The sequence below is a fragment of the Rhinolophus ferrumequinum genome, chromosome X (genome assembly GCF_004115265.2).
Source record: "Rhinolophus ferrumequinum isolate MPI-CBG mRhiFer1 chromosome X, mRhiFer1_v1.p, whole genome shotgun sequence".
Classification (NCBI taxonomy): domain Eukaryota; kingdom Metazoa; phylum Chordata; class Mammalia; order Chiroptera; family Rhinolophidae; genus Rhinolophus; species Rhinolophus ferrumequinum.
In genome coordinates this window covers 48,495,983-48,784,340 of record NC_046284.1, presented here as the reverse complement: position 1 = coordinate 48,784,340, position 288,358 = coordinate 48,495,983, and the positions used below count along the sequence as shown (strand labels likewise).

At 37.0% G+C, this 288,358-nt stretch overlaps 1 protein-coding gene across 1 annotated transcript; it reads left to right on the top strand.

Moving 5' to 3' along the window:
* Positions 1-63,209: 63,209 nt before the first annotated feature.
* Positions 63,210-243,358, top strand: NRK (Nik related kinase). The gene is made up of 29 exons (XM_033113197.1): positions 63,210-63,556; positions 70,905-70,970; positions 140,096-140,152; positions 141,627-141,698; positions 161,665-161,790; positions 164,140-164,250; positions 165,712-165,802; positions 168,368-168,498; positions 170,141-170,195; positions 191,112-191,190; positions 192,268-192,443; positions 194,027-194,090; positions 194,510-195,668; positions 197,192-197,299; positions 204,687-204,754; positions 206,679-206,773; positions 209,928-210,022; positions 211,058-211,422; positions 213,230-213,560; positions 216,370-216,556; positions 217,008-217,163; positions 219,128-219,271; positions 221,509-221,667; positions 229,841-229,945; positions 232,257-232,399; positions 232,690-232,839; positions 235,622-235,781; positions 239,144-239,283; positions 240,227-243,358. The coding sequence occupies exons 1-29, from the start codon at positions 63,500-63,502 to the stop codon at positions 240,320-240,322; spliced, it is 4,746 nt and encodes a 1,581-aa protein (XP_032969088.1). The 5' UTR covers positions 63,210-63,499; the 3' UTR covers positions 240,323-243,358.
* Positions 243,359-288,358: the final 45,000 nt, after the last annotated feature.

Genomic DNA, 288,358 nt, shown 5'->3' with positions numbered 1-288,358 from the left:
TGGAAACTATCAGAGACTGGGAGAATGTCGAAAAGATTTCTACTTTAAGTGTGAGGTTAAAATAGTTGATATCTAAGAATATTTCCAACTCAGATCTATGTTTTGTAGCCCCATGACTATATTCTCAGATAGCTGACATACCCACCTAGCCGGTTTGCCTTCTTCTCCACCTTAAACACTATTACAGTGTTGTCAGACTAATTTTTCTACTCATATTTTCTTTGCCACTCCTCTCTCTCTCTCTCTCTCTCTATCTCTCTCTCTCCCCCCACCCCCCTCGGTTTCTCCCTCCTCCTCTCACACCTCCCCTCCCCTCCTCTCTCCCTTATCCCCCCATAAACACACACACACACACACACACACACACAATTGATGGATTTCACTGTGTGCTGGGCATTTTTTCTAAACACTGTATGTATACACACACAAACACGCATACTTTATATATGGCTGCTTCTTATCTCCTGCATTGGGTCCAAATCTTTTTTCTAAGGTTTTGTACCTCCTGCTATATGAATTCCTGCCTCTTGCCAACTTTGTTTTTCCCTCTTCTCAAAATATATTCTGCACTATTAAAGACATCATAGATATGTCAAACTCATATTTTTACTGCATGCCTTTGTTTCTATTGTACATCTTCCTGAAATTCTCCCAATCCTTTTCTCCATAAAGTGAAATGCTACTCATCTTTCAAGGCCAAGTTCCAGCCCATCTTTTACCTGGACTTTCTTTGGCTATTACAGCCAACTGTGTCTCATGTTTCTCTGAATTTGTAAATATAGCACTGTCATATTTTCAATCTCTAAGTGTATGCAATCCACAGTTTTCCAAACGAGGAAATGATAATGCCCCCAAATAAAGGACTTGTCCAAGCTAACACAGCAAATGAGTAGCAGAGTCAGAAAGAGAACTCCAACCTTTCTGTTCTTACTCTGAGTGTCTTAGCATGTAATTGTTTTATATCTGTTCATTTCATCTCAGGTGGATTCTAAACTCATGGAGGATAAGACTGCTCCATTTTTAAAATTTTATTTGCATCTTCAGAGAATTTACCACTTTGTTAGTTACTGCTCAGTAAGCTCTTGTTGGTTGATTGAGTCTACTTGGAAAGTTTTATTGAGCACCTTCTCTGCCAGAAACTGTTCTAGTCACTAGGATACTGAAGGGAACAAAACAAATACAAATGCATGCCCCCAAAGAGCTTACACTTTAATGGATGGCCAATAAACTCCTAGAAAAAGTAAGATTTGAAATAATAGTTTATTTGATTTGCCCATCTATAAAATTTATTACATACCACCAAAATAACCTGAACTAAACAACACTGACCTTACCAATTGGAACATTTTTGGAAACTAGATGTTTCCCCTCTCCTTTAACATACCTATTAGAAGGCTCATCTTCCATGCCTGTGTGAATGTAAGTATGTCCTGGAAGCTTCTAGTCTTATCCATTCTAATTAGATCCAAACCAAGGTGACTACCACTAAGGCAGAATGACTGAATTTGGCTGTCCAAAGCCCCATTTTCCCAGTGAGCTATGTTCTTTGCTTTACACCTTTAAATTAAAATCTAACCACCTAACTTTTAAGGCTAGAGATGTTATTTTATGTCATCAATGATCAGAAATTGCTAATCAACATGAAATTTGAAATCAATAAGTAGATATTAAGTACCTATTATACCCTGAGCATTGTGTGTATAAGGTATAAATCACGGCCCCTGCTTTCATGATGCTAGACAAGGAATAAAATGTACCAAGTGTGAAATATAAACACTTTATACATAACCCCGCACTAAATCAAGCATATGCATAGGGAATAGTAGTACCGTGTTTCCCCGAAAATAAGACCAGGTCTTATATTAATTTTTGCTCCAAAAGACACATTAGGGCTTATGTTCAGGGGATGTCATCCTGAAAAATCATGTTAGGGCTTATTTTCTGGTTAGGTCTTATTTTCGGGGAAACACGGTAGGGAAGAAGGTGACTTAAGGGCAGAAATGAGAGCTCCAGGTTGACAAAACCTGAAAATGTCCCAATTCTGATATTGTGCCTCAATGGATGAAACCCTGTTTCTGAGAAAGTAGCTGAAGAAGTTGAAGGAGTTCTTTTTCTCCCCACTTTTCACTCCCCCCACAGACCAATGCAGACTATGGAATGTAAGTCCACAAACCGCCACATCTCCACTCTTTACCTTGTGAGGAGGCCAAAAATGTTTAGCTATGTCAGTGAGTCCAATAGCCAAACCTCATATTTTTATGCATAAATAATTGGGAGTATGTGTAACACTCTGTCCTCAGGGTTTTCAGGGACTGGGAGGGTGTAAATCATCGTAGAGTGCTGAATAAATGCAGATTGATAAAGAAATGTACACAGGTTTACACATATAAATTCACTGATATTAATATGCTGGAACATTTTCTCCAGCAACCTACAAATAACAACTGGACCTCAAATATTTGAAAAAGATTTATAAGTCCAGCAACAGTTCCTTTGCTGTTTCTCCTTTAAGGAGCTACAACTGGTGATTTTTATGTGACTCCTAACAGCTCAGCTAGTAGTCTGTAAGTTCCAGCAGCTTGAATAAGGAGACTCAAACTTAAGGTGTGAGGATGCAATCCCCAAAACAGTATTTACAATGCAGAAACTTCTAGTCTCATTTCATGAGAACTCCCTAAAGAAAGAGAAAACTCCTCTTGAGAAGAAACTTCTTTTGGGGCCAGAGACACTTATTTTATTCTCTGAAGAGTTTTCTTAAAGCAGATATGTCTAGGTTTATTTACAATGATAGTTCTGAACGTATTTTTGGCTCATGGACCATGCTGAGAATCTGGTGGAATTTATAAATCCTATGCCGCAGGAAAAAAATGCACACGTATACAAATGTACCTAAGTTTGCTCAGCTCACAATCTTAGAGGGTTCATGTATTTCCAGAAGGCTGTCAGTGGGTGCTATTAACATCAGTGCTTCCCAAATTAGGAGTGCCTCCTCTAGAAGTTGAAAACTGAACATAGGATGAAGGATGCATTAGAAGAGAAAGGGTAGGAGATATAACTTAACACTTTCAAGTGAAACAAAAAAAATCAAATAATGTAAGCAACCTAGAATTATAACTGTGATAGCCCCATCCCAGAGACAAAACAAAACAAAAAAAGATAATGAGAGTAATTGTCACAAACTGAGCATTTTACTTTTCAAATATAAAAGCAGAATATGCTTAAAGATATCCTTGCAGAATGTAGAAACTGTGACCCTTGGCTGCTATCATTTTTTTTTCTACTTTTCCTGCCAAACAAGTGTTATGAAAGAATATCTCCAGGCATTCACTCTACCCTGAGGGTTAAAAACATGTACAGGATGGAAACTGGCAGAGCGCTGCTGTTGGCAGACCCATCTGCCTTGCTAAATCTTCTAGAGACCTTCAAGGCCTCTAGGGATGAGAGAGTTGTCTTTTTTAGAGAAAATCAGGCCACAAAAAGGGTCCAAGTCTTCATAACAATTGAGCCATGGGAGCAGATACAAGGAGAATAAAAGTCCTTCAGTGTGTAGATCCCATGGTCTCAGAATGCTGTATTTTACATTAAGAGAATCTACTGGAAATACTCTTGCCAGCACAAATAATCAGGAACCTTTCTCAACTGAAGAAGCTGGGAACAAAACAGAGACATTATATCTTGGGAGGAGACAGATGATTGAGGCTTTCAGATAGGATTCCTCGGGGCTAAAATTCTCAAAAGGAGTTATATGGCAACTGAAATCCCCTCAGATATCACCAGGTTTCCAAGGATCTTTTCACTATTCTCCTGTCTCCAGGAAAAGCAACATCATACTGTCTTTTGTAAAATTAAGTGTCTCAACATACTTTTATGAGTTGCTCTTATAGGCCCTGCACTTTTCTAAGTAGAAAGAATACAACAGACAGCATAATGAATAAGGTTTATATTTTTAAGGAACTCACAGCCCAGTCTAGTAGGGAAAATAAAAATGCAAGCATGTAATTATAATTGTGTCCTAAGTGAATTAATAGAAGTATATACAGGATATTTGGTAGAGCAGAGAAAGGAGAAACTAAATCTTCTTAAGGAAGCGACACTCTGAATTAGGTCTTGAAAGAAGAATGGAAGTTTGCTAAGTGACCAAGTGGAAGAAGGACATTCCAAGCAAAGATTATAGAAAATAAAGAGAACAAGAAATAAAATAGCATGCATGTTTAGAGAAATGCAAACAAGATACTGTTACTGGAGTATATAACATGTGACAAGTTAAACAGAAGAAAGTTAGTGTTTCAGTCAGATCCATTGATTTTTCTTTTTTTTTTAAATTTTTCACTTAGAGTTGACATTCAATATTATTTTATATTAGTTTCAGGCATACAGCATTGTGGTTAGAAATTTACATACTTTACAAAGTGATCCCCCCAATAAGTGTAGTACCCACCTGGCACTATATATAATTATTATGATATTATTGACTATATTACCTACACTATACTTTACATCCCTGTGACTATTTTGTAACTACCAATTTGTACTTCTTAATCCCTTCACCTTTTTCACCCAGTTCCCTAACCCCCTTCCATCTGGCAACTATCTGTGTCTATATAGACCCATTGATTTTCAGTGGCCATTATTGATGACACCCAACAGATCTATAATAAAAGACTAAGTTGACCTTAAGAAGCCTTTTAACTTGATATTGGGGTTGTCAAATGGCTAACACCACTTTTTTAAAATATATACATTATTATACTGAGCAAAATAAGTCAGATAGAAAAAGTCGAGAACCACATGATTTCACTGATATGTGGTATATAAAACTGAAAACAACTAAAGAACAAGACAAACAAATGAAGAAACAAAAACTCATAGACACATACAATAGTTTAGTGGTTACCAGAGGGTAAGGGGGGTGAGGGAGGTGGTAGATGAGGGTAAAGGGGATCAAATATATGGTGATGGAAAGAGAACTGACTCTGGGTGGTGAACACACAATGGGATTTATAGATGATGTAATACAAATTGTACACCTGAAATCTATGTAACTTTACTAACAAATATATAATATATATGTATTTACCTCAAAAAGATATTTTCTGTATCTTCTGCTATCTAATCCCAATTCATTTCAGAGTGCAAAATGTGAATATCACTGCTGAAACACAGATTTCCACAAAAGCAGCACGAATAGTGACTGCTTACTTCCTATGCAAGAAGTCAGTAGAGTTCCTTGCTAAACCAATAAGAGAAAATGTTTTTTTTTTAACATTTTTGAGGTGAAATTCATGTAACATAAAATTAACCATTTAAAGTGTACGATTCAGTGGCATTTAGTACATTTAGAATATTATGCCACCAGCACCTTTATCTGGTTCCAAAACATTTTCATCACCTCGAAGAAAAACTCCACACCTGCTAAGTAGTCACTCCTTATCCCCTACTCCCCCCAGTCCTTGGCAATCACAGTCTGCTTCCTGTCTCTATGTTTGTGCCTATTCTGGATATTTCATTAAAATGGAACCATTCAATATGCGACCTTCTGCATATGGCATATTTCACTTAGCATCAAATTTTTGAGGCTCATCAATGTTGTAGCATGTATCAGTACACGTCTCTTCTTTAATGGCTGAATAATACTCCATTATATGGGTATACCATATTCTGTTTATCCCCTTATTTGTTGATGGATGTTTGTGTTGTTTCACCTTTTTGTTACTGTGAATAGTGCTGTTATGCACATTCATGTACGGGATTTTTTTTTTTTAATACCCATTTCAATTCTTTTGGGTATATACCTAAGAGAGAAATTGCTGGGTCATATGATAATTCTATGGTTAATTTTTGAGGAACTGCTAAACTGTTTTCCATAATAGCTGCACCATTTTACATTCCTACCAGGAATGTATGAGGGTTCCAATTTTTCCATATCCTCAACAACATTTGTTATTTTCAGGTTTTTATTTTTTAACTATGGCCATCTGAGTGGGTATGAATAAGATAGAATTTGCCACAATATAAGACAGGGGGAGAAAATCTATTTCAAGTCCATTTTGGCGAGCTATCATATCAATTAAAGGAAACTTTGGTCTCTGCCTAAAGCATTAAAAATCTAAGGACAGTTAGCAACATTGCTGAAAACCATGATCATCAATCAGTCACAAATATCATGCTTTTAAAAAAAATAATGTGTTAACTTCATTCTGGATACACACACACACACACACACACACACACACACACACACACACACGTATATATCCTGAACCAAAATATTCAAAAGGAGGATACATAAATTATATAACCACATCTAGCCACCTAAGCAGAAAAAAAGAAAAAAAAAAAAAGAAGAAAACCACACTCAAATCTCATGATGACAAGTTAGAACATCTTTATCCCCTATGAAAAATATATTGATTTATTAATATTAAACCTATAGATGCTATTTACTCTGTCAAAAGCTCATTTTTATAAAATATCTGAGCCTGATTAATTCTGGGGCCAGTTCAAGATTTCTTTATCATCAATAAGAGCTACAATAATTTTCCAGTGATTTCAATTCTGATCACACCCCTGAGGGAACTAAGCTGTTTGGGTGGGGTAGAGAGCAAAGAGCTTTGTATGAAAATTCTAGTATTGAGCAGTCTCTGGAAAGCCAAAGCAGCTGGATGAGCAGCGTAAAGAAATTCATATGAACCTGGAACCAGATTATATGACTATCTCTTACTTCCAGAACACAAGGCCAACAAACATTGCCAAAATTAATTATCCCACAGATGAGTCCCAAGGCCAAAAGCAGCATAAAATCCACAGAAGAAACCAAAAGTTGAACACCATTTTGTCCTTAAATATATGCATTGCATAAGTCGTAAATGATACCAATGGGTAGCTAGTGAAGAAACTTCTAGGTATTTAGGTCTTTCTATGAGTCCAGATATATAACTCAAGCCCTAAGGAAGAGCTTCTTGAACATCTAAGAGACAAGAAACCATGCTGGAAGACTAAAGAAAGGTGAGGTAGGGTGGAGAAAGTTTTCACCTGTGAAGTTCTTCAAGAAAAAAAATTGTCATCACTGGGCCTGCTATTAGCATAAGAATAGATGATGCCTTCCTGCATGGAGAGAAATTTGATGGAAATTTGGGAAAGTCTCCCTCACCTCCCCCCAACACACAAAAATCTACTATTAGTCTACCTTAGTACCTGAGAATTTCAATATTAGACTCACTCTTTTAGAGCCAACATATTAACAAACAAGGTCAGAATCAATGCAAAAAATTTACCCCAGAGAAATGTACTAATAATTACATTCCTAATAACATGATAATTGAATTTATATAGTGTTTACTTGTGTGAAGCACTATACTAAATATTTCAGGTGTACAATCTCATTTAATCTACACTATGAAGAAGGTAATATTATTATTCCTCTCTTGCCAGTGGGGATTCTGAAGCTCTAATGTTGTAAGAGACTTAGACAAGTTCATACAAATTATATATGTAAAGATTCTTACTTCAAACAGAATAAAAATATAAAAAGCTCCCCTTTTTAACCAAGTATAGAATTAGAGGTGAATATTGTCATCACAGAATAAAATTTTCCCATTACAGAAAAAGAAAGGATTCAGAATTTTTTTAGAGAACCTGGTATATTTCAATGTTAAAAGGAAAAGGCTGCTAGGGATAGAGATTAGTGAGAAAAATTTAACAAAACGATTAAAACCATTTTGAAATTAGACAGTATATTCCTGAAAAACAGGAACTTTCTGACAAAGTATTTTGTATTCATTCTTCCATGACACTTGGCATAGAAAGAACACTATTACTTATTTCTTATTGAAGGATAATTGACATAACATTATATTAGGTTCAGGTATACAATATAGTGATTCGATATTTGCATATACCGCAAAATGATCACCACAATAAGTCTAGTTAACATAGGTCAACACACAGTTACAAAATTTTTTTCTTATGATGAGAACTTTTAGGATCTACTTGTTTAGCAACTTTCAAATATGCAATACAGTATTATTATATTGTACAGTATATCCCCATGTCTTATTTGTTGTATAATTGAAAATTTGTACCTTATGACTCCCTTTACCCATTCTACCCACACCTGACCCCTTGCCTTTGGTAACCACCAATCTGTTCTCTGTATCTATGAACTTTTTTTTTCATTAGATTCCACATGTAAGTGAAATCATACATTATTTTTCTTTCTCTTTCTGATTAATTTACTTAGCATAATGCCCTCAAGGACCTACCATGTTGTCACAAATGGCAAGATTTCATTCTTTTTATAGGTGAATAATATTCCTCAGTGTATGTGTGTGTGTTTGTGTGTGTGTGTGTGTGTATCTTATCTATTTATCTGTCGATTACACAGGTTATTTCCATATCTTAGCTATTGTAAATAATCACAACGAATATGGGAATGCATACATCATTTTGAGTTAGTGTTTTCATTTTCTTTGGATGAATACACAGAAGTGAAATTGCTAGATCATATAATAGTTCTATTTTTAATTTTTTGAGAAACCCCCATACTGTTTTCCATAGTGGCTGCACAAGTTTACATTCCCACCAATAGTGTACAAAGGTTCCCTTTTCTCCACATCTTGACCAACACTTGTTATTTCTTGTCTTTTTGATGATAGCCATTCTAACAGATGTGAAGTGATATCAATTATGGTTTTGATTTGCATTTCCCTGATGATTAGTGGAGTTGAGCATCTTCTGTTGGCCATTTGAAAGTCTTCTTTGGTAAAATGTTTATTCAAATCTTCTGTTCATTTTTCAAATAAAATTGTTTGATTTTTTTATTTGTTTTTTTTTGCTATTGAGTTGTATGAGCTCTTTATATACTTTGGATATTAACCCCTTATCAGATATATGATTTGCACATATTTTCTCCCATTTAGTAAGTTGCCTTTTCATTTTGTTGATGTTTTCCTTTGCTGTGCAGAGCTTTTTAGTTTGCTATAGTCCCACTTGTTTATTTTTGCTTTTGTTACCTTTGATCCAAAATATCATCTCCAAGACCAAGGTCAAGGAGCTTACATCCTATGTTTTCTTCTAGGAGTCTTCAGGTCTTACATTCAAGTCTTTAATCGATTTTGAGTTAATTTTTGTGTATGGTGTAAGATAGTGGTCCATGTTATTCTTTTGCATGTGACTGGCTGTCCAGTTTTCACAGCATCATTCATTAAAGAGACTGTCTTTTCTCCATTGTATATTCCTGCCTACTTTGTTGTAGATTAATTGATCACATAACAGTTTATTTCTGGCTGTTTTATTCTGTTCCATCGATCTGTGTGTCTGTCTCTGTTCCAGTACCATACTGTTTTAATTACTATAGCTTTACAGTATAGTTGGAAATCAGGGATACCTGATACCTCCAGCTTTGTTCTTCTTTCTCAAGATTTCTTTGTCTATTTGTGGTCGTTTATTGTTCCACATAAATTTTAAGATTATTTATTCTAGTTCTGTGAAAAATGCCATTGGTATTTTGATAAGGATTGTACTGAATTTCAGTTTTCTTTTGTTAGTATGAACATTTAAATGATAGTAACTTTTCCAGTTTATGTGTATGGAATATGTTTCTATTTACTTTTGTCTGTTTCAACTTCTTTCATTACTGTGTTTTAATTTAGTTCTATTTCCTTTTTGGTTAAATTTATTTCTGGGTATTTTATTATTTTCAATGTACAGAAAGAAACCTAGTATTTCTTAAATATTTTCAGTTATTAAGAGTATTGTCAGACACCATTATTTGTTAGTACCAGATTTTTCTTCAAGAGACCCAAAATTAACAACGAAAAATGATATTGCTCTTACTTTTGTATAGGTAGGTGTAAGTGATCCAGAGTAGTATTACATATAATAATCTCAGGAATCCCGGTTCCTTTTTACTTATTCCCCTATTCTATTGTCACCTCATGATTCAAAATAGCTACTAGAGCTCCATCCATTATATTCTTATTTCAGTTACCATGAGCTAGATGCAGAAGGGAGGCACACCTTCTCTCTTTAAGAACATTTTCTGTAATTCACACATTTCACTCCCACATTTAACCCTGTATAAATTACCTACTGATGCATAATAATTATCCTAACATTTAGCAGCTTAAAACAACTCACAGTTCTGTCGGTCAGGAATCTGAGCATAACTTAGCTGTGTCCTGTGTCTCACAGTCTGTCACAAGGCTACAGTCAAGGTGTTGATTGAAGCTGTTTCAGTTGAAGACTTGACTGAGGACAAATATACTTCCAATCTTATTCACATGGTAGTTGATATGATTCAGTTTTTTGCTGGCAGTTGGTTGGAGGTTATCCCTATTCCTTGCCAGTTCCTTTTTCTCCAATCTGATCCCTTTGATGAGAACTTAATCACATGGCCACACCAGATTGAAAGATCCTGGGAAATGAAGTACTTATTCTAGGTGGCCCTCTGACAAAAAATAAATAAATAAATAAATAAATAAATAAATAAATAAATAAATAAATAACCTTTCTAAGACTAGTAGTACAGAATACTGGGAAACAATTCACGGTTTCTACCACAGACGTTTTATAAGTTATATCTCATTAATTATCATAATTTCCCTGTAAGGTAAGCAATATTACCCCCATTATACAGACGAGGACTTAAAGACTCAGCCTCTGTTAAGCAACTTTTCCAGAGTTACAAAACCAATTCGGTTGGATAGAGAAAACAAAGAAGATAAGGTATGGAACAACTCTTCTTGAACACTACCAATCACCCTAATTTTCCATTGTATGAGGGCAAGTACCTCCTGTTTTTCATATATTCCACACCCTCTGTTTAATAGGAATCAAGCTTCCATGCAGATGTGTGTGTGTGTGTGTGTGTGTGTGTGTGTGTGTGTGTGAACTTGCTCAAATCTCGGCCATTTTTAAGCATTGTGAGTTTGACATATTATTATAGCATGACTTAGCCAATAACAAAAAAACAAAAACAAAAAAAAAGGGGGGGATTCTATACGTTGCTAAAGTACTATGAAAAATCAGCTGGATTGTAAATTCCTTGAGGGTAGCATACCTGATGTTTTTTATTTCCAAAGGCATAGTGATAGTAATTCTCCCCAAATTTTGGGGGTTGTGATGTTTATTTTATTTAAGCTGATCAAGATATTTTATTTGATATATTGAAAATTTATATAGATTCCTGCAAAACAGAAAGAAATAAATGACTAATAGTGAAATAACTATGGCCTTGATCACCCAAAGGACTGCTTCAATAGACTAAGCTGAGAAAATACCTGGGATGAAAAAGAAAATGATTTTAAAAGGTAAGTCCTGTCCTGTAAAAGTTAGACACAATTTCATAATCAAAGACTCCAAACGAGGCTCTAAAATTTGTTTGCACAAAAAAAGGTGAATTCTAATTGTCTAATGAGCTTAGATTCCCAGAACCGTCCCTAAACTAACTAAAACCCTTGTCACTTAGACCATTAAGACCACTTCTGTGTCTTTGAGTTCCTGGTTCCAACTTCCATTTACTTTTGTTCCCCAATTCCAATGTGATACACCACATGGTTTTATGTTGTTATTTTATCTATTCTCTGCCTTCTTCTTTCTTCCCCCCCCCCCACCTTTCCTGTGCTTTATATTTTTCCCTTTCCTTTTTTTTCTTTTGCAGGACCCTCTTCTAAGAGTGGGGATCTCATCTGTATGATAGAAGGAAAGGAAAATGGACAAAACTTACTCATTTTTTATCCCCTTATTAATTCCTGTCTCAACGTGAAATATGTCCATTGTTGGGCCCACTGAGCAAACTGGGGCCCAAATAATTCTTTGAGTATGGTTAAACTTGGCAGGATCTTTTTAAGGAAATAAGGGTCTCTGTGAAATCCTTGAGATAGTTTAAAGGGGAAACATTCAAAAGATCCCATAATCAATCTGATTATGTACTCCTGAATGTTAAGTTTACCACTTCCACTTAGTTGCTTTTCAAAAGCCCTCAAATTTATGCTTAACAGCTGGGTGGACATGTAAGTCACTAATATTTATAAGCGTCATAGAAAAATGTTTATAACTGGGACTACAATGTAGAAAGACTCAGATTTGGCTATAACTTCTACGATATGTTCTTTATATTTTGTCCTACATCAGTAATAAAACCATATTTGTAATAGAATTTTGACAGCCTCTTAATTCTGGCAATGCTTCCAAGAGTGTGCTAAAAGACAAATGGAATCTAGAGCATATGGGATACTTAGAAGGTAATGCCTTGTTCAAAGGGCAAGAATATCACTGAAACATGAAAACCTCATTTGTGAATTATAATGACAGATGAAGTTGGTATCAACAAAGTTATGAGTCTGTCAATCATTCTAAAAGCAAAGCTTGGAAGATAATTTATATATTAAGGTCCACATATGGAAACTAACAGGCTCTGTTGTAGTTAAGTCTTTCTTTCCTAGGAAATGACCTATCAACTGTGCTTAAACATATTAAAATATCAAGGGCTACTCAAAGCCAACATATATGTCAACACACTGAGAAAAGGTTATCAGAAGTACCAATGCGATTATTTGGAGTCTTTCCACAGGAGTGCACAGCTGTTCCAGTAACCTTAATCAAAGAACATAGGCCTCACTCTGTGAAGGTCAGCTTCTTCCAACAAGTGTGCAGTTCCACAAGAGAACCACAAGGAGGACTCAGCAATGCTGCAGCCTGATAATTCCAGATCTCAGTGGAAATTTACCTCCTTTGTAGTCATAATCTCAATCAAAATACAAAATCCAGAAGAAGACATTTAGGAGATTTGGCCATTTTGAAAAGAGGGGATTCGATCAAAATGGGGGCGTGAGGTGAGTCCCTGTAAAGCTCCCCTGGAATTTACAACTAATCGAACAACAATAACTCCACAAAGGACTCCCTGCACAGCAGACAGGAAAGACGAAATGGCCCACTACTAAATTCACGGAAAGGTGGGCGAATCACGTGAGCGGGGGAGGAGGGAAGGGAGAAGTGCGGAGACAGAGCCACAGGGGCGGGTTCAGGACGGAGACCTAGCTCAGTGCTCCCAGCTGGCTGAATCCAGGAACTACCGCAGATGCGGGAGAGGGAAGAACTCGGACTGCTAGGGCTCCGCTTATGGCCCACAGGGCTGAGGGGGCAGCATATAACATGGCTGAACAAAACGCTCACGGCAGAGACCTCGGAGCAAAGACTGAAGGAAGAAGGCTGAAAACGATGGTTTAAGCCTTCACTGCCGAGCAGAGAACAGAAGCCTTAGGCACTGAGACTAGCCGCCCCCTCCCAACCCTCCCAGACCTTGCCCCGCCCCCACCTGGCAGGTGCTAGAACCGGAACAGTAGCAGTGTCAGATCAAAAGAACAGAATATTTGCTGTTCTAAGAACTGTGGACCACAGACACAGATTCGCAGCCCAACTAGTTCCGGCAGAGGGGAGGGAGCTGTGGAAGCAGGACCGGGAGTGTTGGTGGTCACTGCCATTGCTCTGGGCCACCTCTCACAATTCACCCCGCTCCTGGCCCCACCTATCTGGGCGGATCCCTGCAAGGGTAAACAGAACTGCTGAAACATACCAGCTCTAAATCTGGTGCAAGAAGAGCTTAGGAAATACAAAAGCTCTCCACATACCCACACAGACACTGCACGCTGTGACCCAAGCGAACTATTAACAGAGGAGAAGCCCATCACCCAGGGAATCCCCCCATTGTGTGAGAAGCTGGAATAGTGCAGAGAAAACATAGCACTAACTTGTGAGAGAAATAAAAGGCTGCAGTCGGAGAGAAAATAAAACATTCTACCAACAAGTACTGGAAAACAAAAGAAAGAACTCTTCCTATCAACCTGTTGCAGAGGCCACTCCTGTAGATGTCTAGAAGGAAATAATAAATCAGTAATTGCATGAATAACCAAGGCAACAAGACAGCTCAGAAAGAAAGTGAAAACTCTCCAGAAAAGGATCTTGAAGATATGGAAATATGTGACTTAAACGACAGAGAATTCAAGACTGCAGTTTGGAAAAAACTCAACGAGATGCAAGAAAACACAGAAAGGCAGTTTAATGAACTCAGAAACGCAATCAAAGAAGAACATGAGCATTTTACGAAAGAGATTGAAAAACAAAAAATAAAAAAAAATAGAATTTCTGGAGAATAAGAATTCAATAGAAGAAATTAAGAATGAAATAACCAGCTTAGGTAGTAGAGTTGACCAGATGGAGGAAAGAACCAGTGCCATCGAAACTAGCAACCTGGAAATTACACAGATGGAAAAAGAAAGAGACTTGAGACTTAGGAGAAATGAAAGAACTCTAAAGAACATTCTGACTCCATTAGAAAGAGCAATATAAGTATAATGGGCATACCAGAAGAAGAAGAAAGAGACAAGGGAACAGAGAATATATTCAAACAAATTGTTGATGAGAACTTCCCAAACTTGTGGACAGAACTGGATCCTCGAATCCTAGAAGCATATAGAACACCTAATTACCTCAATCCCAACAGGCCTTCTCCAAGGCACATTGTACTGAAGCTGTCTAAAATCAACAACAAAGAAAGAATCCGCAAGGCAGCCAGGGAAAAGAAGACGGTAACCTACAAAGGAAAGCCCAATACATTATAATCAGATTTTTCAGCAGAAACCCTACAAGCCAGGAGGGAGTGGAACCAAATATTCAAACTATTGAAAGAGAGAAATTATGAGCCAAGAATAATGTATCCAACAAAGATATAGTTTCGGTATGAAGGAGGAATAAAGACCTTTCCAGACATACAGAAGCTGAGGTAATTTTCTAATACACGACCTGCACTACAAGAATTACTAAAGTAGGTTATTCGACCACCATTAACAGGGACAATTTGTGGCAACTAAACATAAAAAGGGGGAGAGTAAAGGCCTGAACTGGAATATGGGAATGGAGAACGTAAGCATGCTAAAGAAAATGGAATACTCTAACTGTCAAACTTAATTTTACTTAAACTTAATGGTATTCACTCAAGAAAAATCCAGAACTGAAATACATACTGTAATAAAAGAAGAAACAGAGGGAAACATAGAATACCACCATACAGAAATAATAGACAACAACAAAAAGGCAAAGAAACAATGGAGACACAGCCTTACCAGCAAACTAAAGATAGAATGACAGGAAATCCTCACATATTAATAATCATTTTAAATGTAAATGGACTGAACTCACCAATAAAAAGGCACAGAGTAGCAAATTGAATCAAAAAACTAACTCAACCATATTCTGTCTCCAGGAGACTAATCTCAGCTACAAGGAGAAGGATAGACTCAAAGTGAAAGGGTGGAAATTGACACTCCAAGCAAATGGTACCCAGAAAAAATCATGTGTAGCAATAATGATATCAGATGAAACAGACTTCAGGGTGAAAAAGATAACAAGAGACAAACATGGACATTTCATAATGGTAAAGAGGACTATACAACAAGAAGACATAACAGTCATCAATACTTATGCTCCCAATCAGGGAGCACCAAAATATACCAAGCAAGTACTAACAGAACGACAGGGCTAAATTGACCACAACACAATTATACTAGGGGACCTAAATACATCACTGACAGCTATGGATAGATCATCCCAACAGAAAATAAATAACGAAATAGCAGCCCTAAATAACACATTCGATGAAATGGACATAATTGACATATATAGAGCATTTCATCCTAAAACATCAGACTATGCATTCTTTTCTAGTGTACAGGGAACATTCTTAAGGATAGACCATATATTGGTTCATAAAATCAGCCTCAGCAAATTTAAGACGATTGATATCATACCAAGCATATTCTCTGATCACAAGGCTTTGAAATTGGATATCAACTGCAAAAAGAAAGCAGGGAAAAACACAAATACATGGAGATTAAACAACATACTTTTAAAGAATGACTGGGTCAAAGAAATTAGAAGAGAGATCAAAAGATACATAGAAACAAATGACAATGAAAATACATCCTACCAAAATTTCTCGGATGCAGCGAAAGCAGTTTTAAGAGGGAAATTTATATCATTACAGGCCTATCTCAAGAAACAAGAAAAATCCCAAATAAATAACCATGTTTCACCTTAAAGAACTAGAAAAAGAAGAACAAGTGACACCCAAGGTCAGCAGAAGAAAGGAAATAAGAAAAATCAGAGCAGAACTAAATAAAATAAAGAACAAAAAGACAATAGAAAAAATTAATGTGACAAAGAGTTGGTTCTTTGAAAAGATTAACAAAATTGACAAACCGTTGGCGAGACTCACTAAGATAAAAAGAGAGAAGAGACTAACAAAATCAAAAATGAAAAAGGGGAAGTTATCATGGACACCACAAAAATACAAAGGATCATCCAAGAATACTATGAAGGACTATATGCCACCAAATTCAATAACCTAGAAGAAATGGACAAGTTCTTAGAAACATATAGCCTTCCAAGGCTGAACCATGAAGAACTGGGAAATCTAAACAGACCGATCACCAGTAATGAAATTGAATCAGTCATCCAAAACCTTCCCCAAGGCAAAAGTCCGGGACCAGATGGCTTCACTAGTGAACTCTACTAAACCTTCAAAGAGGATCTAACACCAATCCTGCTCAAACTCTTCCAAAAAATAGAAGAAGAGACATTACTCCCTTACGCATTTTATGAGGCCAGCATTACCCTGATACAAAAACCTGGTAAGGACAACACAAAAAAAGAAAACTACAGACAAGTATCTCTGATGAATACAGATGCAAAAATCCTAAACAAAATGTTAGCAAATCGAATACAACAGTGCATTAAAAAGATCATTCATCAGGACCAATTGGTGTTCATCCCCGGGACACAAGCATGGTTCAACATCCGCAAATCCATCAATGTGATACATCACATAAACAAAATAAAGGACCAAAATCATATGATTATATCAATTGATGCAGAAAAAGCATTTGACAAGATACAACATCCATTTATGATTAAAACACTTAATAAAATAGGTATAGAAGGAAAATACCTTAACATAATAAAGGCCATATATGACAAGCCCTCAGCTAATGTCATAATTAATGGTGAAAAACTGCAGCCCTTTGCTCTACGTTCATGAACATGACAGGGCTCTCCCCTATCACCTCTGCTTTTCAACATAGTGTTGGAAGTCCTTGCCAGAGCAATCAGGAAAGAGAAAGAAATACAAGGCATCCACATTGGGAATGAAGAAGTTAAATTGTCACTCTTTGCAGATGACATGATGCTATATATAGAAAACCCTAAAGCCTCCATCAAAAAGCTATTAGAAACAATCAACGAATACAGTAAGGTTACTGGCTACAAAATCAACGTACCAAAGTACATTGCATTCCTATATACTAACAATGAAATCTCAGAAAAAGAAATACAAAAAACAATTCCTTTTGCAATTGCAGCAAAAAGAATAAAATACCTGGGAATAAACTTAACCAAGGATGTGAAGGACCTATATGTTGAAAACTATAAGACATTTTTGAAACAAATTGAAGAAGACACAAAGAAATGGAAAGATTTTCCGTGCTCATGGATTGGAAGAATCAACATAGTTAAAATGGATCTATTACCCAAAGCAATATACAGGTTTAATGCAATCCCCATCAAAATCCCAATGGCATTTTTTACAGAAATAGAACAAAAAATCATCAGATTTGTTTGGAACCACAAAAGACCTTGAATAGCCAAAGCAATTTTAAGAAAAAAGAATAATACTGGAGGTATCACACTCCCTGACGTTAGCTTGTACTACAGGGCTACAATAATCAAAACAGCATGATATTGGCAGAAAAACAGACACATAGACCAATGGAATAGAATTGAGAACCCAGAAATAAAACCACATATATATGGACAGATAATTTTTGAGAAGGAAGCTAAAAACATACAATGGAGGAAAGACAGCCTCTTCAATAAATGGTGCTGGGAGAATTGGAAAGCCACATGTAAAAGAATGAAACTGGACTGCTATCTGTCACCATGTACCAAAATTAATTCAAAATGGATCAAAGACTTAAGCATAAGACCTGGCACAATAAACTGCATAGAAGAAAACATAGGTACTAAACTTATGGACCTTGGGTTCAAAGAGCATTTTATGAATTTGACTCCAAAGGCAATGGAAGTAAAAGCTGAAATAAACGAATAGGACTATATGAAACTTAAAAGCTTCTACACAGCAAAAGAAATCATCAATAAAATAAAGAGACAACGAACTGAATGGGAGAAGATTTTTGCAAACAGTGCCTCCGATAAGGGGCTAATATCCAAAATATACAAGGAACTCATGAAACACAACAACTGAAAAACAAACAACCCAATTGAAAAATGGGCAGAGGACCTGAAGAGACATTTCTCCAAAGAGAACATACAAATGGCAAACAGACATATGAAAAAGTGCTCAACATCACTAATCATCAGAGAAATGCAAATAAAAACCACAATGAGATATCACCTCACCCCAGTCAGAATGGTTATCATCAACAAGACAAATAGTAACAAGTATTGGAGAGGCTGTTGAGCAAAAGGAACCCTCATACACTGTTGGTGGGAATGCAGACTGGTGCAGCCACTATGGAAGGCAGTGTGGAGGTTGTTGAAAAAATTACGAATAGAATTACCATATGACCCAGCAATCTGTCTCCTGTGTATCTATCCAAAAAATCTGAAATCATCTACACATAAAGACACGTGTGCTCCAATGTTCATTGCAGCTTTGTTTACGGTGGCCAAGACGTGGAAACAACCAAAATGTCCTTCGATAGATGAATGGATAAAGAAGTTGTGGTATATATACACAATGGAATATTATTTGGCGGTAAGAAATGTTGATATAGGAACATTTGTGACAACATGGATGGATCTTGAGAGTATAATGCTAAGCGAAACAAGTCAGACAGAATAAGCAGAGAACCATAGTATTTCACTGATATATGGCATAAAAACCAAAAACAACAAAATAACACGACAAACAAATGAGAAAGAAGAACTCATAGACATAGACAATAGTTTAGTGGTTACCAGAGGGTAAGGGGGGTTGGGGGTGGGAGATGAGGGTAAGGGGGATCAAATATATGGTGATGGAAGGAGAGGTGACTCAGGGTGGTGAACACACAATGGGATTTATAGATGATGTAATGCAGAATTGTACACCTGACATCTATGTAATTTTACTAACAATTGTCACCCCAATAAATTTAAGGAAAAAAAAAAGAAAGAAGAGATGAGATTCAATAAGTAAGAAAAAAATAGAGGTTCTACTCGGACAAAGTTTTCTCCATTCTTTTAATGGTCACCTACAATGAGAACAGTGTGGGGGGGTGCAATTTATTAAGTACCTAACATATTCTAAGTACTATGCATGTGCTTTCATATATCATCTTAGTTGATCCTCTTAATACTTGTGTTAGATAGATAAGTTCTTGTTTTATAAGACAAGAAGTCAAGGCCCATAAAGTGACTTGTCCAACGATAATACAATGAGAAAGTGACAGAATTCAGAATCAAATCCAAGATTACCTGACTCCAGAATCAGTGTTCACTCTGTGAGATTCTCTGCCAAAGAAGAAAGAACCACAAAAGTGTGTTTTTTTTTGTTTTGTTTCGTTTTGTTTTCTGGTTTCTTTTGAAGGGAAGACTGACAGATTGACATTTGAATTACATTTGTAGTTTCCAGTCAAGATGATGGAGTAGGTTCTGTGCTCACCTCATCCCACGGCCACCTCAAAATTACAACTAAGCTACAAAACAAGCATCAACTGAAGTCTAGCTGAACAGAAGTCCTATAACTAAGGATACACAGAAAAAGACACCTTGAGACTGGTAGGAGGGGCAAAGACACAGAACGAGGGGCGGTCACAAATCAGAAGAACTATCTGGGCCGCAGAGGTCCCCCATTGAGAGCTAGGAAGAGAAGTCTCCATAACTTCAGGCTGTGAAAATCAGTGGAGATTGTGGCTAAGGGAGAGGGAGGGCTGCTGGAGGACCAGGTGTTCCTTGTAAATGGTACACAAACAGTCTTACTTGATGACAGACTCACTCACTCTGAGCTCCAGCAGTGAAAGAACAGCTTGAAAGATTCCAGGAACATATGGGGAGAAACTGAATTGCCTGACTTCAGAGCAAGGCCTGTTCAGGTTTCTCCTCCAGAACTGCTGGCAGAAAGCATTGCTCCCATGTTGAAACCTCCCCCACCCAGTGTGCATGTACAAGTGAGTGCCATATGTGAGTCTCCCTCAACTTAGCTAATACCATTCACCCCTCCCTGGTGATTTCCTGAAAACCCGCCCCACCCAATTTGTGAGCCCATCCAAGCCACTTCCAGTGGCTTTTCCATACAACAGTCTTTCTTGGCTCATGCTACAGACTTTCGTAAAATCTCTCAAAGGTTCACAAACCTCAAACAAACAACATCTGGCCTCAGCATGCCCCATACCTCTTTCTAAGCAGCTCCAAGCCTGGCACTAGAAGCAGACAGCCTCAATTCGCAGCTTAGACTCTCCCAGGCACCTCCAAGCCGAGCACAACTGGCAACCATCTGCAGATCACTTTGTAGCTCATACTAAGTGGCCCTGGGCAGAGCTTCAACAAAGAGATAGGAAACACAAAAATGGACACAGAAAACATAAAAAAGAAACAGAAATGAAGAATACAATAATGGAAATGAAGAATACATTAGAGGAAATCAACAATACATTACGTGAATTAGAGGACTGAATCAGCAATTTGGAAGATAAAGTAGCAGAAAAAAAAAAACAATCAGAACAGCAAACAGAAAAAAGAATTGAAAAAAAAAAGTAAGGAGAGTTTAAGAGACCTCTGAGACATCAATCATATCAACATTTGCATCATAGGGCTTCCAGAAGGAGAAGAAAGAGAGCAAGGAATTGAAAACATATTTGAAGAAATAACATAGAAAACTTCCCTATGTTGGTGAAGGAAATAGACATATAAGCCCAGGAAGCACAGAGAGTCCCAAACAAGATAAATACAAAGAGACCCACACCAAGACGCACCATAAACAAAATGTCAAAGGTTAAAGGCAAAGGAAATCTTAAAAGCACCAAGATAAATGCAGTTAGTTACATACAAGGGAGCTACCATAAGACTGTCCACTGATTTCTCAACAGAAACTTTGTAGGCCAGAAAGGACTTGCAGGAAATATTCAAAGTGATGAAAAGCTAGGACCTACAACCAAGATTACTCTATCCTGCAAAGTTATCATTTAGAATTGAAGGACAAACAAAATCTTCCTAGACAAGAAAAAGCTAATGGAGTTCATCACAACCAAACCACTTTACAATATAGAGGGACTTTTATAAGAAGGAATAAAAAAAGACAAAAAATATGAAAAATAAAATGCCACAACTACATATCTGTCAACAATGACTTTAAATGTAAATGGATTAAATGTTCTAATCAAAAGACTTGGGGTGGTTGAATGGATAAGAAAACAAGACCTTTGCATCCTATGCTGCCCACAAGACACTCACTTCAAATCATAAGCCACATACTGACAGAAAATTAAGAGATGGAAAAAGATATTTCATGAAAATGAAAATTTTAAAAAAGTGTGGATAGCAATACTTATACCAAACAAAACAGACTTTAAAACAAAGCCTATAACAAGACACAAAGAAGGACCCTGCAATTCCACTTCTGGATATTTATCCATAGTGTTTTAGAATTAAAACACTAATTCTAAAAGATATCTGCATCTGTCGTTTTTATTTCAGCCTTGTGTACAATAGCCAAGCTCAGTCTCCATCAATAGATTAATGGATAAGGAAGAAATACTATACACACACACACACACACACACACACACACATATGGTATTTATATACACACACATGCACACACACACACACGAGGTTAGACAATTAATTTAAAAAACTCATTCTAGAAAAAGTGCTACATACCTCATGCTGAATATCACTACAGTCACCTCTGAAGTACTCCCCTTGAGAAGCTATATACTGACGCCAGTGCCTAATCCACCCTTCAAAGCAATTTTGGAACTCTTTTTGGAATGGCTATCAGAGCTGTCATCGTATTACTCTTGATGTCCTGAATGTCATCAAAATGTCTTCATTTCAATATTTCCTTTATCTTTGGGTGAAGAAAGAAGTCATTGGGGGCCAGATCAGGTTAGTAGGGAGGGTGTTCCAATACAGTTATTTGTTTACTGGCTAAAAATTCCCTCACAGACAGTGCCATGTGAGCTGGTGCGTTGTCATGGTGCAAGAGCCATGAATTGTTGGCAAAAAATTCAGGTCGTCTAACTTTTTCACGCAGCCTTTTCAGCACTTCCAAATAGTAAACTTGGTTAACTGCTTGTCCATTTGGTACAAATTCATAATGAATAATGCCTCTAATATCAAAAAAAGGTTGGCAACATCATTGCAACAAGTTTGTGAACTTAATTGTCAGACTATATATGTATATATACACATGTATACAAACACATACATATAGAGTGGCACATTATTCAGCCACAAAAAAAGAATGAACTCTTGCTATCTGCAACAACATGGATGGAGCTAGAAGGTATTATGCTGAGTGAAATAAGTCACATAAAGAAAGACACATAACATATGATTTCATTTCTATGTGGAATCTAAATAAACAACCAAAACACAAACAAATTCATAGGTACAGAGAACATTTCAGTGGTTGCCAGATGATAGGAGGTTTTGGGGATGACTGAAGATGGAAGGGGTTAAGAGGTACAAACTGGTAGCTATGAAATAGTCATGGGGATGCAAACTATAGCATAGGGAATATAGTTAATAATATTGTAATAATTCTGTATGGTTTCAGATGGGTATCAGGTTAACCTGGGTGATCACTTCGTAAGTTATATAAATGTCTAATCACTATGTCATACACCTGAAACTAATACAATATTGTATGTCAACTGTAATTGAAAAATTAAAAAATTACATTTTAAAAACCTCTAAAAATTAATTACATTTGTGTAATTCTTTAATATAAAGTGCTTATACAACATTATCTCTGTTAATTACCAAAATAACCCCATGAGGCAGATGTTAGTATTCCCAAAAATAAACTTAAACCTTAATACAAATTTCTTTTCAAGATATTTCTGGAATGCTCATCGCCTTGCCCCTTTCTGTTATGCTACTTTCTATTTCCTGTGAAAAGTATTCCTCCCAGCTTCCACTCCTTGTTTCAACTTGCTTCTTCCTTTCTCTTTGTGAACACTTACTCTTATTCCTTAACTACCATTAAAAGTGCCACTCAAGAAGCTTGGGAAGTAGACTACACCGCCATGACCTGAAAGGTGTGAAATTGGAAACTACAAGGTAAGCCTGATTGTTGTAAGTTCTATTGATTGTAGGAAAGATGTAAAGCTTTGAGCAGAGATAAAGCACCTTATAAGTTTTCACTTCAATGTTTAAAAGGATAACAAACAGAATTTCCCTTGTTTTACAGGAAAAGAGAAAATAAAGAAAATTCAATGCTAGTCCTTAGTGCTTTAAAAATGGCAAAGAAAAAAAGTAGCTTTTTAAAACAGAAATTTTCTCAGTTTTTATCTGAGTGCCTTAAACTGTCAGTAAACGACTTTTAATCTCATGTCTATTCAAAGTTAAAAAATTATTTGAGGAGAAAAGGAATTTAAGAGATTTAAATGGTCTTCAAAAGAGAATCTAAACAGGGAAAGAAAGAAAGAAGGAAGGAAGGAAGGAAGGAAGGAAGGAAGGAAGGAAGGAAGGAAGGAAGGAAGGAAAGAAGGAAGGAAGAAAGAAAGAAGAGAAGAAAGAAAGAAGGAAAGCCATTCATCCAAATGGTTTGCAAAGTAGGAAAAATAAAAAGAAATAAAAGGTGTAAGGAAGGAGTAAAACTGTCACTATCTGAAGATGACATAACACCATAAATATATATATATATATATATATATATATATATATATATATATATATATATATATATATATATATATATTTATTTATTTATAAACCCTAAAGACTTCACAAAAAAAACTGTTAGAAAAAATAAATGAATTCAGTGAAGTTGCAGAATACAAAATTAATATATATATAAATCAAAGACACTCTATGCATTAATAAGGAACTATCAGAAAGAGAATTTAGGAAAACCATCACATTTACAATGGCTTCAAAAAATAAAATATCTAAGACTAAATTTAACCAAGGAAGTAAAATACCTGTACTCTGAAAACTATAAGACATTGATGAAATAAATTGAAGACAACTCAAATAAATAGAAGGATATACCATACTCATGAATTGGGATAATTAATTTATACAATTGAAATGTCCATATTATCCAAAGCAAATTACAGATTAAATGCAATCCCTATGAAAACACCAATGGCATTTTCCACAAAACTAGAACAAATAATCCTAAAAAGTATATGGAACCATAAAAGACTCTGAATAGACAAAGCAATCTTGAGAAGAAAGTTGGAGGTATTGTGCTCCCTGATTTCAAACTATACTATAAAGCTATAGTAATCAAAACAGTATGGTACTGGAACAGAAACAGACACATGGATCAGTGGAACAGAATGGACATCCCAGAAATAAACCCACATATATATGATCAACTAATCTACAACAAAGGAATAAGGAATATACAATGGGGAAAAGACAGTTTCTTCAATAAATTCTGTGGCCAAAACTGTACAGATATATGCAAACAAAACTAATCTGAACCATTTTCTTACACCATATATAAAAATAAGCTCAAAATGGATTAAAGACATCAATGTGATACCTGAAACCATAAAAACCCTAGAAGAAAGCAGAGGCAATAAACTTTAACATCATTCTTATCGGTATTTTTGTTGTTGTTGGTTTTGGATAGGCCAGGGCAACAAAAGCAAAAATACATAAATGGGATTATATCAAACTAAAAAAGCTTTGGCGCAGCGAAGAAAACCATGAACAAAACAAAAAGACTGAATGGCAGAATATTTTTGCAAATGATATACCAGGAATTAATATCCATAACGTATAAAGAACACATATTGCTCAACATCAAAACCAAACAATTTGATTTAAAAATGGTCAGAGAACCTCAACAGATATTAGTCCAAAGAAGACATACATATGGCCAACGGATATGAAAAGATGTTCAACATCACTGATCATCAGGGAAATGCAAATCAAAACCACAATACGATAACACCTCACACCAGTTAGAATGACTATTATCAAAAAGTCTCAGGCAATCAGTGTTGGCAAGGATTTGCAGGAAAAGGAGCCATTGTGCACTGTTGGTGGTATTGTAAATTGTTGCAGCTACTATGAAACATAGTATGAAGTTTCCTTAAAAACTAAACTACCATATGATCGAGTATTGTCACTTCTGGGTATTTAACTAAAGAAAACAAACACTAATTTGAAAAGATATATGCACCCTTATGCTCACTGCAGCATTATTTACAACAGCCAAAATATGGAAGCAACCTATGTGTTCACCAATAGGCAAATAGATAAAGAAAATGTAACACACAGACACACACACACACACACACACACACACACACACACACACACACATCAATGTGACATCTGAACCAAAAAACCCTGGAAGAAAGCATAAAAGAAAATGACTTTTTGATAATAATCATTCTAACCGGTGTGAGGTCATATCTCAATGTGAGTATATCTCAATGTGAGTGCAATGTAATATATATATATATACATTACAGTGGAATATTACTCAGCCATACAAAATGAAATCTTGCCATTTGTGACAACATGAGTGCACCTGGAGGACATTATGCTAAGTAAAATAAGTCAGACAGAGAAAGACAAACACCATATGATTTCACTTATATGTGAAATCTAAAGAAACAAAACAAATGTATAAACAAAACAAATGATTAAAGAAAACAGAAATGGATCCATAAATGTAGAGAACAAGCTAATTGTTGTGAGGAGGTAGATGGGTGAAAAAGGTGAAGGGGAATAACAAGTACAGATTTACAGTTATGAAAAAATAAGTAATAAGTATGCAATGTACAGCATAGGAAAATAGTTATTATCACAATAATTTTGTATGGTGACAGATGGTTTGTAAACTTATTGTGGTAATCACATCATAAGGTATGTAATGTCAAATCATTCTGTTGTACACTTGAAACTAATATAACATTCTATGTCAAATATACTTTAATCAATAATAATTTTTAAAAGAAATGTAAAATAAGAACAAATACATAATAGCAACAACAACAATGTGGAAACCATTGAGACAGGCAATGTTTAATGGAACTTGCCGCCACGCAAGTAGGGTTAGGCCACTTGTGTTTGCTTTTAATCGAGATCAATAAGTAAAATTGTTGAGTTTCAACCTGGCTTCCCGGTTTTCTCCCCAGTCTCCAGTAATAGTTAAGATATTTCTTCCCCCATGTCTTTCTTAGCCTGTGTCTTATTCCTTTAAAAGTCTGTTTTCTTCTGGATATAATCAGATAAAATCATTTAAGGAAGGAATTAAAGGCTCAGGATGATTTATTAACCCCCAGGTATACACACATTTTAGCAGGAGATTTCAACAAAGACTTAATCCAAGGGATAAAAGGATAATCTATGGTGGGAATTTCAGGCACTGGTACAGTCTAACTAGAGAGTGACTGGGGAGCAGGGAGGGATTTCAGCACCTTTCAACTCACACCATGTGTCATGCAGGGTGTCACGCAGGGTCTCAGCTCGGCTCCCCACCTTAAGAATGCGGGATATGATGAGGCCAAAAAGGAACACCCACGGAGCCATAGAGAGGGGAGTCATACCACTATATTCTTGCTGGCGGCCGGGGGAGACACATGAAATAGGATCCACACGATCCGCAATCCACCGTCCGCTTTTTCTGTCTGCCAAGCAACCAGCGCAGTCACGGCAGTCACATCAGCAGCCAATTGGCCAACCAGTTATAGCCGACAGCCAACCAGTCAAAGTCAACGACCATCCAATCACAGTCGATGGCCATTTACTACCTGAGCCAGCACCTTTCCAGGTGAAGCCAAAAGCCTGGAAACTGCACTCCTGGCTCTGTCCCCATACTCCACTCCTACAGGGTTTCACCTCACAATGTGCATGACAGGCGTCTTCTGCAAGGGGCACTGTGCTGTATTAGCCTATACCCATCTACAGGAGGAAAGAAATAGCAGTCTTGGGAACCAACAATGACAAATCCCTTCCATCTGGAAGGATACATGCTAGCTTTTTGTCCTGGGACAGGTAGGTAGCTGCCACTGACACCTTTTCCAGTTTGTGGTACCAGACCTTTATGACAGTGCTTGGGGTCCCTTGCATAGTTTCAGCATGTAACAGAACAGGGGACCCCATAATAGGCCATAATGAGAGCACATAGGTTCCCCGCAAAATCGTCCCGGCATCAGGACCTCTGTATACCACAGTCACTTGTGGTGGCCACTCGGCAACCCCTGATGTCACTTGCAAATTATGGGTCAAACCAGCCCCCCATGGGGCTATCAGGCCCAACCACCAACAGTGGGGGCTTTTGACCTGCCAGGGCCAAGTCCATTGCTGCCGTTCCCCTGCTTTCAAGCATGTGGGTGCTGGCAGCAAAATGTTTCCATTTCTGCCTTAGCCTGGCTTTAACAGAGTCTCACTGTGGTAACTGGTAATTGAGTGGGAGCAGCCGTTCGATGTAGCAGAGCTTCTACTGGTCTCTTCCGTGGTCTCTCATTCAGGATTCTCAAGACATCCCAAAGATGTGAGGCCCACTCGCGCATCATGGGAGGGTGTTTTGACACCCAGAGACCTTGCTTCAAAAAGCCGTTGTAGCGTTCAATCATGCCAGCTGCTTGTGGATTGTAAGGAACATGAAACATCCATTGTAGGTCCATCCTGGCAGCCCAGTGCTGCACTTCTTGTCCTGTAAAATGGGTAACCCTGTCACTTTCAATGACTTGGGGGCGCTCATAGAGGGCGCATAGCCGTGTAAGAGTGACCACAGTATGCTGCTGATCCTCAGTCAGACACGGCCAAGCAAACATCAACCCCGTAGCAGTGTCCAGCGCTGTGAACGCATATATCGCATTGCGGTCCTTAGGCAGGGGTCCAATGTAATCCACTTGCCAACGAGTGAGGGGCACCCTCCCTCGTATAATCTGCTGTGTCTCCCAGGGGACCCTCCGCCTTTGGGGGCTATCCTGGGCACAGACGGCACAGTCATAGCAGGCATCTGCTATCTCCTGCCATTTCAAAGGCAGACCCCAGCGCGTGCTCACCTGCCACATGGTTCGGCTTCCAGCGAGCTGCAATTTCCTATGCAGCCAATGGGCCACATCAGTGGCAGGAGCTCGTTCTAACCATCGGACCCGTGCTAAGGCATCTGCTTCATCATTACCTAGGGACACTAAGGGGGAGTGACCTGTGACATGTATTAGGGTCACCTCCTCTCTCTACGTTAAGTCTCAGAGGTCCTGCTACATGGCTTGACCCCACAGTGGACAGTGTCCTACCAACGAGTTTTGGTGTTTCCATGTAGGGAGCCACAGCATTAGGCCCTGGAACACCGCCCAGCTATCAGTACAAATAACTAGGGGCCTGGGCTCGTGGCTGACTACCATCCACACAGCCCGAAGCTCAGCCAACTGGCTACCCTGGCCTGTCCCAGTATCAAACCAAATGGTGTCTGTTTTGGGCTGCACACCAATAGCCGTCCAAACGGCTGCAGCTCCCCAGCTAGAAACATCAGTATACCAGGCATCTTCAGGTACTGGGGGCTGTCCTTCTTTGTATGGCAAGGGTCCCAAGTCTAGGCAGAGTACTTGGCTTAGCCTGAGCTACAGGCCCCAGAACCTGTTGTAGCTCTGTGCTCAAAGGGCTTAAACTAAGGGTGCTAATGTTGCTCCAAGTGGGCATCCCACTTGGCGAGGGTGGTGGTCTGTGCCACCCCCGTTTTGGGTCCCTGGGTCCACATACAGACCCACTCCTGGACGGGATAGTTTGTTCTAACCAACACCTGTGCCTTTCCTGTGATGGCTTCTGTGGCCACTAGGGCTGTGTATACGGCAGCCAGCTGTTTCTCTATTAGAGAGTAGCGGACTTCCGCTCCTTTCCACAATTGGGACCAAAATCCCACTGGCAATCGGAGATGCTCCTGCAGTTGCCAGAGGCCACAACCGTACCCCTCTTGGGTTATGTAAACATCAAGTTCAAATGGGCGACCAGGGTCTACTACTTGCAGAGCCTGTGCCTGCTGCAGTGCCCGTTTTGTCGCAACAAAAAGTCTTGCTCTATAGCCTCTGTCCAATCCCATGAGGCCCCATTTTTTACCATGGTATACAAGGGCCTTGTCATTTGTGCTAAATGGGGTACAAATGTCCGCCAATACCCCAGCAGACCCAAATACGTCTGCATTTGGGAAACCTTGGTTGGCTGGAGAAAGTCTTGTATTTTGTCAATAATCACCTCAGGTATGACCTTTGTCTTACCTGACCACACAACACCCAATAACTTGGCGGATAAGCCAGGATCTTGGACCCTTTCCTCGTTCATCGCCCAGCCACGTGACTTCAGGTGGTGGAGAAGGGAGGGAGCTGCTTGCTCCAAATCTGAAAGAGAATCAGATGTTAGTAAAATATCAACATAGTGAAACAAGATCACAAAGGACCGGTGATCCCACTGTACCAAATCCTGGGACACGAGCCTGTGGCAGATAGTGAGGCTGTGCAAGTATCCTTGCGGAAGGACTTGAAAAGTCCACTGCCGCCCCTCCCAAGTAAAAGCAAACTGCTCTTGACACTCGGGTGCAATGTCAATGGAGAAAAAAGCATTGGCTAAGTCCACTATATAGTGGTATGTCCCCAGGCGGTCAGTCAGACGATCCATCAAATCGTGAATTGAAGATACTGCAGCGTGCAAAGGTGGCATCACCTTATTTAACTCCCTATAGTCCAGGGTCATTTGCTAGGTCCCATCTGGCTTCTTGACAGGCCATACTGGGGAGTTAAAGGGACTGTGCGTCGGCCTCACAATATGTGCCTTCTCCAATTCCAAAATTGCACGACCAATCTCCTGTCCTCCTGGCAGGCTGTACTGTCGCACTGTAACCACGTGCTGGGGCTGTGGCAACACTTCAAGAGGGTGGTGAGCATGCCCACGTGTCACCGCTTTCACCACCCGGATCCGGAGACGGAACTCTCCCAATAACGTCTGTAAACTGAGGCCATGTATCATGTCCACTCCTAGAATGTATTCTGGAACGGGGTAGACATACACCCTGTAGGTACAGGGGAGGGGGGAAGGCTTCCTATACCCAGTGGTAAGGAAACAGCTTTTACTGTCACAGTCTTTCCCCCGTAGTAGCCATCAATGCAGATTGCTGGTCCAGGGAACAGTTCTGGGTTCGCATAAACAAGACTGCAGTCTGTGCCAGTATCAACTAGGGCCAAAACCCTCTGTACATTTGAAGGGGCCCAATGTATGGACAGTTCCACGTGGGGCCTCTGGTCCCCGCTTGTCCCCTCTGACCAGGTACATTGGCCCCACCCCTAATCAAGCTGAAAGGAGTTGTCCTCAAGCGGCTGCATGAAGTCCTAGAGGGACACGGGTCGCGCTTGCCCAGACGTCTCCTTTATGCTTCTCCGGAATTGTTGTTCCGGACGCAACTGTTTCCAAAGTTCCAACAAGAGTGCATTGGGTTGTCGTCTATTTTTTCCCAATCAACCTCTGCTGCCCCGAGATCACACCACATCTGTGTGTATGTTACTCTCTGAGGCCCGCGACCTCGCCCCCTTACTTTTGACTTGGGCTTCTGGGCCTTAACTTCTCGGACCTCCTGTCTTAACTTCCTTTGCCACTAGCTTTCAACATCCCCTAGGCTGGCCATGGCAATGGTAACTTCATGGATCCACCGCCCCACATAGGGCGTAAAAATGACAACCAAGGATCCAAAAGCACTCGCAGGTGCAGTATCCAAAACCAGATGTCTCATGCTGGCTGTAAAACGCTCATCATCTGGCCTCCGCATATTAGGGTTGAACATAGCATGTCTCATACCCATTTCACGGATAATTTGAGTAAATTCAGTATATGATTGCTATTGACTCCCAGTGTCTGGCAGCTCACCAGCCTCTCCCCATACTGTGCGTACCTCAGCACTGAGCCACTCCATTAGAGTGTGGTTGCCATGGTCTTGGACCAACCTATGGCAATTCTGTAACCTTTGTCACAGGGACAGATGCCCCGTCACGGAGCCTACCGTTTCCATTTTGCCTGGGGAGCAGAGAATACTGTCTGCCCCCTCATCCCATAAGTGCAGTAGCCAAGCCAAGACTGACTCTCCAGGGCACTGTCGGCACCGCCGCCCCAGCACCTGCAACTCAGTGGGAGTGTAACGCATGTAGGTTGTGGACTCAGTCACGGCTGGGTTGCCTGTAGCAATGCCCCCGGGGCCCAAAGGTTGCTCATGCTTTACCTTTTGCTTCATAATGGGCCGGGCGTGGGAGTTGGAAGCTACATTGTCTCCATTCGCTATGTCTGCCTCTACCTCAGGGTCTCCACTGTGGGGCTCCTCCTCTAACAGGCAGACCCAAGCTTCCAACGCCTCCCACCAGGACACCTGGTACCACACCTGGCTATTCCAACAAGCTCTTCATGTGAGTTATGATGCACTGCAGTGAGGACCTCCTCCAACTGATGGTCCCGAGCTTCCAGCGCCTCCCCCCGGGGCTGCTGGTCCTGCACTTGAGCTATTTCAGTAAGCACGTCCTCCATGTTATGACGCAAGATGGTAAGGAACATGCAGCCCACACGGCCGGTTATAGCCTTCTCCTCCTCCGGCAACCGTTCAGCCAGAGCCTGCAGGGCCCTCTCCACACTGGCTAGAGAGCCATCCATGTCCTCCCACCCCTCCTCAGGGGTCCAACCCCTGAGAACAGTGGCCACCGGACACCACACACTGGGTAGGGGCCACATGTCCTGCTGCCCAGAGTCAGACACCATTCCTACCTGGCCGGAATCCTGCTCGCCATACCAGGCATCTGATTGGGTGGAGGCCTCAGTGCAAGATGCCCACAACCCTCGGAGCCTATGGCAGCAGCAGATTACCAAGAGGAAGGCGACTCCTTCTATGGACAAGAGGGTGGTGTGCCATCTGGAGGCTCGAGTCTCCCAGGCAGACCGTGCCTCCCGTTCTGGCGCAGCTCCTCACGCACCTTCTGAAACAGAGCTTTCATACGTATAAACCACTCCATTAACTTACGAAGAGTTTCGGCAGACACCAAACCCTGCTCGCTGCGCCATTTGTCATGCAGGGTGTCACACGGGGTCTCAGCTCCCGCTCCCCGCATTAAGAATGCAGGATATGGTGAGGTGAAAAAAGGAACACCCACAGAGCCATAGATAGGGGAGTCACACCACTATATTCTCGCTGGCATCCAGGCGAGACACACAAAGTAGGATCCACACGATCCACAATCTGCTGTCTGCTTTTTCTGCCTGCCAACCAGCCAAACAGCCAAGCAACCAACGCAGTCATGGCAGTTACATCAGCAGCCAACTGGCCAACTGGTTACAGCCAACTGCCAACCAGTCACATCCAACGACCATCCAATCACAGTTGATGGTCATTTACTACCTGAGCCAGCATCTTTTCACGTGAGGCCAAGAGCCTGGAAACTGCACTCCTGGCTCTGTCCCCACACCATCGTAGCCTACGTATTGATTGTACAAATGGTAGAGAGATAGCCCCATTTTGAAGGTGGTAAGCTGCATTATAAAATATATATAATAAAATAGGGTTAAAAGCATTGTATTAGTGAAGAAATTATAAGTTCAATACTAATCAAGGTGAGAGAGAGAGAGAGCTCTCCGAATAACACACATATTCCACGTCCTGTCCCCACCACCACATGTAAGCAATATATTTTTGGCACTTGCAGAGAGAAAAGAACAGACAAACAAAAGGAGTATTTGGGAAAAGGAAACTGAATGGGCAGAGAACAGACCTAATGTCATGAAACATTGGAGCAATGTTCTTGCTCTACTTCTGTGAACCTATACCCACTCTAACCCTTTCATGTAGTAATCTCCCTATCATTCAGCTTATCTAACTGAAAAAATATGGCATGATTTTAAAAAAATACAGAAATAACAATGATAATATTTCTTTATAGGAGGGCAATATATTGAGTCAAGACTTAATCAGGGAGCCATGAGATTTAAGGTAACTCCTTTGCTCAAGAAGAGTAGGGTGTTAAAACAAAGACATATAATTAATCAAAATTTAGCACATATGATATCCACTTACATGAATCTCATCCTTAAATGGGTGTCCCCAATGACATCTAATACAGAGCAAGGCCTCTCATTATATCTTCCAAGACCAGCTAGCTAAGAACATGTAGGTTCCCAGATAAGATGGTGATTAGCAGGACCCTTCATTTCCTCATAAAATTGCTGCCATCACACTGCTAACAGCCAATTGTCCAAATAGTTCATATACAAAATGACATTGGCAGCAAAACAAAAACAGCCAATTAAATGGGGTAAAAAAAAATAATTCTCTCAAGTTGAAAATAAAAACAAAATAAAATAACATAACATATTTTTCCATTAGAATTTCTATAGAAAACATTTAGACAACAGAGTGATATATTCCAAATATATGTGTAGAGAAAAACAAAGACATATATTTAATGATCATTTTTCTTTCACTGCAACTTAGTTTATCCAGATCCTATAACAGTACATATGTTACATAATAGGACACTTGGCTCTTTGATGACAATGAAAGTTCATAACATGAATGATAGAAAACAAACAGCTATATGTCAGAGTGGAACTGCATTAAATAAACCTGAGAGTACTTTTTTGTTCTTTAGAAATCAATAAAATACAGTATTTGTATTGATGAGCTTGAGGATTTCCTTTTATGGCAAAATAGTTTGTTTTAAAGACAACTTTTTGATGATAGCCATTCTGACTGGGGTGAGGTGATATCTCATTGGGGTTTTTATTTGCATTTCTCTGATGATTAGTGATGTTGAGCATTTTTTCATATGTCTATTTGCCATTCGTATGCCCTCTTTGGAGAAATGTCTCTTCAGGTTGTCTGTCCATTTTTCAATTGGGTTGTTTGTTTTTTTGTTGTTGAGTTTCATGAGTTCCTTGTATATTTTGGATATTAGCCCCTTATCGGAGGCACTGTTTGCAAAAATCTTCTCCCATTCAGTTGGTTGCCTCTTTATTTTGTTGATGGTTTCATTTGCTGTGCAGAACCTTTTAAAATATTTAAATAATATTACCTAAAATTTTAATTTATTAATTTTAAATACTTAATATTTGAAGAATATTCACCAACAACAAACAAACAAAAAAAGTTCGCATTAGTTGGGGTCTTCATATGCCTAGATGAAATAGTATTCCAAGCAAAGGACATAGACCAAAGGAATCCAAATCTTTATCTAGTAAGAAAAAAAAAAAAAGAATTCCGTAGCCATACAGGCCTGTTCAAACATTCCCCAAAGGAAAATTCACTGTGTGAGTGTGTTTTTGTAAATATAAACAGAAAACCTCCAATAACCAGTGTTACTTTGAGAAATAAAGTCATGATGTTATGAAACAGACTGAGCATGGAGGCTAATGTGGTAAGGATATGACCATCCTGTGAAACCCATAAACATTGCTGAGAAATGCTATTTTGCACAAATTAAATAGGTAATATGTTTGAATAAAGCATCAAGGAGTCCCTTAATGAGTGACTAAGGAATGGTGTGAATGAGAGTTGGAGCTCAAGTTTGACTAGCGGGATTAAGGCAACAAAGGGTACAATATGATTAAGGTATTAATGCCCTCCTCTTCCAACTTTCCTCATCCGATAGGAAATACTTCGGGAAGATGAAAAACAGAACTTGTGAAATTTCTTTTTGAAAGAACCCATTGAAATAAACTCAGAAATTTGACAGAAATAAAAGTTGTTAAAATTACCATCTCCTAAAGTAATATTAAATGGCAAACATATTAGCATTATTCTTTCTGTCTGTAGATCCAGGAGGAGAAAAAGCCAATGTTTTTTCTCCTTACTGATGCAAGCCCAGTATAATTTAAGATCCCCAAAGTCAGGGCTGTACCACACAATTCAGAATTTAATATATTATTCTGGGAATTGGGATTATTTCATTCACCCGCAAACTGATCATGGCGCAATGTTCAAAGTCAGTTAGACCTACAAATCAAGAAAAGTACACTTTAGTACACTTTTAGATTTCATTGCACAACTGAGCAATGTTTATTCACTTTCAAAAGTTGTTAACAAATGAAAGGTCAGTATCAAGTGGTATACAGATTTAAACACTTTGAGACATATGCTAGTAATTCTTTAGAGAAAAAAAATGTTTTCCTTTTTTCCAAAAAGTATGATTTAGCAACAGAGCTAGAATGGATTGTTCATGGATAGGATTAAAAAATCATATTTTTACTGATGTAGTATGGATATAAACTAAGGGACACTGGGCTTCAAGAGCTGTTCTTCATCATTACGAGTAGTGAGCAGAATGAAATCATAATCTTCTGTCACTACCCACTTAATTTCATTTCCCTTTGGAAATATCTTCAAGGATGACAGAAACTTCTGACCCACAACCCCTGGTAAGACATATGCTTTGAACTTATTTTAAGATAGTGGGGAGAGTTTTGTATTGAGCTATTCACACACACACTCTCTCTCTTCTCTTCTTGTGATGAAAGCTATAGTTATACCACAGAGTTGACAATGGTTAGTGTTGGTGCCTGCAATTCTAGAACACAGCAAAAGCTAAAAGGCCCACATGCAAAATACATCACAATTTTTATTTTATTAACCTTTTTCCTCCCACGTTATTCAGATAACAGAGCATAGAATGCATAACGCCAAGCACATAGGAACCAAGACATGACTTTGCAATTTCCCTTGTCAGACAGTAACTGTCGCCCAAATGCTGATATTCAAGTTGTAGAATAGCTTGGGGGATCTTCTACCCAATTAATCACTGGAAGTTTTGGAGATGAGGTATTCCATTCTTAAGTAATTTGTTTGGCCTACTAGGGATTCTTCTGACAAAGAAAAAGTCTTGAAAATATCTCCCGTTTTTCTCTCTCACAAAGCCTCAAAACCATCCCTGATATTTTAGTATTTTGGAGACCCATAAATCCTTTTGAAGAGATTAACTATCTTATACTGTGATTCACCAAAATCAACAAAGCCTATGATCTGATGGGTGTGTATTTTCCAGCTAACCTGGGAAGTTTAATGATTCAGTCATTTAACAAGTGAGTGCCTACTATCTGATAGGCACTATGCTAGGAACTGGTGAGCAAGACTTTTACTGGTATATGTCTCAATATCTCAGTATTGAGGAATACAGTGCAAAAAAGTAATATTCAAAAGGATCATGAAAGAAAAAAGGGCATTTCTTGGACTGTAGTGCAAAGTCTAAGAACTTTTTAGCAAAGCTGTCTACTGTTAAACTCATTGACAATAATATAATCCTTTAACTCTTAATACTTAAAAGGTTACATATTTGTTATTTTTATGAGAGTCATTAATTGTTGTGTAGAAAGTGCCCCTAAGCTGCTGGAGAATGAATATACTATACAACAAATATTGCCATGATGGGCAAACCATTGGCATGGTATGTGAAATAAAGAAGAGCAGGGTTTAAAAAAAATCCAACAAATACAAGCTTGTGCAGTGAATGATAGAATATTTGAATACATCCTTAGGAAAAGGTTACTTTTTGCCACCTAAAATCAGTACATACATGGTACTTAATAGGCAAATATCCCCCCCCCAAAAAAAAAAAGGCTTAGAAGTATATATGAATGACTGACCCACATTGAGCTGTTAAGGGAAAGTAGGGTGGTTGATGAAGTCGTTCAATTATGTGTTTCGTAGGCTCTGCAACCTTTCAGATGCCATAGAATAGGGGTCAGAAAGCTATGGCCCCATAGCCAAATCCGGACCACCACCTGTTTTTGTATGATCCACAAGCTAAGAATATTTTTTAAATTTTTAAATGGTTGAAGAATTAAACAGAAAACAATATTTCATGACACGTGAAAATTATGAGGCATTCAAATTTCAGTACCTGCACATAAAGTTTCAATGGAACACAGCCATTCCCATTTGCTTATGTATTATCTATGTCTACTTCCATGCTATAATGGCAGAGTTGCAACAGAGACTGCATGGTTTACAAAGCCAAAAATTATTTATCATATGACCATTTATAGAAAAAGTTTGCTGACCCTTGCCATAGAACACAGTAGCTTTAAAGTTTCACAGAGCTGGGTTCAAGCCCTCACTCTGCCTTGAAGAAATTACTTAATCTCTGTGAGCCTCAATTTTATTATGCAAAAGTAAGGATATTAAAAGCATTTTCATGCACTTCATATGAAATAATGAATCTAAAACATCAGCACACTGCCTGTCATGATTTAAGCATGCAGTAACTCAAATTATTTCAAATATTCCTATCTGGGTCTGAGACAAAATGCTGGGCTGTATGGGCCATGAAAGAACACTAGGTGCCAGTTCTGATGTTTATTGAGGTATCTGACCCAGAAGCTCTAAACTGAAATCTGGAAAAGCATTCAATCTTGGCTCTTCTTTCTCTTGCCCCAAATTAAACACTGGTACCTTCTTTTTAGAAGATTGCTAATTTCCACAGTGATCTCCATAAAAGCATATCACTACAATGATAACAATTCCTCAATGAAATGATAATTATCACTTTAGTTTAGCCGGTGTGCAGCAATATTGACTCTAAATTTTAATTGCCACATTGACAGTATTAGTTGAAAGTCTTCTCATCAGTTTACCAGATGGGTTAAGGTTATCAGACACCAAGGAAGAAGCTGAAATCAAGAATTCTGCAGAGTTAGATGAAATGAAATGAGTGATAAGCCTCAATGTAATTATACTTTGCTATATTTAAACAATATTTTTTTCCCACCACCATCACCCCATCTCATAAACCCACACACTTGACAGGAAAAATATCAAGAGATTGAAGACCTGGGTCTGTATGTAAGGCACCTGGAAGTCACCTATTCTAACAAGAAAAAAAGCTTAATGGACTGAAAAATCAACAACTCTTCTTGGGTCCATAAGAGAGAGGAAGACGTGGAGAGGTCATCACAATGGGGGCATGAGGTGAGCCTCTGTAAAGCTCCCCTGGAATTTACAACTAATCCAACAACAAAAACTCCACAAAGGACTCCCTGCACAGCAGACAGGCCCACTACTGAATTCACCTAAAGGTGGGCGAATCCCTAGAGGGGGAGAGGAGGGAAGGGAGAAGTGAGGAGATGGAGCCCCGCGGGCACAGGAAGCAGACCTAGTTCAGGGCTCCGAGTTCGCTACATCCCAGAAATACCGCAGCTGCGGGAGACAGAAGAACTCAGACGGCTAGGGCTCTGTTTATGACCCACAGGGATGAGGGGACAGCACAAAACACTTATGAACCAAACGCTCACGGCAGAGACCTTGGAGAAAAGACAGAGGGAAGAAGGCTGAAAACAGTGGTTTAAGCCCTCACTGCCAAGGAGAGAATGGAAGCCATAGGCACTGAGACTAGCCGCCCCCTCCCTACCCTCCCAGAGCTCGCCCCGCCACCACCTGCCTGGTGCTAGAAGCAGAACAGTAGCAGTGTCAGCTCAAAAGAACAAAATATTTGCTGTTCTGAGAACTGTGCACTTCAGACACAGATTCACAGCCCAACTAGTTACGGCAAAGGGGAGGGAGCTATGGAAGCAGGACCGGCTGTGGTGGTGGTCACTGCCATTTCTCTGGGCCATCTCTCACAACTCTCCCTGCCCCTGGCCCCACCTATCTGGGTGGATCCCTGCAGGAGTAAACAAAACTGCTGAAACAAACGGGCTCTGAATCTGGTGCAGGAAGAGCATTGGAACTTCAAAAGCTCTCTGAATACCCACACGGACACTGCACCCTGTGACCCACGCAAACTATTAATAGAGGACAAGCCCGTCTCCCAGGGGATTCCTCCATTGTGAGAGAAGCTGGAATAGTGCAGAGAAAACATAGCACAACCATGTGAGAGAGAAGAAAAAGGCTACAGTCGGAGAGAAAATAAAACATTATACCAACAAGTAGAGGAAAACAAAAGAAAGACCTCTTCCTATCAACCTGTTGCAGAAGCCACTCCTGTAGATGTCTAGGAAGAGAAATAATAAATCAGTAATTGCCATGAATAACCAAGGCAACAAAACAGCTCAGAAAGAAAGTGATAAGTCTCCAGAAAAGGAACTTAAAGATATGGAAATATGTGACTTAAATGACAGAGAATTCAAGATTAAAGTTCTGATAAAACTCAACGAGATGCAAGAAAATACAGAAAGGCAGTTTAATGAACTCAGAAACACAATCAAAGAACAACATGAGCATTCTACAAAAGAGATTGAAATGTTAAAAAAAGAACCAAATAGAATTTCTGGAGATTAAGAACTCAATAGAAGAAATTAACAATGAAATAACCAGCTTAGGTAGTAGAGTTGACCACATAGAGGAAAGAATCAGTGACATCGAAGACACAAACATGGAAATTACACAGATGGAAGAAGAAAGAGACTAGAGACTTAAAAGAAACGAAAGAATTCTACAAGAACTTTTTGACTCCATCAGAAAGAGCATTATAAGAATAATGGGCATACCAGAAGGAGAAGAAACAGAGAAGAGAACAGAGAATATATTCAAACAAATTGTTGATGAGAACTTCCCAAACTTGTGGACAGAACTGCATCCTCGAATCCAAGAAGCAAATAGAACACCTAATTACCTCAATCCCAACAGGCCTTCTCCAACGCACATTGTATTGAAGCTGTCTAAAACCAACGACAAAGAAAGAATCCTCAAGGCAGCCAGGGAAAAGAAGACAGTAACCTACAAAGGAAAGCCCATTAGATTATCATCAGATTTTTGCAGCAGAAACTCTACACGCCAGGAGGGAGTGGAAACAAATATTCAAACTATTGAAAGAGAGAAATTATGAGCAAAGAATAATATATTCAGCAAAGATAACCTTTAAATATTAAGGAGGATTAAACACCTTCCGAGACATACAGAAGCTGAGGGAATTTTTTAATACACGACGTGCACTACAAGAAATACTAAAGGAGGCTATTCGACCACCATCAACAGGGACAATTTGTGGCAACCGAAACATAAAAAGGGGGAGAGTAAAGGCCTGAACCGGAATATGGGAATGGAGAAAGGAAGCGTGCTGAAGAAAATCGAATACACGTAATATCAAACTTTCTTTTACATAAACTTAAGGGTAACAACTCAAAAAAAAAAAATCCAGAACTGAAATATATACTGTAATAAAATAAGAAACAGAGGGAAACATCATAGAATACCACCACACAGAAATAATAGACAACAACAAAAAGGCAAAGAAACAATGGAGACACAGCCTTACCAGAAAACTAAAGATAGAATGACAGGAAATCCTCATATATCAATAATCACCCCAATTGTAAATGGACTGAACTCACCAATAAAGAGGTACAGAGTAGGAGATTGGATCAAAAAATTAAACCCAACCATATGATGTCTCCAACAGACACATCTCAGCTACAAAGAAAAGCATAGACTCAAAGTGAAAGGGTGGAAATTGACACTCCAAGCAAATAGTACCCAGAGAAAATCAGGTGTAGCCATAATGATATCAGATGAAACAGACTTCAGAGTGAAAAAGATAACAAGAGACAAAGATGGACATTTCATAATGGTAAAGGGGACTATACAAGAAGAAGACATGACAGTCATCAATATTTATGCCCCCAATCAGGGAGCACCGATATATACCAAGCAACTACTAACAGAACTAAAGGGAGAAATTGACCAAAACACAACCATACTAGGGGACTTAAATACATCATTGACAGCTAAGGATAGATCATCCAAATAGAAAATAAATAACGAAATAGCAACCCTGAATGACACATTAGATGAAATGGACATAATTGACATATATAGAGTACTTCATCCTAAAACATCAGACTATACATTCTTTTCTAATGTACATGGAACATTCTCAAGTATAGACCATATATTGGGACATAAAATCAGCCTCAGCAAATTTAAAAAGATTGAAATCATACCAAGCATATTCTCTGATCACAAGGCTTTGAAATTGGATATCAACTGCAAAAAGAAAGCAGGAAAAAACACAAATACATGGAGATTAAACAACATACTTTCAAAGAACGACTGGGTCAAAGAAGAAATTAGAGGAGAGATCAAAAGATACGTAGAAACAAATGACAATGAAAATACATCCTACCAAAATTTTTGGGATGCAGCGAAAGCAGTTTTAAGAGGGAAATTTATATCATTACAGGCCTATCTCAAGAAACAAGAAAAATCCCAAATAAATAACCTCATGTTACATCTTAAAGAACTAGAAAAAGAAGAACAAGTGACACCCAAGGTCAGCAGAAGAAAGGAAATTACAAAAATCAGATCAGAACTAAATAAAATAAAGAACAAAAAGACAATGGAAAAAATTAATGTGACAAAGAGCTGATTCTTTGAAAAGATTAATAAAATTGACAAACCGTTGGCTAGACTCACTAAGATAAAAAGAGAGAAGACACTAATTAACAAAATCAGAAATGAAAAAGGGGAGGTTATCACCGACACCACAGAAATACAAAGGATCATCCAAGAATACTATGAAGGACTATATGCCACCAAATTCAATAACCTAGAAAAAAATGGACAAGTTTTAGAAACATATAGCCTTCCAAGGATGAACCATGAAGAACTGGAAAATCTAAACAGACCGATCACCAGTAATGAAATTGCATCAGTCATCCAAAACCTTCCCAAGAGCAAAAGTCCGGGACCAGATGGCTTCACTAGTGAATTGTACCAAACCTTCAGAGAGGATCTAATACCAACCATGCTCAAACTCTTCCAAAAAACTGAAGAAGAGACAGTACTCCCTAACTCATTTTATGAGGCCAACATTACACTGATACCAAAACCTGGTAAGGAAAACACAAAAAAAGAAAACTACAGACCAATATCTCTGATGAAAACAGATGCAAAAATCATAAACAAAATTCTAGCAAATCGAATACAACATGCATTAAGAAGATTCTTCATCACAACCAAGTGGGGTTCATCCCGGGCACACAGGATGGTTCACCATCTGCAAATCCAACAATGTGATACATCACATAAGCAAAATAAAGGACAAAAATCATATGATTATATCAATTGATGCAGAAAAAGCATTTGACAAGATACAGCATCCATTTATGATTAAAACACTTAATAAAATAGGTACAGAAGCAAAATACCTTAACATAATAAAGGCCATATATGACAAGCCCTCAGCTAATCTCATAATTAATGGTGAAAAACTGAAGCCCTTTATTCTACGTTCAGGAACACGACAGGGCTCTCCCCTATCACCTCTGCTTTTCAACATAGTGTTGGAAGTCCTTGCCCGGGCAATCAGAAACGAGAAAGAAATAAAAGGCATCCAAATAGGGAATGAAGAAGTTAAATTGTCACTCTTTGCAGATGACATGATTCTATATATAGAAAACCCTAGACTCCACCAAAAAGCTACTAGAAACAATCAACGAATACAGTAAAGTTGCTGGCTACAAAATCAACGTACAAAAGTCCATTGCATTCCTATATACTAAAAATGAAATCTCAGAAAAAAAATACAATAAACAATTCTTTTTGCAATTGCAGCAAAAAGAATAAAATACCTAGGAATAAACTTAACCAAGGATGTGAAAGACCTATATGCTGAAAACTATAAGACATTTTTAAAAGAAATTGAAGAAGACACAAAAAAATGGAAAGGTATCCCGTGATCCTGGATTGGAAGAATCAACATAGTTAAAATGGCCATATTACCCAAAGCAATATACACATTTAATGCAATCCTCATGAAAATCCCAATGGCGTTTTTTAAAGAAATAGAACAAAACATCATCAGATTTGTTTGGAACCAGAAAAGACCCCGAATAGCCAAAGCTATCTTAAGAAAAAAAACAATACTGGAGGTATCACACTCCCTGACTTTACCTTGTACTACAGGGCTACAGTAATAAAAACAGGATGGTATTGGCAGAAAAACAGACACATGGACCAATGGAATAGAATTGAGAACCCAGAAATAAAACCACATAAATATGGACAGATAATTTTTGACAAAGAAGCTAAAAACATAGAATGGAGGAAAGACAGCCTCTTCAATAAATGGTGCTGGGAGAATTGGATAGTCACGTGCAAAACAATGAAACTGGGCTGCTATCTGTCACCATGTACCAAAGTTAATTCAAAATGGATCAAAGACTTAAGCATAAGACCTGACAAAATAAACTGCATAGAAGAAAACATATGTACTAAACTTATGGACCGTGGGTTCAAAGAGCATTTTATGAATTTGACTCCAAAGGCAATGGAAGTAAAAGCTAAAATAAATGAATGGGACTATATGAAACTTAAAAGCTTCTGCACAGCAAAAGAAACTATCGACAAAATAAAGAGGCAACCAACTGAATGGGAGAAGATTTTTGCAAACAGTGCCTCTGATAAAGGGCTAATATCCAAAGTATTCAAGGAACTCATGCAACTCAACAACAAATAAACAAACAACCCACTTGAAAAATGGGCAGACGACCTGAAGAGACATTTCTCCAAAGAGCACATAGAAATGGCAAATAGACATATGAAAAAATGCTCAACATCACTAATCATCAGAGAAATGCAAATAAAAACCACAATGAGATATCACCTCACCCCAATCAGAGTGGCTATTATCAAGAAGACAAATAATAACAAGTGTTGGACAGGCTGTGGAGAAAAAATGAACCCTCATACACTGTTTGTGGGAATGCCGATTGGTGCAGCTCCTATGGAAGGCAGTGTGAAGGTTCCTCAAAAAATTTCGAATAGAATTACCATATGACCCATCAATCCCTCTCCTGCGTATCTACCCCAAAAATCTGAAAACATGTACACATAAAGACACGTGTGCTCCAATGATCATTGCAGCTTTGTTTACGGTGGCCAAGACATGGAAAGAACTAAAATATCCTTCGACAGATGAATGGATAAGGAAGTTTTGGTATATATACCCAATGGAACACTATTAGGCGGTAAGAAAAGATGAAATAGGACCATTTGTGACAACATGGATGGATCTTGAGAGTATAATGGTAAGCGAAATAAGTCAGACAGAAAAAGCAGAGAACCATATGATTTCACTGATATGTGGCATAAAAAACAAAAACAACAAAAGAACAAGACAAACAAATGAGGAAACAAAAACTCATAGACACAGTCATTAGTTTAATGGTTACTAGAGGGTAAGTGGGGAGGGAGGTGGGAGATGAGGGTAAGGGGGATCAAATATATGGTGATGGAAGGAGAACTGACTCTGGGTGGTGAGCACACAATGGGATTTATAGATGATGTAATACAGAATTGTACACCTGAAATCTATGTAATTTTACTAGCAATTGTTACCCCAATAAACTTAAAAAAAAAACCTGTGCACAGAAATTTATGCACAATTTCTAAAAGTTGGAAGCCCATTTTTCAATTGGTTTTTTGTGGTTGTTGTTGAGTTGCATGAGTTCCTTGTATGCTTTGGAAATTAGCCCCTGAACGGAGGCACTGTTTGCAAAAATCTTCTCCCATTCAGTTGGTTGCCTCTTTATTTTGTCAATGGTTTCTTTTGCTGTGCAGAAGCTTTTAAGTTTCATATAGTCCCATTCATTTATTTTAGGTTTTACTTACATTGCCTTTGGAGTCAAGTTCATAAAATGCTCTTTGAACCCAAGGTCCATAAGTTTAGTACCTATGTATTCTTCTATGCAGTTTATTGTATCAGGTCTTATGCTTAAGTCTTTGATCCATTTTGAATTAATTTTGGTACATGGTGACAGATATCAGTCTAGTTTCATTCTTTTGCACATGGCTATCCAATTCTGCCAGCACCATTTATTGAAGAGGCTGTCTTTCCTCCATTGTATGTTTTTGCTTTTTTGTCAAAAATTATCTGTCCGTATTTCGTGGTTTTATTTCTGGGTTCTCAGTTCTATTTCATTGGTCTACGTGTCTATTTTTCAGCCAAAACCATGCTGTTTTGATTATTGTTGACCTGTAGTAGAAGCTAAAGTCAGGGAGTGTGATATCTCCAGCATTGTTCTTTTTTCGTAAGATTGCTTTGGCAATTCAGGGTCTTTTGTGGTTCCAAACCAATGTGATGGTTTTCTGATCTATTTCTTTAAAAAATGCCTTTAGGATTTTGATGGGGATTGCATTAAATGTGTATATTGCTTTGGGTAATATGGCCATTTTAACTATGTTGATTCTTCCAATCCATGAGCACGGAATATCTTTCCATTTCTTTGTGTCTTCTTCAACTTCTTTTAAAAATGTCTTATAGTTTTTAGCATATAGGTCTTTCACATCCTTGCTTAAGTTTGTTCCTAGGTATTTTATCCTTTTTGCTGCAATTGCAAAAGGAATGGTTGTTTTTTTTTTTATTTCTTTTTCTGGGATTTCATTACTAGTATATAGGAATTCAATGGACTTTTGTGCATTGATTTTAGTAGCCGGCCACATTACTGTATTCGTTGATTGTTTCTAATAGCTTTTTGGTGGAGTCTATCGGGTTTTCTATATATAGCATCATGTCGTCTGCAAAGAGTTACAATTTAACTTCTTCATTCCCAATTTGGATGCCTTTTATTTCTTTCTCTTGCCCGATTGCTCTGGCGAGGAATTCCAACACTATGTTGAAAAGCAGAGGTGATAGGGGACAGCCCTGTCGTGTTCCTTAATGTAGAGCAAAGGGCTTCAGTTTTTCAACATTAATTATGAGATTAGCTGAGGGTTTCTCATATATGGTCTTTATTATGTTAGGGTGTTTTCCTTCTATATTCTATTAAGTGTTTTAATCATAAATGGATGTTGTATCTTGTCAAATGCTTTTTCTGCATCAATTAATATAATCATGTGATGTTTATGCTTTAGTTTGTTTATGCGATGTATCACATTGATGGATTTGCGGATGTTGAACCATCCTTGTGCCCCTGGGATGTACCCCACTTGGTCGTGTTGAATAATCTTTTTAATGTATTGTTGTGTTCGATTTTCTAGAATTTTTTTTTAGGATTTTTGCATCTGCATTCATCAGAAATATTGGTCAGCAGTATTCTTCTTATGTGTTGTCCTTACCAGATTTTGGTATTAGGTTAATGTTGGCCTCATAAATTGAGTTAGGGAGTATTGTCTCTTCCTCATTTTTTGGAAGAGTTTTAGCAGGATTGGTATTAGATGCTCTTTGTAGGTTTGACAGAATTCACTAGTGAATCCATCTGGTCCTGTACTTTTTCTTTTGGGAAGGTTTTGGATGACTGATTCAGTTTCATTACCTGTGATCGGTCTGTTTACATTTCCCCATTCATCATGATTCAGCCTAGGAAGGCTATATGTTTCTAAGAACTTGTCCATTTCTTCTAGGTTATTGAATTTGGTGGCTTATAGTCCTTCATAGTATTCTTGGATGATCCTTTGTATTTCTGTCGTGTCCGTGATAACGTACCCTTTTTCATTTCTGATTTTGATTATTAGTGTCTTCTCTCTTTTTATCTTAGTGAGCCTAGGCAAAGGTTTGTCAATTTTTTTAATCTTTTCAAAGAACCAGCTTTTTGTCACAGTGATTTTTTCTATTGTCTTTTTGTTCTCTATTTCATTTAGTTCTGCTCTGATTTTTGTTATTTCCTTTCTTCTGTTGACCTTGGGTGTCACTTGTTCTTCTTTTTCTAGTTCTTTAAGGTGTAACATGAGGTTATTTATTTGGGATTTTTCTTGTTTCTTGAGATAGTGTTGTAATGATATAAATTTCCCTCTTAAAACTGCTTTCACTGCTTCCCAAAAATTTTGGTAGGATGTATTTTCATTGTCATTTGTTTCTACGTATCTTTTGATCTCTCCTCTAATTTCTTCTTTGACCCGGTCGTTCTTTAAAAGTATGGAGTCTAATCTCCATGTATTTGTGGTTTTTCCTGCTTTCTTTTTGCAGTTGATATCCAATTTCAAAGCCTTGTGATCAGAGAATATGCTTGGTATGATTTCACTCTTCTTAAATTTGCAGAGGTTAGTTTTATGTCTTAATATATGGTCTATCCTTGAGAATGTTGCATGTATACTAGAAAACAATGTACACTCTGATGTTTTAGGATGAAGTGTTCCATAAATATCAATTATGTCCATTTCATCTAATGTGTCATTTAGGGATGCTATTTCATTATTTATTCTCTGTTTGGATGATCTATCCATAGCTGTCAATGATGTGTTTAATCCCCTTAATATAATTGTGTTTTGGTCAATTTCTCCCTTTAGTTCTATTAGTAGTTGCTTGGTATATTTTGGTCCTCCTTGGTTGGGGGCATAAATATTGATGTCTGTTGTGTCTTTTTATTGTATAGTCCCCTTTACCATTATGAAATGTCCATCTTTGTATCTTGTTACCTTTTTTACCCTGAAGTCTGTTTCATCTGATATCAATATGGCTACTCCTGATTTTCTCTGGATACCATTTGCTTGGAGTGTCAATTTTCACCCTTTCACTTTGAGTCTATGCTTGTCCTTGTAGCTGAGATGTGTCTCTCAGACAGTGTATATTTGGGTTTAGTTTTTTGAGCCAATCGGCTACTCTATGCCTTTTTATTGGTGAGTTCAGCCCAGTTACATTCAGGGTGATTATTGATATGTGAGGATTTCCAAACTTTCTATCTTTAGTTTTCTGGTAAGTTTTTGTCTCCATTGTTTCTTTGCCTTTTTGTTGTTGTCTATTATTTCTGTGTAGTGGTATTTTGTGATGTTTCCCTCTGTTTCTTCTTTTATTACAGTATGTATTTCAGTTCTGGATTTTTTTTTTTCTGAGTGGTTATCCTTAAGTTTTATGTAAAAGAAAGTTTGATATTTAGAGTATCCCATTTTCTTCAGCATGCTTACTTTCTCCATCCCCATATTCCGGTTCATGCCTTTACTCTCCCCCTTTTTATGTTTTGGTTGCCACAAATTGTCCCTGTTGATGGTGGTCGAATAGCCTCCTTTAGTATTTCTTGCGGTGCATGTCGTCTATTAGAAAATTTCCTCAGCTTCTGAAAGTCTGGGAAGCTCTTTATTCCTCCTTCACGTCTAACGGATATCTTTGCTATGTATATTATTTTTGGGTCATAATTTCTCTTTTTCAATAGTTTGTATATTTGGTTCCACTTCCTCCTGGCTTGTAGAGTTTCTGCGAAGAAATCTGATGATCATCTAATGGGCTTTCCTTTGTAGGTTACCATCTTCTTTTCCCTGGCTGCCTTGATGATTCTTTCTTTGTCATTGATTTTAGACAGCTTCAATACAATGTGCCTTGGAGAAGACCTGTTGGGGTTGAGGTAATTAGGTGTTCTATTTGCTTCTTGGATTTGAGGATCCAGTTCTTTCCACAAGTTTGGGAAGTTCTCATCGACTATTGGTTTGAATAGACTGTCTGTTCCCTTCTCTCTTTCTTCTTCTACTGGTATGCCCATTATTCTTCTATTACTCTTTCTGACGGAGTCAGAAAGGTCTTGTAGAGTTCTTTAATTTCTTTTATGTCTCAAGTCTCTTTCTTCTTCCAGCCGTGTCATTTCCAGGTTTCTGTCTTCAATGTCACTGATTCTTTTCTCCATCTGGTCAACTCTTCTACCTAAGCTGGCTATTTCATTCTTCTTTTCTTCTATTGAGTTCTTAATCTCCAGAAATTTTATTTGGTTCTTTTTTAAAATTTCTGTCTCTTTCATGAAATGTTCGCATCGTTCTTTGATTGTGTTTCTGAGTCCATTAAACTGCCTTTCTGTGCTTTCTTGCTTCTCGTTGAGTTTTTTCAGAACACTATCTTGAATTCTCTGTCATTTAAGTTACATATCTCCATATCTTTAACTTCATTTTCTGGAGACTTTTCACTTTCTTTCTGAGCTGTCTTGTTGCCTTGGTTATTCATGGCAATTAATGATTTATTATTTCTCTTCCTAGACATCTACAGGAATGGGTTCTGCAACAGGTTGATAGGAAGAGATGTTTCTTTTGTTTTCCAGTACGTGTTTGTAGAATGTTTTATTTTCTCTCCGACTGCAGCCTTTTTTTCTCTCTCACACTGTAGTGTTATGTTTTCTCTGCACTATTCCAGCTTATCACATAATGAGGGGATTCTCTGGAAGGCGGGGTTCTCCTCTGTTAACAGTTCACCTGGGTCATAAGGCGCCGCGTCCCTGTGGGGATGTAGAGAGCTTTTGAAGTTCCAAAGCTCTTCCTGCACCAGATTCTGAGCCCGTATGTTTCAGCAGTTCTGTTTACTCCTGAAGAGATCCGTCCAAATAGGTGGGGACAGGGGCGGGGTGAGTTGTGACAGGTGGCCCAGAGCAATGGAGGCAACCACCACAGCCAGACCTGCTTCCACAGGTCCCTCGCCTTTGCTGGAATCAGTTGGGCTGTGAATCTGTGTCTGCAGACCACATTTCTCAGAACTGCAAATATTCTGTTCTTTTGATCTGACACTGCTACTGATCCACCTCTAGCACCAGGCAGGTGGCGGCGAGGCGAGCTCTGGGAGGGTATGGAGGCTGCAGCCAGTCTAATTGCCTAAGCCTTCAGTTTTCTGCTCAGCAGTGAGTGCTTAAACCACCATTTTCAGCCTTCTTCCCTCAGTCTTTTCTCCGAGGTCTCTGCCGTGAGTGTTTGGTTCATCCGTGTTATGTGTTGTCCTCTCATCCCTGTGGGTCATAAACGGAGCCCTAGCAGTCCGAGTTCTTCCCTCTCCCGCAGCTGCAGAAGTTCCGGGATGCAGCGAGCTCAGAGCACTGAGCTAGGTCTGCGTACTGGGCCTGCGGGCCTCAGTCTCCGTTCTTCTCCCTTCCCTCCTCCCCTGCTCGCACAATTTGCTCACCTTTAGGTGAATTCAGTAGTGAGCCTCTTCGTCTTGCCTGTCTGCTGTACAGGGAGTCCTTTGTGGAGTTACAGCTCTTCAATTTGTTGTAAATTCTAGGGAAGATTTCCAGAGGCTCATTTCACACAGCCATTTTGATCCTCCTTCGCATGTATCTTTTTAAATTAGTGTTTTGGATTTCTTCTGATAAATACCCAGAAGGGGAATTGCTGGGTGATAAGGTAGTTCTAGTTGTAATTTTTTGAGGCACTTCCAAACTGTTTTCCATAGTGGCTGCACCAATGCACAATCCCACCAACAGTACATGAGGGTTCCATTTCTCCACCTCTTCTCTGACACTTGTTGTTTGTTGACTTATTGATAACAGCCATCCTGGCAGGTGTGAGGTGATATCTCATTATGGATTTAATTTGTACTTCTATGATGATTAGTGACTTTGAGCATCTTTTCATATGTCAATTGGTCATCTGTATGTCCTCTTCAGATAAATGTCTTTTCAGTTCCTCAGCCCATTTTTTAAATTATACTGTTTGTTTGTTAGGTTTAGTGTTAAGCTGTATGAGTTCTTTATAAATTGTGAATATTAACTTCTTATCGGATATATCACTGGTAAATATCATCTCCCATTCAATAGCTTGTCTCTTTGTTTTGCTGATGGTGTCTTTTGCTGTGCAAACATTTTAGCTCCATGTTCCATTTGTTTATTTTTTTCTTTTGGTTCCCTTGCCCAAAGAGATAGATCAGGAAAAAATATTACTGAGAGCAATGTCAGAGGTTAATACAGATTCAGATTTGGTTCCTGCCTGCCTCTGCAGGCTTTATGAGGAGAGGGGTCAAAACAGCAAACACTGTGGCCCTCACCCTTAAACCACACAATTCAGTTTTACCCCATATGCTTCTGGCACCTTTCAAGCTGCTGTTCCTTTGCTGGAGCTCAGGATGAATGCCTGTGAACAAGTGAGTCTGTGCATGGCCCTTTAAGAGGAACTCTGGGTTTCTAACTGCTCTCCCTCCTACCCAGAGGGAATCCCAATTGAGTTGGGTTGGGCGGGGTTTCATGGAGTCACCAGGATGTGGCTAGTGGTGTTTACCTAGTTAATGCAGAGTCAGATATGGAGCCTGCCTGCTCCCATAGGCTGGGTAGGAGGAGGGCTCGGCACAAGGACGATGGTGGCCCTTCTCCTGAAGCCACTCAATTCAGTTTCTCCCTGTTAGTCTCTGGTGCCTTTCGAGCAGCTGTCCCTTCACTGGAGCTCAAGGTGAGTGTCTGTGTGTGAGCGAGTCTGTATGTGGGCCCTTTAAAATGGTGTCTTGGTTTCCAGCAGCCCTTGATCTCACTGGGTTGGGCCCAAATCGCCACTGATCTTCACAGCCAGCTGTTGTGGAGACTACTCTTCTTGACACTGGATCCCTGGGCTAGGGAGCTCGGTGTGGGGCTTGGCTCCCTCAGTCCTCAGTGAGTATTTCTGTAGATATCCCTCCCGATTTTCAACTGGTACACATGGATGTGGGACGAGCCTGTTTTGTGTCTCTGCCCCTCCTACTGGTCTTGATTTGTCCTCTTGTTTGCATATTTAGTTATAGGAGTTCCACTCAACTGGTCTTCAGGTGGTTCTCCAGGTTGATTGTCTGTTATTTAGTTATAGTTTTAATGTGGTCATAGGAGGAGGCACACATAGTATTTACCTACTCCCCTATGCTGACCAGAACTTGCTGTATTGTATTTGTTTAAAAATCAGAAAACTTATTTATATGCATGAACATTGGTAGGATTATATTTCTTCATGAACCCAACAGCATGGAAATTCCATTGCTATTTTAAAAAGCAAAGAAAAAAAAAAGAGAGAATACTGGCATCATCTATTGGAGCAAGTGTGTGGAAATATGAGAACCCTTGTAAAGTGGTGGTGGGAATGTGTTTGCTTCTAAACATTGAGAAAGTAATGTGGCGATAGCTACTAAAATTTTTAAATACATTTGCCCTTTGAGACAGAAATTTTAGTTCTGGAAATCTGTACTTGAGAGTATAAAGATCAGCACATAGGATATATCTATAAGGATATTTATTGAAGGGTTATTTATTAAAAAAAATTAAATCTGGAAATTACTTGAAAGTCCACCAATAAGTTGAATACATCATAATAGATCTATCCTATGGAATGCTATATAGCTATTTAAAACAATGGGTTGGATCTTTGCATATTGACCAGGCAGATGTCCATGGAAATGACTAAAAACAAAAAAGTAGAGTGCAAGGTAATAAATTTAGGAGATCCCAATTTTATTTAAAATAACCTTTTTTATGTGTTTGTTTATATTTCTAAGAGCATAGAGTATTGTGTGGTAAATAGTAAATATGGTTAACTCATGGGAAGTGAGACCATGAGGATGAAGGTGGGACTATTATGCTTTTCTGTATGTACTTCTATATAGTTTTACTGTTACCCTATTTTTACAATGAGGTTTTATTGATTTCATAATTTTAATGAAATACACATTTTCTTTGGATTTACATTTCCTGACTACTATGAAGTGGAGCATGTTTTCATATATGTATTGGTTAGGTGTATATCTTCTGTGAATTGCTCATTCATAGCTTTTGCCCATTTTCCCACTGGATAGTTTCTTTTTCTCTATTAATTTGTAAGAGCTCCTTGTCTATTAGTGATATTAACCATTTGTTAGTCACATATGTTGCAAATATTTTTCCAGGTCCATTGAATTGTTTTTAGATTTTTTATGATCAAACCTATCAGTATTTTCCCACAGCTCTTAAAACAGTAAGTTAAATCTATGTTTTGAAGTCTGTAACATATTAAGTGAAATAAAGCATGTTACTAAGTAATATGTGTAGTATGATCCTATCTTCTTATTTTTAAAATATAGGAAAATAGATTGTGTATGTTTGCGTATATTTGTATGAATAAAGACAAATATATAGAAAGACAAAACCCAGACAGTTAACATTGATTATCTCAGTGGTATGAGATGAAGGGAGAGGCAATTGTTAACTTTTTATTTACACATCCCTAATGATTTGACTTGTTACAGTAATTATATATGATTACTGTAATTTTATACCATCCAATAAATGGTAAAAAAAAAAATCTTAAAGAATACCATCCCTATGTCTTCAGCATCTTCCTTGGAGGAGAATGTATGTCATGTAGGACAAGCACCACTTTATTTCACAGATTCCCCTTGAAAGCACTGCAAGAGGAATAAGTTACCGAATTTGTTCCATAACTTAGGCGAGTAACACAGTCACTCAGACACATTCCCAGAGGTAATACACTATCCCTCCCCAACACATACACACACTACCTCACCTTAAAGCATCCTCTTTAACATTTCAATACCACAAGGAGAAAAACAGAAGGGATGGAAGTAGATATCTGCAGATTGTGATGAGACTACACTTTGCAGTGTAAGGCTAGGATCCTGAGGAGGTTAAAGGGAGAGGAAAGGGGTGGTGGAAATGTTTGCATTGCTTGGCACTTGCTCCACATACAAAAATAGCTAGTTATGTCTTTGCATTCTGACCAAGTGTAGAATTTGTTCTGTGACTTTTTATAAAATATAATTTCATGGATGTGACTTAAGTATAGTACATGTCCCTAAGTTGGAAACAGAATAGCAATATCTTCTGGGTAAATAACCAATCACCACAATACATAGAGGAAAAGAATGGTAGTTTCAAAGTTTCTCAGACTTGAATGTAGAGTTGCATTAGTTCAATCTATCTTGCAACCCATGTGTTCTTTGTACAAATCCAGGATAGATGATCATCTAGTCTCCACCTGAAATACTTCTAGTTAAAGAGAGTTCTCTCCTTTATAAAGCAGCTAATTCTTTACTGTGATAATTATTAAAGTGTTCTTACTTAAATTGCTATGAGTTTTACCTTTTTAGAACCTCTATCCATTCATCCTTCTTCCTTGTGACTTCACATTAAAAATATGTGAAGATAGCTATTCCATCTCCCTAAATCTTCTCCTCAAAAGGCTACAGATCATCAATCCTTCAACCTTTCCAAATGTCATGATTTCTGATTTATTCATCACTCTACTTTCTCTGGTTCGGTGACTACTTAATTTGTTTAAAATGTAATGCTTTGAAATAATCACACTTCAGTTGTCTTTACCTGGTATAGGGTACAATTCAGAAAATTGTTCTTGATTTGGATATTTTACTGGTCTTTCTGGTATCACTGCAATACTAGATTAACATTACTTTTTAAAGTTTAGTTTCTCACTTCTTGTGCTTATAGACTTGGCTGTTTGCTTGTTTGTTTTAAAGTTAGGTGCAAAGTTTCACACTTATATCTATAAAATGTCATCTGGTTGGTTGAGGCCAATAATTGCAGGCTCTTGCATGGTCTGATTCTCTACAGAATGGCCCTGTGACTTTAATGCTGTAGCCCATGCCCAGAGGGAATGCAAAATGCCATAAGCAAAAACAACAGTTGGGACGAGGCAGCCAAAAGCCAGCAAGAGCTGGCCTTCATATATGCTTTCTTTGCCCCATTTCAATTTGCCCCCTGCCTCCCTTTCCTAACCTCCTGGTCATTCATCATTCTAGTTTCCTGTCAGCTCCAGTCTCATCTCTAGTTTTATCTTCTCAGCTTGTCTGCTTCACTGCCTTCCAAACCTGTGCCCAATTTATTGCTTTTCTCCTCTACCCTGTTCTGGCCTTGGGAACCTTTCCTTTGTACTAACTCTAAAGGCTACTTTATGTCTCAGCCCAGTCACTTCCCTAGTTCTACTCCTTTCTTGCTCTGACCTCAGAGTGTCAGACCCAGGAACAATGCTGTCAACCTATATATTAATAATTAATCCTTCCCAATTTGGGTTCATCAAAAAAGTTATATGCATGTCTTTCATGTTGTCAGTTAAACCATCGATAAATTAAATAAGTGGAACACTGAGACAAAAACTGAAAATCTGTATCACGTTCCTTTTAGAGTTTCTGTCCTTAGGATTTTATTTTATTTTTTTCTCTAAATTTTAACAAATCTGATTTCTTAAATCATAGAGAGTTTCACTGTCTTATACAGTAGCCCCTAGCCACATGTGTCAATTATAAACTTAAATTAACCTTAATTAAAGTAAATAAAATTGAAAATGCAGTCCCTAAGCTGTAGTAGCTACCTTTCAAGTACTGAGCCACATGGTTTTAGTGGCTATTATATTGGACAGTGCAGATTTAGAATAATTTCACCACCACAGAAAATTCTATTGGATGGTGCTACTCAGAGTGTATATTTGATTATGCTCAGCATAAACTTATTACAAATTCTCTCCTATTTCCTCTTGATTCATTAGTCAACTGTTCATGAGTATGCTTGTCTGTGCTTTATCCAGTCCACGTTTGTCTTTCTAAGACGTTTGTCTAAGAGGATACTATATGATCCTTTGCTGAAATAAAAATACATTAACTATAGTAGTATCCTGGCCTATTTGGTGAACAACTCATTTGATTGGTTATTTATTGCTTTATAACAATACATCCCCAAATTTAATGGCTTAAAATTGTAATATTTTCTTTTCTCTCATGTTTTCTATAGGATAGGAATTTGGGAGCTCAGAATCTGTTAAAAGGTGCAGTCAGATGTTGTCTGTGACTGCTATCATCTTAAGGCTTGGATAGGGCTGGAGAATCCACTTCCAAAGTGGTTCATCACAAGATTGGCAAGGTGATATTGGCTATTGTCCATGGGCTTCAGTTCTTCTCCATGTAGTTCTCAACACAGGCCTGCTTCAATGTCTTCAAAGTTTGACAAGTGGCTCGCCCCAGATCAAGCAATCTGAAAGACCTAGCTAGAAGCTTCGATGTGTATTATGACCTAGCATTATAAGTCATACAATATCACTTCCTCTATATTCTATTGTTCACAACAAGGCCAGCCGGGATTCACTGTGTGAGGAGAACACACAAGGTAGTGCCATGAATAAAAAAAATGTCTTATTCATTGGGGGGTACCTTGAAGGCTTGATATCTCACCATTCAAAACAGAAATTAGCTTGTTTGTCATCACCCATTATTAGTGTATCTCTGCTGGCTTCTGGGAAGCATCTCCTAAGAGCCATCTACATATCTGTATTGTATTCTGTGAGAATTGCCCAACATCAAGTTTAGTAGTCTCTCTATAGTTTCTGGAATCTATCTTTTTTTTTCTATATTGAAATTTTGAATTTTTCCTCTTTTCAAACTTGTGGCACTTCTACGTTCCAAGATCACTACAATCACATCTGCACTATTGCTGTTTTTGTAAGTCTGTCATTTTTCTGAGCCTAGATATTTGCTCCTGAGCACAACTGAGTACTCTATCAATTTTCTCTTCTCTCCTCTCCTCTCTTCCACTGTTGTGTAGTGTGTCACAATACTTTTTGTTGAACTAATGTTCTCTCAGAACATTCTTGATTCTCTGTGTGTGTGTGCATATATGTTGCTCTCTGCAAAACAGAACCATGAACAAGAACCACGCTTCTTGATATATATCTATATCTATATATATATGTATATATATATATATATATGAATAAAAATATATACATACAGATTTTCACCAACTAGCTTTTCTTCATTGCTCAGAATTAAATCAAAAGTAGCAGTTTTTCTCATTGTTTCTTTTATCTTCCAATACATGAAATCATCAGCATGGCAATTCAAGAAATTATCAAATTCTGATTTTTCTTTTAGAAAAAAATCTAAGGAAATAATTTTAAAATGTGTTATATCTATATATTTAACCTGGAAAGTTGTTATTGATATACAAGGTGTCATCAAACAATACAATGCATGTTTAAATTAAAAAAATATATATATATTACAGTAAAAAACACATTGCCATTAATCCCCCTGAAAATACTGCCTCCTGTTTCGAACACATATATCCCATCATTCTTGCCACTTTCTGAAGCAGTTCTGGAAGTCCTCTTTTGTGAGAGTCTTTAGTTGCGCTGTTGTGGTTGCCTCAATGTCCTGAATCGATACAAACGTTTACCTATCATGGTCATTTTGACTATGGGGAAGAGCCAGAAGTTGCAGAGTGCCAGATCGGGTGAATAAGGTGGATGGTGACACACAGTAATGTTTTTATTAGACAGAAATTGACGTTCCAGAAGCAATGTATGACACGGAACCTTTCCGTTGTGATCAAAACATATGGTGAATGCTGCTACCAAGTGCCATCCAATACAAAGGCAGGGATCTTCAACATGGGAAGTGGCATGTCAAACCTTAGTAACAGTGTGTGACAAGTTTCAACTTGTTCAGTGCAGTCAGTCAGGTGTGAGCTATGGTTGAGAGAATGTGTGTTTTAAAGTGTGCTGTAAGTCATCCTCCATCATAACAACACTCCATGTCACACATCGCTTCTGATATATGGCGATTTTTGTCAAAAAAAACCCAAACATTACTATGTGTCGTCATCCACCTTATTCACCAGATCTGGTACCATGCGACTTCTGGCTCTTCCTCAAAGTCAAAATGATTCAGGACATCGAGGCAGCCACGACAGTGCAACTAAAGACACTCATGAAAGAGGACTTCCGGAACTGCTTCAGAAAGTGGCAAGAGCGAGGGTATCAGTGTGTTCGAAGTGAGGGGGAGTATTTTTAGGGGGATTGATGGCAATGTGTCTTTCAGTGTAATGATTTTTTTTATTTAAACATTCGCATTATTGTTTGATTACACCTCGTATGTTGTTAAATTGCAAGCTAGTATATATGGTATGGTCTCATTTTTGTTAAAAAATAAAAGAGTAAGGAAAACTCTGTGTGTGTGTGTGTGTGTGCACGTGTGTGCACACGTGTGTGTGCACACATGTGTGCATTTTCATAAAGTTTATGGTCATGGAGAATTGTGTAGAAATATATACACCGAATTGTTAACATCTTGAGGGATGAAGTGATATTGGTGGTGTGTGATCAGATGTAGAAGTTACAGACTAGTTCCTTTTTCTGCATTCACCTTTGAAATTTTTGACTTATTACAATGAGTATATACCAAGTTTATGAAATTCTCTCATACAATAAGACATTAAAAGTATGCTCTCTATCATTCTTACTGCTTCACCCAGTGGCAGTGTTGTGACCTAGATTTAGGAAAGTATTACCCATTATAGTACCTGTCATCAGTCTATAGCATATTCCCATAACAACACGTGTTTCCTCTTTCCTTCTTATCCTCAATCAAAATGATACCTATCCTGCTTATGTGATGTGTTCCTTTATATATTGATGGATACATTCTTAAAATTCAGTGCTATTCCTTTTCTCCTTCTTTGAGTTTTCTATTTTCAAAATACACAGTCCCTAGTTGTAGATTGCTAATCACAACTCTCATTTTGTCAAGCCTCAGTGATGTTATGGAGATTATATACACACACATATTTCAACTTTACTATGTTATCTATACATTATGCATGCAGGGTCAAATCCAAGTTTTGTTGGATCTGGGGCTTTTATAATTTGTGGAGCCCACTTAGAAAAGGAATGTAAAAATTGTCAATACAGAATTACTAGGGCTACTGCCAGGCCCTTGGGAGTGCAAGTGAGTTGAGTTGTCTTGAAGCATAAAGCTTCATTAGCATCAAGGTAAATGTGTTCCTGTTTGCTGATTCTGCTGAGCAGTTGAGGGGGATAAACTGAAGTTGGTTGGTTGGGAATTCCAGGACTAGGATGGTAGGGCCTCCAAAGAGGGAAAAGACTGAGTTTAAGAAAGGAAGTCTATTACCAATTTCAGAAATGTATCTGACTTTTGGTTTTAATTCCCCTGTTTTAGTTATCTTTATTAAACAATTGTCTTTTTATAGAGTAGCATTCCAGTTTTCAATAGCAAGTAGACCTGTGTTCAGCTAGGATCAGATTTCCTCAGGCCCCATTTTAGAAACAAGCATAGCTCAAATCATGCCGAGCTTAAGAGCATTCCATGACAAGTGATAGAAGCTTTGCAAACTATGGTCAGAAAGCACATTTCATGACCTTTAGCCTGAGAAACATCAGGTGCCTTGTTGCTTTGTCTCCAGAAGAGTAGCACATAAAAAGAAATCAAAAGGAGTGATGGTAAGAGGGTTGGGGACTGTGGCAGAAATCCTACAGTTGCAAAGGTGTCTCCATAAAGAAGAAAGAAAACTTTAAGAATATCCTTTAGCCCAGTAGTTCCCTAAGGAGTTTCCTAACTCAACAAGGACTTCCTGAGTCTCTTTCAGATAAGCTGCCCTAGCCTTTCACAGACATACTGGAAGATACCAGACCTTGAGTGTTTGCAATTACAAATGTGTGAAAGTACCTGTTCAAGAAGATTGCTATGTAACCTTATTTTACTATTCCCATCCAGGACCAGTAATGTAGATAGCAAACTTGTCCCAACAGAAGTTTGCAAGATACTCATTTTCATACATGAGGTGTCCAAGTAGAGGAAAAACAATGAATGACAGACTCTTTTATGTGTTTAAGTGCCTAATAAATGCTTAATAAAGCATTTTTTATGAGATTCATTTTTAAAGTTTGAAGATACATATTGCCAATCATAAATGTGTAAATGGAAAAAAAGCAGCCTAGAATTTTTTGAATCTATATTTTCCACAACACACACATGCTCTTGCAGTATAATTTCTCCAGATTATGATGATGAGCAACTTATATGGAAAAAATAAATATGCAGTTCTTTGTATTCAAAGACAAAAGTACTGATTTTGGAGTTGTTTTGGCAAAAAAAGGCAGTGCTTGCTGGCCACAGGGGAGGTGCCATCAAGGGCCAAAGTGTAGAGAGATGCACACTGTCCCTCTGGGGGATCAAAACCCATATATACCCTCAGCACCACGTCTGCTCCCATTAACAGAGAATTTTCTTTATTTACCAACTGAGATGACTGGCTGTAATCTTGCCATTTAGCATCTCAGGTCTGCTAAGAACAACTGCTCAAAAACACAGCCTCCTTCAAGTCATCGCTGAATAAGGTTTGTTCTCAGGCAAGAAAACTTTCTGAAAGGAATAGAAATGGATCTTAATATTTTTTAAAGCATTGAAAATTTCTGGGTTTTTTTCTGTGGATGGTTCTTAAGCTTAAAATCCAATTTTCCCTGTGAGGTGATCCACTTGGTAATCTCTGCTCAGGCAGGTCACTGGCTACTCTTGTGCTATAACTGGGTTCCATTTCTTTTTATAAAGCCCTTGTTATTTCTGTTCGGAGGGCTTGAGGGCTGAAAGGGGGAAAGGGGAACTGGATAGCTCAGGGGCCTAGCTAATGTCATCTGATCTCATTTACCCTGAGGCTTTTTTGAATTTGGCTCCTCTTCACACAGTCTCAAAATATGCACCGGTCCTTCAACAGTTATTGACAAGTGGGCTCTGGAGTCAGACTGCCTGAGTTGGAAGCCAGGCTCCTCCAGTTACTAGCTGTGAGGCTTTTGAAAAGGTACTTCATCTCTCTGTTCCTCAATTTCCTTGCCTACAAAATGGAGATAATTGAAAACCTACAAAAATTTTTGACAAAATTAAATTAGATGATGTATAAAAAACACCTAGTCCAGAACATGTAGCAAGCGGTCAATAAGTTTTAGCTATTAAAAAATACCAACAATCAAACGTTACAAAGCACTCAGGACCTTAAGATAACTGAATGGAATGGAATAGAAAGGGTTAGAATAAATATGATACATAGAGTGCTGGCAGAGAAATTATTTCTGGGGAAGACACAGTCTGACAAGTTACTAGACCCTGGATGGACGAGGGTTATTTTTATGCAGTTTAAAATCAAGAAAGAAAGAGAAAAAAATAGAACACTTTGGAAGGAAGGAAGGAAAGTGATGTTTGTGAGGTGAAGGGAAAAGAAGTCCTGAAATTGGAAAACAAGTGCCCTATTTCAAGATTTCTCTCAGGGCTGAGCCTAATGCTTGGGGGCCATCTATTTGCCTTTTGGTCTGCTAACTGGACTGACCTTCCCCAAGCTGGCCACAAAAATCCCCATAATGCCAGTTTACAAGGCAAAGTTCACATGCTCTTCCATGCTTCCTTTTTCACTGAAAATAATAACTTAAAATGTGTAGGTTCTCTGTCAAGTTCTGGTCAAACACCTAAGCTTCCCCTTCCTCCCCCGACCATGGGGGGTCCAACAGGGGGTGGGGGCGGGATGTGGCTAATCCCTACGGAGTCATGAAGCTGCTAGCCTCCCACTGAGCCTTGCAACTAGAGAGTCCAATGATCTAGCCTGGAATCTTTTGCCTGGTCTGGACTTGTCCCCTTAGACAGGCTAAAACAGTCTCTGCCACTGGGGGCCACGGGGCATTTCCCCACACCCTACCTTCAGCAAACCATATTGTCAAACATAAAAAAGTCTTAACTTATGAATGTTTCTTCCCTTTAGCAAAGAATCTCTTCAGAGTTTTTAAAGGTTGTATTTCTTGACTCAGTGTCTTGATTTCTAAAAACAAAGTGTGTGTATAAAAGCATAACTTTCTATTAACTAGCTCACCTGCCCATCTCTAGTTATGAAATGTTATTTTCAGACTCATGTTTTGCAAGATTCAGAAGAGTTTCTGACCATCCAGAAATTCTTAAACTGTGTTTTAAAAGGGAAATATTTTGTTCAGTGGAGTTGGCAAGATTTGAATTCTTGAGAAATGTAATTTCTGTATGATTTACATCATATATAAGTTAACATGAAAATTCGATCCCGAACACCAGTTTCTCTTTGGAGGGAGATGGCAGTTTGTTTTTTCCGCTCCCATTAACAGAGAATTTTCTTTATTTAGCGAGACCGGTTCCTTAGAGAGACTGGTGATTACAGAGCTCACTGAGTCTCCCGGAGGTTAAGGAATGTAAAGAGGTCAAACTCAGAAGCCGAAACAGACACGAAACAAACAAAATCCACCAATATATAAAGACAATAATTACAAAAGTTAGAAGCGTGGGTCAGAAATGGTGAGCTCCAGGTCGCTGGGAAAAATTATTTGGGTAAATCTTCCTAGAGGAGGTGAAATTTCTTAATTAAAAAAGAAAGAGGAAATAAACCCCTCACATCGCGTTCCAACCCCAGAGTGCGGGTGCGGAACGCAGTCTGTGAGCTCTAGGATAAGTAAGCAGCTTCGGGACATTTTTCTGAAGTGCTCTCTGAAGTGCAAGAAGAGCTTAGAATGCGGTCAGTTTTACGCACCGACTCCCTTTCACATAAAGTCTTCAAAAGGCATCTTACTTCTCAAGGGTAAATCGCATTTGTCAGATTCTTTTAAACCGTTGTTTCAGACAGGCTGCGCTTTGTGGGTGAACCGAGGCGAATAGCCTGGGCGCCCGGAAACGTTTTTGCAACGGATGAGGGAATGAATGAAGCCCAGCCCTAAAGCCGGAGACTGGGAAGGACGCTGGGGCTTTCTCTGGGCATTGCGAAGACGGCGAACTACAAACTTTTGACCTGGGATAGCTGGGGCTTCAGAAACTCAGTCCGTCTTTTTTCCTAGCACCTGAGAACAGGTGCGGTTCCCACTGAGCAGTGAGGGCCTAGTACCAACTAGCCCGGGGCCAGAAGAGATGTGGCCCACCTCAAGGAGACTTCACAGCGGCCCTGTTCACGCTGCGCTTCCCTGGACTACTGGCTTCGAAAGACGAACTGTGGTAACCCCGTGGCGTACTTAGTGCTCTCTCCCCGCCCTCACAGTGGCTCGCCTCTGATCCCTAACCCAGTCCCAAGTCATTTCCTTATCTAACTTGATGGGTCTTTGCAATAAATGGAACAATAAAATCAAGGAACAGAAAGAGAAAATAGACAACTAGAAAAGTCACAAGTATTTCGGGAGGAGATGGGGGCGCGCGGGCTGTTTAGACTGTGGCAGAGTTGTAGGGACCAGACTGGGAGAGGTGCGGAGCGGGACCGGTTTTCCGGGGCTGGCAGCTGCCTCGAAAAAGTTTCCTGTGGAACATTCGCCAGCGGGGGCGGGGGCGGCGGGTGCAGCCATGGACTTGGGAGGGAGTGGCAGGGGGTAGGAGGGCGGGGGAGGCCGCGAGGGGGCGGCTCGCAAACCGTTATAGTCCTTCAGCACCTCCCTCCTCCAGTGACCCCCCCCCCAGCCCGCCTCCCTGCGGCGCAGCTGCCCACCTGGCGACGTTACGCTTCACCAATCGCCTTCGAGCTGCTCCTGGGGGCCCCCACCTCCTTGCACCGCCCCCCTCCCCACCCTGAAAGAGGCGCACCCGCCGGGGCAGACACTGCTCTCGCCAGTGGAGCACCCCTCTAGCTTCTTGGTCTCCAAGACGGAAGCTCAGGCTCTTCTCTTGCATTAGCCAAACTTGCTTTCCCGCCTCGAAAACTCAGGCTTCCCTTTACTCCTAGCTCTTTTCCCACTTTCCCCTCTTCTGTCTCCCACGCCACAAACCCCGGTCCCCCATTCCTTTTCCCCGCCCTCTTCCTTCTCCTCTCCCCCCCTTCAACTTCTTGTCCGCTTCCACCTCAGACACCTAGAGCGTGCCTAACTCATACGCCTGCTCCTGTTCCGCTCGAAGTCATGGCGGGACCTGGGGGTTGGAGGGACAAGGAGGTCACGGATCTGGGCCACTTGCCGGTGAGTAGAAAAGACCCGTCGCCCCCAAAGTGCTCTCTTCTTTGGGCTCCGAGCACCGGGAAAGGGGACGGACTTCCACAAGCTGGCTGGGCGAGGCTAGAACTTCAACCGGACCGCGGGTGCCATAGGGGACCCCGAGAGCGGGCTTGTGGAAGAGGCGTCCCCTGGGCAGCCAGGCCACGCCAAATTCACGGAAAAGCAAAGAGACAGGAGAGAATAGGTAGCGGTGGTGCGGGACCTAAACAGTGGGACATTTTCTAAAAGTGGTCCGTTTTTTTTCTAGTGGCGCTCCTGTACCTGCCCTAGAGAGGCCCCAGGAGAGGCCAAAGAGCGCAAGGACGCGTGGTTTCCTTACAGTACTACTCCCTGTCACCCCACCGCCCCGTCATTTGCTTCTTTTTCCAGCGGAGACGCCCACTCACGGAATGATGATTACTTGTAGGTGACAGTGGGCTAGAAAATTAAAGCATTGGAGTCTCACTTCTCTCACTTTCTAAAACCTTATTCTGCCAGGGCACTGTTACAAATTTAGTATTACAGGAGCGAAAGAATTCGACGCTACTTGGGGAAGAAGTGAATTCTGCACACCCCAATAAAAAAAGAAAAAAAGAAAAAAGAAAAAGTATTGCTCTCACTAGCTAACCAGATTTAGCCTTTACTCGTGGTGGTCGTTTGTGGTTTCTCCTTTTTCTGAATGTCCAGCTTTCTTCCAGAATTGTAATTGATTGGTGAGCTATTATCGCCGTTATTATTAGTAGACTTATTATTTTAGCAGCGCCATTTATTTCATTGGCATTTGCCTTCTGGCAGATACTGGATCCCACCCAAATACGTTTTTTAAGTTCTCTTTTTAGATTGGAATTTCACTCGCACTCTCTGTTAAATGCAAAGGGCCCCTGGACTTTCTGAAAGGGAATAAAGCATACATGTGCTAGAACGATCACCAGGCAACTGTGGTTCAGGGCAGTGGCCTGCTTGCTTTGGGAAAAGCTAAATATTAACCTTGAGGTTATAGGACTATTCAAAGTAGCAGTGTCTTAATTTTATACATATTTGGCATTTAAAGATTGTCTTCTTAATGATGGCAGATGCCTAACCCCTCAAAAATGGGACATTCCCTAAGCTCACCTGTATAATTTTACACTAGAATGGTGTGGAGAAAGAGGTGATGCACGTGGGTAACACTTTAGCAAATTGTTCTCAGTCTTTAAATAAACACGCTGAATTAAAAATATTAGCATTATGGTTATTAATGCAGCTTCATAAATAAAGTCACAGGATGTTTAAAGGTTAAATCTTTTTTCCACCCGGCATGCACCCAGTGCATACATGATATTTCTGATATATGGAGGACTCAATTGGTGGTTTCCTTTCTAAACAAAACTTTCATATTTCAGCTAGGTGTGGTCCCAAGCAAAAGCGTTAAACCAACGAATTAAATGTTACCCTCCTCCAGCATTCTCTGTGTATGGTGGGGGAAAGAAAAAAATAAACTAGGGCAAATGATGTGAAACTATACATGGGCAAACTGAAAAAAAAGTGTTTTCTAAAATTGACTAAAGAGAGGAATGGGAAGGACCTCATAGAAATGATAGAGCAGGGAATTCCAAACCCAAGCTAAAAAAAAAAAAAAAAAGGAAAAGAAAAGGTTTTATTACCACACAGAAAAAAAAAAATGGGGGGAAATGGCCCAGACTAGCTGACCCGGTCATGGCCCCGGGACATAAGAACTTGGTGAGAGCCAAGTAGATAAGGAGAAAGGCTCTGATCTTTACATTGCAGTTCAGTGGAATATTAGTTTTCTGGAGGTTGGTGGTGTGGAGGGGAGAAAGATGAAGCTAGTTGTTAATGTAAGAGTAGGGATAAGACAGAAAACCTCAGGGCACTGATGCTTGACCTCATTTTACAGACTTAATAAAAGTCTGATAAAGTCCTCAACTTCTAACAATTTCTAAATTTCTATTGTACAGGAGTAATTTTATCTCACTGTAAAGGTCTTCATCATCTGAATAAATTATACATAATTATCCTCTCTCCCCAAACATAAAAGTCTAAACCCTAAGAAATCTAGCAGAAATGTAGCATCCCCTTTGCAATGTGTTTTATATCATTTTTTTTTAGAGACACAAAAAATTCACTGTTGCTTTGGTCAATGAGGCATATTTTAGTGTTTTAGGATTTCTTTGTATTTGGCTTATTTCTGAATATCTGAAGAAGTAATATCTGAATATCTGAAGAAGTAAATGAAGAGGTCAAGAGATATCTAAGTTAGCGCTTTAGAATTTTGCATTTTGATGAAAAGTAGAGATGATCAAGCAAAGAAACCTGCATGTGATGGGAACCCTTGTGATAATTATCCTCAATAGGATATATATGAAGGTGAGAAAGTTGGCATCTGTCAACACCAAGTATACCAATTTGGCAACAGCCAGATAATGAGGGGTAATTCAGATCTTGGAGTTTCACAATGATAAAGAAAATCTTGTAGAGTATAGAATAATTAAATATGGGTCCATTTTAAAATGGATATATTATGTCCTTTGTCGGGCTGGCCAGCTAAATGTCCACAAGACAAGGACCCATGAGAGAGGTTAGGCTTGCTATGCAAATTAGGATTTAAAGAAAGTGGTGGAGGATTTGTTGGTCTTTTTTGTTATTACACAGATATTATTTTTAAACCTAAAATAGTAAGCAATAGTGAAAACTGGAGAAGCTGGAAGGGGTGAGGGAATTGTATAACTTTTTTTTGCATAATACCCTGAAGTTACAGACATAAAATAAGACAGCCAACATAATAACCAGAGAATGACAAGTCAACTACATTTTGTTTGTTAATTAATAGGCGGCTGTAATTTTTCCTGACTGACTATTGAATAAATATTTCCTATATGTGACAAAACAAAAAAGGAAAATACTGAGATCTGTGGTTTGCACTTTCTTTTGAAAGAGAATTGCAAAGCCTTATATCTCTATGTGTGTGTGTGTGTGTGTGTGTGTGTGTGTGTGTGTGTGTGTGTGTGTGTGTATTCTTTTCCCCTTGCCTGCCTGCAATACCTGGGGTGTGTCTATATGTATACATACATATATTTTCTTAGTATGCCTATGTCACTCAATCCTTGGGACTGAAATCTATTTCTTCATCTCCAAATCTGGCATCTCTTCACTATGATAGTCCCCTTTGCCTTCTGTGCCCAGTATGGTAATGACATTCCTCACGGCTGTGGCCTTGGTATTTGACACTGCCATGTGTAGTCCTAATCTATATTGGGGTCAGGATTAGACAGGCTTGGAGGACAGTAGTGGCAGAGGTGATCTGAAATAGCATATGATCCAAAAACTATATTTGAATTACATTAAGTTTATATTTAAATATAAATACCAGCTCTCCCAGTCTTCCACCACCCAGACCAAGCCTGCTTCCCACACTCAGTCCTTAGAACCTTCCCACTTTACAGAGTCCTTTAGACCCGTTTTGCAGCAGTTTTACTTTATAGTCCACAAAGATTGAAACATTCAGCATATCCTCCATTACACAGTGTAGAGCATCACCTCAGCAACACCTTGTATTTCAGTCTATGTTCTCAGTCTTTTTTTTTTTTTTGTCCAGTTTCTAGAACAATGGGTTTTATGTTAGTGTGCAAGAATACTACACATACATCATCTGGGGATCTTAGAACTCATCCCCAGAAATTACAATTTCATAAATCTATGGTAGGGACAAGGAATCTGTATTTTAATAAACAAGGGTTCCCCGACAGTTCTCACGTAGGGAGAGTCTGTATAGAACACAATTTGAGAAACAGTGTTCTTCTAGAGGAAGAGATTTTTTTTCGAAGTTTTCCATTTGAATTGTGAAGCCCTTTCTTCGAACTACCTCTGAAACTCACTCTGGCACTTACTTTGTTATAACCACCATTTTCAGGTTCCCTCTCCATGAAGTCTTTTGATAAAATTGCTATTTTTAATATTTAAAACAAAAGCAAAAAGTCTGTGCTATTCTTTGTAAGTACTGTGTGATCTCGTTCCTTCCTTTAGCTGTCTGACTACTGGAATGTGTTCCCTAATTCTCCTTGTTTACTGCCTTAAATCTAAAATTTATCACTACCCATATTGACCATTTAACGGTTCCCTTTTGTTCTTTATTTTTGCTGTATTTGGTTCAGCCTCTGCTTCTGAGTCTCTTCCATGACCAGTAAACACTGCCTTCTAGTGGTTCTTTTTCTTCCTGTTACCCCCATCCTCACCCCCTGCCCTTAATAAAATTGTCCATCAAGGTGCTTATTCTTTCCTCCTCTCCTTGAATTCAGAAGACATAAGTAACTCCCCAAAATACTAGGTTTCTGGGGGCAACCAGTCTAGGTATTTTAAATTGCAGGTAATAATTTAGATACATAGAAAAATTTAACGAAGTGTAAAGTATTTGCCCAACATTTTAAGGTTCAAAAATGTTTTAATAATCTATTTTGAGCAAAGCTTTTATGAATTAGGGTTTCCTGATTACGAACTTTATTTGTTTGTTTGTTTGTTTGTTTGTCTGTTTGTTTGTTTACTTTAACTAAATGGAACACCAAAGCATACTGAACCACCAAATAAGATTCAAATTGATATTGCTGTCACAGATATAAAGATCTTTCCTCTTCTGGTTTTCCTATCTTGGAGTGGCACTGCAGAGGAAAGGACAAAGTAATTATGGAGCTCCCTCTGATATAGACTTTTAAATTTCACAATGACACCCACCCCCCCCATCAAAAAAAGAGGTTCATTTTTTTTTAAAATTTATTGGGGTGACCTTGAGAGTATAATGCTAAGCGAAAGAAGTCAGCCAGAAAAAGCACAGAACCATATGATTTCACTGATATGTGGTATATAAACCAAAAACAACAAGAGAACAAGACAAACAAATGAGAAACAAGAACTCATAGACACAGACAATAGTTTAGTGGTTACCAGAGGGTAAGGGGGGTGGGGGGTGGGAGATGAGGGTAAGGGGGATCAAATATATGGTGATGGAAGAGGTTCATTTTTAATGCTTCCTTTCGTGGGAGCCCAGAATAAACTTTCTATGATTATAATTCAGTGGAAAAATCTGATATAAGAAATTGAGTAATATTACCCTAGTAATTAGTATAGGTCTCTTTTCCCCTAGTTTATCATTCAGTCTTGAAAGATACTAGTGTGAATATGGGAAATGAGAAATAACGCATAAAACTAATGAAAAATACTCTTAGAATTGGTGCATACTAAGCTGAGCTGCCTTTAAACACAGAAGAAAAAATGTAAAAGCTTTTTATTTAATGTGAGCATGAAGAGAATTAAGATGTTTTGGTCACATGTGAGCAGGAAAAAATTTCTGGACAATATGAATATAGATAAAATAAGGCCTTCACGAATTCCACAGGCATTTTATTGTCACTGTCCATTTCCTTGGTGTCTTTTTTGAGTAATTAGATACCTGAGATCAAATATGAGCAAGGTACTTACGTCATTGAGGGGTAGGAAAAGGATTAAAGAAATTTAAGACTATAAAGTTGTTCAGCTATTTTAGTAATTCTCTAATATATGGTATCTTTTTCAGCTAAAATTCAGCCTTAACCATAACAAAGAATATTTTACCAATAGGAACCAGCTAAGCTATCCGATTCTTTTGACAGATGGCTGGAGGCTGTTTCTCCAGAATTAATAATGTCTAATGTAAACCCCTCAATGATATTCTTCAAAGAAATATGCTAAAGTGATAAACTCTTCAAGCTGAATCTTAGCAACTCCTTTGTTGGCTAATATTTCCCCATAAATTTTTCAGTGAGTTACAACAACAATGACATGCTTAATATCAAGGCCACTATAACAATACATTTTTACTTCTCTTCAATCCTCAAAATTGTCATTTTAAATAACTTTCGTAATTTCACTGGGAGTATATTCACTGAATTATTTGCTTATAATAATATTGAGCATATTGCGACATTGATTTTGATGATGATTTTCAGAAAGTAGGCTGCTGTTTTTTCTAACAACAGTTATATCAATCCAGTAGAAACATCTGGATTTTAGAATGTTGGAATATGATTTTTTTTCTCATAGAATTTTAGAGCTAGGACTAGGAAATCACCTAACACAGCACCTTCTTTTTATATATGTGAAAAGTAAGTCACAGAGAGAGTAAATAACTTACCCAGTGTCATATAGTTAATTAATGGCAGAGCTGGGGCTGAAACTCCAGTCTCCAGACTCTGTCTGGTTGAATATTTGTTGACTGAAGTAATCCCAGAGCTGTGTCATTTTCCTATGACAGTTTTGCTAGATTACACAAATGTCACACCAGTTTTAAAGAGTCTATAATTTCGGTATATATATTGCATACGCTCAATAGTTTTTCTGTTTAGCTCACATTTGTCACAGTAATGAAAATGTTTTCAAATAAGGTTAAACAATGTTTGTGTATATAAAGTGTGCTTTCTATAAGGTACATGAATTTCCAAGAATTTGCCAATGGTGCTACCACTTTGTATATAAACTGGCATCTACCGATACCTTATATGTTTTGCTAAAATAGCAAAATAGGCTGCTACACTAAAAGTGTAAGTAGTGATAAAATTCAAAAATCATGTTTTGTGGTGAACAAGAAAGAAATACCCATATTTTAACATATAAGGAAACAATGTTTAAGGATGAATATGGAAGCCTTAGGAATATGCCCATAAATATGTTATATTTTGTCTGCTATGAAGCAACATATAGGTTAAGACAAAGAAAATATCAGTGAATTTGTGCCATGAAAAGATATGCAAAGATTAACTTAAAAAACAAACAAAAACAACTTTGTCTAGTTTTTAAAATGATGCTCTTTTAATGCCATGATTTTGCTTTGTTATTTACATTCAGAGATGCTATTCTTTCTTAAGAATTTCTTTTATATGCATAAGCTATCTAGATTTTATATCTAATATGTACTCATCATTGCTCTAAGCTAAACCTTCTGCCTGTCTGGTTAGCACTCAAAAAATGCATATTAAAAGAGTATTTCAATTGCATGCAATGAACTTATTTCTGTCTTAATATTCTTTCTAATTGTATTATGAATATTCCTTAACTAGACATAATCGTATGAATTTTACAGCTTTGTGATAATTATACAACTCCTTAGTGTCAATATCATTGTTTCTTTTTTATAAATGATTACACTTCATCCAAGGGGATTGTGACATGTCTGTTCTTTGGTAAATGACACTTAAGTTCTTCCCATGGAAATTCTAAAGGAGCAAAACAGATTGGAAATGCCATTCTAGACAGTTGAATGTTTGCCTGTTTTTCAAGAAGATTGACAATTTTTGCTCTGCATTTTTTTCAGGATCCAACTGGAATATTCTCACTGGACAAAACCATTGGCCTTGGTACTTATGGAAGAATCTATTTGGTAAGTAGAGATAGATTATGTATTCTTTCCTCAGTTTCTAATAACAACAGTGATTGCAAGTCAAAACCCTACATCAAAAATCAAATAATGTCAAAACACAACATCAAACTTTGAGAGATGAATCAAATTAAGATAGCTCAGTGACATCTGTAAGAATTATTACAAAAGGAGTGCATTGCGAATTTATAGTGAAACAACCAACCAAACGTAAGATCTAAAAATTATTAGAAGAAAATTAATAAAATCACCAATGGAAAAGGGAACTAATTCAAATAAGATGTCCCCAACTAAAATATCACTTGTCATACATTTATATATCCATACCATTCTAATTACTCACTTTCAGCTTTTAAACTGAGTGTTATAAAAAAGAAAATTTCCACAACATTCTCTGTCATACTGTACATGAGAGTGCTCATGTGTGTGACAGAATTTGCCAAAGAATTGAACAAGAAAAACTCTGCATTTATTTAGCGATTATTTATTAAGCACAAAGTTTGTGCCAGGCACTGTGATAGTCTCTGAACTGTCAAAGCAATGAACAAAAGAGATGGTCCATGATCTTCTGGGGCTGATGGTCTAGAAATGTGTAAGTGATTACATATGAGTATACGGGAAGGGTTGAGGGAGGCACACAAATAACTGTATAATTGCAATTGTAGTATATTCTCACTAAGAAAATTCCTAGTGATATAAAAAGCATAGAACAGGAGGGCGTAAGTTAGATTGAAGGGTCAGCTTTGGTCTTCTTGGGGAAGTGCTTGGTTAACTGATACCAGGAGAACAAATTATGAGATAACCAAGCAAAAGTGTGGTTGTGGAAGATTATGTTCATGCCATCTAGGCAGAAGCAGGATAGTGTTAAAGGCTGGCTGGGAGATGGTGTTGCTTTAGTGGCCCTATCATCTTGATCAGGTGCCCTTCCCACACTCTTTAATGTGAAGAATAGACATTTTCTCATCTTGTATAAGATTCTATACAAATGCAGTGTTCCTCTTCCCAAGGTCTGTCCCCTCAAAACCCAGATCACTGTCCCTAGGCTAGATCCTTACTGTCCACTGACCACAGATCCTCTATATGGGAGTGGTATAGAGGTGCCCTGGTTTAGGTCCAATGAAAGAGCTTCTTTCTAGTTCAGACAAGGATGCCCTGTGCTTGCCAAGCCTAGTGCCTTTAGGGCTGCATCTGCCCAGAAGGGGTTCCTTTATTCATTTATCTACCCAGGTTGGGGTGGGGGAGATCTTTAAAATTTGCCCAAAAGTGCTTATAGCATAGAAGTTGAGTAGTAGAAGCAGCATTGTGGAAGGGTCCTAAAAGCAGAAAGAACCTTGGTGACTTGAGGTAACAGCAAGAATGCAAATATTCATAACAAAAGATTTTTCAAACAATTTTGACCTTACCTATTAATAGAACCAGCAACCTATAGACAGTGATGTGATACAGATACAAGCATATTGTTCATGTTAACTCAGTTGCATTCCAGACTGAATGATTAGTTAACATGTGTGTGATCTAAGTGAATTTTGCCATGTTATACATAAGTACCCATACCTTATACATAGAAGTTCCTCTTCTTTATGGCACGTTCGTAATCTCCATGGCTCTATCACATTTTAATTCCTGAGGAGTGTGTATTTAAGTGTGTGTGTGCCCATGTGTGTGTGTATACTTGTTTTGATTTGAAGGAATAGAGCTCTGTATACCACCAGATTTTAGGATTAAAAACTTCAGTTATATGAGGTAAAAAGCAAAGGTAAGGTTAGATAGCACAAAAAAATGGGTTCTCGTCATCAGTCATCAGAACTGTGATACCATAAAAACAAGAAAAGTCAAGAGGTTAAAAAGGTGAGTTGTGCATGATAATTTTTTTTTTTTAACTAGAGTTTATTGAGATGTACAACAGATCCTCAAATAACGTTATTTCATTCAATGTCATTTTGTTATAATGTTGATGAGATGCCATTAAGAACTTAACTCTCATTTATACCAATTAGCTTATGGTAAAATTGGTTTTCATTATACGTCGTTTCATCAAAAGTCACTAAACCTATATTAAGTGACAACTTACTGCAGTTTGTATTTGGTAAAATTTACCCCTTCAAATGTACAATTTTCTGAGTTTGCACAAAAACATTAATTCATGTAACTAACACCAGAATCAAGATTTGTCAATATACATCTTAAATTACACAGTATATACCTTCAAGTAATATTCTACTACTTCACTGTGTGTGGTTTCCCAGTTTGTGTACTATGATTATGTTTGTTATACGTTTTGCTTTTACGTATGATATAATTCCACAGTACTACTTTGTTCCTTATACTCAACATTACTATGTTTTATTTAGTTGATATCTTTTAGAACAATTAAAAAGACAAAAATACATTTATATGCATTTGAACCACTTCTGGAATCTTCATTTCTTTGGATAAATCCAAGTTTCTATCAGGGTGTGAAACTCCTCAAGCCTGAAGAACTTCCTTTAACATTTGTATAGCTCAGGTCTTCTGGTAAAGAACTCTCTGCTTTTGTTTGCATGAGAAGTCTACATTTTTCCTGAATTTTTGAAAAATATTTACACTGGATGTAGAATTTTGGGTTAACAGTTATATTTTTCTTTTGGAACTTAAAGATACCACTCTATTGTTTTCCTGTGTTTGCTCCTTTGTATTTTTCTCCTGACAGCCTTTAAAAGTTGTCTCTTTACCTTTATTTTTCAGCAGTTTAAATGTGAAATGTCGTGTGTGTGAGTGAGTGAGTGTGTGTGTGTGTGTGTTTGTGTGTGTTTGGTGGGGTATTTATTATCATACTTGAGTTTCTCTGAGCTTCTTGGATATGTAATTTGACATGTCTTATTATTTGAGAGAAATTCTTGACCTTTATCTCTTCAAATATTTCTTCTTCCTTTTTCTCTTTTTTGTCCTTGTGTAAATCTAGTTTCATATGTGTTAGACCATTTGGTATTAACCCACAGATCTTGGATGCTCTGTTTTGTTTTTCATTTGTGTGTGTGTGTGTGTGTGTGCGCGCACACGCATGTGCACATACATGTTTATTTGTTTTCATTCTCTGTTCTGTTTGTGTGTCAGTTTGGGTCAATTTTTTTTCCTGTCTTCAGTTTCACTGATTCCTTTCTCAGCTTTTTTGATTTTACTGATGAGTTTGTCAAAGGCATTCTTTAGCTCTTTTACTGTTTTTCATTTCCAGCATTTCCACTCATTTTTTTAGTTAACATCTTGGCAGAAATCTCCATTTGTTCATGCATATTTTCCATATATTTCACTAAAGCCTTTTACATATCAATCATAGTTACGTTAAATTTTCTGTTTCATAATTTGGATCTCCAAGTCATCTATGAGGCTGGTTATATTGATTGTTTTGTCTGAGAGTGGGCTTTTCTTTTTCCCTTGCTTGTTGTTTCTCAAAAATTTGGTTTGAATGCCAGACACAGTATATACAACAGGAGAGGTTGAAGTATATGTTCCACTAGGTCAATAATATGGGGGGTTGAGTCAAACTAATAAGAAGATGAGCTATGCCCGTTAGTTGCTATGGTTACCCTCAGTTCACCACCACCTTCAAATTTCCTCTGTTACCTTTTGGTTACCATTAGGGTTTGTCTGCTGAATGTTTTTTCTCAATATTCCCTTTCTACCCTCAGTTTTAGACCTTCCCTGTGTATCTATGTCTCAGATTCTCTCTCCATGCTCTTGTGCCTCCCCTAGTGATATACTGCTATTGCTTCATTATAAGTGATTGAAAGCCTAGTGGTATGGGGGGCAGGGAGGATTTCCCTGTTTTCCTGTTTCAGCTTCAGTCTTAAGCAGATTCTGTGTCTCTGGGTCATGCGAGTTGGGAATTTATCAGTTATCTTGACCTTCTGCTAGTGGTAGGACACTTCTAAATGGTCTGGTCACAGGACTAATTTCTGCCCCTCCTGAAGAAGTAGAGGACTTCATTTTCTTTTACATTTCCCCCAGCTGCAGTAGGTCTTCATCTATACCATGGAAGGGAGGAAACAGGGTTTGCTGCCCTTCCCCTACAGCTTAAGGTGTTTATTTATTCCTTAGAGGGGAAGCAATTGGACATAGTTGCATGCTTTTCCTACGCAATGGCTTCTCCTCTCCACCAGGTTATTACTATAAATCTGTGGAGAAAAACCTACAAGTGTGTATAGATTTCTCTTGTATCTGTGGCTCACAAGGGTACTGTACTCTCATGCTAGCCCATACTTGGCCTTTATCAGTTCATTAAAAACTTAGCTGGATTCTTTATACTAGCTTCTATGGTGACTGTCTTCCTTCTGCAAGCACAGGTGAGACAGTGCTCATATCCCATCTCTCCTTGGAAGTGCTTGCTGTGAGACTTCTTTCTGGGTTCAGGAAAAATTATAATTTTGTAGATTATTCAGCTTTTTTGTTGTTAGGATAGAGTAGATGATTACAGATGCTTTATTTCATTAGACAGATTTTCCTTTGTCACTCATTGGTGTGACTGCCTTTTTTCTATTTCAAGTTAATTTCCCTCTGTAAAAAGTTTTGGGATGGTGCTATATATACATGAATATCTTCTTCATGGAAAACAATCATGAGTATGTAGTAAATGCTTTTAAAGTGTTCATACACTTAACATCAGTAATCTCACATTTGGAAATCTATTATAAACACCAAACATACAGAAAGAGCATAAAATATTCATTTTAGCAGAAAGGTAGTATATTATGGTGAAAAGGGGACCTTCTTTGGAGCCCGATTCAGTGCTTACTTGGCCATTAGCTATGACCTTGAGCAAGTCACAAAACTCTGAGTATATTTTCCTTATTTATAAAATGGAGCTAATAATACATACATTGCGATAGTTGATAAAATTTAAAAATAATGTGCATAAAATGCTTCTCACATGGTAGATCTATTTTAAAGATAGCTATCGATATCATTATTACTGTTGCTATTATTTATAAAAAGATAAATTTAGCAAAATCATAGTTAAGATGAAGTAAACTGTCTTATATTCAGTATATCATTGCTCTGAAAACTAATGTTTATGAAGATATCTAGCAACATAGAATTCTGTTTAAGATGTTAACTATTCCATATTATATGTACACTCTGATTACAGCGACGTGGAAAGATGCACATGGAAAATAGTGAATAGTGAGATACTGGGTATAATTTTTATTCCATATTTTTTCTATTCCATATTTCTATTTCTTTGTAATGTAATATTAGTTAGGAGATATATATATATATATATATATATATATATATATATATATATCCTAACTTATATGTATATGTACACACACACACACACACACACACACATATCTCCTAACTTTTGGAGCAAACATTAATATAAGACCTGGTCTTATTTTCGGGGAAACACGATATATATACACATATATGTGTGTGTGTGTGTGTGTATGTATATATAGATATAGATATAGATATATCGTGTTTCCCCGAAAATAAGACCAAGTCTTATATTAATTTTTGCTCCAAAAGATACATTAGGGCTTATGTTCAGGGGATGTCATCCTGAAAAATCATTCTAGGGCTTATTTTCTGGTTAGGTCTTATTTTTGGGGAAACACGGGGTGTGTGTGTGTGTGTGTGTGTGTGTGTGTGTGTGTGTATGAGGTCTGACAATGAGGTTCGCGAACTCTTCCTAGAAAAAGTGTTACATATCTCATTGCTGAATATCACTATGATCATCTTCGAAGTACTCCCCTTGGGAAGCTATGCACGGATGCCAGCGCCTAGTCCAGGCTTCAAAACAATTTTGGAACTCTTTTTCAGGAATGGCCATCAGAGCTGTTACCATGTTACCCTTGATGTCCTAAATGTCATCCAAATGTCTTCCTTTCAATATTTCCTTTATCTTCGGGTAAAGAAAGAAGTCATTGGGGGCCAGATCAGGTAGGTAGGGAGGGTATTCCCATACCGTTATTTGTTTACTGCTAAAAACTCCCTCACAGACAGTGCCATGTGAGCTGGTACATTGTCATGATGCAAGAGCCATGAAATGTTGGCGAAAAGTTCAGGTTGTCTAACTTTTTCACACAGCCTTTTCAATACTTCCAAATAGTAAACTTGGTTAACTGCTTGTCCAGTTGGTACAATTTCATAATGAATAATCCCTCTGATATCAAAAAAGGTTAGCAACATTGTTGCAACAAAGTTCATGAACTTAATTGTTAAACCTTGTGATATATACACACACACACACACACACACACACACACACACACACACACACACATATATGACAGTACCAAACACTGTACCACAAAATGGAAGTTTGATACCATTCAAAATTAATGTCAGAATGACTCATAGAGTCCTTTCCTTTTTCATTGCTGCCAACCACATCCCCTACTGGTGTTTGTTTTGGTTAAAGTCTCTCCAGTGTCTCCCAGCTAGTTTCCAAGGCTTCGTTCTCTGGCAGGTTTCCAGCTGTCTGCTGCGGTCTGTGCACATTGAAATAAAGGCCGAGTTGCACACTCCACATTATAAACCTTTTTCTTTTCCTTCTTTTTCTTCTAACTAGATGCCTATCTTTCTACTCTCTCCTACCTCCTGCCAGTAGAAACCTCACTTAAAATAGTGGCTTTTATTTTTCTCTCTTGTTTTAAAAGAAAGTACCATTCTTCTTTTTTTTCTCCTAATAGAGATAAAATATAGCTTCCTCTTCATCTTTAGCCGCTAATGTCTTTCGAGTTGTCATTTGAATTGAAGGAATATTTAGAATTTGCCCATGTGAGACCATCTGAGCAAAAACAAAACAGGTTGTAACTGTTTTGTAATGGTACTACTAAAAATTAATTTCCCAAAGAACAATGCACACCTAGAAACCACAGTTATTTAATGAAATATTAAGGAAGAGACCAACACACTTTAAGGTTGCATAGTGTGTGGTGGCAACCTGAATCTCCCACTAACTGACACTATACATATAACTTGACTTTTCTGGGCCCATTTCCTCAACTATAAAATAAATGTGTTAGATAACCTCCAGGGTTTCTTCTGGCTCTTTGGCAATACAGCTAACACAGTGCCCAGAATGCAGTAAAAAGTAAGCTGTTGTTGTTCTTACTGTCATCAGCATATTAATAACTATTTTATAGTCCCTTCAGCACCTGGCAAAATAGAAACTGATTTTAGCTACTAGTTGGAGTAGTCCTCATTACATTAAATAAAATTATTTTCATCATGTTTTTCTATTCTCTCTTCTACTTTGCCATCTGATAGTAAGACCTGATATTTAGCTCAGTAACTACTGTGATACCCAATGCAAAGGTATAACTGGGTAGCAGATAAATTGGGAAGGCAGGATCCTTCATCATACGTTGCTGTTATCTAACACCATTTTATTAAGCAGAATACTAGTGAAGTGAGACAATGAACTGAATCTCCAAAATGAATCAGTTTGCCTTGACCTTAATAAAGTATTGACTGTACCCTTAACCTCAGTCACCCATTCCCACATTGCCATTTGTAGGTGGTGAGGACAGAAATAGGAGTGGAAAAAGGTTCAAGGCAACCATTTCGAGCAAAGGATAACTTCACCTGAAATAGGGTAAATCTCTACAATTGGGTCTATAGCTTAATTGTCACATGTGCATGATGCCTAGTTGGAAATCAATTAGTGCTGGTGGAAGGAAAGGACTGCTCAAAATATCTTATTGTTCTAAAACTTCAATGCATATCCAGGGCATAAATAAGAAACCATTCCTGAAAGATATTAGAGCAGTCATCTGTCCTTTGGTAGTCAGCAGATTAAGTCAGATATATGAAGGTGTGGCATTACAATTATGATCAAAATTCCTGAATTGCTTGTACTTTGGAAGTGCACCATTAAATATGGATTTTTTCAAAACAGTCTCTAATGCTTCACTCTTAAATTTGATTTTTTTACGTAACTGCTTGATACATTGTTTTTACTTGGAAATCTCACCAGGCAGGTGAGAGTTAGGTTTACTAGTTACATTTTCTGCATTTGAAGTTGAGTAGGGTATGGGAACAGAAAGTCACAAAAGAAATGTCCTCAAAGTTGATGACACACAGTGTATGGTATTTTAAATTGAAGTTTCAGAAACATGGTGCAGACTTTTGGGTTGCCTAGCCACTAGGCCTATTGGATAGGGGTTTGAGTATTTTTCCTTTTAGGCTGAAATTATATTGTTTATTTGCCTATCAAATGCCTAGCAATGTGAATGCTTCTTTTTAGGTAAGAAAGTTTCCTCACATCCTTACCGTTTTGTAAATAAAGCTCAACTAATTCAGCCAACAAGTATTGCTTGAGCATCCATAAATTGCATAAGACCATGCATTTCATCATACATCACAAGCCTCAGAAGCAGGAATTCAAGCTGAAGCTGAGTTGAGGCCACCTGCTTATCAGGCTGCTATAACTTCCTAACACAGTACCATAAGTCCATAGCTCTCTCTTGGTTCCACTTTCTTCCCGTGACATCACCCCCTTGTGATAAGAGGCTTCAAAAGTAAGGATTTGTCTTTCTTAAGTAACCCTCTAGCTGCTCTACAATAGGAAACATTAAATTTATCCACTAAATAAAAATATTTCCTTGAATGTTTAAATTTTTATATAATAAAAAATTAGACATCAATCCAATGCCTACTATGTTCCAAGCACTGTGTTAGATACTAGGAGCTAGTTAAGATGATCAGAAAACACTTTTTTTGGGGGGAGGTGGGTTGGTCATTTTTTATTGATTTAGTTTTACTAGACATAAGGAAGGAGGTTTTCACTATGATTGTGGCCTCTACATTTGAGGAGGGAGTGATGGGTAACAGGAAGGAGAGGGAGAGCTAGGGTGAGACTGGGAAAATGGAAGGAGGAAAAGGGGTTGTCATTTTTTCCTGGATGTAGAAGGTCTAATGAAGTGTCTGAGACTCCAGGAACAAGGTTTTCCTCAGTAAGAGAACCGAGATTGAATATTTGCAAAGGGGGCAAACATAGGCTAAAGAAATTGAGACTCAGGGGACCAAATTAGTGGAAAGTGCTGAGTCTTAAAAGCCTTGGAGAAAATGGAATATTTCTATCTTGGCCATGACATCTCTCCAACTGTGTAATATATCCCAGGCTCTGAGTTACAAGCTTGTCTTTTCCTTTTTTTGTTACACCAAAATTTACTTCTGCCTCCTGATAAATCTTAAGGAAGGAAGAAGCAATAGCCTGATAGGAACAAAAGATGAAAGTAAAAGTCATATGTGAGATTTGTGCTCTCAAGAGGCCACATTTAAAAATTTTCACCACAACACTAATCTGTTTAATAAGGTTACAGATATACATGGAAATATATTCAAATTCAGTGCTTGGGTATATTGGGATAATGCAAATATCTCGTATCTTCATATACTTAGTCCAGTTTATTTTTATAAAGTTGTTCCAGGGGCAGAAAAGACAAATTTAAATGTATAAAGAAGACACATATTGCTAAACAGAAGTGAATACTGATAAACTATAGTATGGTGGCTTTGGTCAATCATATAAAAACATCCCAATTATTGTTTTTTAAAAAAACAAAAGTATAAATTTCTATGTGTGTGGGAATATTACAATTACTAAAAACAGATATACAAAATTCCATAATTGATGCTTGGCTTATAGACTTAAAGCTGATTTTTAATATATCAATTTTAGGAAAATTTATGAGAACAAGCTTTAAATTTTTTTTTAACTTATTTTTCAATTACAGTTTGAGGACAAGCTTTTATAAACCATTTCATAGAGTGGTGGGAATGGGTTGGAGCAGTGCTAGAAAAAACTAATGTACTTTTTGTCTAATATATTGAAAATTAACATTTGTTTTATTTTGCATAAATGCATATATATGTAAAATATGTATAGGTATGTACATATATACACACGTGTATGTATATAAATATATACACAAAATACATGTATATGTATATATACTATAAATTACATAAAAACATATATATATATATATATATATATATATATATATATATGAATGATTGTGGTCAGATTCTCAGTAAATTCAGTGAAGATGGTTGATTGTTGAAGTATCAAGAGTTCTTGCTTTCCTTGATCTAGTAGTTGACCACTAAAACCTAGTTAGCTGGGTCCTCACCACATTTTGGAAAACAGCATTTAGGCAGTTCTAACATTTGAAATAAGAATGAGTCCTAACTTGGTTTTAGAACTTTCTAATATTCTACTATATTTGTGTGTCTGTATCTAAGGTAGTTTTGTGGGTGATGCCAAAGTTACATTTAGAAATTAATGTGCCACTGTAGCTGTCTGAAGGTGTCAAATGAACAGTGGAAGCCATTACACTTTCATGTTTCTGGGTCTACACTGAAAGAAGGCTCTTACGAAGAAAGAGGCCTATAAGTAAAATTATGCTAAAATATCAAAGAATTATTGGAATATATAAGCAGTTCTTTAACCTACAGTGTTATTGTTTTCCTTGTTCAGCTACACCCAAGTTATAACAAATTTCTCCTCTACCAGAGCATGGAGAGAGAAACAATAAGGTGTAAATTTTGTGTCATTTCAATTGGAGAAATAATGACATGAAATGGTTTATGTGTAATTTGTGTTGGAAAAATAAGAAACCTCTTTTCAGGTATGTCATTTATAGGCAGAGTTCCTTTATGACTAGGAAAAGGAGGTTGGATTATTCAGGGTCCCCTGAGGGAAAAGAAGATTGATTATATTCTAAGCACTGCCAGTAACATTTTGTATAAATCATTAACTCTGAAGAGAAACAAAATAAAACAGAAACATGACCATGAACAAAAAGGACAAATCTAAAAGTCCTCAGGAAAAGGACAGCTTTTCTTGATGCTGAGAAGAAAATTAAAATTAAATAAAATTATCTGGTATACAAATTGGGTGAGAAAATGAAAGATAGAGAATAAAATGTTAGCCACTTTAGAGATAGTTCAAATTCCTAAAAATGGGTAATATTTACTGAGTATTAACATTGTGTCTAGTCCTTAATTTATATTATATCACTTATATCTCATAAGAGTATTAGGAGGTGGGTACCATTATATCATCATCCTCCCATCTCATAAATTAGACAATTTAGGATGTAAGAACTTGAGTTACTGAACAAGTTCACAAAGCTAGTAAGTTGCAAAGTGAGGAGTCAAACCAAAATTTGCCTGGCCCCTAGGTCTGTGCTCTGTACTGTGTTATATTCGGCCCAACATGTGCAAGCCGGAGTTAAAAAGCATTCAACTAGATCAGCCAGTTGAAAGAAATATCTGCCCAACTACAAAAGTTGACAGGAAACTGGTGAGCTGAGGTCAGTGATGAAGATCGTTCATGGTGTGCCCCTTCAGTACATTTCTTCATGATGGGCACTAAGGCACATTGTAGTCTGAATGACGTTTTCTGGGACTTGGTAGAATTTCAGAAGTGGACCGGGACAAGCAGATGGGCTTTACAGGACACTTGAAGCTTATGGCTAAATTCCTACTCAGACTCCTGAAAGCCCTAGGAAGGCAGGGGTGTGCTTGCTGTCACTCATTTACTCTCTTCTAGTAAGCAGGGGCCTTTCTCCAGGCCCAGATGCATTTTGCTTCAGTTAGCGCTCCTGTGGGCGCCCCAGGGAAGAGGGAGGCAACAAAGGATCACTGAAAGTTAGTGTCTCTAAAAGATGAGATAGGACTTCTGTGTCTCCTTTGTAGATGCTTGGTTTCTGAATGGTGGTGATTTTAAAAATTAACAAATTTAAAAAAAAGAATTTGTTTATTTTCTAATGGATGCATTTCTAGGAGCATTAATTATATATATATATATACATATATATGTGTGTGTGTGTGTGTGTGTGTGTATATATATATATATATATATATATATATATATATATATATATATATATATAATTAATTCTAACCCTTGTTGTTTGTTCACTACTTAAGAACAGAACTTCTCCCAGAGTCTAGGCTGGAATAAATTACATGGAGGGGCTATGTGGCTATAGCTTGGAAGGTTAAAGGTTGGCAGAGGAAATGAGTTAAGCAGGTGGATGGAGGCAGGTTTGCATTATTAAGATGAGGAGATGAGGTGTATATACCAGGTGTGCTGCTTAAGTAAATTTCTCCTTGTACTGTCTCATCACATGGGGTTGCAGGTTTCAACAGAACTTACTGCTTTAAGGCTTTCCTGGTGGTTAACCTCTACAAGAATTTTGCAAGCAGCCAAGTTCCTCCCACCTTGTCACAAAATAAAGTGTTGCAATGACCGTAGAAAACTAGTTACAAGGCTTTGAGTAGATGCCTAAGATTTCATTAGTCTTTAAAACTTGTTCACAAGTTTCTTCAGGAATGGAGGCCAGGATGTTTTCATTTTAGCTACTCCTCCCGAGCATCTAGTAAAGCACCCTGTACATAGTAGGCACAAGGTCAACAGGGCAAGCAAAAATGTCAATGTAGATATCTTAGTATGTTTTCTATTGCCCACACACATTTTCTCCTTTTATTATCAGCGTTGTCATTCTCAAGTAGGTATTATGAAAAAAATTAGGTGTGTCCAGAAAAATGTATCATTACTTTTGTAAAATTTTGGGACTAGCAGAATGCTTATACATATGGGTGCTTGGCACAATTTTTTGTGGGACTAAAAATATGTGTGCAAAAGTGACCTTCTCCCAAATAACATGTTTTAACGGGCTCTCTGCAGATGTACCTTGATGGAAAGGATTGACTAATGACACCCTGTTAAGCAAATGCTGGAGACAGGTTGGCCTTTCAAAATTATACCACCTAAGTAACTTTCTACTCTGACTATAAAAAAAAGGTGGCACAGTGTACAGATAAATATTTCCAAAGGATGGAAATATTATCTTTACTTTTTTTTTTTTAATTACTTTCTGCTGAATAAGTCATTTAGGAAGTTTGAAAGGGTATTTTTTTTCTTAGGATACTGTAGTTTTCTGTAGTGTTGCTGGCACGGCCTAATGTAAGGATGGTTTCAAGAGAGCCTCATACCTTCAGGAAGATGTCTAGAACATGTGCAAATATTTCCTGACTTGGAGGATTGGCAGCCATTAGAAAGAAAAACACATAAATAAGAGCCTACAAATGCCCCTGTTTCTCTTAGCCTTCTACCCATGTTTGCCAGGTGCTGTAATGTTTTTTTGTTGTGTTTTGTTTTTAACTACCTTAAGCTTTAGTGGCTTTCAAAAAAATAAAATGCCCCCAAATGGTAAAATATTAAAATATAAAAGGTTTAGAAATGTGGATTTCTCAGGTCCTGGACTGTCATATCTATATCTATATCTATATATCTATATTTATATCCATTTCTACATGTCTATATATACTGGGGGTGCCAAAAATGTACACACATTTTAAGAAAGGAAAAAAATCTGTATTAAAATTGTAATACTCAATATATACTGATAACAAAAGATGAGTACAAGTCATGTGTATACATTTTTTGGTAACCCCGGGCTTGTGTATGTATGTGTGTGTGTGTGTGTGTGTATATATATATGCATATAATTTGTCTTGGTTTGTTGGGTACTTTTTAGTCCCATTTCCTGAAAGACTTCCAACAGCTTGGCATACCATATCTACTCGTATACGCTGAATTTGTGCCTTTTCATACTTGAGCAACATATTATACTGAGTAAGAAATGGTTATATCTTCCCCTCAACTGCACTAAAGGCAGAACGGATGTGAATAGAAATGTGCAAACTAGTTTAAGAGAAGTGGAAAACAGAGTGGTGATGTTTGAAGGGTGCAGAGTTTGTGTTTACCCCAGCCAGTGCAATGTGAAAATTGGTTTAACTGATTTCTTCACCACCACCGTCTCCCACCTTCAAAAATATACAGACAGAATTTATTGACTGGTTATTTAAAGGACATTACAAAAATGTTTGTTGGCATCTACACATAGCCGTGCTAAAATGGAAACTGGGTATTTTACATCTCATCCAAGATGTTTTTTAGAAGGGACTTCTCAGGTGTATCTTACTGCTTGGACTTTGAGGGAGGGAGATGAGAGAAGCATAACTCACTGTCACGCTTCCTCCCTGATGCCCTTCAGATGGGGTGCTCTGGTGTGAGGCCAGAACTTTCCAGGTAACCTCCCCCATTCTCTCCACCTCTTTGTATCTGGTAGAGGCATGAGTGATAGGTAAGTTGGGTTGGAAGCTGGTTGACAGAAGTCAATTAGAATATGGCCAGTTAATTTCTCTCTCTCTCTGTCTCTGTCTCTGTCTCTCTCTCTGTCTCTCTGTCTCTCTCTCTTAAAATTTATTGGGGTGGCAAAGGTTAGTTATATTACATAGGTTTTAAGTGTACAGTTCTGTAATACATCATCTACTCGTATATATCGCATTGTGTGGCCAGTTAATTTATGTAAGATAATTTGTTTAAAGAAATAAATTGTAAAGTAACTATTTCTATGATTCTATTAAGGCTGAGTTGTAAAACCTTCCTTGCTCTTTACAAATCAGGAGAATTTGTATTTTTTTTTTAATAGGCAGAGGATCTGCCTCTCTACAGTGACTAGTAAACATAGTAATGTGCTCTGAACTCTTTTACAAATGCTCATTTCTTTTGCATTCTGTTGGTGCTGTGAATTGTCCTGCCATTTACTCACATTTTATATATCATTATGTACTTGGTAGAGAATTATAATGCAGTTTGAATAAGTTACAGTAACAGAGATTTAGTAGCTGAGGATGTCTCTCAGGTTTATATAGAAGCAAAAGTCACTTGAGTCTTTAAGGATGCAACTTGCCCTCTATTTATTTGCATTACAACCTGTGGAATGAGATGTGGACTGAAGCAACTTCATTTGACCCCAGTCAAACTTTGCATTCTAAAAAGGCTGTGAGGGCAGGGATTAGATAATATACACTGCTTCATTAATATTCCCTGGTCTAGCACTGTACTGATTCAAATTTTACTGGTTAAGTCTATATTCTGTGGTTTTCCTTATTAAAATCTTACATTGCAGTGCCCTAATGATCATGTAGGGGAGTGGGAGAAATGGAGAGAGAAAAAAACAAACATAAATAAAAGAGTAAAAGGGACCTTAGTACCTAGGGTTGCCAGATTTGACAAATAAAAATACAGGCTACCCAGTTAAACATGAATTTTGATAAAGAACGTTTTTTTTTGGTGTTTTTTTTTTTTTTGTGTGTGTGTGTGTTAGTATACCCCAATAGTATATACTTATATTAAGAAATTATTTGTTTATTTAAAATTCAAATTTAACTGGGCCTGTCCTGTACTTTATCTTCCAACCTTATTTAGAACTAACTTTACCTGGGTAACAGATTTGCCAACTGCCAATCCTGTGTTAAGAAATAAGAGGGAGAAACTGTGTCTCCCACTTGTTTTGGTATGGCACAGAATGCTGGTTCAGCCAATCTACGAAGCTGCCAAAGAGTGGGAAGGAGGTGGTTGTCTTGTCCTACAACAGCTGCTCGTTAGTTCTCCCTGCTTTTTTTCTGGCAAATGTTGTTTGGTGCTGCTTTCAGAGCTCCTGAACAAAACTGCTTTGCTAATAGCTGTAGAGGCTGCTGTGTCCATCTAAGTAATTCTCTCCTTACTGACTGGCTGGATAGGGGAAAGGAGAGTTTTCTCTTTCACATGAAAATAACATTTATAAAAACTACTTCATAGGATGTCTATGAGGATCAAATGAGTTAATGCCTGTGATGTATATGCATTAGTGTCTGGTATATAGTAAGTACTTGGTAGTAACTAGAATTGTTATCTTTTTTTTTTTTTTAACTCCCAAAGTGGAAGGACTCTGGGCTGGTGACTTAATTGGTCACTCTTCAGTTTTACTGTGCCTCATGTGGGTCCATGAATCTAGTGTGATTGCAGTAAATATCAATCAGTGTTGTTTTGTGTTTGTTTACTTGTTTGTTTGTTTGGTGAAAGACCTTATGTTCTTCTGTTTCACAGGCCAAGCTATTACTGGCTTCAATCTAGAGACTGCTCAAAGAAAGACTATTTGTGTTGTTTAGAGCCTGTTACATGTGGTCCATTTCCTTTTTGAGTTGTAAATTAAATCACTCATTTTATCTGTAATACTGGGACCTTAAGGAAGGATACGTATGGCATGAGTGATCTACAGTGCCAAGTAGAGACAAACTGTTATCAGAACTGTTTAAATCCAACCAGCATATCATGCTGCTCCCAATTCCCTCAGGATGGCCCAGAGAATGTACTGATTATTCTCTCCCTTTTGTAAATAATGTTTCCTCAAAGACGACTGATAATCTGCAAAGGAAGTATGCTTCTGTAGATTTTAAGAAGATTCCAAAAGGGGAAGCAATATGCTGGAGGTCTTCAGTTGATGTGGCCTTGTTAATTATGCCTTCTTTGGATTTGCTAAGAGTCCTAGTAGAGAGAAAAATAGAGCCTGAAACAATATCACTGTCTCCCAGCTCTCTCAGGGACTTCATTTGCTGGCCCTTCTATTATCATTAATTCTTTCTAGTACTTCAGGAAAAAGTAGTTTCTAAACAAGAAGTTGGGAAGGCTATGTACTGTAATGTATAGATACAAAACAAATCAGTCTTGAATTCTAGCCAATAATAATTCAAGTTACTACCAAGTACTTACTATATACCAGACACTAATATACATCATAGGCATTAACTCATTTGATCCTCATAGACATCCCATGAAGTAGATTTTATAAATGTTATTTTCATTCTGTATATGAAACTAAGGCATAGAGAAGTTAAATAAATTGTCTATACAGTAAGTGGCTAAGCCAATGTTTGAAACCAGATCTCTCTGGCCTGCAAAGCCTTCACTTTTTACTATGCTATATAAAAAACAAACAAACAAACAAACAAAACTACAAAGGATTATCAAGTACAAAATAGTATATGATATGGTTGGATCAGTGAGAACCTGGAAGGTGGTTCCTAAGCACCTAAGAAGTGCTAATGATGAGGCTCCAGCTTGTATACAACTATCCCAGTTTTAGTAGCATTATTATTTTCCTCCAGCCAGTCTCAGTCTTCTTTATGAAGACAGAAAGAATTAGAGAATTATCTTTTCAGTCAATTGACAAAGCCAAATTACATAGAACGTTTTATGGGGAATATTAGAAGCTGCATGAGAAAATAATTAGCCATTTAGGAAGTGCCTATTCTGAAGAGTAAATATTTAAGGAGCATTCAATTAAATTTTCTTACTGAGAGCTAGCTTTTTATTTTTAAGAATAAATTTTATGTAAAATCTTTCAGCAGCAAATTGTCTGGTATGCAATATAGTTTTAAGAACCAACCGGAACAGAAATAAATTAGGCATGCTATCAATACTGCGCAATACAATTTCGAGAGGGAAAGCTCTTCTCTCAAAAAACAAACAAACAAACAAAAAACTAGACAGTGGGTGGTGAACACACAATGGGATTTATAGATGATGTAATACAGAATTGTACACCTGAAATCTATGTAATTTTACTAACAATTGTCACCCCAATAAATTAAAAAAAAACAACTAGACAGTAGACACATACTATTTAAAAGACAAATCTCTTTGATGAGAGCCCTGGACAAGAAGGTATCAGTTTAGCTGCATGAAATAGATTCTAAGTAGTCACCTAAAAAATCATGTAGGGACTTATTTTGACATAAGTTTGAAGTATACAGCTTCCATCCTTTAATCAAGTCTGCCTAGTCTTCTGCCATGCCACAGTGGCAGTGTGAGTTTTGGTGTCACACAGATGTCAATTTAACTCCATGAGGTGAGTGACCAGGAGCTGGGGTCACTTAACATCTCTAAGCCTCAGTTTCACAAAAATAACTGGGACAATAAAACCCATTATGCCGAGTAGCTGTTATTATCCCCTTGAGAAAACATACATAAAAGTCTTTCATCTATACTGAAAACATAAAATGTTATTACCTCTGAGAGTGGGGGGATTAGTGGAAGAATGCCTTTCTTTAGTATAAAGATTATTTTAATATTCACTGCATGAGGAACATGAGGAAGAATCAAACTGTACTGCAGGACAGAGCTGGAAAGACTCCCTAGATGTCATAATATTTACAGATGGCAAAACACAAGCCCTAAGAGGGGAAGTGACTTGTTTAACATCAAGTGACTTAAGGTGTAAAGTCTCACTTTGTTATAGAAATACCATGTCCCTATCCTGTGCTAACACAGTCTTTCAAGGCTTCCCAGATACTATCTAATACTCTAATTTTCAGATAGTCGTCCCCTAAGTATCCCACTTCTTTCTAGGGAGCTGAGGATGAAATATCTCATTTTCTCTCTCATACTAGATTGTGAATAATTAAAACACTGATGATTCAAGTTTATAGTAATAACTATTGTCTTATTATACTAGTGAAACCATACTGTTTTTGAAATCTGAAATAACAATTCAAATGTACTTCCATACTCTTGAGTTATATCTATGGGTAACGGATATTCCATTTACATTAACCACTGATAATAGATATACAAAGGGGCTTGAGGTAGTGAAGGAGAGAAAATGAATGAAAGAATATATACTCACAGATCTCAATGTTGCATTCTTTCAAGAACAATCCATAACATGAACTGAGAAACTGTTTAAGCAATATTGTGAACAGGGACAGTATCAGGCCTGGACTTGCTGCCTTCTGATGGAGCAGAATGCCCTTCTTTCCATATTTTAGTGGTTCTCAAGCAGGAGTGTATATCAAAATCCTCTGGAGAAATCCTTTGAAAATGAAAATGCTCAGGACCCACTCTAAGAGATTATGGTTGGCGACCACTGCCTAGCTGAACTTGAGATTCTAAGTGGGAATTAGAAATCTCAGAGAGGGTTTATTACGTTTTCCAGAAGTGGAAAAAAATGAAGCATACACTCTGGGAGAGCAGAGATTTGACTCAATATGGTGTTATTTGCAGGAATGATGCCCCAGACCAAAAACACGTCCCACAGCCATGTGCCACATTCCTTGAAATCCTCATTAAGAGAGAGTCGTTCCTTTGGATTTCTTACCAGAAATCACCTGTTTACTTGCATATTGTAAATTAACTAATACATTAAACAACTAATTAACACTTTAGCACAGATGAGATTAGTTCTCACCTTAATCTCAAAGGAAATGAGGTACAAGGCAGGTAAATTATTTTTGATGGCTGTGAGAGAGGGGAAAGGGAGACTTTTGTAACATGGGGAATTGTTCCCAAGGAAAGCAAAGCCAGGTTTCGCACCTCTGTTAGAGAAGAGAGTCTTAGTGGTGAAATGGGAGGGGTTAGTGAACGAGGGGCAGGAGATGAATGCAAAATACACTTTGCCAGAGGTTATCCAATTGCCCTTGATGGAGGGAGCCTGCCTCCCTCACTCTTACAGGCTCAAGTCTCTCTTGCTTAGAATGACCCTCCACTAACCCTCGTTCATTTAAATGCAAAGCAACAAAAGGAGAAAGCCTAGAGGGATTTAAGTATTAAAATAGCTGATTGATTTTGCCTATTCAGTGAAAAGAAGACACACACACACACACACACACACACACACACACACACATTCAAAGAAACTTTAAGTTTATCAATTCATGAAAAACAGTTAAGCGATGTTAGACAAATAGACAAACAACATTCTCAGTCATTTTGCAAATGTCATTTTCCGTTTGCTTACCTGAACCTCAGCCAGAGCTGTGGGTCCTACTAAGTCCTCTGGTGGATAGGGAAACTGACTCTTGAGTGAAAGAAAAAATACTGCCAGAGCTTTTCAATATGCTGAAAAGACACGTGCAGGGATCTAGGTTGAAGGTAGGATAGAGGGGAAGGGGGAAATGGTCATCTAGATTTGGCTGTTTTAAAGTTAATCGGAAAATGGTGAAATGGTGAAAGTTCTGGTCTTGGTTGGAAAAGAAGTCTTGTGACATCGCTAGACATGAATTCTGCTATGAATTTTTAATCTCTCTAGATATCAATAAAGCCCATTAGTCCAGATGTTCTGAGCAGTATATAGTTAAGACACTATGTTCCTTTAAAAAATGTGGTTTTGATTCATCTACTCTTGGATCATTCAGTTGCTCTTTGGTTAGATGACTTGAGTCTTGGACTTTTCATTATTATTTTCTCTGTCTTATATTTGGCCATGTAAAAGAGGGATTAAAGAACATATCAAACCTAAGCAGTAGGATTTAAACCAAGCTAAGCTCATGTACTAGCTTTCTTACCACCACCCCCACTCAAGTTAGCATCCATTTCCTAAAGCAGCACCAATGTTTTTAATTAAGTAAGCCAGCAGAAGTGGCATGAGTGGGGACGAATTTCTTAAGGAAGCCCAGAAGCCATGAAGCCAGGACTGAGAACTTGGTGGGTAATATAGTGGAATTAAAATCTTGTCAATATGGATTTGCTGGAAATATGCTCAAACTCCCCCAAGACCTTAGCAGTCTTGGTGGCAAAGGAAGGTGGGATGTTGTGATTTAAAATAAATAAATAAATAAATAAATAAATAAATAAATAAATAAATAAAATATTTATACATATATATGTATATATGTATATGTATATATATATGTAGAGAGAGAGAGAGAGAGAGAGAGAGAGAGAGAGAGAGAGAGAGAGAGAGAGAGAAAGAACTCTATTATACCTTTGTGAACTTCAAATCCATCAACCAAGTAATAAAATTAGTTGTTTTTCTTCCTCTGGCTTACAGTTTCTTCCTGTAAAGTCCAGTGCTATGTTAAAATGACTATTTAGTCTCTGTTTTACGGCCTTTTGGAGTGGTAGTTTCACAGATTCCACTTTCACATGATAATATCCTTAGTACAATGGTTCTCAAAGTTTGGTCTCTGGACCCGCAGCATCAGTATCACTCAGGAACTTGTTAGAAGTGTAAATTCTTGGTTACCACCCTAGAACTAGTAAATCAGAAACCTAAACGCTGGGGAAGGAGTACCAGTTTGTGGGGCCAGGCAATCTGTATTTGAACAGGTTGGGCAGTTCGGAGACATGCACCAAATTGGAGAGCCACTGCTTTCGTATATTCCATAATTATATCCCATCCTTGATGGTACTCTTTTGTGCCTCTATTGCATATACTACAATGTCCTCACGTCAGGCGTAGCATTTATATAGATTATCCTCCAGATTAAGTTCTTAGAGTATATAGATTTGAGGAAGATAGTCAAGACTGTCTTTCACAATAAAAATAAACTATAAACTATGAAAAATGTCCTTGAGCATCGATAAAAGCAAATCTTTTGACTCCCCCACTCCCATACCACAAATCCCTAAAAGTTTAGGAATACATGTAGCCCTGGTTTTGATTATAGAATTAGTTACTTTTCCTTGCTTTGCATATGTATCCTGTTAGTGAAGTGGAAACTTAAGCAATTTGTTCCTTACATCTTAATACACAGTTGAGTAGCATTATGGGGCTGTCTTCACAAAGATCTTTGTTGGCAAGTTAGTAGTGGCAGATTAGTGCCATGGGTTGGAGTACTATAACAGCATTCTGCAATAAATTTGCCTGTGATGATGGCTTAGAATTCATTAAATGTTTCTGCAGAACTTTCAGATCTGGAAACCTGGGCAAGATTTCTCAGTAAGGGCAGAAGTTCAGAATAGTAATGGAGAGAGCTGTATGATTCCCCTCTCCTGGTAGGATTTACAGAGTGAGATACTTTGCAGATGATTTGAGAACTTTCATTGTTTTGCTGCCAAACAGATTGGTCTATTCCAGTCAACTTTGTCTATCAATTTATTAATAAAAAAGAAACTTTGTCAGACTAGTTGTTTGACTAAATTTGCTCTTGATTAACTATATGGCTGGTTATTTCATTACAGACATGTAGCCTCAAGACACAGTCCAAGTTTGATATATTCCTACTAGGAAGCAGGAGAAACACTAACACCTGCAAGCCACATGAATATGATTTTATATTTGGTGAATGGGCTTCGTATGAAATGTAATCATTTGAGTCACAGGAAGCACCAAACCTAGTCTAGCACCTGAAGTCTAGTACACCTCACCTACATTTCTTTTACCCTGATTCACTATAATCTGGTACATAACATTGTAAGTGCACATGAGTGGGGACAGAGCCAGGAGTGCAGTTTCCATGCTCTCGGCCTCACGTGGAAAGGTGCTCACTCGGGTAGTAAATGGTCATAAGCTGTGATTGGATGGCCATCAGCTGTGGCTAGTTGGCCATCAGCTGTAACCAATGAGCCATTGGCCACTACCATAACTGCTGTGGCTACGCTAGCATAAAAATGGGGGCTAGCAAGAAGATCGTGGCTGAGCTAGCAAGCACGGATTGCAGATAGCGAGTCAGTCCGTTGGCAGGCAGAAAAGCGGACATCAGGTCGCACGTCGTGTGAATCCAGCCTCCAGTGAGACTTTAGTGGTATGTCTCCCCTACCTATGGCTCCATGGGTGTTCCTTTTTGGCCTAGCCACATCCTGCGGTCTTATGTGGGGAGCAGGAGCAGAGATCCCGCCGGATGCCTTGCATGACAAATGGCGCAGTGAGCAGGGCCCCCTGCGTGACACTATAGCTTAAAGTTTAACGCAACTTCCACCAGGAGACACGAGATTATGACTCGCTGAAGGCTCAGATGATGGTTGGTCTTGGGAACATACCACCATGTAGTGGAACTGGTGGATGTTTGCTTCCTCTGTCTTGACCGGCCGCCATCGAATATATGTAAGCACCTTGACTGTGAGTCACTGTTGTTCCAGCATGGTACCCTGAGAGGCCCAGAGAGAGTGGCAGTGCCCTGAGCGCCCTGGCTGAGTCCAGGAAGTCTGGCTGTGCCCAGAGAGAGTGGCAGTGCCCTGAGAGGCCCTAGCTGTGCCTGGGGAGACTGGTGGTACCCTAAGAAGCCCAGGAAGTCTGGCTGTGCCCAGGACTGGTGGTGCCCTGTGAAACCCTGTGTGGGGACAGAGCCCCAGAGAGCAGTTTCCAGGCTCTCGGCCTCATGTGGAAAGGTGCTGGCTCGGGTAGTAGATAGCCATCAGCTGTTGCTGGTTGGCCGTCAGCTGTAACCATTGAGCCATTGGCCACTAATTTAACTGCCGTGGCTACAGAGGGAAGCCGAGGAGAGTGGAGGAGAGTGAAGGAGAGTGGAAGAGAGTGGAAGAGAGTGGAGGAGAGTCGGTGGGTTGGCAGCAAAGCGGACAGCAGGTCGCACGTCGTGTAAACCCAGCCTCCAGTGAGACCATAGTGGTATGACTTCCCTATCTATGGCTCCGTGGGTGTTCCTTTTTGGCCTAGCCATATCCTGCATTCTTATGTGGGGAGCGGTAGCAGAGACCCCGAAGGCCATTTCGCACGGCATCCTGGCTGTGCCCAGAGAGCCTGGCTGTGTCCAGGATATTGCATTCACCTCCAGGCTCCTCACACAGAGCCCCTCACGGAAGACGCTTGTCACGTAGATTGTGAGGCGAGACCCTGTAGGGGTGGAATGTGGGGAGAGAGCCCCAGAGAGCAGTTTCTAGGTTCTCGCCCTCACTTGGAAAGGTGCTCACTCCGGTAGTAAATGGCCGTCAACTGTGATTGGATGGCCATCAGCTGTGGCAAGTTGGCTGTCAGCTGTTACCAGTGAGTCATTTGCCACTAATATAACTGCCGTGGCTATGCTAGCAGCAAATGGGGGCTAGCAAGAAGATGCTGGCTGAGCTAGCAAGAGCTGATGGCAGTTAGCATGGGGGGTTGCAGATCGTGTGGATCCTGCTTCCTGTGTCTCCAACCCAGCTGCCAGTGAGAATATAGTGGTATGACTCCTGTATCTATGGCTCCGTGGGTGTTCCTTTTTGGCCTCATCATATCCTGCATTCTTATGTGGGGAGCGGGACCAGAGACCCCACATGCCGCCCCGCACGACAACGTGTCAGATGATAAATGGTCTTCTACTCTCTCAGAGGTTGGGTTTCAGTGGGTACGTATTTACAAAGGCATCCTCAGTTATATTAGCTCTTTATTATTTTTATTTAAAAATAAGGGTTTTGTTTATTTATAAAACCCAGATTACCTTGGGGAGCTACATAGTGTATTGTAGAAAACATGAGCTTTGGAGTCACTCAGAGCTGGGTTTCAACCCTAAGTCTGCTACTTTCTGTGTGACCTTAGTCAAGTTACTTAACCTATCTGAACTTCAGGTTTCTTTACTAGCAAAATTACAGATGATAATTCTTACCTCACAGGATACAGTGCCTGGTACTTAAGAAGTGCTCAGTAAATGCTAGATACCCCCTTTGAGGGCAAAATAATCTACATTTGAGAATATAATCTTAATTAAGATCATAAACACTGAGTTGTCCTAATGACCTGGAGAGAACATACTGTTTGTCTTCCTGACAGATTCAGTCATGAATTGTATGCATGGTAATACATAAGCTGCTGAACATAGTGGAAGAGAAAGGTGAAGGGCCTGAGGTTGGCATGCCTGTACTCTGATTTAATAACAAGGATTAAAAAGAGTCTTGATTCAATGGCAGAAACATTGCCAAATGGTAAAATGGAAGTACAGAACTCTGCGGAAAGAAATAAAAACTAGATCTGGTGCGATGTCAGAGAGATAATGGATGCGGGGAGGAGGGTCCACAGTGTGAGGGATATAAATGATAAACGTCTAAGTAAAAAAAAAAAAAAAAAAAAGAACCTCATAGACACAGACAATAGTTTAGTGGTTACCAGAGGGTAAGGGAGGTGGGGGGTGGGAGATGAGGGTAAGGGGGATCAAATATATGGTGATGGAAGGAGAACTGACTCTGGGGGGTGAACACACAATGTAATTTATAGATGATGTGATACAGAATTGTACACCTGAAATCTATGTAATTTTACTAACAATTGTCACCCCAATAAATTACAAGAAAAAAAATCATGGATAACAACAACAAAAAAAAACACTAGATCTGAAAAGAGGAGGGAAAACACATCATCATGTAATTTAACTAGGGAAGAATTCAGTGCATATTGTAGTAAGTACTATAAAGATCACTAGTGGGGGATTGTGGGAGAAAAAGAAGGAGAGACATATTGAAATTATTCTGATTGAGAAAATTGGGGATGGGGGATTTTCTGGAAGCTTTTTCCTCTTGCCCTCTCACCTCTTCTAGCCAAGACTCAAGTCTATATTTGCAGCATATACAATTAATCATCTCTTCAGGTGACTATTCCTGAATGATGATCTTTATCTAACTTATAAAACAAAAAAACAGAAAAAGAAAAGTTATTGGCAGCAGGGACCTATAGATATCCATGCCTCACTTTTTTTTAAAGAAACTGTGCTCTGACACTAAAAGGAAGAAGATAACATGAAAATGAAATCTAGTAAACCACTGCAAATACTATAGTTTTTGTGGAAGATAAAATATGTAATTAAGGTATCACCTCATGGCTCATTTTTTTAACATTGTTCTAATGTACCTAAAATTAAGGGAATAATAAGTTTAATAAATACACTAAGGATCATTAAACGAATAGTCACTATAGCTATTAGTCAATGAACAATATAGTGTTCCTGTGAGCTATTTGATCCATGAAAATAATTTTTGCCTAATATTTTAACCAGTTTTTTTTCAAGTTTTATGTTTATCAACCATACTCAAAAAGGAAAATTTAGGGTAATAACATTTTTGTTGCTTCTACTGATCTATTTCCTGTAATCAGTCCTTCTTTAATTAAAATTAAACACAAAAAAACTTTTTTGGGCAGTTTATCAAAGACTTAAATTTATACCTTATGAAAATATATCTAAATCTATTATTTAGATATATTAATAATTTGCTTATAACAAATTTAAAAAGCAAGAAATGTATGAGAAAACTGATGAGGAAGCACCTAGATACCTAACAACTTCCACTAGAATTCTTGTACTTAAAGGAATCCCCAATTCTTGGACTGTGTTTATTCGTCACTTTTGCCACTTGATCGTCAATGGTATGTGAACAGTCAGTAATACAGTAACACTAATGCTCCTGGAATGCCATGAAAAATCTCATTTTAGTTCATTATTATGTCATAGGGTTAATGCTCATGTACATAAGGTGCTAAACATTTAGATATTTGACTAAACATTTTAATGTTCTGGCATTACTTGGATATTGCCAATGTGCATATTGGCACATTATTATTTAAGAATCTTCATGGATGAACAGCAGTAACAAACAACATCATTATTTATTAATGCTTGCAGGCCATTCCAATTTCAATAAAGTAGGAAAAAAATAATGTATCTGGTTAAGGATACCAGTGCCACAGGACCACTGACTGTTTAGGGACAGAAATAGGGAGCTCAGGATCACTTACAGAAATAAAAAGGCCTGATTTCCCTAGATACAGCAGTATCTAAACTGAACTATCCACGTATATGAGGCTATTTCAAACAGATGCTAAATCAAGTAAGTTTGATCAGTAACTGGGTTGTTAATTATTTGACTCAACAAATAATGAAAGGCAGTGTTGTATAATTAAAATCGTGGGAGCTGGATTTTCTGAATTTGTATCCTGGCTCTGCCACCTAAATATCTATGTGACCTTTGACATATGACCTCTCAATTTTCTCATCTATACGGTGATTATAATAATACTACTCACCCCATAGGGCAGTAGTGAAGATTAACTGAGTTTATATATGTAACAACTCTTAGAACAGAACCTGGTACATAGAAACCCACCTGAAAATTATTTATTTTTAAAATTGTTATTAGTTATTTGAGTCTAATGGCTCCTTACCTTGGAGTAATGGTGAGACAATAACCAACATATTGAAGAAATTGAGATTGAGTCATTTCCTTTTCTTAAGCAATCATTATTGTTATTGCACTTATCTACTCTTGATAGTATTGCTCTGTAATCTTTGATTAGAATTAAGATTCTATCAGGTAAGTAATAAAAGATTGGTATAGGTCCATGTTCCACATTTCTCTTAGCTAGCTACCAAGCAAGCAAGATGTAAATAATTTACAAATTAAACCTCACCATTTGTCAGAGGCTTTGAGGTAATTAATAATGTGAAAATGTACTATTAAGACCAAGATGAGAGATCACAAACCAATTAGGAGAGGAATGAAGATAATTATCACAATAATCAAAGATAAGAAAATGAGTTCAGTTGAATAATAAAGATCTGGATTTCCTGGCATTCGAGGCCAAAAAGAAAAACAAAAACAACTCCCAAAACTATGATGGCATTTATATCAATTTGTAGAGAACTATATATTTTAAAAGAAAGAAAAACTAATTTTGTTGCAATCATATATCTTAATTGGTTAAGCCAAACCAAAGGGAGACTTTATTTACTGTGGATTTTGTTACATAAACAACTTTTAGGACAATGAGGAAAATAATAAAATACGCATAAAAAACTATTTCCAGACATTTTCTAGCAGGCGGGCACATGTTTAGCAGGGGATCACAAATCTGTCTAGATTTCAAGACTAACTCTGCAAAATATATGAATAAACAAAATTTCCTTTTTCATTTCCCCTACCTCTTTTGGTGCTTCTTCCTTCCTTTCATCTTCCCTCCCTCTATCCCTCCTTTCCTTCCTTCTTTCTTCCCTCCCTTCCTTACTTCTTTCCATCTTTCTTTGATAGAATTCCTCCCAGGCTTGTCACCTGAGTAACCCTACCTGATCAAGTAAATTGGCTCATATACCCTGTCATTCGCTTCTCTCCTTAAATAAGGCAGCAGACAGACTCTGGCATTTTAGAAAGCCTTTTAGAAAAAAAAAAGTGGGATAAAATGTATGTTTTGGTTAACTCACAGTTAAGCTAAACATTTAGTCAAATAGAGCTTTCTATTAACTTCTAAGTCCATTACAGTCAATATCAAGATAGTAAGAATAAAGTGCCACCCAAGGAGACTTTTGGGGATAATGAGACTAGTCTATATCTTGATTGTGATGGTGGTTACATGACTGCATGTGTTTGTCAAAACTCATAGAAATATACAGTAAAACAGGTAAGTTTTACTAATGTAAATTATACTTCAATAATCCCCCCAAAAAGTGCACTGTCTCCATTTTTTTTCTTCTTCTTGGTATCAGAAAGGGAAAAGATTGAAAGATATGTAGATGGATGAATGGATAGATGTCCAAAATGCTATATAGATAAAACTGTGTAGTTATAGAAAAGACTGAGAGGGCTCAGAGGCATAATTTCATGCTCAGCTACACCACTGGCTGCACCCCTTCTCCAAGTGACATCAGTAAGGTTACTTTCCCTTTCTGGAGGTTATTTCTGCCTCTTTTATAAACTTAAGGGGTTGGATTAGAATCTCATTAAGCTCAGGCTATTCTCTGTTGAGGTGACCTGATTTTGGGGTGGGAGGAGCAGTTAGGGAGATTTGTTTAAGTGTCAGAAAGTAAATCATCTGTCACAGAAACAGGTGGAATGGATAATGTCATGTGAAATTTGAGAAACATCTGTTTGCCTATAGCAATGTCTGGGTCAAGATGGAGCCATCTGGGTTGAAGTAATGTATCAGGTTACTGAAATTAGAATCTAGTTGACCCAAGACATTTTGGTCAGAGTGAAAAATGACTATTATCAGCTTTATGGTTTTTAGGATTGTTTTCACATTCTTTAATTTCTAAGAACTGGGGATTTTTTGGAGCTAGTGGGGGAAGAGATTGTCAATTAATGAAGCTATTCTCAGTGTCCAGAATTATACCCAGAAAAATAAAGATTGCCCCTAAGATGAGTAGGTATTATTTATAAATATTTCCCTGTCTTGCTTTCCTGTAATTGCTTGCTTGAATAGATCTCTTTCAATTGAAGAAATGAGAAGAACTTGTATTGATTGAATCAGTATAGAATATGAAAGAGTAATTCATTGAGCAGTATTGATACGTGCTATAATATAACCTGATTATGTTTGGGAGACCCGGATTTCCATTTTTAAGCACAATTAGACCTACATAAAATAGCAAACTTGATAAGATGATGATTTTGAAAAAGAAATAATAGGAGTAAAGCAAACCATGTTCAGCCTCTGAAAAGTATCTATAAAAGGAATCTACCAGGTAAGATTCTCCTGTGACAAATCAGAGTATTTTCATGTCAATGGCTTGTCAAATATTGTATATAGCCAGTATCAGCATGATTTTAGTGACTCATGAGCCAACAAGTATATATAGTTGAGATAAAATGTGGCTTGAACCTTGAGAGCAGCGCCGACTGAGCAGTCTCAGGAACACATTGGAATGTGTTCCTTGACAGAGTGCATGGAAGCTAGGTTTCTATTGTAAAATACTTTTGAACTATATATTATAGATATCTTCAATGAGAGAGAACTGCTTTATAGCGTTCATTCAACAGGGATATGCATAAGTAGAATTCTTTGTGCTACCTTATTTGATGTTTCCATAATCATGTGTGATAGTGGGGGGTGGGATGGTACAGAAACCTTCTGAAGTTTTGGGTAATTGGTGATTGGTGATTGGTGATCCCTCACCACACAGGAAGCTTGGAAAGAATAATAAAACTGGTTTATGGTAATTTTTAATAGCCTCGTTGACCCTGAACCTTTTAAAGGGGAAGTCCTTGACTTAATTTGTTTTTGAAGCTCAAGTCCAGCACCTTGCATTGAATGAATTAGTTCTGTTGTGTTTCATATATTTTTAGTGCTTAATGTGTGTCAGGCACAATGCTACTCTTTTCATGTACATTATTTCTTTCAATCTCCAAAGCATTTGTTTGAGAAAGTTATCACCATTTCTATTTTACAGATGAGGAAACAGAGATTCAGAGAGGTCAAGTAACTTGCCTAATAGTTGGTCACATAATGGTAAACAGCTGAAATTCTGAGACCAACACACTCTTTACACCATACCAAAGCTTGCTTTATTGTCCAAATATTAATGTGTCCCTCTAATATGTTAGTAATTATTATTAAGCTGTTTCTTTTACTAAATTGTTCAGCTAAGACTAGAGGAAATTCATACTTAACATTCCCATAGTCATTATCTGACTTAATAATATTTTCATTTTTAAATAACAGCTTTATTGAAATAAAATTCACATTTTAAAAGAGTATAATTCATGTGTTCTACACCTGAAACTAACATAATATTGTATGTCAACTGTAATTGAAAATTTTTTTAATTAATTAATTAAAAATAAATGTATAATTCAGTGGTTTTTAGTATATTCACAAATTGGTACCACCATGACCACTATCTGATTCCAGAATATTTTCATTACCCACAAAAGATACTTTGTACCCATTAGCAATTATTCCCTATCCCCCCTTTCACTGGCAACCACTAATGTACTGTCTCAGAATATTTGCATATTCTGGAAATATCACATAAATTGAATCATACAATATGTGACCTCTTGTGATTAGCTACTTTCACTTAACATACTATTTTCAAGGTTCATCATGTTGTAGTATGAATCAGTACATCATTCTTATGGCCAAACAATATTCCATGTACGGGTATAACACATTTTGTTTTATCTGTTCTTCAGTTTTGCTGGACATTTCAGTTGTTTCAAGTTTTTGAGGTATTACAAATAAGGTTGATATGATTATTCATGTACAAGTTTTTGCAAGAGTATGTCTTTAATCCTAGTGGATATACACCTTGGGATAGAATTGCTAGGTCATTTGGTAAGTATTTGTGACTTTTTGAGGAGCCACAAGTCTGTTTTCCAAAATGGGTGCACCATTTCTCCAACTCATTAACAGTGTTTGAAAGTCTGATTTCTTTTCATCCTTATCTTTTCCATTAAAAATATATATACATCATAAAATATATATGTGGATATGGAGTGGTATCTTATTTTGGTTTTGATTTGCGTTTCCCTAATGACTAATGATGTTGAGTATATTCTCATGTGCTTATTTTTTTTTTAGTCTAAAATTCCATGTTTTTATTATAAAGATAATGCCGATAACATTATCAATACATAAATGGCAACACCAGAGATTGTTGTGAGACTTTAGTCAGATGATATAGTAAAGAGCTTAGTTTAATGCTTGGCTCTTCCTATGTGAGTGCTCACAAAGTTATAAAATGTTAGCTATAACTCATGTGCTTATTGATCACTTGTGTATCTTCCTTGGGTAAATGTCTATTCAAATCATTTGTTGATACTAATCCCTGATATATTTTCTCCCATTCTGTGGGTTTTCATTTAATTTTGATGAAGCCCAATATTTTAAAAAATTAAAGTTTATTGAGGTGACAATGGTTAGTAAAGTTACATAGGTTTCAATTGTACAGTTCTGTAATACATCATCTGTATATCACACTGTGTGTTCACCACCCAGAGTCAGTTCTCCTTCCATCACCATATATTTTATGCCCTTTTCTCTCATCTATCACCCCCCTCTCTTCTTAACCTCTGGTAACCACTAAACTATTGTGTATGTCTATGAGTTTTTGTTTCTCTATTTGTTTGTCTTGTTTCTTTGTTTCTTTCAGTATTTATGTATATTTTCTTTAGTTGCTCGAAGAAACCATTACCTAATCAAATGCCACAAAGATTTACTTCTATTTCCATCTAAGAGTTTTATAGGTTTAGCTCTTACATTTGGGTAGCTGGTCTATTTGGGGTTAATTTTATACATGGTATGAGGGAGGGGTACAACTTCACTCTTTTGCAGGTTGTCCCAAAACCATTTGTGAAAAAGACTTATTCCTTCTCAATAATTGTCTTGACACTGTTGTCAACAGTCATGTTTATGGTAAATAAATATAAATGTAATAGTCTATTCAATTTATTTTCATATACCGTGTTTCCCCGAGAATAAGACCTAGCCGTACAATCAGCTCCAATGCGTGTTTTAGAAAAAAAATTAATATAAGACCCGGTATTACATTATATTATATTATATCATATTATATATTATGTTATATAAGACCTGGTTTTACATTACAGTAAAATAAGACTGGGTCTTATATTAATTTTTGCTCCAAAAGATGCATTAGAGCTGATTGTCTGGCTAGGTCTTATTTTCAGGGAAACACGGTAGTTATCAAAGTTTTTTTATGATGTCTGCCATGGATTTGATTTAGATCATTGAACTTCACACAAAATGAGGCAGTGATAAGATATTTGAACATAATTATACTTGGGTCTTTGTTAAAGTAAATTATTCTCTACTATAGTTTAACCTTAACTGTGAAATGGATTACCCAAGAGATAGTTTTGAATAAGGTAATATATAAATGTCCTCATTGACTACCTCCTATTAAATGCAAGGGAATTTCTTACTGGTTAGGCACTAAAATTACAAAGGGAAAAAGAATAGAAACAGCCAGATAATTACCCTGTATAAGTGAAATATGACATTAAAAATAAGAATGAAAGGAATGTTCTTACTCATCTCAAAAATGAAGAAGAAATACATTTTCAAGCCTCTGAATGGCTGTTCTCCTCATAATTTTCCTTTGGCTGAGATTATCCAGAGATTTGTTTTGAAGAATAGCAATGAGTGACAGAATATTTTAGTACTATGGCGTGGATTATTTGATGTACAAACTATACAGAGAAAAAGTTGGTTTTAAAATGGGTGTGTTTGTGGCTTTAAATTTCCTAGGCAACATTTACGATGGATACAATTAGTGACAGATGTTAAAACCAAGGTGGAGGGGCTTGTGCTTATTGTGTTCTTACTGCATCTCAGCAAGTTGATTAAATGTGTTTCCAGCAGGCAATATATTTGTGTCAGAGAGGTCCTATATAGTACTTAGCAATTTCGTACTTTAACTGTCCTTAAATCTTCCGAATGGTGAATGGCTGTTTTGAGATGAGGATTTTAGTCATTGCAATGTTAGAAAGTAGCAGGAAAGATTATATTCCATTTATCCTGTGGGATAGGCCTGGGAAAAACAAAACCAATATTGTATAAGTGGTGGACAAGGAATAGTTAAGCTACAGGAAGGTATGATATATGATCTTTATGAAATCATAGCCCAGGCTTCTGTATCTCGTTGATTTCATTTCCTGGAAGGCAAAAGCAAAAAAGAAAGTCACTATGAAACACTAGGGATGATTCTAAGGATGCTGAAGTCGCAAAAGTTAAGTTGGAATTTGTATTATTCAATACTATTACTACCAGGGAATAGAGCATTTTGTTCCAACACCCTCTATTTAGACTGACTGAACTTCAGATTTTCAGGTTACATAGTTACACACACACACACACACACACACACACACACACACACACACACACAGTTTTTACAAGTCTCTGTGAAAAGAAAGTAACTCATTCCCATGTGTTACCATTCTAATTATCAAAAATTCTTGCTGATGTTTAGTCAAAATCTTTCCTGCTTTAATTAAAGCTTATTTCCTTTTTATCAGTTTCCTGTAGTCACAGCAGCATTCATGACCTTCTGTATATTAGAAGACAATTTTCCAGGTTACCACTGAGCATTCTTTTCTCTCAGTTTAACAACCCTAGTACCTCTAAACTTTCCTAGAAAGATTAATTTACCATCACTTCAATCATTTCTGCTATTCTTTGTAAAAGTATTTTTCTCTTTAAAAGATAATAACGTTCAAAGTGGCTTAAGTACAGCCCCTTCAGGAGAGTCTGCACTTTTTGTACTTTTTTTCAGATGAAAGGTGGAACCCAGCTGTCTCAGAATTCTACCTAGAAGACTTCCATTTCTCACCTTGACATTTCTCAAACTGCTTTTTTCCCCCACAATGTATGGTCATATCTGAAAACTATATAAGCAAAGCTTATGCCCAAGCATTTCTCAAAGGCTATTGTCATTGGAGTCAATTTGGTCATTAACCCAGGAGAATAATCATTTAACTGAATTGAGTCACTTTTTCAAGAGGATCACCTTCCAAATTTTCCTTTATTTATGGTCATACAGTGTCATACATAACAATATAAAGTTTTCATTTGGATGGAATCTTAAATATTAGATTAAAAAAGTTTTTTGTTCTCTATTGCTATAACTTTATTTGGAATGTATACTGTAAGGATATGCTGAGTATAATTTATACATCTGAAAGGGCAGAGCATAGAGTTACAAATCCCTATAGAAAGGATCCCACAGTACTCGGTGCTACTTAATTTCAAAAATCTAAATGGGACCTAGGCAAAAAACAGATAATGCTGTGTAGTACATGTAGCTACCTTGTAAACATAGATATCTTAAAACATCTGTGTGTCACTACCCAGTTATAACTGGCCAATTCTGCAAATTTACTCACCCTATTTATCAGAAAAGTCTCCTATTGTTTGAGCAGAAGTTTCTAAATCCTTTAGAATTAAAAGGAATAAAATGATTATTAGGGGAATATTTCTGAAAACATCAAATATACCAAGTAGAGGCGGAAACCAGATCTTATAGAAATCACAATTTATTTTAGCTGGTGGCAAAGACTTACGAAGCTGTCCAAAGTTTAATGACTATGTAACTATTAAGCATGCACTTGCACATACACACATCTACGAGGTCAGACAATTAAGGTCGCAAACTCATCCTAGAAAAAGTGCTACATACCTCATTGCTGAATATCACTGCGGTCACCTTTGAAATACTCTCCTTAGGAATCTATGCACCAATGCCAGCGCCTAGTCCCCTTCAAAACAATTTTGGAACTCTTTTCTGGAATGGCCATCAGAGCTGTCATCATATTACCCTTGATGTCCTGAATGTCTTTAATATCTTCCTTTCAATATTTCCTTTATCTTCGGGTAAAGAAAGGAGTCACTGAGGGCCAGATCAAGTGAGTAGGGAGGGTGTTCCAATACAGTTATTTGTTTACTGGCTAAAAACTCCCTCACAGACAGTGTCCTGTGAGCTAGTGCATTGCCGTGATGAATGAGTCGTGAATTGTTGGCGAAAAGTTCAGGTTGTCTAACTTTTTCTCACATCATTTTCCACACTTCCAAATAGTAAATGTGGTTAACTGTCCAGTTGGTACAAATTATAATGAATAATCCCTCTGATATCAAAAAAGGTTAACAACATTGTTGCAGCAAGTTCTCGAACTTAATTGTCAGATCTCGTATGGTTCTCAATAGCTGAATAATCTTATTGATGTAATTTGGTAGTTAAACTTGAGTTTAAACAGAGTAGGAAAACCAGTTCCCATTTGGCTTTCTGTATGGCAAAACTTGGTCAGGCCAGAGTAAATTTGAGAGAATAAAACTAGGTCATTTAGAGTGTCTGAATTTTGCTGTGAGACTAGTAAACTTCACAGATGCTAGGCAAAAAGGACCAGTAAGATGAATTGCTTTGGCTGCACACTTTGTCCACAATCTAAGGAGAGTTAGCCTTTACCCTCCATCTCCCCCTTCTTCTCCTCCTCCTCCTCCCACCTTTCTCCCCCCCATACCTCCCTCCCTTCATCACTCTGTCCTCCTATCCCTCCCTTCCTCCCTCTTCTCTCCTCCAGTTTGGGCACCAAGGCATCCTACAGCTAATCATCCCATCAACAGTTCCACTGTCACCCACTCAAAGTGCTTGGGTCTACTCCTCTGTTCTCCTACACATCCAGACTTCAGGCTCTTCTTGGGATATTTTTTTCCCCTTCAAGATTGCCTTTGATTTTTACTTTAATCTGTGAATCTCCCTGCATTTAAATGCTTGTTGCACTCCTTAACAGATGCTGAAACATACTGCAGGGGTTCCATTTCAGCAAGACAATTATAAAACAATCTCACTACCTCTCTAAGCCCACACCTGGAGTGGTAGGTTGAGGAGAGTGGGAGGGGAGTTAGTGGAAGGAAGGCTTAATTTTGACAGGTACCATGTCCTCCTTAAGGAGGCCCCTGAGCTCATACTCTTTTGGTACTGTCCCATAAAGGTATTGGAATTTTTTGACTTCTCATAGTTGGCAATGAAATAAAAGTATAGTGTATGATAAATAAGTGCAACTTCTAAATTACCTCACTGGTACTGACTCATGACCATATCACCAATGAAGACCCTTGAAACCAGAGTGTTTTAATTTTGTAAAATATAGGCGTGGGCTTAGAGAGATAGTGGGATATATATACATCTTCCTGAAGTGGAAACCTGCAATGTTGGAGCAACTGTTAATGGGTGCACCTAATGCTTAAACCCACATAAGTGGTGAAGGCTGCTGACCGATTATTTATTTAAACATTACAATTTGGGCCTGAAAAGAATTGGATTTTGTGTATTAATAAATAAAATTGGAATACAGAAAAAAAACTACCATTACGACCTTTGTTTGCAGGCCTCTGGCTCTATTTCTTTATCTTTCAAAGACTTATTAAGAAAAAAGATACTGGTCTTATAGCTTTGTAGGCATTGTTATGGAAAGATAATCTTTTCCTTGTTTATATTTTGCCAACACAGCCATTTGACAGTTCAGTGAAACACTGCTTGGTCTGGGGAGTACTGTAGGTGGCGTAGCTCTCAAAAAATGTAAGTCAAGCACTTAAAGCCACAAAAAGTAAGCAATAAAAGTCAGTGGATTTTTGCATGATAGGTTTCAATTTCTGTTATGAGGTCCCAAATGAATATTTTTCCTTGGCTTAAATATATTTTTATTAGTGAAAAAAGTTTATTGCATTATGATACAATTACAAATCTATTGGTAAAGTACTAAAATAACAGAACTTCTATACATATGCATATAAAAATATACCTTAAAAGTAAGTGACAGAAATACAAGGAAATATTGATCCATCCACAGTCACAACAGAAGAATTTTTATAGATCAAGTTGACAAAAGAATTAATAAAAATACATTAACAAGCTCGGTTTCTTAGAAATATGTGGAACTCTGCAATCAACTACCAGGGAATAAACATTCTTTCCCAGCACATAAGAGAAATTTTGAAAAATTGATTATATGCTGGGCTATAAAGAAAGTCTTAAATACTGAAGGATCCGTACCCTACAGAACATACTGTGAACAAAATCCAATACAGTTTAGAAAGCAACAACAAAATGGTGAGAAAAATCCTCATGTATTTAGAAGTTGGATACATGCATCTGCAAATAATTCATAGACAAATGGATATTTAATATATACTCAAACATATTTATTCAATCAGATATTTGTCCAATCTAATAATACTTTCAATTAAGAAAAGAGCTTAAGAACCTCCCATGCATATCAAATAATAGTAGTAAACTCGTAGCATAATAATTCATAAATACCTGTTGGTTGACTGGAAAAAAAGTGTTATTAAGCAAATTCATATGATAGATAATCATAAGAAGATTATTTAATTTATTTAGGATAACAATTTTTCCAAGTCCTTTGGCAACACTGGATTTTCTATCATGCTAACTAGCACAATGCTTTGCAAACAGGCATTTGCTTAATTATTGTTTGTAGAAAATAGTGAAAAACTATTCCTTTGTATAGCCTTCATGAGTTAATTGAAAAATCATTCTTACTCAATCATTACAGTAGATTCCTTAAAGTTTCCTATTAGACAACCTGGGTCAATATATTGAAGTTACTCCAATTTAGATTTTGAAGTCATTCAGATTGGCTTTCCTGAAAATTCTGCTAAATTAACGAATATTAATACAGAGGGTGCCAAAAAATATATACACATTTTAAGGAAAAAAAACTGTATTGAAATGTAATACTCAATATATACCAATAACAAAAGATGAATACAAGTCACGTGTATACATTTTTTTTGACACCCCCGGTTTAGTTGTTTTAACTTTTTGAAAAGACAAAGTGACTCTGAAAGCCACATCTTAGAAATGCTTTTTTGCTCAAGGCAGGTGTGTATAAAGTATTTTCTCTGGACTCCATACTCTCGTCCTAAGCCAGGTGTAGATATATGGTTTTTGAAAGATCTGATGATTAGCAAAGCTGAGATTGCTAAGGTTATAGATAGGCCACCTAAACATAGTGGCCTAATACGATTAATAATTAGGCCCTAGTCCCTTATTTATACATGCCCACTTTGATACTAAAACTCATTAAACATACCTCTATCTTGTAATAATTTCCAGCATTGTTAGAGAAATTCTTAACTGGTTAAGAAAATGTTTAGTGCATTTGTACCTGAATTTCAATTCACTGAAATTTTTATAGATGAAACTCTCTTTTCCATTGTAAATAGAAATTAAAACATAAAATATATCGATTAGCCTGTTATACCTGTTTTCCTTGTATCCTCCAAATATTAGCACTTTCCTCCATTGGATTTAATCATAGGTCCATCCTGAAGCTTATGATTATAACAGTAACATGTATGAGGTCGGACATTTAAGTTTGTGAACTTGTTGTAACAATGTTGCTAACCTTTTTTTTTTCATATCAGAGGGATTATTCATTATGAGTTTGTACCAACCAGACAAACAATTAACCAAGTTTACTATTTGGAAGTATTGAAAAAGCTGCATGAAAAAGTTAGACGACCTGAACTTTTCGCCAACAATTCATGGCTCTTGCATCACGACAGTACACCAGCTCCCATGGCACTGACTGTGAGGAAGGTTTTAGCCAGTAAACAAATAACTGTATTGGAGCACCCTCCCTACTCACCTGATCTTATCCCCAATGACTTCCTTCTTTACCAGAAGATAAAGGAAATACTGGAAGGAAGACATTTTGATGACATTCAGGACATCAAGGCTAATATGACGACAGCTCTGATGGCCATTTCAGAAAAAGAGTTCCCAAATTGCTTTTGGACTAGACGCTGGTGTTGTCACATAGCTTCTCAAGGGGAGAAGCTATCACTTCTGTGAAAAAGCTTCTCAGTGAGAAGTGATATTCAGCAATGAGGTATGTAGCACTTTTTCTAGGATGAGTCGTGAACTTGTCAGACCTCGTCTGTAGCATTATAATCAATATGAGACTATATGGAGCCTATGACCTAAAAAATAATGTAGCTGTTACTTATGATTTCAAATATATACTGGGAATAATCAAATATATAGAATTTCATGGATTTGGGGGAATGTTGGTCTGGAGTTGTGATATATTTTCAACAGGAAAATCTTACATATCATTCTAATATTTTCAAGGACCTTGTAACTTTTCATTTGCACCATTCTTATAAAAATTCCCACATTGTCCTGCATTATGGTAGTTTGTGTATCGTTAGTATTAAAAATTCCTTAGAAGAGACTAACTAATTTTTATAATGCATTGCCTGGTGTCTATCATGTAAGTGGAACTTAATATTCTTAAATGTGAAAGGTTGTATGAAGGAGTAAAAAGATCACCAGAATGGGAAGGGAGCGTTGGGCTTAATTGTGGCTATGCTACTAACCTGGGGAACTAGTGGTGGAAAATACAGCAGGAAGAAAAGGCAAAACTATTTTAAAAACAGAAAAACTAAAAATTGTGAAGAAGGCAAAGTTGGTTTTTATATGCTCCCACGATCCTTTAGATGTCTTTTGTACCTTTCCTCCAAATCTGGCAATCATCATTGCTATACACACACTGCTCCCCACTAACACTCCACCCACATATACACAGATTTTATTGATATAACCAGATATTTGATATGAATGTATATTTACAGCCTTATTTTCAGCCTTATTATTCAGCTTTATTATTGTCTTAGTCTCTTAGTCTTCCATATTGCCTTGCTAGATTTTACTTGCCACAGCGACTTTCTGCTTTTGGATAGATAGCCTTAAATAAGATCTTCCTGTAATTGGATTTTATTTTCCTCTGCACCAGCATCATTCTCCTTTTGTCCTGCTATAGTTTTCAGCTCAGCATTCTGTGGGTGGTAATATCCTACTATCCTTTCCCACCACCCACTTTTGTCTGCCACATAACAGTGAGGGATACACTGAGGGCTTACTTTAACTTTGAGCCTTTTAGTTGATTTCACACTCTTCATATTCCATTTCTGTAGGTTTGATGTTAATGGCAAATCCAGCACTATGGTAGCCAAAACGTGCTGAAATTCCCACTGCCTGTTTAATTCCTAAGAGTTAAAAAGGCTCTCTAAAAAGCAGACAACTCCGGTTAAAATGCACATCTAGTACCTTGGTGAGAAGGGAGGTCACTACATAAGTAAGGGAAGGTTAGCTAATGCTTTGACTTTGTAAAGGCCAGAGCAAGATCGTGAAGGAATGGGGCAGCAGAGTATAGAGTTAAGGGAGTAAACATCTGGGACATGGAGAATTACCCACAAAGGTCAATTCAAGGTCAATTCAAGGAGAAGTAACTTGAAGTCAATTTAGGGCCTAGAATGAAGACTCCCAAACTTTTTCAGGCCGGCAGGCCTTGGGAGTTAACGTTAAATTACCAAGTTGATATTGATGAAAAATGACCTTTACTTTCTTCACACATCTATGCTTTAGAACATCAACTAGACTGTGAAAGCTGTTGGTATTTTTTGGCCTATCTTCAATGAAGCCATTTTTTTTCTCCTCATCTCCTTTCTCAATCTTTTCTACTCCTGGCCTCTTTTCTCATTTTCCTCACTATTTCTTTCTTTTCTATTTCCCCTCCTCCTTTTCTAATTCTCCAAGTCTTAGTGTCTATCCCAGTAAAAATTAATTATTTCCAAGATGCCTTTGAGAACTGCTAATCACTGATGTAGATGTGGAGACAATTCAATGGATAAGGATTTTTTTTCCTTTAAAGTGTCAACATCCTCTCCACCTTAGCTTCATGCTAAGAACTGGTGTGTTTGTACCTCTCTAGACAGAACTGGGAGAGTTGAGAATCTTGTTTTGATTGGGTAGATTTTGAGGCAAAGCTGCTTATTTTGGTTGGGTCCCTCTCCTTACCCATCACCCATCTGTCTCAGTGCTTTTCTTTCAACTAGTTGTGCTGTTTGATAGAACTGGAAACACTGCAGCTTACATCTGTCTGAGTAGATTGAATGGATTTTGTGTAAGTGTTAAGTGATTCATGTACTGCATAACAAAACAATCTGTGTTAAAACATTGTGACATTGCAATGAAGCATTTTCTGTTGTGTACTGAAACCTGTTTGCTTATAGAGGGTTTGATTCTTTGCCCTTCAACACCCTTATCCACTGCTCCATGGTCAAGCCTGGACAAATCTTAAAGAAAAAAATATATACTATCTGTAAGAATGGGAGAAAATGGGAAATGAAGGGAAAAGTCCAGATATAAAAGTGGCTTCTGGTAGCTGAGTTCTCCTTTTATGTTTGTAGTGTATAGGCCTTCATAGGGGGAAAAATATCATTGGGAAGTTTCACACATGGAGAACTAAATCATCATTTCTTAGTTGATCATGATTTCACTGTATTTTATAAATAAAGCTGCTTGTAAAGTGTTTTCAGATCCTTTGACACAGTGTGGGCCCTAGTCTCATAAAGTTCCTATATAGATTCCTCAGCATGAGCACAGTTATATACTATGATTTTTAACTTGAATTTGTGACCAGCATTGAAGGTTTTATGATATCACCCATTTGTAGCAACAACCCTCAGTAAATTTGTACTTTTTCCCCCTTAGAAGAGAATATGCTTGTCACATAGCAGTACGTTAATGTCTTCCTTTAGTTGCCTACTAATAGCTATTCATTTATTTCCAGCAAATGTTGTATGCATCTTGCATCCAAGAACATTGAACTTTATTGTCCGTTTTGTGAAATTTGCTGTTTGAATGCTGTAGAGCAATAGAAAGGAGCTCCATTTGCAAATGATGTTATTATGTATTTTGACTTATTTTTTCCTGCAGGAGTAAAAACAAGGTTAATGAAACTGAGTTGAAGCTGCTATATAAGCGCACATAACTGCCTCAGATTACAGGGCAGTTTCTAAGCTACAAAGCCACCAAAACCACGAAGGCCCACTTTGGACTCCTTTCATAGTTCTAATAAGAATGACCATGACTGTCCCAGATTTCTGGATGAGGAAAAATATTATTCTTTTGGATTATGGTGGTGGTTCAATAGCTTTTTAGCTATAAAATTTCTGTTTTGATATATATTATTTGGTTACATTTAGCCAGGGTTTGGGTAATCTGGGGGTTTGTTACAGAAAAAAAGGGGTGAAAGACTTGGAGTTCTCACCATCTCATGTACTCATAGTTGATATAGCCACAAAGGGCTATAAACAACAGAACGTTGGGGAAGAAGCTTTGGGAGTAGTAGCCATGGTTAGCAGAAGAATGGATAAGAATTAGGTAATGTCAACTGAGAAACCAAACTTGTACTAATTTGGCAAGAGCTTTGGCACTTACGTTACTTTTGTAGGCTCATGCTTTCTGACTAGCTCATATCTTCTCCCTTGAGGCTTTCTGACTAAAGAGAGTTGTGAGGAATTTTGAATCACTTCAAAATAGGACTGCAAGATGATTGTAGGGTCAAAATAATGAAATTCACCTATGAATAAATAATGGCCTTTCAATTATTGGAGTACTCTGCTGTAATGCAGCATTTCACAGTCTTTATCAGGAAACCCCAGTGTATCATGGGGCATATTGGACTTTGGTTTCCTTCTAATTCTTCATCCATATAACTTGGCATTAAAAGTATCCTTGTGCCCCCTCCATTATCTCACACACACATGCATACACAGCTTTGCCCATGCATCCCCTCCCCTAATTTAGAGCCTATGTGGAGATTGACTTGGTTTAGTTTAACACATATTTACTTAGTGCTGATGATGTGCCAGGCATTGTACACTAAAGATATAGAGAGAGGAAATTTGCCCTTAGAAAGCTGCTAGTCTAAAAGCTAAAATGCATAGGTAAGTAGACTAATTAGGTAAAAGGAACTTATGTGGCCTTAGGAACATAAAGTACCAATTTATAATGTTTCATTTATGTTGCTAAAATAACTTGAATGCAAATTTATTCTCATGATATATTTATAAAGATATGATACTTCTTTGTAGTGACCTAAAAGTGACAACTGTATCATAAAAAATATGTGTATTTATGAAGTCTAGCAAAAATCTCATTGTTACTATTGTTGACAGAAGCATAGCTCCTGTTTTTCCCCACCCACAAGGTGCAGTGTTTAATTTGAAAGTTGTGGCACCTTGGCTATAGAAACTTCCAATCCTAAGGTGTCAAGGTTAAAATATTATAGTATTTATTCAACTCTAGGCTCCATATGCTCAAAGCCAGAAATATCTGCTCCTGCTTATTCTGAGTTCTCTCCAGAAGGAGGAAGTCGAACTCAAAAATAATTTTCCAACTTTGATATACTTGGCTGAAAGAGGAGATGTTATAACAGATACCACAGATATAAAAAGGATCATAAGAACCTATGAAAAAATATACACTAACAAATTGGTCAATCTAGAATATGTGGATAAATTTCTAGGAACATATAACCTAACGACTGAATCATGATAAAATAGAAACTCTGAACAGACTGATCACTACTAAGGAAATTGAATCAGTAATCAAAAACCTTCCAACAAGCAAAAGTCCAGGACCAGACAGCTTCACTGGTGAATTATTCTACCAAACATTTAAAGAAGATTTAATACCAATGCTTCCAAAAAAAAAAAAAAAAAAAAAAAAAAAAAGACAGGAAGGAAGGAAGGAAAAGGAAGGAAAGAAAGAAAAGAAAGAAAAGAAAGACAAGAAAGACAAGAAAGACAAGAAAGAAAAGAAAGAAAAGGTGAGAACTTATCCAAACTCATATTACAAGGCTAGCATTATTCTGATACCAAAACCAGAGAAGGATACCACAGGGAAAGAAAATCACAGGCCAGTATCCCCCCTGAACATAGATACAAAAATTCTCAAGAAAATATTAGCAAACCAAGTTTAACAAAACATTAAAAGAACAATTGACTATGATCAAGTGGCATTTACTCCATGGTGGTTAGGATGCAAGGATGATTCGATATCCACAAATCAGCCAATGTGATATACATTAACAAAACAAAGGATAAAAACCATATCATCATCTCAATACATGCAGAAAAAGCAACATCAAAACTACAATTATATACAGAGGGTGCCAAAAAAATGTATACACATTTTAAGAAAGAAAAACAGTATTAAAATTGTAATACTCAATATATGCCGGTAACAAAAGATAAATACAAGTCATGTTTGACATCTGCAAGTACAAGAGGTGCTCAAAGTGGTTACCATCAGTTCCAGACACTTCTGATTATGGCAAACTACTGCTTGAGCAACATTGACCAAAGTGTCCACTTATATACATTTTTGGCACCCCTGGTATATGTGGAATCTAAATATATATATATATGTGCATTCATACACACACACACACACACACACTCATAGATACAACGATAGATTAGTGGTTGCCAGATACAAGGACTGGGTGGTGGGAGTAATGGTGAGCTTGCTTTTTTTTTTTTTAGTTGAAATAAATTGACAAAAAAATGTTTGTGGGGAAAGGTGCTTATACAAATATCGAATCAGAGAATTTTAGTGCCCTTCGACAGCCAAATGACTATTACCCCTCGATCAAATGTAATGAGCACCATTTTTTTTTGGCCTAGCACTATACTATGCTTTATGGGAGTTATAAAAAAATGTCCATCTTAATAATCTCACCAATTATCAAATAGCACTTAAGAAACACCTACACACCTGTGAGTTCCTGAAATCTTTTTAAAGCAAATCTGAAGTTAAAGTCGAATTCCTTTAACAAGCTCCCCAAACAGGCTGCATCTCGTCCTTTGTCAGTCTTTAGATATAAGTAAATTTTTCTGATGGATAAAGTGTGAGGTGGAGGGTGATTGACATGTTCCCTTATATGTCCCCAACTCTACCCACCCACCGCTACTACCAGTCTGTACTAGATTAGATTCTCCCCAATCTTGGTCACACCTCCAATCCCTTACTGCTCTGATCCATTTATCCCTTTGGTGTTGTTGAGCTGTTGGTGGTGATGAAGACTGAAAAGGGAAACAATGAAAATACTTCCAAATAAGAACCAAACCACCATTACTTCCCATCTCAAGCACTGCTTTAGGAAAGGCTCTGGTAGGAATCAGGGATATGGACTTGCTAACCTTTAAGGCCTCTCCAGCGCCATGTCATTTTTCGGCATAGACACAATGTTGACAAAAACTATCCTGCTATCCACATTGTCTCATCCCGCCACAGCACAGCACAGCACAAAGTACTTCTGCATGCTGTTTATGGCTGCACTCCTGATGGCCTTGAAGAATCACTTGGTTTGTTTGCTAGGGGAAAGCTGGAACCCAAACAAATAACTAGAAGAACAAAACTGTGTGAATGAAAAACAAGGTTACTGAATGGACATGTGTGTGGTGAGTGCCTTGTGGCCTCCTGCCACCTCAAAACCAATTGAAAAGACAGAAAGAATGCCTTGGGGATTATGTGGGTTAGCTTTGCCAACAGAAGGCAAAGCAAATAACTGGAAGGACTATGTAGAAACTGCTGCATAGTCAGCAATTTTTCCATAACAGTTTCATTAACTACATAATTAAAAATAAAGTTTTCAACCTAATCAAAAGTACAAGGCCATCAAGGACTGCCTTGTATTCTTTCTGGGGAAAAATATGGTAATTAACTGCTTCGGAATGATGGATTTTTCCAACACAGCTGTCACAACCGTTATTTTAAATCATTTGTTATGGTTTAAAATGTGTAATCCCCAAGAAATTGATCATTACTGCAATTCAGTACTGTATTCAGTGCCTTAACCACCCTGAGTTTTGCATCAGACCATTAATAAACAAAAGCCAGTCATAAAGTATTAAAGTAGTAATTTCTCAAGGATCACTTCTGTCTTTTTTTAAATACAATTTTATTTAAAGAATTTTTACACTGAAATTTCTGGCATGATACAAACAGGTGCACTCTTTCATTCTCTCCTTTTCATCTCTCTTTTCTTTATGTCCACCCCCAGTTTTTCTTCTCTTCTTCAGTGGCTATGCCTTCAAACTCAACATTATCTCATAGCCTTGGCTCATAGTTTGTAAGTCACTGGGTCCATCATACACTTCAGAATCTGTTCAAATTCTACATCATCTTCATGGTCCAATTGACAATCTACCTCTGTTGGAAAACCTTCCTAGTTACTCTATTCATCATTCACCCAACTAGTATTCATTAAAAGGGTCTTATGTACCAGCCATTGTGCTAGTCAGTAGAGATACCAAATGAAACAAATACATTTCCAAACTTAAAGAATTTTTATGTTTCACCTGATTTTATAGATGGAGTGGCTAAATCCTTGATATAACAATATGTTTGATAAGTAGACTTAATTGCCGTAATGTATTTTTCCATTATAATTTTCTGTATGTAATTACCCACTGTAACTCTCTTATCATTGTCAGTGCAGTTCTGTTTTTATAAAGGATTTGAGAAGACTGAGCCCACTTAGTGCCGTCACCTACTTTCTGCTCTACCACTATCCCTCTCCCTGCTTTCCCATCCACATCTACATCTATCTCCTAGATTTGCTAACAGGAATTATAATGAATGACTGGAATAGCCATTTATTGCCATTTGAGAAGGCCCCAAAGAAGAGGACAGACCTATAAGTCAAAAGTGGAAATTGGAAGATGCTGTGTGCTAAAAGGAAGTATGGTGGACTGGCTGGTCAGTTAGAAGTCATCAAGGATAAGTTGCAAGTGACCAGGATACTGATGATTTTTAGTTTTCTTCTGCAGTCATTAGGTAACCTATAGTTTGATTCTGGATCCCCAATGTACAAGTTGACCTGGCTTTCTTACTTTTGAGATAATCCCCCAAATTAGAAGTAATCTGAAATTTGGTAATTTGACTTTCCAAAATACATTTAAGGTGTTTGATGTTTAATGAAAACTGGTACAAGTTCATTGCTAAACTAGAGAGTTATTTTTTGACTGTCCCTTCATTTTTTTGTCATGTATATCAATATTTTCTTGCATTGGTTTTTGTTTAAAGCAGGCAGATATACCTTTTAACGATGTTTTTAATATGTGACCGGTATCCTAAATTCAGGAACATGCTTCAGAATGCTAATATTCAGCTAGAGCCATTGAACAGTACAGTAATAAACTCTCTTTTTCCTGGGGGAAGCAGACTAAGTAAGCTGTTTATTTGATTATCTAAATTAATTCATTGAGAACACAAATCTTTGCCAACTTGAAACCAACACATTGAGGAATTTATGTTCTCTCCTGGGTAATTTCAAATGGTTCTGGAAAAAGGATACATGTTTGTCCTAATTATTATATTTTAGAGTACAACCCTAGACAATAGTTAGTCATGAGAGCATAAATTAGGGAAGGTTTTTAAGAATTTGTTGGAGACCTTCACATGGTATCGTATATTCATTCTCTTGAACCCTTCAAACTGTATGTAGACTGAATTTGGTACCCAAAAATTCATATTGTTAACCAATTTATTCATTTGGTTCTGTCCTCTAATTGTTTCAGATGTTTATATCTTTAAAACTGTAAATTTTTCCAATAAAAGTTTGACTTGGCACATTTTGTCTTTTCACCTCTCCATTCCCTCCCCCTTCACTTTTTTACTACCCTCACACTTTGAGAATCCCTTCTCACTCACATTTGCCTTGCTTTCCATTCCAGGCACCTGCTACCTTCATTATGGCTGAGGAACGACCTCTCCTGGAACTCCTCAGACTCTAGCCCTTTCCTTCCTCCACCTCTGCTTCCATCAACACTTAATTATTTATTGCTATTCTTACAGATTTCTAATCTTATCATCTAACTCATGCTAAAGTGTTAATGACGAATAATAACTAAATGTATCTTTCTCTCAGCTAACATTTGAATAATCAGGGCATTTCATTACTTTAATAAAAATGAGGACATAATGAATGATTTTTATACTTTATAATGGGTGGTGGGGTGGAAGGAGATATTTTTGGTGTAGTTGACCTTCTGTTGCCCCTAAAATCACATCATATGAGCTGCATCTATTAATAATTAAAATTGAATCATTTGAATGAGCTTGATGACAAGACAAAGCTAGATGGGCGGGAGGGGTGGGGGGTGGGGGGGAGGGTGAGGGGATTGGAGGGCAGTCGGTGACCACAGGATGGCCACGGGGTTTGAAAATTAATCTGGGGAACGTAATTTGGTGGTTACCAGAGCGTAAGGGGGTTGGGGGGGGGATGAGGGTGAGGGGGATCGGGTGTATGGTGATGGAAGGGGAGCTGACTCTGGGTGGTGAACACATGGTGTGACTTATGGATGATGTGATACAGGGTTGCACACCTGAAATCTGTGTAATTGTACTGACAATTGTCACCCCAATAAATTAAAAAATAAATAAATAAATAAAAAAAAAAAAAAAAAAAAGAATTGCCTGAGGTGAAGATACAGATTTCTTTATTCTAAATGTCAGTAGGCTTCAGCCTAGAATCAGGAATAGCTACAAAGCATTGTTATAACATACCATCTTCTGTTACTTAAATATGAGAGGGCCTATGAATTTATACAAAATATTTCAGCAGCAGTTCCTTTTTCTAATTAAAGTTTGTTGGGGTGACAATATTAGTAAAATTACATAGATTTCAGGTGTACAATTCTGTAATACATTATCTATATCTCACATTTCTTATGATAGGAATGAAAGCTAGGAGAATTTTATGCTCCTTGCTCTGTGACGATTGAGAATTAAAAAGTCATTCTTTGCACCCAAACTCTATTTAAGAAACATTGTTAATCCAATGCAGTTAGTGGCTCCTGTATGATATTAGATCTAATATTCATGGTAGAAAAAAACCGAAAAAATTCCCCACATTTATAGTTTAACAATTTCCTTGTGATTTTCCTGTATAATATTCACCAAGGCCAGTGGGAACTGTGAGGTTATTTAACACTCACTTTAGAATTAAAAAAAAAAAAAAAACTTTTTTCTTAGCATTCTCTATGTGTTTCCAGTAAAATAGCAAATTAATCTTAAATTAATTCGCTATAAAACACACATTGTAATTGAAAAGAAAGGTACGTCCTAGAAATTGGATTTGCTGGTCCTCGTTCAAGGTCTCGTTAGGGAGGCAATCTGTTTTCTGACATGACCTTCAGCTAAGGGGATCACAACACAGCTTCTATAGAGTTAGTGAACCACAAGATGGCATCACTGACCAATTAGTTAATCTCAAGATGACTTCTAAGTTCGCTAGATAAATGCTTAAAAATTGTGTTATCCCTTTTCAAAGCCAACGTCAATGCCTTATAATGAATAAAGTATGGAAGAGAAAAATAGTAACTTTACAGTGAAGAAACCTGGCAGAAACCACTTAAACAAACTAAGGTTAACATCACCAGTGATCAGTCATAGTCATACCATGTATCCCTGACATGATGTGATAAGTTGAACACTTCACCTCTGTGGTGTTCTTTCCCCAAACCCTTAACCTCAGTCTTATTATGAGAAACTGTCAGACAAACCTAAAGTGAGGGACGTTTTACAAAATACTTGACCAGTACTCTTCAAAAGTGTCAAGGTCATGAAAAAACAGGGAAGAAGACTGAGGAACTGTCACAGATTGGAAGAGCCTCAGGAGACATGACAGCTAAATGGAATGTGGAATCCCAGTTTGGGTCCTACAAAAAGGACATTAGTGGAAAAACTGGAAAAATCCAAATGAAGACTACAATGTAGTTTAGAGTATTATGTGTGTATTACATGCTGTTGAGAGGTCTCTAACTCGTGGCGACCCTATGAATAAGTGATGTCCACAATGTCCTGTCCTCAATAGCCTTATTCAGCTGCTGTAGACTCATGCCTATGGTTTCTTTTATGGTGTTAATCCAACTCATATTTGGTCCTCCCCTTTTCCAGCTGCCTTCTATTTTTCCCAGCATTATTATCTTTGCCAAAGAACCCAGCCTTCTCGTGGTGTGTCTGAATTACGTCAACTTGAGTTTTGTCATTTTTACCTCCAGCAATGTTTCTGGCTTAATTTGCTCTAAGACCTACTTGTTTTTCTTTCTTGTGGTCTAAGGTATCCATAGAGCTCTCCTCCAGCACCATGTTTCAAATGAATATTTTTTTCCCCTCTCAGCCTTCTTCATTGTCCAACTTTCACATCAATTCATAGTAATAGGGAATAGAAGGGTGTGAAATATTAGTCGTGGTCTGTAGGACACATCTTTGTTCTTGGTGATCTTTTCTAATTCTTTCACTGCTGTCCTTGCAAGTCTTAGCCTTCTCTTGATTTCTTGTTTGTAAGAGTATTGGACCAATATAAATTTATTAGTTTGACAATTGTATCATGGTCATATAAGATGTTAACATTAAAAGAAGCTGGGTGAAGTATACACAGGGATGTTTTTTACTAGCTTTGAAACCATTCTGTAAGTCTAAAATTATTTCAAAATAAAAAATAAATAAATTAAAAAGTCAGGAAACAGAGGGAACTCTCTGAAATACTAGGTTAACAAACAGCAATTTTCCATTTATCTATTAAATGGATAATGAAAGCTTGAATGAAAGCTTGAATAAATGGTTAGGTATATTAACCCAGTACACGGTTCCAAGATCTGAGGTTTATTTCCTCTATGGACACAGTGAGCATGTTTTACAAAGCCCCACATTAGGATACCTTGTCTGACAAAATAATTTTGTCCCGTTTTTCAAGTGAGGGAATAAATCACAGATAATGAAGGCAGAACTTAGTTGATTTCCCCCCCGTTCTGTGGCAATTGATGGCATCTTTAAAGACATCCAGTTATCTCACTAATGTGTGTCATGAGTATGATGGCTGTGTACTTCATACTTTTTAAAAAATATGCTTAATAATCATTGGTCACAATGTGACATATAGATGATGTATTACAGAATTGCACACCTGGAATCTATGTAACTTTACTAACAATTGTCACCCCAATAAACTTTAATTTTAAAAAAAAGATAACATACAGCTAATATCTTTGCTAACATGCCAAATATGTGTGTTGTACACAATAGTATTTTGGCCCATAAATAACCTCTTAGGATCAAAGAAGAAAACATGTGACTCCTTTAAAGGGTGTGTGAGAACCAGTTTCCAATATGGTGTGTTTGTGAAAACAGATGTGAGAAAAATTTGACTAGAAAGAGTTATATGAATAAATAGGAAATCAGTACTTCCTAAGTCACAATTTAGGGCTAAATAAATAAAAATATTAATATGTATTTTTATCTAGAGATGTAAATAAATGTGGGAGTCTCTAACATATTCATGTATTCATATGCAAAAGAATGAAATTGGAACCCAATTTTACACCACTCACAAAAATTAACTCAAAAATACTTTAAAGACTTAAATAACTTGAAGCTGTAAAACTCCTAGAAGAAAACATAGGGGGAAAAACACCTTGACATTAGTCTTGGTGGTGATTTCCTGGCTATGACACGAAAAGCACACACAACAAAAGTGAAAATAAATTAAACGGGACTACAAACTAGAAAGATTCTATCCAGCAAAAGAAACTATCAACAAAATGAAAAAACAAAACAAAACAAAACAAAAAAAACAGTCTATGGGATGAGAGAAAATATTTGTAAACCATTTTTCTGATAAGGGGTTATATCCAAAATATTAACTGCTTTTCTCTGATCAGTCAATAACTTACAACTTTAAAATTCTAGTCTTTGGTAGTTCTCATGCTCTACTGAAATCGTCTTACCTGATTTTAGACATTTTCTTGTCTCTTTATCAGTAATTTCTAAACCATATCCAAAGTCCAGCCCATTTCCTTGCTTAGTTTCTATCCTTCTAGCCTTCTATACTACTTTCCTAAGGCTACCGTAACAAATTACCACAAATTGGCTTAAAAGAAAATTATTCCCTCACAATTCTGGAGGCTAGAATTACAGAATCAAGGTTTCTGCAGGGCCATTCTACCTTTGAAGGCTCCGGTGAGGAAGGCTTCTTTCTTTGCCCCTTCTAGCTTTGGGTGATTGCCGGTGATCCCTGTTGTTCCTTGACTTTACATCTGTCCAATCTCTGTCTCTGTCATCACATGGCATTTTCACTGGGTATTTGTGTCCAAATTTCCCACTTCTTATGAGGGCACTGGTCATTGGTTTTAGGGCCTGCCGTAATCCAACATGACTTCACCTTAATTTGATGACATCTACAAACACCCTTTTTCCAAAAACAGTCACATTTACAGGTACCAGTGGTTAGAACTTCAGCATATCTTTCTGGAGGATACAATTCAACAAAAAATACCTTGACCTGGCACTCTCAGACCTGATTCCATAAACTAAAACCAGAAAACTTTGCCACTTACCATCAGCACTATAATCATGTAACCATTATAAATGTTTAAGGCTTAATTATTTGGCAAGAACTAGAGTTAAGTAAAGGTGTTGTGTTGCTAGAGTTACTGTATTTCCTAGAAAGTCTTCTGACCAATTTCTGATACATGACCCCATTTACAAACAGTGGCTTGCTCAATAGAATTTAAGTAACCTTAAATGCATGGCATTAAATATTATCAGTTTCATCAGTGGGGAAAAGTGGAGAAATGATAGCATTCATATGTAGCATGTAACATTGGTGGTAACAGTAGAGGGTTTTTTTTTCTTTTTATTCCTTTTGACCTTCTATTATCAGTTGAGTTTATTTTGATGAGAAAAACCTGTACGTATTTAATGTAGTCATCTAAAATCAGTATTCATATACTTCAAAGTGTATTTTATATAAAAGACATTTGACAACCAACAAGCCATATAGTTAATTATTTTCTTGAAATCAAGGAACCTTGATCTTTTGCATATTTACTCACTTGACAGGTTACCCAAGGTATTAACAGTACTATCCAGACACGCCAACTCTTATTCATTTGATCATTCTATAAGTAAAAAAGTATTGTCTTTCACATGAAAGCTGTGACTAGTGGCAGTCCTTTGGTTTGAATTCCCCTATACTAGTTTCCTATAGCTGTGGTAAAAAAATGCACAAATTAGGTGGCTGAATACAACAGAAATTTAGTTTGTTACATGTTTTGAGGCTAAAAGTCTTCAGGACCATTCTCCCTTTGGATATTCTAGACAAGAGTCCTTTCTTCCCTCTCCCTAGCTTCTAGTGGTTGCCAACAATCTTTGGCATCCCTTGGTTTGTGGGTCCATCACTCCAGTTTTTTTCTGTCTTCACAATGCCATCTTCCCTTTGTGTAGTGTCTCTGTCTCTGTGTCCAAATTTCCAATCCCTTTCTCTTATAAAGACACCAGTCATTGACCACTGTAATCCAATTTGACCTAATTTAACTCGATTACCTCTGCCATGGCGCTGTTTTTTCAAGGCCACATTCTGAGGTTATGAATGAACCTAAATTTTGAAGAGACACTATCTAACTCAGCACAGCCCAAGAATGAAATCTTCTGCTAGAGAACTATCAGAGAAGGCATTCTGTTTTAGGGGGAAGCCTCACTCCTGTCAACACCAGACATAATTTTTTTTCTATCACTACAGCTTGAAATATTTTAAAAAGCACCAGCTAAAAAACAAAATGCTGATTCCAAACCTCTATATTCATTTTTTTTCATGATATGCATGTTAATTTTTCTTTTATATTTTTTATTTTTTTATTTTTAATTTATTTTTAATTTATTGGGGTGACAATTGTTAGTAAAATTACATAGATTTCATGTGTGCAATTCTGTATCACATCATCCATAAATTACATTGTGTGTTCACCACCCAGAGTCAGCTCCCCTTCCATCTATATTCATTTTTGAAAATTATAAATCTGTAAGTTATACTTGCATTTAGGATAATACTAAGTTCTTAGAACTCATAATGTTTTCAATAAGAAAGAATCTTTCAGAACTTTTTCCTTTCATGAATATCTTTGGTTTATATGACTGAGGTCATGCTAAATGGATTAGAGGCCATTTAATTAATTATATATCACTCTTACCTGTGATCCTTATGGAAAAACTTGTTTAGTATATGAAGGGAGATGCAGTGGAAAGATATGTTTGCACATATTCAGATGAAAAAATGTTCAGTAGAACATCTCCTGTTTCCCCATCCCCAGTCTGAAAATTGTACTTTTCATCTGGATGCTTTGGTGCCATATAAACCTAGACTAAATGTACGAAGAAAGCAGTGTCTTCAAATGACCAATTATGTCCACTATTTAATACAAATGTAAAAAGCAAAATGAAGAATGGGGTCAATCTAGTGGGGTAGGTAGATCATGAGCTCACCTCCTCCCACAGACACATCAAAATTACAACTACATATAGAACAGCTATTTCTGAAAATGGCCTGAAGACTAGCAGGACAGATTTTCTACAACAATAGGAAATGAAGAAAAAGCCATATTGAGAAAGATAAGAGGGACAGAGATGTGGTCAGTCAAGACCCACAACCCCAGGGAGGCAACCATCAAGATGGAAGGAATACCACAATCATGGAGGTCCCCCCTGAGGAGCGAGATGTCTGACTCCCACATTGGGATCCCCAGACTGGCGTACCTGAATTGGGAAGAGAAGCCCCCATAACATCTGATTTGAAATCCAACAGGACTTATGTCCAAGAGAGGCAAAGGGCTGTTTAGAAACCAAGACTCCACTCTTAAAGGAGCACACAGAATCACTCACTCTGAGTCCCAGCAAAGAGGCAGCAGTTCGAAGTGTCTGGGTCATATGTGAAGAAGATATATTGACTAATTTTAGGGCATGTGCCAGATAGGCAGGAATCTGTTGGAACTATCTCCAGGGACAAAAGTGCTTGTGGGTGCCATTTTTTCTTTTCTCTTTTTTACTGCCCTTTCCCTTAGCTGATTCAGCACAGGCGGGCACCATTTCTGACATGTTCCGTTATACTTACTAAGCTTGGTGGCCCCACCTCAGCATTCTCCTGAGAACCTTACCCCCAACTAACAAGACCTTTCTGGCTAATGCAGCTCTTACCCCTCCACACCCAGAAGGTGGGCTCAGGCAGTACTGGCAGTCCTCCATAGTGGCCTCCACCATACCCTATCCAGTAGGTGACTTCAGCCAGCACTGGCACCTCTCCAACGCAGCTACTACTCCAGGGGTCTGGGCCCCACACACTACCATGCCCACAGGAGTTGAGGCAGAGCCTCACAGATAGCAGGGGTGAGGCAAGCCCCACCCACCAGGATGCTCAGAAGAGTCATAACTGGGCCTCCTCCTAGACAGTTGAGCAGGGACCAGCCTTGCCCACCAATATCTGCAACATTCATGGACAGGCTTCACAGCCAGTAAGCCTGGGAGCCAACACCACCTAGCAGTACACACACAACGCAACTGTGGCCCAACCACAAGAGTTTGCACGCAACCCACACAGGGGCCACCTCAGAACACTTGGCTTTGGTGACAAGGGGAGATTGAACCACTGGTTCCCACAGGATACCTTCTTCATAAGCCACTCTTTTAAGACTGGGATATGTAGCTGATATTTCTAATACATGGAAACTAACAGAGTCATAAAATGAAGAGACAAAGGAATATGTTTCAAATAAATGGACAAAACAAAAACCCAGAAAAAGAACTAAATGAAATTGACATAAGCAGTGTACCAGATAAAGAGCATGATAAAAATACAAATTTCAGGAAAAGAATGGATCAACACAGTAAGAAATCCAACAAAGTGTTAGAAAATATTAAAATACAAAACAAAAACAACAATCAGGACTGAAGAATACAATAACTAAAATGAAAAATATTAAAGTCCCTAGCTGTACAATTTGGGGACCTAACATCTGTGGAATTTTTACTAGAAGGAATCAACACCAGATTAGATCATACCTGGAAACAGATCAGTAATGTGGAAGACTGAGTAGTGGAAATCACCTAATTGGAATAGCAAAAATAAAAATAAAACAGAATTTTCAAAATTGAGGATTAAAAAAACAGATTAAAATAACATCCCAGGATGATGTCATAAAAATGGTGGTATGAGATGAGCCTCTTGAAATCTCCCCTGAAATTTGAAACAAAATGAACAACAATAATTCCACAAAAGACTCCCTGTGCAGCAGACAGGCAAGACTAACAGATACGCAACTGAAATAATTTAAGGTGGGCAAATTGAGTGAGTGGTGGAGGACGGAAGCAGGAAGTACAGAGAGGAGGGCCACATGGGCTCAGGACAGGCACAGACTGGAACTTGGAGCTCCAGGCTCCCTGCATTCCAGAGCTATCCCAGTTGCTGGAGAAGGAAGAATTCCGACTGCTAGCACCCCCTTTATGGATCCGCATGTAACACAGATGAACCAATTGCTCACGACAGAGACCTCGGAGCAAAGACAGAGCGAAGAAGGATGAAAAGAGCAGTTTAAGCCATCACGGCCAAACAGAGGATGGAAGACATAGGCACGGAGCTTAGCTGACCCACCCTACCCTCCCAGAACTTGCCCCAACCCCACCCTCCCAGTGCTAGAAGCAGAACAGTAGTAGTGCAGATCAAAAGAACAGAGTATTTGCAGTTCTGAGAACTGCAGCCCCACAGCCATGGACTCACAGCCCAACTAGTTTTGGCGAAGGGTAGGGAATCCTGGGTGCAGGATGGGTTGTGCCTGTGGAACCGCTTCTGCTCACAGCCACCCCTCACAACACAGATAGCCCATGGCCCCACCTATCTGGGTGGATCCCTGCAAGGGTAAACACAGCCACTCAAACAAACAGGCCCTGAATCTGGTACAGGAAGAGCTTAGGAACTTCAGAAGCTTTTCACAACCCCCAAGGGGGCAGTGCCTTGAGACTCAGGCAACCTGCTCACAGAGGAGAAGCCCACCTTCCAGGGAGTCCCCCCATTGTTTGAAAAGCTGGACCAGTGAAGAGAAAATATAACAGTACAGCATGAGAGAGAATAAAGGCTGCATTTGGAAAGAAAATAAAGCATTCTATCCACACTTACTGGAAAGCAAGAAAAGAACTCTTCTTACCAACGTGTTGCAGAACTAACTCGTGTAGATACCTAGGAAGAGAAATAATAATTCATAAATTGCCATGAATAACCAAAGTAACAAGGCAGCTCAAAAAGAAATTGAAAAGTCTCCAGAAAATGAACTTAAAGACATGGAAATATGTGACCTAAATGACAGAGAATTCAAGATTGCATTCTGAAAAAAACTCAATGAGATGCAAGAAAACACAGACAGGCAGTTCAGTGAACTCAGAAACACAATGAGAAAACAAAAGGAATATATTACCAAAGAGATTGAAATTTTCAAAAGGCAACAGATAGAATTTTTGGAGATTAAGAACTGAACAAATGAAATGAAGAAGGAATAGATAGCCAACTTAGGTAATAGAGCTGACCAGATGGACGAAAGAATCAGTGATATTGAAGATAGAAATCTGGAAATGACATGGATGAAGGAAGAAAGAGACTTGAGACTTAAAAGAAATGAAAGAACTCTACAAGAAATTTCTGACTCCATCAGAAAGAGCAATGTAAGAATAATGGGCATACCAGAAGGAGAAGAAAGGGAGAAGGAAAAGAGAGTATATTCAAACATATAGTTGATGGGAACTTCCCAAACTTGTGGAAAGAACTGGATCCTCGAATCTGAGAAGCAAATAGAACACCCAATTACCTCAATTCCAACAGGCCTTCTCCAAAACACATTGTATTAAAGCTGTCAAAATTAACAAAAAATCCTCAAGGCAGCCAGGGAAAAGAAGACGGTAGCCTATAAAGGAAAGCCCATTAAATTATCATAGCATTTTTCCGCACAAACTCTACAAGCCAGGATGGAGTGGAATCAAATATTCAAACTATTGAAAGATAAAAAATATAGCCAAGCATAACATATCAGCAAAGATATCTTTTAGATAAGAAGGAGGAATAAAGACCTTTACAGACATACAAAAGCTGAGGTAATTTTCTAACACATGACCTGCACTACAAGAAATACTGAAGGAAGCTATTCGACCTGAAACAAAAAAGCAAAAGAATACAAAACCATGAGTAGTATTACGAACAGACAGACAGAAGCAGGAAATGGCAACCCCTACAACAAATAGGACACTATACACTTAAACATAACATACAGGGTAAAGAAGGAAAAAAACAAAGAAAAAAGGGAAAAGACAACTTGCAACTGCAATGCAGGAATCAACTCACAGTATAAATAGGGATAATTTGTGACATCAAAAACATAAAAGGAGGAAGAGTAAAGGTCTGAACCGGCATAAGGGAGTGGAGAAAGTAAGTATGCTGAAGAAAATGGAATTCTCTAAATATACTTTCTTTTACATAAACTTAATGGTGACTCAAAATCCAGAATTGAAATATATAACATAATAAAAGAAGAAACGGGGAGGGGAAATCACAGAATACCACCACACTGAAATAATAGACAGCAACAAAAAGACAAAGAAACAATGGAGACACAGTCCTACTAGAAAACCAGAGATAGACTGATAGGAAATTCTCATATATCAATAATCTACCTAAATGTAAATGGACTGAAATCACCAATAAAAAGGCACAGAATAGTAGATTGGATCAAAAAACTAAACCTAACCACATGTGCCTCCAAGAGACACATCTCAGCTACAAGGACAAATATAGACTCAAATAGAAACGGTGGAAACTTCTCTATTTTCTAGACACGATGGACATCCCAAACAAATGGTATTCAGAGAAAAGCTGGTGTACCTATACTGACATCAGATGAAAGAGACTTCAGGATAAAAAAGGTAACAAGCGACAAAGATGGACATTTCATAATGATAACAGGGCTATACAACAAGAAGACATAACAGTCATCAATATTGATGCCGCCAGTCAGGGAGCACCAATATACCAAGCAACTACTAACAGAAATAATAAGAGAAATTGAACAAAACACAGTTATAGTAGGGGACCTAAATACATCATTGACAGCTATGGATATATCATCCAAACAGAACATAATAGAGAAATAGCCCTAAATGACACATTAGATGAAATGGACATAATTGACATTTGTAGAGCACTTCATCCTAGAACATCAGACTATATACATTCTTTTCCAGTTACATGGAACATTCTCAAGGATAGACCATATATTGGGACACAGAACTAGCCTCAGCAAATTTAAGAAGATTTAAATCATACCAAGCATATTCTCTCATCACAAGGCTTTGAAATTGGACATCAACTGCATAAAGAAAGCATGAAAACCTACAAATATGTGGAGATTAAACAACATGCTTTTGAAGAACAACTGCATCAAAGAAGAAATAGGAGGAGAGATCAAAAGATACATAGAAAGAAATGAGAATGAAAATACATCCTAGCAAAATTTTTGGGATACAGCGAAAGCAGTTTTAAGAGGGAAATTTATATCCTTACAGGCTTATCTCAAAAAAAACAAAAAACAAACAAACAAACAAACAAAAAAAAAAAAACAAGGAAAATCCCAGATAAATGAGCTCACATTACACCTTAAAGAACTAGAAAAAGAACAAATGAAACCCAAAGTCAGCAGAAGGAAGGAAATAATAAAAATCTGAGCAGAACTAAATGACATAGGGAAGAAAAAGACAATAGAAATAATTAATGCAACAAAGAGCTGGTTCTTTGAAAAGATTAATAAAATTGATAAACCTTTGGCTAGACTCACTAAGATAAAAAGAGAAGATAAAAATAAACAAAATCAGATATGAAAGAGGGGGAGTTACCACGGATGCCACAGAAATACAAAGGATCATCCAAGAAAGGTACAAAGGACTATATGCCACCAAATTCAATAACCTAGAAGAAATGGACATGTTTTTAGAAACCTATCACCTTCCTAGGCTGGGTCACAAAGAACTGGAAAATCTAAATAGACCAATCACCAGTAAGACAGTTGAATCAGTCATGGGAAACCTTCCCAAAAGCTAAAGCCTGGGACCAGATTGCTTCACTAGTGAATTCTACCAAACATTTAGAGGACCGAATACCTGTCCTACTCAAATGCTTTAAAAAAACTGAAGAAGACACAATACTGCCTAACTCATTTTATGAGGCCAACATTACCCTGATACCAAAACTTGATAATGATAAAACAAAAAACAAAGAAAATTACAGATGAATATCTCTGATGAATACAGAGGCAAAAATCCTAAACAAAATTCTAGAAAGTCGAATGCAACAATGCGTTAAAAAGATTATATATTAAGACCAAATGGGTTTCATCCCAGGGGCACAAGGTTTTTCCATTGCAAATCGATCAATGTTGTACACCACATAAACAAAATAAAGGACAAAAATCATATGATTATATCAACTGATGCAGAAAAAGCGTTTGACAAAATGCAACATCCATGTGTGATTAAAACACTTAATAAAATAGGTATAGAAGGAAAATACCTTAACATAATACAGGCCATATATGACAAACCCTCAGCTAATATCATAATTAATGGTGAAAAAACTGAAGCCCTATGCTCTATGTTCAGGAACACGACAGGGCTGTCCCCTATCACCCCTGCTTTTCAACATAGAGTTGGAAATCCTAGCCAGAGCAATCCAGCAAGAAAAAGAAATAAAAGGCATCCAAATTGGGAATGAAGAAATTAAATAGTCACTTTTGCAGATGGCATGATTCTATATATAGAAAACCCTAAAGACTCCATCAGAAAGATATTAGAAATAATAATCGAATACAGTAAAGACCTATACAATGAAAACTGTAAGACATTTTTAAAAGAAATTGAAGACACAAAGAAATGGAAAGACATTTTGTGTTCATGGATTCGAAGAATCAACGGACTTAAAATGGCCATATTACCCAAAGCAATACATGCATTTAATGCAATCCCCATCAAAATCCCAATGGCATTTTTAAAAGATATAGAACAAAAAAATGATCAAATTTGTATGCAATCACAAAAGACCCCAAGTCACCAAAGCAATCCTAAGTAAAAAGAACAATGCTGGAGATATCACACTCCCTGACTTTAGCTTGTACTACATTGCAACAATATTCAAAACAGTAAAGTATTGGCAGAAAAACAGACACAGTGACCGATAGAATAGAATTGAGAACCCAGAAATAAACCCACATAAATATGGACAGATAATTTTTGACAAAGAAGCCCAAAACATACAATGGAAAAAAGACAGCCTGTTCAATAAATGGTGCTGGGAGAATTGGAAAGCCACATGCAAAAGAATGAAACTAGACTGCTGTATGTCACCATGTACCAAAATTAACTTAAAATGGATTAAAGACCTAAACTTACGACCTGAAACAGTCAACTGCACGGAAGAAAACATAGGTACTAATCTTAGGGATCTTGGGTTCAAATAAAACTTTATGAATTTGACTCCAAAGGAAGGAAAGTAAAAGCTAAAATAAATGAATGGCACTATATCGAATTAAAAAGCTTCTGCACAGCAAAAGAAACCATCAACAAAATAAAGAGGCAACCAACCAAATGGGAGATGATTTTTGCAAACAAAACCTCTTAGAAGGGGCTAATATCCAAAATATTGAATGAAGTCATACAATTCAACAACAAAGAAACAAGCAATCCAATTAGAAAATGGGCAGAGGACCTGAAGAGACATTTCTCTAAAGAGGACATACAAATGGCAAATAGACATATGAAAAAATGTTCAACATCACTGATCATCAGAGAAATGCAAATAAAAACCACAATGAGATATTACATCACACCAGTTAGAATGGCTGTCACCAACAAGACAAATAATAACAAGTGTTGGAGAGGCTGTGAAAGAAAAGGAACCCTTATACACTGTTAGTGGGAATGCAGATTGGTTGCAGCCACTGTGGAAGGCAGTGTGGAGGTTCCTCAGAAAATTAAGAATAGAATTACCGTATGACCTGGGAATCCCTCTCCTGGGTATCTACCCAAAAAATCTGAAAACATATATCCATAAAGACATATGTGCACCAATATTCATTACAGCTTTACATACAGTGGCCAAGACATGCAAACGACCAAAGTGTTCTTCGATAGATGAATGGTAAAGAAGTTGTGGTATATGTACACAATGGAATACTATTCTGCCATAAGAAAAGATGAAATAGTACCATTTGTGACAACATGGATGGTTCTTGAGGTTATAATACTAAGCGAAATAAGTCAGACAGAAAAAGCAGAGAACCATGAGATTTCACTGATATGTGGTATATGAAACTGAAAACAACAAAGGGACAAGACAAGCAAATGAATAAACACATAGCTCATAGACACAGATAATAGTTTAGTGGTTACTGGAGCGTAAGCGGGGAGGGGGTTGGTAGATGAGGGTAAAAGGGATCAAATATAAGGTGACGAAAAGGGAACTGGCTCTGGGTGGTTAGCACAGTGTGATATATAGATCATGTATTACAGAATTGTACACCTCAAACAAAGGTAAGTTTACTAATATTAGTCTCCCCAGTAAACTTTAATAAAAAAAAAATAATATCCCAAAAGTGTATTTGGGGCAACAAACTCTGGTTCCCTCCTCTCCAAAGGGAAGGCAGCATTTAATTTCTCGCAGTTAAAAAAAAATTGAGGATAGTTTAAAGGATGTCTGGGAAAACATCAAGTGTACTAACATATGCATTTTACAAGTCCCAGAAAGAAAGGAGAAAGAGAAAGTCACAGAAAACTTATCTGAAGAATAATGACTGAAAATTTTCTTAACTTAGTGAAGGAAACAGATATCGAAGCCCTGGAATCAAAGATGGCAAACAAGATGACACAAAAAAACCCACACCAGGACACATCTTAATTAAACTGTCAAAAGTTAAAGAGAGAATCTTAAAAGCAACAAAACCAAAACAACTAGTTATCTATAAGGGAACATCCGTAAGATTGTCAGATACCTGATTTTTCAGCAGAAACTTTGCAGGTCAGATGGTATGTCACAATATATTCAAAGTGATAAAAACAAAAACAAACACAAACTACAACCAAGAATACTCTACCCAACAAAGTTATTTTTCATGATTGAAACAGAGATAGAGTTTCCCAGACAAGCAAAGACTAAGAAAGTTCACCACCAGTAAATCAGAATTATGAAGGAAGAAAGGATGGGAGGAAGGGAGGGAGGAAGGAAAGAATGTTAAAGGGACTTTTTAAGCAGAAAAAGCCAAATCTAGAAATAAGAAAGTATATTCAAAAAAATATTTTACTGGTTAAAGTCAAACATATAGTAAAGGTAGTGGATCTAATAAAACTATATCTACAATAGTTAATTAAGGGATACACATATACACACACACACACAGATGTAAAATATGATGTCAAAAAACAAAACAGGAGGGGGAATAAGAATCTACAGCTTTTATAATGTGTTTGAACTTAAGCAAGCATGAATTTAAAATAGAGTTCTGTATACCTAGGTTGTTATGTAAGTCTCATGGTAACCAGAAACCAAAAACCTGTAATAGATACACACACACACAAAAAAATAAATAAATAGAAAGAAAGAAAACCAAACAACACTAAAGAAAGTCATCAAATCACAAGGGAAGAGAGCAGGAGAAAAACGACCAAAAAAAAAAAAAAAAAGCAATAAATGTATTCTCTCAGTAATCACTTTAAATGTAAATGGACTAAATGCTACAATTAAAAGATATAATGTGGATGAATTTTTTAAAAAAAGATCATACATATCCAATCTATAAAGACTTACTTCAGATCTAAAGACACATACAGACTGAAAGTGAAGGAATGCAAAAAATACATAACATGAAAACAGAAATGAAAAGAATCCTGATAAATCTTTACTTATATCAGACAAAATAGATGTTAAAACAAAGACTATAGCATGAGACAAAGAAGAGCATTACATAATGATAAAGGGATCAAACCAGCAAGAAGATATAACAATTGTAAAAATCTATGCACTCAACATAGGAGCACTCAAATACATAAAGCAAATATTAAAAATAAAGGGAGAGAGACTGACAGTAATACAGTAATAGTAGGGGCTATTCACACCTCCATTTGCATCAATGTATAGATCATCCACATGGAAAATCAGCAAGGAAACATTGGAATTAAATGACATATTGGATCAGATGAATGGAACATACGTAACATTCCATCCCAAAACAGCAGAATACACATTCTTTTCAAGTGACCATGGAACATTTCCCAAGATAGATCACATTTAGGCCACAAAATAAGTCATTTTAAGAAGACTGCAATCATGTCAAGTATTTTTTACGACCGCAATGGTATGAAACTAGAAATCAATTAAAAGAAGAAAACGGAAAAAAAACAAACAAGCAAAAAAACCACAAACACATGCAGTCTAAACAACATGACACTAAACAACCAACTAAGAAATCAAAGAGGAAATCAAAAAATACCTTGAGACAACTGAAAATGGAACACAGTATTCCAAAATCTATAGGACACAACAAAGGCAGTTCTAAGAAGGAAGTTTACACCAATACAAGCCTACCACAAGGAAGAAGAAAAATCATACTGACACACACACACACACACACACACCAAAACAAACAAACAAACAAACAAAAACCTAACCTTATACACAAAGAACTAGAAAAGAAGAACAAAGTCTAAACTAAGTAGAAGGAAGGAAATAATAAAGAGTAGAGTGGAAATAAATGAAATAGAGACTAATAATAGAAAAGATCAATGAAACTAAGAACTGGTCCATTGCAAAATAATAATAGTAAACCTTTAGCCAGGAGAGAAAGAGAGAGAGAGAGAGAGAGAGAGAGAGAGAGAGAGAGAGAGAGAGAGAGAGAGAGAGAGAGAGAGGGAGAGAGAGAGAGAGAGAGAGAGAGAGAGGGAGAGAGAGAGAGAGAGAGAGAGAGAGAGAGAGAGAGAGAGAGAGAGAAACACAGACACAGACACAGACACGGAGAGAGAGAGACCATAAATGAAAGAGAAGTGACAACCAATAACACAGAACTACAAAGGATCATAAGAGAATACTACAATTATATGCCAACGAATTGGACAACCTAGAAGAAATGGATAAAATCCTAGAAACATACAACTTTCCAAGATTGAAACAGGAAGAAACAGAAAATATGAACAAATTACAAGTAATCAAATTGAATCACTATTCAAAAACACTCCCAACAAACAGAAGTCCAAGACCAGACGTCTTCACAGATCAATTCTACCAAACATTTACAAAAGAATTAATACATATCCTCAAACTCTTCCAAAAATTTAAAAGAGGAAGGAATGTTTTCAAGCTTATTCTGAGGCATTACCCTGATAGCAAAATCAGACAAAGACACTATAAAAAAGAAAAGTCACAGTCCAATATCCCTGATGAATATAGATGCAAAAATTCACAACAAAATATTAACAAATCAAATTCAACAGTACATTAAAAGGATCATCAACTATGATCAAGTTGGATTTATTCCATGGAAGCAAGAATGGTTCAATATCCAGAAATCAGTCTTTATGATACATCACATTAGCAAATGAAGGATAAAAATATGATCTCAGTAGATTCAGAGAAAGCATTTGATATCATGTAAATGCCATGAATGATAAGAAACACTCAACAAAGTGGATATACAGGGAACATGACATAACATAACAAATACCATATATGACATAATCACAGCTAACATCATGCTCAATAGTGAAAAGTTAAAAGCTTTTGTCTAAGATCAGGAAAAAAACAAGGTTGTCCACTCTCACAACTTTTATTCAACGTCATATTGGAAGTCCTAGCCACAGTAGTCACACAAGAAAAAGAAATAAAAGGCACCAAATTGGAAAGGAAGAAGTAAAACCGTCACTATTTGCAGATGATATGATAATATATATAGAAAACCCTAAAGACGCCATCAATAAACTATTAGAACTAATAAACAAATTCAGTAAATTCACAGGATAACAGGATACAAAATATACAGAAGTCACTTGTGTCTATGTACTCTAATAATGAACTCTCAGAAAGACAAATTAAGAAAACAATTTTATCTACAATTGCATCAAAAATTATAAAATACCTAGAATTAAATTTAACTAAGGAGCTAAAAGATCTGTACTCTGAAAACTATATATTGATAAAAGAAATTGAAGAACGACACAAATAAATGGAAGGATATACTATGTTCATAGATTGGAAGAATTAATATACTTAAAACGTTACTAACAATTGTCACCCCAATATACTTTAATAAAAAATGTTAATACTACTCAAAGCAATCTACAGAATAAATACAATCCTTATCAAAATACCAATGGCATTTTTTTTCACAGAACTAAAACAAATAATCCTAAAATTTGTATATACCACAAGAGACTCCGAATAGCCTAAGCAATCTTGAGAAAGAACAAAGCTGGAGGTATCATGTTGTCTGATTTAAAATTATACTGCCAAGTATAGTAATAAAGCAGTATGGTAAAGCTACAGAAACAGACACATAGATCAATGGAACAGAATAGAGGACCCAGAAATATATCCATGCTCATATGGCCAATCTACAAGAAAAAGAGGTAAGAATATGCAATGGAGAAAAACAGTCTGTTCAAGAAATGATGTTAAAAAAAAAAAAAAAAAAAAAAAACTGGACATCTCTATGAAAAAGCAATTGAACTACACCACTTTCTTGCACCATGTATGCAAATAAACTCAAAATGGATTAAAGACTTAAATGTGAGACCTGAAACCAGAAAACTCATGGAAGAAAACACAGGCATTAAACTCTTTGGCATTGGCCTTAGAAGTTTTTTTTTTTTTTTTTTTTTTTTTTTTTTTTTTTTTTTTTTTGTTGGCTTTGTCTCCTCAGAGAATAACAACAAAAGCAAAAATTATCAAATGGGATCACATCAAACTGAAAAGCATTTGCATAGCAAAGGAAAGCATCAACAAAACAAAAAGGCAACGTACTCAATGGGAATATATTTGGAAATGGTGCATCCTATTGGGGTTAATACTCAAAATATATAAACCGTTTTAAAAACTCAACATAAAACAAAACCAGTCTGATAAAAAATTGGGCAAAGTATCTGAACAGACATTTTTCCAAAGAAGCATACAGATGGCCAGCAGACACATGAAAAGATGCTCAACCTCACTAACTATCAGGGAAATTAAAATCAACATGATAATGAGATACCACCTCACTCCTGTCAGAATGGTTATTATTAAAAAGACAACAAATAACAAGTGTTGGTGATGATGTGGAGAAAAGAGAACACTTGTGCACTGTTGATGGGATTATAAATTGGTGCAGCCACTATGGAAAACAATATGGAGGTGCCTCAAAAAATTAAAAATAAAGTCCAATATAAGTAGAAATAAGTAAATAATTAATTCACTGAAGTAAACTACCATAGAACCCAGCAATTCCATTTCTGGGTATTTATCTGAATAAAACAAAAACACTAATTTGAAAAGATACTCGCACCTCTATGTTCATGGCAGCATTATTTACAATAGTCAAGATATGGAAGCCAGTAACCACAAGATGGCCACGGGGTTTTGAAAATTAATCTGGGGAACATAATCAATAATGTTGTAAAGATTTTGTAGGGTATCCGATAGACATGTGTCCCATTTCGGAGACCATCTCAGGGAAGATGTAGATGCCTGATCACTGCACTGTACACCTGAAGCTGAACAATAATGAATGCCAACTATAATATATGTGTATATATAGGTATATATACATTTACAAGAGGCAGAGTACAGCATTGGGAGTGGAGATAATGGAAATGGGATAGCTCGGTGTGATGTCAGAGAGAGAGTGGATGGGGGGAGGGGGGTCCACAGTGTGAGGGATATAAATGATAAACGTCTAAGAAAAAAAACACCTCATAGACAAGACAGACAATAGTTCAGTGGTTACCAGAGGGTGTGGGGGGTGGGAGATGAGGGTAAGGGGGATCAAATATATGGTGATGGAAGGAGAACTGACTCTGGGTGGTGAGCACACAATGGGATTTATAGATGATGTGATACAGAATTGTACACCTGAAATCTATGTAATTTTACTAACAATTGTCACCCCAATAAATTTTAAAGAAAGAAAGAAAGAAAAAGCAAACAACAGGTATTCAAATACAGTCTACTTAGAAATAATCATTTAACTTCTACTAATGAATATTTATAAAGATCAAACTTTAATATCCTAAGGACAATTAGATACCTCTGTAATGGGACCAGAAATACAAAATGACTTATTTAAACAATGAATGAACTCTAAGTTTAAAATGAAAGAGAAATATATATATATATATATATATATATATATATATATATATATATATATATATATATAAAACATATATAAATACTATATATGTAATTTATATTGAAATACTATAAATAAATTCCTAATGTTGACCTAGGGGGAAAACAAAACAAAAAACAAAGCTATGGAAGCAACCTAAGTGTCCATTGATAAATGAATGGATAAGAAAGATGTGGTACATATACACAAGGGAATCTTACTCAGCAGTAAGAAATAATGAATTCTTGCCATTTCCAACAGCATGGATGGACCTAGAGGGTATTATGCTATTGCAATAACTCAGATAGACAGGGAAAGACAGATACCATATGATTTCACTTATACATGGAATCTGAAAAACAAAACAGAAATAGACTCACAGATACAGAAAAACTGATGGTTGGCCAGAATGAAAGGGGTTTGGAGGATGGGCGAAAAAGGTGAAGGAGATTAAGAAGTACAAACTTCCCCCAAGTCTACTACCCCTCTGACATAGTATATACGTAGCTGTTACAATACCATTGACTATATTCCCTATGTTGTACTTTACATCCCATGATAATATACCTGTATTCATCTTTTGTTATCAGTATATATTGAGAATTACAATTTTAATAGTTTTTCCTTTCTTAAAATGTGTATACATTTTTTGACTCTCTATATATTTTTTTTAAGTTATAGTAGGCTTAGGGGTTATCACTTTTTGAGCGGTGTAAATGTCTAATCATTATGTTGTTTTGTACACCTGAAACTAACATAATAAAAAATTAAAATTCCTAGTTATAAAAGAAATAAGTCACAGGGATGTATTATACAGTATAGAGAATATAGTCAATATTTTTATAACTTGTACCCTATGCCTGGTGACTAGACTTATCATAGTTATCACTTTATGAGGTATATAAATGTTACATCACTATGTTGTACACCTGAAATTAATGTGATGTTGATTTTCAAGAATACTGTAATAAAAAGGAAAAAAAAAACTTACTCCATAAATATGCTTGATATTTTTGAGTGGAATATTTGGTATTTCTTTATAATGTTCATAATGTAATGTTTCTATTCTCTATATCATACCTTATATTTACTCTTTATATACTACTTTATATTTCATGGTAGGCTAGAGTGTTTCACCTTATTGAACTTTAATGTTTTTCACTTTGCTTCCTGTTTGCTTGATTATATAACCAGCATTTGATGTTTTTTTACTATCCTGTGTTTCAGGGACTCCATGAAAAGACGGGTGCATTTACAGCTGTTAAAGTGATGAATGCTCGTAAGGTAATATTATATAATCTCTGTATTCTGTTCTCTTAATGGATTATGGTCTTGTGATAAATAGCTCAGAAAATATTTTTTTGTTTTTTAAATCATTAGTATGTAATTATAATGATATGAATCTAGATTTATTATATTTATCATTTAGTATTATTTCTATCATTAGTGTGTTTTATTATTTTTGATTTATATTTACCCATAAAATACTTTACTCACAGTGAAAGTTTGACATATTTTGGTATTCTCTAAGAATAAAGAAATTATCTGTATTTCTATTTCTAGTTGATTATCTGTTTCCAGGGATGGCAAAGAGGCAATTCCTTCTAATATTGTGCTAATCTTTCTGTGTTCTATCATATTCTTTTCCCTCTCCAACTATTCCTTTTGAGAAATGAGGCCATCACATACCCAGTGACAGGTAGAAAGAAAGAACTTGTCAGAGATGCAAACTTTTCTTGTATTTTCTGACAGATGAGCAACTGAGACAGTTTAATTGGCACTGTTCCTGATAGCATTCATAAAGTTGTGTCACGGTTCATAACATATTGTCATAGAATTTGCTAAGTACTGATTTCTGTCCTCTTTCTTTAGCATGAGTGCCTGCCTCACTTTCTCAGAGTAATATTAGCATGAATATAGCAAAGGTCATAAAATTTTCATTTTGCTATACCCTAAAGGAAAATTCTCAAAGGTTGTATTTGAAAGCTATACATATTCAGTGAATTGTTGTCAATGACATCCACTGTTCTTTTACAATTTGTGCAGGGAGTGAATTGCTGAAACTATTTAAAGAGTTGCATGCTTTTTGTCTTGTCAGTAAACGTCAAATGTTGCAAACCAATGTGAGTTTCAAGGGGTTTTGAGGTTTTATGGATTTATTTTGTCCTACAAACCATGACTCTCAAATAATCAGTCTAACATTATTTGAATAACACTCTCCAAAATACTTTGTTTTAGCTTAAGAGACTTTGCACCTCATTCAATTTACTTGTTAGATTCTCTAACTTTTTAAATACTTAAACAGCATATTCAGCCCATTGATCGTGTCAATTACCTTGTTTTGTAAGGGGAAATAGCACTTTACTTACATTAAACTGTAATTTTCTCATTAATATGACAGTTAACTCTGTTACTATGAATTTGGTGCCAAGTTTCTCTCTCTCTCTCTCTTCTCTCTCTCTCTCTCCATCTCCGTATGTGTGTGTATCTATCTATCTATCTATCTATCTATCTATCTATCTATCTATCTATCTATATATATATCTCAAATTGTGCTAATAGTTTTAATAAGAAATCATATATATATATATATATATATATATATATGTTTTTTATTAAAACTATTACCAAATTTTGAGAGAAGAATGATATTACTTTATTCTTCCATTTAGTACTCAAAGAGCACAAAGTACTGAAGAATAACTTATTTTCAGAATGTACCAGTGGATCTAATAACATTTTGTACTTGGTTTTGCAGACCGCTTTACCTGAAATAGGAAGGCGAGTGAGAGTGAATAAATATCAAAAGTCTGTGGGATGGAGATACAGCGTGAGTACTGAAAGTCCCCAAATAGTCTTACCTTTAATTTTCAACTTTAAACTAATTCCTTTTTATTGTATCATTATCTTTAGAAGGCCACTACTAAAATGTTCTTGTCTGGAAGGGATAACATATTCATCTTTTAACATAGTCGCATAGATTCAATCATCATATTTGAACACTGGCATCTGTCAGAAAGCAGAACTTAGAAGAGACTCTTCCCTGAATAAGTAAGTGTTGACTGCACGTGAAGGACAATCTACACAGCATAGAGCCCTCTAGCTGAGTAGAGACAAAGGGGGTGATGGGACAGAGAGCAACTTTTGCCAAAAATTGGCCTCAGCGAGGTCCTCTTTCACACCTTCTACATCATATTTCGGACTGGCTTTCCCCCCATTATGATTCTAAGAAACATCGCCATTGTATATGAGCCAAATGAGGGCTACCATCTTTTATTGCAAGAACAATAGTAGACAGAAACTTAACAGGATTCCCAGTTTAAAAGTCTTCAAATATCTGGCACAGTACTGAAATACATGAGGGACTGTGAAGATGTTTTCTACTTGAACCTTTTTAACTGCCTTACAATATAGTCTCTATGACCCCAATAATTTGCAGGCTCTAGAATAAGATCGGGCAAAGAAAATTCTTTTCCAGTAGATGTCGGTGATCTAGATGCTGGTGACCTATCAAAGTTTTCTGTGATCCAAAAGCAGAACCCTTTCTCTTATCAATAAAATACATTGATATTTGTTTTTCTTATTTTTCTCCCCTGCAGTCAACTATCTAGAATTCAAGTATTTTCAACTTTTTTTCTCTTAATAAATATTATCTCAGGCACATTAAAATTAACCTTTTTCATTAACACAGTCATACTCAGAGAAACGTTCTAGTTATATTAGAAAAAATATTGGTAAACAGCTTCATGATTCATCTATTAAGTACTAGGCTCCTGTTTGTTTACAGTGTATCTTGGGAGACAGAGCATATCCAAATGGAACAGGTAGTGCTCATTAATAATATGCTTTGGTAGATCAAGAAGCTGTGAAAGGTAATGTATGAAAAATCTAATTGACCAATTCTGTTTTTACCAAACATTTGTGTTAAATAACCCCCCTTTAACAATCTTCCCTAAACACTCTCTGGTATACTTTATAGAGGAAAAAAAAATTTGATTCTAGAATTGGGTGAAATTACAAAGGAAGTTTTGGCGTTCTTGAACTGCTTCTTCTTGACAAAAAGCAGGATATTCGGGCCACTCTGGGATCAGCTGGCCCTGAGCCAGGAAATGCTATGGCATCATATTACTGAGATATGTGTGAGAGTTATAAATTACCCACTTGGCCTGATAGATATAATGTACATACATGTTTCTCTAAAGTTCAACTTCCTGTTAATTGAGAATGGCAAGCACACTAAAGCTTTACAAACATATCTGATCTTGCTTTATTGGTTTTGGGGGAATTTACATGTATGTGGGAAACCGAATCTTAAACCTTTTTATAGTTGGGAACTTCGAATCATCTGATTATATATTTTAGTAAGAAAAATAATTGCTAGCAGATCAGCCAGTTAGCATCTCTAAAGCATCTTGAATCCCTTGGGATAAGAAGTTTGTGCCAATAAACTTTAATTGAAAAAAAAAAAAACACAGAAGTTTGTGACTTGCATACACATCTTTTTCAGTCAGAAGTTTATAGAAATAGCAATAATGTGGAAGTCCAGAAACATGAGTTTAAATCCCAAGTCTACCACTAAGTAGCCAAGAATTACTTGGAAAAGTGGTTTTACCTGTCTAAGCCTCAGGTTCCTCATAGATAAAATGGCATCAGAATATTTGGCCTACCTATAAACATGGTTAAACAGTATGGTCAAATGCAACTACATAGTATGTAGAGCCCAGCCATTATCCTATTCTTGGTTAGGGATATGAGCTTTCCAACCCATATAGAAAAGGAAGGTCCTTGATATCAAATTACCAAACAAGTCAAAGGATTCAGTCTGGCCCCTGCTTCTCTTTAACCTGTTATTTGTGTTATTATCCTCACACCATCATCTCATTTCTATTTATTGCACTCTTTATGAATGTATCTTCCGCTCAGCAGAACCTGGGCCTTACTAGAAACTGAGAGTGCCAAAGTACATACAAAATTACTACTGCCTGAGGTTTATCACTATGTGATGGCAGATATTGTTACCATTTCAAAGGAGGGCCACATCACAAGGGAAGTAGAGTTTAAGGGTCCTACATCGAAAGAATGAAAGCCACAAAAATTTACTTTTTTGTAGAAAACAGGTAAAGCGAATTAAACAGGAATTTGTTAGAGGCTGGGATGAGACTGGAACCTGAACCTCCATATAATCCTCATATTCCAACTTAGAGTTTCCAAATTCCCGACATTTTAGAACCTTCAGGAATCAAGAACGGGAAATTGTATTTCCTGAGAATTCTCGAGAATTCCCGAAATAATCTTTTAAATTTAATTTTCATTGATCATCTGTAATAATGGCTATAACAGTAAATGTTAATAAACAGAAAAGCTGTAGAGAAGGTGGGGCAGCCGGGGTTCGAGGCCCCAGCACAGTCTTTCAGAGGTTCCGAGACACTCCTGTATGTATAAGATTGACGCAAAACTTGAGTAAATAAAATTTCCTAAATGGAGGTCGACCAGAATTTAATAACTAGCGCATCTCTTGCCCTGAGTGCTAAATAGGGGTCACTACGGTATCATTTTGTCTAGGTTTTTGTTATATTTCAGGTTTTCTCAAAATACAAACAATATAATTAACACAAACTTTATTTAACCAAACCTTATAGTATACAGTGAGTTTTTACATATATCACAAAATGTATTAACATTCCCAATCTCATTTAAGTATTTTATTTATTAAATTAAACATTAATAGAAAACAAATGAAATGTTATTCGTTTGAAAATTAAAAAAAAAACTTCAAATTATTTTTGTCATTTTTAAAATGAAACTTTAAGAAACATAGAGGATTAATTGCCCGATCAGACAATTGTGATCTTCGCTTTGTAACAAATATACTTGATGTGGAAACATTTCTTTCATTTTCTGTAGATGTTCGTCGTCGAACTGTTATGAGTGCATCTAAAAGCATCTTCAAGTTGGGAGTGAGAGAATGTGTTGCTTCATATAAGCTCATTTCCTTCCTTAAAGAAGCAAATATTTTGTCTGCATGCATAGGGCTAGGCTTTGATGTCGAAATTGATATTGCTTTAGTCAATTCACATTTCAGATCAGATTCTGATTTAATGTCAGAACTCTCAGTAAGGAGATCCTTTATTTCTTCTCTTGGAACTTCTTCTGCTGTAAATGTTCCTTTAAAAAATCTTTCCATTAATGACTTCGCCAATCGTGCAATTTCATTCTTACTTGACAAGGCAAAAAATTCATCCTCTTCCATTTCACATAGACAACTAACGTTGCTCAAGTATTTTGTGAGAGACACAAGATCTCTATTTACAAGACACAAGTATTTTGTGAGAGACACAAAATCTCTTGTGTAAAGACACAAGATCTCTACATTTAACCAATTCAAATTTTATTTCCTTTAAAAGCATTAAGAAAAAATTAAGAAAGACCTATATTGTGCAGTGAGTATTTATAGCTAAAAAGTGCCACAAAACATTATGATATGAGATTGGAAATTATTGTAATATTGGAATGAAGTATTAGCAGTGCAAGTTGTTTTTAAATAGACTGACTTACCCACAACAGCTGAGAGAGCCAAGAACACTCACATACATCACAATCATCAGCCGCAAACAAACTGATCAAATGTGGTTGGTAGTATCGGCTGTCACTTTGTGGAAATGATTCATCATGGAGAACAGAAAACAGTTTGTATTTACACAAATAAATATTTATTTTCACAACCCAGGATTTGACTACAATGTCATATTAAGGTACACTACCTTAGATTTCCTTAGTTCACCTGAAGATGACTTTGTAGTCAAATCCTGGGTTGTGAAAATAAATATTTATCTGTGTAAATACAAACTGTTTTCTGTTCTCCATGATAAAATGTGCTCGATTTATAAGAGCTAAAATTAGCTGGTCATGTAATATCTGATTCTGGTGTTGCGTGTGCATGTCTGGTGGCATGTAACATTGTAACACAATGTAACTTTAGATAGCAATAAATAGGGAAAATGTCTAAGAGGTACATTGTGAGTAGTACAGGTTATTTCCCATTGTGGGTATTACTGGGTTCAAGGAGCCAAATTTCCCAATTTTCTGATCAACTTTTCTCAGGATTCAGGAATGGGAAAGCAAAACAATTTCCCGAGAATGGGCGGGAAGGAATTCCACCCCCCCCCAGAAACCCTACTCCAAGTTGATTGTTTTATTCGTGCATGCCTTTATTATACAATGAATACAAGCAGAGAACCTGCCGTGGGGTTTCCAATTGGAGAAATCGGGCACCATCTACTTTCCCTAAAGACAAATAGGTGTCTAATTTGTTTTCTGGTAGATGAATGTTTATGAGTAAATCCACTGGAAAATCCTAGGGAAATGATAATGTTCTGCAGCTGCCAACCATTTTCCTATATTTCGAACTTTTTTTACAAGATATATTATGAATACTTGGGGATACTACAAAACCTAGTACATTGCCGTATATTTATTTAGACCTATTTTTAAATCCCAGCCACAATATAGCTAAATATGAAAAGTAATTGCCCATTTTTTCTACTCAGTCGAAGCAAATAAGTTAACAAGGAAGGAAAATGATTACTGACTAGATACACATATATTCAGTTAACTATTCATTTCAGCTGAAAGATGTATTTCCCCCTAACCCCAGGCCATCAAGTCAAGGTAAATGAAGAAAATTCTAGGGAGAACTAATGACAGTTAGAAGTTAATCCCTTTATTACTTTTCATGCCAACTGGCCTTTTTCTAATTCATGCCCAAATGAAGTCAATGGTATCCATTTTCACTGGATTTCATAATGACGTAGGATTCTGATGTTACATTATGTGCAATGGGATTGTAATCTCATGAAACAGAAGAGTGGAAGCATGTACCAGAGAGGGTGTAGAAGAGGATAGTTTATTAAAGCAAAGAATTACAGCTCCCAAGCGGGAGGGGCTACCCAAACCTGCGATGCCCACTAGCTAAAGCAAAGACTTGTTTTTATACTTTTTCTTATGTATCTAAGGAGAAAAGCTGACGCCTACTGGTACATTTTTATCAACTTCTCAGACTTGAGGAGTCTTCTGAGAAAGCTTTTTGAAACAAACCAGGACTTTCTGAACAGGACTTTTTGAAACAAACCAGCTGTCCTGTGCTAATGATGTTTTTCAGGGCAACGGCCTTGAAGATATGACTGTACTTGTTCATTCTACCAGTGATTTCCTGACAGCCTGAAGTCATGCTAACTAACCTGCCTGTATCCTCCCTCTGAAGAGTAAACCCTAACTGCCATTAGGGAGTAGGGGTGATGACCATTCTGGCTACTTCAGGCTGAGGAGGGGGATAGAGAGACCAGCAGCTAGGACTTGTCTAGAGGTCTGTCTAAAGGTCCCTGGTAGATGAACGAGTCCAGGTGAGAATGTTGTTGTCTTGTAGACCATCATAGCCAGCCATTAGGTGGTCTGCAAGCTGAGACGCATTGTAGGCAACAGCATGAGGTAATCCCTCTAACAATGAATAAAAGAAAAATGAGAAAAGTTTTATTTTGTATAAAAGAGCTCCCTTCAGTGAAAAGAGTTCTATCTGGGTTGTCTAGGGGTATTTCTTGTAAATCTGCTCTAGCAGCATAGGTTTGCATTAAGACTTGTTGGCAGTTATGAGTTAATTCTTCCTCCATCTTAGAGAGAAATGTGGCCAGGTTGAGGGTGGAACAGGTCCATATTTGGATTACGGGACCTTCTAACAAGAGGGCCAGATACGGCAGGCTGGCTTTCAGGGTCCTCAAAGGCAAAGATATATTGTGAGTCAGGGTGTATGGGTATGTAGAAAAAGGCATCTTTTAGATCTAACACCAAGAACCATCTGGCAGTCTCAGATATTTAGGCTAAGAGCATGTAAGGATTTGGAACTATAGGGTGTCTAGGAATAACTGCCTCGTTAATGTCCCAGAGGTCTTGAACTAGTCTCCATTCCCCATTTGGTTTGGGAATTCCTGAGATGGGGGTATTGCAAGGACTGCTGTATTCTCTAAGAAGGGCTTGTCATTTGAGATTGTTAATGGTTGGTATTAGTCCTTTCCGTGCCTCAGGTTTTAGAGAGTATTGTTTCTGGCAAGGAAATAGAGTGGGGTCCTTAAGATGAATGTGCACCGGAGTAGCCATGAAGGCACGACCAATTGCCCCTTGTGAGGCATAAATATCAGAGTTGATGTTGGCTTCCATTACCGGGAGGCAGCTAGGAATACTTCCAGGGACTAGGAGAATAATATTTCCCATCTCAGTCATAATATCTCTTCCCAGTAGTGGGGTAGGGCTTTCTGCAATGATTAAGAAAGAATGGGAGAACATTAGGTCACCCCATATGCAGCCTAAGGGCTGGGAAAAATATTTAGTAATTGGCTTGCCCATTACTCTTTGGACAGTAACATCTCGATTAGAGAGGGTCCCTGGGTTGGAGAGGAGGATGGAGAAGGTGGCTCCTGTATCTAGAAGGAAATCAATAGATTTTCCTTCTACTTCTAGAGTTACCCAGGGCTCGGGAGTCCCGATGATTAGATGGGACGAAGAAGCCTCTGTTAGAAGTCCCGGGCCCCCTCAGTCCTGTGTGGGAGTCTGGCTGGGCGAGGCTGGCCTTGGGGGTGGAGGCCACCAGAGACAGTCTGACTTCCAGTGATCCCCTTCACAGCTGGGACAGGGCCATGGAGGTCTCTGGGTCGGCTCCAGTCACTGTGGGCATTCCCTTCGCCAGTGACCAGACTGTCCACAATGGTGGAAATCGGACTTTCCCTGGGTACCCTGTTGGGTTGTAGCCTGTAAGGCAGCCACCAATACTTACACCTTTTTTCTTATTTTCCTCTCCTTGTCCTGGCCTTCCGCCTGGTCCTGATTGTAAAAGATGGTGTTGGCTACCTTGAGTAACTGGTCCAAGGTACCTTCAGGGCCAATAGCCAATTTTTGTAATTTTCTGCAGACATCTGGGGCAGCCTGAGTTATAAATTTGTCTTTTAAAAGAATTTCCCCTTTGAGGGTGTTTGGCCCAATATGAGTGTATTTAATGAGGGCCTCCCTGACCCTTTCTAAAAAGTCTGGGGGATTTTTTTCCCAAATTCTGGCTAATAGTAGATAGCTTTGAATAATTGATGGGTTTGGTCCTAGTTCTCCTCAGTCCCTCTAACATGAATGCCAGAAAGTGTTTTCTCAGCCAATTTCCCATGGCTGTATCAGGATCCCATTGTGGATTGTTAGTGGGTACTACTTGCTTCCCTGTAGGGAAAGACTCCCAAATGGAGTCTCGTTCTGCCTGTTCATCATGATATACTAGGAACTGATCATCTCCAAACTTTTCGGCAGCTTGTAAGGCTGCTTGTTTCTCAGAATTAGTGAGAGTCTGATTTACAAATAATATCACATCTTTCCAAGAGAGGTCAAAGACCTGGGTTAAGTTCTGGGAAACTTCTATATATTTATCAGAGTCGTCTGAAAACTTCCCTAGATCTCCCTTTATTTGTCTGAGATCCTGTAGAGAGAAAGAGACTTGAGCCCTGACATGCCCAAATTCTCCTGTCATCTCCTGTAAGGGAAGAAGATTTGCTCCTAGCTGGGGGTGCTTTTATACAGGAGGTCCTGGATATGGAGGGCAACAAGAGGGAGCTGGGACAGGAGCTGGCTAAGGAGGAAGGGTAGGGTATAGAGTTTTGGGACAGTCCTCTGACTGGGTGTCTACTGAGGGGACTTCCTCTGAAGAGGAGGGTCCCGTTGGAGGTTCCTTTGAATGGGTCTTCTTTAGAGGAGGGAGACAAGAAATCACAGTCAAAAGAGCTGGGTCAACTTTGACTTTTGTCAGAAGTCTGGGGTGTCCCTTAGAGAGAAAAAGGCTTGCACATATGGAACTTCTGATCATTTGCCTTCCCATCTGCAAAACAGATCTAGCTGTATGATAGTATGATAGTTAATACTTCCATCCAAAGGCCAAGTTTCCCCATCTTCTAATTTGTATTGAGGCCAAACCTTGGAAAAAAAGAAGACCAGGCACCACTTCTTCAGAGTCTGAGGGTCAGATTTGTCTCAGTGTTTCAAGGTGCAATTCAGGGCAGTGAAGGCACATGAAGGCTGATTGCCCATCTGAAGGGGAGGGCGAAAAGAAAGGCATCCCTTTGCAATTCATCTCCCAATAACCTTGTCTAGGGCATCCCCTAGAAGCTTGGGCCAAGGAGACCACACGACCTGTTCTGAAGCATGTAGGGAGACACGCCATGCCAGGGTTAGTTGTCCTTACCTGGCCTCCTGGCCCGTGTCCCCAGTGGGCGGCTACCCAAATCCGTGTGTGTCCCCGCCTGAATATTTGTTGCTGGCCCACAGGCCGATAAAGGCAGTGGCCGATAATGAGTGCGTCTTAAAGTGGAGGGGTGTATGGCCCAACTCTGGGTGTCTCAAAAATTGATGGTGTGGCCAAAGTAATGGTGGCCTTTCAAATAAAGATAGTTAAGAAGGGAGTATATGCTCAACGTCTGTAAAGAAGGTACCTTGCTTGGACGAAAGGGTGTGGAGGGAGGCCATGTAGTCCAATGTGTTAGGGGGCACAGAAAGGTATTGGAAGCCCCAAAAGGCTTCAGACAAGGCAGTTGCCTTAAGGAATAGCAACTCTGGAATATGTTGGCTTTCCCCAAGGATGTTGTCTGATGGTTCGCAAAAACAAAGGTGTAAAACGAAAGCAGCGAGAAATTCGGGACCCCAGGGGTGCTGTCATAGATGGACTTGGGCTGCTAAACAGTTATTGGAAAAATGAGTAATGGGTGGGAAGGTTACAAAAACAAGTTATGTTCAGTGTGAATGTCAGGACACCTCCATTTGTACTTTAAAACGTGGAGGAGATTCCAATAGGATGATAGGAGAGGGTATGCCAGATGCCACTAAATCTTATCCTGAGTAACAAGAGATGTTCTATAGAGACAGAGGTCCATGTTCTTATCTTAAGATGTCTTGAGGCTGGTGGAGAGTGTTGAGGAGGTCTCACAGGGAAGAGACCCTGGACCACCATTTCAAGAGCTGAGGAGAGATGGTGACAGGATGAAAAATAGCACTATAGATGGCGGAGTCATCCAACTGGCACCCTTATGGGCTGTCAGGCTGGGAAGGGACCAGAGAGACCTTTGGGACCCACCACAGTGTAGCCACGGACAGAGTCCCTCAGTTGTCTGCAAAGGCCCACAATCCTGGCCACACACCAGTATTCAGCTTCCTCGCAGAAAGGAAAAAAGCAGCAGAGGAATAGGAGAAAGTAGCAGAGAGCGGGAGGGAGAGCCTCTGAACAGCACTCTTCTGGGCAGTCGGGCCAGGGGAAGACCCATGGAGCCTTCGGGACCCACTGCAGAATAGCTGTGCTATTCACTTTTAAGTGGCTGACAGAGGTCCAGTTTTGTTGAGAGTCATTAAAATGGAAGCCTGAAGCCAGGCAAGTAGTAGCAGAAGCAGTATGATTACCTCTGCTTCAATCCCAGACGAGCCCCCAATAAATGATGTAGGATTCTGATGCTGTGTTATGTGCATCGAGATCATAGTCGCATGAAACCGAAGAATGGAAGCAATCACTGGAGAGGTTGCAGAAGAGGATAGTTTATTAAAGCAAAGAATTACAGTTCCCGAGCGGGTCGGGGTACCGAAGCTGGGATGCCCACTAGCTAAGGCAAAGACTCGTTTTGAGGACAGAGTCCCAGAGAGCAGTTTCCAGGCTCTTGGCCTCAACGTGTAAAGGTGCTGGCTTGGGTAGTAGATGGCCATCAGCTGTTCCTAGTTGGTCATCAGCTGTAACCAGTTAGCCATTGGCCACTGATATAACTGCCATGGCTGGGCTACCAAGGGCAGATTGCAGTTAGCAAGGGGTTGTGGGTTGGTTGGTTGGTTGGTTGGTCCGCAGGCAGACAAGCGGACGGCAGATCATGGCTAGCAAGTGTGGTTAGCAAGCAGATGGCGGATTGCTAATCGCGTGGGTCCTACTTCCTATGTCTCACCAGGCAGCCAGTGAGACTGGGGTGCAGGAAGACACCTCATTGGGGTATAGGAGGATGTTTGCTTTTGTGTCTCGACCAGCTGCCATCAAGAATATAGTGGTATGACTCCCCTATCTATAACCCCGTTGGTGTTCCTTTTTGGCCTCATCGTATCCTGCGTTCTTGTGTGGGGAGCAGGACGAGAGACCCTGCATGACACTTGTTTTTATACTTTTTCTTATGAATCTAAGGAGAAAAGCTGACACCTACTGGTACATTTTTATCACCTTCTCAGCCTTGAAGAGAGGCTTCTGAGAAGGCTTTTTGAAACAAACCAGGACTGTTTGAACGGGACGTTTTGAAACAAACCATCTGTCTTGTGCTAATGATGTTTCTCAGGGCAATGACCGTGTAGATGTGATTGTGCTTGTTCATTCTACCAGGGAATTCCTGACAGCCTGAAGTCATGCTAACTAACCTGCCTCAATAAGTTAGGAGCTCAACTGTATCTCAACTGTATCTTTAAGTGTCGCTTACTTAAATACTATTAATATTAATATGTTTCACACTGTACAATAAAAGCATCCTGAATAGGTTAAATAAATTGAACTTTTATACATACAGTAGGAGAACTTTTTAAAATTATAATCGAATGAAATTTAGAGTTCATAGGGATTCAAAAGACCCTGGTGACGATCTGTTTGTCAAGTGCAGGATCACTTCCTGAGTCATTTTCACATCACCCTCAATTTCATCATGCACTGTCTTGTGTTTGTTAACAGTTATTTCATTCATGTATGTGAATCTTACTTCCCTTTATGCAAGTTCCCTCGTGTTAGGACTATGACACTTAAATGCACAAACCAATGATATGTTCGTTGGAAATTTCTAACTATTTAAGCTATCTTTTTAAGTTAATATTTTACGATATTTTTCTCTAGTGCATTACACTTGTATACACAAAAAGTGTGATGATTTTCAAATTATTAAGAACTGAAGAGTTTTTTTTAGATTAGCTAAGAAGAGTTACAGAAGGATTATAGAAACAACTTGGTAGTCATGGCACGAGCAGACTTCTTTGAATATTAGAGAAAGACAGTTGCTTCCCGTTTCACTCCACTGTAACAAATGTGCAGGAAATGAAATTTGCTGATGTTTGTAGATTGTGGTAAGAAGTGGAGAGCGATACAGAGATCTGATAGCACTCTGACTAATTCAAATGAGGTCAAGTAATGTTATTGTATAATACCTTACATTTATAATATTCTTCCAAAGATTTCAAAAAATTTTAAGTATATTATCCCATTTGATTCCACAAATATTCCATGAAGATAGGTAATGGTTGTCATCTTCCATCAGATTTCTGAGGATAAATTGAATCTTGTGAAGACTAAGTGAATTTCTAACTCTTGGGTATCAGTGCTGAAGTACAGATGTCCGAATGCCTAGTGTAGATGATCTTTTCTGATGACATTACATTGTCTTATTGAAATTGTGAAATACCTGGAAATATCTCTTAAAATTATGTATTCTAACTTGGTGGTGTCAACCAAAAAGATGGCTTCAATTATCACTATATAGATAATCCTCAAAAACAATACTTCTGGCCTTGACCTGACCCCTGAGTGGCAGACCCATATCTCTATTCTACGCAATTCTATGCGTCCATAAAAGGGAAGTGCATGTATGTTCATTAATATAGAAAGGTGCTCTATAGTTATTGGATAAAACATGTAAGTTGTAGAATAATGAAAACAATATGAGCTTGTTTAGCTGATAAAACCTGTTGATTATATCTCTACCCATTTATCTCTATCTGTCATACCTACCTACTGCATTAGCATATAAAAATGTGTGGAAATGGAATATTACTCAACCACAAGAAGAGATGAAATACTGCCATTTTCAACAACATAGATGGATCTTGAGATTATTATGCTAATCAAAGTAAATCAGAAAAACTTGAGAACCATGTGACTACACTTATATGTGGGATATGAAACTGAAAGCAACAAACGAACAAGACAAATAAGAAATAAAACTCTTAGACACAGACAACAGTTTAGTGGTTACCAGAGGGTAAGGGGGGAGGAGGATAGCAGAAGAGGGAAAAGGGCGTAAAATATATGGTGATGGAAGGAAAACTGTTTCTGGATGGTAAACACACAATGCAATACATAGATGACATATTATAGAAATGTACACTTGAAACCTATATAATTGTACTAATGTCTCACTAAATTTAATAAATAAATAATAAGAAATGTGTGGAGAAATATACACTCAGCTGTTACCATTGGTAGGAGGAAATGTTCAGTGAGAATAGACCATATATATATATCTATATATCTATATCTATATATCTATATCTAGATATAGATATAGATATAGATATAGATATAGATATAGATATAGGTATAGATATAGATATATAGATATATATATACACACACACACAGAGGGCACCAAAAAATGTGCAGTGGTACCTTGGTTTTCGAATGTCTCCATTGATGAACATTTTGGTTTACGAACGCCATAAATTTTATGGATCTGTGGTATCATTAGATAGTAAAATTCATGCTAATTTTTAGGAGTTGGTTTTAAAGGTCTGGAACAGATTAATCTATTTTGCTTCCATTGATGAACATCCAAGTTGCCTCCATATCTTGGCTATTGTAAATAATGCTGCAGTGAATATAAGAATGCACATGTCCTTCACAGTAATGTTTTGGGTTTCTTCAGATAAATACTCACAAATGGGATTACTGGGTCCTTCTTAGTTTCTTGTTACAGCTTTTGTTTAAAGGTCTGTTTTCTGTGGTATAAGTATTGCTACCCTAGCTTTTTTTTTTTTTTTTCATTTCTATGTTCATGAAATATCTTCTTCACACCTTTCACTTTCAGTCTTTGTGTGTCTTTTGATCTGAAGTGAGTCTCTTGTAGGCAGCATATGTACGAGTCTTGTTTTCTTACCCATTCAGCTACCCTATGATGTTCAATTGGAGCACTTAATCCATTTACATTTAAAGTAATTGTTGATAGATATGTAGTTATTGCCATTTTATTATTCATATTTTTTTTTACTTTTTTTTTTTTTTCATCTTAAAGTAGTCCCTCTAAGATTCCTTGTAATACTGGTTTGGTGGCAATGAACTCCTTTAGCTTTTTCTTGTCTGGGAAGCTCTTTATCTGTCCTTCGATTCTAAAGTATATCTTTTCTGGGTAATCTTGGTTGGAGGTCTTTGTTTTCCATCACCTTGAATATTTTGTGTTAATCCCTTAAGGACTGCAAAGTTTCTGTTGAGAATTCAGCTGACAGTCTTATGGGAGCTCCATTGTATGTAACTAACTGCTTTTCTCTTGCTGCTTTTAAGATTCTTTCTTTATTTTTAACCTTTGGCATTTGAATTATGATGTGTTTTGATGTGGGCCTCTTTGGATTCATCTTGATTGGGACTCTGTACTTCATGGGCTTGTATGTCTGTTTCCTTAGCCAGTTTAGGGAAGTTTTAGGTCATTATTTCTTCAAATAGGTTTGCAGTTCATTGCTCTCTCTGTTCTCCTTCTGGTACCCCTATAATGCAAATGTTGGTACACTAGAGGTTGTCCCAGAGGCCCCTTAAACTATCTTCGTTTTTTGTGTTTTGTTTGTTTGTTTGATGTTCTGATTGGGTGTTTTCTGCTACCTTATCTTTGAAATTGCTGATTTGACCTTCTGCTTCATCTAATATGTTGATTCCTTCTAATGTGTTCTTTATTTCAGTTGTGTTCTTCATTTCTGACTGGTTCTTTTTATGTTTTCTATCTGAGTTTTTGTGTTTTTCATCTTTCTTGAAATTTTAATTGAGATTACTGAGCATTCTTATAACCAGTGTTTTGAACTCTGCATCTGGTGAATTCCTTGTGTCAATTTTGTTTAGTTCTTTTTCTGGAGCTGTGTTCTATTCTTTATTTAGGACATGTTTCTTTGTATCCCTATTTTTGCTGCCTCCCTGTGTTTGTTTCTATGTGTTAGGTAGGGCTGCTATGCCTCCGGTCTTAGTAGAGTAGCCTTAAGAAGTAGGTGTCCTGTGGGGCCCAGTGGCACAATCTCCCTAGTCACCTGAGCTAGGTGCTTCAGATGTGTCCCTTGTGTGGGTTGTGTCTGTGTCTTCCTACTGTAGTTAAGGTTTGGTTGCTATTTGTACATCAGTGGAAGGGATTGTCCTTGGGCTTATTGGTTGGGAAGACTGGCCATGACTACAGTGGAGGAGTTGTTGTGAAGGTGCTGACTCTACAGAACAGGATTTGTTTTAGCAGAGCTCTGGTGCCTGCCCAGTCTTCCCTTTGGGTATGTCATCTGTGAAGATGGCCATGTTATGTTCCAGGTTTGTCTGAATCTGGTCACCAGGTATACCAGCCCCAGGGCCTCCAGGGAGGGTCCCCAATGAAGGACAATTTCAGCCACAGACTGTTCCCAGACCAGGGCCACCTGGCATGAGCAACAAAGCAATCCACAGATTGCCGCCACCTGTGCTGGGCTTGAAGGTGGCTCAAGAGGCCAAGCTGTGAATCGAGGCCAGGCCAGCTATAGCTAGCGCTGGGCTTCAAGCTTCTCTATCAGACTTATAGGACAGGTCAAGGCTAGATGCTGCTTGTTTGGGTTTTGTGAATCACTGAGAGATTTTTAGGAAGGTCTGCAGCATGAGCCCAGACAGGCTGTTTATATGGAAAAGTTACAAGAAGCAGCTTGGGTGTGCCCAAAATTTGAGTAGGGTGGAGTCTCAGGGAATCATTAGGGCGGGGTAAAGGAACGGTAATAACCAGTTTGGTGGAGACTCAAATATGGAGTCCACCTTCTTCTGCACCAGGAAAAGGAGAGAGCTCAACAAAGAAACAATGGCTTCCACCAGCTCCTCCATCAGGGAGAAAGCTGCACCTCCAGTGCTCACCCTGAAGCCAGAAATCTCAGTTCCTTCTCGTATGTCCCTGTCAACTTTTGAGCTGCTACTGCAACACTGGAGCTCAGTGCAAGTGAGTCCGTTAGCAAGTAAGTCCATGCACAGGTCCATTAAGGAGTCGTCTGTTACTCCAGTTGCACTTGTCTCACTCAGCCACAATCTCTGCTGGTTTTCACAGCCAGAAGTTGTGGGAACTTATCTCCCCAGCTCTGGAACCCTGGGCTGTGGAGCCTGATGTAAGGCTGGGAACTCTTGCTCCTCTGTAGGGAGAGGGAATTCTGCAGCTGAGATACGCCTCCTAATTTTTAATGGTCACATGTGGGTGTGGGACCAGCCTGTTCTGCATCTCTGCCCCTCCTACCTGTCTTAAGTTTGCTTCTTCTGTATGTCCTTAGTGGTAGGGCTTCTTTTCAGCTAGACTTCAGACAATTCTCAATGATGATTGTTCTGTAGTTTTTCTAATTTTGATGTGATTGTGAGGGGAGGCAAGTGCAGTGTTTACCTACACGGTCACCTTGACTAGAAAATCCTATGCCCTTTGTTTTAAAGTCTGTATTGTCTGATATAAGTATTGCTACTCCAGATTTTTGGTTCCATTTTTATGAAATATCTTTTTCCATCCTCTACTTTCAGTCTGTGTGTGTCTTTCAATCTGAAGTGAGTCTCTTGTAGGCAGCATATGTAAGGATCTTGTGTTCGTAACCATTCAGCCAACCTATGTGTTTTGTTTGGAGCATTTAGTCCATTTACATTTAAAGTAATTGTTAATAAATATGTAATTATTGCTATTGTATTCATAATTTTTATCTTTCTCCTCCTCCTCCTCCTCCTCCTTTTCCTCCTTTTCCTCCTTATGTAGTGGCCTTATGTAGCAGGTGTCCTGTGGGGCCCAGTGGTACAGTCTTCCTTGTCACTCCTCCTCTTCCTCCTCCTTCTTCTTAAAGAATTTCCCTTAACATTTCTTGTAATACTGGTTTGGTGTTTATGAACTCCTTTAGCTTTTCCTTGTCTGGAAAACTATCTCTCCTTCAATTTTAGATGATAGCTTTGCTGGGTAGAGTAATCTTAGCTGTCGTTCCTTGCTTTCATCACTTTGAAATTTCATGCCAATCACTTCTGTCCTGAAAGTTTTGGTGAGAAATCAGCTGATAGTTTCATGGGAGCTCCCTTGAAGGTAACCAACTGCCTTTCTCATGCTGTTTTTAAGACTGTCTCTCTGTTTAGGCTTTGGATTTTAATTATGATGTGTTTTGGTATTGGCCTCCTTGGGTTCATCTCTTTTGGGACTCTGCACTTCATGGACATGTATATCCATTTCCTTCGCCAGGTTTGGAAACTTTTCTCTCATTATTATTACTATTTTTTTTCAAAAAGGCTTGCAATTCTTTGCTCCATCTCTTCTCCTTCTGGTACCCCTATGATGCGAATGTTGGTATGCTGGCTGTTTTCCTAGAGGCCCCTTAAACTATTCTCACTTTTTCTGGATTCTTTTTTGTTTGTTGTTCTGATTGGGTGTTTTCTGCTACTTTATCTTCTAAATTGCTGTTTCAAAGTGTTGATTCCCTCTAATGTGGTCTTTATTTTAGTTATTGTATTCTTCATTTCGACTGGTTATTTTTTGTTTTCTATCTGCATTTTTATGTTTCCTATTTCTTTCTTGAAATTCTCATTGAGATCATTGAGCATTCTTATAACCAGTGTTCTGAACTCTGCATCTGGTGGATTGCTGGTCTCTGTTTCATTTTGTTCTTTTTCTGGAACTTTGTTCTTTCACCTGGAACATGTCCCCTTTTCTCCCTATTTTGGCTACTTGCCTTTGTTTTTTGTTTTTGTTTTTGTTTTTTTCCTATGTATTAGGTAGAGCTGCTATGGCTCTCATTCTTAGTAGAGTGGCCTTATGTAGCAGGTGTCCTGTGGGGCCCAGTGGTACAGTCTTACTCGTCACCTGAGCCCATTACTCCATGTATGTCCTTCGTGTGGGTTGTGTGTGCCCACCTGCTGTAGTTGAGGTTTGCTTCTTGTTTGCACATCAGTGGGAGGGTTTTACGCTCAGGCTGATTGGTTGTGAGGACTGGCTATGACTATAGTAGAAGAGCTATCATGCAAGGGCTGACCCTACAGAGCAGGATTCACTCTAGCAGGGTGCCTTCCCTTTCTGCCCTTTGAGTGTGTCGTCTGTGGAGGTTGCCTGATGGTGCTATGGTGTGGTCCTGGGGCCTGCCCAGGGCCCCTTTGTATGAGGTACAGAACAATCCACAAATGTCTTTCACTTGTGGTGGATGTGGAGGTGCTTGTGAGAGGCTAAGTAGCGAACAGAGTCTGACTGCTGGCTTGGGGCTGCTTAGCTAAAGGTAGGGGCATGCTGAGGTCAGATCCTGATTGTTTAGGGTTTGTGAACCTTTGAGAGATTTTAGGAAAGTCCTCAAATGAGTCAATATAAGCCTTTTGTATGGAAAAGTCACTGGAAGCATCTTGGGGCAGGGTCTCAGGGAACCAGTATGCAGTGAACAGTATTAGCTAGGTTGATGGAGACTTAGATATGGTGGCTACCTGTGTCTGCACACTGGGAGAAGTTAGGGCTCAACAAAGAAATAATGGCTTCTGCGAACACTTCTGTCAGGGAGAAAGCTGCCCCTCCAGCCCTTGCCTTGAATCCAGACAATTCAGTTCCTCCCTATATGTCCCTGGTGCGTTTTGAGTGGTTTCCCCAGTGATGGAGCTGAGAGCTGAATCCGTCAGCAAGTAAGTCCTTGTGTGGGTCCCTTAAGAGGAATGCCAGAGACTCCAGCAGCACGTTGTCTCACTTATCCACAGTCTTTGCTGGTTTTCACAGCCAGAAGTTGTGGGACTTCTCTTTTCAGCAGTGAAACCTGGGCTGAGGAGCTTATTGAGTGGCTGGGACCCCTTGCTCTTCAGGCGGACCTCTGCAGCCAAGATATCCCTCCTGATTTTTAATCCCCACATGTGGGTATGGGGATCAGCCAGTTCTGTGTGTCCACCCCTCCTACCAGTTTCAAATGGTTTCTTCTCTATATCCTTAGTTATGCAACTTCTTTTCAGCTAGACTTCAGGTGATTCTCAATGATGGTTGTTCTATAGTTTAGTTGTAATTTTCATGTAGTTGTGAAAGGATGCAAGTACAGTATTTACCTACTCAATCACCTTGACCAGAATTGAAGCATATGTTTTAAAATAGATCAGCACAAATCAAACCAGTGCCATTAAAATACACTGAATCACAAACTAATCAAGGTTGTGTGATACAGGTATAAGGACAGGCATATATATAGATAAATCGAATAGAACTCTTCATATATATATATATATATATATATATATATATATATATATATATTAAACTGATTTTTGAAAAGGGTGCACAGACAATTCATGGGTATAGAATAGTCTTTTCAACAAAGATTCCTAAGAAAACTGGATATCCACATGTAAAAGAATGAAGTTGGACACTTATTTAATACGAAAATTAGCTAAATTTGGAATAAAGACCTGAATGTAAGAGCCCGAACTATAAAATGCTTACAAGAACATGTTGGGGTAAATCTTCATGATCTTATATTTGGCAATACATCAAAAATACAAACAACAAAACATGAAATCGATAAATTGGACTTCGTTAATTTTTTTTTTTAAATTGTACCTCAAAGGGCACTATCAAAAAAGTGAAAAGAAAACCCACAGAATGGGAGAAAGTTTTTCCAAATCATATTCCACATAAAGTACTTGTATCTAGAACATATAAGTAAAACTTATGTTTCAGTAATGAAAATACAAATAACCTGACTAAAAAACAGGTGCAAAGAGGTTAGGTTAGACATTCCTCTGAATATCATATATACATGGACAAGAAACATGTGAAAAGATCCTTGGCATCATTAGTTATCAGAGATTTGCAAATCAAAACCACAATGAGGTACGACTTTCTACCCACTAGGATGGTCATATTAATATAATAAAACATAAAATAGTAAATGTTTGTGAGGATATGGAGGAATTGGAATTATCATTGCTTTTGGAAATGTAAAATGGAGCAGCCACTGTAGAAAAAAGTTTGGCATTTTACCAAAATGTTAGAATTTGGCCTAATGTTTTCACTCCTGGGCATATACTAAAGAGTAATGAAAACAGAACCACACAAAAACTATATAAATGCTCATAATAGCATTATTTATAATAGCCAAAGGGTCGAAATAATCTAAATTTCCATCATTTAATGAATGATAAATGATAAAGAATGAACTACTGGTATGTGCGATAACACTGATGAATCTTGGCAAAAAAGCTAGTCACAAAAGTCCATGTATTATGTGATTATCATTTATATAAAATGTCCAGAAAAGATAAATCTATAGATATAAAGAATATTAATGGTTACTTAAACTCAGATGTGTGTGGCAGAATTTAAGGGTGATAGCTAAAAGGTATGGGTTTCTTTTTGGGATGATAAAAATGTTCTAAAATTGATTGTGATGATGGTTGCATAAATCTGTAAGTATACTAAAAAGCAGTGAATTCTATACTTTAATTGGTGAATTGCATGGTATATAAATTATATCTCAATAAAACTGTTAAAAAACAAACAAACAAAACTGTAATGATGCCATTCAGTGAAAACTTCATACAATGGCCATTGTTGCTGGTCCAGGGATCACATTTTGAGAACCATTGAATTAAAAGAACTTCAAATTAACCTTTATTTTCTCCAAATTCCCAGTTAACTGGAGATCTCCATTCTCTGACAATTCTAGTTGAGATTTTATTATAAATAGCTGTGGGACATAATAGGTTGCCATAGGATTCCCCCTTTATAATTTAGACTCCCACTGTCATTGAATGGCAGTTTAAGAGCTTTATTCTTATTCTGCAGGATGAGGAAGAAGATCTCAGGACTGAACTCAACCTTTTGAAGAAGTACTCTTTCCACAAAAACATTGTGTCTTTCTATGGTGCATTTTTCAAGCTGAGTCCCCCTGGCCAGAGGCACCAACTTTGGGTATGTATTTAATTACCTTGATGCTATTCCATAAGAGTGTCGCTTGAGGACATATACTTTCATAAACTGAGATGCCCCTTTTGTGCACTTACAGGGAAAGTTAAGCATTCAACTTCTCAAAATAGTATGACAAAATGTTCTCTAATTCCTGGAGATGGGAGGGATAAAATATGGAAAAAAAATAACTTAAGTACCTGGCAAGGGGCTTGGGGGTAGGATGGTCGGGGGGGTGGGGGGGAACTCAAATGAACACTGAAAATATTTAACATATTTCTTTTCAAATATGGTTTTGCTGCTTTTAATTTTATGTAATTATTAATTTGCTGGTAAATTAGAGATATGATTAAGGAGACTGCTTGATAGAAATAATGATAAGTATCAATTCTAATTAGCATTTGATATGAGCATATGGGTGCATTTTAAGTGTTTGCTAAGTATATGCACTTATGTTTAAATATGACTCCTAGAAACTCTTTTCTAAATTTTTAGTTGACTTATCCTTTTCTTAGTCATCTTGCCTACAGTATCACAAATTACGGATCAATGAAGTATTTTAAAAGCTAACTGAAACCCACACTACAGTTACCAGAATTGTTTCTGCCTTCCACTATACAATAAAAAGTCAAATAAAAAAAAATTGAGCTTTGTTCAAGGATACCTTTATTTGAAAAAGAACATTTAAAACATAAGCAGGGGCTAGTGTACACTTGCTCCATTTCCATTTTCAGTCCAAGTCAAGAAATAGTATTTTTTCTAAAATTATGACTGAGACTTTTTAAGATGTTCAAATGTCAAGGAAAGATTCTGTTACATTTTATATAATGGGCTTTAGGAAGTAGGACAGTGGACATTATAGAAAGGTCTTCAACAAGACACTAAATTTGAAACAGTGGTTCTCAAACTTTATCATGCATCAGAATCTCCTGGAGGTCCTGATAAAGTAAGTTGCTGAGCCACACACAGAGTTACTGATTCAGTTGGTCTGGGCTGTGGGTCCGCAAAATTGTACTTTTTAACAAGTTCACAGTTGATGTTGATGCTGCTGGTCTGGATACCACACTTTGATAACCAGCAAATTTAGAGGTCTTTAATTTAACCCTATTTTCTCCCAAATGTCCAGTTAACTAAATGCTCTATTCTATGTAGGCAAATAACAAATAAATCTAAATTAAGTTGGGGAATGAGAAAGCCTTCCTTGGGAAACTTTTGCTTGAACTGAGTCAATTTGATTGCAGGTGGAGAAGCAGGGTATGGAAGATCTCAAAAGAATTTACATTTCAACATTAAGACTAGATTTATTATTCTTATTGTTTATTTATTTTTTTATAATTGTTTGTTTTTATTTTCAAATTCTAGATTATTTTTCTCCAAACTACAACTCAAAAGGAAAAACTATCAGTTGCATTCTTGTAGGCCATTTATTTTTCCCAAATTATTTATTTGTAAGAAATGTTTATTTTAAGGCTAATATTTTTGACAGTGTCTCATTCAGATTTTGCTTTATAACTCAGTTTCTCAGAAAATTTATTTCTGCCACCAGTGAATCAGGTGCCCAACTAGTAAATTTGCTTCCATACATTTACTAAGTAGAGGACTGACGGACATGAAGGAGAATAATCTATTATAATTAAACTAGCAAACTTTAAGTATGGGTTAAGTATGCATTAGTGCCCACGTCAAAACTGCTTTATCAATTGAACAAAAGATGTATTTTTTTAAACTATAGGCAAGTTTATTATTTCCATAGATGAAGGGAAGCAAAAGGATAAACCCCAAATCATGAATATTTGAAAAATCTACCTTATTTCCTTTTGGAATGCTAAGATTTTCTTTTCAGAAAATTACCCCCTTAATTTATATATGTTGACAACTGATATTATTGCTTGTCTTACACCTGAGTACAAACAATCTAATGAAATAGAAAAGAAAAAACAGCCTAACACAACCAAAACAGTTTCTGTTCCACAACAACCATCACTCAGGCTTGTCCCCTGCACGAGCTTCTTTCTAAAGGCATGTTCTCATTCTGTTTTCAATAAACTGAATGTTCTTCCTTCTCAGCATATCCAAAACTATGTATCCTTTAAGTCTTAGATCAAATCCCACCTCCTCTTTAAGTATCCCTGGTGTAGTTCCTGCCTTCCCTTCCTCCACAGATATTTGGATTTTTCCCAACTCTTTCTAATTCCACTACCCTTTGGAGTCTTCCACCAGACAATTAAGCTAGTCTTTGCAGTGTCTTAATCTCTAAACATTGTGTATAAATACAAGCCATATGGACTAAAACTCTCCAGCTATTTTCAGAGAATTACTTTTTTAATTCTTGATACTTTGCTGGCTTCCCTGCAGATGGTCATGGAGTTGTGTGCAGCAGGCTCAGTCACCGATGTAGTGAGAATGACCAGAAATCAGAGTTTGAAAGAAGATTGGATTGCTTATATCTGCCGAGAAATCCTTCAGGTGAGTCTTCATACAGTTTCTTCTGGCCTTGAAAAAACTTGGGAATAATATATACAGTATACCTTAGGACTGTTCATATAGGATAGTGGAATAATTTTAAATATAATCTCTGAATCAGGATACCAAAAAAGACCAAAAGGCTTTAGAGAAAGCAGATTTTCAGGTGATGTCCTTTAAGGTGGACCACGGATCTGTAACCAGATCCTTCCAGATTGTGGCCTTTAATGTCTCCGTCAAATTCAGATTATTGTATTCAGAAGGCCATGGACAAAACCACTGGGAGTGTTTATTATGATATTATGCTTGTTAGAGTTCTTTTTTTTTTTTTTTTTTTTTTTTTTTTAAGCATAGCACTGTTATTAGAGACTAAATGAAGGTGAGGCGGAAAGGAATGTTTTATAGAATGGCCCCAAACCATCTGAAATCATTTTGCAGACAGATACCCTCTTAGAAAAATTACCTACTTTTAAAACTTTCTTTATTTTGAAAACCAAATTGTATGAGAATGACAATCTTCTTGATCTACCAAACTCAAATTTTTCCTGTGACTTAAGTGCTTAGGATCACCCAGGAAGGATATGAGCAGAACTAAACAGCACTACTGATACAAAGTTAAAATGTCCTTCCTCCCATCTTAATTGGATTTCCTTGTGGTAAGAGCAGAAACTCTGGACTGAGTTTATATTCAGGTTCAACACATATCAGATGTGTGCCCTTGAGTCAGTTACTTAATTTCTTCAAATCCTATCTTTCTCATCTGTAATATGGAGTGATTTAGCACCTTCCTCAAGTGGTTGCTCTGAGGATTTAATAATCTCTTCCAGGTAGAGCACTCAACATAGTGCTTGGCAAAGAATAAGAACTCAGTAAATATTAGCTGTTTTTACCGTTACTGCTATTATTAATTCCCAGTTAGTATCTGGAGTGATCTCACTGAAGCCAGGTCACGGGTTAGTTTTAGTGGAGCCAGTGTGATAGGCCAATATAAACTGTAAATGCTTTAAAATGAATTTCCAAATTTCCCCACATTCTCAGCCTACAAGGTTGACCAGAAAATATTTTGGACTAAATAAATGGTTGGGTGAGGAATAGAGCAAAACAATGGCTGAGCTATGATATTTAAGATGTCCATATCTTTACTCTTAGGGTTAGTTGAAATTATGGAGGCTAGAAAGAAAGGTAAATGGCTCAAGGTATACACAAATACTACTTTTTGGTGTTCTTTTTCTTTCATGGGTGCCTGATTTATTTTCCTTTCCTTATAGCCAAAAAGTAGTGTTTCTGGGAACTGGTTGTAGTAATTCCAGCCTAAAGAAAGAATTTTGTCTGAAAAATGCAAACCTGAGCCATTTTTATTACCAAAAGTTTTTCCAAAAATACTAAGAACAGGACTAGAAAAAGAGAAAAATATATATACTGTTGTGGCTTTGTTTAAAAAAAATACAAATACCTTTTATGCAGGGCTTAGCTCATCTTCATGCACACCGCGTAATTCACCGGGATATCAAAGGTCAGAATGTGCTGTTGACTCATAATGCTGAGGTAAAACTAGGTAAGTTTATTCTTGCAATACTTTAAGTGAAGTCCAAATAACTTAATGGAGAAAAGTTCTTTGAGATAATTGTGTTTCCTATCATGTTACTAACAATATATTTTACTTATTTAAGCTGTGTCTTCCCTGCCTGCAAAACCAGTCAAAATTTGAAAATTTATTTGGGAAGGCAGGGTGGGATAAGAGAAAGATGCACCTAACTGCTTCTCTGAAATCATGTAGATAAAAACAACTTTTAAATTATAATGGGAGACTTACATTTGGTCATTGCTTTACCCTCTATCAGACCTGCTTATTATATTTATTTCAACAGTTCAATTGAGAATTTACCATGTGCAAGTTTCCACGCCATGGACAGGGATCAAACAAAAAAGGCAATTCTTCCATATCACAGAGCCATACTTTCCAAAGAATATCAAAGAACTTTTAAATTACTTAAGCACAAATTGCTTCTTTGGAATTTCCCTCAAATATTTAAAGAACTAATAGCAATTAGAAATGATGCTTCAGTAATATCCAAATCAAATTCAGAATTAGAAATCAAAAGACCAGAAAGTCTCTGGCCTTCTATTCCAGGGCTCAGAATGACATAATTTATTGGAAAATAACAACACACGTTGTCTCACAGTCATATAGGAAAAATATTTTACATCTTTTAAAGTAAATATTGTTGGTTGCTTTTTAAATACCATGTGTAAGATAACTTCATCGATACAAACATAAATCACTGGTATCAAATTGTATATTATTTTTTAATCATATCAGTTCTTGCCTACCATGTCTCTAGCATGACCTTAGGATAGTTCTCATTTTCGTGCTAAACAAGTACAACCAGAATAGATTTTGTTCATTCATTGAGAATGTTTTTCGTTGAATATTTGTAGAAGAAACATGAGGTAATTGTTCTTGAAATAAGTGAAAAGTATTTTCAAGAAAACACATTATGTCTTTTATGTCTAAAAGCTAAAAAGCTAGAAACTATTTTAAGACACTGTGTTAAAATACATGAAGGAAATTTGAATTTCACATTCAAATGTACAGGATAGATATTCTGTCACAAGGCTACACACTATGTTTACATGTGGTAGAACTCCCGTATATTTGGATCAAGTTGCTGGCCAGCCCTACTATTTGCAACACGGAGGAGAAATAGTAAGTGAAAAGCCACTGAAAAATCCGTCACAAAGTCCATGCACTAAAGCTCATTTACTTTACTCTGTAGGAGAGACCTTTCCGCATTGGATCAGAATTTAATCAGGCTTGTATTACACATAACTCTTGTACATGTGATTTTTGATTTCTCAGATTCCAGCATATTTTTAAGCAACGTTTTATAAGGAGAAGGTTGCAGAGGGCAACTCCAATGACAGTCAAAGGGAGTGACAGAAAGGAAGGAGACTGGAAAATGATTGTATAGAAATGGCAGTTGACCAATTATCCTCATATTCTGGTCCCTACGTCATTAAAGAAAAAGGTTAAATTATGCAACTGTGGAGGTCTCATCTCTACTTTTAATTTCAACTTTTCTTCCCCCCCCAACCTTTCTTCCAGTGATCACTGTTTCTTCTAGTCTTTTCTCCTTTCATTTTCTTCCATGAATGTCACATATCAACTTATGGCCTTCGTAGGTACTTATTGGTCCTTAAAGTTGGCCTTCATGAGTACTGACAATGCTGAGTTCTGATTTAACCTATTCTCCAAAAATAATCTAGATAATGAGATTGAACAACACCCAATGATGATGTTCACATATTATGGACTTTTTGTTGTTTTAAACTCTTAACTTTTAATTTTTTCTTTTCTTCTCCTAAATCCTTCAAGCTACTTTTTAGTCATTGTTGTTCTCCATCTTCTTGGTTCCTGGAAACCATTCTAAATTAGAAAATATACTCCATTTTTTATCCCTATCTTATTTTTTCTGGACTAAATAACTCCAGTCTACTTTAGCCATTTTCTGTCTGTTTCTGAGGATACCATACTAAATATTTTCATATAATGTATCCCACAGATGAATAGAAGGCTGAACTTTTATAGTCTAAGCTATGATATGAATACCACAGTAAATATTTGTATCTGATTCAGAAGATCTGTAGAAGAACTTAAACTAAATTCTAGCAAAAAACTCATTTATAGTATCAGTGTGATAGGAATTTCTAATGTCATGAGTGAGGCTTCCTAATAAACTATTACTAGGTTTTAGATTTCTTAGATATTGCTTATAGTATTGGTCTTCCTCCAGCTTGGTGGCAGGTCCAAATACTACATATGTTATCACTTCAGAAGTTCAGAGTGTACTGATGGAACTTTATTTTTAATATTCATGGTAAACATTCAGCCAAACCTACTGTAGATTTATAATAGCACTGCTGAGTCTCTTTCCAAAATAAATATCAGAAAAGGCCTATTTCCCAGTATTCCCGGAGTAGACTTCATGGTAAAGTTTGCTGGGCTGGAATAAAAATCTGTTATCCATTGTGGCTTTTGTATTGGCTTTCCAAGTTAAAGCAATAACTTACTGAGTTTTTGTTACTGATTAATTATTTTGACATATGCTGAATTTTGCAGTGGATTTTGGAGTGAGTGCCCAGGTGAGCAGAACTAATGGGAGGAGAAATAGCTTCATCGGGACACCATACTGGATGGCACCTGAGGTGATTGACTGTGACGAGGACCCAAGACGCTCTTATGATTACAGAGTAAGCGTGAAGATTCAGATAGTAGGAATCAATATTTGGAAAGGACTTTTGAGTAATGTTTACTTTAAAATGATAAAATAAAAGAATTAAAATTCAGACAGCTCCTCTTTTCACATTAAATGCTAATAACAAAAACTAACCACTATTCCAATATGTGGTTTGATTACATGGATAAAAATAATATTTTCTAAGAATGTAGACAAAATAGACAATTGGGAGTTATCCATATTTGAGGAAGAATGTCTAGTTCATGTTGCTTGCAATTTCTTGGTAAAATATTATATTATGTGGCTTTATATGGAATTTAACTTTCAGGGAAAGAGGACTTTGCAAACTTAAAAATGAATAAATGTAAAGTCAATTATTAATCTCCACAGTGACCTAGCTCCAAAAAGAAAAAAAAATAATAATTTGATTGCTACGGGTAATGGAGAAAATCCTTGGCATGGTTCACCTTCTAACCACAGAAGATCAGTGGAATAGACAAATTAAGTAACAATTCATGCTATTTATTAAAATTTCCACTGAAGCTGAAATTTGGACAATATACATCTATGTACACATTTCAAAAAGCTGATGTGGAAGGAAAACTCTCCATTTGCTATAGACTGGGAAAACCACACTCACTCTCCACATCATAAGTCATCCAAACAATTCACTGTGGTTTCGTTGTGTGGAACCTAGGACTGGATACTTGATTAATTCAAGTTTCATCTCTTTCCCTTTTCCCTTAAATGCCCTCTGCTTGATCTGCAAGCAGATCTATTGAAAGCTTAGTGTATAGTCCAGTGCTATTAGTAGCTATGGAGACTATGGAAGCATAATGTTGTTTAAGTGGCCTTCTGTAAAAATAATACTTTGTAGATGTAACTTTCTTGTAGTCTTACAAGGATTTTCACCCATATTAATGATTTATTTTTAATTCTTAGCCCCATGTAACTGAAAGAAAGCTTAAACTTAGATCATAACAACCTTTTGAAGCTAAGAGATCTATAAAATGAGGTTCTAATAATTCAATTAACCTGGTTAGGAGTCATCCAGCCAGACAGTGTACCTCTAGCCTTGTGCTGTTTCCACATTCTATAAAACAAAGTATAGTTAATAGTCATAAGGATAATTTCCTAGAGCCTCCTGGAATATAATTCCCTAAAATTATAATAATTCTATCCTCAATTTACTATATTCAAAGAACTGCTGAATGTATATGCATAATTTAATTAAAATTTATTCTATGAACTGGATACCATTATTATCTCCATTTTACATAGGGTGAAATTGAAGTATAGAGAGTTAAATCATTTATCTAAGATGGCACAGGTAGTAGGTCTATGTGATAGGAAGGACTTCTGTACAGCAGGTTCCATTTGGTATTTCAGTTAAATCAACAATAGCAATACATCAAAGATAAATTTTCCTCTCACTTAACCCCATCACATCTCAAATTGTGTAGTACAATACAAGTTGGTCACAAGCTCAGATAATGTCTTCCTGTAACATCAGTCTGTAATAAAGCTTCATTATTGAACACCCATAAAATGGCTCTGGCATTGACTCCCCCCAAGCAAAAGATTGTTTTGAGATTCTAAATACTATAAATTTCCCATTTTAAGTCACATTTTGGGGGCCATCTTTTCCTTTGCAGAGTGATGTGTGGTCCGTGGGAATCACTGCTATTGAAATGGCTGAAGGGGCTCCTCGTGAGTAAAAATGTTTGATATTTATTAAAAGTTAGGGAATCTCACAGTCTATTTCTGTTTTGTTTGCTCATTTATACTGTTCTTTAGATTCCACAGATTAGTGAGGTCATATAGTATTTGTCTTTCTTAGTCTGACTTATTTCTCTTAACATACTACTCTCTGAGTCCATCCATGTTGTTGCAAATGGTAAGAGAAATAGGTTAAGAGACACAGATTAAAAACAGATGGGGTTGCTAGACAGGAAGGGGAGGTTGGGGATACGGGAGAAGGTGAAGGGATTAGAAAGTACAAATTGGTAGTCACAAAATACTCATGGAGATGTGAAATACAGTATAGGGAATATAATCAATAATGTTGTAAAGAGTATGTAGGGTGCCATATGGGTACTGGACTTAGCAAGGGATCACTTCATAGATTGTATAGATGCCTGACCACTGTGTTGTACACCTGAAGCTAAAGTAGAATAGTATTGAATGTCAATTATAATTAAATGTGTGTGTGCGCGTGCGCGCACACGTGCATAATCACGGGATGTAAAGTACAGCCAAGGAAGCATAGTCAATGTTATTGTAACAGCTTTATATAATGTCAGAGGGTTAATAGACTTGGTGGGGGAGGACTTATCACTTTTTGAGGGGTATAAATGTCTAATCATTATGTTGTTTTGTAAACCGGAAACTAATATTTTTTAAAAAGTTAAAATTTTAATCAATTAAATAATGAATTAAAATTGAAAAAAACATGTTGTGCAAATCTGCCACTTGTACCAGTCAGCTTGTACTGGCCACACAGGTGCCACACTCTGCCAAACTGTAAATGATGGCCTTTTCAGTGATTACCAAATGCTGTAGTCAGAATGGCCAGATATGTCTATAAAAAGTCTGTGATTTTCTCTCTTATGTATCTTATTTTAGGCTGATTGAGTATTGTTTAAATTTAGCCACAATAGTATTTGGTTCTGACCAAGAAGAATCTAAAAGCGTTCTGATACATATTGACTGGTGGAATATTTAGAACATTTACAGTCATACACTATTGCTACTTCAGACTGTGACAGTTGAGAAAATCTTCTAGTGGTTCATTGAAATAGAGCCAATCCTCAACAGTGTTGGAAAGTAAGCTTTCTTTTTCCCTTTGGAGTAAGTCCAGCTTACCTTTGGTGCCTTCCTTGCTCTTTTCAGTCAGTCCAGTACCCTTAATAACTCAGAAGGCTCCATTTCCTCTTGTTTACCCCTCCTCTCAATCATTTAAGTGACCTGTCAGCCTCCTGTTTCAAGCTACTGCCTTCTGGTAGGAAAGCGAAAATGGAATGTGAACTTGGGTATAAATGATTGACAGCCATTTAATGTATGGCCCCATAAGCAGAGCACATTTGCTATCTTAATTACCTAAATGCAAAGCTGTAAATGATAAACACATTCCTGGTATTGTTGGATGAGAAGTGAGAGAAAAGCCTGGAGTGTGTTTTGGGGGTGGGGTAGGGGAGTAAAATTGCTTTGCTTCTCCCTCTCCAAGCAAATCCAGTAGGTCCCCATGTTCTTGCATGATCTGTGTGCACAGTGTCCACACACCAAGCTTTATAAGTTTGGACTATCTTAGTACTGTGTTTCAATGCCAGTGGGGGCAATTTCAAGGAGGTGAAATATTAGTAATATAATTTTTAAGAATTACTGGTGTCCCTTGGAATTTCACAGTAGGGGTTAGGATTAAAGCGGGGATAGGTGTGGAGATCAGATTACCACTGCTTTTCTTCTAGCGTCCAAAAAATCTACAAAGTGCCTATGTTGGATGAGTAAAAAAATATATGATGTAGAAAATTATACATGCTACATATGTAAAATTGAAATGATACTGTGAAGATGCATATTATTTTTCATCATTGCTAGATTATTTCTCTGTGAAAAAAATATGCTTAGATGATGTTAGATTGAGCAGCAGCTTCCCCTCCTCCTCTTCCTCCTCTTCCCATTCTCCTCCTTTTCCTTCTCCTTCTCATCCTTCTTCTCTCTCTCTCCCTCTCTCTGTCTCCCTCTCTCCCTCCCTCCCTCTCTTTTCCCCTCTCTCTCTCTCTCTAAATACACAATGTGGTACTTCATATTAGTATGATACAAGTATTTGATTAGGATTCATGGCTGCATCAAGTAGTACATTTTTTTCTATTGTTTCTGAGTGTTCCTCACCACATCTTCTCAAAAAGTAGCTTTCTACATTTTGCAGATTTGTACTTCTTGGTTCACTTTTTTGGTTTCATATTTTATTCTAAAATATTAAATCATGGGAGAAAAAAGGGTAATGAGCAAGCTCAGGAATGTAGACAAGGAGTTTTGCACAGAGCACACAAATGGCAAACTTCTTGCAAGAAAAGAGTAAGGACCAGGAGATTATTAATTCACAATGAGAGAAAATAGGACCAGCATGCCTGAGTAAGTGATTGGAATGGTGCAACTTTGGTCATGAGCAACTTGAAATAGCCGCACTGCTAAAAATATTAGTCTTTCACAAGCCTCGTTTATTGCCTGGAGTATTAACATTTTATGGAAATTATTGACATCAGTGTCACTGCAGAAATACTGCAGGTTATGATAATTATCATCTCAGAGGGGTTGGCCTTCCAATGTGATAGTTCTGTGATAATTGCCTCTGAGCTCCAGGTCACAAAATTCCCTTCTTTCTTTGGTGAGTCTATCTCAAGAGAAGTAAAAAGAGGGAGAATTACTTTTCACTGAAAGGGTGTTGTAGGGGCTCTCAGAGGACAGAAGAGCTGGACCGTTGCTCACCAAGATCTTCTTAAATCCTTAGGTTCTGTGTAGGAATTCAAACTTAATATGTCTACCTTCAAACGAAGACCAGAACATTGCTAGTAGTTACCTAAACATCAGACTATCGTAGGCCGATTAATACTGAAGAGATGGCAGTTCCTAGTTTCTCTACATGTTATAGAAAAGTGAATTGTTGTTTGGTGGAGAAGCAGAAGAGTGCTGACAGTTTATTCCAACTCCCCTTCCTTGTTAAGGACCTACATCAGCCAATTCAACCTTAATCTAAATCATATATTTCCCTATTTTAGTATTCTACTGGGTGAGGTAGAGATTATTTTTAATACTGTCAGCCATGCATGTTTATATTCCTACTTCTATTTCTTATAGTGTCCCTCCCGTACACAAGCATAAATCTTTACATTAGTGTCTCGTGACTCAAAATTACCACTGTCCCATCAGGAGAACCATTTGTTCAGTATGCAGATTTCTTCAAATGTCAACATATTTTAGGAATGAACCACATTATTTAAACTAATTTAATTTACCCCAGTTTAATATTTCCAAACCATCAGGAAATATATTTTTAAATTATTTAAAGTGTTTAACTTTTTTTAATTTTCCAATTACAGTTGACATACAATATTATATTAGTTTCAGGTATATAACATACTGATGACATGTTTATACTCATATGTACCAACTGTTCTTTATCCACTCAACCATTAATGGACACCCAGGTTGCCTTCACAACATGGCTATTGTAAATAATGCTGCAATGAAAATATGGAAGCACACATCCCTTTGAAGGAACATTTTGGGTTTTTTGCATAAATACAAGTGAGATGACTGGATCCTTCTTTGTCTCTTGTTACACAATTTGTTTTAAAGTATATTTTGATTTCAGGTGTACAATTCTGTATTACATCATCTATAAACCCCACTGTGTGTTCACCACCCAGAGTCAGTTCTCCTTCAATCACCATACATTTGAGCCCTTTTACCCTCATCTCCCACCCCCCTCTCCGCTTACCCTCTGGTAACCACTAAACTATCGTCTATGTCTATGAGTTTTTGTTTCTCATTTGTTTGTCTTGTCCTTTTGTTGTTTTTGGTTTATATACCACATATCAGTGAAATCCTATGGTTCTCTGCTTTTTCTGTCTGACTTATTTCACTTAGCATTATATTCTCAAGATCCATCCATGTTGTCACAAATGGTCCTATTTCATCTTTTCTTACCGCCGAATAGTATTCCATTGTGTATATATACCACAACTTCTTTATCCATTCATCTATCGAAGGACATTTTGGTTGTTTCTATGTCTTGGCCACCATAAATAAAGCTGCAGTGAACATTGGAGCACACGTGTCTTTATGTATAAGTGTTTTCAGATTTTTTTGGTAGATACCCAGGGGAGAGATTGCTGGGTCATATGGTAATTCTATTCGAAAATTTTTGAGGAACCTCCACACTGCCTTCCATAGCGACTACGCCAGTCTGCATTCCCACCAACAGTGTATGAGGGTTCCTTTTTCCCCACAGCCTCTCCAACACTTGCTATTATTTGTCTTGTTGATGATAGCCATTCTGACTGGGGTGAGGTGATATCTCATTGTGGTTTTTATTTGCATTTCTCTGCTGATTAGTGATGTTGAGCATTTTTTCATATGTCTATTTGCCATTTGTATGTCCTCTTTGGAGAAATGTCTCTTCAGGTCCTCTGCCCGTTGTTCAACTGGGTTGTTTCATTTTTTGTTGCATGAGTTCCTTGTATATTTTGGATATTAGCCCCTTATCGGAGGCACTGTTTGCAAAAATCTCCCATTCAGTTGACTGCGTCTTTATTTTGTCGATGGTTTCTTTTCCTGTGCAGAAGCTTTTAAGTTAGATATAGTCCCATTCATTTATTTCAGCTTGTACTTCCCTTGCCTTTGGAGTGAAATTCATAAAACGCTCTTTGAACCCAAGGTGCATAAGTTTAGTACCTATGTTTTCTTCTATGCAGTTTATTGTGTCAGGTCTTATGCTTAATTCTTTGATCCATTTTGAATTAGTTCTGGTACATGGTGACAGACAGCAGTCCAGTTTCATTCTTTTGCACGTGGCTTTCCAATTCTGCCAGCACCATTTATTGAAGAGGCTGTCTTTTCTCCATTGTATGTTTTTTGCTTCTTTGTCAAAAATTGTCTGCCTATATTTATGTGGGTTTATTTCTGAGTTCTCAATTCTCATTGGTCTACATGTCTGGTTTTCTGCCAGTACCATGCTGTTTTGATTATTGTTGCCCTGTATTTTAGCTTGCCCTGTACAAGCTGAAGTCAGGGAGTGTGATACCTCCAGCATTGTTCTTTTTTCTTAAGATTGCTTTGGTTACTCGGGGTCTTTTGTGGTTCAAAAAAAATCTGATGATTTTTTGTTCTATTTCTTTAAAAAATGCCATTGGGATTTTGATGGGGATTGCATTAAATCTGTATATTGCTTTGGGTAATATGGCCGTTTTGACTATGTTGATTCTTCCAATCCATGAGCATGGAATGTCTTTCCATTTCTTTGTGTCTTCTTCAATTTCTTTTAAAAATGTCTTGTACTTTTCATCATATAGGTCTTTCACATTCTTGGTTAAGTTTATTGCTAGGTTATTTTATCCTTTTGCTGCAATTTCAAAAGGAATTGTTTTTGTTTGTTTGTTTGTCTTTTCTGAGATTTCATTGTTAGTATATAGGAATGTAATGGACTTTTGTACGTTGATTTTGTAGCCGGCAACTTGACTGTATTCCTTGATTGGTTGTAATAGCTTTTTAGTGGAGTCTTTAAGGTTTTCTCTATATAGCATCATGTCATCTGCAAAGAGTGACAATTTAACTTCTTCATCCCCAATTTGGATCCCTTTTGTTTTCTTTTTCTTGCCTGATGGCTCTGGCGAGGACTTCCAAAACTATGTTGAAAAGCAGAGGTGATAGGGGACAGCCCTGTCGTGTTCCTGAACTCAGAGCAAAGGGCTTCAGTTTTTCACTGTTAATTATGAGAATAGCTGAGGGTTTGTCTTATATGGTCTTTATTATGTTAAGGTATTTTCCTTCTACACATATTTTATTAAGTGTTTTAATCATAAATGGATGTTGTATCTTGTCAAATGCTTTTTCTGCATCAATTGATATAATCATATGATTTTTGTCCTTTATTTTGTTTATGTGATGTATCACATTGGTGGATTTGCGGATGGTGAACCATCCTTGTGCCCTGGGGATAAACCCCATTTGGTCGTGATGAATGATCTTTTTAATGCAATGTTGTATTCGATTTGCTAGAATTTTGTTTAGGATTTTTGCATCTGTATTCATCAGAGATATTTGTCTGTAGTTTTCTTTTTATGTGTTGTCCTTACCAGGTTTTGGTATCAGGGTAATGTTGGCGTCATAAAATGAGTTAGGGAGTACTGTCTCTTCTTCAATTTTTTGGAAGAGTTTGAGCAGGATTGATATTAGATCCTCTTTGAAGGTTTGGTAGAATTCACTAGTGAAGCCATCTGGTCCCGGACTTTTGCTTTTGGGAAGGTTTTGGATGACTGATTCAATTTCTTTACTGGTGATCAGTCTATTTAGATTTTCCAGTTCTTCATGGTTTAGCATAGGAAAGCTATATGTTTCTAAGAACTTCTCCATTTCTTCTAGGTTATTGATTTTGGTGGCATATAGTCCTTCATAGTATTCTTGGATGATCCTTTGTATTTCTGTGGTGTCTGTGATAACTTCCCCTTTTTCATTTCTGATTTTGTTTATTAGTGTCTTCTCTCTTTTTATCTTAGTAAGCCTAGCTAAGGGTTTGTCAATTTTGTTAATCTTTTCAAAGAGCCAGCTCTTTTCCACATTAATTTTGTCTATTGTCTTTTTGTTCTCTATTTCATTTAGTTCTGCTCTGATGTTCATTATTTCCTTTCTTCTGTTGACCTTGGGTTTCATTTGTTCTTTTTCTTGTTCTTTAAAGTATAACGTGAGGTTATTTATTCGGGATTTTTCTTGTCTCTTGAGATAGGCCTGTAATGGTATAAATTTCCCTTTTAAAACTGCTTTCGCTGCATCCCAAAAATTTTGGTAGGATGTATTTTCATTGTCATTTTTTTCTATGTGTCTTTTGAACTCTCTTCTAATTTCTTCTTTGACACGGTCGTTCTTTAAAAGTATGTTGTTTAATCTCCATGTATTTGTGGTTTTTCCTGCTTTCTTTTCTCATTTGATACCCTGTTTCAAAGCCTTGTGATCAGAGAATATGCTTGGTATGATTTCAATCTTCTTAAGTTTGCTGAGGCTGATTTTATGTTCCAGTATATGGTCTATCCTTGGGAATGTTCCAAGTACACTAGAAAAAAATGTATAGTCTGATGTTTTAGGATGAAATGCTCTATAAAGGTCAATTATGTCCATTTCATCTAATGTGTCATTTAGGGCTGCTATTTCGTTATTTATTTTCTGTTTGGATGATCTATCCATAGCTGTTAATGATGCATTTAGGTCCCCTACTATAATTGTGTTTTGGTCAATTTCTCTCTTTAATTCTATTAGTAGTCAGTTCGTATATTTTGGGGCTCCCTGATTGGGGCATAAATATTGATGACTTTTATGTCTTCTTATTGTATAGTCCCCTTTACCATTATGAAATGTGCATGTTTGTGTCTTGTTATCTTCTTAACCCTGAAGTCTTTTCATCTGATATCATTATGGGTACACCTGATTTTCTCTGGGTACCATTCGCTTGGAGTGTCAATTTCGACCCTTTCACTTTGAGTCTATCCTTGTCCTTGTAGCTGAGATGTGTCTCTTGGAGACAGCATATGTTTGGGTTTAGTTTTTTGTTCCAATCTGCAACTCTGTGCCTTTTTATTGGTGAGTTCAGTGCACTTACATTTAGGGTGATTATTTATATGTGATGATTTACTATCATTCTATCTTTAGTTTTCTGGTAAGACTATGTCTCCATTGTTTATTTGCCTTTTTGTTGTCTACTATTTCTGTGTGGTGGTATTCTATGATGTTTCCCTCTGTTTCTTCTTTTATTACAGTATATATTTCAGTTCTGGAATTTTTTTTTGAGTGGTTACCATTAAGTTTATGTAAAAGAAAATTTGATATTTAGAGTAGTCTATTTTCTTCAGCATGCCTACTTTCTCCATTCCCATATTCCGGTTCAGGCCTTTGCTATCCACCTCTTTATATTTTGGTTGCCACAAATTGTCCCTTTTGATGGTGGTCGAACAGTCTCCTTTAGTATTTCTTGTGGTGCAGGTCGTCTATTAGAAAATTCCCTCAGCTTCTGTATGTCTGGAAAGGTCTTTATTCCTCCTTCATATCTAAAGGATATCTTTGCTGGATATATTATTCTTGGCTCATAATTTCTCTCTTTCAATAGTTTGAATATTTGGTTCCACTCCCTCCTGGCTTGTAGAGTTTCTGCTGAAAAATCTGATGATAATCTAATGGGCTTTCCTTTGTAGGTTACCATCTTCTTTTCCCTGGCTGCCTTGAGGATTCTTTGTTTGTCATTGATTTTAGACAGCTTCAATACAATGTGCCTTGGAGAAGGCCTGTTGGGATTGAGGTCATTAGGTGTTCTATTTTCTTCTTCGATTTGAGGATCCAGTTCTGTCCACAAGTTTGGGAAGTTCTCATTGACAATTTTTTGAATATATTCTCTGTTCCCTTCTCTCTTTCTTCTCCTTCTGGTATGCCAATATTCTTATATTGCTCTTGCTGATGGAGTCAGAAAGTTCTTGTAGAGTTCTTTCATTTTTTTTAAGTCTCAAGTCTCTTTCTTCTTCCATGCGTGTCATTTCCAGGTTTCTGTCTTCAAAGTTGCTGATTCTTTCCTCCATCTGGTCAACTCTACTACCTAAGCTGGCTATTTCATTCTTCATTTCTTCTATTGAGTTCTTAATCTCCAGAAATTCTACTTGGTTCTTTTATAAAATTTCAATCTGTTTGGTAAAATGTTCATGTTGTTCTTTGATTGTGTTTCTGAGTTCATTAACCTGCCTTTGTGTGTTTTGTTGCATCTTTTTGAGTTTCTTCAGAACTGCAATCTTGAATTCTCTGTCATTTAAGTCACATATTTCCATATCTTTAAGTGCCTTTTCTGGAGACTTTTCACTTTCTTTCTGAGCTGTCTGGTTGCCTTGGTTATTCATGGTAATTAATGAGTTACTGTTTCTCTTCCTAGACATGTACTGGTGTGGGTTCTACAATAGGTTGATAGGAAGAGGTCTTTTTTTGTTTTCCAGTATTTGTTGGTAAAATGCTTTGTTTTCTCTCTGACAGCAGCATTTTTTTCTCTCTCACAGTGTAGTGTTATGTTTTCTCTGCACTATTCCAGTTTTTCACACAATGAGGTGATTCCCTGGTAGGCGGACTTCTCCTCTGTTACTAGTCTGCCTGGGTTAGGGCACTGCGTCCCTGTGGGGATGCAGAGAGCTTTTGAAATTCCAAAGCTCTTTTTGCACCAGTTTCAGAGCCCGTGTTTCAGCAGTTCTGTTTACTCTTGCAGGGATCCGCCCAGATAGGTGGGGCCAGGGGCGGGGTGAGTTGTGAGAGGTGGCCCAGAGCAATGGCGTTGACCACCACCATAGCCAGTCCTGCTTCCACAGCTCCTTCCCCTTTGCTGGAATTTTTTGGGCTGTGAATCTGTGTCTGCGGACCACAGTCCTCAGAACTTGATATTCTGTTCTTTAGATCTGACACTGCTACTTTTCCGCTTCTAGCACTGGGCAGGTGGGGGCAGACCGAGCTCTGGAATGGTGGGGAGGGGGCAGCTAGTCTCAGTGCCTAAGGCTTCCGTTCTCTATTGCAGTGAGGGCTTAAACCATCGTTTTTAGCCTTCTTCCCTCAGTCTTTGCTCCAAGTTCTCTGCCGTGAGCCTTGGATTCAGCCGTGGTATATGCTGTCCTTTCAGCCCTGTTGACCATAAATGGAGCCCTAGCAGTCCGAGTTCTTCCCTGTCCTGCAGCTGTGGTAGTTCTGGGGTGCAGCGAGCTCGCAGCACTGAGCTAGGTCTGCATCCTATTCCCGAGCAGCTCTGTCTTCGCACTTCTCCCTTCCCTTTTCCCCTGCTTGCTCAATTTGCTCAGCTTTAGGTCAATTTAGTAGTGAGTCTTCGTCTTGCCTCTCTGCTGTGCAGGGAGTCCTTTGTGGAGTTATAGTTTTTCAATTTGTTGTAAATTCCAGGGGAGATTTCCAGAGGCTTGCCTCACGCTGCCGTTTTGATGACTTGTTCTTATTTTTTAAAAAGTCCCTCTAAGATTCCTTGTAATACTGGTTTGGTGGTGATGAACTCCTTTAATTTTTTGTTGTTACTTTTTTTTTTTTCCCCTGGGAAGCTCTTTATCTGTACTTCAATTCTAAATGATAGCCTGGCTGGGTAGAGTAATCTTGGTTGTAGGTCCTAGTTTTTCATCACTTTGAATGTTTCTTGCCAATCCATTCTGACCTACAAAGTTTCTGTAGAGAAATCAGCTGACAGTCTATTGGGGCTCCCATGTAGGTCGCTTTTCTCTTGCTGCTTTTAAGATTGTCTCTTTGTCTTTAACCTTTGGAATTTTAATTAATGTTTCTTGGTGTGCGCTCTTTGGGTTTATCTTGATTGGGACTCTCTCTGCTTCCTGAGCTTGTCTGTCTATTTCTTTCACCAGGTTGGGGACATTTTCCCTCATTGTTTCTTCAAATAGTTTTTGAATTCCTTGCACTCTCTCTTCTTCTGGTATCCCAATGATGAGAATGTTGGTACACTTGATGTTGTCCCAGAAGCCCCTTAAACTCTCTTCATGATTTTAGATATTTTTTTTTTCTTTATGCTACTCTGATTTGTGTTTTCTGCTACCTTATCTTAAATTGCTGATGGGATCCTCTGCTTCATCTAATCTATTGATTTCCTCTAATGTATTCTTTAGTTCAGTTATTGTGTTTTTCATTACTGAGTGGTTCTTTTTTATGTTTTCTGTCTCCATTGTTTGTTTGTTTCTTTGTTTCCTATCTTTTTGTTGAAGTTCTCCCTGAGATCATTGATCATCCTTATTACTAGTGTTTTGAACTCTGCATCTTGTAGATTGCTTGTCTCCATTTGGTTTAGTTGTGTGTTTTTTTCTGGAGCTTTGTTCTTTTCATTCATTTGGGACATGTTTCTTTGTCTCTCTGTTTTGGCTACCTCCCTGTGTTTGTTTCTATATATTAGGTAGAGATGCTTTGTCTCCTAGTCATAGTATAGTGTCCTTATGTAGGAGGTGTCCTGTGAGACCCAGTGGAGCAGTCTTATTGGTCACTTGAGCTGGGTGCTCCAGGTGTGTCTCTTGTGTGGGTTGTGTGCCCTTCTATTGTAATTGAGCCATGGTTGTTTTTTGAAAATCAATTGGAAGGATTGACCCTCAAGCTGATTGGTTGTGAAGACTGGCCATGATTACAGTGGAGGAGTGTTGTGGAGGGGTTCACCCTACAGAGCCAGATTTGTTTTAGCAGGGCTCTGGTACCTGTCTAATCTTCCCTTTGTGTTTGTCATCTGTGGAGGCAGCCTTGTGGTACTCTGGCTCTGTTTGAATCTGGCCACTGGGTGTGCAGGCCCCTGGGCCTCGTGGGAAGTGTCCTGCCACAGGGCAAGTTCAGCCACAGCCTGTGCCCTGTCCAGGGTCACCTGCAATGAGGTACAAAGCAATCCACAGATGGCTGCCACTCTCGGTGGGCTTGGAAGTGCTTGGAAGAATCCAATCTGCAAACCAAGGGTGGATGCCCCTGGTGCAGGTTTTGGAGCTGCACAGCAGAGGTGCAGGGTGTACTGCGGCCAGATGCTCCTTGTCAACTATTGAGAAATTTTAGGAAAGTCTGAAGCATGAGCCAAGACAGGCCTTTTGTATGGAAAAGCCACTGGAAATGGTTTGAGATGGGTCTCAGGGAATCACCAGTGTAGGGTGAACAGTGTTAGCCAAGTTGATGGAGACTCATATGGCAGCCACCTGTGTCTACATGCCAGGAGTGGGGAGGACTCAACAAAGAAATAATGGTTTCTGCTGACCCTTCTGTCTGGGAGAAAGCTGCTCCACTAGCCCTCCTCCTGAAACCAGTCGATTCATTTCCTCCCTGTATGTCCCTGGCCCTTTCCAGCTGCTGCAGCACTGGAGCTCATAGGAAGTCAGTATGTCAGTGAGTAAATCCACGTATGGGTCCTTTAACAGGAACGCCTGGGACTGCAACCGCCCTTGCCTCAATCAGCCACAGTCTTTGCTGGTTTTCACAGCCGGAAGTTGTGGGGACTTTTCTCGTTGGCACTGGAACCCTGGGCTAGGGAGCCTGGTCTGGGGCTGGGACCACTCCCTCCTAAAAGGGACCCTCTGGAGCCGAGATATCCCTCGCAACTTTTTAAATGCCACATGTAGGTGTCGGACCAGTCTGTTCCACATCTCCAATGTTCCTGCTGGTTTCTTGGTGACATCTGTATATCTTTTGTTGTAGAACTTCAGCTAGATTTCAGGCAATTCTCAATGATGGTTGTTCTGTAGTTTAGTTGTAATTTTGAAGTGGTCATGAGAGGATGCAAGTACAGCATTTACCTACTCCACCATCTTGACCAGAAATCCAGATATGCATTTTTAAAGGAGGTTTAAATGAATTATCTTCTAGTGGTGAAAATGTAGGCAGTGTTAGGAGATATGGTGTGAAAGGGGCATTTATTGGCATTCCTGAAATTAAACCCTAAAGGAAACCTCCACAATTGCTGTTTGACATAGCTTTTTTTTTTTTTTTTAATTTATTGGGGTGACAATTGTTAGTAAAATTACATAGATTTCAGGTGTACAATTCTGTATCACATCATCTATAAATTACATTATGTGTTCACCACCCAGAGTCAGTTCTCATTCCATCACCATATATTTGATCCCCCTTACCCTCATCTCCCACCCCCCAACCCCCTTACCCTCTGGTAACCACTAAATTACGTTCCCCAGATTAATTTTCAAACCCCGTGGCCATCTTGTGGTTACTGATTGTTTTCTAATCTCCTCACCTTCCCCCTTACCCCACGCCCCCCGCCCATCTAGCAGTCCTCAGTTTTTCCTCTTTGTCTCCAAAACTGTTTCTGATTAGTTCATTCACTTATTCTTTTCTTTAGATTCCGCATATAAGTGAGATCATATGGTACTTATCTTTCTCTGTCTGACTTATTTCACTTAACATAATGTTCTCTAGGTCCATCCATGTTGTTGCAAATGGTAAGATTTCTTTCTTCTTTATGGCTGTGTAATACTCCATTGTATAAATGTACCACAGTTTCTTAATCCAGTCATCTACCGATGGGCATTTCGGTTGTTTCCATGTCTTAGCTATTCTGTATAGTGCTGCAATAAACATAGGAGTCCATAAAATTTTAGAATTGGAGTTTTGGATTTCTCCGGTTAGATACCTAGCAGTGGAATTACTGGATCATAGGGTAGTTCCATTTTCAGATTTTTGAGATACCTCCATACTGTTTTCCATAGTGGCTGCACCAATCTGCAATCCCCCCAACAGTGCACAAGCGTTCCCTTTTCTCCACATCCGCGCCAGCACTTGTTGTTTGTTGATTTATTGATGATAGCCATTTTGACTGGGGTGACGTGATAATCTCATTGTGGTTTTTATTTGCATTTCTCTGATGTTTAGTGAGGTTGAGCATTTCTTCATATGTCTGTTTGCCATCTGTATGTCCTTTTTAGAAAAATGTCTCTTCAAGTCCTCTGCCCATTTTTTAATTGGGTCTTTTTTTTTTTTTGGAGTTCAGTTGAGTGAGTTTTTTATAGATTTGTGATATTAATTCCTTATCAGATATATCATTGGCAAATATCTTTTCCCATTCAGTAGGATCCCTTTTTGTTTTATTGTTGGTTTCCTTTGCTGTGAAAAAACTTTTTAGTTTGATATAATCCCACATGTTTATTTTTTCTCTTACTTCCCTCGCGCGAGGGGATATATGAGTAAAAATCTTACTCCGGGTAATGTCTGTGAAGTTTCTTCCTATATTTTCTTCTAGGTATTTTATGGTTTCAGATCTTACATTTAAGTCTTTAAGCCATTTTGAATTTATTTTTGTATATGGTGTAAGGAGGTGGTCCAGCTTCATTTTTTTGCATGTGTCTGTCCAGGTTTCCCAGCACCATTTATTGAATAGACTGTCTTTACCCCATAGTACATTCTTGCTTCCATTGTCGTAGATTAAATGGCCATATAGGCATGGATTTATTTCTGGACTGTCTGTTCTGTTCCATTGATCTATGTGTTTGTTTTTATGCCAGTACCATGCTGTTTTGATTACTGTAGCCTTGTAGTATAATTTGAAGTCAGGTATTGTTATACCTTCCACTTTGTTCTTATTTCTCAAGATTGCTGAGGCTATTCAGGGTCTTTTATGGTCCCATATAAATTTTAGGATTATATGTTCTATTTCTGTGAAAAACGTCGTTGGTAGTTTGATAGGAATTGTGTTGAATCTGTATATTGCCTTAGGCAGTATGGACATTTTAACTATATTAATTCTTCCTATCCATGAACATGATATGTGTTTCCATCTATTTATATCTTCTTTCATTCCTTTCTTCAGTGTCTTATAATTTTCTGAGTACAGATCTTTTACTTCTTTGGTTAAATTTATTCCCAGGTATTTTATAGTCTTTGGAGCGATTGTAAATGGGATTGTTTATTTAATTTCTCCTTCTGATGTTTTTTTATTGGTATATACAAATGCAACTGATTTCTGAATATTAATTTTGTATCCTGCTACTTTACTAAATTTATCTATCAGCTCTAAGAACTTCTTGGTGGAGTCTTTAGGGTTCTCTATATATAGTATCATATCATCTGCATATAATGATAATTTTACTTCCTCCTTACCAATTTGGATACCTTTTATTTCTTTTTCTTGTGTGATTGCTGTGGCTAGAACGCCCAGCACTATGTTGAATAGAAGCGGAGATAGTGGGCAAACTTGCCTTGTTCCTGATCTTAGGGGGAATGGTTTTAGCTTTTCCCCATTGAGTATGATGTTAGCTGTGGGTTTGTCGTATATGGCCTTTATTATGTTGAGATAAGATCCCTCTATTCCCACTTTCTTAAGGGTTTTTATCATAAATGGCTGTTGGATATTATCAAATGCTTTTTCTGCATCTATTGATATGGACATGTGGTTTTTATTTTTCATTTTGTTAATGTGGTGTATCACATTGATTGATTTGTGGAAGTTGAACCACCCTTGCATACCAGGGATGAATCCCACTTGATCATGGTGAATGATCTTTTTAATGTATTGCTGAATTCTGTTCGCTAATATTTTGTTGAGGATTTTTGCATCTATGTTCATTAGAGATATCGGCCGGTAGTTTTCTTTTTTTGTGGTGTCATTGTCTGATTTTGGGATCAGGGTGATAGTGGCTTCGTAAAAAGTGTTTGGGAGTCTTCCCTCCTTGTGGATTTTTTGGAAGAGCTTGAGGAGAATAGGTGATAATTCTATTTTGAACGTTTTGTAAAATTCACCTGTAAAGCCATCTGGTCCAGGGCTTTTGTTTGTTGGGAGATTGTTGATTACTGATTCAATTTCCCTGGTGGCAATCAGTCTATTCAGGTTTTCTGTTTCTTCTTGAGTTAGCCTTGGAAGGTTGTACGCCTCTAGAAAATTGTCCATTTCTTCCAGATTGTCAAATTTGTTGGCATATAGTTGCTCATAGTAATTTCTTTAAACTTTTTGTATTTCTGCGGTGTCCGTTGTCACTTCTCCTCTTTCATTTCTGATTTTATTAATTTGGGTCCTCTCTCTCTTTTTTTTAATGAGTCTGGCTAAAGGTTTGTCAATTTTGTTCATCTTCTCTAAGAACCACCTCTTGGATTCATAGATCTTTTGTATTGTTTTTCTGGTTTCTATTTCATTTATTTTTGCTCTGATCTTTGTTATCTCCTTCCTTGTGCTCCCTTTGGGCTTATTTTGCTGTTCATTTTCCAGATCCCTTAAGTGTGAAGATAAACTGTTGATTAGTGATGTTTCTTTAGGTAGGCCTGCAAAGCTATGAATTTCCCTCTTAGGACTGCTTTCGCGGCATCCCATAGATTTTGGGTCGTCGTGTTTTCATTTTCGTTTGTCTCGAGATATCTTTTGATTTCTTTCTTGATCTCCTGCTTGACCCATTCATTATTTAGTAATAAGTTATTCAGCCTCCATGAATTGGTGTGTCTTCCAGTTTTTTTTTTTTCCTGTAGTTCATTTCTAATTTCATAGCATTGTGATCAGAGAAGACAATTGGTATGATTTCAATTTTCTTAAATTTATCAAGACTTGTTTTGTGGCCTAACATATGGTCTATCTTGAAAAATGTTCCATGTGTGCTGGAGAAAAACGTGTATTTTGCAGCATTGGGGTGAAATGTTCTGAAAATATCGATTAGATCCAAAGTGGTCCAATGTATCATTTAAGGCTGTTGTTTCCATATTGATTTTCTGTCTGGAAGACCTGTCCCTTGTTGTCAGAGGTGTGTTGAAGTCCCCTACTATAATAGTGTTACTGTTGATCTCTGTCTTTATGTCAGTCAGTACCTGTTATATATATTTAGGTGCTCCTATGTTGGGTGCATAGATGTTTACTAGGGTTATGTCCTCTTGTCGGATCGATCCCTTTATTATTATATAATGCCCATCTTTATCTTTTAATATGTTCTTCATTTTAAAGTCTATTTTGTCAGATAGAAGTATCGCAACTCCAGCTTTTCTCTCATTTCCATTTGCATGAAATATCTTACTCCAACACTTCACTTTCAGCCTGTGTGTGTCTTTTGTTCTGAGGTAAGTCTCTTGTATACAGCATATACAAGGGTCTTGCTTTCTTATCCAGTTAGCCACCCTATGTCTCTTGATTGGAGCATTTAATCCATTTACATTTAAAGTGATTATTGATAGGTACATAGTTATTGCCATTTTTAAATTTGTAGTTAGGTTGTTTTGATCTTTCTTCTATTTACAGAATTCCTTTTAGTATTTCTTGCAATGCTGGCTTGGTGGTAATAAATTCCTTTAGCTTATTTTTTTCTGGAAAGTTCTTTATCTCTCCATCAACTTTAAATGATAGTCTTGCTGGATAAAGCAATCTAGGTTGTAGGCCTTTGTTTTCCATCACTTTGAGTATCTCCTGCCACTCCCTCCTGGCCTTCAATGTTTCTGTAGAAAAGTCATTTGATAGTCTTATTGGGAGTTCCCTTGTATGCAATCCTCTGTCTTTCTCTTGCTGCTTTTAGGATTCTCAATTTGTCTTTAACCTTTGACATTTTAACTATAATGTGTCTTGGTGTGGACCTGTTTGGGTTTATCCTGGTTGGAACTCTCTGCACTTCCTGGGCTTGTATGTTGGTTTTCTTCATCAGGTTGGGGAAGTTTTCGGACATTATTACTTCAAATATGTTCTCAATCCCTTGCTTCCTCTCTTCACCTTCTGGTATTCCTATGATGCGCATGTTGTTGTGCTTGATGTTATCCCAGAGGTCTCGTAAACCATCCTCATTGTTTTTTATTCTTTTTTCTTTCTGTTGTTCTGTTTGGGTGATCTCTGCTACCTTGTCTTCTAAGTCGCTGATTCGATCCTCTGCTTCATCTAACCTGCTGGTAATTTCTTCAAGTAAGTTCTTAATTTCCGTAATTGTGTTCTTTAGTTCTAACTGGTAGTTCGTTATGATTTCTACATCCTTCTTTATGTCTTCTTTAAACTCCTTAAACATTCTTATCATCAGTTTTCTGAACTTTGTCTCTGAAAGGTTGGTTACGTCTGCTTCATTTGGTTCCAGTTGTGGAGGTTTCTTCTGTTCTTTTATTTGGGACGTGTATCTTTGTTTCCCCATTCTGGCTGACTCTCTGTGTTTGCTTTGATGTATTAGGTAGATCCCCTAGAGTTCTTAGTTATTGCTAGGTTATCTTATGTAGTATGTGTCCTTAATATTTGACTTGCACTACGTCGTTCTTCTCTGGTTATGCTCCAAAGGTGACTCTTGTGTTGTGTATATTGTCCTGTTCAAGAAGACCTTTAATTGCTTTTTGCTTGTGAGTAAGTGGGGTTAACTCCTAGGCTGACTCGTTGTGAGACTTGGCTCTGCCCACCGCAGGGCGTTCTGCTGTGTGATGGTTGACCACTTAAATGTGGTTTGGCCTCTATGGGCTCTAGTGCCTGCAGAGAATTCCCTCTGGGTGTATGACTTGTAGGTCAAATCCAGTAGTACTCTGGTTTGGTCTGGAGTTGGGCTCTGGATATGTTGAATGTTGTGCCTCTTAAGCTGGGCCCTGGTAGGGCAGTTTCAGAACTAAGCAAATCACCAAGCACAACAACAACAACAACAAAGAAAAACATCAAATACATTCACATGTAAAAACACCCGATAACCCCCACTTGACACAGGCAAAGATATCAAAGATATAAAGACAAAGCAAAACAAAACAAAGCAAAGCAAAACAAAAAGCAGTGCCAGTCTTGGCTTAAGCCCACCAAGTAATGTCCAGGTTGTCCTCTGCTGTACCAAAGATCCCCCTGCTTATTGCGCAGGCAGAGCCGGTCTCCTGGTGCCCAGAGTGACTTTGGGACTGCAGATTTAAATGTGTGGGCCTGAGGGGTCTGGATGATCGTTTTTACAATGTCAGTGCAGTTTCTGCCCTTGCCTGCACATATGCACACTGAGAGTAGCACCACCAGCCCCGTGTCCAGTACTCCTGAGTCTTAAGGCACTTCTTCAGTGTGTGTGTGTATGGGTGCGGGCGGGAGATTTCTGAGCTGCTGAAAGCCCAGAGCTGCATCTGCCTTACTGCTGATCCCTGGGAGTGTCTCTGCAGTTGCACTTGCCCCGCCCTAGGCAGGCCAGAAAGGGTGGGGGCTGTGGATGGAGGGGTCTTCTCTCTCCCAGCCCAGCCGCGCGTCACCCTCTTCCTGCAGGCCAGAAAAGGTGGTGGCTGGTGGTGGAAGAGTCTCTTCTCTCCTAGCCCAGCCAAAATCACACTCTTCCCAGCCTCTTCCCCGGGTCAGGGCTGCCCGTCAGTCTTTCCAGAGCCTGAGCACTACTATGGCTCCTCTGTAATCTGACTCTACTCCTCAGTTCAGGGGCCAGTTTAAGTCTCTGGAAGGGTGGAGGTAGGATTGGAAGAGCGGGGTGGGGGAGGGGCCCAGGTATGGAGTCTGTGTTCTTTGTCCACCCTAGGGCCCACTGGCCGCCCTCCCGGAGGAAGAAATCAGCTGTGGGACGCAGGGAAAGAGCCCACCTCCTGGTCTCTGTGCTCTCCGTTCTGCCCTGGGATCCCATGGGTGCCCGGAACTGCAGGTGCCACCGCGGTTTTCGCTGCCGCTGCCGCCAGCCGGGACCCCACTGCGGGCCCGAGCGTTTTCACTCCGCTCCCTTCCTTCCTTCCCCTGCTCGCCCAATTAGCGCACCTTCAAGTAATCCTTCCACGAGTCTCTTAGCTGCTCTGTGTGATGAGCAAAGAGTTCTTTGATGGGTTATAGGTCCCGTTTGTAATAAGATCCGGAGGAGAACTCAGAAAGTGCGCCCCGCTGCCGCCATTCCTATGACGTCATCGCCATAGCTTTTGTACCCACTTTGTAATCCATTCCTTTGTGGTCTTCTCCTTTCCCTGAATGAAAACTTACCTAGTCTATGCCCTAACGCTTGACCCCTGAAGATGTTAGTTGACTGAATGGTTTTCAGATGTTAATAAGTAACAACTGCATACTATTGTGCAAACTCACTTCCAATATGTGCAAACTCACTTCCAATATTTTTAAAGGACAGAATCTAATGGCTGATTGGACACAGTAAGGGTATGGATGCTGTCAAATATGATCCTGAGCTTTGCAGTTTGGGGTTCATTCTTCCCTCAGTTATAAACCTGCACTTTCTATTAATTTATACCATGTATTTGAAACAAAACCCTGACCTTTGGACAGTTGTTTTTATATCACTATAATGAAACTACTCTGGGGAGTATTTTTCTACTGCTATGACAGGCAAGTTTGGCACTGTAGCTTTTCAGGAGATGTATTTTGGGAGAGGAAGGATAACTTTAAAGAGGCATTTATATCAAATTTTCTCACATGAATGACACACATGTAGTGTTAGGTGAGATTTACACTATGGCTCTCTTTTGGGAATTTTTTGCACTGCCAGTTTTCTTTAATCAAAACACAAGAGGAAGTAATTGAAGTGAGACACATATTTAAACACTTATAGAAAAGCCCAGAACTCCCAAACCAATGAGGTAATGAATTTATATAGCACATATTGGAATAGGCTTTCCTTTGTGGGGCTGTGTTTCTAAATAAAGGAATTAAAGTCCAGTAATTTGGCACAGACTTGAAGTGCCATATAATTAAAATCTTTATTATAATATCATTAGCTTATATTTATTAAGTGCCTACTCTGTACCAGGCACTTTTACTTGTAGGTTTCTATTTAATCCTCACAGCAAGTCTTTGAAGGAATTCTTGATATATTTCCCATTGCATTTTTTTATGTGTTTGTTTTTGGTTTTGTTTGTTTTGTTTTGTTTATGATGAAAGGGAGGAACAGACAGGTTTAAATCGGAGCTCTGCCTAAGGTCACAAAGGCAGAGCTCTGATTTGAACCCAGTGTTCTTAGCCTAGAGGGTATGTCCTTAACAGTTTTACTATATCTACCTCTTTTCCTAGGAATGTCAGCTTCAAAAAGAGCTTCTTCTCATCTTTTTAGAATACTAAATTATTTTTATACCTTGTTTTGCTTAGGTACTAATCTGATTGACTTTTTCAGTCTATAATTACCTATTCAATTTTTACAGTTATGGATACCTGCAATACAAAAACACAGAAAAGTGCTAGTCTCCACTTTTGGTTTACTTCTCTAAATATAAATAATCACACATTTCAAAACTTTTACCTAGTGTAATTTATTATTGATGTGTCACACCTGGCAATAGTGAAGCTTTAGGATCTTTTATAAATGGCCATTTGCATTGAAATAAGCTTTTCCTGTAACTACTTTATTTTTCTATTCCTTAGTGTCTATTCAACACAGTATGTGAAAGAACACTGAGAATCCTTTGGAATGAGTATTCTCTGTGGTTACCCTTCTCATTCATTCTAAATTTACCTATTTTCCTTTGCAGCACTGTGTAACCTTCAGCCCTTGGAAGCCCTCTTCGTTATTTTGCGGGAATCTGCTCCCAAAGTCAAATCCAGTGGATGGTAAAGACAAATGACTTAATATCCCAAACACATTAACATGTTTTTTTTTGGTTTGTTTTTTTTTTATGTAGCAAAGAAGTTTTCATTCATTTGGTCAGTCCTGTTTCAACATCCTTGTTGGGCAATATTTCCTAAATAACCAATACCTTAAGCATTGGGTTTAAATGACTAGTTTTCATTAAGTGCTAGCTAGCCGACTAAAATAAGTAATACCCTCTAGAGTACGAATATGTTATGATGACTCTACTGCCCTGGCATTAATGGCATATTCAGTTTTTCTCTAGTGATGAGATGGACCATTGGAAACGATCTGTGACATTTTTCACTGTACCTAGGTACAGTCAGTGATTGTGATAGATAAGCCAGTTATTTGACCCATTAAACTAAACATCCATAGACAGAACTGGAAAAGAGGACTTGTTCTCCCAGGGTGCTACAGGCCAACTAAGCTTGGGAACCCTTCTCAATGAAGCTTTTTGATCTAGTACTTGATGTTCTTGCTTATTCTTAGCATTTACTGTTTGCCCTAGTAGAAGTTGTGACTATGATTCGATTGCTGACATTCTTGCTTGTGATTCAGTTTAACCCCACAGATTCAGTCTTTCTGGTCACATCTGTTTTCATGGGTTATTTTATAAGATTAGTTAGGCCCAATAACACCCTTTTTTTGGATCATTATATCTATACCTCTGTAGTTCAAAGTGCGTTTAGTCAAGTGAAGCATTCAGGCCTCAATGTGTGACTGTTATGGGCTGGCCAATCTAGTTTCATGGTCTACATATATCATATTTACTACTTAATTGCCATCCCACCATGTACATACTTCTGAACTCATTGAAGTCTCTACTATTATTTGGGTAAAAAAATGCCAATTACTTATCTCCTCTGATGTTTGAATAGCAGTGCTGTACAATGTATGTTGTCGAGCTGCAGGATATTTGGCAATTGAAAAGACAACTATAACTAGAGGCAACTCTCTCCAAAAACATGACTTTCAGAGTGGCGTGTGGGTAGGGGTGGGCGGAGGTGTAGAAGGTCTGAGAATGCTCTTTAATTTCTTTGACTCATTTCTTTTAGGTCCCGCAAGTTCCACAATTTCATGGAAAAGTGCATGATAAAAAATTTCCTATTTCGTCCTACTTCTGCAAACATGCTTCATCACCCATTTGTTAGGAATATAAAAAATGAAGGACATGTTGTTGAGTCACTAAAGAAGCATCTTACTGGAATCATTAAAAAGAGACAGAAAAAAGGTAGAATGCATGAACTTTTGGTTTGCTGGAACGAATATTCAGATAAGAATGGAATTTATTTGCTTTTTCAGGAAAATATTTTTTTTAAAAAAAATATGTTGAAAGTAAAATTCTGAAGCCCTTGATGCTTAGTGTTTCCACTAATATATCATGTGTACTTAATTCATTATCTCTCACCTGATCATCTATATGTATATAAGATTATAAATTGTTGCCAGTTACAAGTGGCAAGTATTCATATTTACAAAGACCTCCAAAGCCTCAAGAAGAATTCTTTGATGTGCCAATTTTATTTAAAAAATAAACTCCTAACTAAAGAAATAAAATGAAAAGATAACAAAGTCTATATCTTCCTGTTCTTTTATGGCTGACATTTTATTTAACTCCAAAGAGATAAACGGATTTGTAATTAACCATTTATTGACCTTTAATTTTGAAGTCTGTGTGCACCACACAAAGTTTGTTTTATGTACTAATCTCTAACTATAAGATATGATTAAATGAATTAATTTATACAAATAAAAGTAAGCTTCTATATATTAATGCCAAAATGACAGAATGGGTTTTCATCAAGTCCAAAGGAAACTGCATAGGAGGTTGTTTCTACCTTATAGGTTGTATGGCATATTTCACATTTAATTTGGGGCACCATAGACAGGGTTGAGAGTGGTGATGGAATGGAAAAGGGGGAACCTGAAAAAGATAGCAGGCATTCTCAGATTAGCTACAGGATTGATTGCAGTGGAGCTTCTTCAATCTGTGTAACGATATGTATCCTATTTTGGAGTCAGAAGCAGCAGGAATTAGTTTATTTAGCTATGGCAGAGAATTCCTTGGATGAACATCACAAAAGTCAGCCAGTCTCAAATGGGTACAGAAAGATCCTTCATCTACTTGAGAATTTGCTAACTTCCATAGTTGCAAGTTTTCCAGAATGTTACCTACAAGAAGTCACGTTTACATGGAGATTACATGGAAGACATAAATATAGTTGCCATAAACACTTTAATATACAGAATTCAAAAGAGTACTATTTTGTTTGTGTTTACATTACAGTACTGAACAGCTGACAGGAAAGAAGCTGAACATTTTCAATGTGCTAACTGTAAAATCCAGAATTTAGATTTTTCACCTTCTCATTGAAAGGACCAAAGATAGGTGTGGGCCCAAGCCATAAAATCCTTACATCTAGAGCACACACCTATAAGCCGTGCTCACCAACCATCTTGAGTTTCTCTTGTTCCTTTCTCCCTTTGCCTTTCTCAATTCTTTCTATTTAGAATTGTAGCAATCAGATTGCTAAATTTTCTTTCCTATGCTCAGAGAAGTTAGTCTGTATTAAATAGCTGCGCTGAGCTGCAAAAATGGACCTGCAAAAGTTAGTCTGTATTAAATAGCTGCGCTGAGCTGCAAAAAAGGAACTAGGATATTGTCTATGGTACCAGCCAGGTATTATATGAAAGGTTACTTCTTGTCTGTGTAAATTCACCCAACATCCTGTGCAATAAAGGGTGGAAATTGGATAAGCTGGATTAAATTAATACATGCTGATGGTTATGCATTATTTTTTCTTTCATATAAAGGAATACCTCTGATCTTTGAAAGAGAAGAAGCTATTAAGGAGCAGTACACCATGCGAAGATTCAGGTGCGTTAGACAAATTACAAATAGACTCTGATGTTAGCAATTCCTGTAAGACAGTCAATTTCCACACTGTTTCACTGGACTCAGAAAAACTTAATCCTATCTCATCAACAAATAACAGATCTCTACTTTCAAAGGATATTTGAGTGGAAATGTTGAGGGAAACATTTTTATTACTATTAAAAGATTCCTTAATTTCTGGCAATTGAATGGTCAAGTCGATTATTAGACCATTAGTAGTGAATATATTAGTAATACAAACAATATTTTAGACATTATAGGAATATTTCAAGAAAGATTTACTGAAAATATCTTCATAGCAGAAAATACCCATTTTTTAAAAATAAAAGCATTTCCCCTGAATGGTTTCACTCCACTGACAATTCTAACTGTATGGCAAACATCTGTATCTTTATTTCTAGAGGACCTTCTTGTACTCATGAGCTTCTGAGACTGCCAACTAGCAGTAGATGTCGACCACTTAGAGTCCTACATGGAGAACCCTCTCAGCCAAGGTGGTTACCTGATCGAGAAGAGCCACAGGTCCAGGCACTTCAGCATCTGCAGGGAGCAGCCAGGGTGTTCATGCCACTACAGGCTCAGGACAACGCACCTAGGTGTCTAAACGGGCAAACCCAGGCATCTCAGCGACTACAAGGGGCAGCTCGGGTGTTCATGCCACTACAGGCTCAGGTTAAGGCTAAGACATCTAGGCCCCTACAGATGACAATTAAGGCACCTCCACGACTACGGAGGGCAGCCTGGATGCTCATGCCACTACAGGCTCAGGTTAAGGCACCAAGGCCTCTACAGCTACAGGCCCAGGTACCCAAAAAGCAGCAGGCTCAGGCCCAGGCATCAGAAGAGCCTCAGGATCTGGACCAGGTACCAGAGGAATTTCAGGGGCAAGATCAGGTACCTGAACAACAAAGGCAAGGCCAGGCCCCTGAACAACAGCAGTGGCAGAACCAGGTACCTGAACAGCATCTGGAGCAGAACCTAGTACCTGAACAGCCAAACATACAGGAACAGGCTGCTGAGCCCACACAGGCAGAGACTGAGGCAGAGGAACCTGAGTCATTACGAGTACATGCGCAGGTGTTCCTGCCCCTACTGTCACAGAACCACCACGTGCTGTTGCCACTACATTTAGATACTCAGGTACTCATTCCAGTAGAGGGGCAAACCAAAGGGTCACCCCAGGCACAGGCCTGCACACTAGAGCCCCCACAGGCAGTTGACTCAGTTCAAGCACTGATAGAGGGGCTATCAAGAGACTTACTTCGAGCACCAAACTCACATAACTCAAAGCCACTTGGTCCACTGCAAACCCTGATGGAAAACCTGTCATCAAACATGTTTTACTCTCAACCAGAACAGGCTCAGAAGAAAAAATCAAAGGTTTATAGTCTAAGGCAGGCACTGGCAAAACGATTATCACCAAAGAGGTTCCGGACAAAGTTATCACGGAGACCTGAAGAGTTTGAGCTCTCAGATTTAGGAGCCCACAGGCGAAGGCGCCAACACAGATGGGAGGATATCTTTAATCAACATGAGGAAGACTTGAAACAAGTTGCAAATGTAAGAGATTCTGATATTTTCACTGAATCAAATTTGTAGAGAAAATGTGCTACTTCATACTTATGTTTTCCCTCTGTAAAACCAAGTGAAATAAATGTTCCTTGCATCCCAGAGAAAATTAACTAAATAATTTATGCTTCAGATAAATTATCCTGAAATTTCCAGATAATTGTGACTAAGTTTGAGAGAGCAACTTTTGCTTGAATGATATAGGTAATTGCTTAATATCTCTGTGGAGATACACCTTTAATTATTAGTTTTCTACCTATTATTCCCTTAATGAATAAAGGGACACCATGTGTATATTTAAAATAACTATTTGGATCTTTAAAAATTACTTTCAAAGTTCAAAATTTCCAATGTAACTTATTAAAAATAAAGACAGAAACAAACTTGGTTTCATTCCTCTAACCTCTAAGTCTTTTGGTGTATGTCTATTGAGCCGATTGAACAAATGCTATTTCCCTGACATATTTTGTATGAGAAAATGTAAAAGCATCAAGAGAAGAAAGGCTTAAAATGGGAAGTGGATGTCTAGTCCCCTAAAATGTGGGATAAAGGGAAAGAAAGAAACCAGATAGAAAAGGGGAGGTATGGGTCTAGAATGGAGATATTTGCCTGTAATTAGGGCATTTAAAATGCTAATGACTATTCTCAATGGACTCTAGTAACAGCTAGATCTAATGGGTTTTGCATTTGTGAAAAAGACCTTTATGCATCCCTTCAAAACTCATAGTATTAGTAGCATGCACATACTTACTGTCATTTAATGTTTTAAATATATTGTATATGTGAAAAACCACTCTGAAATTGAAGGAAAAAATAATAAATAATAGTTACTTATCTCAGGATCTAATAGTTACTAATAATGACCACAGGATCTTATATAAGCATTCCTATCTTTATGTGCCACTTTTAAAGGGAAAGTAAATTACTGATACTATAGTAAAAGTCATAGGTCTTTTGAAATACCTGAAAATTTATTAGAGTTTAGAGATATATATGAGTGCTTCAACTCACAAAAGGCAAAGAAAATATGTTTTTATTACTCTCTTGGAGTAGAAGAAAACTATTGATTAGCTTAAATGGGAAAACAAAGTTTTGTAAACTCCCAGGGCTCAATTATGGAGAAATATTTGCACCACTGTATTACAGATCTTCCATTGCACAAGAGGACCAAACTTTGTAGTTACAACTGCATAGTAACTGTGCAGTTTGGGGTTATGAGTTAAGCTTCAGACCAGAGATTCTTAACCTCGGTCTAATAGATGAGTTGCAAGTGGTCAATGATCCCCCTGAAAATATATGTGGACAAGTGTGTCTGTATAAAGTTTTCTATGGAGAATCTGTAGCATTCCTCAAATTATAAAAGAGATCCAGAACCAAAAACTATTAAAAACTATTGCTTGAATTCAATTTTAATATTTGAAAGTTATTCCTTTATATATCAGGATTATGGTGTTGCTCCTATAATTTGCATTTTAACAACAATTGAAATATTTATTTTCCTTTTCTTTCAAAAGGACAAAGAAGATGAATCATCAGACAATGATGAAGTATTTCATTCAATTCAGGCTGAAGTCCAAATAGAACCATTGCAGCCATACTTCCCAAATCCTAAAGGAAATGAGGTAAGATTTTCAATATGTGTTGCTGTGACATTAATAAGTGCCTAAAACAGTGGTTCTTAAACTTTTTGGTCTCAGCATCTCTTTATACTCAACTGCACATACCTTTTTCATTGATTGTCTCTGTTCTATGATGTAATTTATGACAGGATCTGGTTCATCTAATCTGTGATTTATTTTCTTACACTTATTAAATAATCAAGTAAGTGCTGGTATCTAGGTTGGCTTTTGTACTCATGACTATATTAATAGCTGTTTAGCACGTGATACTAGTGAGGCTCAAGTTACAGTTTCAGTCCTGTGTGGACAAAGCAGTATCGTCATAGACAGCATTTTAACAGCTAGCCATCTAAAAGTTACTTGGTCACTAAAGACAACTAGGTGGATGGCTGAAGAACTCAAACATTCTTGCCTGGATTTCTGGTCAAGATGGCAGAGTAGGTAAATGCTGTGCATGCACACTCTCACGACTACATCAAAAATACAACTAATCTACAGAACAGCCATCATTGAGAATTGCCTGAAGTCTAACTGAACCCAAAGCCTTACAACTAAGGAGATACAGATGAAGCCACCTCGAGACTGGTACTAGGGACAGAGACATGGTACACACTGGTCCCACACTCATGTGTGATCATTAAAAATTGGGAGGGATATCTCAGCTGTGGAGATAAACAGCGGAGAAGTAAGGAGATCCAAGCCCCACACCAGGCTCCCCAGCCCAGGGTTCCAGTGCCTGGGAGAGTAGTCTCATAATTTCTCACTGCGAAAACCAGCAGACATGGTGGCTGAGTGAGATAAGTATGAATGAAGTACCAGGTGCTTCTCTTAAATGGCCCATCCATGGGATTACTCGCTGACAGACTCACTCATTCTCAGCTCCATCACTGGGGCAGCAGCTTGAAAAAGGCCAGGGATGTACAGGTAGTAACATATATCTGGCTTCAGGGTGAGGGCTCAAGTGTCAGCTTTCCCCCAGACAGACAGTCTGGCAGAATCTATTGTTTCTTTGTTGAGCCCATTCCTCACCTGGCATGCAGAAGCAGGCAGTCATCATATCTGAGTCTTCATCAGCCTAGCTAACACCATTTATTTGCCCCATCCTGGTGATTCTGAGATCCTGCAACATCCAACTTTCTGACACACCAAAGCTGCTTCCAGTGACTTTTCCATACAAACGGCCTTTCTTGACTCATGCTACAGACTGTCCTAAATTCTCTCAAAGGTTCACAAACCCAAACAATCAGCATTTATCTTCAGCATGTCCTATACTTCTGGCTGAGTAGCCCTAAGCCTGACAATAGCTACAGCCAGCCTTGATTCACAGCTTGGCCTCTCGAGGTATCTCCAAATACAGTGCAGATGGCAGCCATCTGAAGATTGCTTTGTGGCTTATTCCAGGTGACCCTGGGCAGGGCACAGGCTGTGGCTGAACTGGGCCTGTGATAGGGCTTCTCTCAGGGGGCCCCAGGGCTGACATGCCCAATGGCCAGCTTTAGAACCAGCCAAGCATCACCTGACTGCCTCCAAGGATGGCACACCAAAACAGGACACTGGACAGGCACCAGAGCCATGCTAAAGTGAATCCTGTGCTGTACGGTCAGCCCCTGCCCAACAGCTCCTCCACTGTAGTCACAGCTAGTCCTCACAACCAATCAGCCTGAAGGTCAATCCCTCCCACTGACATGCAAACAGCAACCCCATGGGCACACACAACCCACCCAAAGGATACATCTGGAACTCCTGACTCTGGTGATCAGGGAGATTGTGCCACTGGGCCCCAGAGGACACCTACTACATAAGGCCACCTACTAAGACTGGGAGACGTAGAAGCCCTACCTAATACATAGAAACAAACACAGGGAGGCAGCCAAAATGGAGAGACAAAGAAACACGTCCCAAATAAAAGAACAAAGCAAAGCTCCAGAAAAAGAACTAAACAAAATGGAGACAAGCAATGTACCAGATGCAGAGTTCAAAACACTGATTCTAAGTGTGCTCAGTGATCTCAGGGAGAATTTCAACAAAGAGATAGGAAACATAAAAATGGAGATAGAAAACCTAAAAAAGAACCAGTCAGAAATAAAGATAGTCAATGGTATTGTAAAAGTTATATAAGATGTCAGAGGGGTAGTAGTTTGGAGGAGGGGAGTTATCACTTTATGAGGGGTGAAAAAGTCTATTATGTTGCTTAGTACACCTGAAACTAATAAAAAACAGTCAGAAATAAAGAATATAATAACTGAAATGAAGAATACATTAGAAGGAATCAACAGTAGATTAGATGAAGCAGAGGATTAAATCAGAGATGTAGAAGATAAGGTAACAGAAAACACCCAATCAGAAAAGCAAAAAGAAAAAGAATCCAAACAAATGAGGACTGGGACATCAAGTGTACCAACATTCTCATCCTTAGTGTATCAGTAGGAAAAGAGAAAACAAGGAATTAAAATGGAGATAGAAAACATAAAAAAGAACCAGTCAGAAATAATGATAGTCAATGGTATTGTAAAAGTTATATAAGTTATATTTGAAGAAATAATGAGGGAAAACTTTCCTAACCTGACAAAGGAAATGGATAGTCAAGCCCAGAAAGTACAGAGTCCCAATCACAATAAACCCTAAAAGCCCACACCAACACACATCATAATTAAAATGCCAAAGATTAAATACAAAGAGAATCTTAAAAGCAGCTGGAGAAAAGCAGTTAGTTACCTACAGTGCATCTCCCATAAGACTGTCAGCTAATTTCTCAACAGAAACGTGCAGGCCAGAAGAGAGTGGCAGGAAACATTCAACGTGATGAAAAACTAGGACCTACAACCAACAGTACTCTACCCAGCAAAGCTATCATTTAGAATCAAAGGACAGATAAAGAGCTCCCCAGATAATAAAAAGCTAAAGCGTTCATCACCACCAAACCACTATTACAAGGAATCTTAGAGGGACTTATTTAAGACCAAAAAAGATAAAAATATGAATAATAAAATGGCATTAACTACATATCTCTCAACAATAACTTTAAATGTAAATTGATTAAATGCTCTCATCAAAAATCATAGGGTAGCAGAATGGATAAAAAAAACAAGACCCATACATATGCTGCCTACAAGAGACTTGTTTCAGATCGAAAGACACAGAGACTGAAAGTAATTAGATGGAAAAAGATATTTCTTTAAAATGGAAATGGAAAAAAAGCTTGTTTGCAATACTTATACCATACAAAATAGACATTAAAACAAAGGCTATAATAAAACCAAAACAGGACACAATATTTCCACTTCTGGGTATTTATCCAAAGATAAATACCACTTTGGGTAAAGTGGTACTTCTATGGAATATGTACATCCATATGTTCATTGCAGCATTATTTACAGTAACAACGATATGAAGACAACTTGGGTGTCCATCAATGGATGAATGGATAAAGAACAGGTGGTACATATATACAGTGGAATATTACTCAGCCATAATAAGTGAATGAAATCTTGCCATCTGCAACAACATGGATGGACCTAGAGGGCATTGTGCGCAGTGTAGTCAGTCAGAGGAAGACAAATGTCATCATTTCACTTATAAGTGGAATCTAAAGAACAAAATGAACAAACTAAATAGAAATAAACTCAGATACAGAGAACATTTTGATAGTTGCAAGATAGGAAGGGGATTGGAGTGGGTGAAAAAGGGGAAGGGATTAAGAAGTACAAATTGGTTGTTACCCAGTAGTCATGGGGATGTAGGGTATAGCATAAGGAATACAGTCAACAATATTGTAATAACTATTGTATGGTGTTAGATGGATACTAGTTTCATCAGGGTGATAGATGGGAGGTGGTTTGTGGGGCTGGGTGAAAAAGGTGAAGGGATTAAGAAATACAAATTGGTAGTTACAAAATAGTCATGGGGATGTAAAGTAAACTATAGGAAATAAAGTCAATTATATGGTTATCATTATGTATAGTGCAAGGTGGGTACTAGACTAGTCAGGGGGATCACTTCTTAAATTATATAGATATCTAACCACTATACTGTACACCTGAAATTAATATAAAATAATATTGAATGTCAATTGTAACTGAAAAAATAAAAATGGAAGGGAAAGGTGAAGGGAATAAGGGGTCCAGGTGTTTCCAGGTATAAAACAAATACATCATGGGAATGTAATGTACAACATTGATAATATAGTCAATAATATTGTGATAGCATAGTATGACATCAGATGGTTGCTGGACTTATCATGGTGATCACTTCTTTAGGTATGTAAATGTTAAATAATACATAAATGTAATATAATATTGTATGTTAGCTATATTTTAATAAAAATTTCAAAAAAATAGTTCTTGTCTTACTGATAGTCGGTCAGGAATCTCATTACTGTTCTTAATCAGCACAAGGGCCCCAGATCGCTATATCTCTTATTTCAAAATGCTTCATAGTAGTCTTCTATGATGCCTTTCATGGACAATTACCCTTTTTAAATGCATGTAGTTTTTGTGATACTAACAGTTTTCTAAAGAGAATAATAGAATATTGTTTTGCAAATAGTAACCATTGGCAGAAGAAACATAAGCTGGATTGTATTACTTAGTTACAATTGGTAATATTTCTCCCTTTCTGCCTTATTAAATGATGATTTTACTCTTACTCCCAAATAATAGTTATTGCGGTAAGCATGGCACCTTAAGTAGGAAATATAATGAGCTGTGTTTGATTGGTTTGGAATACATCATTTGCCTTAGTATATGCTGTTCTTACTAGTCATTTTCTTCTCCCCATTTTCAGACCAAATACAAACAATTCATATTAGGTATTATCCTTTCTTATTTTGGGCATTTATATATCCCGAGCAGTTTTGGCCTCTGGTTTACTACTGCCAATAAACTTTCTGAGGTCATCTTCATAAACCAAGAGGCCTAGACTGGGTCAATATGATGCCAGCTATCTGAATGGAAAGTGGAAAAAGTCAGTAAGATGCTTATCCTGCATACTGCCAAACATCTGGCTATATTTGGAAATACTCATTAGCAAAACATGTGAATGATTGACAACATTTTTCATTTCTTACCTGTTTGTTGGAGTGTAAAAACAATCTTGATAAGTCACTACATAGAAAAATAAATAGTAAGGTTAGTATAATTTCTAGAAACTATGGAGTGACATTATCAGCATGAAAATCCCAGATTTTTAAAAAACTCACACGTTGAATTTTCTTTTCTAAAGAATCTAGTCTGACTGCCTTGTTGAAAATCAGAATGACCTATTTTTTGGATAGCTAAAAACTATTTTGAACAGTAACCTAGAGATATAAAACTAAATGAGGTAAGGCAACACTCCATGGTCCTATCTACTAATATCAGAAAATAAACGTGCCCCACTGATGGAAACTTACCTATTATATGGGCTCTTTTTCAAGTGTTTTCCTGTTTTACATGAACGAATAATTAATAAAATTCAGATTAATTTATTTAAAATGGAAAAAATATTTGGAACACTGTGACATTACTGTCAAGTTGTAAAGTGAAAAATACTTTCTTAAAGATGGGACATTTTTTACTCTTGAGGGATTTTAATGATGTGTATATGTATGTATTACACCTTTTGAAAATCTAGAGTTAGCTAAAAAGGGTAAGTGAAAGAGAAGTTTGAAATTAAATTCTGAGTGAGATGTTTGGACTTGACATAAAAAGGAATATGAAAACATAAAAAGAACATTAAATTAGCAGGTGAGAGCCCTACATTTTCATTATAGATATTCTTTGACTTGATGTAAAATTCATTAGAAAGTAATTTTCCCTCTCTGGGCTACAGATTCCTCAATAAAATGAGAGTGTTTGGTTATATGATCTCCAGAATCTGTTATTATATTAAAATTCAAGGATATCATTAGAACTTATGGTTAAGCAGTTCTAATACTGTAAGTAATTATGAAAATATGATCTATGAGGTATGACAATTAAGTTTGCGAACTTTCCACCGTGCACTTACATTGGCAGCACTGTGCACACAGCTCTGTAAGGTTTCATAACCTTGATATATCAGTGTCTCATAGCTGTGTTCGTGTCAACGTGTGGTGGTGTCTTGCTGAGTGGCATTCATTATTGTTGTTGCGTGTTTTTGTGTGCCATTGTAAGAATGTCTGAACTTGATTTAGAGCAACGAACAAACATTAAATTTCTTGTTAAACTTGGCAAGAGTGGGAGTGAAATCAGGGACATGTTAGTCCAAGTTTATGAGGATAATGCTATGAAGAAAACGGCAGTGTACAGATGGATTAAATGTTTTTCTGAAGGGAGAGAACGCATCACTGATGAAGAGAGGTCAGGGCGGCCAGTAACGAGCAGAACTGATCAAAACATTGCAGAAATTCATCGAATCAAGCACCAAAATCGTCGGCTGACTGTGAGAAGCATAGCAAAACAAGTAAACACTGATAGAGCAACAGTTAGGAAAATCTTAACTAAAATTCTTGGCATGAGAAAGGTGTGTGCAAAAATGGTCCCAAAGGAGCTCACCTATGAACAAAAGTAAAGGAGTGTCGAAGTTTCCCAAGACCTTTTGGAGAGACAAGACGATGTTTTGGGCCATGTTATCACTGGTGATGAAATATGGGTGTGTCAACATGACCCTGAAACAAAGCGTCAAAGTGCACAATGGAAGTCAGCCAGTTCTCTACGACCAAAAACGTTCCATCAGTCCAAATCAAGTCAAAACAATGTTGCTAAACTTTTTTGATATCTGAGGGATTATTCATTATGAATTTGTACCAAATGGACAAACAGTTAAGCAGGCTTACTATTTGGAAGTGCTGAAAAGGCTGCATGAAAAAGTTAGACGAAAATGACCTGAACTTTTCACCAACAATTCATGGCTCTTGCATTACAACAATGCACCAGCTCACACAGCAATGACTGTGAGGGACTTTTTAGCCAGTAAACAATTAACTGTATTGGAACACACTCCCTACTCACCTGATCTGGCCCTTAATGACTTCCTTCTTTACCCGAAGATAGAGGAATTATTGAAAGGAAGACATTTTGATGATATTCAGGACATCAAGGGTAATAGGACAACAGCTCTGATGGCCATTCCAGAAAGAGAGTTCCAAAATTGCTTTGAAGGGTGGACTAGGCTCTGGCTTCAGTGCATAGCTTCCCAAGGGGAGTACTTCAAAGGTGACCATAGTGATATTCAGCAATGAGGTATGTAGCACTTTTTCTAGGATGACTTCTCAAACTTAATTGTCAGACCTCGTATTTATAAAAATCAGATTTTATAAGTTGTGTTTTTAAGAAAATATCTCTATCTGAAGAAAGGCATTTTCCCATATATTAATAACTCAAAATGATTTACGATGGAGAATTCTATAGAAGTATCACATTGTGTCTTTGAGGTCCAAGAAAGATCTACTTCTCTGTCTTACAACCAGGATCGTGCACACCACGTCAAGTTCTCTTCAAGGTATTTGACTTTAATTTTTATATTCAAATTACTCATAGTTTACTATCACATGGAAACTTAAAGCTTATTTATTTGACACTAAATTCTGTGTAAAGTCAAAATTAAAATATTAATAACAACATTGTCACCAATGGCCCAAATTTAAAACCTTAATTGCAACAATCCATTATTAACTAGATCTTTCACTTTCGGACATGTGCAATCTTAGTGTCATTTACTTTGATGATTAGATGGTAAAATCCACTATTTAATAAAAGAAACAACAATGAATTCTTTAACAGCTTTCAAATAGTAATTTACAATAAAAAGATGTGTGATTTCATGTGTATCATGTACTTCACCTACACATTTTGTCATGCAATACATGATAAAACACACACAAAAGTAATCCCTAACCTCAGAAGCTAATGCCACAGAATGTGCAAGACTGAAATGACCTATAGGGGAAATCAAACCTAAAGCTAAATATTATATCAGTGATAGTTTGTACCAGTCATTTTATATTTATCTCTGTAATATTGGTGATCTTCAGTAATTTTCAGAGATTATGGTTCATATTTTTGATGTTGAATGCAATGTCTTATATTTAAAAGCTAAATTTTTATGTAGATTTTCCTTGAAAATCATACTCCCAGCCCCAATTAATAATGAATAGAACGTAGGCTATATTCATTCACAGTTATTTAGTGAATATTTATTGAGTAATTACTATATTCAAGATACTGGGCTGTATGGCCAACTGGCTTAGAGTTGATAGTATGTAGTACACATATTCTTAATGTGATATATTTTAAAAGTCCATATATTTATGTCCTTAGATTTAAATGGTGTGTAGAAATTTTGGAAAATTTGAAAACAAGATTGGGGACTTCCTCTTCCTCTGAATTCAATGAATGAGTTGTCATGGTCATTCTGACCACAAAGGGACAATACCAGTTTAGTTTTGTGTATCTGTTTTTGGTATCATGAGGTATGACTTCAATAAAACCCAATATATAAAAAATGATATTGCTATTAAACTGGAATTTGTTGACCATGTCACCAAAGGATTTTTGAATTTATGACTAGCAAATATGTTAACTTTAAATATGGTTAAATTTACAAAATTGATTTAAATGCAACTTGAGTCTTTCCCTGAAATTTTATGTCATAGAAAAGACTCTTGTCTGTTCCAAGCCTAAGTCAATAACCATCATCCTTCCTACACAGAAATTCTAAAGAAACTATAAAATTTAGCAGCACTGGTCAAAAAAAAATCTAAATAGTCCCTGAATTTGAATAGTAAAAACTAAAGTGTTCTATCTATCTGTCCATCCAAGTATCTATAAATATCAGGAATAGAACATTAAAGAAATATGGATTCCAAGCATTTGAAATCAGGATAATAGTAGTGGAATATCTGACATAACAATTACTTAACTCTTTTATCATGTAGAAATCCTCACATTGCTATAAAATTGTTTACTGCTGTGTAATCCAGGTAATAATAATGTCTGAATATTAGATTAAAGAAAGTTTATAAGAATTTTTAGAAATAAATAAGATATGTGAAAGAAACTTATACCATGTTTCCCCGAAAATAAGATCAGGTCTTATATTAATTTTTGCTCCAAAAGATGCATTAGGGCTTATGTCCAGGGTCTGTCATCCTGAAAAATCATGCTAGGGCTTATTTTACGGTTAGGTCTTATTTTCAGGGAAACACGGTACTATATGGAAATACATTTTCATATTTTGGAAATTGTTTCTTTGTTCTAGATAAAATAGCAGCTATGGGGAAAATGGAAATTGGAAAATATTACTTAAGTTCTACTTTTTTTTCAGTTTGATATATACCTATATACTTAAAACTTTTTGTTGGCCTTGATGTTGAGTTGTACATGAATGTTAGGACATGACACATTCTTTTCTGTCTTTTCATTAGTGTTCCTCAGCGGTCTCCTTTGGAACAAGCTCAGAAGCCTACTGACACCAGACAAAAGAGTTCGCAAAATCCTCAGAATTGTTCAGCAACATCAGGTGATTAAAAGCACAAACAGTCAAAACGTGGAGTTAATGTTTCACAATTTATATTAGAAGTCAAGAAAAAATTTCAACAAGGAATTATTCAAAAGTGTCAGGGAGGCCAAGTAAGATTAAAATCAGTAGGCCACTGGATTTGGCAATTCAGTGGTCACTGGTGACCTATGAGAAATGGAAAATAATTTTTCTGAAGTTTCTTCTTTCAGTTGAGTAGTAGCTAGGAATGTGTCTAGGGAGGTGGGGTGTGTCAGCTTTAGTTTCCATAATGTGTGAAAAATATGGGAAAGGAACCAGGGAGAAGCTGCTCCAATGGGCTAAAATTTATAGTCTGTGTTTAGAATGTTGAAATTTTAGATGAAGTACTTGTAAGCATGTGTTTTATTTATCAGTTTGTTATTTAACCTCCTGAAATAAAAGATATACAGTATCTCACAAACATTTCTAAATGTTCCAAATTGATGTTTTTACTCAAAATACATGAAAAAATTAATAAAATCGCAGAATATAGCTTAACTAATTGTGATATTAATTTCAAACAAATGTTTTATTTTATGACATGATTTGAGAGAGTTTAAAGTATAGATTTGTGAAATATTGGATAAACAAAGCCAAAAGTTGTGCATTGGATCATACAATCTGATGTTACCTACTTTTAAACAATCCAAGTATGTTAAGCAAGAATAAAAGAGCAAAGTCCCCAAGTCTCTGTAAAAATGTAGCATACAGATTTTAATTAAAATTATAGTAATAAAATATATAGGTGTACTATATATAAACTAAATAACAATTAGTAAACAATAGATTGTTAATTAATAATTAATAGTAATTTTATTTAAGTGTTAATAAAAAAGAAAGTATAGATGTAAAAATCACATATTGACAGACCTGAGGTTAAAAACCCCATTCTTCTTAGGAGACTTAGATAATGGCAAAATTCTTTTAAATAGTAGTGTCCCCTCCTGCAGAAATATTATCTTGTGAGAAATAAGATAAGCCTGCGTGAAGAATCGCATTAAGAATTTTACCTGAGGCAATTTCTCTAATACTGGGCAAACAACTAAAAATTTAAGGTTTGTTCACATTGCTTTTTTTTTTTTAATAAGCAAATTCTGGATTAGGCCCCAAAGCAGTCATGAACAGCAGTGAGAGGGAGCATGGGATGGATAGCATCTGTGGAGATATTAGCTAAAGATCTTTGCAGTTCTAAAATTCTATTATTTGTTATGTGTGCTACATAGACCATTTGAAGTTTCCCATGAGATTGCATACTTCATCATGCAGGAAATCAGAGCACCTTACCATAAATTTGCCCCCAAATCTCAAACAGTCACCCAATCTTCTTATTTAGCCTAATAACACACCAAGAGATTTGAGAGAAAATGGTTTCCTGCAGAAAGATAAGAAACTGCAAAAGTACAAGTCAGACAAAAAAAATCCAGAACCACATGACTTCACTCATATGTGGGATATAAAACTGAAAGCAACAAAGGAACAAGACAAACAAGAACTCATAGACACAGACAATAGTTTAGTGGTTACCAGAGGGAAAGGGGGGAGGGGGTGGTAGATGAGGGTAAAGGGGATCAAATATATGGTGATGGAAGGAGAACTGACTCTGGGTGGTGAACACACAATGGGATTTATAGATGATGTGATACAGAATTGCACACCTGAAATCTATGTAATTATACTAACAATTGTCACCCCAATAAATTAAAAATAAATTTAAAAAAAAGAAATGTACACTTGAAACCTACGTAATTTTACTAACCATTATCACCCCAATAAATTTAATTTAAAAAGTACAATAGTGCCAGAAGACATGGACACGAATTGCAGGATGTGTGCAGTGTAATATTCTCAAATGATAGCAGTGTATCCAAATACATGCATTCTGGATTTGTAGTCCCTATACTTTGACTATCTACCAACGCTATACAAATAAAAGAGGGATAGTACTATTTATTTTTAAAATCCAAGCACACAAAAACAGTGAACAGGGACCTGTCGCCTTAGTGAAGCTTTTTCTAAGTACACTCACCCAGATCTACTAATATTTTACCCTAAGTATTCCCACTGCATTTTAATCCCAGGTGTTACTTACTTAACACAAATCTTAACATCAAAAATCCAAAACTTCCCATCCAGACAAATTTGCACTTTTAATGGAAGTATTTACACTATAAAATTGAGTTGTGCATTGTGATAGCAACTAGCCATGTGTGGCTATTAAAATTAAAACTAAAATAAAATTTAAATAAAATTATGAAATCAACCCCTCAGGCACACTACTTTTTTTTAATTTATCGGGGTGACAATTGTTAGTAAAATTACATAGATTTCTACTTAATAGTCATGTGTGGCTAGTTGCTACTGTATTGGACAGTAAAGATACAGAACATTTCTATTGCTGCAGAAAGTTCTATTGCACAATGCCCCTATAGAAAGGTTCCCTGTTTCATAAAAAGAGCTCAATTTTGTCTCTTTTTAGTTCACTTTTCCCCTGTATTGAAATGCTTATGGCTGTATCCCCGAGTGGAAATTGTGTGATTAAGATTGCAGAGTCAACTCTCCTCTTGAGAATTTTGTCCAATCTATCATCTTCTAATATATTGTTGGGCTCTTTTTCTTCTGGTTAGTATGGGAGGCCACTGGTACCACTCAGCCCTTCCTATTCTTGATATAAATATTTTTTTTTCTTTTTTTATTTTTTTTTAATTTATTGGGGTGACAGTTGTTAGTAAAATTACATAGATTTCAGGTGTACAATTCTGTATCACATCATCATCTATAAATTACATTGTGTGTTCACCACCCAGAGTCAGTTCTTGATATCAATATTTTTAATAGAACTATGGGTCTACCCATCTCACTGTGTACCTTGTTACACAAATAGAAATACTTAGCAAGTGTACCCTTAATATTGAAAACAGAAAAGTCATGTAGTTCTACAGACAGTACAAACCTTGAGCCTGTCACTACCACTGAAAATAGAACCTAGGATTCTGGCTCCATGAGAATTTATCAGGTGATATTTCTTGAATGGAAAGAGTCTACAAGAAAAATACCAAGGGATAGAACTGGCACGCTATAAAAATGAAGGCAATGCTGTGATCACCACTGTTACTAATGTTTTCTGGGCATTCCACAGAATCTTCTGAGGAAGAGAGCCCTGTAATTGGGAGAAGGTCCCAGTCATCACCGCCTTATTCTACTATTGATCAGAAGTTGCTGCTTGACGTCCATGTAGGTTTCTAGATTAACTCTTAACACATTTATGTCTGTTCTTTTTCATTTTGTTGCTTTTGTTTTACATATTTTCATCTTTACTTGAAGAGAGGGTTAAAGTGTTTAATTTTAAATTAATCCTTCACAGATAGATTTTCATTGCTGTGTGAGTATACAGAATATGAAATCTAAAAATTAAATTTGAAATGGAAAAAAACATTTAATTGATCATAAAATATTTTATTTTCATATTCGTGTGTCAGAACATATTAAAGAGAGGAGTGATAAAAAGCTACTTGTGAAAGCTAATCTCAAATTAAGGAGTAGAGGCTAGCTGCTCCATTTTTGTCTAATATAATTTCTTGGATGATGAGACAATGCATAAAAATTTTTAAAAATAGTGAAAAATAAAATTGCATAATAAAAAGTCTGATTGCATAAATAAAAAGTCTTCCAGTTCTTTTTGCAGTGTGTTTTTTAGATTATTCCATTTTACTTTTGTTAATTACTCCTACCTTACCACACACATCATTTTCAGATTTCCCAAAGGTTGCTTATATGACACATAACATACTTAAAGTTGAATTTATATTAATATGCTTCTTATAAGTATTTGAGTTACTTTAAAACAACCTATATTGCATAAAACTAGAGCTGGGAAATTAATATATCAATTTTAAGAGCTATATGTTAATCCCAATATCAGAGGATAAAACAAAAGGAAAAAGTGACTGTATCTTCTATAGAGCATCAAATTATCTGTTCTGCTCTCCAGCACCAAAACCAAATGTCTATTCCTCAGAAGACAAGTGGGGGTAAAAATCAAAGTGGGTAAATTTTTCTCTGAGTGATCCAGGAAAGTCATTAATGATCACAGCCTGCTGTTTGGATTTTGGCATTTCAGCTTCACAAAAATGTTGGCTTTATTTGCTGAGTTACTATCTTCATTCCAATTGAAAATATATTTTAAAATATTGTCAGCTTGGAAACTTTCCAATCTAGAAGAAAATGGAAGGCAACTAGAGACTACATTAACCTTTCTTCTGTACACAGGTTCCAGATGGATTTAAAGTAGGAAAAATATCACCCCCAGTTTACTTGACAAATGAATGGGAAGGCTATAATGCACTCTCTGAAATCTTCCGGAATGATTGGTTAACTCCCTCATCTGTCATTCAGCCTCCTGAAGAAAATGGTGATTATGTTAAAGTCTATGATGCTGGTGTTGATACTGATGGTGATGATGATGATTCTGATGATGTGTATGAAGATAGCTATGGCCATGACAATGGCAGTGATGCCTTGGATATACAAGTTGGTCAGGCTAATGATGTTGATGAAGACCCTAGTGACGATGGCAATGATGAGGCTGTTGATGACAAAGGCAATAATCATGATGATGCTACTAGTTGGCCAAGGTTGGTTTTTATCCATTACTTGCACTATCCATGTTTTATAATTTCAGCACTATATGCATCTTTGATTTACTTTCAAAATGTATTACTAAGAGGGTGAATGAATTGCACTTGCATAGTGGTATATGGTTAAGTTTCAATAATATATTTTAATTTTTTAATGCAAAACACTTTATTTTGCATTTTTGTATATAGTATTTTATTGCCATTCAAGTATTTGTAAGGCTCTTTAGAACTGAAATTGTCTAGGTGCTGCTGTTAGAATCAATGCTGCTGAATCAGCCTACCCTGTAAAACTGCAATGAGTATGAGAAATAGGGTGACAAATTTAGTAGTGTGCTACTTAGTAACTGTAAGAGGAAGCCCTAGTATTTGTGAACAGAATCTCTAAATTTGCTGGAAAAAAAAAATGATCGCTAACTTGACTTTCACTTGATATTTTTTGAGGTGCAACTTACAAACATGGCATTATTTTTTGAATTCTGAAAAATGCTGTTAACTAAATTCAGTACTCATTCAACTTTATCTTCTTATAGAGTAGCTGCCCAAAGTGATAATATTTAGTGAAGTAGTGTTTTGACACACCAACAGTTGTCTGCTGTATTATATATATATATATATATATATATATATATGTGTGTGTGTGTGTGTGTACATATATATACACATATATATTTACTATATATATATATTTATATATATAAATATATAAATATTTATATATATAAATATTATATATATGTATATTTTATATATATATTTATATATATATTATTTATATATATTATATATATATATTATTTATATATATTATATATATATATATATAGAGAGAGAGAGAGAGAGAGAGAGAGAGAGACCCTTGCTCCTACTCTAAACAGCCAGTGTGTTCTTGTTTACATATGCTCATGGTTTGTATTTAAACTGCTCTTAAAGAAGATTAGTTACATAATATATTTTCCAGTTTTAGAAAAAATAATTAACAGCGGGAAAATTGTTTGCTCTATAATTTTGAAATCTATATATTGTTTTTAAATGTTATTGGGGGGATATACATGACAGAACAAAATATAGATCATTCAACATTTTATTTTTATTTTTTGCAAACTAAAAAATCTACCAGGAATTCCATTGCCAAATAAATTCTGTTTTAGAATTATAATAGGTACATGTTTATGGTGTCTGTTATGCAAAACATCACTGAGAAATTTTTTTAAGCTTGGTGTTCTTAGGAACTAATTAAATTACTATCTTAGCTTAATGAGATCTATATTATTGAACTTCGTGGTGGTAGTAGAACAATCAATGGGATTCTGTAGCAAAGCAGTCAATACATGTGCTAAAAGATCAAAGCACATGTTAACATTAGCATAAATTAGATATATTACAAGAAGAATTATTCAGATATGTTGTGGTTGAGCCAACAACATGGGCTTAATCATTCATGTGGCTATGAAGTTGCTAATGCATGAAATAGTCTATTATTTAAGAAAAAATACATATTCTTGCTGCCAACCTAACATGTGTTCCTAATAAAGGATTCACATTCACTCCCATCTGCCATCCAAATGTGGTCAGGGGATTGACAATGGATATGGTGTTAACTCAATATATAAGGTTGAAAGGACAAAGGGGCATTTTTCTTGTCTTTATCATACAAGTAGTGTTCACAGAGAGCAAAAATGTTTTAGAGATGGTACATGTGTATAAGACACATCCTAATTCTGTTTAATTTGATGACTTTCAAATCTGTGTTTTTTATTGAATGGCTTTCACCCAGTCATTAACTGAATCTTGTTGTCTGGCCAAGCTATGGTAGAGGTGGGAGCTGGAAGAAAAACGGTAGAGATGAGAGTGATGGAGGAGAAGGAACCTGCAGCAGCTATGGAAGCCCGAGAGCCAGGAGAAGCCATGGAGGATGCGCAGTCAGTGGTGGCAATGCAACTGTTGGAGACCAAGAAGGACATAGAGCCAATATAGGAAGCAGAAGAAGAAGCAAAAAGAACGATGGGGGTAGAGGAGTCAGTGAAACCAATGAAGAGAGTGATGCCCTTGAACTCAATGAAGGAGAAAATTGCTCAGAGAGAGACGGTCCAGAATTGGAGAGACCAGCATCTGAGGACTTCGAACACGAACAAGAGGTAATGCACCATTTGAAAAGAATTGGTTCCTCTCGTTGTGAATGTGTTTCTTCATGTGGTATGTCACATTTCCAGCCATTCCACGTTTTAAACTTTTATCCCGAAGTCTTAAATATTTTGAATTATAGCTGTAGATAGATCTTTACATCTTCTCATTTGGATGGTTCCTATTTTACTTTGAGGAACAAAACAATCTTCTTTGTTTTCCTTTATTATTCAGATCACATGTTTGAGATAGTGTCTCTTAACACACACCTTTTTCCTAGGACATTTTTATTGTGGTAAAATATACATTACATAAGATTTTCTAGTTTAAGTGTACAATTCAGTGAAATTAAATACATTTACAATGTTGTACAACTATTACTACTATTCATTTTTAGAAATTTTTTATAATCCCAAACAGTTAAACAGTCAACTCTCTATTATCTCTCTCCCCAATATTTAGTAACCTCTATTCTACTTTTTGTCTAGGTACCTTGTATAAGCAGAATCATACAGTATTTGTCCTTTTCTGTCTGGCTTATTTAATTTAGCATAATATTTTCAAGGTTGATCCATGTTGTAGTATGTGTCAGGATTTTCTTTCATTTTAAGGCTGAATAACATTCTATTATGTGAATACATCACATTTTGTTTATCCATTCATGTGATCATGGACACTTGAGTTGTTTTCACCTTTTTGCTATCATGGATAATGCTGCTATGAACATTCGTGAACAAGTATCTATTGTTTGAGTTACTGTTTTCAATTATTTGGGCTATACGAGTATATCTAGGAATGGAATGTCTAGATGTGTAATTGCTAGAATGGAATTGCTAGATTCTATTTTAATTTATAAAGTACTATTAACACATACAAAAAAAACCTAAGTAACAAACCATGTTTAGATAATGATTTTGTCATTTACAAAAGGTTTACTAGCTTTAGAAATAGGTCTAAAAATACTCAAATAGTTTCACAGATGCTAGATCAATAGGAATTATCACAGAGAAGATTTTCTGGAGCATTAATTCTTGATAAGTGAGGAGTATTTGGATATCTGCAAACACAGGTAAGATTCCAGACAGAGGAAACATCACGCCAATCTACTTTCCAAGCCTGGTATCCTATCACACGAACTGACTTAGAAGATACCATTCTCTTTCATGAATTAGTGCCCTTGTTGTAAGCTGTTTACTTTGACTATAAGGCTGCCCCCTCCCCTCTTCTCTGCTTAGTGGACTAGTCATCCTTCATGATCTAATTCATATCTTTGACTTCCCAAGGTATAATTATATACCCCTTCCTCTGTGCTTGCAAGAATGTTGCCCATAGTTTCATTTTAGTGCTTATGACATTGTAGTTTGGTTGTTTACTTGCTTTTCTGTCATAGTAGATTGTGAACTTTTAAATGGCAGCAACACTGTTTAATCTATCCTTGATTACTTTTCCTTACCCACTCATCCAATCTCAGGGTCCAGCGTAGGGTTTGGTCTATGATAGGCACATAATAATTATGGAAGAAATCAATGAAGGGAGAAAACAAAGAAAAAAGGTAAGAAGGAGATTCCCTAGATGGATTCCAATGGGAAAGCAGTATTAGTGGGAATGTATGTCTGTCTCTGTCTGTCTGTATCTATCTATCTATCATCTATCTATCTATCTATCTATCTATCTATCTATCTATCTATCTATCTATCTATCATCTATCATCTTCTATCATCTATTATCTATCTACCTACCTATCTAAATTAAAGACATTAAAACAGGATGTCCCAACATAGTTTTCACAGCACACCTGTGTATCTCCAGTTACCTTAAGGAATGTTTTTGACATTTACAGAATGATTAGATCTTACTTTCTTTTTAATTTAAAAAGGACGTGTTGCCACACAGCACTTTGGTGGTTGGAAAGTCATAAAAAAAAATCTTGAAAGGGCAGCACAACTCTCTCAAAGCCAAGTATCCCTGTTTAGAAACGCACACACACACACACACACACACACACACACAAATTGCTTATCAACAGACAGGCGTACCAAAAACAGTTGGTATGTTTTTCCACAGGATATAGCATTCCACATAAAATCTGTCACATTTTGTGGCTTTTATCCTTGAATTTCTTCCCTGTAAGTTAATGGAAGCCAGCTACATTTTTAGTGAAGCATGTTCACACTCTTGAGTTTGTGTTAGTTGATTTTCCATCAGTAGTTTTGCCATTTCACAAACTGGAACTGATAACCCCAAAACTGGTGCTTTTAATATTTTCAAATGGTTGTCGGGCATAGCATAGCTGAATGTAAGCTTTGGAATCAGACTTTGGTTTCAATCTCTGGCTCCCTTACTTATCTCTATGACCTTGAATACATTCAACTTTGCTAAGCTTTAGTTTCTTTATAAATAAAATAGAAATAATTATACTTACTTTTTGGGTTGTTGAAAGGATTGATAACGATTTGTAAATAAGATGCCTAGCAGGACACGTGGTATATAGTAAAAATTCCACAAATGTTAGGTCCCCAAATTGTATAGCTAGGGACTTTAAGCTCCTTGAATTTCTACTCTGACATCAATTGTCTCAATATAGATTATTTCTCTCTCTTCTGATAACATTGTTGAGTTTATCTGGTAAATGTGGATTTTATAAGGTGCAGAATTATAGATATTACAAATTTTGTGTTCTGTTTTTCTCTTTTTTAAATTAAAGTTTATTGGGGTGACAATTGTTAGTAAAATTCATTCTATTTTTCAAATGGCCCCTAAGCATATTATATTTCTCTCACTGTTAGTCTCCTAATAAAGTCAAAATCAATTTTCCATTTTTAGGAGTCACTTGGTAGAAGTGAGGACTCAAATGTCATTGCCTCAGGTGCTGCGGGTGCAGCACCTGATGGTAAGAATGACAGTATAGACATATCAGAAGCAACAACAGAATCGGGTTCTTCTGCCAGCCACTCATCTCCTTCCAGCGTTTCTGGGAGCGCTGCAAATGCGGACTTTGCTAGTGCCACCTGTAAGTGTGTTTAATATTGCCTCCAAATGCAGTTTGTTCACATATTAAATACAGTGTTTGACCACTGGTTCATAATCTGAAAAGAATCAAATCATTCTGATACATAGTTGCCATAAATCCAGATTGATATGTGCTTTAAAAATCTACTCTTAGTCTTTATGGCGCCTACATTTTTGAACTACAGTTGAGAAATTGAGTCCCTCATCTGGGTGGTTTTTGCAATCTAATCATAGTAACTTGAGATACATTCATATTCTGAAATATTTTAACCATCATGACTTATGTTATCTGTTGGTTTAGGAGTTACACAAATGATACCTCCAGTAAAAAATTAAAATACTATAAAGGCAAAGAAATTTTTCTAGGCTGTGTCTCATTTGTGGAAACACTCAACACATATGGTGTATACACTAGTAATTGCTCTAAATATATTTCCCTTACTTCTTCACAGTATATGCTGGATTAGTGGAAGTAACTGAGAAATCACCTAAGAAACCCTTTGAAGTGAATATTAACCCACTGTATGTCTCTCCTGCATGTAAAAAACCACTAATCCACATGTATGAAAAGGAATTCTCTTCTGAGATACGCTGTGGTTCTTTGTGGGGTGAGTTTGGTTTTATACAACTGAGTCATTCTTTTAAAGAATGTATTTTATCTACGTAGCAATGTTGTGAAAAATCAAAGCTGTAAAACATTTGTTCGTTATTACCAAAAAGAAAGTGTGTGTGTGTGTGTGTGTGTGTGTGTGTGTGTGTGTGTGTGTATTTATAGGTATTTATAGTGGTTAATTTGCTCTTTTTTGCTGATTTATTTTGACTGAAGGCAGTTTGATGTTTAAATTGATGCTCCCTCCCCCCTTTTATTCTATTTTTATTTTTAACTGAATTTAAACTGGGCTAACATATAAAATTGGACTAAGTTACGATTTTTGAAAATTTGAGCTTAGTATTTTTTAATTTAAGGAAATGTGCAGCATGTAATACCTAATGAGATATTATAAGAAAGATTTCTGCAGGTTCTTATTTTAAAATAATCTTGAGGATTTGCAGAGGAAGTTCCTTCTATAATCTCTTAACTCTGATAGACATTTTCAATCCTTTGTTCCAAAAGAATTATAGTAACATTGGCAGTGCTGAGACAATATTTTACCTCAAGCCAGTCTGTGTCATAAATGAAACAATAAAGGAACACAAGGAGGAGAGAAATACAAAGTAAATGCCAACCTCCAACTTGCAGTTTCATAGATTTTACTTAATGTATGATTGAACAAGGGATAGAATTCAAATTAAAAATAGAGCAGTGTAGCAGATATTATAGTTATATGGATTGAACAATTTAGGAAAAAACACATCATCCTCAAGGTTCTGCTAAAGTAATGTGTCAGATTACAAGAAAGCCAAGTTTATTTCATTATCATTTCAGTCAGGCAACTACCCAGTTTATGTCCAATAACTCATTTTTATAACTTGTGAAAATTTCTTTTGAAAAATAAGATTATAGTCAAAATTTACTGCACTTCCTTCTCCCTCTCTGCTTCCCCTGTGGGAGGAATACACAGTTCATAAACCTGTCATTGGCTGTTACTTAGAGAACTGGTAAAGGACAGAGTGGGAAAATGAAGGCAGAGACCCTTGTCTTTACTCCTTATAACCTTAGAGCACAAATACTGGGATGCCAAAAAACATGTATATACATGACTTGTATTCGTCTTTTATATATTGGTATATATTGAGTGTTACAATTTTAATAAAGTTTTTTCCTTTCTTAAAGTGTGTATACATTTTTTTGGCACCCTCTGCATTCTCCACGTAGAAGGAAGACACTGAAGTACTCTCTCTTACATGACTTTGCTGATTTTCTCCTGTGTCTTAGGATATGGGGGGAAACTCCTACAGTGACGTAAAGTATATTCTGACTTTACTTTGATCTTCTATTTCAGTCCTGTCTTTCTGATCTTTTAAAACAGTACTTACATTTGAGTGAATAGGGCCAGCAGACAAATAATAGATTGTAGGAATTTAAATACACAAAAATAGGAATTAATTTCATAGGCATTTAGCAATATAAGTTTTTAAATGTATTCATGAACACTGAATCACTCAATTTAAAATCAGTTTACATATAATTATTTTTAAAGCATTAAAGTCCTTAGTTATAGTTAGGAATGAGAAATCAACTGAATCAAAGTCTTTGCATATGCTAGACATCCTCAGTGTTTAATGGTAATTTTCAAAAAAGTTGATTGATTTTTATAAAGTTTGGGATACTACTAAAGGGTGCTGATATATGCATAAAGTTCTATTTGTGAGATGGCACAATAGACACTAGCCAGTAGAATATTGCCAAGAGTTTATCTCCTATATTTTTATGTATTTCAATGAAATTTTGTTCTGTTGGTAGAGATTCTATTGTTATACAGAATGAGGTTAACATTAGACTGAAATGTTAAGTCACCTTTACATAAATCAGAATATTGGCATAGCAGAAATATTAACAATACTAACATAAATTCAATTATAAAAATGTAATCTGAGCTAATATAGCACTTTTCTTTTTTTATATGAACAGGAGTGAATTTGCTGTTGGGAACCCGATCTAATCTGTATCTGATGGACAGAAGCGGAAAGGCAGATATTACTAAACTTATAAAAAGAAGACCATTCCGTCAGATTCAAGTTGTAGAGCCACTCAATTTGCTGATTACCATCTCTGGTTTGTTTAAGAACTAAAATTAGCTGAGTAATTATATAGATTAATTAGGTTGCAAACTGGGCTAAGGACTTTCTCAGGTGAAAGTGTTCCTAGGAAAGCACTTTAAATAAAACATTTAATTGGGACACCAGGCTTTCCAACTTGTATTTTCTTACCTATTTACAACTTAAAGTAACTTCTGACTCTCCTTTGGTATCTGGATATTTGATTGTAATATACCTAACCTAGGTCAGTGATAAGAAAAAAAACATGCCATCTCAAGTCTTTTCTGAATAGCTACCTACTACTTCACAACTCACAATTTCACCCACCTATGCACACAAGACCACATTAACATCCACCATACACCTTTTTTTATGATATAGCCAACATAATAAAGAACAGAGTGAACAATAATTGGATAAAATTGATACTGTCTGTCCCTGACACAACTTTATCATAAGGGCCTACTGATAGGGTTAGTAGCAAGAATGGATCCCCCTAAGGCCTTTCTACTCTTCCCACATACCATGTTTCCCCAAAAATAAGACCTACCATGAAAGTAAGCCCCAGTTAAGATTGTCAGCCAGATGGACGCATTTAGTACGTTATGACAATATTCCAGAAGAAGATGGCATGACTATTTGAATCAATGTAGATTGTTGTACATGAAAAAATAAGACATGCCCTGAGAATATGCCCTAATGCGTCTTTTGGAGCTAAAATTAATATAAGACCCAGTCTTATTTTCGGAGAAATACGGTATATGACCTAGTCTTATTTTCGGGGAAACACGATAGTAGTTGAATTTCTCAGCTTTGGTCAGTCAGCGCGTGAACCTTTGAAGATAAGAGAGCAAGTAAATGGATGTTAGCAATGACTGTGATTACTAAACAGTACTTGGTATCAGGAAAACACTAGCATTAAAGCTGACTATAGTTAAAAGATGACTGATGAAAGCATGGGAATGTAAAAAAATATGGTTTGACTGTAGAATCAAATGATGCTACTCACAGTCATCTATATATGTTTACATACTTCCTGTCCATACCTAATAGCCATATTGCATATTAATTAATGATTATGTATATTTCTAAATATGATTAACTTTGCTTTAACTAAGTTTTGGTTAGAGGAGAAAATCCTCTATGGATGTGTTTTCTCTAACCCAAATGTGCCCTTTTTAATGCTTAAGTTTCTCTCAAATGTGGATTATTGTTTTCATCAAATCGTACTGAGAACATCAGTGTAGAAATATGCCTAATTTAGAGCACAAACTTATTTTACCATTTTAGAATGGCAACAGACATTGATGTCTGAATTCTAACTCTGTTTCAAAACATGTCATGTAAAATTGTATTTCACATTCTCGCATAAGTAAGAATCCTATTATTGGGCCTAGAAATATTGTAGTCGTGAACCTTAAAAATGAATATAAATTTACTATATAGAAAAAGAAATGGGTAATTTTAATTGCCTGGTTTTTTTTGTTTGTTTTTTTCCTGGAGGAATTGTAAGTATTTAATGGGATTTACCGTGTTTACCTGAAAATAAGACCAAGTCTTATATTAATCTTTGCTTCAAAAGACACATTAGGGCTTATGTTCAGGGGAGGTCATCCTGAAAAATCATGCTAGGGTTAGTTTCTGGTTAGGTCTTATTTGCGTGGAAACACGGTACAATTAGAAATGCAACATTAAAGATAAATTGGGTTGAGAAAAAGTAACTGTAAAACCATTCAATTATTTTGTAAGTATGCTGAAATAAAAGAGCACAAAGAGATCCATCCCACTGTCCCTGAATGCCTAGCAGTCCAATACATTAGACATCTCTCTCATACATACACACTACCAGGGACAGCTTCTGGGTCTGTGAATCCTAAAAGGGCCATGACTTATATAAAAGCCAAGGTACAAATGAATGAATGGTAATTCTGTTGTCTGCACAGTGGCAGGCTGAAGTTCTCCAAAAGAAGTATTTTGCATTCACTTCAGACAGGCACATAGGTAGCTGGGAGACACTTCGACTACCTTTTGTAAGAAACTTTGCTCTCACATTTCCAAACTCTGAAGGGGTGACTCTAATGCAGTGTGTGTGTGTGTGTGTGTGTGTGTGTGTGTGTGTGTGTGTGTGTGTGTTTAAGTGCTTTTAACTTTAGCGAAAAAATTGGTTTAAAAGGAAAAATACCTTTATTTTTTTATTCTTCTAATATATGCAAACTAGACTGAATTGAAACACTATCTTTTCTTATCTATCAGGACGTAAGAACAGACTTCGGGTGTATCATTTGACCTGGCTGAGGAACAAGATTTTGAATGATGATCCGGAAAGTAAAAGAAGACAAGAGGAAATGCTAAAGACAGAGGAAGCCTGCAAAGCTATTGATAAGTTGACAGGCTGTGAACACTTCAGTGTTCGTAAGTCCCATTTCATATTGAATATAGGTAGACAAATTTTGCTTCCCTTCATTTGAAGTATATTGTTGTGAAAGGAAAGTAGAGAAAGAAAAAAAATGTAATTTTATATACAAAAATGAGTGAATTTCATTGAGACATCTTCCAGGTCTTATATGCCACAGTTATGGCTGTTATTGAGAAAATATTGATTGATTTGAATAGCTATTGAAGTTAAATTTGGTTTACTTTCTCTCCTTTCTTTTCTCCCCAGTCACTCTAATTAGTCCAGATGAACTGATATTATTTTCCTGTCTCTTTATTAATTTCAACTATAAAAATATCCTTGATGTATCTTCAGTAACCTGAATGGTGATTCGTATGACATCTTTCTTTGAAACAGCAATAAATAAAATCACGTACTAATTCCTTTTATTTTTAATTGCAAAAGCCCTCTTAATACCGACCAGGAAACTGTACGATGAATCAAAAGGAAAATTCTTCTATTATCTGCTGGCTCTCACTCCCACTGTCCAGATTCATGAATATAACTGCTAAATATTTCCTGTCTTATTAGAGTGTTTTCATATCCCCTGTCTCCTCACAACCATCCACTGTGAAATGGAGTAATGACTCTAGAGTTTCAGAATCTTGCTCTCATCTGTCAACAACTGAGAAATAATGTTATCCCATTCTGTTCTGTTTCTGAAGCAAATCCCCCTACTCTCAGCCTTCATTTTCTTCTTCTTCACTAGTTGCCCCAACAGACAGAACTAATGATACAGGTAAGAGATAGCTAGAATCACACAATATGACTTGCATCAGTATATTTCTATTCTGACTGACAATGTCTGTTCTGCATATAACGAGGCTTTCCCAGGATAGGTTTCCATATGTGTGTACATATGTTCACATACACCATTGAAGAGAAAAATGAATACCCAAATTAGACATTAAATATGCTGCTTTCTTCTAGTTTTATGTATCACCACTTTCCTTCAAGTCATATTATGTAAATTTGGTAGCCAGAAGTGAATGATATCCCCAGATATTAACCCAGGAATTCATATAGCAGAATTGTTTCCTACCATCTTGCAATTTTTTTATTTCAATAAGAGACAGTTTACAAAGATAACTATCTTGCAAATCTGTGCTCTTAGTAGATGGAAGAACGAGGACTACCTAAGTCTAGTTTTCCTGGCTGACCTCATTCCAACCCATCCCAGTTCTCATAATAAAGAAAAACATTTGTCCTACTGACAGCTGGAACAGTAGAATTACTTTGCTTATTGGGGGTTTATTTTACTTATTTTTTATGTAATTTATTGGGGTGACAATGGTTAGTAAAATTATATAGGTTTCAAGTTAATCATGCTTCTTTGAACATCTGGGAACAGTGCAAAGGAAAAAAAGTGTAAGCTAAAAGGGAGAGAGAGACCTTATATTACTGGTTTCAGATAAGTCTGACTAGAAAGGACAGAGGCAATGTCCCCGTGAAATAAGAGAGGTTTTAGTACAAAATATAAATCTAGAAGGTAGGACAATATATCCCATAAGAGACAGAAGGTCTAGCTAGAAAGAAAACCATATACTATTTTATTCATTTTTCTCTTTAAATAAAAGCTCTATTGAAATAATTTGCATACCATAAAATGTACCCATTTAAAAGTATATAATTAAATGGTTATGGTTATAGAGTTGTGCAACCATCACCATGATTTAATTTTCATCTTCCCCACCACCATTAGCAGTCACTCCACATTCAATGCCTCTTACATTCACATTATTCCCCTCCCAATCCTAGGTAATGTCAACTGATGGTCGTTGGTGCCAATTCCAGTGCCAACAGGAATCCCTAGCAGGGATGTGGTAAAGAAGGAAACTTTTTTCAATGCAAACAGCTCAGTTGTGATACGGCACAACTATCTAACAGCTCAAAAGTATTACAGCTCAATTATGAAGCAGCAAGGCTGTGAAACAGCGTGGCTGTGAGTTGGCCTTGTGGCGAGGCCCCTCTCAGGCTAGACAGCTCTGCTTTGGTCTTGTCTGGTCTGCTCCACTTCTCCAGACTGGTGCACTCCATTCTGCCTTGTGCTGGTCTGTTCCACTCTGCTCTAATGAGATGTATTTGGTGTTTCAGATGCAGTTGGGAAACACAGGCTTTACTCTTCCATGGAAAAGTGTGCTGTCTGAGCCAGAGGGGAGCTGACTTATATAGTAGGCAGAAGTCCCCACCCCTGGTCCCTGATTGGTTCATCTTCATGCAAATGAGGACTTCAAATCCTCATAGTTTGATTGGTCTGAAGGTCATTGTCCTGGTTAGTCATAATGAGGCCACTCTGATGGGTTGGTGAAGATGCAGTTGGGGATATAGCTGAGCAGTTTGGATTGGATGGCGAAAGCCTCAGTCCTATTGGTTGAAATGCAATTCCAGGAACTCCTTTATAAGAGCTAGCTCAGCTAACAGAAACACAGAGCAGACAGGCAGTTGACTGTGGGAGGCAGGCAGTTGAGTGCAAGCTTCTCTCTGAAGTATGGTTTGTGTGAGAGGCCCCTATTTAGAAATGGCTGCTAGGCTCTGCTTTTAAATTTGAGCCCACTTAGCCATCAGGTACTCTTCTCAGTAGATATCTTCTTTCTCAGGGTCCACAGTAACCACTGATCTACTTTCTTTTGCTATAGATTTGTCTCTTCTGGACAATGTATTTAAATGGAATCTTACATTATGAGGTCTTTTGTGACAGGCTTCTGTCACTTAACATATTTTCAAGGTTCATCCATTCTGTAGCCTGTGCAACATGTATCAGTACTTCTTTTTATTGTTGACTAGTACTGCACTTTATAGATATATCACCTTCGGTTTATCCATTTTTAATGTATCTGTTATTTATACTTTTACACTCATTCCACTTATTAGCTGTTAGGAATAATGATGGTGATGGTATGAACATTTTCATACATGTCTTTATACATGAGAATGAAAGATTTCTTTCTCTTGGATAGTACTTTCAGACAGTTTTTTTAAGTGTCTGCACCATTTTACATTGCCATAAGTATGAAGGCTACATTTTCTTTTCATCCTTGTTAACACTTGCAATTGTCTGTCTTTTGATTCTAGCATTTAAGTGGGTGAAATGTTGCATGCATCTCATTGTTTTAGTTTGAATTTCCCTGATGGCTACTGTCATTGAACATCTTTGTCAGTGTTTAATGGCCATTTGTGTATCTTCCTTGGGTTATTTGTCTTCCTGTTGTTGAATCGTAAGCAATCATTTTATACTAGACCCCTATCAGATAAATGATTTGCAAAGATTTTCTCCCATTCCATAGGTTGCCTTTTCACTTTTCTGACAGTGTTCTTTCATGCACAAACATTTCAATTTTGATAAAATCTGGTTTAGCTACATTTTTTAAATTTTTTTTAAATATTAAGTTGATTGGGATGACACTGGTTAATAAAATTGTATAGGTTTCAAGTGTACAATTCTATAATACATCATTTATATATTGCATTGTGTGTTCACCACCCCAAATCAAATCTCCTTCCATCACCATATATTTGGCCCCCTCTACTCTCTTCTACCCTCCCCCTCCCTCTTGGTAATCCTCTAGTAACAATTAAACTGGTGTCTTTATCTATGAGTTTTTGCTTATTTGTTTATCTTGTTCATTTGTTGCTTTCCGTTACATATTCCACATATGAGTGAAATCATATGGTTCTCTACTTTTTCTGCCTGACTTATTTCGCTTAGCATGGTAATCTCAAGATCCATCCATGTTGTCACAAATGGCAGTATTTCATCTTTTCTTATGACTGAGTAATATTCCATTGTATATATATGTACCAAAGCTTCTTTATCCAATCATCTATGAAAGGACACTTTTGTTGTTTCCCTGTTTTGAATAATCTACAATGAACGTAAGGGTACATATATCATTATGGATAAATGTTTTCAGATTTTTTGTGTAGATATCCAAAAGAGGGATTGCTGGATCATACAGTAACTCTATTCTTAAATTTTTGAAGAACTTCCATACTGTTTTCCATAGTGGCTGCACCAGTCTGCATTCCCACCAGCAGTTTATGAGGGTTCCTTTTTCTCCACAACCTCTCCAACACTTGTTATTAATTGTCTTGTTGATGATAGCCATTCTAAAAGATGTGAGGTGGTATCTCACTGTCGTTTTCATTTGGATTTCCCTAACAGCTAGTGAAGTTGAGCATCTTTTCATATATTTGTTGGCCATTTGTATGTCTTTTTGGGAGAACTGTCTGTTCAGATCCTCTGCCCATGTTTTTTAATGGGATTATTTGCTTTTTTTCATTATTGAGTTGTATGAGTTCTTTATGTATTTTGGGTATTAGCTCTTTATCAGAGACATTGCTTGCAAATATCTTCTCCCATTCGGTTGGTTGCCTCTTTGTTTTGTTGATGGTTTCTTTTGCTGTACAGAAGCTTTTTAGTTTGATACAGTCCCATTCCTTTATTTTTGCTTTCACTTCCCTTGCCTTTGGAGTCAAATTCATAAAATCCTCTCTAAGACCAAGGTCCATAAGTTTAGTGCCTATCTTTTTGACTATTCAATTTATTGTTTCCTGTCTTATATTTAGGTCTTTGATACATTTTGAGTTAAGTTTGGTGTACGGTGACAGATAGCAGTCTATTTTCATTCCTTTGCATGTGGCTTTCCAATTTTCCCAGAACCGTTTGCTGAAGAGGCTTTCTTTTCACCATTGTATGTTTTTAACTCCTTTTTTAAAAAATTATTTGCTCATAGATATGTGGTTTTATTTTTCTGTCAGTCTCATGCTGTTTTGATTATTGTTGCTTTGTAGTATACTCTGAAGTCAGGAAGTGTGATACTTCTGGCCGTGTTCTTTTTTCTCAGTAATGCTTTGACTATTTGGGGTCTTCTGTGATTCCATACAAATTTGATGATTTTTTTGCTCTATTTCTTTTAAAAAAATGCCATTGAGATTTTTCTGGGGATTGCATTAAATCTGTGTATTGCTTTGCATAATATTACCATTTTTTAAAATTATAGTTTATTAGGGTGACAATTGTTAGTAAAGTTACATAGGTTTCAGGTGTACAATTCTGTAATACATAATCTATATCGCAATTTTTAACTATATTGTTTCTTCCAATCCATGAACACAGAATATCTTTCCATTTCTTTGTGTCTTCTTCAATTTCTTTTAATAATGTCTTGTAGTTTTCAGTGTATAGGTCCTTCGTATCCTTCGTTAAGTTTATCCTAAATATTTTATTTTAGTTTTGTTATTGTAGAAGGAATGGGCTTTTTTCATTTCTTTTTCTGAAATTTCATTGTTAGTATATAGGAACACAATGTACTTTTGTAAATTGAATTTGTATCCTGCAAGTTTACTGTATTTGTTTATTGTTTTTAATAGTTTTTTGGTGGAGTCTTTAGGATTTTCTGTATAAAGAATCATGCCGTCTGTAAAACGTGGCAATTTGGCTTCTTCATACCCAATGGGATGCCTTTCATTTCCTTCTCTTGCCTGATTGCTGTGGCTAGGACTTCCAACACTATGTTGAATAACAGTGGTGTTCCTGATCTTAGAGAAAAAGCTTTTAGTTTTTCACTATTAAGTGTGATATTAGCTGAGGGTTTGTTGTATATGGTATATTGTGTTGAGGTACTTTCCTTCTATGCCCATTTTATTAAGTGTTTTAATTATAAATGGAATTTGTATCTTGTCAAATGCTTTTTCTGCATCTATTGATACAATTTTTATCCTTTATTTTGTTTATATAATGTACCACATTGTTCAATTTCCATATGTTGAACTAACCCTATACCCCTGGAAGGAACCCAAATTGTTCATGAAGTATAATCTTATTAATGTATTGTTGTATTTGATTTGCTAGTATTTTGTTTAGGATTTTTATATCTGTTTTCATCAGAGATACTGGTCTGTAGTTTTGTGTGTGTGTGTGTGTTATCCTTATCAAGTTTTTGTATCAGGGTAGTGTTGGCCTCATAAAATGAATTAGGAAACATTGTCTCTTCTTTAATTTTTTGGAAGAGTTTGAAAAATGGTAGCAAGAGACAAAGATGGATATTTCATAATGATAAAGGGGACAAAACATAGAAGACATAACACTTATCAATCTATATGCTTCCAATCAGGGAGCACCGAAATATATTTATAGTAGGGGACCTAAATACACAGTGGATATAGATCATCCAAACAGAAAATCAATAAGGAGATATCAGCCTGAAATGATACATTAAACAAAATAGACATAATCAACATTTACAGAGTCTTTCCAAGAACACCAGATTATACATTCTTCTCCTAGTGCACAGGGAACATTCTCAAGGATAGAAGAAATGTTGGGGAAAAAATTAGCCTCAACAAACTTGAGAATATTGAAATCATACGAAGCATATTCTCCAACCACAATACATTGAAATAGAGATCATCTACGAAAAGAAAGTGGGGGAAAAAATCTCAGTTATGTGGAGTTAAACAATATGCTACAAAAGAAGGACTGAGTCAAAGAAGAAATAAAAATGGAGATGAAAAGATACATAGAAACAAATAAGAATGAAAATACAACATATCAAAAATTTTGGTATGCTGCAAAAGTGGTAATAAGAAGGAAGTTTATATCATTACAAGCCTATTTCAAGAAACAAGAAAAATCCCTAATAAGCAACCTAACATTGCATCTTAAAGAACTAGAAAAAGTAGAACAAACGAAGACCAAAATCAGCAGAGGGAAAGAAATAATAAAAATTAGAGCAGAACTAAATGAAATAAAGAACTAAAAGGCAGTAGAAAAATTAATGCAACAAAGAGCTGGTTCTTTGAAAAGATTAATAAAGTTGACAACCCCTGGATAGACTCATTAAACAAAAAAGAGAAAAGACACAAACAAACAAAATCATGAAAGGAGAAGTTATGACAGATATCACAGAAATACAGGGGATCAATAAAGAATACTATAAAAGACTACATACTACCAAATTCAATAACCTGGAAGAAATGGGTAAATTCTTAGAAATATATAACCTTCCTAGACTGAATCACCAAGAATTTGAAAACCAAAATAGACTAATTAACAGCAAGGAAATTGAAACAATCATCATATATAGATGATGTATTACAGAATTGTACACTTGAAACTTATGTAACTTTACTAACCATTGTCACTCCGATAAACTTTAAGAGAAAAAAAACAAACAAACAAAAAAACAAAAAGCAAAAACAAAAACAAAAAACCTCCCGAAAAGCAAAAGTTCAGGACCAGATGACTTCACGAGTGAATTCTACCAAGCATTCAAAGATGACTTAATACTTTTTTTCTTTTGTTGCTTATGCCTTTGGTGTCAAATATAAGAACCCATTGCCATGAAGATTTATTCCTATATTTACTTCTAAGAATTTTATAATTTTAGCTCTTACATTTTGTCTTAAATTTTATGTATGGTGTAAGATAAGGGGTCCAACTTTCCTCTTTTGTATGTGGATATTCAGTTGTCCGAGTACCATTTGTTGAAGAGACTATTTTTTTTCTCTATTGAATAATCTTGACGTCATTGACCATAGATGTGTGGGTTTATTTATAAAGTCCCAACTCTACTCCATTGATCTATATGCCTATCTTTATGTCAGTACTACACTGTTTTGATTAGTGGAGATTGCAGTATATTTTGAAATTGGGAAGTGTGAGTCCTCCAACTTTGTGTTTCTTTTTCAAGATTGTTGTGCCCATGTGGGACCTCTTCAAATTCCATGTGAATTGTAGAATCAACAGTTGCATTTCTGCATTAAAGGTCACTGGAATTTTAAGAGAGATGGCACTGAATGTGTAGATCACTTTGGATAGTATTGCCCTTTACCTATGCTAAATCTACTCATACATGAACAAAAGAAGTCTTTCCGTTTATTTAGGTCTTCTTAAATTTCTTTGAGCAGTGGTCTATACTTTGCAGTGTAGGACTTAAAGTGCTCTTTAAGGCTAATGCTTACATTCCATTAAACTGTATAATAATTTTGTTGCCTTTAGGGGCGGCATCAAATTGTAACCAAATAACTTTTCTAAAAATATGTGATCTGTCTCTTACTCTGTGGTTATTAGACTTCAGTGACAAATACAAATACTTGAGTGTTCTTGTTAACTCTGTGGCATTGTTACTTCTTTGTATTTTATCATTGTAGTCCAACATGAAGAAACAACATATATTGCAATTGCTTTGAAATCATCAATTCACCTTTATGCTTGGGCACCAAAGTCCTTTGATGAAAGCACTGCTATTAAAGTAAGTGATCTCCTTTTCCTTTTGATAATATGTTTTTTTTTATTTTGAGAAATTGTAAACCGAAAAATATTTTGGTGTATAATAGCAGAAATATATACCATTCTTCTACAATTAATGTAATTTGAATATGCCATCTCAATAATTATCATTTAACCCTTTTTTTAGACAATTCACAGGCTTCACAGCAAGGGAGAATGTGAGGGAAATCCCTGAACCCTTCCTTCCCTTAGAGGACCTCCCCACCAGCTCCTCACTCCCAATTCCTGTAGTCAACATGAAGACCTTCTCTTCTAGAGCCCCAACACAGGCCTTGGGTGCCACTCCAATGACTTGAAGTTGAGAAAGTCCTCGTTCAATCTTAGTGGGGGGTGGAGAGCAGAGGGAAGGTAAGGAAAGGTGTGGCAATGGTAGAGGGGAGAACCCAATGGTAGAAGAATGAAGGAAGAGAAAGCCTTTAATTACTAGGGCTACAATAGATGGGGGTGGGGAGGAAAAGGTGTGTTTATATTCCTTCCAAGCTGGAACTCTAAACACATTTTTCTCTAGAACTATTGCAAGGAATGGTGGTTAGGCTTATTTGGATTACCAGTACTATTTCCATCTTTATTATGGTTTAACTGAACTTCTATGGATCAGCTTCTTAAGGTAACAATTTAGTGTCCTAAACAGTTAAGTTGCTGATGGTTTTTTAAACCACATCTCATAAACTGGGGACTCTTTTTACCTGTATTATCATTTTATAATGCTTCAGAATTACACATAAATAAGATTATATTATACTTATTCCATAGTAAGGAGGACCGATTAATGAACTGGTAGCATTATATAGAGTCTTTTTTTTTTTTTTTTTTTTTTTTTTGCAGTGAAAAAGTTGTTGTCTTTATTTAAGAAAATCCCCCCCCACACACACACACACAAAATCCCTGTAATGGTTGGCTAAATTATATAGTAGATACTCTCAAGCTGTGGATTTGAAAATTCTCAGTTCTTATTCAACATAACATCACCATAGAATCTTTTTTTTTTTTTTTACTTATACTATTTTTTTTTATTTATTTTTAATTTATTGGGGTGACAATTGTTAGTAGAATTACATAGATTTCAGTTGTGCAATTCTGTATCACATCATCCATAAATCACACTGTGTGTTCACCACCCAGAGTCAGCTCCCCTTCCATCACCGTACATTTGATCCCCCTCACCCTCATCCCCCACCCCCCAACCCCCTTACGCTCTGGTAACCACCAAATTACGTTCCCCAGATTAATTTTCAAACCCCGTGGCCATCCTGTGGTCACCGACTGCCCTCCAATCCCCTCACCCTCCCCCCCACCCCCCACCCCCCGCCCATCTAGCAACCCTCAGTTTTTCCTCATTGTCTCCCAAACTGTTTCTGATTAGTTCATTCACTTATTCTTTTCTTTAGAATCCGCAAATAAGTGAGATCATATGGTACTTATCTTTCTCTGTCTGACTTATTTCACTTAACATAATGTTCTCTAGATCCATCCATGTTGTTGCAAATGGTAAGATTTCTTTAGTCTTAATCTGGGACATGCATAAGACTCATCTGGAGCATTTGTTGAAAGTTTAAATCTCAGACCCAACCCCAGGCCAAATTAATACGTCTGGAGTGTGGCCTGGGAATCTTTAGCAAATGTCCCAGGTGATTTTGAACTAGTTGGTCCATGGACAAGTTTTTACAAAGTGCTGATAAGGACATATCATGATAGACCTCAGCAAGGTATTCATGAAATTCTTTTGTGTCTTAAGTCAAGACCTGTTCACATGGTGTATATTGTACGCCAAAATATCATATGTATACAATAAAGATGAGCTAATTTTTACGGCTACCCCTCAATGTCTATTTGCACAATAAATATGTTATTTTATAACCAGCATAGACTACTATACAGACAATCTGGGCCTTCCCTGACATAAATCACATCCCTGATCTGATCTCCCTAAATTGGACCTTGGGTCAGCTGTCAGTATTTGGATATGGGTTTGTTCTTGGGTGTCTGCTGATTGGTCAGAGCTGCCTGGTATGGAGCTGGAAAGCAAAGAAGATAAGTACCAACACTCTGTCTAGCCTGATACACAGTTCCTCGTCCAAGTCCTCACTCCAGTTCTTGAATCCCACCTCATGGCTACAGTATGGTGAATCCTGTGATGCCCAGTCCTCTACTGTGACCTGAACTTGGCAGTTAATCCTGTTTGGCTTTTTGTTTCCTTGGACTAGGAACCATAGGAGCCTAGAGTACATCCAGTCTATGGTAGGTTAACGTGTCTGGCCTTTTTCATTCCCCGCCAAGTATGCATTGATCAATCAGCAGACTCTGAAGGAGACTACATGTCCTATGAAGCCTATATACGAATACTGGCAAAAATACAGGCAGCTGATCCAGCGAACCGTTTTAAGAGACCAGATGAGCTCCTTCATTTGCTGAAGCTCAAGGCAAGGAATTTAAAGACAGCAAACAGGGTGCAGGGCCATACAAGGCTCTTATGATTATTAGAGATTTGGGCTTTGAAGGGAAAGTCAATATTGAGAACCTGAATATAAGTATGTTCTTATTGTAGTACCAGACCTAATAATAGTTGTAATATATCAGTCTCTAAATACATGATGTAATTTTTTTAAAAATCATCTGGGTTTTATAAACCTGTTAAACAAAAGGGCAGGGGAATTTTTGCCTTAGAGTGTCATTTTTGGCCTTTTGGCCATATTTGGTTTTATATTTACAGGTATTTCCAACACTTGGTCATAAGCCAGTGACAGTTGACCTGGCTATTGGTTCTGAAAAAAGACTAAAGATTTTCTTCAGCTCAGCAGATGGATATCACATCGTTGATGCAGAATCTGAGGTTATGTCTGATGTGACCCTGCCAAATAACGTAAGATCCCTGGAAATTATTGTTTACCACAATTTGAGTTTTCAACAACTGTCAAAACTCTTAAAGATTTAAAAATATGATTATCAATATCTATACTAGAACTGAGACCTAAAAGGTAAGTCTAGAGTGCCAGAAAGTAAAATGAATAAACAAAAATCACTGATGGCTTCATAGTCCAGACAGCTGAGTCTGTTCTACAGTTAAATAGTGTTTGTCTGGCACAGTGCTTTTTGTATGTTTTTAAATGAATAGAGTTTACACTTAACAATCTCGACTTCGGTTGATAAACCAAAAGATCTGACAACACCAGACACATATTACCACCTAGCCGTTATCAATTGGAACTGATTTGTGCCTGCCTCCTTTTAGATGGAGTATATGCTATACATCCTCTATCCATTCACCTTTATGTATTTATAATAACTTCCACTAATAGGCATATGAGTTTGCATTCCTTGCTTTAATCCTCCTACACCCCATAATTTATTAGCAGATTCTTTAAAAATACACCAGTATTGCAGCATTTTTATGTGTATCTCCCTTCTTTATCCATATTATATAGTACTTGAACTGTGATATATAGAAAATGATCATAAAGTGTTCTCTTATAACATCAACTATACTTAGAATTTCTGATCAAGGAATTCAACATTATAAAGCTAATGCATCTCAACTCTTAAATAATTATAAATAATGAAAATATAACACATCTAAGAAATGGATTTGTAAAAATACTGTATGCATCATTTCTATAAAGAGCTGAAACATAATATAATACTACCCATCCCCCACACACCATACAAAATATAATTCTGCCTGTGTCTCAAATTTATTGGTAGCAATGATGTTTTCCTATTGAAAATTATATTTAAAAGGAAGGGCTGAAACAACAAATCTGTTTTACCCTTTCTTAATTCCTCAGTTTGTCAACAACTAAAATTTTAGCAGTTTAACATTATACAAAAGTCCAAGAGAAAACTTTTTGTACTTTTAAATCACTAATGTGATATTTTGCATAACTTGCAGGAGTATCTCATATATCTCTGACAATTGCATAAAGACATTGTCAAATCATTAGTGGAGACATTTAAAAAAAATTTGGTCATAGTAACAATATATTAACAATATAATTAACTGATCACCTATGATTATATAGAAATCACCCTGTTCATAATGTAGAAAATACTGAACCAAGCCAAGCCAAAGACACTTAGAAATCAGTTTAATTTTAATGTAAGTATTATAGTATTCCTCAGTTGGAGTGTCTCATAGCTTCTTGCATCTTATTTTTGAATGTTACGTGAGACAGCTTTATTTTGAAGCTAGTGCAGTATTGACCATTGCAGCACTGGTCCAAGTTTACACTTATTTCAAAAGTAATTCAAAAAGATTAAACCCTGTGTTCTACTTGATTACTAAGCAAGGAGAATTATTTCCTTTTGAAGCAATCAGGTAATTATTGTGGAAGCAAGGAGAGAAGGTGAGTTTTTTTTTTTCTTTTTAAATTGTCTGACCTAATTAGGATACCTTCACTATATTCAAAAATTGTATTTTTAGCTAAACACCCTAGTGTCTTGACCCATTAAAAGAGAAAGGACTCTAATATAAGGGAAGAGTGTCTTCTGAAACAACATATACTAAAAATAATACTTTTTCAAGACTGCTAGATTAGAAAAGCTGTAATGCTACAAAGTAGCCACATGTGTTAAAGAATAGCTGGTTACTTCAGGAACCATCTGAGAGGCAAGAGAATTACCTCTCAGGCTGCCTGGATTTACAGAAGTCCAGCTTTATTCTAAATAGATTTTTTTGGAGACAACCTTCTTTCTTGCAATTTCTTTTTCTCTCTTCCTTCATCTCTTTTCTGATTCAGTTGCTCATGCGAGTGTCCAGGGAACGCATAAAAATTGCTTTTCACCTCTGGATCCCCATTTTAGTTTTAAGGATTGTTGTTGCTGAGACATGGCCTCAAGCACTTAGCCTGAGTACTCTGGGTTTGGCAAGTATAGTTTCTGACCTTTTTTTCCCCCGTAACTTGCTAATTAGGAGAAATGATAGAAGAATATAATTGTTCATTTCTCAGGGAAATACTATTAACATGGCAATAACTGTAGTTTAAGCAGATTTTGTCACATTGTTTTATGCATCATGAAATTTAGAAATTCTTAGATATTTCTTAGTATTTAATATTATGTTACCTAATATGTCTCCAAATTTGTATATTGACGGTGTTTTAAGATTACATAAATTGGATAAGAAATCCTACACTTTTTTTCTGAAGGGAGGGTAACATATTTCAAGCAGTGAAGAATATTATAAAGCAGCCCCTTGTAAAAATGTCAAGCTCAAACTATTTTTAAGTTAATTTTTTATTTCTGATAACCAGTGATTGTGTATTTTTTACTTTATTCACACATTCATTACTAAAGTATTCATTAATGTACTGAAATCAAACTCTGAAACAAGTAATGTTTCTTCTATCATTCTATGTAATACTTTGTGAAATTGTAATGAATTTCTCTGTTGGAAATATATCTCTGCATTTTCAAGCAAAGATTTCTCCTAAATATAAAGGAGAATATTAAACAGTGATGACTTTATGACATAAGTAAGACTCTTTTTAAGGGTTCGATGCCATGCTGTTTAATATTGAGATAGAATTATTTCTTCTTCCCTGTACTTTGAACCCCTTTTTGGTCTTTATTGCTCAACCAATCTGATTCAATTAATCTAGTAGTGATAAAATGTTGGACATATAAATCCTTATGAAACATAATTCCAACCCCTGGAAATCATTATACCACAGAATATCATCATTTTACCTGATTCCTTGGGAATTGGCATGATGCTCACCTTTAATGCTGAAGACCTGTCTATGGAAGCAAATGAACAACTCTTCAAGAAGATCCTTGAAGTGTGGAAAGACATACCATCTTCAGTAGGTATGTATAAAATTTTTTCCTCTTTCAGATGATCTCATAGAAGCTTCTGTTTCCTGAAGTATTACGTTTTCTGTAGGCATATGGTTAATTTGGGATACTGCATACTTGTTCCCTTGTCATAAGCTTAACAAATCCACAGGCTACTACAAAGAGACTGATTTTAGCTGTTTTGTTTGCAATAATCATATAATTAAAATAGGAAGGAATTCCTTTCCACAATAATGTACAATTTTATTTTAATTCTTTTTGCTTGCAGATATTGAAAATGTTTCATTACATCACATTGATTTTGGGATTTAACTTTTTCTTAGGAGACTGACAAATAGTCATAAAAGCAGAGCAAAATGGTTCTATTTCATACAGTCAATACTGTTCTGTTTAATGAGTAATATTATTATGAAGAATTAAATACAAACTGAATATATGACATATTGGTTGTCACTAAGATTTCATCACCCTTCATTTACAAAAGAGATAAATATGACTGGCCAGAATGCCTAATAGGTAGCACCCAGATGGCAACATGAAGAAAACTGCCTTTTCGTCTTCATCAGGCCAGTCATCAGCCAGGATATTTTTTCTTCCTGACCAATGCAGGTCTGCAGATCTGGGAAATCTGAATAACTTAATATGCTTCTATATGTCTCTGAGGCTTGGTGACTACAGAAGTTATTCTAGATAGAGAACCAAATGCATATGAACAGTAAAAATATTAGACTAGAATAATTTGATGGAGGATAAATGTTCCTGAAAGGAGGAGGAGTGTAATGAAACAAAGAATAAAGGGGAGGGAGAGAGAAAGGTAGGGAGGGAGGGAAGGAAGGAAGGAGGGAGGGAGGGAGGGAGGGAGGGAGGGAGGGAGAGATAGAGAGGTAGTTTGTCAATAGAGAAGCCAGAAGCTTCTGAAATCTTTATTAAATGGCTAAATATAATCCTCATGTGGCTGTAAGTCCAGTTTGAAAGAACTGCCTTTTAATGGAAATCTGTTTCACTTTGGGGTGATGCATCTGTAGAATCATTTATTTTTGCATGCATATAGTTAAGGATTTTGGGGAAAACCTTCAATTTCAATTTCTTCAATTTCTTCAAACATGTAAGAACTCACAGAGGGTTTAAAACCATTTTAAGTGACAAATTACTTTTATTTGAGGAATAAAATATGAAAATAATTAATCCTGATCTAACCATTAAATTGGTACTTTTGTGATCAATGTGTTAATCAAAAGTTAGAATAAGAAAATTCAGTTCAAATGGGAAACTGAACCCATTATATGTATGCTAGTTGACAATCATAAGTCATCTGATATAGCTCTTGTCCTTAGGACAACTTTGGATCTAAAACGAAAAGCTAGTTTAAGTTGCTAGAATTTGAAAACCATCTCTTTATGTGTAAAATAAATTATAACATTATAAGAACATGATATTTTGATTTGTGTATTAAGGCTATTTTGAGAGTGTATTAAAGACTGTAGTATAACACTGATATTAAGGAATTCAATTACTTTCTTTTTCCGTCTAAAAACAACTGCTTTGTTAGTTAAAACTAACCAAGATCTAGATTTCCCCAATCTGAAATTTACATTTCCTTAGGTTATATTAAATGTTTTCAATAATAAGATTGTTGCTCTAAATGTTCAAAAATATATATACAGGCTTAACAATCGCAGCAAATAACACTAAGCATTCCCACTCCAAATCACTGGATTCTATCTCATAAGTAAGCTAGCTCAGTAGCTAGGTTAAGTGGCAGATTGGTGTATTTCAGAATTAAGGTGGAGATTTTGTAATGTCATATGAACTGAGTTCTTGGACTCAGCAAGTAACCTGGCCATTAAGTTTAGAAAATTTTACTCTTTGTGGTTGATAACAAAAATTCCATTTTAATGATGTATTCACATACGTGAAAAAATTCAAATCTAGATAAACAAACTCTATTACTCATTCCCATCACTCAGGCCATGGATTCCATTTATGTCCCTTATATCTGGAGTGATTTTAATTCTAGTCTGAAATTGGACTTATAAAGTCTCTTTCCATTGTTTGAATAAAATGATTGTAATTTAATTACAATTTTGTGTCAATTTAATACACATAAATATTTTGAATTGTAATGTAAAAGGAAGCAAGAAATAAATGCGTGGCAAGTTTTAATTGAGGGATTCAAAATGGCTCACACTGCTTATAAAAATTCACTTTTATAAAAGTTTAATAATTTTTTCATGAGTTATTTATGCATATTTGATATGTACATATATACATATATACACATATATATGTATGTGTGTGTATATATATATATATATATATATATGTGTGTGTGTGTGTGTGTGTGTGTGTGTGTGTGCGCGCGTGCCAGATAGATTTTGTTTAAACAAAGGCATCCTAGAACCTTTGAGAAAGATAAGGAAAAAGAAATTAATTATATTGTAATTATATCAATGCAGAGTTTATTGCCTTTATAATAGAAGAAAAGGGAAAGTCTAATGAAATGAATTCTAATTTTAGTCACGTTAATATGGGAATGAAGGTGTCTTGTTTTCTAGTGTTTTCTAGACTATTTTAACTTGACTCAAAATTTCAATGTTATTTTAAGTACAGGATTGTACTTACTGATGGAAATTTGCTTCCCCATAAGGTACATAAAGAATATGAACTTGAAAGTTAAACATTTAACAATAATACTGTTACCTGTGTCAAAAATCCCTTAGAGCACTAGCTGATTATATGGCTTTTTACATAATTAGGTTTGCTGCTTTAAAGCAATTGTATAATCTTTAATGTCATCTAGTAATATAAACCAGGGTGCAAAAGTTGAAATCTTATAAAAAGTTCCTGAGCAAGAGAGAGCGTTAACAGTATCAAATTACCTTTATTTCTTTTTATAATACAATAATTCATTGACTTGCGTTAGAGTTGCTAAAATCATTATTTGAGCAAGTCATTTTTTAAATTTTAATTTTGAATGTTTGTCAAGTTTCCCTGTATGTTACTTGAGCACAATTACAAACCATTATGGAATGCTATACCTCAACTAGACTGTAATATAAAGAATAGCTGTGGGTAGATTTGGCTTTCTACAAACAGGGTAAAATTAACTCTTAGCTTTGTCTGTGGTATTGGATAATATGAATACAAAAACTAATTGAGATCTAGTTATTCAGTATTGGTCACAATGCTGACAATAGATAGCTGGTTTTAACACCACTGCTGGGCAGCATAATGGCTAAATGACTGACTATAGAAGGAAGGAAAAAAGAATGTAATAATCAGCCTCTTAATAATCGAATGTTGACTGTGGTTATAATTTTCTATCACTGATAGAAATATTTTGTGAATTTCTGATTTTTAATTTTTTATTGTAGCTTATGAGTGTACACAGCGAACCACAGGATGGGGGCAAAAGGCAATTGAAGTCCGCTCTTTGCAATCAAGTCTTTTGGAAAGCGAACTGAAGCGCAGGTCAATTAAGAAGCTGAGATTTCTGTGTACCCGAGGTGACAAGGTATAGTTTACATCCTCCAGTTAGAGAAAAAAATAAAGCAAACAATGAAAATTAACTAAGGAAATTTATATACTTTTCCTTCTAACCATAAATATAGTTATGCTATATTTTCCAAATTGGCATACTATTGATAAGAACAATTTTGCATTTGGCAGTAGAAACATTCACTTGGCAAATGATGAAATTTAATTAAAAAAAAAAAAGAAAACACTTATCAGAAAAATTAAAAATACTGATATGCTCTAAGCAAAGTTTAGCGGTTATTTTGCTGGGTGCAAAATCCATTATTGTCTATGTTCATATTAATATATTTGAAACAGAATGATTAAGTCAATCTGCCTTTTATAGTTTTTAATATAATCCAGTAACAGAAGAAGGAAAAGTACTTATGTTTGCTGACTACCTAATTATGTGCTAGAATTTGTGCTAACCACTATGCTATACACCTGAAACGAATATTGAATGTCAACTGTAGTTGAAAATTTTTTAAAAGGGGGGAAAAGATGAAAGGGAATAAGAGGTTCAAATTTTCACTTATAAAATAAGTCATGTGGATATAATGTACAGAATAGGGAATATAGTCAATAATATTGTAATACTAATGTATGGTGTCAGATTGTTACTAGACTTATCATAGTGATCACTTCTTTAAGTATGTAAATGTTGTACATGTGAATTTGTACACCTGAAACTAATATAATATTGTATGTTAGTACTATTTTAATAAAATTAAAATGAACAAATGTTGTAATGTATAATTTAGACTACATACTATTTTAAATTCTTATTCTTTAATTTGAGGAATTCCTGTTCTGAAAAACAGTATGGCTCAATATATTAATTTGTTGATGCAGATAAATTGAAATTATAGTTGCATCTATTAAATATCAGGTTACAATATATTAAACATTTACTGATGGAATCTCTTTCTCTCTTTTTAAAGCTGTTTTTTACCTCTACCCTGCGCAATCGCCACAGCCGGGTTTACTTTATGACCCTTGGAAAACTTGAAGAGCTCCAAAGCAATTATGGTGTTTAAAAGGTTCCAATGATTTATTACAACATTTACAAACATCATAAATAAGCAATTTGCATCTTAAATTTTCTGAGATTAAATGAGCATTCAGTTTTATTATTAAGGAAAAATTAAATCAGATACTTTACTTTTAATGTAGCACAGAATAGTTTTAATGAGAAATGCAGCTTTATATATAAAATTAACTATAGCAAGCTCTATGTACTCCAATGGTGTACAATGTCTTTTGTACAAACTTTGTAACTTTTGTTACTGTGAATTCAAACATTATTCTTTGGACAGTTTGGACAGTATCTGTATTCAGATTTTATAACATGGAGTAAAGAAACCTGTAATGAGTTAGATTTTAAGGAGTTTTCAGAAGAATTGGCATTGAATGAGGTTTTTCAGAAAAAAATTAAAATAGCAGCAAACCATATACGAATTTGCAAAGTGTAAAGAACCAAAGTTTGTATTACGAAATGAAAATAATAGGACTATGCTATAAACAGGCATGGTTATAGCAACCTGCATGCCTGAACAACCTGCATGCCTGGAGAAAACCACAGTGATAAAGGGGAAAAAGCCTTTAAAGTAGTAAAGTATTTTCTCATTGCTCCATGACAGTTAAGCCCACAGTTGGAGACCAGTTGTGTTTTTTCTCACCCCATGTTAAGCTGGTTTTCTCCCAGTAAGAAGAAAGGAAGAAAACCTCAGAAGCTTTATTTTCCTCAGAACCCCCATATATGTGCAATAGCTTTGTGAAAACCACCAAATAATACACTTGCAAGCCTGAATACAATACTGAACTCCTATACACATGTACTGTAGAGTTAGTTTTTTTTTTTTTTTTTTTCTTTAAATACTTTAAAGTAGGCGTCAAATTCTACCCCCAAGGACACACTAGTTGATTTATCAAAATTCTTCTTTGGCCAACTGTGTGACCATCAGACAGCGTTAAATATTTTCCCAATCCCAGATTAAATTATATAAAAGTTTCCCTAAAAAAAAGTAACAAATAACTTTGGTGGCTAAAACGTGGGGTTTTTTGTTTTTGTTTTTTTGGTTGTTTGTTTGTTTTTTATGTTTATATTTCTGTAAGATCGGAAATTAAGCTAAAAGTTGTAAGTCCACATGTGGGGACTTAATAGTACAGGTTAAAAAAAAATGAAAAGATTTTGAAAAAAATACAATTTGCTCAAATACCTAAGTCCACAAATTCAGAGTAGTAAAAATCATGCTAGTTTCTCACCCCTATGTGTTACAGATGCCATATACAAGTGGTGTTTGGTCACCTATGGTAACTGCTACCTGGTGTAAAGCATAATTTCTACATATCCATCCTCAATAACATGGTTAGTTCTGGGGCAATAGAGGCAACAGAACTACCACAAAATATACCTCAGTATAATTCCTCTAGTTCTGCTTCTAAAATCTGAAGACAGTGCTGGTGGGATCATAATTTTCAAACTACCTGGTTAACCAAAATACAAAAGCAGCTGATTATATGTGCTTTCATGATAGCACATTATTTTCTTGGCACCTTGGTGCCAGGAATGATGATTTGGATTTTCCTAGCAACTGATATCAAGAGTTTAGTAGCTCAGTAATGAGAATGTAGGAGAACCTGAATCCATGAATTAAAGAAATAAATGTGATTCACATTTCTGTTACTGTGACACAATAATGTGATCCTAAAACTGGCTTATTCTTGAGTGTTTACAATTCGAATGACTTTTTAAATGCAGTAGTTTAAAGAGAAAAAAAAAACTTTTATGTCAAATTATTTCCTTAGAAGTAGTCTTCATTATTATAAATTTGTACACCAAAAAGGCCTTGGGGAACTTTGTGCAAGTACCTCATTGCTGAGCAAATGGAGCTTGCTATGTTTGAATTTCAGAAAATTTTCTCATTTAAGTAGTATGTAGAATAAAGTCTTTTAAGAATTCATTTTTCTTCATAATATTTACTCAAAGTTAAGATTCAAAAATAAGTTTTATCTTAAAATCATATTTTAAGGCAATAAGAGAGTAATTAGGAAGTCAACTCCCATTGTGCTTTGTGGCTGTTATTCTAGTAAACATAGACAACAGTGAGCTACATCTACAGAGATGTCCCAAAGTAAATAAGTTAGAGAGATTGCAAAATGTGTAACTGACCTTTAAAGGACAAGGTATTAATAAAGAAAGAAAGCTGGGCCTATATTAAGAAGGGACATTGAAATGTTGGGTAGTCAAATAGAAAGCACTGAAAATATTTAAAGTGCTTTGTAGGTAATGAATATTTCTTATTTAGGTATTGATCCATCTAGAATTTTTATATACTTTGCCAGCTGAAACAAGAAAGTGAAGGGATAATCAAATTTCATAGTTAGTGCACAGTAATAGAAGAAAATATATCTACACCTCACCTTGCAGCAGCAGCACCTGGAAGCCCCGGCCCACCACAAAAATGTGGTGGAGGGGTTCTTGACAAGCTAATTTCCCTAGCCCTAGTTTGAAGCATTAAAGTTCTGGTAGGTTGTGAATAGAACTGGGATAGAGTACAGTTTCATTTTAGTGTACTTCAGTTTTTTCCACCAAAGTCCTTGTCTAAAATAAAAGGCATTGTTGGAAATATTTGAAAACGAAAGTGATGTGTGAAAAGGAGTGTCAAGAAAAGCTCTAAGTGATTTGGTCTGTTGAAGTAAGGTAAGATGCTCAGAGGAAACAGTAAGAAAGGATAATCATAAAAACAGTAAAATAAGCAAAGCAAAAATCACAAACATGTGCGTGTGTGCACGCACACACACACAAACACACACCACACAAATAGGTAAATTTTAATATTTTCAGTGCTACCAGTTTATAGATAAATTTATCAGTAAGTATTTTCTGCCAGGACTTATTTAATTAACACAGTATCCATAAAACTAGGAATAATGCCACGTGTATTCAATGGGATCTTTTATGTATTCCAATTCTTTTCAAAAATGTGCCTATTTAAATTGATTTGTGTTCACACGGTGCTCTTTAAAAATTATTGAAATCATCTTTGAGACTGCTAATTGTTTCATCAGAAAGTCCGCAATGAATCATTGTTCAACTTCTAAAAATAAATTTTTTTAAATTATTGATTGATGTCATTATTTGAAATACACATGTGTAATGCCTCAGAATTAGTACTCATTCAAGGAATATTCATTTCTTTAAAAGTATGTAATAATGTGCTAATTGGAAGGTGTTAGAGGTTCTACCTGTTGTTCCATAAGGAATTCTGGCGAAGTAGGGATATATTAATCTGGCTAAAAATATTTCTGGATTCAGTGGTGGGATTAGAAACAGATTAATTTTACTCTAAATGTGTGGAATTTTACACAGATATACAGACTCGTGTGCTGTGGGTAAAACCCAAGCATGTTTTAATGCTAACTTCCTTCCCATCCCACCACAGTGTCCTGAATTCCAGTGGAGAAAAAAGGAACCTTATTCAAAGGTTAACCTTATCCAAATAGAAGAGTATAGATTTATAATGTCTTAGCATTTAAGAAAGGATTTAGTGCAAGCTAATGGTGGAAAATGGAAGATGGAATAATCATGGTAGGTTGTCAGGGAAGCTGAGCCCTTTAACTGGGGCCATAAGAGGAGCAGCACTTCTCTCAACAGATCACAAAATCATTAGAGTCAAGGTCCCATGAATATCTATTGTCTTGGAACATTCTGGAGAGACATTCAGGAGTTGAGTTACCCAGACAAACTTGTACAGGCTTTTAGAGGCTAAATTCAAATTGCTTCATTGCAATCAAATTGAGTGAATCAGCTGGATTCAAGGCCCACAGACTTAAAAGACTTTAAGGGACAATTTTATGAGCCAAGGAGCAAAAATATCACAGATTGAAATTAAAATGGACAAGATGATGCCCCAAGGCTGAGAAAGGACATTTCCCTAGGGATCATTTACCAAAGATGGGGAAGGGGTAGGTTATGAGCAACAGTCACAATTAAGGGGGCAGTGGGTTTATAAACTCCAATACTGCAAGTCTATTAACTGAATCTTTTTCCAACACTGTGATTTCCAATATAATAGCGCTTTTTTATTTATAGGGTCATTAGCCCTTATTTAAGGATACTCAGATTCCCGGAGGTAACAAGGCCGTTGAATATGGCTGCTATTTAATTCCAAAAATTGAATGGAAGCAGCTAATGAATTAAAGGCCAAAGATGTTTCAGAAAATATCACATGTCACATATTATGTTGTTCACAACCACGTCAACTAATTTGAAAAGAATAATTCCTAAGGGAATAAAATTGATTCTATATGGATTTACATTTTCAGAAGTTAGTCCACTGCCTACTTTGTAGATGAATGAAAAATCAGGTTTGGGATTAACTTTCTCTGATAGTTTTTCTACCCTATATATCAAAGTGCCTCATTTGGTGCTTAACATAAAACAAAGGCTCAATAAAAACATGAGTTGAAAGGGAGAAATGGGCCTTTTTCTTTTTACCTTGATTGTCCTTATTGCTATTTTATTTACAACAGTTTAAAATTCACAAATCCATTATATTCATCAAAGTACTATCTGTGTCTGGTGACCAAAGGGTTAACGACGTATTTTGGGTAATTTCAAATGATTTTAGCCTATAAATCTGAAAAGAAACAAAGGATAGGTCAAAATAAAATTAAAATAGTTCCTTGTTAAGCTTTGTTTATCTTTAAAAGCAACACATAAGGATCCACTTGGCCTCTTTAGTAATTACCGAAGAATCACGACTAATAACAAAGATTGTTTAATAACAAAAAGCACAAAACAAGCCATTCAACTGACTGTTCTGTACAAACATTTGAATATGATTTAAATGTTTGAATATGGTTCTTATTTACAAGATTGACTATGTTGTGGCATCCTGAGATAGCTTTAGTGGTCAGTCATCAAAGCTTGTCAATATATACTTTTTGATCCAGAAATTTAAATTATGTTCCCACAAACAGATATATCTAATTTCAGGCATTCCCTGAGGCATTTTTTAGCAGATGAAAGAGTGTATCTGACTTACAGGTGAACAGTAGCCATTAAAATGCATAGTCATGTAAGATGCTGTCGCTGGGGAAAACTGAGTAAAAGGTACATGAGACCTTTCTGTACTATTTTAATAGCTCCTTATGAATCTATAATTATTTCAAAATAAAAAGACTTGGTATAAAAATAATGCATGCCAAATGGGACCATCTTTCCAAAAGTCTAAAAGCAAGCATGCAACACCATGAAATTAAGTCTCACAAGTTGAGACAGTCTGAAATAAATATAATGAAATTCAAAGTAAATTGGACTACACAAAAACAAAAATATTCTCCCTATAAGTAAAATCAATATTGTATGACAGGCTGGGAAAATAGGTGATACTTTTGACAATACAAAAAGTATTTATGAATTTTACTCCACAAACCTGAATTTGCAGAAACCAAACCAAAGCAAAAAATGGTTATTTGAACTCCATTTCTTACTCCATCAGTCTCAGAGGAAATTTAATCTTAATCATTATTTGGATATTCTTCATCCATCCATTAGGTTTGTAAAAAGATCTGTGAGATCAAAAAATTCAGGGATATACACCACTGGTCTATAGTCTACATTGGTCAACATTAATACACTCATTGTTCCTTTAGTCTCTTGCAGTGACTCAGACTTCTGTGTCATGTGTGGCCATGGAAATCTGTCAGAGCTCAGATACCTAGGGTCAACTCCACTGTGATCACACTGCCTCTCTGGGTGCTGGGTGGGCACGGGTCCCTGCTGCTTTAGTAAGCACAGTTCCTCATATCCTTAATTCCTGTTGAATCTTTCTCTCCCACTAAGTTCTTATACTTCTATCCCCACCTCATTCCATATAACATGTAATTACATCTTTCCCTTCCCTTTATGAGAAGGCCCTAACATAATTGTGTCAAAGAGTTTAGGCTTAAAAAAAATCCTACAAAAGATTTTGAGACAATTTTTGCTTTATGTTGTAGTATGTAACCTCTGTACCTGCCCAAAAAAAGGAACCCTCCATAAAGTTGGGAAGAGGAAATTCAGTAAGAACAAATTAAGAGCACAATTAGTTACCCTGTCACCTACACATGAAAAAAAATCAACTTAAGGTAATCAAAGAAATGAAATTTTGGGGGAAAAAAGCACTATTATTGCTGTGATAAAGTCCAGAAATTCCTAACCATCTCTCATTAACCTCTCTACAATCCCTTCCTCAGTACCCTGATCCTTTCCTTTGTGCCCTGTTGTAGCTTCCAAACAATTGTCTCTTTTAGATTATTGTTCCATTTTCCTTGATAATCCCCCACCTTTGAATCTCTTGCTATATCATTACCAATACTTCTTTCGTAAGCTCAGTTTCAATCGTCCCACTTTCAGACCACCACCTTCACTTTAATAGCTGACTCTATCACTCGACTACAAAAATTCTTTTGACTTCATATGAACCCACAATCTATTCATCGTAACACCTTTTTACTGCCCATCACCTTCACCCAAAAAAGTTCTCAATCTCTTACTTTCTAAGACAATATTTCATTATGTATCAACATAATCAACCCTTTGCATGGACCCTTCACTCCAATGCCTTTCTTTAGCTTGGAAAAATCACAAATTTGGTTGAATTGAAGACTTCGTCTCCTCCACACCACATCAGTGCAGCTAATTGTAGCTATGGGAAATACACAACTGTGTCAACTGGTCTCATTTTTAATTCATGACTGAAAACCACTCAGTGACTTATACTCCATTTCCCTAGATCACTCAGTTTTCCCACATACGTTTAGGAAGCTGAACAATTCATATTCTCTCCTCTGTCCTTAATCCTCTAAAACCTTCTCCCTCATTCTTATTCTCACCTAATGACCCGCATTCTACTTCACTGAAAAAATAAAAAGTCAGTAGTTCCCACCACATTATCCACTCATGTATCAAATTGAGTCTCTACAATTCCTCTTCACCAAATCAGTTTTATATTAATTCCAGTCAGACTTTCATCCTCACCATTCCAGGGAAAGAGCTGAAGAGCTCTTGTCAATGTCATCAGTGACTTCTACATTGTTAAATACAATGCCAATTCTTTTCAGTCCTCTTTTATTTAACATATCAGCAATGTTTGCCAAAATTGATCACACTCCCACTTCTTTGAAACAGTTTCTTCTCTTGGCTTCTGGGATACTACTTTCTCCAGATTTGTCTCCTGCATCACTAATGCAGTTGATTGTGGCTATAGAAAAATATACAACTCTGCTAACTGGTCTCATTTCTTCCACTCTTTTCTTCTGTATTATTCTGATCTCTCTCCTCTCTACATTTTGTAATGCCTCAGGGATCAATTCCACTACCTTATATCTCTTCTATCTACAATTTCTTCTAAATGATAGTATCTATTCTCATGCATTTTAATGTCATGTATACACTGGCAACACCCAAAAAGTGATCTCCAGTCTGAATTACTCTTTTGAGATCCAGACTCACATAACCTACTGCTTACATGACATATTCATTTTTAAAAAACAGCTTTATTGATATGCAATTTGCATGCCATAAAGTTCACTGCTTTCAATGCACAATTCAAAGGTTCTTAATATATTTACATATAGTGCAAGCACCACCATAAACAAATTTTAGAACATTTTATCACCCCAGAAAGAAATCTCATATCCTTTTGTATTCACACACTGTAACCCTTCCACCACTTAACAACTGTTAATATGCTATCTCTATAAATTTGCCTATTCTGGATAGTACATATAAGTGGAATTACACAACATGTGGTCTTTTGTAATTGGCTCTTTTCAGTTAGCAAAATGTTTTTGAGGTATTTATGTTGTAGCATGTATCAGTACTCCATTCCTTTTACTGATGAATAATATTCCATTGTGTGGTTATACTACATTTTATTTATCCATTCATCAGTTGATAGACACTATGGGTTTCCACTTTGGGCTATTAGGAATAATGCTACTATGAACATTCATAAATCTTTGTGTGTATGCACACCCCGTGTATATACACAGGGTACCAAAAAACTGTATACACATTTTAAGAAAGAAAAATACTGTATTAAAATTCTGCTGATGGTAACCACTTTGAGCACCTACTGTAATTGCAGAAGTCAAACATGACTTGTATTCATCTTTTGTTATTGATATATATTGAGTGTTACAATCTTTTCTTAATTTATTGGGGTGACAATTGTTAGTAGAATTACATAGATTTCAGGTGTACAGTTCTGTATTACATCATATATAAATCCCATTGTATGTTCACCACCCAGAGTCAGTTCTCCTTCCATCAACATATATTTGATCCCTTTACCCTCATCTCTCACCCCCCACCCCCCTTACCCTCTGGTAACCACTAAACTATTGTCTGTGTCTATGAGTTGTTTCTCATTTGTTTGTCTTGTTCTTTTGTTGTTTTTGGTTTATATACCACATATCAGTGAAATCACATGGTTCTCTGCTTTTTCTCTCTGACTAATTTCGCTTAGCATTATACTCTCAAGATCCATCCATGTTGTCACAAATGTTCCTATATCATCTTTTCTTACCGCCAAATAATATTCCATTGGGTATATATACCACAACTTCTTTATCCATTCATCTGTCGAAGGACATTTTGGTTGTTTCCATGTCTTGGCCACCGTAAACAAAACTGCAATGAACATTGGAGCACACGTGTCTTTATGTGTAGATGTTTTCACATTTTTTGGGTAGATACCCAGGAGAGGGATTGCTGGGTCATATGGTAATTCTATTCGTAATTTTTTGAGGAACCTCCACAGTGCCTTCCATAACAGCTGCACCAGTCTGCATTCCCACCAACAGTGTATGAGGGTTCCTTTTTCTCCACAGCCTCTCCAACACTTGTTACTATTTGTCTTGTTGATGATAGCCATTCTGACTGGGGTGAGGTGATATCTCATTGTGGATTTTATTTGCATTTCTCTGATGATTAGTGATGTTGAGCATTTTTTCATATGTCTATTTGCCATTTCTATGTGCTCTTTGGAGAAATGTCTCTTCAGGTCTTCTGCCCATTTTTCAATTGGGTTGTTTGTTTTTTTTGTTGTTGAGTTTCATGAGTTCCTTGTATATTTTGGATATTAGCCCCTTATCAGAGGCACTGTGTGCAAAAATCTTCTCCCATTCAGTTGGTTGCCGCTTTATTTTGTGGACGGTTTCTTTTGCTGTGTAGAAGCTTTTAAGTTTCATATAGTCCCATTTGTTTATTTTAGCTTTTACTTCCATTGCCTTTGGAGTCAAATTCATAAAATGCTCTTTGAACCCAAAGTCCATAAGTTTAGTACCTATGTTTTCTTCTATGCAGTTTATTGTGTCAGGTCTTATGCTTAAGTCTTTGATCCATTTTGAATTAATTTTGGTACATGGAGACAGATAGCAGTCAAGTTTCATTCTTTTGCACGTGGCTTTCCAATTCTCCCAGCACCATTTATTGAAGAGGCTGTCTTTCCTCCATTATATGCTTTTAGCTTCTTTGTCAAAAATTATCTGTCCATATTTATGTGGTTTTCTTTCTGCGTTCTCAATTCTATTCCATTGGTCTATGTCTCTGTTTTTCTCACAATACCATGCTGTTTTGATTATTGTAGCCCTGTAGTACAAGCTAAAGTCAGGGTGTGTGATACCTCCAGTATTGTTCTTTTTTCTTAAAATTGTTGTGGCTATTCGGGGTCTTCTGTGGTTCCAAACAAATCTGATGATTTTTTGTTCTATTTCTTTAAAAAATGCCTTTGGGATTTTGATGGGGATTGCATTAAATCTGTATATGGCTTTGGGTAATATGGCCATTTTAACTATGTTGATTCTTCCAATCCATGAGCATGGAATATCTTTCCATTTCTTTGTGTCTCCTTCAATTTCTTTCAAAAATGTCTTATGCTTTTCAGCATATAGGTCCTTCACATCCTTGGTTAAGTTTATCCCTAGCTATTTTATCCTTTTTGCTGCAATTGCAAAACGAATTGTTGTTTTGTATTTCTTTTTCTGAGATTTCATTGTTAGTATATAGGAATGCAATGGACTTTTGTACGTTGATTCTGTAGCCAGCAACTTTAATGTATTTGTTGATTGTTTCTAATAGCTTTTTGGTGGAGTCTTTAGGGTTTTCTATATATAGCATCATGTCATCTGCAAAGAGTGATCATTTAAGTTCTTCATTCCCAATGTGGATGCCTTTTATTTCTTTCTCTTGCCTGATTGCTCTGGCAAGGACTTCCAACACTATGTTGAAAAGCAGAGGTGATAGGGGACAGCCCTGTCATGTTCCTGAACGTAGAGCAAAGGGCTTCAGTTTTTCACCATTAATTATGAGATTAGCTGAGGGCTTGTCGTATATGGCCTTTATTATGGTAAGGTATTTTCCTTCTATATCTATTTTATTAAGTGTTTTAATCATATCTGGATATTGCATCTTGTCAAATGTTTTTCTGCATCAATTGATATAATCATATGATTTTGGTCCTTTATTTTGTTTATGTGATATATCACATTGATGGATTTGCGGATGTTGAACCATCCTTGTGCCCCGGGGATGAACCCCACTTGGTCATGATGAATAATCTTTTTAATGCATTGTTGTATTCGATTTGCCAGAAGTTTGTTTAGGAATTTTGCATCTGTATTCATCAGAGATAATGGTCTGTAGTTTTCTTTTTTTGTGTTATCCTTACCAGGTTTTGGTATCAGGGTAATGTTGGCCTCATAAAATGAGTTAGGGAGTACTGTCTCTTCTTCAATTTTTTGGAAGAGTTTGAGCAGGATTGGTATTAGATCCTCTTTGAAGGTTTGGTAGAATTCACTAGTGAAGCCATCTTGTCCCGGACTTTTGCTTTTGGGAAGGTTTTGGATGACTCATTCAATTTCCTTACTGGTGATCCGTCTGTTAAGATTTTCCAGTTCTTCATGGTTCAGCCTTGGAAGGCTATATGTTTCTAAGAACGTGTCCATTTCTTCTAGGTTATTGAATTTGGTGGCATATAGTCCTTCATAGTATTCTTGGATGATTCTTTATATTTCCGTGGTGTCCGTGATAACTTCCCATTTTTCATTTCTGATTTTGTTAATTAGTGTCTTCTGTCTTTTTGTCTTAGTGAGTATAGCCAAGGGTTTGTCATTTTGTTAATCTTTTCAAAGAACCAGCTCTTTGTCACATTAATTTTTTCTATTGTCTTTTTGTTCTCTATTTCATTTAGTTCTCCTCTCATTTTTGTTATTTCCTTTCATCTGCTGACCTTGGTGTAGTGCAGGGGACCCTGCTCGCTGCGCCGTTTGTAGTGCAGGGGATCCAGCGGGGTCTCTGGTCCCACTCCCCACATAAGAACATAGGACATGGTGACGCCAAAAAGGAACACCCACGGAGCCATAGGTAGGGCAGTCGTACCACTCTATTCTCGCTGGCGGCTGGATTGGAGAAACAGGAACCAGGAGCAACACAATTCTCAACCCTTACTGCGCCGCTTGCAGACTCAGCCACCATCTTCTTGCTAGCTCCCCCTTTTTTGCTAGCCTAGCCACGGCAGTTATATTAGTGGCCAATGGCTCACTGGTAACAGCTGACGGCCAACTAGCCACAGCTGCTGGCCATTTGATCACAGTCGATGGCCATTTACTACCTGAGCCAGCACCTTTCTATGTGAGGCCGAGAGCCTGGAAACTGCTTTTTGGGGCTCTGTCCCCACACTTGGGTTTCACTTGTTCTTCTTTTTCTAGTTCTTTAAGGTGTAACATGAGGTTATTTATTTGGTATTTTTCTTGTTTCTTGAAATAAGCCTGTAATGATAAAAATTTCCCTCTTAAAACTGCTTTCGCTGCATCCCCAAAGTTTTGGTAGGATGTAATGTCATTGTCATTTGTTTCTATGTATATTTTGGTGTGTCCTCTAATTTCTTCTTTGACCCGGTAGTTCTTTAAAAGTATGTTGTTTAATCTGCATGTATTTGTGTTTTTTCCTGCTTTCTTTTTGCGGTTGATATCCAATTTCAAAGCCCTGTGATCAGAGAATATGCTTGTTATGATTTCAAACTTCTTAAATTTGCAGAGGCTGATTTTATGTCCCAATATATGATCTATCCTTGAGAATGTTCCATGTACACTAGAAAAGAATGTATAGTCTGGTGTTTTAGGATGAAGTGCTCTATATTGTCAATTATGTCCATTTCATCTAACGTGTCATTTAGGGGTGCTATTTCGTTATTTATTTTCTGTTTTGATGATCTATCCATAGCTGTCAGTGATGTATTTAGGTCCCCTAGTATAATTGTGTTTTGGTCAATTTCTCCCTTTAGTTCTGTTAGTAGTTGCTTGGTGTATTTCGGTGCTCCCTGATTGGGTGCATAAAAATTGATGACTGTTATGTCTTCTTGTTGTATAGTCCCCTTTACCATCATGAAATGTCCATCTTTGTCTCTTGTTATCTTTTTCACCCTGAAGTCTGTTTCATCTGATATCATTATGGCTACACCTGATTTTCTCTGGGTACCATTTGCTTGGAGTGTCGATTTCCACCCTTTCACTTTGAGTCTATGCTTGTCCTTGTAGCTGAGATGTGTCTCTTGGAGACAGCATATGGTTGGGTTTAGTTTTTTGATCCAATCTGCAACTCTGTGCCTTTTTATTGGTGAGTTCAGTCCATTTACATTTAAGGTGATTATTGAGATGTGAGGATTTCCTGTCATTCTATCTTTAGTTTTCTGGTAAGGCTGTGTCTCCATTGTTTCTTTGCTTTTTTGTTGTTGTCTATTATTTTTCTATGGTGGTATTCTATGATGTTTTCCTCTGTTTCTTCTTTTGTTGCAGTATATCATTCAGTTCTGGATTTTTCTTCAGTGGTTACCCTTAAGTTTAAGTAAAAGAAAGTTTGATATTTAGAGTATTCCATTTTCTTTAGTACGCTTACTTCTCCATTCCCATATTCCGGTTCAGGCCTTACTCTCCCCCTTTTTATGTTTTGGTTGTCACAAATTGTCCCTGTTGATGGTGGTCGAATATCCTCCTTTAATATTTCTTGTAGTGCAGGTCGTGTGTTAGAAAATTCCCTCAGCTTCTGTATGTCTGGAAAGGTCTTTATTCCTCCTTCATATCTAAAGGATATCTTTGTGGGGTATATTATTCTTGGGTCATAATTTCTCTCTTTCAATAGTTTGAATATTTGGTTCCACTCCCTCCTGGCTTGTAGAGTTCGTGCTGAGAAATCTGATGATAATCTAATGGGCTTTCCTTTGTAGGTTACCATCTTCTTTTCCCTGGCTGCCTTGAGGATTCTTTCTTTGCCGTTGATTTTAGACAGCTTCAGTACAATGTGCCTTGGAGAAGGCCTGTTGGGATTGAGGTAATTAGGTGTTCTATTTGCTTCTTGGATTCGAGGATCCAGTTCTGTCTACAAGTTTGGGAAGTTCTCATTGGCAATTTGTTTCAGTATATTCTCTGTTCCCTTTTCTCTTTCTTCTCTTGCTGGTGTGCTCATTATTCTTATATTGCTCTTTCTGATGGAGTCAGAAACTTCTTGTAGAGTTCTTTCATTTCTTTTAAGTCTCAAGTCTCTGTCTTCTTCCATTTGTGTCATTTCCAGGTTTCTATCTTCTATGTCACTGATTCTATCCTCTATCTGGTCAACTCTACTACCTAAGCTGGCTATTTCATTCTTCATTTCTTCTATTGAGTTCTTAATCTCCAGAAATTCTTTTTGGTTCTTTTTTAAAATTTCAATCTCTTTCGTAAAATGCTCACATTGTTCTTTGATTGTGTTTCTGAGTTCATTAAACTGCCTTTCTGTGTATTTTTGCATCTTGTTGAGTTTTTTCAGAACTGCAATCTTGAATTCTCTATCATTTAAGTCACATATTTCCATATCTTTAAGTTCCTTTTCTGGAGACTTTCACTTTCTTTCTGATCTGTGTTGTTGCCTTGGTTATTCATGGCAATTACTGATTTATTATTTCTGTTCCTTGACATCTACAGAAGTGGCTTCTGTAACAGGTTATTAGGAAGAGGTCTTTCTTTTGTTTTCCACTACTTGTTGGTAGAATGTTTTATTTTCTTTCTCATTGCAGCTTTTCTTTCTCTCTCACACGGTAGTGCTTTTTTCTCTGCACTATTTCAACTTCTTACACAATGGGGGGAATCCCTGGGAGACGGGCTTCTCGTGTGTTAATAGTTCGCCTGGGTCACAGGGTGCAGTGTCCCCGTGGGTATGCGGAGAGCTTTTGAAGTTCCAAAGCTCTTCCTGCACCAGATTTAGAGCCCGTATGTTTCAGCAGTTCTATTTACTCCTGCAGGGATCCGCCCAGATAGGTGGGGTCCGACGGAGTGAGTTGTGACAGTTGGCCCAAAACAATGGTGGCGACTACTGCCACAGCTGGTCCTGCTTCCACAGCTCCATCCCCTTTGCTGGAACTAGTTGGGCTGCGAATCTGTGTCTGTGGTCCACAATTCTCAGAAGAGCAAATATTCTGTTCTTTTGATCTGACACTGCTACTCTTCTGCTTCTAGCATAGGGCAGGTGGGGGTGGGGCGAGCTCTGGAAGGGTATGGAGGGGGTGGCCAGTCTCAGTGCCTAAGGCTTCTGAACTCTGTGGCAGTGAGGGCTTAAACCACCGTTTTCAGCCTTCTTCCCTCAGTCTTTTCTTTGTGGTCTCTGCCGTGAACGTTGGGTTCAGCTGTGTTATATGCTGTCCCCTCAGCTTTGTGGGCCATCAACGGAGCCCTAGCAGTTCGAGTTCTTCCCTCTCCCGCAGCTGCGGTAGTTCTGGGATGCAGCCAGCTCTGAGCACTGAGCTAGGTCTGCGTCCTGCACCTGTGCGGCTCCGTCTCCGCACTTCTCCCTTTCCTCCTCCCCTGCTTGCGTGATTTGCCCACCTTTAGGTGAATTCAGTAGTGGGCCTCTTTGTCTTGCTTGTCTTCTGTGCAGGGAGTCCTTTGTGGAGTTATTGTTTTTCGATTAGTTGTAAATTCCACGGGAGCTTTACAGAGGCTCACCTCACGCTGCCATTTTGATGACGTCAATCAGGAGTTGTTGTTTTTTTTTAATTTCCACATATTTGTAATTTTTTTCCAGTTTCTTATTTTTGGAATGAGTATGATTTCAATCTTTTAAACTTGCTAAGACTTGTTTTATGGCTTATGTGATTTATTCTGGAGAATATTCTACACATGCATGATACAAATGTGTATTCTGGAGAAGGGGAAGTGAGAGGGATTCAAAGCATGGGAAAGATTCATTGTGGTGTGGGTGGCTTCAGAGACAGAGGATTCCATGAGCCAAGGAGTGTGGGTGGCCTTTAGAAGCTCAGAACAATGCCAAAGCTGATGAGGAAACAGGGACCCAAGCACTAAGTTCACAATGCTAAATTTTGCCAACAACATGAATGAACTTGGAAGTAGATTCTTTCCCAAAGCCTGCAGATTCTCAAGGAAAAGGATGAATTGAAAAGCCAGATTTATGCAGTGTTGCAACAAATCGAGAATCTTCAGAAGGTATTGAACGATGTCATAACAAAGCGTGTGCTTCAAGAGGAGGAACTTCACTGTAAGGAGCAGAAACTAAGTGATGTTCAGGCTCATCAAGCTGACCTTGAACTAGAAGTCAAGGATTCCCTGGCCACCATCCATAGGGTAGAAAGTGAATTGAAAAAGCAGAATAAGATTCAAAGCGAGATGAAACTTGAGAAAGCTCACCTGGAGGAAGAAGTGGCAGAGCTGAGGAAGAGCCAGGCCAAGGACAAAGCTCAACTTCTCGAGATGCAAGAGGCCATCAAGGATTTGAGTGCCATCCAGGCAGATCTCGCTAATAAATTGGCCGAGGAACAGAGAGCCCGGAAAGAGGTGCTCAAAAACCTCTCTGACCTCAAGACACAGGCCAAATCCAGAGATGAAGAAACGATTACAATCATTACACAGTTAAAGCTGGAAAGAGATGTTCACCAGAGGGAGCTGGAAGATCTCACCTCATCACTGAAAAGTGTGAAAACCAAACACGAACAGAATATCCAGGAGCTGTTGAAGCACTTCAAGAAAGAAGAATGATGCAGAGAATCATATTAGGACACTGAAGGTACCAGCGCTGAATTATCCTGATGATACTGAAGGAATTTTTCTGGTGCCTCATTAAGTTAATAAAGCATAAACTTTTAGAGATGATTCTATATTCTCAAGCACTGAAGGGAAGATAAAACTAACAATAAAGAGGCTTATTCGTAAAAAAAAAAAGTGTATTCTGCTCTTATTGGTAGAATGTCTTGTATTCAGTGAAGCATCCCTTAACAATGGGGATACATTCTGAGAAATGTATCATTAAACTATTTCATTGTTGTTTGATCATGATACGGTGAAATTACACAAACCTAGATGGCATAACCTACTATACACCTAGTCTATATGTAAAGCTTATTTCCCCTAGGCTACAAATCTGTACAGCATTTTCTGTACTGAATACTGAAGGCAAAATGGTATTTGTGTGTTTAAACATATCTAAACATAGAAAAGGTACAGTAAAATATGGTATAAAAGATAAAAATGGCACATCTATATAGGGCATTTACCATGAATAGAGCTTGCAAGACTTGTAGTTGCTCTGGGTGTGTCAGTGAGTGAGAGGTGAGTGAATGTGAAGGCCTAGAACATTACAGTATAGTGCTATACTCTTGATAAGCAGTGTATACTTAGGCTACACTAAATGTATAAAAAATATTTTCTTCAATAATAAATTAGACTTAGCTTACTGTAACTTTTAATTTATACAATTTTTAATTTTTAACTTTTCGACTCTTCTGTAATAACATTTAGCTTAAAACACAAACACATTGTAAAGCTGTACAAAAATATTTTCTTTTTTATATCATTGTTCTAAAAGTTTTCTTTCTATTTTTAAAAGGTGTTTTTTTTCCTTTTAAAATTTTGTTATGAACTAATACACAAATACACACATTAGCCTAGGCCTAGAGAGGATTAGGATCATCAATACCACTGTCTTCCATCTCCACATCTTGTTCCACTGGAAAGTCTTCAGGGGCAATAATATGCGTGGAGCTGTCGTCTCCTATGATGACAATGCTGTCTTCTGGAATACCTCCTGAAGGGCCTGCCTGAGGCTCTTTTTGAGGAGGTGTTGCTCTTTTTAGAAATATGTCCATGGTGGTTTGCGCCTCTCTCTCTCTCTCTCTCTCTCTCTCTCTCTCTCTCTCTCTCTCTCTCTCTCTCTCTCTCTCTCTCTCTCTCTCATAATAGAACAGCTTGTAAGCAGATAATGCACCATGAACATTCCTTTCTATTAATGAAAACCTTTTGATGTTGGGGTCCATATTTTCAAACATATTAAGGATCTTGTTGAAATCTGCAAAAGCTTCTGCTAAAACTTCATTGTGAATTCTCTTCAGGGTTCTTCATTTTCTTCTGCAGTTTCCTTTTCTCTTGCCTCTTCTTCATCTATGAATTCTGGTTCCAGTTCCAATGACCCCTCATTAGTCAATTCTTCAGTAACCACCTCTAAGAGTTCCTAAATGTCATCCTCATCCACACCCAAGTGAAAGTTGTTTGTCATCTCAACCACAGCCCTTTTGACTTTTACAATCTCCTCATCCTTAGCAATTCTTTGAAGTCATGGATGAATCTCTTGACTGTTTTCTTCTAGATGATATTCATACTCTCCTTGCTGATATCACCCAAGCCAATCAAGGTTTTTGATGCACTCATAGATGTAATAATTCTAGAATTGCATCAGTGTCTTCTCAGTGTTTTCCTCAGTGTTTTCCTGCAGCGATAGCCTGGGCAAAGATCCTCCTCAAGTAGCAGGCTTTAAAAGATGCTGCAACTCTTTGATCCATTGGTTGAATCAAAGAGGTGGTGTTTGGAGAGGAAAACATCATTTTGATATTGGGATGAAGATGACCAATAAAATGACGGTGTAAAGTAAAATAATCAACAACATACAAAATCTCGATAATTATTATCCAAAATGTACTTCTCCATTTTACTGGCATAGCAATTCAAGAAGGCATTGTGGGACAGCAGCTGGGTCATCCACAACTTCTTTTTATTCCTGCAGTACACTGACAGTGTGTGGTTATTGATATGCTTGAAGACCCTGTGGCTCTCGCTGTGGAGATCACAGAGGGTTTCAATTTTTAGCATGCAATACTTCTCCCAAGCAAGACTGTTATTCTGTTCTTAAAATTTTTTTTTTAATTTAAAGTTTATTGGGGTGACAATGGTTAGTAAAGTTACATATATTTCAAGTGTAAAATTCTGTAATACATCATCTACATATTACATTGTGTGTTCACCACCCAGAGTCAGTTCTCCTTCCATCACCATATAACTATATGCCACCAAATTCAATAACCTAGAAGAAATTGATAAGTTCTTAGAAACATATAGCCTTTCTAGGCTGAATCATGAAGAACTGAAAAATCTAAATAGACTGATAAACAGTAAGAAAATTGAATCAGTCATCTGAAACCTTCCCAAAGGCAAAACTCCAGGACCACATGGCTTCACTAGTGAACTTTACCAAATATTCGAAGAGGATCTAATACTTGTCCTACTCAAACTCTTCCAAAAAATTGAAGAAGAGTCAATACTCCCTAACTCATTTACATCCCAACATTGCCATGATATCAAAACCTGGTAAGGATAATACAAAAAAGAAAATTACAGACCAATATCTCTGATGAATACAGGTGCACAAATCCTAAACAGAATTCTAGCAAATCGAATGTAGCAATGTATTAAAAAGTTTATACATCACCACCAAGTGGGGTTCATCCCAGGGGCACAAGCATGGTCCATCATATGCAAACTGATCAATGTGATAAACTACATAAACAAAAACTTTGAAGCCTGGCATTGACTTGGCCTTTATAGATGAAAGTTCTTCCAGGCACCTTTTCCAAAAGAGGGACGTTTCATTTATATTGAATATTTCCTCTGGCAAGTAATTTTCCTCCTCAATCAACTTATCAAGAGTTTCCAAAAATTCTGCAGTTGCCATTACATCAGCACTAGCAAATTCACCATTTACTTTAACACTATGTAATCAGCAATGAATTTTGGATCATTTAAACCAATAGAGCTAGCAGTAAATTCAATATCATAGATGGGTTCAACCTTTCTTTCAATATCACAAGCAAACTTGCTTTGGCTGTGACTACCATGATGCTGAAAGGGATGCACTTCTGTGTCTGGTCTTCAATCTAGGTCATTAGAAGTTTCTCGACTTTTTCTGTCTGACTTATTTCGCTTAGCATAATAATCTCAAAATCCATCCATGTTGTCTCAGATGGCACTATTTCATCTTTTCTTATGGCAGTATATATACCACATCTTCTTTATCCAATCATCTATCAAAGGACACTGGTTCTTTCCATGTCTTGGCCACTGTAAATAAAGCTGCAATGAACATCGGAGCACGTATGTCTTTACGGATAAATGTTTTCAGATTTTTGGGGTAAATACACAGGAGAGGGATTGCTGGGCTATATGGTAATTCTATTCTTAAGTTTTTGAGGAACCTCCACACTGCCTTCCATAGCAGCTACACCAGAATTGTACACCTAAAACTTATGTAACTTGACTAACCACTGTCACCCCAATAAACTTTAATATACATTTTTTCTAATTAAAAAAAGAAGTTTCTCCATGTCTGATATGGGCCCATCTCAAATTTTTGTTAGTCCCATTACCTTCAATGAAGCAAATACTTTAACAGATTTCATCACTTTGTTCTTGTTGCTCAAGATTATAGATATGGTGTAATGCAACATGCCTGACTAGCTGGTGATAACCATCACTGACTTTCCACCTTTGCAGTCTTTAATCACTTTTAATTTTCTTTCCAGGTCAATCACTTAATGCAGTCTCTTACTGGCAGCATTATCAGTGGATTTTGTGTGTTTAAGCATCATAATGAACAAAATAACAGGAGATTAAATCAAACACAAAACAAAACGATGCAATAAAGGGAATAGTAAACACGATGAGGCTGCTGCTGGCATAACTGGGCGTAGTGTTTTATAGCAAACTTCTTTTGATAAGTAGAAAGAGTACACTATGAAATAATGATAAAATGTGTTATATAATATATACATAAACTGGTAACATAGTACTTTATCATCAAGTATTATATACTATATATCATTGTGTATGCTATACTTTTGTGCACCTGGCAATGCAGTAGGTTTGTTTACACCAACATCACCACAAACACATGAGTAATGCACTGTGCTACAATATTACAAGGATGACTACAATCTCACTAAGTGATAGAAAATTTTCAGCTCCATTAAAATCTTATGAAACCACCATGATATGAGCAGTGTGTTGTTGACTAAAACGTTGGTATGCAGCTTATATCTATCTGTATGTCTGTTAAGTCCATTCGGTCTGAAGTATGGTTCAAGTCCAATGATTCTTAATTCATTTTCTGTCTATCCTTTGCTGGAGGTGGGGTATTGAAGTTCCCTGATATTATTTTATTGTAGGCTTTTTCTCTCTTAGACCTGTTAGTATTTGATTAATATATTTAGGTGCTCTGATGTTGGGTGTGCATATATTTACAATTGTTATGTCTTCTTGTTTAGTTGACTCCCTTAGAATTATATAATAACGTTGTTTGTCTCTTGTTATCATTTTTGGTTTAAAGTCTATTTTGTCTGATATACTTATGGCTACCCCAGCTATCTTTTGGTTTCCACTTGCATGTAATATCTTTTTCTTTTTTTAATTAAGTTTATAGGCGTGAACACTAGCTAATGAAATTGAAGTGTACAATTCTATATTACATCATCTGTATATTGCATTGTATGTTCTCCACCCAAAGTCAGGTCTCCTTCTGTCACCATATATTTTACCCTATTTACCCTTTTCTACCTCTCCCTACCTCCTTTCCCTCTGGTAAGCATCATAATGTTGTCTGTGTCTATGAGTTTTTGTTTGTTTGCTGCTTCCAGTTTTATATACCACATATGAGTGAAGTCATGTGATTCTTGACTTTTCCCATCTGATTTATTTGCTTAGCATGATATTCTCAAGATCCATCCATGTTGTCATAAATGGCACTATTTCATCTTTTCTTATGGCTGAGTAGTATTCCATTGTATATATGTACTATATTTGCATTACCAAATCATCTATCAAAGGCAGCCAACCAAATGGAAGATGATATTTGGAAACAACACCTCCAATAAGGGGTTAATATCTAAATATTAATACATAAAGAACACATGCAATTTGACAACAGAAAAAACAATCTAATTAAAAACTTTACTAACAATTGTCACCCCAATAAACTTAATTTAAAAAAAATGGGCAGAGGACCAGAACAGACACTTCACCCAAGAGGACATACAAATGGCCAACAGAGATATCTGAAAAGATGCTCAACTTCACTAGCTATTAGGAAAATTCAAATAAAAACCACAGGGAGATACCACCTCACATGTTAGAATGGCTATCATCAACAAGACAAATAATAACAAGTGATAGAGAGGTTGTGGAGTAGAAGGAACCCTCACACACGGTTGCTGGGAATGTAAATTGTTACAAGCACTATAGAAAACAGTATGGAAGTTCCTCTAAAAATTAAAATAGAATTACCATATGACCCGGCAATCCTTCTTCTGGGTATCTACCCCCAAAATTGGAATATCTCTTTTCATCCCTTCACTTGGAGCCTAAGTGTATTCTTAAAGCTAAAATGAGTCTCTTATAGGCAGCATATAGTTGGGTCTTGTTTTTTGTTTTGTTTTGTTTTTAATCCATCCAGCCATTCTGTGACTTGTGATTGGAGAATTAACCATTTACATTTAAAATAGTTATTGACATATAAGTGTATATTAATATCATGCCGTTTAATTTATTTCTGGCTGTTTTGTAGTTCCCTGGTTCCTTACATTCACTCATGCTGCCTTCTTTTTTGAATTGGTGATTTTCCATTATAGTATGCTGTGATTTCCTTCTCTTTATCTTCTGTGAATCTACTATAGGTTAGTTTGCCTTATGGTTACTATGAAACTTACATGAAACATCTTAACATTATGACAGTCTATGTTTTGCTGGTAACAACTTCAATCACATACTGTTTTTTAAAAAGTTAAAGTTTATTGGAGTGACAATTGTTAGTAAAGTTACATAGGTTTTAGGTGTACAATTCTGCAAAACATCATCTATATATCACATTGTATGTTCACCACCCAGAGTCAGTTCTCCTTCCATCACCATATATTTTATCCCTTTTACCTTCATCTACCATCCCCCTACGCCGCTATCCTCTGGTAACCACTAACTATTGTCTGTGTCTATGTGTTTTTCTTTTTTCGTATGTTGTTCTTGTTTCTTTGTTATTTTCAGTTTTATATACCACATATAAGTGAAATCATATGGTTCTCTACTTTTTCTGTCTGACTGATTTCACTTAGCGTTATACTCTCAAGATCCATCCAGGCTGTCACAAACTATTTCACCTTTTCTTATGGCAGAATAGTATTCATTTAGTACATATATATATCACATCTTCTTTATCCAATCATCTATCGAAGGACATTTTGGTTGTTTCCATGTCTTGGCCACCGTAAGTAATGCTACAATGAACATCAGAGTACATATATCTTTACAGATAAATGTTTTCATATTTTTTGGGTAGATACCCAGGAGGGGGATTGCAGGGCTGTATTGTAATTCTATTTTTCATTATTATTTTTATTAGTTTTAGGTGTAGAAAACAATGTAATAGTTAGACATTTATCATTTATACCCCTCACAAAGTGATAACCCCCCTCTCCGAAACTACTACCCCTCTGACATCGCATACACCCCTTACAGTTCCACTCCCTCTATTCGTTATGCTGTGTGCCTTTTCTTGTGACTGCGTGTGTGTGTATATGTATGTGTGTGTATATATATATATATATATATATATATATATATATATATATACACACACACACACATACAATTATAGTTGACATTCATTATCTATTTTTAATTATTTGAGGAATCTCTACATTGCCTTCTTGCCTTCTGTAGCAGCTGGACCAATCTCCATTCTCACCAACAGTGAATGAGGGTTCCTTTTTCTCCACAGCCTCTCCAACACTTGTTACTATTTGTCTTGTTGATGATAGCCATTCTGACCGTGGTGAGGTGATATCTCACTGTGGTTTTTATTTGCAGTTCTCTGATGATTAGTGATGTTGAGCATTTTTTCATGTCTATTTGCCATTTGTACGTCCTCTTTGGAGAAATGTCGATTCAGGTCCTCTGCCCATTTGTAATCAGATTGTTTGTATTTTTGTTGTTGAGTTGTATGAGTTCCTTATATATTTTGGATATTAGTCCCTTATCAGAGGCATTGTTTGCAAAAATCTTCTCCCAGTCAGTTGGTTGCCTCTTTATTTTGTCGATGGTTTCTTTTACTGCACAGAAGCTTCTTAGTTTGATATAGACCCATTCATTCAATTTAACTTTTACTTCTCTTGCCTTTGAAGTGAAATTCATAAAATCCTCTTTAAACCAAGATCCATAAGTTTAATACCTGTGTTTTCTTCTATGCAGATTATTGTTTCATGTCTTAAGTTCAGGTATTTAATCCCTTTTGAGGTAATTTTGGTACACGGTGACAGATAGCAGTCTAGTTCCATCTTGTTGCATGTGGCTTTCCAGTTCTCCCAGCACGATTTATAGAAGAGGCTGTTTTTTCTCCATTGTATGTATTTTGCTTTTTGGTCAAAAACGATCTGTCCATACATACGTGGGTTTATTTCTGGGTTCCCAATTCTATTCCATGGGTCTATGTGTCTGTTTTGCTGCCAATACCATATTATTTTAATTATTGTTGCCCTGTAGTACAGCCTGAAGTCAGGGAGTGTGATACCTCCAGCATTGTCCTTTTCTCTTAGGATTCCTTTGGCTATTCAGGGTCTTTTGTGGTTTCATACAAATCTGATGATTTTTGTTCTATTTTTTTAAAAAATGTCATTGGGATTTTGATGGGGATTGCAATAAATCTGTATATTGCTTTGGGTAATATGGTCATTTAAACTATGTGTATTCTTCCAATCCATGAACACAGAATATTTTTCCGCTATTTTGTGTCTTCAATTTCTTTTAAAAATGTCATATACTTTTTCAGTGTATAGGTGTTTCACATCCTTAGTTAAGTTTATTCCTAGGTATTTTATTCTTTTTTGTTGCAATTGCAAAAAGAATGGCTTTTTTAAATTTCTTTTTCTGAGGTTTCATTGGTAACATATAGGAATGCAATGGACTTTTGTATGTTGATTTTGTAGCCGGCAACTTGGTTGCATTCGTTTATTGTTTCTAATAACTTTTCGGTGGGGTTTTTAGGTTTTCTATATACAACATCATGTCATCTGCAAAAAGTGACAATTTAACTACTTCTTTCCCTATTTGGAAGCCTTTAACTCCTCACTCTTGCCTGATTGCTCTGGCTAGAACTTCTAATACTATGTTGAAAAGCAGAGGTGATAGGGGACAGCCCTGTCGTGTTCCTGAACGTAGAGCAAAGGGCTTCAGTTTTTCACCATTAATTATGATATTAGCTGAGGGTTTGTCATATCTACCCTTTATTATGTTAAGGTATTTTCCTTCTATGCTTATTTTATAAAGTGCTTTAATCATAAATGGATGTTGCATCTTGTCAACTCTCTTTCTGCATCTATTGATATAATCATAAGATTTTTGTCCGTTATTTCATTTAGGTGGTGTATCACACTAATTGATTTGGATATGTTGAACCATACTTTTGCCCCTGGGATGAACCCCACTTGGTCATGATGTATAATCCTTTTAATGCATTGTTGCATTCTGCTTGCTAGAATTTTGTTTAGGATCTTTGCATCAGTATTTATCAGACATATTGGTCTGTAATTTTATTTTTGTCCACTATCCTTACCAAGTTTTGGTACCAGGGTAATGTTGGCCTCATAAAATGAGTTAAGGAGTATTGCCTCTTCTTTAATTTTTTGGAAGAGTTTCAGTAGGACAGGTCTTAGAACCTCTTTGAATGTTTGGTAGAATTCACTAGTGAAGCCATGTGGTCCCAAACTTTTGCTTTTGGGAAGGTTTCGGATGACTGACTCAATTTCCTTGCTGTTGATCAGTGTATTTAGATTTTCCAATTCATCGTGATTCAGCCTAGGAAGGCTATAGGTTTCTAAGAACAAGACCACTTCTTCTAAGGTTACTGAATTTGGTAGCATATAGTCCTTCATAGTATTCTTGGATGATCCTCTGTATTTTTGTGGCATCTGTGATAACTTCCCCTTTCGTTTCTGATTTTGTTTGTGTCTTTTATCTTTTCATCTTAGTGAGCCTAAACAAAGATTTATCAATTTTATTAATCTTTCCAAAGAACTACCTCTTTGTCACATTATTTTTTTCTATTGTCTTTTTGTTCTCCATTTCATGTAGTCTTGGTCTGATTTTTATTATTTCCTTCTTTTGCTGACTTTGGGTTTCATTTGTTCTTTTTCTAGTTTTCTAAGGTGTAACATGAGGTTATTTATCTGGGATTTTTCTTGTTTCTTGTGATAGGCCTTTAATGATATAAATTTCCCTCTTAAAACTGCTTTCTCTGCATCCCAAAAATTTTGGTAGGATGTATTTTCATTGTCATTTGTTTCTATGTATCTTTTGATCTCTCCTCTTCTTTCTGCTTTGACCCAGTTGTTCTTCAAAAGTATGTTGTTTAATCTCCACATATTTGTGGGTTTTCCTGCTTACTTTTTGCAATTGATGTCCAATTTCAAAGCCTTCTCAGAGAATATGTTTGGTATGATTTCAACCTTCTCAAATTTGCTGAGGCTAGTTTTGTGTCCCAATATATGGTCTACTCTTGAGAATGTTCCATGTACACTAGAAAAGAATGTGTAGTCTGATGTTCTAGAATGAAGTGCACTGTAAATGTCAATTATGTCCATTTCATCTAAAGTGTCATTTAGGGAATATTTCATTATTTATTTTCTGTTTGGATGATCTGTCCATAACTGTCAATGATGTATTTGGGTACCCTGCTATAATTGTGTTTTGGTCAATTTCTCCCTTCTGTTCTGTTAGTAGTTGCTTGGTATATTTTGGTGCTCCCTGATTGGGGACACAAATATTGATGACTGATATGTCTTCTTGTTTTATAGTCCCTTTTATCATTATGAAACGTCCGTCTTTGTCTCTTGTTACCTTTTTTATCTTGAAGTCTGTTTCATCTGCTATAAGTATAGCTACACCTGTTTTTCTATGAATACCATTTGCTAGAAGCATCAATTTCCACCCTTTCACTTTGAGTCTATGCTTGTCCTTATAGGTGAGATGTTTCTCTGGGAGGCAGCATAAGTTTGGGTTTTGTTTTTTTATCCAATTTGCTATTCTCTGCCTTTTATTTGTGAGTTCAGTCCATTTACATTTAGGGTGATTATTGATGTACAAGGATTTCCTGTCATTCTATCTTTGGTTTTCTGGTAGGACTGTGTCTCCATTGTTTCTTTGCTTTTTTGTTGCTATCTATTATTTCAGTGTGGTGGTATTCTATAATTTTTCCCCGTTGCTTCTTTTATTACATTATATATTTCAGTTCTGGATTTCTTTTTTTTTATGGTTACCACTAAGTTTACATAAAAGAACATTTGACATTTAGAGAATTTCCATTTCCTTCAGCATGCTTAATTTCTCCACTCCCTTATGCCGGTTCAGATCTTTGCTCTTCCTGCTTTTATGTTTTTCTTGTCACCTTTTATCCCTATATATGCTGTGAGTTGATTCCTGCGCTGTAGTAGCAAGTTGTCTTTTCTTCTTTTTTGTTAAATGTTTTTTGTTTTTCTTCTTTTTTTCACCCTGTATATTATGTTTAAGAGTATAGTGTCTTCTGTGGTGTAGCGGTTGCCGTTTCTTGCTTCTGTCTGTTCATAATACTACTCATGGTTTTGTATTCTTTTGCTTTTTTGTTTCAGGTTGAATAGTCTCCTTCAGTATTTCTTGTCGTGCAGACCGTATGTTAGAAAATTCCCTCAGCTTCTGTATGTCTGGAAAGGTCTTTATTTTTCCTTCATATCTAAAGGCTATCTTTGCTGGATATATTATTCTTGGCTAATAATTTCTCTCTTTTAATAGTTTGAATGTATGTGTCCATTCCTTCCTGATTTGTAGAGTTTTTGCTGAAATATATTATGATAATCTCATGGGCTTTCCTTTGTAGGTTACCGTCTTTTTTCCCCTGGCTTCCTTGAAGATTCTTTCTTTGTCATTAATTTTTGACAGCTTTAATACAATGTGCCTTGGAGAAGGCCTGTTGGGATTGAGGTAATTTGGTGTTCTATTTGCTTCTGGATTGTAGGATCCAGTTCTTTCTACAAGTTTGAGAAGTTGTTGTTGACTATTTGTTTGAATATATTCCCTTCCCCCTTTCTTCTTCTTCTGTTATGCCCATTATTCTTATATTGCTCTTTCTGATGGAGTCATAAAGTTCTTGTAGAGTTCTTTCATTTCTTTTAAATCTCAAGTCTCTCTCTTCTTTGATCTGTGTTATTTCCTGGTTTCTATCTTCAATGTCACTGATTCTTTCCTCCATCTGGTCAGTTCTATTACCTAAGGTCGCCATTTTAATCTTCATTTCTTTTATTGAGCTCTTAATCTTCAGAAATTCTATTTGGTTCTTTTTTAAAATTTCAATACCCTTGGTAAAATGTTTGTTTTGTTCTTTGGTTGTATTTCTGAGTTCATTAACCTGCCTGTCTGTGTATTCTTCCACGTCATTGAGTTTTTTTCAGAACTGCCATCTTGAATTTTCTGTCATTTAAGTCACATATTTCCATGTCTTTAAGTTCATGTTCTGGAGACTTTTCATTTTTTTCCTGAGCTGCCTTGTTACCTTAGTTATTCACGTCAATTACTGAATTATTATTTCTCTTCCTAGGCATCTACAGGAGTAGGTTCTGCAACAGGTTGTTAGGAACAGGTCTTTCTTTTGCTTTCCAGTAGGTGTTGGTAGAATGCTTTATTTTCTTTCCAACTGCAGCTTTTAATTCTCTCTCATGTTGTAGTGTTATATTTGTCTGCATGGTTCAATACTCTCACACAATGGAGGGATTCCCTGGAAGGTGGGCTTTTCCTCTGTGAGCAGGTTGCCTGGGTATCAGGACACCACCTCCATTGGTAGATGTGAAAAGCTTCTGAAATGCTGAAGCTCTTCCTTCACCAGATTCTGAGCCTGTGTGCTTCATCAGCTCTGTTTATCCCTGCAGGGATCTGCCCAGATAGGTCGGGGTGAAGGTGGGGTGGTTTGTGAGAGGTGGCTGTGAGCAATGGTGGCACCCATCAGCACCCGTTTTACACCCAGGGCTCCCCTTTGCCAGAACTAGATGAGCTGCGAGTCCGTGGATGCGGGTCACAGTTCTCAGAACTGCAAATATTCTGTTGAGTGTTCCAGCTGCCCCCCTCCCACTGTGAAGCCAGAAACAAGGCCTCACACTTGGGAGTTGATGGAAGGGGCCTGTCTCGTGTTTTTACATGCTCCTCTTCCCCTCTCTCTCTCCACTTCTTGGGTCTACAATGGTGGCCAGACTCCCTGCAACAAACATCCTTGTGCATATACCTGTGTACAGGTTTTAGTACATATGTAGTATATATTTCTAGAAATAAAATTACTGGATCAAAGGAATTGTATGTGCTGAAAGTTATTGTCAAATTGCCTTGTGAAGAGATTGCAGTGACAGCACATATAGGTGGTGTAATATCAAAATCTTTAACCTCTGCCAACCTGAAAGATAGGAAATGGTGTCTTTGTTCTCATTTTTATTTTTTTCATTATGAGTGGGCCAAACATATTTTGATAAGTTTATAAGTTTTTCCTATTTCTTTTGATGATCATATTTTTCATGTCTTTAGCCTATTTTAGCCTACTGGGTTCGTCTTTCTTTGGCTTTCAGTAAAAGCAAAACTTGATACAAGCACTTGGGTTCAGATAGTTTATTTGAGAGATGATCTCAGAAAACAGGAGTTGGAGAGTTGGTAGAGTGAGTCAGAGAGAAAGAAAAGGCAATAAAAAATGCATGGATACATTATTTAGGTCACTGCAAGTTTTAGGTACAAGATGGAGGACACTCATTTCTCCCTGTCCCTTTGCACCAGGTACAACTATAATCTCTGGGTTTATGATGCATGTGTGTCGTGCCGAGTCTCAGCTACTGCTGCCTGCACAAGAACACAAGATATGGTGAGGCCAAAAAGGAACACCCATGGAGCTATAGATAAGGGAGTCATACCAGTATATGCTCGCTGGCGGCTGGGTTGGAGACACAGTAAGCAGGAGCCACACTTTCTGCAACCTGCTGTCCACTTCTCTCTGTCAACCAACCTCACTTGCTAGCTGCAATCCACCGTGCTAACTGCAATCCGCCCTTGCTAGCTCAGCCACTATCTTCTTGCTAGCCCCCATTTTCTGCTAGTGTAGCCACAGCAGTTATATTAGTGGCCAATGGCTCACTGGTTACAGCTGACAGCCAACTAGCCACAGCTGATGGCCATCCATCACAGTTGATGGCCATTTGCTACCCAAGTGAGCACCTTTCCACGTGAGGCTGAGAGCCTGGAAACTGCACTCCTGGCTCTGTCCCCATTCTGTGGAAACCAAAGGAGAGCTTTGAAATGAGGTAAAAGGAAGGCAAAGTGCTTTGGGACTCTCAAGACTGGAGGAACAACATAGAGGCAAATTGTCTTAAGTATCCCCAATGCCCAACTGAGTAAGAGAAAGTAGCCCAGATATGCTCACATCTTTCTCAGATCTAACAAGAGTTCCTCTGACAACATCAGATAAGCCCAACACCACCAGAAAAGAGATCTATCAGGAGCTTCATGAGGAATAAGCAGCCAAGGGGCCAAGGGAGGCATTCTCTTTCTCCACTGGGCCAGAAACTCCAATCCCACACTGGAAGATATTCGGTGTGGGGACAGAGCCAGGAGTGCAGTTTCCAGGCTCTCACCCTCACATGGAAAGGTGCTGGCTCAGGTAGTATATGGCCATCAACTGTGATTGAAAGGCCATCAGCTGTGGCTAGTTGGCCGTCAGCTGTAACCAGTGAGCCATTGGCCACTAATATAACTGCCATGGCTACGCTAGCAGAAAAATGGGGGCTAGCAAGAAGATGGTGGCTGAACTAGCAAGAGCGGATTGCAGCTAGCAATTGAGGTTGGTTGGCAGAGAGAAGTGGACAGCAGGTGGTGGATAGTGTGGCTCCTGCTTCCTGTGTCTCCAACCCAGCCACCAGCGAGTATATAGTGGTATATCGCCTATCTATGGCTCCGTGGGTGGTCCTTTTTGACCTCACCATGTCCTGCATTCTTATATGGGGAGCGGGACCAGAGACACTGTATGACACCCTGCATGACACTGGGGCAGCCTGGTAATTCTAGCAATAGGGGTTCCATCACAAAAATCAGCACAGTCTCAAAAGCTTCTTTGTCTCCACTGTCATTAAACTCCCCTTCCCCACCCAGAGACTCTAGGGTGCAAGTAGATGTGTTCCTACAATAAGTGTCCGGTCAGAGCAATACTCTTCATCATCCACAGACAGAGGCAAGCATGCCACAACAACCTCACTGCTAGGGAAATCTCTTTGACTCCATGGCCTAAGACTCCCTTCCCCCACGCAGAGACACCAGGCACCCAAGCCTAGGGAAATATCTTCTGCTCCACCCGCAGGTACCAGTGGGAACTACAACAGCACCGGTGAACCAAATCGATCAAAATAATACTGTGAAGCCTCTGAAATTAAGTAAACTGCCACTGCAACCATAGACCACAAAAGTAGACCAGGACCTGGGTACTGAAACAAGGCAGGGTAACTGCCTGCTCAGATAACAGATTTAAATACATATTCCTTAACATAATAAACAAAATGTATAAGAAACCATATAAATCTGTCATACTAAGAACCAGGGAAATCACAACTTGAATAAGAAAATATATTAAACAGATACCAATTGTAAGATGAATTAAATGTTGGAACCATCTAAACATCAGGATCATGGTAGCATATGACAACCCTTGATTTGTCTCCCTCTTTGACAACAAAACTTTGGTATTAATCCATGAATGAAAGTGCCGCTGCTGGTGAGAATGTAAATTGGTACAGCTGCTATGGAAAACAGTATGGAGTTTCCTCAAAAAATTAAGAATAGAATTACCATATGATCCAGCCAATCCCTCTCCTGGGTATCTACTCCAACAATCTGAAAACATTTATCCATAAAGATATAAGTACCGTGGTGTTCATTGCAGCATTATTTATGGTGACCAAGACATGGAAACAACCAAGTGTCCTTCGATAGATGATTGGATAAAGAAGATGTGGTACACAATGGAATACTATTCGGCCATAAGAAAAGATGAAATACTGCCATTTGTGACAACATGGATGGATCTAGAGATTATTATGCTAAGCAAAGTAAGTCAGACGGAGAAAGTCAAGAACAATATGACTTCACTCATATGTGGGATATAAAACTGAAAGCAACAAAGGAACAAGACAAACAAACAAAGAAACAAATAGACATAGACAACTGTTTAATGGCTATTAGAGGATAAGGGAGGGGTGATAGAAGATGGTAAAGGGGATCAAATATATTGTGATGGAAGGAGAACCGACTGAGTGGTGAACACACAATGTGGTATATAGATGATGTATTATAGAAATGTACCCTTGAAACCTATATAATTTTACAAACCAATGTCACCCCAATCAATTTAATTAAAAATAATACAAAAAAGGAAGTGCTTTTGTGGGAGATGTGGGATGCAGCACCATATGCCAAGGGACTTGGAAAAGTCTTGCCCACTTATGCATTGTGTAATACAGCAGACATTGGTACTGGTTTTGTAAACTACATGAGACTAAACCACTTCCATTCCCTTTTGGCCATGGTCTGGGAGCACCTGGGAAACACAAACTTGGGCACACAGCTATGGATTAGAGAGACTTGGTGCAAGTCCAGATTTGCAGAGGAGAAATTCTAGCACTCCCTTGGAGGAAAAAAAAAATATGAGTTTGGACATATGGGAATGGGTAAGGGAAAAAAAAAAACAAAAACAAAAAACCTCAATTTTGCCAGCATCACCCTTACCCTAAGGAAGCACAGCTAAGGGCTAAGAAAATCAGCCCATGATTTCGCCCATGGGAAAATGAAAGAGTGGGTGGGTGAACACCTGGCTTCCTCAGCTGTGTGGAACACTGCCAAAGAGACTTATTTCTCTCTCACAGCATCCAGAATGTTAACTTGGGAGTTCCATGACTGGGAGGAAGGAACACATCAGGGGGTAGTGGCATGTAAGATTCCTAGAGGGTATTAAAGGGACACAGTTCCTGGGAACTGTATTTCAGACTCCATCAGAAAGCCTGCTCATGGACATCATCAAAATGGCCGCGTGAGGTGAGCCTCTGTAAAGCTCCCCTGGAATTTACAACTAATCGAACAACAATAACTCCACAAAGGACAAAGGACTCCCTGCACAGCAGACAAGCAAGACGAAGAGACCCACTACTGAATTCACTGAAAGGACTGAGGGGGCAGCATATAACACGGCTGAGCCCAACGCTCACAGCAGAGGCCTCGGAGAAAAGACTGAGGGAAGAAGGCTGAAAATGGTGGTTTAAGCCCTCACTTAAACCACCGGTGGCCAAGCAGAGAACGGAAGCCTCAGGCACTGAGACTACCGCCCCCTCCCTACCCTCCCAAGGTCGCCCCGCCCCCAACTGGCTGGTGCTAGAAGCAGAACAGTAGCAGTGTCAGATCAAAAGAAGAGAATATTTTCTGTTCTGAGAACTGTGGACCGCAGACACAAATTTGCAGCCCAACTAGTTCTGGAGGAGGAGAGGGAGCTGTGGAAGCAGGACCGGCTGTGGTGGTGATCACCGCCATTGCTCTGGGCCACCAATAACAACTCACCCCGCACCTGGCCCCACCTATCTGGGGGGATCCCTGCAGAAGTAAACAGAACTGATGAAACATACGGGCTCTGAATCTGGTGCAGGAAGAGCTTTGGAACTTCAAAAGCTCTCCGCATATCCACACGGACACTGTGCCCTGTGACCCAGGCGAACTATTAACAGAGGAGAAGCCCGTCTCCCCGGGAATCCCCCCATTGTGTGAGAAGCTGGAATAGTGCAGAGAAAACATAGCACTACCGTGTCAGAGAAATAAAAGGCTGCAGTCGGAGAGAAAATAAGACATTCTACCAACAAGTACTGGAAAACAAAAGAAAGACCTCTTCCTATCAACCTGTTGCAGAGGCCACTCCTGTAGATGTCCAGGAAGAGAAATAATAAATCAGTAATTGCCATAAATAACCAAGGCAACAAGACAGCTCAGAAAGAAAGTGAAAAGTCTCCAGAAAAGGAACTTAAAGATATGGATATATGGGACTTAAATGACAGAGAACTCAAGATTGCAGTTCTGAAAAAACTCAACGAGTTGCAAGAAAACACAGAAAGGCAGTTTAATGAACTCAGAAACACAATCAAAGAAAAACATGAGCATTTTACAAACGAGATTGAAATTTTAAAAAAGAACCAAATAGAATTTCTGGAGATTAAGAACTCAATAGAAGAGATTAAGAATGAAATAACCAGCTTAGGTAGTAGAGTTGACAAGAAGGAAGAAAGAATCAGTGACATCAAAGACAGAAACTTGGAAATTACACAGATGGAAGAAGAAAGAGACTTGAGACTTTAAAGAAATGAAAGAACTCTACAAGAACTTTCTGACTCCATCAGAAAGAGCAATATAAGAATAATGGGTATACCAGAAGGAGAAGAAAGACAGAAGGGAACAGAGAATATATTAAAACAAATTGTTGATGAGAACTTCTCAAACTTGTGGACAGAACTGGATCCTCGAATCCAAGAAGCAAATAGAACACCTAATTACCTCAATCCCAACAGGCCTTCTCCAAGGCACATTGTATTGAAGCTGTCTAAAATCAACAACAAAGAAAGAATCCTCAAGGCAGCCAGGGAAAAGAAGACGGTAACCTACAAAGGAAAGCCCACTAGATTATCACCAGATTTTTCAGCAGAAACTCTACAAGCCAGGAGGGAGTGGAACCAAATATTCAAACTATTGAAAGAGAGAAATTATGAGCCAAGAATAATATATCCAGCAAAGATATCCTTTAGATATGAAGGAGGAATAAAGACCTTTCCAGACATACAGAAGCTGAGGGAATTTTCTAATACATGACCTGCACTACAAAATATACTAAACAAGGCTATTCGACAACCATCAACAGGGACAATTTGTGGCAACCAAAACATAAAAAGGGGAAGAGTAACACCTGAACCGGAATATGGGAATGGAGAAAGTAAGTGTGCTAAAGAAAATGGAACACTCTAAATATCAAACTTTCTTTTACTTACATTTAAGGGTCACCACTGAAGAAAAATCCAGAACTGAAAGATATACTGTAATAAAAGAAGAAACAGAGAGAAACGTCATAGAATACCACCATACAGAAATAATAGACAACAACAAAAAGGCAAAGAAACAAGGGAGACACAGCATTACCAGAACACTAAATATAGAATGATAGGAAATACTCACATATCAATAATCACCTTAAATGTAAATGGACTGAACTCACCAATAAAAAGGCACAAAGTAGCAGATTTGATAAAAAAACGAAACCCAACCATATGCTGTCCCCAAGAGACACATCTCAGCTACAAGGACAAGCACAGACTCAAGGTGAAAGGGTGGAAATTGACACTCCAAGCAAATGGTACCCAGAGAAATTCAGGTGTAGCCATAATGATATCAGATGAACGAGACTTCAGGGTGAAAAAAATAATATGAGACAAAGATGGACATTTCATAATGGTAAAGGGGACTATACAACAAGAAGACATAGCAGTCATCAATATATATGCCCCCAATCAGAGAGGACCGAAATATACCAAGCAACTACTAACAGAACTAAAGGGAGAAATTGACCAAAACACAATTATACTAGGGGACCTAAATACATCACTGACAGCAATGAATAGATCATCGAAACAGAAAATAAATAACGAAATAGCAGCCCTAAATGACACGTTAGATGAAATGGACATAATTGACATATATAGAGCACTTCATCCTAAAACATCAGACTATGCATTCTTTTCTAGTGTACATGGAACATTCTCAAGGATAGATCATATATTGGGACATAAAATCGGCCTCAGCAAATTTAAGAAGATTGAAATCATATAACGCATATTCTCTGATCACAAGGCTTTGAAAATTGGATATCAACTGCAAAAAGAAAGCAGGGGAAAGCACAAATACATGGACATTAAACAACATAGTTTTAAAGAACGACTGGGTCAAAGAAGAAATTAGAGGAGAGATCAAAAGATACATAGAAACAAATGACAATGAAAATACAACTTACCAAAATTTTGGGGATGCAGTGAAAGAAATTTTAAGAGAGAAATTTATATGACTACAGGCCTATCTCAAGAAACAAGAAAAATCCCAAATAAATAACCTCATGTTACACCTTAAAGAACTAGAAAAAGAAGAACAAGTGAAACCCAAGGTCAGCAGAAGAAAGGAAATAACAAAAATCAGAGCAGAATTAAATGAAATAGAGAACAAAAAGACAATAGAAAAAATTAATGTGACAAAGAGCTGGTTCTTTGAAAGCATTAACAAAATTGACAAACCGTTGGCTAGACTCACTAAGATAAAAAGAGAGAAGACAGTAATTAACAAAATCAGAAATGAAAAAGGGGAAGTTATCATGGAAACCACGGAAATACAAAGGATCATCCAAGAATACTATGAAGGACTATATGCCATCAAATTCAATGACCTAGAAGAAATGGACAGGTTCTTAGAAACATATAGCCTTCCGAGGCTAAACCATGAAGAACTGGAAAATCTAAACAGACCGATCACCAGTAAGGAAATTGAATCAGTTATCCAAAACCTCTCTAAAAGCAAAAGTCCAGGACCAGATGGCTTCAGTAGTGAATTCTACCAAACCTTCAAAGAGGATCTAATACCAATCCTGCTCAAACTCTTCTAAAAAATTGAAGGAGACAGCACTCCCTAACTCATTTTATGAGGCCAACATTGCCCTGATACCAAAACCTGGTAAGGATAACACAAAAAAAGAAAACTACAGACCAATATCTCTGATGAATGACGATGCAAAAATCCTAAACAAAATTCTAGCAAATCGAATACAACAATGCATTAAAAAGATCATTCATCACGACTAACAGGGGTTCATCCCCGGGGCACAAGGATGGTTCAACATCCACAAACCCATCAATGTGATACATCACAGAAACAAAATAAAGGACCAAAATCATATGATTATATCAATTGATGCAGAAAAACCATTTGACAAGATGTAACACCCAAGACTTAAGCATAAGACCTGACAAAATAAACTGCATAGAAGAAAACATAGGTACTAAACTTATGGACCTTGGGTTCACAGAGCATTTCATGAATTTGACTCCAAAGGCGATAAAAGTAACAGCTAAAATAAACCAATATGACTATATGAAACTTAAAACTTCTACACAGCAAAAGGAACCATCAACAAAATACAGAGGCAAGTAACTGAATGGGAGAAGATTTTTGCAAACAGTGCCTCCGATAAGGGGCTAATATCCAAAATATACAAGGAACTCATGAAACTTAACAACAACAAAAAAACCAAACAACCCAATTGAAAAATGGGCAGAGGACCTAAAGAGATATTTCTCCAAAGAAGACATACAAATGGCAAATAGACATGAAAAAATGCTCAACATCACTAATCATCAGAGAAATGCAAATAAAAACCACAATGAGCTATCACCTCACCCCAGTCAGAATGGCTATCATCAACAAGACAAATAGTAACAAGTGTTGGAGAGGCTGTGGAGAAAAAGGAACACTGCTACACTGTTGGTGGGAATGCAGACTGGTGCAGCCGTTATGGAAGGCAGTGTGGAGGTTCCTCAAAAAATTACGAATAGAATTACCGTATGACCCAGCAATCCCTCTCCTGGGTATCTACCCAAAAAATAGGAAAACATCTACACATAAAGACCCGTGTGCTCCAATGTTCTTTGCAGCTTTGTTTACGGTGGCCAAGACATGGAAACAACCAAAATGTCCTTCGACAGATGAATGGATAAAGAAGTTGTGGTATATATACACAATGGAATATTATTTGGCGGTAAGACAAGATGATATAGGAACATGTGTGACAACATGGATGGATCTTGAGAGTATAATGCTAAGCGAAATAAGTCAGAAAGAAAAAGTGGAGAACCGTATGATTTCCCTGATATGTGATATATAAACCAAAAATAACAAAAGAACAAGACAAACAAATGAGAAACAAGAACTCATAGACACAGACAATAGTTTGGTGGTTACCAGAGGGTAAGGGGGTGGGGTGTGGGAGATAAGGGTAAGGGGGATCAAATATATGGTGATGGAAGGACAACTTACTCCGGGTGGTGAACACACAATGGGATTTATAGATGATGTAATACAGAATTGTACACCTGAAATCTGTGTAATTTTACTAACAATTGTCACCTCAATAATTTTTTTTTTAAAAAAAGGAAGCCTGCTCTTGTGCTGGAAGAAAATCTCACACATAGATCCTCCCAACTGTCCCACAGTCAGCACCAGTGTACTGTGTACCAAACCCACATTTCCTCAATTCTGTAATTTGCTCCCTGTGGTGGTGATGAGAGGGAGATTTGGGAAAAGATTAGGGAACATGCACAAATGCAGGCCAAGGTCTGCAGGCAAAGGTAAAAGCACAGAATTGAATTGTAGTGCCAACTTCAAGAAAATTAAAAAGAGTCTATCAGTAGCCGGCCTATTGCATTGTAGGATTCAAAGAGGACTTATAAGCTTAAGAATTCTGCCACAAGAGGCGACAAAAGTGTGAAGAAGTTTTATCTATACAAAGTCCAAGAGAGACACAGAATTTTCAGCAGTACTGTTGAAAGTTATTTCTACCTTGAATGCAGTTAGTAAAGATTGAAGTAAGTGACTGCTACTTCAAATATGAAAGCAGCAACAGAAAAGTCCAAGAAATATGACAAATCAAGGAAATGTGACAACAACAAAGGATCACAATAATCTCCCAGTAACTGAACACAAAGATATGGATATCTATGAGTTACCCAATAAAGGATTTAAAATAGCTGTTTTAAGGAATCTCAATGAGCTACAAAATTCACAAAAAGACCATTCAAGGAAATCAGAAAAAAACTATACATAATCAAAATGAGAAATTAAGGAAGAGTTAGAAATCACAGAAAAGGACCAAACAGATATTCAGGAGCTGAAGTATTGAATAAATGAAATTAAAATGCAATAGAAAACATGAATAGCAGAATAGATCAAACAGAATTTTTTTAAAAATCAGTAAGATAAAGGATAAGAACTTTAAAATAACCCAGTCAGAGGAGAAGAAAGAAAGAGGGTGAAAAAAGCCTATGTGATCTATGGGAGAACATCAGCAAAACATAACAGCAACAACAACAACAAACATCCAATATCAATATCTTTGGAGTTTCACAAGGTAAAAAGAGAGAGAAAGAATCAGAAAGCTTATTTAAATCAATATATGGTGATGGAAGGAGAACTGATTCTGGGTGGTGAACACACAATGTGAGATATAGATGATGTATTACAGAAATGTACACCTGAAATCTATGTAACTTTACTAACAATTGTCACCCAAATGAACTTTAACTAAAAAAATACAAATCCGAAAAAAAAAATAATAATGTCTGAGAACCTCCCAAAACTGGACAGAGATTTGGACATCCAAGTTTATGAACCTAAGAGATTACCCAATTATTTCAATCCAAAAAACTTCTTCAAGACACATCATAGTAGAACTATCAAAAACAAACACAATTATGGAATTATACAGTAGAAACATATATAATTTTACTAAACTATGTCACCCCAATAAATTTAACAAAAAAATTCAAGGATAGAGAATCCTAAAGGCAACAAGTGAAAGGAAATATTGTAACTTAGAAAGGAACTGCCATCTGGCTATCAGTCGATTTCTCAGCAGAAATCTTACATACAAGAGAGAATGGGAGGTTATATTTAAAGTGCTGAAAGAAAAAATTGCCAACAAGTAATATTCTGTCTGGCAAATTTATCCTTCAGAAATGAGGAGAAATAAATGCTTTCACAGGTAAACAAAAGCTGAGGGAATTCATCACCACTAGACATGACTTACAAGAAATGCTACAAGGAGTTCTCAAAGCAGAAATGAAAGGACACAAATTAGTAGTATTAAAACATGTGAACATATCAACACAATTGTAAAGGTAAATATATACTCAGATTTAGAAAATTTAAATTCTATAATACGAAATTGTGTTAACCTCTTAATTAGAGTATAAATGTTAAAGAAAAAGAGTATCAAAAGTAAGTACAGCCAGTATAATTTGTCAATGAATACCCAAATAAAAAGAAGTGTGACATTAAAAACAAAAAGGGGGAGTAAAAAGGTATGTTGATGAGTGACGTCATACAAATGGTGGCATGAGGTAAGCCTCTTGAAATCTCTCCTGGAATTTACAACAAATTGAACAGCTATAATTGCACAAAAGACTGCCGGCACAGCAGACAGGCAAGATTAAGAGACTCACAACTGAAACCATCTAAAGGTGGGCAAATTGGGCGATTGGAGGAAGTGGGGAGGGAGAAGTGTGGAGACATGGGCTACTGCACCAGCCAAAGAGAGCAGATGAAGCTAGGAGATCCGAGGCCCCTGCATTCCGGAGGTACCACAGTCACTGGAGAGGGAAGAATTCGCAGTGCTAGTGCTCTGTCTATGGCTCACAGTCCCGCCTGAGGGATCAGCATATAACACGGCTGAACCCAATGCTCACTGCGGAGACCTCGGAGCAAAGACTGAGGGAAGAAGGGTGAAACAGCAGTTTAACCCCTCACTGCCGAACACAATATGGGAGGCATAGGCACTAAGCCAACCCAAACCATCCCTACACTCCCAGAGCTCGCCCCACACCCACCTGCCCAGTATTAGAAGCAGAACAGTAGCAGTGTCAGATCAAAAGAGCAGAATATTTGCAGTTCTGAGAACTGTGGCCTGCAACCATGGACTCCCAGGCTAACTAGTTCTGTGAAAGGGAGAGAGGGTTGGGTGCAGGATTGGTGGGTGGTCACCACCATTGCTAGGAGCCACCTCTCACAATCCACTGGGCTCCAGCCTCCAACTATCAGGGCAGATCCCTGCAGGGGTAAACAGAGCCACTAAAACACACAGACCCAGAATCTGGTGCAGGAAGAGCTTCAGAACTTCAGAAGCTCTCCACATCCCCCATGGAGGTGGTGCCCTCCAGCCTGCTCACAGAGGAGAAGCCCACCTTCCAGGAATCACCCATTGTGTGAGAAGATGGAACAGTGCAGAGAAAAGATAACACTACAGCGTGAGAGAGAATAAAAGACTGCAGTTGGAAAGAAATAAAGCATTCTACCAACCCCTACTGGAAAGCAAAGGAAAGACACTTCTTATCAACCTGTTGCAAAACCCACTCATGTAGATGCCTAGGAAGATAAATATTTATTAATTGCCATGAATAACCAAGGTAACAAAGCAGCTCAGAAAGAAAATTAAAAGGCTCCACAAAATGACCTTAAAAACATGGAAATATGTGACTTAAATGACACAGATTTCAAGATTGCAGTTCTTAAAAAACTCAATGAGATGTAAGAAAACATAGACAGGCGGTTTAATGAATGCCTTTTTAAAGAACACAATAAAAGAACAAAGTGAACATTTTACAAAAAGATAGAAATTTTAAAAAAGAACCAAATAAAATTGCTAGAGATTAAGAACTCAATAAAAGAAATGAAGAATGAAATAGTCAGCTTAGGTAACAGAGCTAATAGATGTAGGAAAAAATCAGTGACATTGAAGACAAAAATCTGGAAATGACACAGATGGAAGAAGAGAGAAAGTTGAGAGATAAAAGAAATAAAAGAACTCTACAAGAACTTTCTGACTTCATCATAAAGAGCAATATCAGAATAATGGGCATACCAGAAGGAGAAGAAAGAAAGAATGGAAGAGAGGGTATATTCAAACAAATAGTCAATGAGAACTTCTCAAACATGTGGAAAGAACTGGATCCTCAAATCCAAGACGCAAATAGAACACCTAATTACCTCAATCCAACAGGCCTTCTCCAAGACACATTGTATTAAAGCTGTCAAAAATTAACCATAAGGAAAGAATCCTCACGACATCCAGGGAAAAGAAGACGGTAACCCACAAAGGATAGTATATTAGATTATCATCAGATTTTTCAGAAGAAGCTCTACAAGCCAGGAGGGAGTGGACTCACATGTTCAAACTATTGAAAGAGAGAAATTATGAGCCAAGGATAATATATCCCACAAAGATATCCTTTAGATATGAAGGAGGAATAAAGACCTTTCCAGACATACAGAAGCTGAGGGAATTTTCTAACAAACAACCTGCACTACAAGAAATACTGAAGGAAGCTATTCGACCAGCATAAATAGGGATAATTTGTGACAACCAAAACATAAAAGGGGGAGAGTAAAGGCCTGAACCGGAATATGGCAATGGAGAAAGTAAGTATGCTGAGAAAAGGGAATACTCTAAATAAGAAAGTTTCTTTTACATAAATGTAATGGTAAGCACACAAAAAAATTCCAGAACTGAAATATATAACATAATAAAAGAAGAAACAGAGGGGGAAATGATAGAATATCACCACACAGAAATAATAGACAGGAACGAAAAGGCAAAAGAACAATAAAGACATGGCCATACCAGAAAATCAAAGATAGAATGATAGGCAATCCTCACATATCAATGATCACCCTAAATGTAAATGCACTGAACTCACCAATAAAAGGCACATAATAGAAAATTGGATCAAAAAACTAAACCCAATCATATGCTGTCTCCAAGAGACAGACACATCTCAGCTATAAGGACAAGCATAGACTCAAAGTGAAAGGATGGAGATTGAAACTCCAAGCAAATGGTATCCAGAGAAAATCAGGTGTAACCATACTGATATCAGATGAAACAGACTTCGGATGAAAAAGGTAACAAGAGACAAAGATGGACATTTCATAATGGTAAAGGGGACTATACAACAAGAAGACATAACAGGCTTCAATATTTATGCCCCCAATCAGGGAGCACCGAAATATACCAAGCAACTACTAAAGAACAAAAGGGAAAATTGACCAAAACACAATTATACTAGGGGCCCTAAATACATCATTGACAGCTATAGATAGATCATCCAAACAGAAAATAAATAATGAAATAGCAGCCCTAAATGACACATTAGATGAAATGGACAATACTGACATTTATAGAGCACTTCATCCTAAAACATCACACTATACTTTTTTTTTTTTTTTTTTTTTTTAGTGTACATGGATCATTCTCAAGGATAGATCATATATTGGGACATGAAACTAGCCTCAGCAAATTTAAGAAGATTGAAATCATACCAAGCATATTCTCTGATCACAAGGCTTTGAAATTTGACATCAACTGCAAAAAGAAAGGAGGAAAAAACACAAATATGTGGAGATTAAACATCATACTTTTAAAGAACGACCAGGTCAAAGAAGAAATAGGAGAGATCAAATGAGAATGAAAATACATCCTACCAAAATTTTTGGGATGCGGCGAAAGCAGTTTTAAGAGGGAAAATTATGTCATTAAATGCCTATCACAAGAAACAAGGAAAACCCCAGATAAATAAGCTCACATTGCACCTTAAAGAACTATAAAACAAGAAGAAATGAAACCCAAGGTCAGCAGAAGAAAGGAAATTATAAAAATCAGAGCAGAACTAAATGAAATAGAGAATTAAAGGACAATAGAAAAAAATAATTTGACAAAGATCTGGTTCTTTGACAGGATTAATAAAATTGACAAACTTTTGGCTAGACTCACTAAGATAAAAAGAGAAAAGACACAAATAAACAAAATCAGAAATGAAAGAGGGGAAATTACCGCAATGCCACAGAAATACAAAGGATCATACAAGAATACTATGAGGACTATATGCCACCAAATCAATAACCTAGAAGAAATGGACAAGTTCTTAAAAACATACAGCCTTCCTAGAGCGAATCACAAAAAACGGGGAAATCTAAATAGACCAATCACCAGTAATTAAATTGAATCAGTCATCTGAAACCACCCTAAAAGGAAAACTTTGGGACCAGATGGCTTCACTAGTGAATACTACCAAACCTTCAAAGAGGATCTAATACCTGTCCTACTCAAATTCTTCCAAAAAAATTGAAGAAGAGAATACTCCCTAAATCATTTTATAAGGCCAACATTACCCTGATACCAAAACCTGGTCAGAATAACACAAAAAAGAAAATTACAGACCAATATCTCTGATGAATACAGATGCAAAAATCCTAAACAAAATTCTAACAAATCGAATACAACAATGAATTAAAAAGATTATTCATCACGACCAAGTGGGGTTCATCCCCGGGGCACAAGGATGGCTCAACATCCGCAAATCCATCGATGTGATACATCACATAAACAAAATAAAGGACAAAAATCATATGATTATATCAATTGATGCAGAAAAAGCATTTGACAAGATACAACATCCATTTATGATTAAAACACTTAATAAAATAGGTATAGAAGGAAAATACCTTAACGTAATGAAAGCCATATATAACAAACCCTCAGCTAATCTCATAATTAATGTTGTAAAACTGATGCCCTTTGTTCCACGTTCAGGAACACGACAGGGCTGTCTCCTATCACCTCTGCTTTTCAACATAGAGTTGGAAGTCCTCGCTAGAGCAATTAGGCAAGAGAAAGAAATCAAAGGCATCCATATAGGGTTTAACTTACGGAATTAAATTGTCACTTTTGCAGATGACATGGTGCTATATATAGACAAATCTAAAGAATCCACCTAAAAGCTATTAGAAAAAATAAAGGAATACAGTACATTTGCCAGCTACAAAATCAACGTACAAAAACCCAATGCATTCCTATATACTAACAATAAAATCTCAGAAAAAGAAATTTAGAAAAAACTCCTTCTGCAATTGCAACAAAAAGAGTAAAATACCTAGGAATAAACTTAACCAAGGATGTGGAAGGCATGTATGCTGAAAACTATAAGACATTTTTTAAAGAAATTGAAGAAGACACAAAGAAATGGAAAGACATTCCGAGCTCATGGATTGGAAGAATCAACATAGTTAAAATGACCATATTACCCAAAGCAATATACAGATTTAATCCAATCTCCATCAAAATCCCAATGAAATTTTTTAAAGAAATAGAACAAAAAATCATTAGATTTGTATGGAACCATAATAGACCCAGAATAGCCAAGGGAATCCTAAGAAAAAGGAACAATGCTGGATGTATCACACTCCCTGAATTTAGCTTATACTCAGGGCAACAATAATCATAACAGCATGGTATTGGCAGAAAAACAGACACGTAGACCAATGGAATAGAATTGAGAACTCAGAAATAAACCCACATAAACATGGACAGAGATTTTTTGACAAAGAAGTCAAAAACATACAATGGAGAAAAGACAGCTTCTTCAATAAATGGTGCTGGCAGAATTGGAAAGCCATGTGCAAAAGAATGACATTAGAGTTCTATCTGTCATTGTGTACCAAAATTAAATCAAAATTGATCAAATACCTGAACATAAGACCTGAAACAGTAAACTGCATAGAAGAAAACATAGGTACTAGACTTATGGATCTTGGTTTCAAAGAGCATTTTATGAATTTGACTCCAAAGGCAAGGGAAGTAAAAGCTAAAATAAATGAATTGGACTATATCAAACTGAAAAGCTCTGCACAGCAAAAGAAACTATTGACCAAAGAAAGAGGCAACCAACTGAATGGGAGAAGATTTTTTGCAAACAACGCCTCCGATAAGGAGCTAATATCCAAAATATATAAGGAACTCATATAACTCAACAACAAAAAAACAAGCAATCCAATTATAAAATGGGCAGAGGACCTGAAGAGACATTTCTCCAAAGAAGACCTACAAATGCCCAATAGACATATGAAAAAATGCTCAACATCACTAATCATCAGAGAAATGCAAATAAAAACCACAATGAGATATCACCTTACACCAGTTAGAATGGCTATCTTCAACAGGACAAATGGTAACAAGTGTTGGAGAGGCTGTGGAAAAAAAGGAACCCTCATACACTGTTGTGGGGAATGCAGATTGGTGCAGCCACTATGGAAGGCAGTGTGGCGGTTCCTCAAAAAATTACGAATAAAATTACCATGTGACCCAGCAATCCTTCCCCTGGGTGTCTATCCAAATAATCTGAAAACATTTATCTATAAAAACATATGTGCTCCAGTGTTCATTGTAGCTTTAATTACGGTGGCCAAGACATGGAAACAACCAAAGTGTCCTTCGATAGATGCCTTGATAAAGAAGTTGTGGTATATATACAGAATGAAATACTCTTCTGCCATAAAAAAAGATGCAATAGTACTATTTGCAACAACATATATAATTATACATATATATAAAATATATAATATATAATTATAATATATATGTACAATTATAGTTGGCATTCAATATTATTCTCCATCAGCTTCAGGTGTACAGTGCAGTGGTCAGGCATCTACACAATCTATGAAGTGATTATGAAGTGATCCCCCAATATGTCCAGTACTCACCTACAAGAACAAACTCAAAATGGATTAAAGATTTAAACGTAAGACCCGAAACCATAAAGCACCTAGAAGATAATATAGGAAGTAAACTAGCAGATGTTACCCTTAGTAATATTTTTACTGATATATCCCCTTGGACAAGGGAAGCAAAAGAAAAAAATAAACAAATGGGACTACATCAAACTAAATAGTGTTTTTACAGCAAAGGAAACTGTCAACAAAACAAAAAGATACCCTACTGAATGGGAGAAGATATTTGCCAATGATATATCTGATAAGGGCCTAATATCCAAAATTTATAAAATCTCATAGAACTCAACACCAAAAAAAACAAACAACCCAATTAAAAAAAGGGGGCAGAGGACCTCAATAGACATTTCTCTAAAGAGTGCATACAGATGGCCAATAGACATTATGAAAAGATGCTCAATGTCACTGATCATCAAAGAAATGCAAATAAAAAGCACGACGAGATACCACCTCACTCCTGTCAGAATACTTATCACCAATAAATCAAAAACAACAAATGTTGGCAAGGATATGGAGAAAAGGGAACCCTCAGGCACTGTTGGTGGGATGGTAAATTAGTGAAGCCACTATGGAGAACTGAATGTTTCTTAACTGTAGGGATCAAAAGGGGAGAGTACCTAGTCTCTACAGCAGGAGACACATAATTAAATGTTTGAATAATCACAAATTAAGACACCATTGGCCCAGTAAATTTCTTGCTTAATGTTTTTCCAGGATCTGGCTTTGATGTTTCTTTTTAAAGTTATCTTATGTGGGTATTTTATTTTGAAAGGTATTATAGTTTGTATATTTTACAGTAAGGGGGAAATGTAACCAAAATCAGTATTCTTTTTCCATACATATTGGTACTTGAAGATTATTTTCAAATGAAACCCCAGCCTTCTCCTAATTTCAATACTTAATTCCTCATTTCAACTTAAGTGGTCTTTCTAATTCAAAAGCTGTGTTCTTTTTGAATACCATGCATGGAGGTTAAGATGATGTTAAAGCAGTTTGCAATTAAAAGAGGATCCATTGTCACCCCAATCAGTTTTAATTAAAAAAAAGAAAAATTAACACACAAAAATTAAACAGCTTAAGTCATTTAATCATATCAAGTGTATTCAGTATCTTATAAAAATAAGTTCGAGAAATTTAAGAAAATCATGTTTTCGTTAAGTTTTGCATATCATGCCATGTAAATTCCCTTCTTTTTCAAATGATTAAAGAAATTTTATATAAAAATAATTAGTTCATTTACATGCAGTTGTAGCAATTACATGAGAATTTGTATTTTGTCCTGTTTGGGTTTGTTCATTCCTGTGAATGATGGTACAGTTAGATGAGATTTTTTTTGTTGTGGTACCCAAACTCACCATTTGGTTGTCTTTAGTCTTTGAAAGTTTCAATAAACATTGTTCACTCAAAAAAATAAAAATGTCTGTTGAAGGATTGGTTGCAATGAAGCACTAGACTAGGGGAAAAAAAAAACACTAAATTTCCATGAGAAAGCGATTGGCTAAAAAAGTATCGTAAATCCATACAGCAGAAAATATTCCATCAATGAAAATAAAGCATATCTGTGTGGGCCAACATGGAAAAATCTCTTGGATTCATTAAAGGAATACTGCAAGTTGAAAATATGTACATAGTATAATTGAGAATTATATTATTTATACCATCTATTATATTACATAATAACTTTCAACATTAACAGATATTGCCTGTGAGAAAAGAAAAATTAGTGTATGAGTAAGTGAAAATTCTATTTTTCATTTTTATCCTTTTGTACTCTTAAAATTTTTAGTCATTGCTCATGTTATTTTTTTCAATTACAAAAATTACCATATAAATAATGGATGTGTTCCTCAATTGTAATCGAAATTAATCTTCAGTTTAATTTTATCTACTGGTTTGGTTTCAAAGTGAAAAACTATTTGTTCTCTAGAGCTTGTGCATAAAAAAACAAAAGCAAAACACCCCCCCTACACATACCAAAATGTTGGAAGTAATTATCTGCATAGAAATAGGCCTGTATATTATTTATTTTACAAAATATTCTAAATTGTTTGCAATGTGCATGTATCACTTTAATAATAAAATATTATTATTTAAGTAATTAAATTATTTAAATAAATGTAATATTTATTTACTGTATTAACTATTAAATAAATATAAATTGTTTTATTTGAAAGGCCCCTCCCCTCAAAAATATGTTTTAATAAACTGTGTGGCATGTCTTAGTGTCATCA

Excerpts from the sequence above, each read along its gene's own strand:
- NRK (XM_033113197.1), top strand. The coding sequence starts at position 63,500 with ATGGCGGGACCTGGGGGTTGGAGGGACAAGGAGGTCACGGATCTGGGC. Across the intron at positions 192,444-194,026 it reads TAAAAAGAGACAGAAAAAAG|GAATACCTCTGATCTTTGAA; the intron begins GTAGAATGCATG and ends TTTCATATAAAG. Across the intron at positions 232,840-235,621 it reads ATGTGACCCTGCCAAATAAC|CCCCTGGAAATCATTATACC; the intron begins GTAAGATCCCTG and ends ACATAATTCCAA.